Here is a 284238-nt window from a genome sequence, read left to right on the forward strand (position 1 = left end):
TAAATAGGATAAAGTTTAAAAAGTCAATTACCAAGATGGTCTTCAACGAGAGATTCTTCTCTAGCTTCTTTGTGCGGCTTTGCTAAAAGAGATTTCCCTTGAGCAAGATGTAGCACACTGGATGCAATGTTTCCAAAATTTTCTTGAAAGTGCCGGCAGAGATTAACAGACTTATACAGGAAACCAATTTCTTGATAAAGCTGAAATTAGTAAAAAAGACACAAGCATAAGAAAATCAGGATTTTATACACTTTTAGTGTCCTACATGTTAATGGGTTTGTGTACTTGTATAATTTGCACACTGACTCCTGACGGACTCTTCAAGAATGGATATTTGTTGACAACATCTTCAACAGTCATCCCACCAGTAATCTCCTTCCACCTCCAGGCAAAGGTCCTCCTCATTCGCTCTTCAGCAATGCGGGTATCTGGCTGTGTCTTTCGATATTGGTCCTGTAGGACTTTCACATGTCCCTCTATTGAGGTAGCATCCTCTCCAACAACATCCATGTCCTTGTGCACAGACAAAAACAATCAGGTAGAACATTATTTCTAATTTCTAGGCAAGAAAATTAAGAAAATGTTTGCATCTTGTCACTTGTTATAATGATACATTTGAGAACAATACACTGGTAACATGTAACATTGTAAAAAGATTATAAATATATTCTCTCACCACAGGCCTTGTAATTTGTTTGCAAGTGCTTTTTTCAGGTTGCAGAGACTTTTTTGAAAGACCAAACTTCAGTTTAAGTCTTTTCACTTCTTCAACATCAGCCAAAGGTGTCCGCTCAAATTTAAACTTGCGTTTCAGAGACATGTGCCATGTGTGCTATTTAAAATAATATTTGGGCAAAAAAAAAAAAAAAAAAAAAAAAAAAAAAAAAAATTACACAAAATAACAAACTGCATCAACAGAACCAAGATTCTGATTCTAAGATTTACTTGTCTACTTACATATCCATTGCCCTCTTTGTCCTTTAAAAAGGGGTACCTCAGAGTCAGGGACTTCGCCACTTGAACATACTCTTCATTAGTCGGATACCAGCAAAAATATTTTAAACACGAGTGTAGCGTAAAATTTTGGTTTAAAATTTTATTAAAATGTAACCCATTAAGACCTTGGCACAGTTAATGGGGAATACTTACATACTGTACCGAGCCATGCTTTCATACAATGTTCTTATAATTTTGATCCTATCTGATGCTGAAAGTTTGCTTTGTTTTTGGTCCAATTTAGCCTGAACATCAAAAGGAAACTTAGGAACTTCAAAAAGTACAGGAAAAGCTACTGATGGGCCGATTTTACTATGGTAAAAAAAAAAAAGAGAAAGTAAAAATTAGGCAATGCAATGTTACAGGGATACATAAAGTACAACAAATACTGCAAAGTACCAATTCTTACTACTGAAAAGACAAATTAATACATTCATTTACACACAACACTAACTTAAGAATTTTTCCAAACAAGTTTTACTTGAAATATGTGCCCTAACCTTTTCTTGATCGTCTTAGTTGTCAACTCATACACTGTTGTCAGTTCATACATCTTAAAGGGTTAGTTCGCGTGAAAGAAAATTCTGTCATTAAATACTCGCCCTCATGTCGTTCCAAACCGACAAGACTTTCTTTCATCTTCGGACCACAAATTAAGATATTTTAATGAAATCTGAGAACTTTCTGTCCCTCAATTGACAGCTAAGCAACTACCCCCTTCAAGGCCCTCTAACGTTTACCTAGATAAATGTGCGCTATTATTAGAGTGCACATCCAAGTGTTTGTGGGGAGTGTGGAAGCTAAAGTGTAGCGTGCTTTACTGCATGACATGGACATCGCCGGCGCGATCACTTGCATTTTTCCTGATAACAGCGGAAACAACTTAAAATACTCCGTCATTTTTGGTCATACAGATAAGAGTGATACATCATTCGAAAGTCTACTTTTATTTGTGTAAACTCACAATAACAAGAAAACGTTGTGCCTTTGTAAAATAAAGAAAACAAACAGTATGCGCTTTCTGCCATCTCGGTCTCTGTGAACTTAAGCGAGTCAAAAAAATAAACCAAAACTCAGTGTATACTTGAGCACTGATTAAGCTGTGTATTGTATATAGGCAATTAAAGGCTCATTATTGTGATTTATAAGGCTTATTAATATACACGTGCGATTGGTCGACTAATCACTTAAATTAATGAATACTAATCGACTAGAAAAATCTTTAGTTGAGGGCAGCCCTAGTAAAGACATCATTAAAGTAATCCATGTGACTCCAGTGGTTTAACCTCAATTTATGTAGCCACGCGAGTGCTTTGTGTGTGTCAATTTACAACATAATTTACCACTTTATTTACAAAATATTAATCTTGAACACGTTTACGCAAGGTCTGCTCTCGCGTCAATACAAAATGTATGCATTGTGGTGCTGTCATGAACGCACGCTGGATATTAATATTTTGTAAATATAGTGGTAGATTATGTTCATAAATTGAGGTTAAACCAGTGGAGACACATGGATTACTTTAATCACGTCTTTCCTACCTTTCTTGAAAATGCTAGTTGTGTAAAAACCTAACTATAATTAAAAAATAAGTCTTTGCATTTATTTTGGATGATAAAGTGGACTGTTACGATCGTCTTTTTTATATCAAATATTATTTTTTATATCATCAAGTGTGTTTGTAACAAATCAATAAAATATTCGTACCGCTTCTGTGCGGTCCATTTTAATTAAATTATTATTATTACTTGTTTTTCCGTTTGATGGCCGTGTGTCTCGTGCGGCCTAACAGAATGTGGCAATCCCAACGGCAGGACATTTTTGGTCTCAAAATGTAAAAACTGAGATAACCACTAATTACAATAACTAGCCCTGCAAATATATAGTGTTGGCCACAGTTTTTATTAAAGAAATAAGGTATGAGAGGCTACGTTATGAAAGTTTATAGTCTATTGGATAAAGGCCGTTGTCACACTGAGATGAATCCTCGAGAAAAGCCTAAAATTCCTTAAAACATCTCAACATGTGACAATGAACATACTCACCCTCAAATTTTTTCCTCTCCTCTTCAGAGACTTCTATACCAAACTGCCTTAGCTCCGTTATTAATTGAGCGGTAGACAATTTCCCCAACTCCATTCTGAACTTCTGAAGGCTCTTCCGAATCGGTCAGTAACGTACAACAGCCAGTCTGACTGGAGTACTTTACGCGGGCTTCAAGCAGGGGAACAACGAGTTAGACAAAATCAACAGAACATGCCATCATGCGTGGAAAAAATAAGAATATATAACATTATCCCGAAAATTTACCTGAAAAATATGTCCTCCAAAAAAATGCTCGATGCTAAAAATCGTGTTTTGAAGTTCTGTCAGACCGCACCGAACGACTCAAGCCAAGCGGGAAATGTTCTTAAAGCGACAACAACCGAAACGTCTGCATAAGCAATAAGGTATGTTTTGAATGTTTTGTTGCCGTTCATCATGGTCTTTATTCCAAATTTAATTCAGCATCTTTTCATTGATGCATCGGTCAAAAGTTCATTAATTTGATAAAGTTTTTTAAACTAAATTAATACTACATTACAACAAACATGAACAATTATTACAAATATTTCATTTAATAAATTCATTAACATGTTTGTAAATAACATTTGTCTTATTTTACAGACAGGATAGGCTACATGAAGTGAAGTATATATTCATATAGCCTACATGACATGTAGCCTAATCTTATGTACAGGCCTCCAAAATATATTTTTAACATTTAAAACAACTTAATATGGTGTATTGATGTTATCATGAGCTGACACATTAAATTAATAATAAAAAAAAAAAAGAAAAAAAAAAGACATACTTACTTATTACATATTATTCCAGTTAGAGCTAAACTGTATTAAAAAAAAAAAAAAAATTAAAAACAACAAACAACAACAAAACGTTTCAAAAGGTACAAAAATGGACCTTTCACATCTAAACCTAAAATGTTGTACCTTTATAAGTCGTTTTGGGTACATATTTGTACCCTAAGGACCTATTGTGGACCTTTAAAGGTACAGTTATATATTTTGTACCCCTAGGAACAAAATTGTACCTGCACTATCCCTTTTTTTTTTTTCAAACAAATTGGTGAGGGGTGAGGAATCACCTATAGTATCGCTCCCCGGGTTCCGCGGGGGGAAGAATAATAGGCTACACACACCTGTTTTGTATTAGCAGTATGGGCGTGAAGCTATAAAAGTAAAATGATTCCTGTTGTTAGGGTGGTTTTGGTACTGTTAATTTTTTTTTTTTTTTTTTTTTTTTTTTTTTTTGCCGGAACTGCCGTGCAGTAAATTGGGAGGGGTTATTTGCGACTTCGGGGAAATCTTGAACTCGAGGTTTAGGCGGCCGCTGTTGATGTGTTCCGCGAATGCTGTATCCCACGTCCGGTAGCGGTTTAGGAAGCCAGCAGTACATTTTGTTTTTTTGTTTCACATGCTTGTGGGTTTGTTTTCTCCGGGGTGGCCTCATTGAATGTTATGTGTAATGTTATTTATTCGTCCCCCGGCGTTTATTATCATGAGCGTGTGTGTGAGTGGGAGTATGAGGGCAGGTTGTTTATCTCTCCATATGCATTCTGTAATGTAACTGACGACAGCTATGTATTTAGCTTGAGTGGTATCAATGGCATGTATTGACTAATCATTGATTGTGTGTATTTATGATGAGTGGTATTTAATTATGTATTCTGTGGATATTTATGTGTTTTAGAGATTTGCTGTGTAAGGAGTTTGTGTATATTGGTCATATGAATTAATTTGGTGTATTGTACAATCGTTTTTAAATTCCCCTAATGAATATAGACTCGTTTGTTAATGCTCTAAATGTCCCAAAGTCAATCTACTGTGGATTTGTTAGCAATATGAAATGTTTGCCAGGATATTTGTACTTGTATTAATGGGCTCAACCTGTAGCTCCCTCCCACCCTGGGGTTTTAATACTTACATTCTTTAATACTTAAAATACTTATTTATTTTTATTTCTGTACAGCACTTTGGTTAGCCCGCTCGCTGTTTTTAAATGTGCTCTATAAAACGAATAAACTTAAATTATTGAATAAAAATACAACATAAGTATATTGAGTTGTGTACTTGAGTGTTTTCCTTTGGTTATTTGATGCCCAAATAAATATTATTGTCCAGTGGAGGACCTGTTGGAGAGCCCCTGCGCTCAGGGGGTTCCATGCATTCCATACATTATTCTGTCTTCTTCATCCGGATCGATGTACAGCAAGCACAACATTTTATGGTATCAAGTAAGAGACACAGACACAATTACTAAGACACTAAACTCAATTATTGAGTCACTACTATCTATCTCTCTCTCTCTCTCTCTCTCTATATATATATAGTGTGTGTGTGTGTGTGTGTATGTATTTAACAGTACCACCATACAATATTGTACTGTATAATGCAATACTGCTCTGTCAATTGTGAATCTTTGTGTGAAAATTAATTTTGTTTGTTTTTATTTAGATTGATGGTACAACGGTCATGAGTCTTGATGACCAAGCGCTTGCAACATACCTCCCAGCACTTGGTGACAGGGTAGCATTACGGAATTTCTGTGAAAAATAATCCATGGACAGAGGGCTACATAGACAAAGAAAGATGAACCTGTTGGAAACCCTAAGGAAAAAAATGAAATCAAAGAATCAAACAAGAGTAGAAGAAAGCTCCAGTGATGGGGATGGCCCCTCCCATGTGTGTTCACACCCAAAAAAAAAAAAGAAGGCCTGAGAAAAAATTAAGGAAAGGCCTGAGAAAAAATTTTGCCCTTAAACAAAATCAGTAAGGGCAATTAATGGTGGTGGGACAAGAAAATTCCCTGTCTCAAATGATACTGGTTATTCAGATTTGCTAAAAATTGGGAAGGAGCTTTTTTTCCCTGGTGGCATGTCACCTAAAGGCCCAGAGGAGAATTTCACATTTAAGATCATGGACTTCAAAATGGCAGAAATGCACCCTGATTAAACAGTTGGCCAAATGTTTGATAAAGCCAAAATAGGGCCAAGGCTTAGATTTAATATGAGTACTACTGAGATCATTCACTGCAGCGCTGATGAAGATCATAACACTAAAGATAAAGACTACCATTTAGAAATGTCTGTGGCCAATGACAAACAAGGATAAGGAGATGACCATAATTATGTTGAGGCACAAAGCAATCGTCTTGATTTGAGTGGAGGACAAAGATGGTGATATAGCTGACCGTCCAGTATACAGGATCGGTGACACTGATGATGAAGATGATGTTGTGCAGTTTGGACCAGTGCATGATGATGATGTTGATGATTATGCCTCAGAAGTTATCTTGAGTCTCTCAAAGTCATCTGCAAGTACACCAGTTACCAGTAATCCTTACTTGCTCTGTGTAACACTGAAATTACAGAGTAAATATTTTTGAGGAAATGATCACACACTTTAAAGATGAAAACATTATCACCTATCCCCTGACTTTCACTTTCATTGATGAGATGGGGGCTGATGCCCAAGGTGTATCCAGAGATGCCTACTCTGCCTTGTGGACAACATTTTTTGATATTGCTGCTGAGGGGGAAGATATGAGGGTTCCTTTGCTGTCACCAAAGTGGCAAGAAGAAGAGTGGAAGGCCATGGGCAGAATTCTGGCCAAAGTTTTCAAAAATCTGGGGTATTTTCCCACCTTGTGTTTGGGGAACATGCTGTTTCACCTACCTGTTGTATTCATCTCTGATGCAGTATTTCAGTCAGACAGAAAGGGATCTTCTGTCATCAGCTTTGGAGAAAGAGCTCAGTGGAGATGATAAAGATGACCTTATTGATCTAATGGATCGAATGGGAGTAACCAAAATTCCAACATCTGACAATCTCAAACCAATTCTCCTCCAAGTTGCCCACAAACAGTTGATCCAGCAACCAAAGTATGTGCTCGACAACATGGCAGAAGGTGCAGGCCAAATCTTCAAAGACATTTTCATTTGTCAATCAGAATTACTTAAAATGTATGATGACAAGAATCCAAGCACTAGAAAAATGCTGCAGCTGATCAAAGCCACCCCAAACACATCCTCAGAAAATCAGAGTTTTCAGTTTTTCAAGCAATACATCAGAGCACAAGATGAAGCAAGTCTGCGGCGATTGTTGAGATATGTGACAGGATCCGATGTTATCTGTGTTTCTGTAATAAATATTGTTTTTACTTTATTGGAAGGTCTGGCAAAACGTCCTGTGGCACACACTTGTGGCTCTTGTCTTGAGTTGCCAGACACCTACATGTCATATGCAGAGTTGCGTACTGAATTTGTGAACTTTCTTTCAAACAAGAGTTGCTTTGTCATGGACATTGCATAAAAACAAGCATAACAACATCACTGTCAGGTGAAAATATAAATGCATGATACACTAAGAGTGGTTTTGAAAAGAAAGCAACAGATGTGTTTACATTGTTGTTACAGGTAAGAGTTATGAGCTAGTTGCACACAACATCCTTAACAATCTTTGTTAACCAGTTTGTTCAGATTAAACATTGAATTATTTTGTAGTTCTAAAGTCATGTACCTACTTGTGTACATCATGTTATATACAAGCAGTGTATGTACAAGCACTGTTATACTTGTACATTACTGTTATTACTGTCAGTTTCTATTTAAAATATCCATTGTTGTTTCCATAACAAAAATTACAGTGAGAATGTAGCAGTTAGAACAGTTTTAATTTCTGTTGAAGCAACACATAGATGACATTTCCAACAGTTGATGTTTGCTAAACTGTACCTGTAGTGTACTACAATGAAGATGCAAAAGTCAGTAATCGACTTCCTATTGAAATGTAATTGTACATTTACAGTGACAGTGCATGTTAGATTCAATGTTGTGTTTGCATTTAAAGATAGTTAATTGTAATGGTTTTGTTTAATAATTTTTGGTCCAAGGACCAGTTCTGTTAAGTTTGCAAAAAAAAAAAAAAGCCTGAAAAAGCTCAATGTTTGTTTTTCATTAAATTGAGATCTACCCCTCAGACTGTGGATTTTATTTAATAAATGAACTCATAACACATAATTTTACATGATGAACTATATACGTATATATAATATGTATATTCTTAAGGGAAAAGGTTGGTTGCCGTTGAGTTTATAGTGTAAGTGAACTTAAAATAATTAGATACTGAAGTGAAGGGAATAATGAAATAGAAACATAAAATGCAAGTGAAATCAAAATATGAAATTCGAAATTACAGTAAATTTCGTATCTCCTGTCGAAGCCTAAAGTACAGGTTTCTGCCCTCCTCTGCATCCTCTGGAGGATGAAGATGAAGCTCCTCCATTAGCAGGCAACAAAGTTCAAACACCGTCTCATCACATGAGTACGTCATCATGTGACACTCCTCCTGGCAGTCCTGAACATCCAAAGCATCACACTGGAAAAGATAATCATCTGATCCATAAAGATGAGGGGCCATATACATTATGTCTGGACGCCCACAATGTGCCGTCATATTCCCTTGCGGTCGGATTCTGTCCGCATTCCACATCTGGACAAATCTATCAAGTTCATCCTTCAAAACAATGACAAAGGCACATACGAATAGATTGCTTTTAAAGTCCTCCCATAAAATTTGTCCAAATACATCATTGTACAAATACATGACTTCTACAGATAACATTTCTTGCTAATATTTTAGCGAATAAATGCATGATATATCCAACCCAGTACAGCATATCAGCCGCCGCTGAAAGATGAATAGGTGGATAAACATGCTTACCTGTACAAGTGTTGTAAAGCAGAACTGCACGACTGATTTGTCAAGGAAGTCCCCATTGAAATGGTCTTCTTCTTTTAAAGCCTGAAAACATTTCAGCCAAAACTGAATATTTTCTTTCCGAAGTATGCTCCAAACGTTTTCGATTCTTTGGTTGTGATTGCTTGAACCATATAAGAAACTCTGGTGAAACGCAAAGTTATCAGTAGCGTCTCGTCAAAGAAAGATCTGCATCTGCTCTAGAGCAACGTTTTCAGTACCACAATCGGCACGGATCCTTCTAGGACAGCAACCTCTATTTTTTACTGTCTCAATAAAATATGCTGCAATGACTTTTGGGTCACTATTGATGAAATACACTTTCAACCACATCACATTACGTGAGAATCCATCAACACACCCATTAATGCAGAGGCCATACGGTTTAAGCTTGTCGTATGAGTCAACATGCCACATGAAGTTTGGACCGGGATTGTGGTATCTTCTCCGGCGAAGCCTTCGTGCCCGTCTGTATGCAACACCATCAGGGTCGAGAACACAAGAGTAGCCGTACGGTCTCTCTCTTCACCGTAAATCCTTCCTGGATACATTTTAAATGCATCATTCTGTATCCAATCATTTGGCTGGATGCCGCGGTTTCTTGTTATATAAAGCTGGCTACCTCCACCCAGTCTGAAAAGTGTTTTCGCCTGTAAAGTTTATTCCGGCGAAGTATATTTTGTAACGTTCTAAAACAAACCGTAATGCCATGTTTGCAGGTTAGCGCCTGTAGAATTTCCTTCTGTTGAAAGCCCAGATAAAAGTAAAAAGATACTATGATGTTTAGATCCATGTTCGAATCGACATCAGATAATGAGCGTCTTCCTCTGTTAAACTACGGAAGCTCTATGGGCTTGCATCTCACTGTTTTAAGCGTCTCGGATTGCCGTGTTATCATGACACCGTGTCACGCTAAAAGATTTTAAACTTTTTAAAACGTCTCACGAGACACGTATTCTGTTCTATTTGTTATGTTGTGTTGCTGTCTGGCTGCTCTAGCACCATGAACAGCTCCAAAAACTTTATCAGCAGGGTGTTATGCTGGGTCAGGTTTTCAGATGGAAAGTGGTGACCACGGATACATCCAACACAATTTATAAATACATTGTAGCCTATATGCATCGTTGACACCAGCACATATGGAGCACCTATCCCAGTACAGGGGCTGACCTGACAGGGCATACTAACAAAAGTACTGGGCCTGGCATCGAATACCTCCGCTGAATTTGCCTGCCGCAGGGTGCTGAGGGAGGAAAGACATCCAGGGTTCACCAGTTCCGGGAACTCACGTGGATAAAAAAAGCACACATTTTCCCCTCGGGGAGGGGAAAGGTGCTGTGTGCAAGCGGTACACCCGGCCAGCTGCCTGCATACTTACCTGTTCGTTCCTGCTAACACATGGGACAAAACTGGCTCAACCCAGAAATTATCAAATCTTGCAAAGGTATTGGGTGTCGCCCAGCCCGCTGCTCTACAGATCTGTTAGAGAGGCTCCATTCGCCAAGGCCCAGGAGGATGCCACACTCCGAGTGTGCTCGCACTCCTGGGAGGGACGGCAAGCCCTGGACCTGGTATGCCAAAGCGATGGCATCCACGATACTTTACAGTATTTGTTGTACTTTATGTATCCCTGTAACATTGCATTGCCTAATTATTACTTTCTCTTTTTTTACCATAGTAATATCAGCCCATCAGCAGCTTTTCCTGTACTTTTTGAAGTTCCTAAGTTCCCTTTTGATGTTCAGGCTAAATTGGACCAAAAACAAAGCAAACTTTCAGCATCAGATAGGATCAAAATTATAAGAACATTGTATGAAAGCATGGCTCGGTACAGTATGTAAGTATTCCCCATTAACTGTGCCAAGGTCTTAATGGGTTACATTTGAATAAAATTTTAAACCAAAATTTTGCGCTACACTCGTGTTTAAAATATTTTTGCTGGTATCTGACTAATGAAGAGTATGTTCAAGTGGCGAAGGCCCTGACTCTGAGGTACCCCACGATCCAGTGGGCAATCCTCTGTTTGGAGACAGCCTTCCCATTCTGCTGTCCCCCAAAACAGACAAAGAGCTGCTCAGAGCGCCTAAAGCTCTCTGTGCGGTCCAAGTAAACACGCAAAGCGCGAACCGGACACGGCAACGACAAGGCTGGGTCTGCCTCCTCCTGGGGCAGCGCTTTCAAGTTCACCACTGCCAGAGTGCTCTTTTTTCCACAGAGAAAAGACACCGCGGACACCACATCCTGCCTGAAGGGGAGGTTAAAATGTGGAGAATACATCACATGGACTTACCAACTTGGAAGTACCAGTAGATCCTCCCTGGGCGGCCCCAATCGGCTGAGGTGTCTGAGCACCAGGTTCCTGTGCACACACAATAGATCTCGAGAGCGAGCTAGAACGGACAGACCGAAGTGGAGGAACTTGTACTGATATGCCCGGCCCTCGAAGACAAACCGAAGGAATGGTCTGTGTCGAGGCAAAATTGAGACATGAAAGTACGCGTCCTTCAAGTCCGAAGGGACGGAGGGTGTCAACTTCTTGCGGGAGGCTCCACGCTGAGGCCAAGCTGTCGGTTCGGGCTGTGGCAAAGCCAGTGCCACCGCAGGTGGACGCCTTCAGCATCACCCATTTCCACAGGTGGCGCTCCTGGACCACCATTGTGGATATCGCATGCCCGAAAGCCCATGCCGTGACCTTCGTCGCCCACAAGGCAAAGTCGGTCGCCAAGCGCAGCTCCTGGATCAAACCCGAGTCAGGACTACCCACGTGCAGCTCTTTCAGTGCCTTGTCCTGGTGGACTTGCAGGAGGGCCATGGCATGCAGGGCAGAGGCGGCCTGTCCAGCGGCACTGTAAGCCTTGGCCATCGGGGACAACGTGAACTTACAGGCCTTGGACGGGGGCCTAGGGCAATTCCGCCAGGTGGTGGCGTTTGGCAGGCACAGGTGCACTGCGATCGCCTTCTCCACCTGAGGAACCTCCGTGTACCTCTTGGCCACTCCACCATCGAGGGTAGTTAGAGTGGAAGAACTCGAGTGTCAGGTCTGGGCAGTAAAAGGTGCCCACCACGACTTTGTGAGCTCCTCACGCACCTCTGGGAAGAAAGGAACTGGGGCAGAACGTGGCTGTGTGCGGCGCTCTGAGCCCAGGGACCAAACGTCTAGCCGTGAATGCTCAGGGCGGGGTGGAGTGTTCCACTCCAGTCCGACGCTCACGGTCACCCAGGTAAGCATGGCCGTCAGCCGCATCGGCCACTTACTGGTACTCTCCGATGCTGTGATCGATACCTCATCGATACCCGCCCTAGGGCGAGCCGCCTGACCCATCCATGAACTTGACCGGTGGAAACAAATGTGCTGGGGAATGGGAGGTCCGTGGGGATTCACCCGGTGGAAATGCTCCCATTAAAGCCCCCAAATTTCCCCCAGCGCTAACCGCCACGGCCTTGTGCATATAAGCAGAAGGACCAGGACGGGGAGAGGCTGGAGTGGCTTTCTTGCCATGGTCGCGCTCTCGCAGTGAGAACATGAGCCACCCACGAACACTATCTCAGCGTGACTACGGGGCGGTGCACGTCGGCATCCAGGCGCACAGAGGAGAGACGCTCTCCGTCAGAGCTCACTCTTTTAGAGAAAATATACTCTTTTATTTCTCTTCAAGTGTGGCTGCTGAAGCACCCAGGGGCATTCTCTGCACTTATCTGTGCGAGAAAGGGAGAACCCGCTGTAATGTGCCGTATATTCAACAGCCGTTTTTACACTTTCACTTTCAGAGGTGAATGGAATGCTGGTGGATTTCTTCAACACCGCTCGGCTGGAGAATACTGTAAATTTCAGAACTGAAAACTTCCTCCTCAATAGAAAAATAGCATTTATTTAAACAAGGCTCTAGAAACAGGCTGTTTAGAATTTATGGAACATGTTTCGTCACAAGGACCAAATACATTTGCATATGACTGCCACCAGCAAGATATCAACACCTATTTTTTGTCATTGCTCTCTTGGCCCCGCCCACTGGAGTTCAGTCACACAGTCAGTCACACAGTTGAAGAGGAGAGAGGGCCTGTCATAGGAGATTCATCTACAGCAAAGTCGACTTACAAAGGACACCTTCATGTGCCATCTGGATTTAAATGTTTTTCTACACTAGATGATAGGGATGGGCGGATCGATACGAAAGTATTGATACTTCTGATACTGATGTGGTATCAAGAATATCAATCCTCACATAAAAATATTGATTCTGAAGGTATTTTTTCTGGTTTTTTTAACTAGTGATCTAATTATTTAGATTACATGAGTAGTAATGCATCAACTAAGCTTCGAAGTGGAAAAAAGAATTATATTAGCGAATTGTTGCTTGGCACCAGAATAAGTTTTTCTTCCGCTCATCTTGACGTACAGAAATGCTGAAATACACTATCAGTCAGACAGTGCTCACCCTTTCAGTCATAGCGCTCGTTCAAAGAGGGAGCAGTGTTTTCCTGAGGTAATGACAGAAAAACACACTAAATAATGACAAATTTAGATGTGACGTGAATTATAATGGGCTTGTTTGACCATTTTTACAGGATTATTTAAATTCAGAGATGTTAAAACATTGAAATATGTAATTCTCGTTAATAAATGATACCCTTATGAAAACTACCCATGGATCACCCTGTAGTAATATTGTATTAACCATGACTAGTAACCATTACTGTAGTAACCATATTTTTTTTTCTTTTCTTTTTGGCAGTAACCAAGATTTTGATACAATTAACCATGGTTTTACTACAGCATTACTGTAGTATAATTTTGTAACTTGGTTTTAGTAATAGTTACCATATAACAATATCTAAAGTTAATTTTGTGGTTTTATATGTGGCTTATACTTACTAATTTTTAAAAGTAAACAAAGCAGACTAATAATTTTGTAATTTCTGCTTAGGCCTATAAATATATCAAATAATAAAAAGTAATAATTTAAGTTACTAATTTTATCCAAAGAATTTATAAAAATTCAATTCATTAGAGGTATCGGTATTGGTATTGATATTGGCGATACTGGCCTGAAAGTACTTGGTATCGGATCAAAAAGAAAATAAGTGGTATCGCCCATCCCTACTAGATGAACAACTTTAACCGTTATCATGCATCTTGCGCCGCTTTTAAAAGACGCAGTATCAAGTTATTACTCTAAAAAGGATACCTCCATTGTGTTTCATTCAGCTGCGCTGTTTCCTGTTGTTTTGAAGACGCCCTGGACCATTTTGGGACCCATTTGTGCTATAGTTTATTGTTGGTCTTTTGTAAACATGCACTATATGGACGTCTTTGATTATTCTGATGCGTTTCTGGCGATGTGCGCCACGATTTAAGAGCGACTTTTTAAAATGCCACTTTGCTGAAATTAGTTCACATTTACTATATAGTATAGTCAAAAAAGAGTTAATAATTTTGACAAATTATAGAGATGTATATTATGAACAAGTTTGCACAGCACACTATATAGTAAATGTGAACACATTTAAGCAAAGTAAAGTCAAACCCTTGGGTGGGTTCAATGAGCATTAACAGACAACAAACTGCACTGAACAGAGATGACTCTCAGTAATACTAAAAAAACAATCACTGAAGCGTGGGCTCTGGTTTTGGGATCACAGCCTTGTGGTCTGCCGTTCTCCTATTATGGCAGAAATTCAGAAAGGTAAATATTATAAAAATCATAAGGGAACAGGACACAACACAGGAAGGTAATGAGATGGAATTGGTTGACAAGGGATATTGCGTAAGAATACAGAGGGAGTCATTCAAAACCTGTAATAGATTTAGACTGTGCACAATTTGAAAGCAGCACAGAATTCAGTCCCATAGAAGCATGCATGCAAATTGAAAAAGCTTAGTCAGGAGAAAGGGGATCAGATGGAAAGAAAGATGGAGAGAACAACTTTTTTTTTTTTTTTAAATACAAATAAAACAAGTGATTGATGCTTTCACTTTGCTATTTTTATTTTTTATATTTTTTTGATTTTTCTCCCCTTTTCTGCTCTAAGTCCTCATGGTGGCATAGTGACTCGCCTCAATTTGGGTGGCAGAGGACGAATCTCAGTTGCCTCTGCGTCTGAGACTGTCAATCTGTGCATCTTATCACGTGGCTTGTTGATCACGTTACCGTGGAGATATGTATTTTCAGTCGCTTTCCATTCCTAATACATCTACAAATGAATAGCAAAAAACAAAAAGTTTATCCAATCAGAATATATACCTTTATACTTACAAGCAAAACTGTGACCACTGTTTCACAAATTGCATGCCCAAAGCCATGTTCCTTAGCCGAAGCAACGTGTGAGTCGGACCTCCACCCCGTCAGGCCTTCAGAATTTCCACAGAATCCCATAACAGTGTAAGTGAATAGGCATCTAAAGTCAAACTGTCCGATTCATCAGCCAATCAGATTGATTTATTTATTCTTGATGGGTGTGGTCTTTAGGATATGTCCTAGTCCAGGCCTTCTAGCTGGCCTTGAGTGACGCAATCACACTTTAAGTGATGTACGTAATTTAAAAGCGAAGAGCGGGAGCTCTTGCTGACGAGTCGGCTGTCACTGCTGGTATTGCTGTTGAGAAAGAGATCCTTATGGATTTAAAAACCTGAGATGTTCTGCATGATCCGAATAATTAATTAAACAGGAAAGGAGGACTGATTTTCACTTCAAGCAAATTGGTGAGTGCTTTTTGCATTGTTATAGCAACATCAGGAGTGTAAATTAGTCTGCTTGAGCATTCAGTGTTGGATCAAGTTTTGAAAAGTAACTGTGTACCCTGACGAAGCAAAATTTATTGCAAGCAAAATTTAAATCACAAATATTAGAGAGCTTTTTCTTGGTATTAGACCTCCATGGTTCTGGCTTTAGTGCGTGGACATGTTTTTAAAATGTCAATTGGTATTATTAGTTGACTGCCACATAATGTATGATAGGCATACGGTGTCTTATTCATTGTGAAACTGCGTTTTCTTAATAGCATGAATCGTATTGAAGGCCTAGATTTAAAATGCATGGGCCATGGCTGCATTTTATCTATAGTGTAAGGAACTCTTCAGTACAAATTTTAACAGAATTGAGACTAAAGAACTATTAAAATACACTACATGATAAGAAAAATTCATATTAGGCTTGCACTGCATCTTTTAATACAAAGCCTTAATACTGCAGAACAATAAAATTCTTCTTGGAGAACTTATTATTGAATAAAAAGAGAAAATATATTTTAATATATGCTGTCACATTTTAATTGCAGCTAAACAGACTGATTAAATAAACTACGTTAATGTGTCACTCCAAACAGGATAAATCCATTTTTGGGATAAAATAAATATATAATTCCAGTAAGGTGAAAAGCAATTATCAACAACATAGAAAGCCTCTGCAGGTGTAACAGATCAAACAGATGTCCAAATACTGTGTAACAGAATCTTTAGGAACTTGTAATTGATTGTCTTAAGAGAAGGAGGTTCTAACTTGTAAACATATCGGGGTTGGTCATTATAATCATTAACCATCAGTATTCAAGGATTACATTTCTCTTAAGCACAGAATTCCAAATATTTTGAAAAGCATGAATTTGCTTTGAAATCATCTGGATATAGAACTCACTCCTTATTTTCTAGAACATGATGCGTTTTAGTGTAACTGTTGTAACAGTGAAAAACGTGAATGTTAAAGATTAGGTCAACAGAAAATATTTTTGCAAATTTCAATGAAATTTTTGTCACTAGACCTACATTGTTGTTATTACCCAAAAACTCACCCTCAAGTTGTTCTAAATCAGTATGTGACTGACAGTCAGTTACTCCAAAAGCAAATAAAAGCACCATAAAGTCATCCATATCACCCTTTTTATATTTCATTTGAAACCATACAATAGCATTTTGTCAGGAAAAGACTGAAATTTAAAGAGAATAGATGTTGGGCCTCATGTATTCAGACAGAAGACAAAGGCAGGCCTAACACAGTCGTAAAACCTAACTGAGGCCCACACACTCCGTCATAAATCTTACTGATAAAACCACGCCAAAATCAAACAAAGGGAGTCCAAAACAGACTACAAATCCCATGAAGCTTTGCTCACTAAAGGATCTAACTCTCAACTCCTATTGGATGAGGCACACAACAGAATGCCCCTCAACCATGACGTCATTGGGAGTAGAAATACCTCTGATATGCTTCCGGGATTTGCTTCCACTTTGCTCGCTGTGCGTAGACGCAGCTCATCGCTGCTCTCAGGTGTAGCCTCGTGGCACAAGGAAGTAACATCCGACTTGAAACAGTGGCCATACAATCTCCATCTCGCTGGACGAGTTGAGATTACTCTGTGTTCCACCGAACACTCTAACGGATCCGAAGGAGACCGCCGAGCAATCCACATCTTCATCCGTTTGCCTGCAGAAGTGAATAGAAAAGATTATTCTTCCCTCTTCAATCAAGCCGACGTCGCTGATTTCTCCTCCAGCCCGCCGAGAATCAGCAGCCGTACCGCCCGCCGACAGAGCGAGGAAACGGCCTCCCGTCATCACCCGAGCCTCGAGGAACCGAGTCGGAGTCAAACGACGGATGAACACACATTCTAGCTGCATCCTCATGCGATTCAAGTAAGAGGTTTACGTCTGGGCAGAGATAGAATATTATAGTGTGTTATTCTTGTGTATCAAGGTTATTGCTTGTACAGTTACGGACCGCCGAGTCTGCTCATTGCTAATAATAATACTCATGGTATTACTATAATGTACTGTTATCACGAATGAGATCTGCTGTGTTGTAGTCCAACGACATGGACTGTTGTGTATTTCCGCCATCGCGGGTAAGACCGACACTGAGTTTATCCATTAAAGAACCAAAGACCATGGGACAGTTTATGAGCCGTCCACCGCGTCTCTGAGTGATAAACTAACAGTTGCTTTCTCTCCCACGATCGCGAAACCGGCTTTGGTGCCACCACTTTATTCTCTCTCTCTCTCATACTACCCACACACACACGCAACCCCTCACAAACATTCTCACACACTTTTGGCTAGTAGATAACTTCGTGATAAATCTCAGCTTTGTCCCTAAGTTATCGTACAAGCGGAGACACGTGGTAAACGGGCAGACGCCATTGACCGGCTTCTCTCCGCCCACATTCGCGGCCATATTCTCTGGCCGGAAATCTCTCCACGAGAGTCACGTCCGCCATTTTGTGCGCGTCCCTCCTTACACACACACACACACACACACACACACACACACACACACACACACCCATTCTCTCTCTCTCTCTCTCTCTCTCTCACACACACACACACACACACACACACACACACCCCTTCCTCTCATGTGTTATAGGATTATTTTGGTTACCATATCTAATCATGTCACTGTTTAGTTTGTAGTTGTAAGTCGGAAGTTTATTGACTGCATTGTATTGATTATTAATTGATATTACTGCATAAATAAACTTTGTTATATTTCAAAGAGAAGTGTTTTGATTTGTTTTGCATGCACCTGTGTCAAATGCTGACAGGGGATGTCTGTGCTCGGATTCAAGCCTTCATTGTTTTTTTTGAAGGCTTGAAGGTCGATATTCTTCGGATGTCGATTTTCCTAGGAGAACAATCTAATATTGAGACTGTTATACTATCTGGTTATTAGTCCCTGATTCCAGGGTGGTGCCCCGGCGATATTAATCCTTATTAATATTCTATTGATTTTTGATAATTGATAATTATCTTTGATGATTGTTGAATTTGAAGGATCAATAAGCTAGTGTTAATTTTAATCAATGTTTCATTGATGTTAATAATTAATAATTATCTTTGATAATTGTTGATTTAAAGAATTAAAAGAGCTAACATTGATTCTCATCAATGTTCTACTGATTTTAATAATTAATAATTATCTTTGATCATTATTAATTATTGCTAATAACCAAACCCTCTCCTGAATGTGGCACACTACATTTAATGGTGCGCCGTGTGAGGTTTTAATGAGTTCGATTCTATTATTTAATTTAAATATTAATTAATACCTAAAGAAATAATCATTAATTATTTCTGATAGAAACACTGATCTAAACAACCGGATAAACCTACATAATATATATATATATAATTTTTATTTTTTAAAAAATGTTTTGTAACCATGGATTGAACTACTCAAATCATTTGGTTTACCTTTATGCTTTTTTTGGAGCTTGAAAGTGTTGGACCCCATTGACATTGTATGGACAGAAACATCTTATACATTCTTCACAAAATCTTCGTTTGTGTTCCACATAAGAAAGGAAGTCAAATGACTTTGGGACAGCATCAGGGTGAGTAAATAATACGAGAATTTTCATTTTTGAGATCTGAGAACTAGTCTTCCTGTTGAACTGCTGCGACCATGTCAAGGAGTCTGTGAGTTGAACCGATCAGTCCAATTGGTGAACAAACCATTCAGACTGATTCAAAAGACCTTACTCAAAAGAATAACATGTATTGAATCAGACATCGTCACTTCTCTCATTAACTTTTACATACAAGCAAGGAGTGCTAGGGCGGATCTCAAGATTTTCAGTGAATACAAGTCTGTTTGTCATACAAAACGCATGGCTTTAGAAGGCTTGAAATATAGCACACAACTCATATGAACTTTGACTATCCCTTTCTGGTGCCTTTGCATTCCTTTGAAAGTTTGAAAACCCCAGTCCTCATTATTGAAAATGCATGAAAGAGTGACCAGTACATTATTCAAAACGTATTAATTTCTGTTTGGAATGGTATGAGGGTGGTTAATGAGACAGAATTATCACTTTCATTTTAAGTTAAACATTACTACCTACTATAGCTAAATAAATAACAAACCACAAAAGTGCAAATGCCAGTGTTCATAATTAGACCTGGGTTCAGTCCCTAACAGCATACAGAATGCATCATTCTAAAGGCCATGGAAACTATGCCCAGCATTACATCAACCCAAGCCATAATGGCAGCCTTTGCTAACAGTGTTTTGGCTTACATTCACAGATGCACTCTTGTCACTCTTGGGAGCCCCAAACACCTCTGCTTTTTGTAAAAAGGCCAATGGGAATTGGCGAGTGGAATTTGCATGCCACTCCCCCGGACATACGGGTATAAAAGGAGCTGGTATGCAACCACTCATTCAGGTTATGTGCTGAGGAGCCGAGACAAGATCCCAGCCATTTCAGCAGGTAGTTCAGTGTTGTGGCAAGAGGGACACAATGTCTCGTTCCCTCCATCAGGGAACGGAGGTTACAAAAGTAACCAGGACGTTCCCTATCTGTCACTCACTTGACGTTGTGACGATGTAGTGACACTAGGGGTTCCTATACAAAACGCGACAACTAGCTGAACTGTGTTATGTGGACTGGCGGTGCGAGACGGGCAGACCGCTGTTTGCTTCATAGCCAGCGCACCAGGCCGTCACATAACCTCCCCCAGTGCTCTTATGAGTACCGAACGGTCCTTCAGGAACAAGTTGACTGCCCAACAAATAGGGACAGGCTAGCCCAGCCGTGGCCTCTTTTCCTCTTTTTTCTCCCCAAAAAGAGTGGAATTTGTTAACCGACTGGGGCCAGAAATGTCTACATCGGGAGGGGGGGTGTCACTCCCAAGGGGAAGACACCACGGAGACCACACCCCACCCAGAGAAGGGGTTGGGGGGGGGGTATTTTGAGTGGAAATATGTCACATGGTCTTACCGAGTCTTGTCGGAAGTATGTCATGTGGAGAAGTTGCATGGTAGGTCCTACCCGAGGGGGGAGGAGTTTCTACAAACATGGTGACCGGGGGCAGAGGGGCCTTTGCCCAAGGAAGATGCAGTTTACCGACAGGGAAACGATTTAGCGGAAGATATCACATGGGATCACCTACAGGGAACCAGCACATGTGGAGCACCTACCCCAGTACAGGGCCTAATTAGCACACGTACTGGGCCGGCAGTGAGTTTCTCCACAATCTTGTCTGCCACAGGGCTAAGGAGGAAAGTCATCCAGGGATCACAGCTTGTGAACACGACTGGGAGTCAAAAACACACTTCTTCACCTCAAGGGAGGGGCATGATATGAGCATGATATGCCATCACGATGGCGTCAACGACCCAGTAGGCGATCCTCTGTTTGGAGACAGCGCTTCATTTCCACTGTCCACCAAAGCAGACAAAGAGCTGCTCGGCGCTTCTAAAGCTCTGCATGCAATCCAAATAGATGCGTAAAGCACGCACCGGACATAGCAACGCCAAAGCTGGGTTTGCCTCCTCCTGGGCCTGTGCTTGCAGGTTCACCACCTGATCCCTAAAAGGGGTCGTGGGAACCTTGGGCACATAACCCGGTCGGGGTCTCAGGATCACGTGAGAGTAACCATCCACTGCATCGTGATGTGCCGAAATGGCGGCTACATGCACCTTCGAGGTGGAGGGGGACAGCCACCCCTCCAGCCTCTCCTGCAGGAAGGAAAGCACCGATCCGACTGCGCATCTCTGGGGGTCTACGCATCGGGAAGAACACCACTTAGCGAACAGACGCCACTTCAAGGCATACAGGCACCTTGTAGAGGAAGCCGTAGCCTGAGTGATCGTGTCTACCACTGCGGGTGGTAGGCCACTTAGGTCTTCCGTGTCCCGTCCAAGTGTCTGACGTGGAGATTCCAGAGGTCTGATTGCGGGTGCCAGATGGAGCCCTGTCCCTGAGAAAGAAGGTCCTTCCTCAGGGGAATTTGCCGGGGGGGGGGGGGGGGGTGCTGTCGTGAGGAGCGTGAGGTCTGAGAACCACATCTGGGTGGGCCAGTAGGGCAGTGGGAGCATTCCCGGGAAGCAAACTGGTCTACCTGTGCTCAACCGAATCGACTCCAAATCAGCTGGACCAACTGGGGGTGGAGTCTCCACTCTCCCCTGAGCATAACCTGTTGTGACAGCGTGTCCGCTGCGGTGTTGAGGTCGCCCGGGATATGAGTGGCTCACAGCAACTTGAGGCATTGCTGACTCCAGAGGAGGAGACGGCGGGTGAGTTGTGACATGCAAAGGGAGCGTAGACCGCCTTGACAGTTGATGTACGCTACCGTCACCGTGTTGTCCATCCGGACCAACACGTGTTTGCCCTGGATCAATGGCCGGAACCTCCACAGAATGACATAGCCTCCTCGAGGCAGTTGATGTGCCAACGCAGCCGCGGGCCAGTCCAGGAGCTGGCGGCTGTGTGCCTGTTGCATACGGTGCCCCAGCCTGTCTTGGAGGCGTCCGTCATAACCATGACGTGCCTGGAGACCTGCTCTAGGGGAACCCCTGCCTGTAGAAATGCAAGGTCGGTTCAAGGGCTGAAGAGGCGGTGACTGATCGGCGTGATGACCACACAATGTGTCCCGCGGTGCCATGCCCATCTCAGGACTCGAGTCTGAAGCCAGTGCTGAAGCAGTCTCATATGCATCAACTCGAGCATTTCGGTGGTTTCAGTGGAACCGCTGTCTTCTGTCTGAACGCCTTCAGACAGTTCAGCACTGACTGTGCGCACTCGTTCGTGAGGTCCAACTCCAAGCCGAGAAAAAATATGTTCTGAACCGGGGAGAGCTTGCTCTTTTCCCAGCTGACCCGAAGCCCCAGTCGGCTGAGGTGCATGAGCACCAGGTCCCTGTGTGCACACAACACATCCCGAGAGTGAGCTAGGATTAGCCAGTCGTCGAGATAATTGAGGATGCGGATGCCCACTTCCCTTAGAGGGGCAAGGGCTGCCTCTGCGACCTTCGTGAAGACGCGAGGGGACAAGGACAGGCCGAAAGGGAGGACCTTGTACTGGTATGCCTGGCCCTCAAAAGCAAACCGCAGGAAGGGTCTGTGTCGAGGTAAGACTGAGACATGGAAGTACGTGTCCTTCAGATCTACCACCGCGAACCAGTCTTGATGCCGGATGCTCGCTAAAATGCGTTTTTGTGTCAGCATCTTGAACAGGAGTCTGTGCAAGGCCCAGTTCAGTACTCGCAGGTCCAAGATTGGCCGCAACCCAACGCCTTTCTTCGGTACGATGAAGTAGGGGCTGTAAATCCCCTTCTTCATCTCGGCTGGAGGGATAGGCTCTATCGCACCCTTCCGTAAAAGGGTAGCGATCTCCACACGCAAGGAAGCGGTGTTCTCGCCCTTCACTGAGGTGAAGCGGATGCTGCTGAACCTGGGCAGGCGTCTGGTGAACTGAATCGCGTAGCCAAATCAGACGGTCCGGGTCAGCCATCACGACGGGTTGGAAAGCGCGAGCCACGCGTCCAAACTCCGGGCGAGGGGGACCAAGGGGACAATCATGTCGGACGTACCAGTGGGTGGGGCCTCACGGCAGGGCGGAGCCTGAGGTGCCACATCGAGGGAGCTCGAACCCCGTGGGCATGCTGAGTCCAGAGACATCGAAGCACTTACCTGGCTCCTGACGCCCACCATAAGTTTGGTCGAGGAGGGGGGAGGAGGAATATCGTCCCTGTAGTCCATTGGAACCAACCCGGTGTGGGCATGTTTGTTTCACATCTGGGCGCACAGGAGCGGGGAGTCCGCCGCTGGAGCGCCAAACCTGCCAAAATGGGACGGTGGACAGCAGTCATGACGGCGGCTGTGTGCACCTGACATGTGACCCAGGGAACAAGAAAACCACTCTTTTGTTGAAGTTTTGGGTACCGCAGCCTCTTGGGCATGCGGCGAGAAATGAAACAAAAGATTCTCCTCCCAGTCCTCCACCGGGGGATGGAGTGGTCTGTCTACCAGCTCCATAGAAGCGGGTCTCCTCGTCCCTGGGTCGCCCATCTCAGGGGCGCTTTGAAGCCTTCCTTGGGTTCTTGGAGGCTGACTGTGAGAGAGGTGGCGTCTGCTTCCTGTGGTGGGCTCTACACCAGGCTGGGCCGTGGGGATGGGCTGCGGCAGAGCCGGTGCTGATGCTGCAGGAGGATGCCCTTGGCGACGAGCAGATGGGGTGTGAGGTCTTGAGCCGTGCCGGGGCAGGATGTGTTAAATAGCCTCGGTCTGCTGCTTCAGCCTCTCTCATCTCGACCAGGTTGAGCCAAAGTTGGTGCTCCTGGACCACCAGTGTGGACATTTCCTGCTCGAGAGACCGCGCTGTGATCTTCATTGCCGAAGAGTGAGGTCGGTCGCCGAGCGCAGTTCCTGCATCAATCCTGGGTCAGAACTACCCTCGTGCAGCTCTTTTAGCGCCTTAGCTTGGTGTACCTGCAGGAGAGCAATCGCATGCAGGGCGGAGGCGGCTTGTCCAGTGGCACCATAGGACTTAGCCGTCAGAGACAATGTAAACCTACAGGCCTTGGACGGGAGCTTTGGGCACCCATGCCAGGTGGTGGCGCTCTGCGGGCACAAGGCACCGCAAGCACCTTATCCACTTGGGGCATCACCGAATACCCCTTGGCCGCCCTACCATCGAGGGTAGTGAGAGCGGGGGAGCTGAAAGTTCAGGATCAGGTAGTAAAAGGTGCCCCCCACGATCTTGTCAGCTCCTCATGCACTTTCGGGAAGAAAGGGACCGGGGCGGGGCGTGGCCGTGAGTGGCGCTGTGGTCCCAGGAACCAATCATCGAGCTGCGAGGGTTCAGGGGAGAGTGGAGGGTTCCACTCTAGCCCAATGCTCGCGGCTGCCTGGGAAAGCATGTCTGTCATCTCCGCGTCAGCCTGAGACTGGGCGACCATACCCGAAGGCTGGACGAGCCCGCTCTCCGATGCTGCGCTCGATAACTCATAGTCTTCCCGGGCTCCGAATAAGAGGTTGAACTCACCCTGAGATGAGCCAGCGGACTCATCCGAGAGCCCGAATGGGTCAAGCGAGCGTGCTGAGGAATGGGAGGTCCGTGGGGGGTTACCCGGCAGAGGTGCTCCCATTGAAGTCCCCAAATTGCCCCCAGTGCTAACCAATGCGGCCTCATACCCGTAGGTAGAAGGACCGAGGCGGGGAGCCGCTGGGGTGGCTTGCTTTCTTACGAAGGCAAGCCACGACTGCAACGTTGCAATGGTCATGTTCTCGCAATGAGGACAAGACCCATCCATGAACGATGTCTCCGTGTGGGCAGTGCCCAGACACGTAAGACACCGATAGTGGCCGTCAGAAGCGGAGAGATAACGACCGCAACCAGGAATAACACACAAATGGAAAGTTATCTTTAAAAAGGCGTTCCGTGTGTGCCGCTCTTTTAGAATTGAAAATATACTCTTTTAGAATATACTCTTTGTTTTGCTCTGCCGAAGCACCCAGGGGTGTTCTCTGCACTCCACGGGTGCAGAGGGGGAGAAGCCGCTGAAATGCACTGTAAATCCAGCAGTTTGAGGTGAACGGTAGGGAGAAATTGAATTCAGTGCACTGCATGCAACCGCTCGGCTCTGAAGAGAAAATCTGAATAAGTGGTTGCATACCAGCTCCTTTTATACCCGTATGTCCTGGGGAGTGGCATGCAAATTCCACTCGCCAATTCCCATTGGCCTTTTTTCAAAAAGCAGAGGTGTTTGGGGCTCCCAAGAATAACCCCTAGTGTCACTACATCAACACAAAGTCGAGTGAGTGACAGATAGGGAATGTTAAATTTAAATACTAAATACATAGCCATTACAAATAATAAATAAATTAACAAATCACAAGTCCTTTTCCAAAACGATAGTCCTCTTTATTCAGTATATCTAAGGAATAATTAATGTACTGTCAAGGTAAATATATATTTCAGTTTTTCTAAGGTGAGATCTTTGTAAATACATTTATAAATCTATAAACCTATACAACCAGTTTTAATTCAGTTTACATTATACCATCGCCTGATGTGGCCACTAAACATATGTGAGATCACTGCAGCAGCAGTGGCAAGGATGGACACCAAGGCCAACAGTTACATCAGGAAGGGGCTGGGCTTGCTGCATTGTCTTTCAGATGTAGCACTGTTTGTAAGAAATGCCTTACAACTGCCACTAAAGTCCATCACCCTGGGTTACAAGCAGGAAAAGACCAGGCTGTTCGTAGAAATAAGAGAATCAACAGACCAGTCTGTGAGGGCTAATCAAGCCCAGGTCTGAACAGGCCATGCTTGGAACACATAGGAGGTTGTAAACAGGGTGGATTCAAGACTGAAGCATCAAAAGATTTTTGGAAGAACCCAGTCAGGAAGAGCAGGCCTTGGATGGAGAATGGCTCCCAAACTGTGGTCAGCAGCCTCCATAAAGCAGAGAAAAGCGATGGTAGTGACAGATCTAGGATGGAAGAGGAAGGGTTTGAGCAATCAGCCAGCAGCACCAAGGGCACTGAACAGTATGGTAGGGTAGATCTGATAGATTTTTAGGATGGGCTGATCTGTGGAAGGTACCCTAGGCCAGACTAAGTTTTCTAATAAGATACACCTATGACACCCTTCCAAGCCTTGGAAATCTGTCACCGTGATATGGTAAAGAGGAGTGTTGAGGCCCCAAGAGCAAATCTGCAGAACATGTTGGCCGGGTGCAAGACTGCCTTGGCACAAGGACAATACAAGTGGTGGCATGTTCAGGTCCTGTGCAAACTGGCGAAGATCCTAGAGGTGTGAAAAGGCAAACAAAGGCCATCATGCTCCTCAGAGGCAGTAAACTGATTTTGTTAAAAGTGGAGGGAAGCTAGATCAATCCTGGTGCCTGGAAGTGATTGGAATCTGAGTGATGCTGAAATTTCCTTTTGAGGTCAGCATTACATCCTTGGACACTGATGTAGTGTTATGGTTGACATCAGCTTGAAAAGTCATAATGATTGAGCTAACTGTCCATGGGAAGAGGGACTGGAGGCAGTCTATGAGAAGAAGTTCAAATATGCTGATCTGGCCACCGAGTGCAGGGAAAATGGATGGAGGACTGCCACTTACCCTGTTGAGGTTGGGTGTTAAGGATTTATGATGAAATCAATGCAGCACCAATTAAAAGACAATGGCATCGTTGGAGCAGCGTTGAAGAAGTCTCTGAAGGAAATGGCAGCGGAAGTTGAGAAAGGGAGCTTCTGGCTCACAAACACACAAAGAATTTGGCCTCTGATCAGAAGCTTCTAGTACTTACAGAAATACAACAGCAAGACAGAATTACAGGATAAGATGAATAGTATATGTACAAGTTTTTATACAGAAATGTGCAAAGGAAATTATGTTCAAATGGGCATGGGTATGTGCAGAGGTAGTAGTATACTGTAAAAATGAAAAAAAAAAAGGACAAAAAAAAGGAAAAAATAGTGATTTTTCATTTTGAACACATGGATGCATAGGTAGCATGTTCTTTTTTTTTTTTTTTACATGCACATACATTTCATATTGGACCATACTGTGTACTGTATTACACTACTGCACTGTACTGTGGCTTAGATAAACATCATATGATTAGTATTTTAGATGCTTTGTCTATGACAGTATGCTCTGTGCATTTGGTTGAAAAAAAAAAAAAATGAAGTAGCATAAATGTAGCGAGCTACTTTTGGTGTGTAGCCTGCAGAGTAACTTGATACTTTCTCTGAAGTGTAGCTTTTAACTTAGCTTAACTATTTATTTATTTATTTATTTTGAGTAGCCTGCATTTGTTATGTGTAGTGAGGTAGTATGTGGTAGAGGAAAAGGAATGAGGTGGAGTGATTTCTGCTGATCCACTCTGTCTTTATCCAGGGGTTTCTGGAAAGGGATTGAGAGGTGCGGCGGACGTAGGCTTGCGGCTCACCTCTCATGCCACTCTCATACTTAATCTGTTGGGCCAACTTGGGGGATTGGTTTATGGATAGGCATTGGAGGGGTGGTAGATGTTGTCTGGTAGCTTCTCTTTTATAACAGAGGCCTTGGACATAGAGTTGGACTACTCATGGGATGGTTTATTGATCCCTGGCTGCACGTAATGACCTGTAAAGAAAGAATGCTGGGAAGGCAAAAATAACATGCAATGGAAAGGATCCGTTGTTCAGCTGAGGGGGTTGCAGGGAGACATCTCTGACTGCTGCCCCACCACCAGGAGATGTTCCATGTTTAAATGGGTGAAATGGGTGGCTCCCGACTGATGACCCCATAGCTGGACGACTGAAGGCACTGGCAGAGGTGCAGTAGGCAATAATGTCAAGCAGGTTTAGACTTAGGTCTCTAATCAAAGGAATGTTTATAGCATCTACTTTATTCTAAAGTTCTGTGGAAAGATACATAGTCTTTATGACACAACTTTGATAGTAAAATGTTTTTTTATTTTTTTTTATATCACTCAAATATAAATTTTATATCACATCTCTCAAAAACGTTTTATCTAAAAACAATAGTTTTCATATGTATTCACAAATGTCAAAATATTATGTAACTTTTGTATCATTTCATGTCTGCAATTATATAATACACCGCTTCACATAACACAACAATGAATATGAAAGTTGTGTGATAAGCTTCAGTTGTATTTAAGACATGAAAATGGAACAGTACAGAACAGATGAGAGAAGCTTAAAGAAGTTTCCAAGTTGATGATATACTAGTACAAAATACAATGTTTGGCAAATAGTTACGAACCAATCGATCAATCAATCAATCGGAATGAAAAGAAATGCATAACTGCAACAAGCTTATAGTTGAGCATTACACAAAAATACACAAAACATTAAGAAACACCTGCTTTCTTTTAAATCATGAATTAAGATAAAGTCAATTTTTTGCTTTTATGAACAATTAAGTCCTTTAAATGGCAAAACTGATCAAACTAAAAGCAATTTTAAAAACACCTGTATCTTATAAAGAACTATGAAACACTTAAAAACATCAAAACATGAAACAGTACATTGGAACAGACCTGAGACTGATGAATTATCAAAACACAGCACTTGATAAAAACATGTATTAGGCCATGCATTGTTAAAGGATTTAACACTGCACATCAATTAAACAAAATAAATCTTCAAGGGAACTCAATATGGAACAGGAGAACAATTATTTTCTATGTGGTCACATTCGAAGAGTAGCTAAAAAGTCATCAAAATTACATGATTGATCAAATAGACTAGCTTAATACATCGCTCCAAACAGGATTAATCTGTTCTTGGGAGGTCCATATATAACTACTACTGTATATGTAAAGCCTCTGCAGATGTTATTGGTGTGTAAAGTATAACAGATGTCCTAATGCTACGTAACAGATTACACAACCTATCTTTCTGAAATAAGGAGGTTTTAGCTTTTAAACATCAAATTCAAATGAATCTTTCAATGTACCATTACCATTAATGAAAGATTAAGGTTCTTGTCAGGACATAAATCTAAGTATTATGAAAACCAACACAAATTTGTTATGAAATTACTGGAAATATACCTTAATACTTATTGCTATTTTTGACTGCAACCCTCATATAACTGTAACATAGTAAAGAGCATGTAAATGTCTGAGTTTAGGTCAATAGGATGAGAGAGAGGCTTGTATACACTGTTGTTTATCTCCCAGAGGTAGGTCATTCCATGCTCTAGGGCAGGAGAACTGCAGTGATCCAGTGACACATTAAGCAAAGGGTCTTTAAAGACTTCAGACGAATTCACATGGATCCTCACAATAACTCTCAACACGATGTTACGCTGAGAACTGTTAAGTGCAACACTCTCCACTTTTCCAAAGAGCACTAGAATCAAACACACAAATACAAACAAGGTAATTTGTTTCCATTTGGATTAATATATATTTGATATCTTCTACTTTAAAAATTATTTTTGCAACAGTCCTGCAACAGATGGTATGGCCCCCCCAAATCCCAGATTTCAATGATCTCAATTCCTCTATCTAATTACTCAATTGTATTTTAGATCTCATCATTAAATCAGTCTGGGATTACAAGAGACAGAAGCAATTGAGACAGCCTAAATACATAGAACTGTGGCAACTTCTCCATGATGCTTGAAACAACCTATCTGCCAACAGCCATGGAAACACAGAAAAACATTGTGCAAGCGTACCTTGGAGGATTGGTGCTGTTTTAAAGGCACAGGGTGGTAACACTAAATATTAATTTACTGCAATTTATATGTTAAGTTAAAAATATTCACAGCATTATTTTCTTAAGTTTTTGCAAAGTACTGTATATACATATACATACACTGATCAGCCACAACATTAAAAGCACTGACAGGTGAAGTGAATAACATTGATTATATCATTACAATGGCACCTGTCAAGGGGTGGGATATATAAGGCAGCAAGTGAACTGTTAGTTCTTGAATTTCATGTGTTGGAAGCAGGAAAAATGGGCAAGCATTAGGATCTGAGCGACTCTGACAAGCAAAAGTGGTCCAAGGTAGGACAACCAGTGAGCCGGTAACAGGGTCATGGGTGCCCAAGGCTCACTGATGCGCGTGGGGAGCGAAGGCTAGCCCGTCTGGTCCGATCCCACTGAAGAATGACTGTAGCACAAATTGCTGAAAAACTTAATGCTGGCCATGATAAAAAGGTGTCAGAACACACAGTGCATCACAGCTTGCTGTGTATGGGGCTGCGTAGCCGCAGATAGGTCAGAGTGGCCATGCTGACCCCTGTCCACCACCGAAAGCGCCTACAATGGGCACATGAGCGTCAAAACTGGACCATGGAGCAATGAAAGAAGGTGGCCTGGTCTGAAGAATCACATTTTCTTTCAGATCATGTGGAGGGCCGGGTGCGTGTGCGTCGTTTACCTGGGGTAGAGATGGCAGCAGGATTCACTATAGGAAGGATGCAGGCAAGCAGAGGCAGTGTGATGCTCTGGGCAATGTTATGCTGGGAAACCTTGGGTCCTAGCATTCATGTGGATGTTACTTTGATACATACCACCTACCTAAATATTGTTGCAGACCACGTACACCCCTTCATGGCAACGGTATTCCCTGATGGCAGTGGCCTCTTTCAGCAGGATACTGCGCCCTGCCACACTGTAAAAATTGTTCAGGAATGGTTTGAGGAACATAACAAAGAGTTCAACTTGGCCTTCAAATTCCCCAGATCTCAATCCGATTGAGCATCTATGGGATGTGCTGGACCAACTAGTCCGATCCATAGAGGCCCCACCTCGCAACTTACAGGACTTAAAGGATCTGCTGCTAACGTCTTGGTGGCAGATACCACAGCACACCTTCAGAGGTCTTGGGGAGTCCATGCCTGTTTTGGCGGCATGAGGGGGACCTACACGATATTAGGCAGGTGGTTTTAATGTTGTGGCTGATCGGTGTATTTACATATCAAGCTGTCTTGATATAAATAATATTGTATTGTAGTTTTTTTTTTTTGTGGCGGAGCCATAGATATGCAGTTAACCATGGGGTTAATTCAGTAATATGGTATTAAGGTAGTAACCATGTTTAATTTTGTGGTTACTGTGATTTTACTACAAAATACATGGTGATACTATTGTTACTGTAGTAAAACCATGGTTAATTTTCGTAATGGAAGGTTAGGGTTAGGTTTAGGGGTAGAAGATTGGTTAGTTAGTTAGTTAATCATTTAGTTAGTGATTTCATGCCATGCTTGTTTCCATCAATATTTTCATGACAAAAAACAAGTTAAAATATATTTAAAGGTAGACTGATTAAAAACATATTTAAGGTTTTTAAAATTTGTTTTCGATAAGAACCCCGAAACTGATTCAGGGTTGACTTTGTTAAAAACTGTAAGGGACTGATGTATGTGTGTATATATATAGAAACACATTTACTCTATGCTATATACTACTGTATATGCTATATACTATATATTATACAAATTATTACATTACATCTTAAAGAGCATCACCTTTTTTACTGCATATGTCAGGGATCAACTCCATTAGTGGCTTAAGGCTCTGCTCTGTATCAGATGCATCAGTCTTTGGTGTTGGTTTAAGATGTCCTGCGCAGCAACTCCACAGGGACGTGTTGTAGTAATAATTCCCACAACACATGTGTTTTGGTTGGGTTTCATAAAGCATGGCATGGCTTGTGGAAGAACAACAAGTTTGATTTGTATTATCTTCCAGCAAGAGGGTTCCACAGCACTCTGCTTTCCCACCTAAACGGGTGATGTAGAGGTGACCCGAGCAACACCTCAAGGACTTGTCATTTGGGTCATAGGCTTCTGAGCCACAACAGAAGGTACCATTTGTCTTGTTGTGCCTGAATAGAAAGAAAAAAAATGCTTATTTGGTGACAGTTGTGTTTGGTTTATTTTTTATACTATGGTTATTCTCACATTAAATTGTATTTGCACTGATGTCAGACAAGAGTAGACATAATCTTCAACTATAGTGTAGTTGTCTATCAACACAGTGTACAATAGTTTTACTATTAATAAAGGTTGACTAGTTTATAAAGGTTTTTTTTTATTTTTTTTTATTTTTGTATCTTTTGATATTTTAGCAGTGGTGCTTTTATTAGTGTGCTGACTGCTTGACTTCAGCAGTTGGACAGTTTTCATAGTAAAACCCTCTCAGAAAAGTTGCTTCTCATCCCCTCGAAGGCATTGCCGCAACAGACATTCACATTCAAACTATAATTTTTTGGCAGTGCGTTGCCTCACAAGCTGTCTTTTGAGCATGCTGCCAATAGCATTGCATGTTTTCAGATGGAATGTCAAGTCAACAATAGTCCAATTTTAAAACAAAACTTGCAACCCCTGCATTTGGTTCCATTTTGTTGCACTTCGCTAGCTGATGAACACAAGAACGTGCTTATGTTAACGGCCTCTAAGAACCCAAAACCAACCTAATTATCAGGGACCGTATAGGATGATATGGGTCACTGGTATACTTAAAAATGGGATAAATAGTAATGCTGAATGTGCAGGCTCAAGGATATGGAAGTAGCGCCTTACAGTTAAAAAAGCCAGTCACTTTTTGATAGAGACATCGCCTGTTACTGTACTCGAGAACGCACATGAGCATTCGCTGGACCAGCCTGAAAATTAGTTGTTGTTGTTGTTTGCGTATAATTTGAGCAAAAGCACATTTTATGATACCATTGTTATCAAATTTGATTGCTTTTAATATATATATATATGAAATAGTTAGGAGCATATCACCTGTAATCAGTGGTCAATTTGTAAAAAAATTTTAAGGGGATGGTGGTGTAAAGTTTTTTGGGGGGTGGGGATGGAGGGGTTGTCCAAGGTATTAAAAATACGTAATCTTTTAAAAATCTAGTTTAAAACACTTGTGTCTAGTTCACAAAAATATAATCTTTGTGTCCAATTTGGTGTCATACATTTTTGAAAAACCTTTATAGCATTTACTACAAGAAAATTACAACTTTAAAAATTTAATGTTGTGTAACCATAATGTAAAAAGTATTATAATACTCCTTGATACATGTGTAAACAGCTTCATAATTAATAAAACAATTAAAAATAAGTTTTCAAACATTTTTCTAGGTATATATAAGTTTTCTCAGGGTTACACTACATGACCTGAACAAAATGTGCCTTTTCATAAAAATGTCAAAATAAATATCAGATGTTTTTTGTTAAACTTCACGCTCAGTCTTGAGGGTCTCAAGGTGTCTGCTCTGTTTTATGTTTTTTATGGTCAACATAGTATCATGTATTACCTACATGTTGGTTACACCACATGACTTTGCGTGCTTCTCATTTCCTAAAGTGTGCATCTTCGTTTCCTCTCTCCCCAGTCCTCGAGCTCGTGACCGGGAAACCGATCAAAGTCCATTATCATTAATGACATATCAATTATCTAAATACATCACAAGTAGGCGAGGATTGAGGATGGAGGAAGCTTATCGAGGACGCTTGAGTGAAGAAAAACACCGGAGCATACTATGTGGAAGATTTTTTGGTCGAAGCACCTGACACACGTATAAATTCTCCTCCCCCTTCACAGACACAACAATTTTAATTCATGTTTCACCTTTGCGGTTAAAATAAACAAATTGTCACATACTTCAACAGTGCGTCTTGAATTATTTGGATTTATTATGAATATATTAATAAATAAATTTTCAATAACATAAAAGCAAGCACACTGAGGTACTGCAGCTATGCCAAAATGCACTCTGAACTGACGCGCGAGTGAGCAAGGACATTTCATTTTACAAACACGTCTTGCTTCGATCCCTCTGTTCTCATTTCCCTTCCTTCCATCCTTTCCTCGTTTGCTTAGAGGGTGGAGTTAGGAAGCAAAGAAAGGAGGCAAGGAAAGGAAACGAGGACGCACAATTTCAGAAACGAGAAGCATCCTCTGATTTGGTGGACAAAAGCAAAAATCATTTTAAAACAAAATTGTTTCACTTCTTATTTTTATTTGTGAAAAATAACAATAACAGATTATTCTACACTATCAATGCCAACATTTCTTTTTTTTCCAAGATCTTCAGCTTTTAATGAGACCTTTCTTTCTTTTTTTTTTTTTTTTTTTTTTTTTTTACTGTTTCTGGACACCACATTTTTTACTTAAAGTCCCAGAAAAAAATATTAATATGACTTCAAACTCAGAAATTGAAAATATGCTCTTCATAGAAAATGTGTATTCAAGTGAAAAAAAAAATTAAATTGCATTTATGTATTTTTAGTTTAATATATCTGGACAAAAAAAAAAAAAAAAAAAAAAGAGCGTCAAGTCATTGACCTTTACACATGACCATACAAAGCACCTGTTACTCCCTGTTATTGTATTTTTATGGTTAATTTTGTGAAAAAAAATCCACGTTATGAAAAAGGTTCACTCTATAGATCGTTTGCTCACTGTGTTACCATCCCCTATTTACATTCATCCCGTTAGATCTTCAGTGGTGATCTTGTTCATGTAAGATTATCATTAGATAATTTTTGGCCTCAGTGGTTGCACTTTGGAAATTAAAAACAGTCATTTGCGATCGGAGTTTGTGCGAATCATGAAAATGTTAAATCTACTAATACCAGCTGCGTGGCAAATGGGTCTTATTACAGCAGTCGTGATAACAATGACAGTGATTCCTGAAATATGCTATTCATGCCATATTCTTTATGTTGGCTACACATCCAAAACAAACTTAGAACAATTAAGCTGAATTACTTTATTGCTATTTTGTACAAATCAAATTCATATTCACATATTTACATGACAAAACAAAACAGTTATTACATTTTTAATAAACTGTACACAGATCAACGCGACAAACTCTCCCATTACAATGACTGCTGTCACTCACTGCAGGTTTACACTGTTTGAGACCTACATTTCGAAGCGAGCTCAATGATGCTCTGCACAAAGTTCTGCACTCTCACCAATGCTCTCATTAAAACTAATCTGTCTAATCAGCAGAGTCAATTATTTACACCGCGTCTCTGCCTTGATTAGAACGGGAGCGTTTTAGTTTTGTCATGTTGCTCATTTGCAGTGCATTTGAAATCTATGTTCAAAGCGAGCGGTGCAATATGCAATGAATCCAAAATAATTCCAGAGTGCTTTTCGCTCTTGTTCTACAGCTTCTTTTCGAGTGTCAGGTGATGTTTCTTCAGTATTAGTTTTCGTGTGCCACCACGAACAGAGGTGGAACATAAAGCAAGCATCTGGGCAGTCAGACGGTTTAAAACTTGCGCATTAGGATCAGCTGTCATTAGTGATAGGACAGAGGACTAATTTAAGCGGCTCTGATTGGCCATTGCCATTTCATTGCTCAACGGACATGTGTGTGATTGGTTAGAATACTCAACTACTGTAAAAACACGTTGTAAATAGAAGCCATTGACGCAACAGGAGCAGACTTAAATTGAACCCCCCCTCTAGCCAAAGAAATGTTTAGTAGCCTACTTTTGACATATATGTTCAAAGTAAGAAGATTTCAGTCACATCAGCAGCCAAGAATGTACTTTGTCTTCCTTATTATTCAACACTTTTGGTTGCAGAATATATTAATTACGGGTGATAAAATATTGCTGTGAATGTAAAAGAAACAAATAGACAGTGGCATCAGTGACGGAAAGCTTTTGCAACACGCTGCCTTCACGAAAATGTGTGCTAGTATAAAGTCCAAGACCACTGTTGGTCAGCCAGTGAAATGTAAGCAAAAATTACTTGGTACACCTTCAAATCAAATTAAACTTTAGTGCCCTGTGGGCCTACCTGTGTCCATTACAGCAAATGTGAATTTCAGGATTTAAGGTTTTTACACCACAACAGTGTTCACCAAGACGAGGACGGACATACAGTTGGCAGGCAGTCTCTCCAGGAGTATATACAACACCTCCAACACACACTGACTGTTCAGGTAAATTGTGATGAAGGATTCCATTGCAGCACAGCACCGTCTCATCTAATAGACTGTAGCGATATTTACCACAGCACTGAAGAACACAGATATACATCATATAAATGTTTGTAGACTATTGAATAATATTATGGATATCAAAAGTACTGGTATTTCGGTTTAAAAATGTAACGAGAAAAAATGTAATCAGTCTTTACTAGGGATGTGCGAGACTAGTCGACTAAATGGTTCGAATGCTGCTAGTCGACACTGGAATTGCTAGTCGGTTAATATTTCCCCCCATTAAACTGATCATCATTTTTACACATTTACGTTTGGCTTTATATTTTTACAGAGGGTGCACTTAAATTACTGTCATATTAATGTTACATATTTTAAATAGAATTAATAATACAAATATTATTTAAAAAAATAGCATATCTGGAGCAGATAGAAAGTTTAATTTCACCTCAGACTGCGCGAGCTTCTTCCCTCTCTCACGCGCGCGCAGGAAAATGTCCTCTTGCTAGACAAGCAAACTCAGCAAAGTAGTTATGAAATTACTTCGGTGGTGCGGGAATCGGCTTTCCAAATGTTTGAAAGTCCCCAAGGATGTTTTCACATTTGAGTCTTCTTTACATCTGTGTATGCTTGTACGTTATTTTTCCGCTGAGCGGGCTTTTTCAAGCACAGGATAATCGCCTCAGGTGAGTCAAGTCCCGTCTTTCACCGGACCATGTCGACGTGTTAATTTTACTCATTGAAAAATGTATGCTTTTGAGTAAGTAGCCTAGAAAATAACTGTTTTAGACTAGGTATGCAATTTTTTTAATCTGCTGATTAAGAAGGCTATTTTCAACGAGGTGTCAACTGCTTAACGGGTTAAACTATCTTTTATTCTGTGTGCACGTCGAGTTTAGAATACATAAGGTTTATTGTAGGCTACATCACCGGCCTATTTTTTCTATCCTATAGCTACTTTTATTTATTTATTTATTTATTTATTTTACATCGTAACTGTTATTGGTTAACATGCTTTACCGAACAGCTGTCATATTAGATCAATGGTTAATGCACGACTGCACGTTGTGAAATACACGTAACTTTTCAGCGCATTTGTTTTCTCTCTCATAGATTTGGCTTAGTCTACCTGTTAATTATTTTCAACAATGTCCTGACTGTTTTAATATGTTAAGTAACTTTTACTTGGTGATTTCCGTTTAGAACAGGCTTTTAGGGTTGTTCCATTGATCCTGCACTATTCATTCAATTGTTTTCAATAAATATGGCTGTTAAATATTCGCAAATGTTGATTCAGTGAATGCGTGTCATGTTCTATATTTAATGTACAATGATCATAATTCAAGGCGAGCACGTCGCAGATAAATGCCCCCTTTTAGTGGAATTTAGCGTCGGATATGGAATAGATTAAGTATTTTAAATGGGTCCCATAAAAAAGTTTTTATTTTTATTTATTTATTTATTTTTTTAACTGTTTTCTGAAGGTTGGTTTCTCTTTAGACTAGTCGGTTACAAAGCTTCCGTTTAACCGACAGTCAGATTAGTCGTAGCGCACATCCCTAGTCTTTACCAGTATCAGTAGTAAAGGAGTAGCAAATAATGCTATTAATCAAAAAGAATATTGCCATGAGGAAAAAAAAAATCACTCACTCAATTTCTTTCTTTGTTCTTCATTTTATTAATGACAGTTAACTTCAATAATAATTTAAAAGCTGAAAATTGAGAGGTTTTCACGCCAAAGTTACATTCAATACACCTAATTTGTCTTCTCAAGACCCTTTGCATTGCTGTAATCCTATCACAGAGGTCTATAGAGAATTAATTGTGTGAAAATTCTTCTGCCATGCCATGAAAACTATGGGACCTTGTATATAGACTTCTGGGTAATACTTAGCAACAATAAGGTTGCATTTGTTAACATTCATTTCCTACATTAGTTGACATAATGAACTAATAATAAACAATAATTTTACTGCACATATTAATACTGGTTAATGTTAAATTCAAAGTATACAGTACTAATTAATACATTTCTAAAATGAAGAGCATGTTAACATTAGTTAATGCATTTTGAACTAACAAACTAACACTGAACAATTATAATTTAATAAATGAACATTAACCTACATTAATAAATACTGTAACAAACTATTGTTCATTGTAAATTCATGATACCGAATGCATTTAGTAAAGTTAACTTATAGAACCTTATTGTAAAGTGTTACCGACGTTTTTTTGCTGTATTTATATCATGTTCAATCAGTCCACAGGTAGACTACATCACAAAAAAATAACAACAACAAAAAAGGTTTATCAGAAGCAAGAATCAACAGTGCTACTTACCTTTATAATTGCTGATGACTTCCTATACAGGTTCCCTGAGCAACAAATACTCTCTTGTGGATTGTAGGCCTTTGATGCACACATCATGTCTAGACAGAAGAGAATAAGTTAAGGTATGAAATTAAGATGGAAGATATTATAATAATATTTTCATAACTGCACTAGATGCAGCAAAAACAAGTCAGCTCAATGCCTTGTCTAATTTTTATGAGAGCGCTTATTCTAAGGGCAATTCTAAGAACTAATTGTAAATTCTAAGCCCTAGAGGGCGTGGGTGGTAGTGTTTGCGCTATCTATGGGTCTATGTACCCAACCTGTGGGTGTAACGTGCAATTTGCTATTTTCCTGAGAAAAAGGTCATTGTGATAATACATTGCAGAAGCAGCTCCGTTCTCAGTGCAAAGCCAAAACTCAGTTCCTGCATTTTCAATTTGGAGATTCCACCAACAGATGGTAATAAAGTTCATGTCCAAACTCTGAAAATATAGTGGAACATCAAATTTTGTCCCTGACAATTACGGTTTTGGACGTTTAATGAAACAAAAAATTTATGAGATGTTAAACTTTACACTACCAAATGAATGTGCTGTCTTTACAATGTTGGTGCTTGACAGGGAATGAATTATATAATAGGCCACTGATGGTTCAATATACAGAAAAGAACCTCAGAATTAAATTGCACTTGACCCAGCCCATTTCACCAAACCCACTTGTGCCTAGACTTAGTGCATGCTTGTACAAAAACACCAAAACCTAATGGCTATGCCCACTGACTACACTGCATGTATGAAGTATCGCAAAGCGCTCTTAAAACAGGGCCCCTAGTCTTATTCATAGTAGTTGTATCTAAAAAAATAAAATCATTTGTAATTAGCAAGGTGAACTAGAATCACCAACGGGAACACTAATTACAATAATTGTGACTTCGATCTAAATACCCATTAAGAACAAAACAATATTAACAACTTTAAATAGAGCTAATACCTCTAAAATTGCTTCTTAAGTGTCCCCATAAGTCCCCACATTTTATATAGTAGCATTTACTGTCCAGTGAGCAGGGGTTTTCAATTAAGTCAAGTTTGACCTATAAACCAATAAGACTGGCAAACAGAATTCAGTTGCCTTTAGTTTACTACTTGTGTACAATAGGTATAGTGACAAATAATCATGAAAATGTACAGTCCATAATTATAAATATACTGTTTTAAGCAAACAGCACATCAGAGTTCACAGTGAATGGTAGAAATTATGAAAAAGATGTCGAGGTACACTAAGAATGTTATAGTTTAAAATGTGTGTTAGGATCTTTATCTTTCATCACAGACATAAAAGATATACAAGTTGATAATATGCAAGACATTGAAGAGCCCTAAGACATCAAGATGGGCAAGTCTGAACTATAGATAGCAGCAATGACTTCTGACACTGAACAGATGCTCTTTTCATCGAGAGAGATTTATAAAAACAAAGAGGACAATGAAGTGCATTACCTGAGACTTTGGTGGGCAGGCTTACACTTGAACACAGATTTCCAGTCACACATTAAAAAAAACACAGACACAAACAAAATTATAAAAATGCAAAAAAAAAAAAAAAAAAAAACAGACTTCCACTGTAAGAGCATTATTGTAAATTGTTTTTGAACTTTTACAAACTGAGTAATGACTCATTTATTGAACCCAGAGCATTCCTTTAATGCATTTTCTGTGGAACGCAGACATTTGCTATATAAAGCTTTTACACCCTTTTTGACAAATGAACTTTCATGACTTTTTCATTTGCACATGATTCAAGGTCAAATTAAATATTTTAGAGCTGTGCATAACTACAAATGATATTCTCAGGCCTGGAAATCAGGATATACAAAAAAAAAAAAAAAAAAAAAAAACATTTATTTGAGATGTAATGACTGCTTTAATGATTCATTCAATCACAGTATTAAAAACTACCTTTGTTTAGGTGTAAAACAAAGACACTTTTTGTAATACTAAAGCATACTGATTATTTGTATTTTTGTAATCAAAAGAAGCAGTGATTGTACATAGCCATTACAATGTCAGTACTTGGAGTCATGAACAGAAATGTGTGATTAACTGCAGACTAACTCACAAGGCGGAGAGGAATTGTTGCTGGCTTTGTGTCAATTCAGAACCAGCACTTTTCTTTGTGAAACTGTTCTCAGTGGACAGTACATCTGATCACAAAGAGGAAAAAAGAAAAAATGCATGTTAAAGATAACAGACACTAAACAATTTTGAATTATTATTAAGTGCCTACTACATATCTTTTGACTAAATTGGTTAAGTGTGAAATGAAGGGAGTAGCAGCGGTTGATTGATGCTTCACAGATCACTTGTTTGCAGAATGACTGAAATAATTTGGACTAAGTTAGAGGTCTGTTATTTTCCCCATATAACTGTGAAATAGATTACTTTGTTGTCCACTGTTTAGCCACTTTAGGCCTGTTGCTCCATTATCTGATAATCACTGATAGACCTTTAAACACAAACCTGCCAGATTTGAACAGCAAGTTTCGGGCTTGGGCTTCACTTGTAGATCGTTAGAGTCTGAAGTACAGCAGCAGTGGGTTTCCCTGTTATATAAATTGTTGCCACAACAGAAAAGATTTTCCCCCAGTTCGAATATAGTGTCAACACAACACAAATGAGTCTTCATTAGGTAAATTTCTGTAAATGATCGAAGAAAAAGTTTTATAGTCATTGTAGAACTTCCTTGAACTAAAGGTGTAGAGATCTTACCTTTTAATAATTTACCTTTCAAAATGCATCAATAGAAATTGAACAGTGGAAGTAGTAATTAATAATTGATGATATCTGAACATATATTTTATTAATCTGTACTATTAGAAAACATCACACTCCATAGGCAACATGACAAGACAACTCAAATGCACTCAGAAGCAGGGACTAAAAACAAAATGTTTTTCCATTTCGGTTCTGAGCAAAAACTGTATTTTTTCGTTCCGGTTCAGAAGTTCCGCAGCCTCCTTTTCAAATGCTAACTGAAAAGAATGGTAAAATAACATTCTTTTTTAAAATGACAGTACTCTGCGCTAAGGGGCCGGTGAAATACCAATTGCAGTGTTGCCAGATCTCACAAGAGAAACAAGCAACCTGATCTGAAAACATAATTCCAAAATAAGCCACTTGCCTCACCAAAATAAGCAAAAATAAGCACTTAAATGCTTTCCTGTGTGGTGGATTTATCAGCATAGAAGTCAAAACAAGCATACAGTTTATTCAAGTATAATCTGAATAACAGATCTGCCGGAAAACACAGCAGCATCAAATTTTTATTAATGCATCATATCTAACAATAATTCAGTGAAGACTTGGAAGCAACTGAGAAATACTGTATACTTATTACCTCCAGTAATGTTTTCCTTGTATCTGGATTAACCGTGCATGTACAGTATATGTAGTATTTATACATAGTTGTTAAAAAGGTCTTCATTCACAGAATGCCACATCCACAACGAGCAGTTAGTCATAGAAATGTGTGATGCAGCAGTTTCCTTCAGGAACAAAGCATGTTTAATTTTTTAGGGCAACATGAATTGCTGTAGTTCCAAAGTTTTACTGTGATAAACCCTTTGGTCTTTGGTTTCATGAAGAAAAATTAACAGATAATTTTAAGTTATAACCGCTTACCGGCATTTAAAACTAACTTTTTCGCTCCAGAAAAATTTAAAATGACTTTGTTCCTGTATTCAGTTATGTTCTGCTTAAAAAATTTGTCCGTTTTCGGTTTTTGTTTTCCTTCCTTGAACTGTTTTTAGTCCCTGCTCAGAAGAACGTACAAATACTGTGGTGCTACCAGTCCGGTTTTTATCTACCTGAGCCACAGCACTTATCTTGAGCACTGTTTCGAGTCTGAATACGGCCATTACAGCAAATCTTATTTAGAGGATTGTAGGCTACAGATTCACAGCAGTCAGCCACCAACTGGCTTAATCCTGGTGTTATCTTACCTGCAACACATTACAAAATAAATAAATATATAAATAAAAGAAACCCTTTAAAATAATGAGATAAAAAATTATGTGTTCAATTTGTGCAGTTTCCACAAAAATCAATAGGCCATATCCTCAGAATCACGTTTTCTTACTGACTCAGTAGCCTCAAATTGAGGGCCCCAAGGGTCTCTCTTACCATTACAGCAAGAACTTCCTGAAATGTTGTAAGTTTGACTTCCACAACAGTGCAGACTGTGGCCTTCTTGTATTTGTCCTTCGTAACCTGTGATGCTGGTGACATAATAGAAAGACAAATCATTCTCATATTACCCTTACCAGAAATTAAAGTGATCTATGATAAACCATGTGTGTAAATCAAAACAAGTGTCTATTTTTGAACTGAAAGCTTTAAGTGCAGAGGCTCAGAGTTAAAGGTTCAACTTAAAAAAATTCTGAATAAAATCACTTACTGGCCCCCTTTGTCATGGTGGCAAATTTCTGAGTAAGAAAGAGAGAAAATGAGTGTTATGTGTAGTGAAGAAAGGATTATTCATAATGAAAAGTGATAACTACTCTCATTTGGATACACTCAAAGACATACAGATATTTTATTATCCCAAAATGCAGGTGGATTGTCCTGTAAAATTATGTTCTCATTAAAATAATAATAATAATAATAATAATAATATCAAATGTGAATTGTTATCTTAACAGTGAACCTAGAGATAACTCTCAAAAGGCTTTTTTTAAATGCCAGTATCAATAGTGAAAGTCAGAATACCTTTTTTATTTTTATAAAGTTAATCCTCTCTATCAATGGCAATGTTGAGGGACTGAAATGATCTTATTTTATTATATATATGCTTCCTGTGGTGTTTTGAAATAACAAAATTGTGTCACTTGATATAATGCATTATTTGAAGCACTTTCCCTTGTTGACTGTGCATTTGAGGTAACACTTTATAATAAGGTTCCGTTTGTTAGCATTAGTTAACAGCATTATTTAACATGAACTATTAATTAACAATAATTTTGCAGCATTTATTAATCTTGGTGAGTGTGAATTTCAACATTTACTAATACATTTAAATCAAAAGTTGTATTTGTTAACATTAGCTAAACACACTCTGAACACACTCTGAACTAATATGAACTAACAATGAACAATTGTATTTTTATTACCTAACATTAACAGAGATGAATAAATGCAGTGAAAATACAGTATATTGTTCATTGTTTGTTCATGATACATCAGAATCAGTTTTATTGCCAGGTATGCTTACACATCAGGGGTGTAAAAATATTCAGAAATTATACTTAAGTGAAAGTATGGATACTGAGTGAAAATTTTACTTAAAAGTCCAAGTATATAGCCAAAAACATACTTGAGTGAAAGTAAAAAAGTATTTACATTAAATTCTACTTAAATATTAAAAAAGTAACTTTTTGTTAAATTTGACTGGTTTGAAAGTCGTCTTTTTACTGTCTATATATATATATATATTTGCAAAGTGAATGATAATTTTTGACTTCATAACTGTCCAATCTGTAGAAGTAGCAGGTGTTTAGGACAAAAACCATCAGTGTTTCTCACTTTGTGCTCATAGTTTTGAATGAATACATCACATTCAGTCGGGCGGTCACATATCGTCTAGTTGCACAAATATTTCAACGTATCTGAAGCTCAAATCAGATCCAAAATTCTGCCTCTGCGGATGGTCAGAACTCCACACAGCCGACGTGCAACACTCTGCCATTTGTCAATCTGTCATTTGTTAAAGGGCGGCTTCAGTCTAGTAAGATGAAAGAAAATTATCTGCAGAAATGTAGTGAGTACTTTTCAAATTTAAGTAAAATTGTAATGAGTAAAAAGTACTGTTTTTTTTTGGAAATGTAATTAAGTAAAAGTACAAGTGTTCCATTTAATTTGCACTCAAGTAAAATACAAATCCCAAAAAAAATAATATGCAAGTATAATACTTAAGTATTTTTACTCAATTACTTTACACCTCTGTTACACATACAAGTAATTTGTCTTGGTGACAGGAGCTTCCAGTGCACAACAATACAGCAACAAGACAGAGATAATAATAAAAAAATAGAATAAATATATGTGTTATTATTCATTTTAGAATAATAACATTTTAGTCACCCTTTGCCTAGAATTTGCAGATGTACTCTTGACATTTTCTTCTTCAACTTCTTGAGGTATCACCCTGGGCTGCTTTTTAAACAGTATTGAAGGAGTTCCCATCTATGTTGGGCACTTATTGGCTGCTTTTCTTTATTATTTGGTCCAAGTCATCAATTTCAAAATTATTTTTTTTTTTTAAATTACATTTTAGTTTTATAATGAAATAAATTAATATGGTGGCACAATTATATTTTTGTCTACAAAACTAATGTAAAACATTTAAGCATACACCTTCAGATCAAAAGATTTTTAAGATCATAAGAAACATTTCAGGCAAGTGTTTCAAAACTTTTGACCGGCAGTGTGTGTGTGTGTGTGTGTAAATATATATATATATATATATATATATATATATATATATATATATATATATATATATATTCGAAATGGCAAACTCAGCACACGCATTTAACAGTATGCCCTTTTTTGTGATAGTGGTGTTGTAATTGGTTAGACACGGCTTGAATTAACCGACGCTTCGTCTTCCAATCAACCTCACGGTGTGATGTTTTGCAGCTCCTCGCTGTCCCTCCATTCGGCATCTCCATTCGGTTTCAGTGGCCACGAATGCAGGTGTCTCGAGATGCATTTTTCACAGCTAAAGTTATTTTTAACTTGTCTGTCCAAGACGCTGAAAAAACTGCGAGGAGGGACGCAAAAAGCAATTCGGTGTGACCGGTTCTCAGCAACATAATTCACTCACAGGCTGTCATTCATCTGCGCTAGTGATGGGTCGTTCGCGAACGAGTCGGCTCTAAGAGCCGGCTCTTGTAGGTGAACGTTGGGAGCCGGCTCGCATATCAGAAGAGCCTAATCTATTTATAAAAATATATATATATATAAAAAAAAAGATATGAATAAAAGATATAAATGAATAGAATTAACCAATTCAAAGAACGAAAAAATGAAATAACATAGGCCTAAATGCTCAAGCGCACACACATTCGTTCTGACTGTCTCCTCAGACTAACAGCATCATATGTTGTTCCTGTCAATCAGACACGCAGTGTCAACCAATGAACCAAAGATGCGTGAGGGAGCGCGGAGCCAACTTATTATGTTGTTCAGATTGTATTCGTTTTGAATGGTTACATTTATATGCACTTTGTTTATATACATTAAAAAAAGTTATACTTTAAATGCACGTGTAATAGCATCCTTCTTTTTTACATTTATTTCAATTTGTGGGATGCTGCAGTTTTGCAAATTGTTATTTATTTTAATTTTATATGGTGCAATATTCTATTATGCTGTTCAGATTGTATTTGTTTTGAATGGTTAGATTTATATGCACTTTGTTTATATACATTAAAATGTTATACTTTAAATGCACATAGCATTTGTATAGCACATAGTTTAATAGCATTATTTTTTCATAACAAACCATTTTAAAATACCTTAAGGTCGAGTATGACTTCATTTAATAATTTAATTAGAATTGTTTTAACACCAATCATAGTCAAACTATCGCAAACTGTTTGACTTGAAAAAATACAAAATATATTTTTTTAAAAGAGCCGTTTGGGAGCCAAAAGAGCCGGCTCTTTTTGGTGAGCTGAGCCGAACGAGCCGGCTTACTGAAAAGAGCCGGAATGCCCATCAGTAACACAGACTGAGGTCTCTCTCTCTTGCACGTTCATGTCAACGCGTCTCTGCCCTCATTCAACAACGAAACCCATTTAAATAATAATAATAATAATAATAATAATAACAACAACAACAACAACAACAAGCATGCCCTCTTAATCTGAATGAGAAACATTAATTGTTTTCTCTCAGTCCTCTTATTGGTTTCAGCAAAACAACTGAAATGAATCTGACTCACTCAATTACATATTTTAATGGTGAATCTTTCAAATTACACAAATTCATACAACCAAATCAATGGCAATCAAATCAATGGCCACGAATGCAGGCGTCTCTAGACGCATTTTTCACTGCTAAAGTTATTTTTAACTCCTCTGTGCAAGACCATACAATCAGTAATACGTCACATATCACCATATCTGAAGTATAGCCTAATAATACTTTCTCCATGCTTACCTTGTACAGAGAATGTGACCAAAAGGCACAATATTGTCTCTAAAGCTGTAATGAAGAGAGAGAGAGAGAGAGAGAGAGAGAGAGAAATAAAATAAAAATTCAGATATAGTGATACCCAGATTCCACAGCCAACCAACTTTATAAAATAAATAAATAAATAAAAACATACATGCAACTGATTTGTAGATCTCCATTGTGCATCTACAGTGCAGCCTTATTCAGTGAAGAGCAGATATACACTGGGATGTGAATTTATGTAAAAATAGACTCCACCTACAGTGAATTAAGGAAGGACTTGTGATTTTGAAGCCCAAAAGCAGAACAAGGAGATAACAAGTCAGGGCATGACAATACCATTTTCATAACATTAACTTTATGTATTAACACAAACAGCTATGATTGCAGGTAGGGTTGACAGGTGAATTGCACAGTTACTGAGATCCATATTAGCATAGTGCACCAGTAATGAACTCCTTAAAGACTACCACATCTGCTGTACCATTGGTATACTGTAAGTGCGGCCATCAAGTATTGTTTCATCTGAAGTGACTCTCTATGTTTCAAGCAATATTGACAAAAACAGTATTCATATAAAATATTGAGTTAATTTTCAAAGCAAAGCAGAAAAATATTTCCCGTTTGGATTTGCCGGAGTGAAGGAACAGTGGCTACTGGCTAGTTTGATCTCCCATACAGTTTTCAATAAAGTACAAAGGGCTGACATTTCATTCAGATGTTTCTTGAGAGGATGTGAATTCTGTACATTAAATGATAAAATTCAAACATTTCAAACAAACAATGTGGAGTGAATATCTTATCTGTGGCCCTTATGCAATATACTTGACCAACCTGCCAGCAGAAGTAATTAATTAGGCACCTCACCCCAACCACGTTTCACATACATTCACAAAATAACATTTGTGTTTCTTGAAACACTCCGAATTAATGCTCAAGTAACATTACATCCCATTTTCAGAACAAAAATGCGTGTTTCCCTAATAAAACATCAATTGCTAGCCGAGCTACTGCAAAACTCACCTCTCCTCATTTGCATTAACTGTGAACTGAGCGAGAGCGCAGTCAGAACCGGAACATGAGTCTCTCTTAAAGGTGTAATATGTAAAATCTTTCATGTAATATTCGCCTTTTTTTTTTGCCAATGTGTGAACGGCTTGTAACGCAACTGTGGCAGCGGGGGCGTGGTAAAGCGTCCGTCCGGAGAGTGAGAAAGTGGTAAGGGCGCTTGCACCTGAGCTAGATTATGTTTAACACCTGTCTCTAATTCCAGTGAGCATGGGGAGAGCGGCATATAAGCAGCCACGCCACCAGCAGAGAGGAGAGAATCTGGCACAAGGAAGGCCACGGTGCAGCTGAAGCCTTTAATCTTTTGTGTTTGTGAAGTTGTAAAGCATTGAAGTGGCCGATTAAAAGTCCTACCCGAGCCTGGAAAAAAACCTGCTTCCCTGTGTTCTCCTTACCTTCTGCTGTGAAGCTGTTCTACAGCAGCTTTAAAAATGAGCCCTTCCCGAACTACCTAGGTTGTCTATTAAAGCCTGTAGACTGATTTTCATGTGAAGGGAGCGTGTCGCTTTTGCCGGGAAAATCCGAAAGATGTGAAGTTTATGCATACTCCCGAAAGCCTTGCCTCAGACAGTAGCTTCTCTTCCGCTATTCAACAGCGTCAACAGACAGTCTACAACACTAGGTGGCATTATCTTAAGAGATGGAATCCAGCAAACATTTGGCTCCCAGCACAACACTGACTCCTACACAAACTTGAGTAAGCCAAAAAAAAAAAAAAAATCTACTGAATCCCATCTGGCTAAGTGGGAACGTGATCGTGGTCGAGCAAAAACTAGAGTGAACATCGGCAGGGCATTTGATTCCTGGAGGGAACTTCGTTCGGTTTTGGGGATCAAAACCGACCCTGAAATGGTGTTCTTTTTATTGGACAGGTAAGCTTACGTAACTACAAAGCATGTGAAATATAGTGCCATAAGGATTGATCTGTGTAATTTTAGCTAATTTGATCTTGCCTGCTAACGCTGACGAATTGCAAGCTACCATGCTTCGTAACTTTCAAATAATTTCAACGATCTTATCTTTATACTAAAAGTCAGATTAATGTCAGTGTTAATCTGTAATTATTCAGCAAGGTAAACTACAATAATACATTAAATGAATGCTAGACAATGTTCAAGATAATGCAAAAAGCTCAATTCATTAGTGTAACGTAACTTGGTTATAGAAAATATACATTCTATTATAAAACAATAGCACATCGATATATCAAAATAGCAGTTGTGATGGGATCACATCAATACTGAATTGTGTCAACATTTATAATGTACAATCTATTTTATAAACAGTTACTGTCATCCACCAAATTTAGCTAACAGCTATTGATAAAGCTGGCTAGCTAGCTGACATTGACTGCATTTATATGATAGCCTATGTATCATGCAAATAAAAGTGATTACTTTTAAACTACAGTCTTGTTTAGTCAGACCTACAGTTGTGCTCCAAAGTTTACATACCCTTGGAGAATTGGTAATATATGTACCATTTTTAAAGAAAACATGAGTGAGCAGTCAAAACACATTTAATTTATTTCTTATGGGATTCATATTCAGCTGTAGGTTATAACAGTATGGCACAATCATAAAACAAAACGAGTTTCCGGGGACGCCATGCGAGAAGCAGACGTGTGAGACACGAGCTCTGCTAGTTTTTTTAAATTATTTTCATGTTATAATCCGGTGAGATTTGATACACCCAGTTACATACTTGCTCTTTGAGGTAAACATGGCAAAGAAGTCAAAATCCTCAGACTCTGGAGACATTAAAAGACACTTACATGTTCAAGCTGAGGCCTCTGACGGGACTGCGAGACGGGGACTCGATTTGGACGGCACGTCGGTAGATGAAATTCAGCGTCAACTGTCCAACATCTTGGTAATGCTGATGAAGATTGTTGCTGACTTGGAGGATCTTGCTGTAATATGTCGATCGATTATGGTGATGGAAACAAAATTGTTGGTTACAAGAGTGACAGAAGTTGAAAGATGTATCAATTATCTTGAGTCATTGGAAAGGGAATTATCTGCTAATCTGCCCGCGTCCAAAACAGATTTAGAATTAATTTAGGAAAAACTGGAATATTTTGAAAATATGAGCCTAAGGAATAACATACGAATTGTTGGAATTCCTGAGCATGAAGAGGGCAGAGATATGGTGAAATTCCTGGACGAGCTCTTCCCGAGTCTGCTCGACATAACAGGTCATAAACTGGAAATCGAGCGAGCTCACAGAGTCCCTGCTCGGAGATCTGCTGAGGGAGACAGGCCCCAATTGATTCTGGCCAAATTTAGAGATCTTCCGATAAAGATCTCGTGTCGCGCCAGGCAAGGAGCAAAGGGAAGCTTTCTTGGAAGAACCATAATATTTTCTTGTTCCCGGACTTTGTGAATTTGACGAGAGAAACGCGATCGGTTCAAGGAATGTAAGAAACTCTTACATCAGAAAAAGTTCTCGTTTGCTCTGATGTTTCCGGCCAAACTGAGAATAGAAACGAATAATGGTCGCAAAGTATTTACATGTCCAAAACAGGCACTCTCCTTTATAAATACATTGGAGTAAGCCATTTGATGTTTCTTATATTGGTGGACTGACTCATGGTTCAGTGACTCTATTATCTGAGGAAGCTGGGTGCCATTTTTGTTTCTTTTTGCGCTGGCTCCGCATTGCAGCTGGAGTTTGTTCTGTTGAATAACACTCCTTTGGAACAGCTGTGGATAAATCTGTTTGTTCTTTGTGCTTATTCCTCCTGCTGGCTGGAGTTTGTTTTGTTGAGTATTTTTACGGGACATTGGAATGATTATGTCATCCACTGAACTCATAACAGCCGGCTCACTGAACAATTGCTTGTCTGTCCGAGGAAACTGAACAGCTTTATATCAGCTGGAGTTTATTTTGTGGAGGAACACACCTTTGAGACGGTTCTGTGAATGAATCTACATGTTTTTTCTGTTATTCTGCCTGTTGGCTGGGGTCTGTTTTACGAAGTATATTCTGTTATGTAATTTTGCCGTACAAAATTCGTATAGAAGCACCGGACTTGAGCAATCCGATGGCAAAGTTGTCGCGGGGGCTCTCGTAGGCGTACATGGACTCTTTGAGTTTAGAGGGATTGACGCCGGTTGGCGTTGTCGTGCGCGGGGTTAATGCGCACGTTTTTATTTTTTCTGTTTGTTTTGTTCGGGGGGAAGTTCAGGGTTTGATTGTTGCATTAACGGGGAATGTGGTCTGTATAATCTTGTTTTTGACAAACAATTTATTTTTATTTTATCAATATGTCAAATGTTAATATGAATAATTTGTCTTTCTCCACATGGAATGTGAATGGGTTGGGGCACCCCATAAAAAGAAGGAAGGTTATTTCTTAAGCGTAAGAAATATGATATAGTGTTTCTTCAAGAAACACATCTTTCCCCGCAGGAAGCTGAAAAATTTGGGAAGATATGGGGTGGACATGTTTTCTTTAGTGTTGGCTCAAGTAAGAGCAGGGGAGTCATTATATTGATTAATAAACATCTACAATTCAAATTTCTCAAACAGATTAAAGATAAATTAGGAAGAGTCATTATTGTTTTAGCTGAAATTCAGGGGCAAAGGTTGATTTTTGGCTAATATTTACGCACCTAACACTGATGATCAGGGCTTTTTTATAGATCTTGAAGGGATGTTGCAAGCCGCTGGCACCCCTCATGATATAATATTGGGAGGAGACTTTTTTTTTTAATCTTTTGATGGACTTAGTCCTTGATCACAGTGAAGCAAAAGTGTGTAAGCCCCCTAGAGCAACACTGACGCTTCACAGGATGTGTAAAAATCTTGGTCTTACGGATATTTGGAGACTTTTGAAACCATCTGGTAGGGACTATACATTTTTTTTCATCAGTCCATAAGATTTATTCTAGAATAGATTTATTTTTGATATCTAAGTCCCTCATTTCATCTGTTGTGGATTGCTCAATTGGAAACATTTTAGTCTCAGATCACGCCCTGGTGAGTTTGGAGATGTTGCCACATACAGAGAAATAAAATCATATAGTTGGCGCTTTAATGTATCCCTTTTGCAAAATCCTGATTTCCAACAAATGTTAAAGACTGAAATCAATGTTTATATGGAGACCAACTGGTCCTCAGTATCCTCTGTGGGCATGGCTTGGGAGGCACTTAAGGCAGTTCTTAGGGGTCGGATCATACAATATGCCTCATTCACCAAAAAATCCAAAGCATGAGAACTTTTGGAGTTTGAAGGGAATATTAAAAATGCAGAGGGAGAGCTGAAGCGCAGAATGTCGTCTGATGGCCTCAGAGAATTGACTAGATTGAAATACAGATATAATGCTATTTTGTCACGGAAAGTGGAGTTTTGGTTATTCAGGGCAAGACAGTCATACTTTGAGTCAGGGGACAAAGCAGGGAAGCTTCTGCCTAGATATATAAAGCAGAGAGAGTCTTTTTCTATTATTCCCTCAGTGAAATCTGCCGGTGTTTAAATATTTACCTCGGCCACTGATATTAATAATGCTTTTAAAGAATTCTATATTGATCTTTATCTAATGTCTTCATCTACTGATGAAGATATTAGAAACTTTGTGGAACCATTAAAACTTCCTAAACTGATGACTGAGCAAAGAAATTGTCTTGATTCTGAGATAACCTTGGAGGAACTTGACTAGGTAATTAAGGCCTTACCTACAGACAAGGCTTCAGGGCCAGATGGCTTTGCCGCTGAATTTTTTAGATCTTATGCTACAGAACTGGCTCCACTTTTGTTAGAAGTTTATACAGAATCATTAAAGAACGGAAAGCTTCCTCCAACCATGACACAAGCCTGGATCAATCTGATTCTTAAAAAGGACAAAGATCCGTGTGTGTGTAAAAGTTACCGACCAATTTCTCTGATCCAGCAAGATGTAAAAATGTTGTCCAAAATTTTGGCTAATTGCTTAAGTAAGGTTATGACATCTCTTATACTATAGATCAGGTGGGGTTTATTCGGGGCCGCAGCTCTTCTGATAACATCAGGCGTTTCATTAATATCATGTGGTCAGTAGCGAATGATCAGTCTCTGGTCGCTGCCATTTTACTTGACGCCGAAAAGGCGTTTGATATGGTAGAATGGGATTATCTTTTAAAGATTTTATAAATGTATGGGTTCGGGAGTACATTCATTGGTTGGATTAAGTTACTTTATAGACACCCTTTTGCAGCGGTACAAACAAATGGACTAATTTCAGATTATTTTACTCTGGATAGGGGCACTCATCAGGGTTGCCCTCTTTCCCCATTATTGTTCTGTCTTGCCCTGGAACCATTAGCAGCTGCAATAAGAAAGGAGGTTGATTTTCCAGGGGTAGAGGCGGGAGGTATGGTGCATAAGCTTCTGCTTTATGCAGATGATATTTTATTATTCGTCTCCGACCCCACTAGATCTATGCCTGCCCTCCACAGAATTATTAATTCCTTTTCCAAGTTCTCAGGTTACAAATTCAATTGGTCTAAATCCGAAGCTTTGGCTCTGACAGCGTACTGCCCAGTAACGACTTTCCAGCCGGGCGCCTTTCAGTGGCCCAAACAGGGCATTAAGTATTTGGGTATTTTATTCCCAGCAAATTTGTCTGATTTAGTTAGTTAATTTTAACCCTTTAATAAAAAGGTTTTCGAGCGATGTGGACAGATGGGCTTCATTACATTTATCGATGATTGGGAAGATTAATGTTATTAAAATGAATTGCTACAGTCTCTCCCTGTAGATGTCCCTCTCTCTTATTTGAAGCAATTTGATAGCATAGCAAAGTCCTTCATTTGGAATGGTAAACGTCCCAGACTACATTCCAACAAATTACATAGGCCGATTGACAAAGGTGGGTTAGGCTTACCCAAGATTTTGTTGTATTATTACGCGTTCGGTCTCAGGCATTTGGCTCATTGGTCGCTTCCACCTGAAAGAGCCCCTCCCTGGTTTTCTATTGAACTAGAAGTCCTTGCCCCTATTTCACCATTGCAAAGTCTTTCTATTAAACTAACCGGAGAAGTCACACCCCATTATTTCACATCTGCACATGATTTGGACAAGAGTGGCCAGAGTATTTAATTTTGGACATTTATTTAAATGTTGCCTCAAGCATATGGCTGAACGCAAAACTATGTATCAATAAGTCCCATTTCTGTTGGTCAGAGTGGATTGTGAGAGGGGTTGTTACACTCGGCGACCTGTATGAGAGTGGAGTGTTGAGATCTTTTGAGAATCTGGGTCATCATTTTGGGATTCCCAGATCTCAGTTTTATTGGTATTTACAGCTGCACCACATGCTCTGTACTATTTTTGGGAGTAGCTCACACCCCCCTAAAGCAGCAGATGCTTTGGGAGAGGTGATTACTGCTTTTGGAAAAGGTCATGAGGAATCAGTGTATTACTCCCTGCTGGTTCGGAGTCTGGGGGATGGAGCTTTAGCTTCTATCAAGAGATTATGGGAAAAAGAGTTGAATTTGGTATTGGAGGAAGAAGTGTGGACTAGGATTCTAAAAAATGTCAAGCCTGCATCTAGAGATGCAAGGGTTCGCTTTATGCAATTTAAGATTCTACATAGATTTTACTGTACCCCCTCTAGATTGTATAGGCTTGGTCTTAAAGACACACCCAACTGCTGGCGTTGTCAATCAGAAGTTGGAGACACAACTCATGCCTTTTGGGGGTTGTTAAGATTCAAGATTTTTGGATGAAGGTGCAGAGCTATTTGTTTGTTGTTTTGGGCACTCAAGTTTTGCTTTGCCCCAGACTTTGTATTTTGGGTGACAGAGCTGTCATAAATTTGGGGGACAAATTTATAAAAAATTGGGTTTTAACAAGTGTTATGATTGGCAGACAAGTCATTTTAAGGGGTTGGAAGTCCGACGGAGTGCCATCATTTCTAGAGTGGTGTACAGAGTTGGGGAGGGTGGCAGCGTTTGAAGAAGAGGTATCTAGAGGATTGGGTAATTTGGACTTGTTTATGGGAAAATGGGGCAAATATTTGGCATTTTTGGAGGGCTCTCGGTGAGGGACAGTGGAGAGAGAGATGTAGAGTTTATGTGTGTGAATAATTATATTTTATTAATTTTTTTTTTTAATATTTGTTTTTGTGTGTCTATAATTATGTGGGACCACTGGGATGTTGTTTTGGGTAGGACTGGGGTTAGTAATAGAGGGGGTTAAGTATTTATTCTGTTTCTATATGTTCTTGCTTGTATGTGTTAATATAGGAATCACTAAAAAATGTTAATAGAAAAAAAATAATCATAAAACAAAACATGGCAACAAAGGAAAAAAATGAAATGACCCCTGTTCAAAAGTCTGCATACCCTTAGTTCTTAATACTGTGTATTACCCCCTTTAGCATCAATGACAGTGTGCAGTCTTTTGTAATAGTTGTCTATGAGGCCCCAAATTCTTGCAGGTGGTATAGCTGCCCATTCGTCTTTGCAAAATGCCTCCAGGTCATGCAAAGTCTTTGGTCGTCTTGCATGAACCGTATGTTTGTGATCTCCCCAGAGTGGCTCGATGATATTAAGGTCAGGAGACTTTGATGGCCACTCCATAACCTTCACCTTTTTCTGTTGTAACCACTGGAGGGTCAACTTGGCCTTGTGCTTACGGTCATTGTCGTGCTGGAAAGTTCAAGTGCATCCCATGCGCAGCTTTCATGCAGAAGAATGCAAATTGTCTGCCAGTATTTTCTGATAACATGATGCATTCAACTTGCCATAAATTTTCACAAGATTCCCCGTGCCTTTAGAGCTCACACACCCCCAAAACATCAGTGAGCTACCACCATGCTTCACAGTGGGGATGGTATTCTTTTCACTATAGGCTTTGTTGAACCTTCTCCAAACATAGAGCTTTATGGTCACATCCATAAGCGCTATTTTGGTCTTGTCACTCCAAATTACAGTGTGTCAGAAGCTGTGAGGTGTGTCAAGGTGTTGTCGGGCCTATTGTAACCGGGTTTATTTGTGGCTTTGGCACAGTAAAGGCTTCTTTCTGGCAACTCGACCATGCAGCTCATTTTTGTTCAAGTATCGTCGTATTGTGCTTCTTGAAACAACCACAACATCTTTTTTCCAGAGCAGCCTGTATTTCTCCTGAGGTTACCTGTGGGTTTTTCTTTGTATCCTGAGCAATTCTTCTGGCAGTTGTGCCCGAAATCTTTCTTGGTCTACCTGACTTTGGCTTGGTATCAAGAGATCCCCGAATTTCCCACTTCTTAATAAGTGATTGAACAGTGCTGACTGGCATTTTCAAGGCTTTGGATATCTTTTATATCCTTTTCAATCTTTATAAAGATCCATTACCTTGTTACGCAGGTCTTTTGACTTTTCTGCTCACCATGGCTCAGTATCTAGCCTGTTCAGTGCATCCACATGAGAGCTAACAAACTCATTGACTATTTATACACAGACACTAATTGCAATTTAAAAAGCCACTGGTGTGGGGAAATTAACCTTTAATTGCCATTTTAAACCTGTGTGTGTCACCTTGTGTGTCTGTAATAAGGCCAAACATTCAAGGGTATGTAAACTTTTGATCAGGGCCATTTGGGTGATTTCTGTTATCATTATGATTTAAAAAGGAGCCAAACAACTATGTGATATATTTTTATATATATATATATTTTTTGCATGATCAGTCATATTTTCAAAATCAATGCCAAAATTTCACAATTTCTGCCAGGGTATGCAAACTTTTGAGCACAACTGTATATCCACACTTTTTAGCCCTATTACAGCACTGGAGAGTCAAATATAATATGCAGTCTCAGTTTGTAGTAAAAATCATAACTGTGTAATTTTAATTATGCTACCTCATATGTCAGCATGATATCGGTGAATCACGTTCAGCCTCTTTGGCCTTGTTCAGACTGCCGCTAAAAATCAGATTTCTTGCAATTGTATGAAAACATTAACAGAGCGGTTTTCAGCATATCAGGCATAAGACAGAGTGAACGTTTGAATATTATGAATTGATTGAATAAGTCAATGTTATCTGGCAAGCTGTTAAAGTAGCTTGACAGTGTCTTAGAATGTGATCCATAAAACGAAGTTGGAGCATTCTAATCTGAGAGTGATACTGAACTAGATTATAGTTAGACTTGTGGCTTCCATTGTTTTACTAGGTTTTTAGAAAGGACATCGTTATACAGTATACTGTATATTTTTAATGCAAATATTATTTAAATAATTTACAATCAATTTACTAATTTCTTTATTGCTTTAATTAATTCTGATGTTTTGGACAGCATCTCCTAAATGTATTCTTTCAAAAGAGATCAGGGTTCATGAACTGCAACTTTTATTTTGGCTATGTCATTGTCAGGTTTGTGCTAAAATCATTTGCCTCCAAGGAGATATTTACTTAAAAATGAAAAATTCCCTGAAGCCACCCCATCGGCTACCTGAACCCGCTCCTTTCCTGGAGCTGCTTCCCCGACCTCTTAACCCCAGTCCTTTTATTGGAGCGCCTTCCTAGCTTCCGGACCCCACTTTCCAGAACAGCCTTCCCGGCCGACTGACCCTGCTCCTTGCTTGGAGCCACCCACAACACAAAACAAGATAAACCATGGGAATATAAAGGAAATCAGGAGGTTAACTATCTCAGAACTATCAGAAAAGTAACGAGGCAAATGAGGAGGGCAAGGTCAGTACATGACACAGAGCATTGTTTTTTGCTGTTTTGTTCCATCTTATCTCCAGTAACCTGTCTAGTCTGTCAGGCTGTATCTGACTTTATTTTTTTGCTATAGTGTTTGTCAGTTTAGGTTTTTTCTATTGCTCCACTGTGTGCCTGTTTTGTTTATCTCAGCCTTAGCTGTTTTGGGCAGTTTGAGGTTTGTTTTTGGCCCAGTTTTGTGTTTTTGTAGAAGTCTTTTTCTTTTTCTTTTTTTTGTTTTATAATAAAGGCTCTTTGGATGCACACTGTCTGCAATAGGGTTCTATCCGCACACTTGACAAGCATTAGTGGTCAGTCCACAGCAGACATTTTAGTGAATGAAGTTAAACTTTGCTCCTACTTGCTATCTGAACACATACAAAAAACTTGATTCCATAGGTCTAAGTGGTCATAAAAAAAACTCATGCGTGCACACATAAATGGGTGAGACTGACACAGCAAAAAATGAGAATGCAGAACACACACATGTAATCATGCAAGCGCGTGCGCACACACACAGAAGGAAGATCAAAGAACAAATTCTGAGTCTGACCCCAAGGTAAGAAAAATTACATTTTATAATGTGGGGAAGTTTAAGCTTAGGTGCAGGGCCTCATTGTCCAGACGTCCATCTTTTCAAATTGAGAAATGTACATGTAAACAAGAAGTATTGGGGGGGTTGACAAGCTGTGCTTAAGTTTAAATTTAACTCACTAGCTCACAGCTGAATACATGTAATGGCTGCGTAATTACATTAGAGTTACACAATATAACAGAATTAATCACTGTAAAATAAAATGTATCTGGACTGTACTTAAGTGTACTACATGTGTAACTATATACCTTAACAAGCTGTGGTTAAGTTTAACTCACTAGAATACAGCTGAATACATGTAATGGCTTCATAATTACATTAGAATTACACAATATTACATAGTATTAATCACTGTGAAATAAAGTATCTACACTGTACTTAAGTGTAATTCATGTGCAACATACCATAACAAGCTGTGCTTAAGTTTAAATTAACTCACTAGTATACAGCTCAATAGATGCTAATACAATGGTAGCACTTCTTTACTATACTGTTCTACATTTCCTTACAATGTAATTACAACAACTACAGTAACTTGATAGGTACAATTTGAGGACAAACTTTGATGTTGGCTTGAGAAAGCCAGTCTGAAAGTTTGAAAAGCTTTAAAAAGTTTAAAACAGGAGAGGGATATATATTACACACTTTCACACCTCAAACGTGAATTTTGAAGCTGTATTGAATTGCATACTTTTTTAAAAATCACACAGCAGCTTCAAAATTCACATTTGAGGTGTGAAAGTGTGTAATAAAATGTATATGTTGTAGAACAAAACGTCCACGTACACTATATTGCCAAAAGTATTCGCTCATCTGCCTTTAGACGCATATGAACTTAAGTGACATCCCATTCTTAATCCATAGGGTTTAATATAATGTCGGCCCACCCTTTGCAGCTATAACAGCTTCAACTCTTCTGGGAAGGCTTTCCACAAGGTTTAGGAGTGTGTTTATGGGAATTTTTGACCATTCTTCCAGAAGCGCATTTGTGAGGTCAGACACTGATGTTGGACGAGAAGGCCTGGCTCGCAGTCTTCGCTCTAATTCATCCCAAAGGTGCTCTGTTGGGTTGAGGTCAGGACTCTGTGCAGGCCAGTCAAGTTCTTCCACACCAAACTCGTTCATCCATGTCTTTATGGACCTTGCTTTGTGCACTGGTGCGCAGTCATGTTGGAACAGGAAGGGGCCATCCCCAAACTGTTCCCACAAAGTTGGGAGCATGGAATTGTCCAAAATCTCTTGGTATGCTGAAGCATTCAGAGTTCCTTTCACTGGAACTAAGGGGCCAAGCCCAGCTCCTGAAAAACAACCCCACACCATAATCCCCCCTCCACCAAACTTCACAGTTGGCACAATGCAGTCAGACAAGTACCATTCTCCTGGCAACCGCCAAACCCAGACTCCTCCATCAGATTGCCAGATGGAGAAGCGTGATTCGTCACTCCAGAGAACGCGTCTCCACTACTCTAGAGTCCAGTGGCGGCGTGCTTTACACCACTGCATCCGACGCTTTGCATTGCACTTGGTGATGTATGGCTTGGATGCAGCTGCTCGGCTATGGAAACCCATTCCATGAAGCTCTCTATGCACTGTTCTTGAGCTAATCTGAAGGCCACATGAACTTTGGAGGTCTGTAGCGATTGACTCTGCAGAAAGTTGGCGACCTCTGTGCACTATGCGCCTCAGCATCCGCTGACCCCGCTCTGTCATTTTACGTGGCCTACCACTTCGTGGCTGAGTTGCTGTCATTCCCAATCGCTTCCACTTTGTTATAATACCACTGACAGTTGACTGTGGAATATTTAGTAGCGAGGAAATTTCACAACTGGACTTGTTGCACAGGTGGCATCCTATCACAGTACCATGCTGGAATTCACTGAGCTCCTGAGAGCGGCCAGTTCTTTCACAAATGTTTGTAGAAGCAGTCTGCATGCCTAGGTGCTTCATTTTATACACCTGTGGCCATGGAAGTGATTGGAACACCTGAATTCAATTATTTGGATGGGTGAGCGAATACTTTTGGCAATATAGTGTATCAAGAAGTAATGTTTTACCACAGATCTTATTTGACTCATAAGTTGAAAAACCCCATTATAAAACCCCATAAGAAAATCCAGAGGGAACCCATGGCGAATTAGACTACAAATTTACGTCAAGGCTGAACAGCTCTATAGGCTTTAGTTTTCATTGCAGCCCCTGACAAAGCAACACACACTGCTGCTTCTCATGCCAGAGCCGGTGTTCAGCCAGGGAAGCGATTTGCCGAAGTCTGACCACTAACTTGAGGAGCAAACTGATCTGTTACTACAAAACCAGGCTACAAACGAACAAAGCGCTTCGCGGTATTTGCTAACGATGAGGCTCGATTTATGCATGTCAGTGCAGATGAATGAGAAACAAGCTAGTAAAACACTGAAATATATCCATGTTCTAAATCACAATACACTAAACATAAATAATAAAGAACATTCACTCGCGCTGTACATCCCAAGAAACCTCAGAAAAAGGGCTGCATTAAACATATGAAGAAACTCCTACTCCAGCTCTTGGCATGTCCCATTCAGCAGTGATCATCCCTATGAGCTATTCCTTTCAAAGGCTGTTACCCTCCACTGTGAGAGCTTCAGATGGCTGAAAGGTGATAACGTCATTTAAAACTAAATGGCACTACAGCATGGATGGTGCACCCTTCAAAATGCCCTGCGGAGTCATGATCAGTGCCAGTTAATGCAGTATATTGTGTGTCACACATTTTCCTAGGTCTTTTTATCCAGAAGAGAGAGACTGCAGATTTTAAATGTTTATATCTTCTGAAAACAAATTTTGTCAATGTTTAGAAGTACACTAGCATTTAGATTATTTATAATTCTTATCAGCTAACCCACAAAGCACCTGACGTCATATGGACGTAGTTTTTTTGGCTAAATCTGTTCAGCCCGTCATGGCCTTAAGTTAGCCGAAAAATAGTCATTGAAAATTAGGCTTTATTTAGTCCGTCTGATTTGCTCCAAATTTAGCCCATGATGGACGTCTGTTTCGGACCATATATAGCCCTTATACAGCCATGAAAATAAGATCACATTGCAGCAAGTGGGGAATCTATGATGTTGTGTACACTACATCCATATGAGACTTTCTGCACATTTCTAAACTCACTGCTGTTCAAAAAACATATATAAATATAAATATATTTAAAATATGCCATAAAATGTATCTATATGTATTTTCCCGCTGCTTCATGACACACACACACACACACACAAACTTGTTTTTATATCATTGTGGGGACTCTCCATAGACTTCCATGAATTTTATGGATTTTATACAGATCTAACGATAATTTCTATCCCCTAATCCTACCCCTAAACCTCACAGAAACCTTTTTGTATTTTTACATTTTCAAAAAAAAAAAAAACATCGTTTAGTATGTTTACTAAGCCATTTCCCTCATGGGGACCGCTGGCTGGGCCCCACAAGGTAGGTTATCTCAGGTTTTACTATCCTTGTGGGGACATTAGGTCAGCGTGCAGTGACACCAGTAGATGATAAGGAGCCCACATAGATGGTTGGCCTTTGACCTGGCTGTGACACAGGGAGCCCACATTGGATGGTTGGCCTTGTTCTCAAAATAGCGCTGCATTTTGGGCTGAATTGGCAGGCATGCAAGAGGCGTGGTCGCCCAAGAGGGGCATAGTAATAGTTAAGATATTTGAATATTTCAAATTATGTGCTGAAGATTATAAACATGTTTGTGTTGAATAAGTTGCTGTGAATACATGTATTGCTTGTGTTAAGTTGTGTACAAATCAATTATATTGATGTTGCATGTTGGCTGCGATTGTTGATGTGTTTATGTTGACTGTATTGTGCTTATGCTGGCTGCACCGTGCTATGTTGTATGTGGATGAATGAGTTGATATGTGTCTGTGTAATTGTTTTTCTCCTGAGAAACGTGTTACAAAAGACACAAAAATATGAGGTCTAAATTAATAGCTATAAATGAATGATAAACAATATGAATAATAATTAGAAAAGCATTGAAGCAGTAAAATATTTTGAGATATTGGTGTTAATTATCTGACACCAATCATTATAGGTAAGATGATTCAGATAAGAAACACATTTGTTGCAAAAAGGAATGAATTATAGTAAGAAAAAGCATCTGTTTTTCTCTCTATTTCTCTCTTATACAGTGGGAGCATTGTAAAGGCTGCATTGTATTCAGTGAAGCTCAAGAGCGAAAAGGCGGGGGTTGAGTGAGGCAGACAGAGCAAGTAAGAAAGGGGGGCAGTGAGCGAGCAGACAGAAACACATAGAGACACACACAAGGTTTTTTTCTCTGTGTTTCCCCTACACAGCAACCAAATGTGGCAGCAAACTATTACTGATTCTGAATTACAAAGCTTAATGAAACAGACTATTAATAATTTTGCATTAAGAAGTGACCTAATGTGGAAGCAGACCCTTTCTGACTTTGACAAACAAAAACAGCTCAAAGAAAAAAGAAAAGAACTAGAATTAGGAAGACAATTATAGAAACACGGGGAATTAGTGCTCATTTCTGGAGAGAATTTGAATACATAGATTGTACAGGAATAGATAAATGGGATCTCACAGAACAAAAGAAAAAAGCATTTATGCTAAAATTGACTACAATCACTAATTGGCAGGAAATAGAAAGGGAGTGGCCATCAGTAGATTGGAAAGCCATAGTTGATAAAGCAGAAGTAAAAATGCCAATTGACCCAGTATATGTGCCTTATATCAAAAAGGACTCAAATAGCCCATGGCCAAAAGGGATATAAAGAGTGACCATCTTAAGCGGTGGCTTCCTTTGGACAAGCACAGACATACGTTCAGTGCAGTGGAAGAGCAAGGTGTTGTTTCATAGCAACAACAATGGTGAATTAACACCACTTTACACAACAAATGGAACTGTGGGAAAAGTGAATGTACAAATTGTTGTAGGCAGAGATCCAGGGTGTAGCCAACAGCTGTGAGTGGAAGTATATGGGTGTTAAAACAAAAAGAAATAATAGCAAGTAATCTTTGTAAATAATGAGTGATTTATATAGACACAGATGAGGGAAATGGAGAAAGAGAGGAAGAAGAGGAAGGGGACTTTTAAACAAAGTGAAAAGGGAAGCCTTGATTGACTTCCTTGAACCTTTTCATTTAGAATATTGTGATAAGTGAATTAAATGTTTATGTAACTGTATTGGGAGGGTGTCAAGTAGAATTAACCCCATCTCTCACTTTTATGCATTGGGTAGGAGGTGTATCTGCTACAGGTCGCTGGTTTGCTGCAGATGAACTTTGGAGTTTTGACATAAGCATAAGAATAATTCACATTGGCCAATGTTAGATGAAGAGGAGGAAACACCTGTAAAACCATTGAACAGACAACAAATAAATGCTATTCTGAAATACTTAAGAAAGACCAATAAAATATGTTAGCAATTAAAACGAGTCCTCCACCCAGCAAAAGCCCAGGGGAAGTCAGGGGTCGGATACTTTTAGTGATCCTCGTCTGACCAGCCTGGTGAAGACTAGTTAAGGGTAAACACGAGCTGGGGTTAGAGAGGTATGTTAAAAATACAATATATGCTATCATAATAAAAGTAAGCAACAATGACATAAACACCAGTAGGACAGATGTGCTCAATGTATCCAATATGTAAAGACATCATAAGGGAGCTGTCTAACAAATGGGAAAAAAGAACAAAGGGCTTAAACACAAAGTGGCCAGCAGAGGGAACATTTGATGTGGCTATGTGTAGAGAAATGGAAGCATTGATTAAAAATCACAAAGAAAAAAATAAGAATAAAAAAAGAGAAGATAAGAGAGAAAAAGAACAGGATGTGTTGCAATTGTTTAAAAATCATGGGATAAAATTAATAAAAGCTGAATGACAGACAAAGAGACCAGCAGATGATAAAAGTGAAAAAATAGAGAGAGACCACCTCCCTATGCACCACCTCTTGACCAATCTTTGAAACAAATGCCTGCTATATCAGGGACTGTAGAAATAAAAGGGAACATAGACATCAAATATGACAGTTCTGATAGGGACAGTGAAAGGCCAAGCCTGAGAGAAGACATGGGCAACATAGCTTAAGAAGGTATGGAGACCCTCAATGCCTATCAACATGTGACCTCAGCCTTAGCTGAAATGCAAGAAAGACAAAAAGAAGAACAGCGAATGTCAGAAAGACAAGCAGACCTGTGTTCTGAACAAGGAACAGAAGAGGAGGAGAGGCCAAGGGCTAGAATTACACCTAAGAACGACTTAACAAAAAAGCTAAAGGCACTGGAGCAAGAGGTATTAGAGGAGCAACTAGCAAAGGAGCAGCAAAAGAGAAGAGAAGAAAGCCGCAGAGCATGCTCAACCAGTCCTAAGAGAGAATATAAATGTGTCACAGGTAACCTGGTCCTTGAAGATGCTCCAAAAGAAAAGCCAAGTCGGACAAGAGACCAACAATGAAGATTGGTAAGAACAACAAGCATGCATCTCCCAAGTGCATACCCAGGCAACGTGAATCTGTCCAAAGAATGGTTAGACAGACTGAGACTGCCTAATGACCAGCCAAGAGGCAGGGATATGTTTGATGAAAAGCAGGACTATGAACAGCAATTCAGAAGATATCCAAGTGACCTGCAACCATATAGTGAAGAACAGCTACAATATCTTATGGATCCAGACACCCCCAGTAAATATACCATGCAAAGTTGCCCATTTTAATTAAAGGTACACAAGTGCAGTATGTGCCATGGGCCAATCAGGACCTTGGTGGACTGATAGCTCGCCTTCCAGACATCCATGAGGGGGCTGGAAAATGGATCAGAGTTGTTGAAGAAGAAATGACAGGGAAGCTCCTAGCGATTGTCGACATCAAATCATTATTGGCCAAATGTTTAGGGGGATCAAAGATGAATGAGATCCTTAAAAAGGTGCATCTAAGGGGAGGAACTGATGATACGAAGATGGATGGATTTGCATTTGACAGATATCGTGCTGACATGTGGGGAGAATTGAGGAAGGAATACCCAACACGAATGGATCCAAGATCCCTGAAGGGCGAACCAATTGGTGAAACTGAAAATCCTACAGCATATATTCAAAAACAGCTAAGAAGATGGAAACAAGAGCTGGAGAAAAACCCAGTCATGACTACATTATTCAGAACAGCTATAGTGGATGCTATGCCAACCCCAGTGAAGGAAAAACTGGAAGATGTAGTTGGACTGAACTCCAAATCACACAGAGAGTTCTGTGAACATGCTGTAGAACAATACAGGAGAAATTAGTTAAGATTGAAGCATCAAGAAAGAGAACTACAGAGAAAACTAACACAACTGCAGCTTGAAGAATGAACTGGGAAAAAGTGATGGAACTAATGGCCCACCAATAATATGTTGGGGCTACAGTCAGCCTGGACACAACAGAAGTAATTGCCCTATTAATCCATGGCAAAGCAGTCAACCCCCTAGTCCAAGCAATGCCCCATGGCAGCAAGAATACCAAGCTCCAGCACCAGGTCCATTCAATCCATGGCATGGACCATAGCAGGGCTACTGAGGCTGCCCAGAGGATCTTACGCAGAGAGGTCAGCTTCCAATGATATCATCTGATGCTGATCAAGAACCTATGCTGCAGGTTAAAATAGAGGGCAAAACAATACCAGTCATGCTAGATACTGGAGCTACGATTACATGTATTAGTTCAAATTATGCCTCTCACTTCCCAAGTCTGGAAAATATGTAAAGACAATAGGATTCTCGGGACTCACGCATCTAATTCCAATGACAGCTCCAGTTAGCATAAAAGTAAACGACGCAGAGATCAAAATTCCCATTCTAATATCAGAACAAACACCTGTCAACTTGTTAGGGAGAGATTCTATATGTAAAATGAATTTACAGATTTGGTGAACTCCAGAATACATTTATATAGACAACAGGGGCATCAAACAAATGACAGTCACAAAGTTCCAAGAACCTCAAGAGCCACAAGCAAACATATATTGGTTAGGAGATGTAGGAAAGGATGTAGAAAAAACAGTAAACAAATGGGGAAAATACATTAAAGAACGGCTCAGTGAACCAAGCATGCCAAAAACTGGGTTTCATTGTACCATAATATATGATTCAGAAAGGGACCCAGAGCTTGAAAAGAAAGGGTTAAATGATACTATAGGACAAGAAGTGCCATTGAGTTCACAATATATAATTGTAGGGCCGGAAGGTGCAGCACTACAAATTGAGAAATGCAACTTTATTGAACAATGGTTTCAAGTACCAAATTCAGTTCCACATGTTACCTTATATGTAAGTAAGGGAAGTCAGGCAAAAGATTTAGGACCAATGATGAAAAGAAAAAGTGGGAAGCCACAGAAAATCCTTTAATCTTTGAATCTGCAGATAAAACATGCCTAAAAATGCTGTGTTATACTGCTATGGAAGGCATTCCAATGGTTGTAGTGACAACTAAAGAAAAAGAACAATTTGATTCAAGAACAGTTGAACTAATGTCAGAAATGGAAAAACATGTGTCTGCTGAATTGTGGTCTCAACATGATACAGATGTAGGTCTGGTAAAATCTGCTAATCCAATTAGAATCAAGCTTAAACCAGGAGTAAATCTACCAAGAAAACAACAATATCCCTTAAAACAGGAAGCAGTAGAGGGAATTAAAAAGACAGTTGAGGGATTGAATAAGGCAGGGGTGTTAATTGAAACAGTATGTCATTGTAAGACACCCATATTACCAGTTATCAAGGCAGATAAGTCAAAATCGTGCTTAGTGCATGATTTAAGAGCAGTTAATGAGGTAAAAGAAGATTGGCCTGCTGAAGTTCCAAATCCACATACGCTGTTGACTAATGTTCCACCTGCTGCAATTATTTTACTGTTATTGACCTGTGCTCTGCTTTTTTCAGCATCTCTCTAGCAGAGGATAGCAGACACTTTTTTGCATTCACCTTTCAAGGTAAACAATATACATACACCAGAATGCCCCAAGGATTTAAACATTCACCACATGTGTTCAATCGAGTTTTGAAAACTGATTTGGAAGATCTTAGATTGGACAGCACACTGATACAGTATGTAGATGATTTGTTGATTTTTTTCAACAACACTAGAGCAATGCCACCAAGATTCAATCAAAGTGCTTACTAAATTAGCTGAAGGAGGTCACAAGGTCTCAAAGGAGTAACTACAATACTGCCTACCACAGGTTGAATACTTAGGATGAATCATTGCGCATAAAACTAAAGCTATGTCACCAAGCCAATTGCAAGGCATAAGTAAAGTGCCCCAACCACAAACAGTGGGACAAATGATGACCTTTTTGGGCATGACAGGTTTTAGTGCAGATTGGATAGAAAATTATGCCATTAAAACAGCGCCCTTAAGAACACTGATGAAACAGACAGGGCATCTAAATCTCTGAGCTAGACTAACATGGGATAGGGATGCATTGATAGCTTTTGAATCATTGAAAAAAGAGCTTCAAACAGCTCCAGCATTAGCAACCCCAGACTATACTAAACCATTTCATCTGTATGTAGCCGATAGAAGAGATGGATATGCCTCAGCAGTCTTAATGCAAGAGACCTGCAGTGGAAGAAAAAAGCAACCAATAGCTTATTATAGTACCAAATTGGACAATGTAGCATAAGGCTACCCGCCATGTTATCAAGGACTTGCAGCAGTGTATTTTGCTTATGATAAAACTTCCACTGTGACAATGGGCTATCCAGTGATCTTTTACACACATCACAAAGTGACAGAGGTGTTGGAACAAGGTAGATTCATTCTAATGCAAGCCAGATGTTTGATATACTCGACACTGTTGACTTACCCAGACATTACCATAAAACTATGTACAACAATAAATCCAGCAAATTTCATTCCCCTGGATGGGGAAGGAACACCTCATGAATGCGTAATAGACTCTTTAGCTTTCACTTGTTTAAGACCAGATTTAGAATCAATACCAATCAAAGAGGCAGAAGCAGATTATTTTGTGGATGGGTCCTGTTTCAGAGACCATCTAGGAAATCATGCTGGATATGCTGTTGTCTAACGAGAAGACAAAACTTTTCTTCCAGTTGTGTTGCAGCATTGTGAGCAACCATGCTCAGCACAATTGACTGAATTAAAAGCATTGACTGAGGCATGCCTACTGGCTAAAAATAAAACTGTTAATATTTATACAGATTCTGCATATGCACATGGAGTATGTCATTTATTTGGAGCAGTCTGGAAACAAAGAGGATTCAAAAAGACAGATGGGACACCTCTTCAACATGGTGACCAAATAATCATACTTATTTCAGCCATGATCCATCCAAAGAAATTGGCTATCATCAAATGTCAAGCACATAAAAAAGGCAATGATTTTGTTTTTCAGGGAAATAATGCTGCAGCCTTACATGCAAAAAAAGCTTCTGGATGCCAAGTAGCAGTGATGGCACCTGTATCAGTTTTGCTTCAGCCTCAGCCACAATTAGATGATATTGCACGAATGCAACAGCAAGCTGGCCCTTATGAACATACCATATGGCAACATAGAGGTGCAAGCAGGGATGTAAATGGCATATGGTGGTCTCATGAAGGACATATGATTGCTCCAACAGCACTCCTTACTATTTTAATCTCTGATGCGAATGGTTTTGACCATTGTGCAAGGGGGGAGGTAATAAGGAAGATAAAAAGACAGGGATTTTGGTCCCCATACCTACAGGCCATGGTAGACAAATATTTGGCTGAATGTGACATTTGTGCCCAAAACAATGTCAGAAAGGGTATATCAGCACCAATAGGCCACATACCCATGCCAGAAGGACCATTTAAACATCTGGTAATGGATTATGTTGACATGACAAGATCAATAAGAGGAAAAAGATATATGTTGGTGATAATAGTGTAGGGCTTTACTGGTTGTTTAGATCAGTGATACTATCAGAAATAATTAATAATTATTTCTTTAGTTATTAATTAATATTTAAATTAATTAATTGAATCTAACTCATTAAAACCTCATATGGGGCTCCAGTAAATGTAGTGTGCTACGTTTAGGAGCGAGTTTGTTTATTAGCAATAATTAATAATTATCAAAGATAATTATTAATTATTAAAATAAATACAACATTGATAAGAATCAATGTTAGCTTTTTTAATCCTTTAAATCAACAATTATCAAAGATAATCGTTAATTGTTAACATTGATGAAACATTAATTAAAATTAACACTAGCTTATTGATCATTCAAATTCAACAATCATCAAAGATAATTATCAATTATCAAAAATCAATAGGATATTAATAAGGATTAACATTGATGGGGCACCACCCTGGAATCAGGGACTAATAACCAGATAGTAAAACAGTCTCAATATTAGATTGTTTTCTTAGGAAAATCGACATTGGAAGAATATCGATTTTCGGGAAAAAAACAATGAATGAAGGCTTGAATCCGAGCACTGACATCCCGTCAGCATGACACAGGCGTATGCAAAACAAACCAAAACACTTCTCTTTGTAAAATAAACAAAGTTTATTTATGCAGTAATATCAATTAATAATTAATACAATGCAGTCAATAAACTTCCGACTTACAACTACAAACTAAACAGTGATATGATTAGATATGGAAATCAAAATAATCCTATAACACATAAGGTGTGTGTGTGTGTGTGTGTGTGTGTATGTGTGTGTGTGTGTGGTTAGTACGAGAGAGAGAGAGAATTAAGTGACGGCCCTAAAGCCGATTTCGCGATCGTGGGAGAGAAAGCAGCTGTTAGTTTATCACTCAGAGACGCGGTGGATGGCTCGTAAAAGTCCCACGTTCTTTGACTCTTTAATGGATAACTCAGTGGAACACTTCTCAGTGGCAGGAGGAGGCGAGAAGCAGATTTCCTGGTTCAGGTAAGCATTTTATTTTCCTCACTGCAAGAAATACAGTCTTTCAAGGCTTTTATGCTGTTCAATAACTCAGTCTAAAAATCCACAAGCTGTTTCACAAAATAAACTCTCAACTTCGCAATAATAACTCTTGGCTTCACAATCGGTGCCCAGGCTCTCTCTCTCGTCTACCTGCAGTGTGGCTCTATTTATGCCGCTCTCCCTGTGCACACTGAAATTAGAGACAGGTGTTAGACATAATTTAACTCAGGTGTAAGCACCCTTACCGCTTTCTCTCTCTCCGGAGAGATGCTTGACCATGTCCCCGCTGCCACACTCAGTTTGCCGGTTTCATCCGCGATGGCGAAAATGCACAACAGTCCAATTTGGTTGGACCACAATACAGCAAAACAAATTCGTGATAATTAATACCCTGAGTATTAATAATGAGCGGACATGGTGGTCCGTAAACTGTACAAGCAAAAAAACCTTGAAACACAAGAATAACACACTATAATATTCTATCTCTGCCCAGACGTAAACCTCTTACTTGAATCGCATGAGGACACAGGTAGAATGTTTATCCCTCTGTCCTTTAACTCCGACTCAGTTCCTTGAGGCTCGGGTGGTGACGGGAGGCCGTTTCCTCGCTCTGTTGGCGGGCAAGGCTGTTGATTCTCGGCGGGCTGGCGGAGAACTCAGAAATGTCAACTTGATTGAAGATGGAAGAGAAATCTTTAATCTCTTCACTTCTGCAGGCAAACGGGTGAAGATGCGGATTGCTCAGCGGTCTCCTTCGGATCCGTTAGAGTGTTCAGTTGAACACAGAGTAATCTCAACTCGTCCAGCGAGATGGAGATTGTATGGCCACAGTTTCAAGTCAGACGTTACTTCCTTGTGCCACGAGGTTGCACCTGAGAGCAGCGATGAGCTGCGTCTACACACTGCAAACAAAGTTGCTGGAAGCAAATCCATGAAACATTTCAGAGGTATTTCCACTCCTGATGATGTCATGGTTTGAGGGACGTTCTGTTGTGTGCCTCATCCAATAGGAGTTGAGAGTTCGATCCTTTAGTGAGCAAGGCTTCATGGGATTTGTAGTCTGTTTTGGACTCCATTTGTTTGATTTTGGCGAGATTTTTATCAGTAAGATTTACGACGGGGGCTGAGTTAGGTTTTACGACTGTGTAAGGCCTGCCTTTGTCTTCTATCTGAATACATGAGGCCCAACAATAGACAGATTCAGCAGATGGGTAGAGGCAGTACCATCAGCAGACCAGGGAGCTCAAACTGTGATAACATTTTTGACCGGAGAGGTCATTCCAATATTTGGTATGCCTTCTCAAATTAGCTTTGACAATGGTTCAGCATTCATTCAAATAACAGTGAAAACAGTGATACAAAAGTTGAGAATAAAACAAATGCTAGGGTGTGTCTACCATCCACAATCTCAGGGCATGGTAGAAAGAGTGAATGGAACTCTCAAAGCAAAGATCAATAAAATTTGCCGTGACACCAAACTCAGTTGGGTAGATGCACTACCCCTTGCATTGACGAACTATCACATGCGACCAATAGAATCACTAATCTATCACCACATGAAATGCTAACAGGCAGACCCATGCCAATACCTTACTTGAGAGGTCCTTATGAAGGCCCACCTTTAGAACAACTACAGATGGAGGCAGGACGAAGAAGCGCCATGTCCCGTAATTCCTGGAGATCAAGTTTATTTGAGAGTGTTTAGGAGAAGATGGAATGAACCCAGAAGGGAAGGACCCTATATAGTAGTGAGAGCAACCCCAACAGCAGTACAGGTAGAAGGTAGTACAACGTGGTATCATTTAAATCACTGCACTAGGGTTCCTCAGTTGAGGTTACCAAGACCAGCAGATCAGAGAGATAGAGCAGAAGATCAGGAAGATTTAGACATAGAGTCTCCTGAAGCTGAAGGAGAACCTGAGACCCATGACCAGGAAAGAACTGAACAAGAGGAAAGCCCAGAGCAGGAGGGAGAAAGTAGTGACGCTGTTACACCTCATTCTAGGGTAGCTGAGCATGCTGGAGATAGAGATGAAGTACAGCTGCAGGAGGATGTATGGCAGTCAGTGGGGTCAGAACTGGAGGGTGAGGAAAGTTCTGCTATGGATCTTGGTGTTGGTACACCTACTGCAACGACTTCCCCAGACCCAGGGTCTCCCAGCCTCCACTCCCCACGACTCTCCGGTGATCACTCCCCAGACTCAGAGCAGGCAGGACCTTCTCAACCTTACTTCTCCCCAGGGCCAGGAGAGTTTCAAACAATCGACTTCTCAGAGCTTGGTGATATCCACTTCCACTAAGTCAACTCAAGGTATGCCAGTAAACAAATCTAATAAAAGAAGGCCTTTAAATGCAGAAGACTATGAGGATCCATACGGAGGAATAGATTATGAATCTATCAAATTGCCACTGTCACTACGACCTACTGAGGAAACACAAAATAAGACTGCAGAAATATTAGTAGCAATGCCCAACAATGACACAGATTATGAGACTGATTTGACATTGTCAAGAGAATAATTATTAGAAAGTACACATCATGATTGGTTCAAATGGACAGACTACACAGCAAAACAATCAGGAATGTCTAACTGTCTGTTATGTTCACCATCACCTTTGAAAGAACTTATGGTAGTGCCCAATCCCCATGATTATACACAATATGCACAGCAATATAACAGTATTGCAATGCAACAGGTCAAATACCTTTCTGCCCAGCTGAGTGTTTGGCCATATTAAGCAATCCAGCATTTTATTTATTTTATGAAACCAATGGGTGGGGAGATGAATGTAAAGGCCTAGATGTCCGTGTACCTGCAAGCAAAAGAGACATATGTAGCATATGTAATAGACCCTGGACTTCAATATGAGTGCTTTAGTAAATTAAAAGGACAGGTCAATGTGGGTAGATTTAGAGACAACTGTACTGCAACCAGGCAGCTGGATGAAAACCTGCATGAGTCCAACACAAGCCTCTATTTTACATTGTTTGCAAGGGTTAGAACCAACGAAAACCTGGTGGGACACACACTTTGATCACTCCTGTGATACAATTTCATGAATTCTAAAATCACTGTAAGTGCCACTGGAGATCCAGAGACTTGAACATCACAAAGACAGGATCGACGAGCACCTCAGTGCTTAGCATCAAGAGCAAGACTCTACTGGTGGTTTAAAAACCCGTTGTCTGCTCCAGCACCACCAGATAGCACTCCAGGCTACCGGGAATGTCTGTGAGTTCCTCTGGCACCGTGGGACATATCATATGTGAATGATTCATTGACATTGTCTTATCACTGTAGTATGTTAACCTACTGAAATAAGTCTAATCACTGATGTACTCTACATAACTCAAGGACCTGTGTGAAGTTGGCCCCCCACCCAACGCAAAACGTCGGCAAAATAGTCTCAATTGTTTGTGCTCCGTTTGTGCTGGTTTGTGCTGTAAAAAAAATTGTTTGTGCTGCTTCGGTTTTTTAGATATTAAAATAATATTTATAGGTCATTCTGAGGTCAATCAGCCCCCCACATGCTCCAAATCCACCCCAAATAGGCTCAATCATTTGTGCTTCGTTTGTGCTGGTTTGTGGCGGTAAAAGTTTCGTTTGTGCTGCTTCGGTTTTTAAAATATTAGACATTGAATTATAGGCAATGACGTCACCAGCCCCCCCACATGCTCCAAATTTACCCAAAATAGGCTCAATCGTTTGTGCTCCGTTTGTGCTGGTTTGTGCAATAAACAAATTCGTTTGTGCGACTGTCTTTTTTTTTTTTTTTTCAATACAGTTGAAGTAACAAGGTAAGATCCAAATGGCAAACCAAATCACATAAATAGTCGCATTCACTTGAGTATCCACTGTGCGTTTTCATCTTTTTCAGACACAGCGGATCACAGGATGTGTGGAATGTAACACAAACTCCAAGGTAAGTGTTTTTACTTGTTACTGTATGTAGTTATGTGAATAACAGTAGTAATATTAACATTGTCATAAATACAGGCACCATAATCTGTTTGCTGTAGCTCTGTGTTTATACATACATAGGCTGTGTGTGTGTCTGTGTGTGTGTGTGTGTGTGTGTGTGTGGGCCTATACAGTACAGGTCAAAAGTTTGGAAACATTAAGATTTTTAAATGTCTCTTAATCTCACCAAGGCTGTATTTATTTGATAAAAAAATTCAGTAAAAACAGTAATATTGTGAAACAATACACTTTAAAATAGCTGTTTTCTGTTTTAATATAATTTAAAATGTTATTTTATTTCTGTGATGTCAAAGCTGAATTATCAGCATCATTACTCCAGTCTTCAATGGTTTGTTTGTTTTTCTTTATTTTACTTGTATAGTTTATTTTATAGATTATACTGTATATTCTTTTTTCTATTTGTAGTCTATATATGCTCTATATTTTATACTATGTGTTGGAATGACTATTGTCATGTTCATTGTTTGTAATTTGACTGGCATAATAATAATAAAATAAAAAAACTCCAATCTTCAATGTCACATGATCCTTCAGAAATCATAGTAAAATGTTGATTTTGTGCTCAACTATTAATTTTAATTAATTAATTTTCTTTATTTATCACACATTATACATTTGCACATATATGGTGAAATTCTTCTTTTTCACATATCCCAGCTAGGCTGGGGTCAGAGTGCAGGGTCAGCTATGATACAGCACCCCTGGAGCAGATAGGGTCAAGGGCCTTGCTCAAGGGCCCAACAGTGGCATCTTGGCAGTGCTGGGGCTTGAACCCCTGACCTTCTGATCAGTAACCCAGAGCCTTAACTGCTGAGCTACCACTGCCCCTAAATATTATTGGTGCTCAATTATTAAGAATTGTTCTTATTTTTTATTAATGTTGAAAACCATTTTTGCATGCTTAAGATTTTTGTGGAAACTGTGATACATTTTTGTGTGGATTCTTTGATGAATACAAAGGTAAAAAGAACAGCATTTATTTGAAATAGAAATCTTTTTAACAATATAAATGTCTTTACTGTCTCTTTTGATCAATTTAATGCATCCTTGCTGAATATATGTATTATTTTATATATGACTTACCCCAAACCTTTGAATGGTTGTGTATCAAGGTTTCCAAGCAGCACAACTGTTTTCAACTGATAATAATAATGAATGTTTCTTGAGCAGCAAATCAGCATATTAGAAGGATTTCTGAAGGATTGTGTGACACAGAAGACTGAAGTAATGATGCTGAAAATTCAGCTTTGATCACAGGAATACATTTCAGATTACCATATATTCAGATAAAAAACAACTGTTTTACATTGGAATAATATTTCACAATATTACTGTTTTACTGTATTTTTGATCAAATAAATGCAGCCTTGGTGAGCAGAAGAGACTTCTTTCAGAAACAATAAAAAATCTTAATATTTTCAAACTTTTGACATATGTGTGTGAGTGTGTGTGTGTGTGTGTGTGTGTGTGTGTGTGTGTGTGTGTTGAAAATCGTGACTCAATGAATTAAGAATTAAGCCAAAATGATTTTACTTTTGAAATGTAATTACTGTGTACTATCGAACATCCATTAACTCAAATAATGGACCTTTAAAAACTTAAACTTAAAAACACTTAATACTGACAAGCCACTATCTGTCTTCAAATCAAAAATACCACACAGAATAATAGACTTGAGTGCAAACAACATCATGCCTGACTTCCAGAAAAGCAGATACTACTTCTCCAAACAGGAGTATGAAAACAAAGGTGTGTGGCATATAACAAAAATACTTGTATTTTTTAAATTAAATTTAAACAATGCAATCAGTCTTTTGTGTATAATACAGCATGTGGGCATATTTTGTTTTTTTCTGACACTCCTGTCACTCCACTTCTCAGGACGTCATACATCTCCCAGACACATGGAGACCTCCTGCAGTAGGCCACATAATGTCCAAGAGCATCCTGGGTTAAGCCTCCTTTGAAAGCAATGATTGCCCTTAAATTAAATCTCTCTCCTTGGAGCATCAGATTGAAGGGAAATTCACACAAAGGAAATTCTGTGGAGTTGCTTCCCAGGTCAGTGTCAATCCACAGAAGTTCTCCTAGACTGTAACTGTGAGAAACTTTCCCTGCACAGAGCACTTTTCCTGAGGTATCTGTCTTGAATGCAGAGGGACACTGTGATGGACTTTGTATTGGCCTGAGGCAGGGGGACTCTGGAAGTGTAAGGCCTTCTTCCACTGCAGTCTGAAGATGAGCCATGCCAGAAGCCTGCAGTACAGCAACAGAAGTACAAACAAATGGAATTTCCCTGGTGACTTGTGTGCTGAGACCACAATACTGTGAGGAGCACTGTTTTGTGAAGGAAACACATGCATGTTTTGTCATTGACTTTTCAGTGATAGTGGAGATGTGGCACTGTGCATTGATTTGGAGAGCACCAGACTTCAATCGGACAGCTTTGAATATTTCACTCAGCAGCTCTGCCCTCTGTGTGTAGGCCTGTGCATTCAGACCCTTTATGGTTATGGATTTCACTAGCTGGAGGAGGTTGTTGGAATCCTCACCGCAAACAAAATTTTCAAAAGTGACACTATCGCAGAAAGCACAACATAAGCATTGACAAAAAGCATCAAATGCACATGTGTTTAGCACAGAGATTCTTGATTTCCTGAGTTTAACAGGCTGTTGATTATTTCCATTTTTCAACAAGTCCACTTTCAGTCTTTTCCCCCTCACAGATGGATCTGCATGGAGCCATTCAGGACAAGGAGAGAGGTATGAATTCCTCTTCCTCTTTTTGGGTGGAACCGCTAGGCCTCTCCAGTTTTCAACAGCGTCTTCATCTGTTTTAAGGATGTTTGTGACATTGTCAGATTTCCCAGAACAGGAAGCATCCATTTCTGGTTTTCCATCAACACTGCAAGTTGTGGTGGGTAGTGGATTGGCTCTTGTGATGATCACTGTTGCAACAGCTGCATCCTCTTCACCTTTTTCCTCACCTTTTTGTTTTGCAGAACAAATTCGCATGTTGCCTTCAATGAAGGACAGATGTCGAGCAATGAATCGATCCACCCGAATAGGCAAGTTTTCATGCTTGAAAAGGCCACGTTTTATGTTTTTGAACTCTGCTTCAACATTGGCTGAACTTGCGGTGATGTTGGTGCTTCGAAAGTGAGGGATCATTACCCCTGTCCAGAGTGGGATGCAATTTGCAAGCCAGATTATACTGGGAATAATCTCAGCGAGGAAGTGCATATTATCACGATCCCCGTTAGCTACGGCAAGTGACCTGCATATGTCTGTTACCCACTGTCGTAGGTCTGTCTGTGTTTGGTCACATGGATCCACTTCCAGGTCCTCACCCTCTACATCTGGAATGATGACACACTCTTCTGCAATTCGGGCTTTCAGGTATTTCTTGCACCTTTCTGATATGAGGGGAGCTCCAGAGCTGTCATTGCCCTCTGCTTCGCTGACAGCCACAACAGTAATACTGCATAGTAGCTCTTTTGCATCATCCATGGATTGTGACATGAGAAGCTGTGCCATTGACCTCACAAAGAAATCTTTAATGCGATGTGGTTTTTTCTTCAAGCAGTCCCACTGGCTGATCATCTTGATGCAGTGTGCAACATCAACCCGAACAAAACAAGGTGGCACTTTTGCTGACTGTTTACCGAGTAAGACACCACAACACTCATTGATGTAGGTCTTTAGATCAGGATGAGGAGTAAAAGCCTTGACCAGAGCTCCGAGCAAAGCCAGAGAAAAGTCACTCACAACCTCTTTTGGAGTTGGTGCACCTGCACGTATCCATTCTGTCAGCCAATGTGTTATTGCATTAACATCGTGTCTCTCTGACAGCATTTGCACCACTGGGACACTTGAGCTCTCATCCTCTGCCAGAACGCCCTGATATAAGAATATATGGCCAGACTTGCCATTTGGTCTCTGTAGTTTCCTCACTACTGAGCCAGTTGCATCAAAACTCACAGTGGGGTTAGTAAATGTCTTTGATAATGACTTGTACATATACATTTGTGTTTGACTCCAATAGTGACAGAAAAACTTGTCCAGTCCAATGTCTTTAATGCTACCACTGTGAGGTGCACTGTATTTTAACATCTGCAGTGACATCCTTGTCGCCTAATTCTAAATCATTTCTCTCTTGCTTTGCACAGGGTGGACAAATTAGGCAGATGGCTTGGCTCTGGATCTCCAAAATCCATCAGCTTTGTTGCCTCTGATGCCCTCCATACATGGGGTTCCATTCTACCCTCACACAGTTCTTTGGATATCTGCACACGCATGTTACCAGACATTGCACGCTTGGAACAGCCAGTGTGCAGGGAGTCATCAGTGTTTTTAATTAAACACTTGAGCACCATTGGGCTGTTCATTTCAGGCTCTCTGTCACATTTTATGTGAATGTGGCCACGACACTCCTTACAGTTGCCTCTGATTTCTATGTATTTCTCTGTGGCTGATGGATAGACCTTGGCTCTTTTAAAGGCAAATGTGCAGGGGCATTTCACTTCTTGCCAAATGTGATGATTTATCACATGTGTCCAGATGCCAGGCTTCAAAATTGTGTATTCCCTTTTTTGTGTTTTAGAGATTTTGTTGTTGTATTTAACCATTTCAGGCATGAATTCAATCCATTTCTGAAATGGAACTTCAAGATCAAAAGTCCGGCAATCTTTTGGTCTGGGTGAAAGGGAACCTGGCTCAAAATCAGTGTCATCACTACTGCCATTTATTTCATGATCACATTCATGAGTAAACCCTAAAGCAGTCCAGATGTTGTGTCTATTTAATTTAACAAAAGTGTATAGAGCCTTTGCAGTGATCTTGTTTTCTAGCTGCTTACTAAGGTCTGTCCAGATGCTCTGATTAGGAGTAGCTATGTTGCCATTTTGGACTATGGCCTCTTTTGATGAACACAGGACAGTGAAAATGTAATCTCTGTCGACTGCTGGTTTCTTGGGCATCTGGCATAAGCAAAACATAATTACCCACTTAAATAATCCTGACTCAAAAAATGTCACGTTCAGTATAAACTTGTTTTCATGTATTACTGAATTGGTCTGAATATAAGGATAATATAATATAGTAATAATATATAAGGATAATATATCTTATATTAGGACCAATATGGTAATGTTGACCCCTAGATGCACAGTGTATTAAAAAACTAACATGGGTCACATGTGCAACTGTAATTAGCATATATTAGTATTAGCAATGAGTTTTCTGTTCAATAAACATTGACAATCTTAGCTCTCTTGAATGTTGTACCATTATTCTTGAAGTTAACAAATAATATTGTAACTGACAGTGTTAAAACATTGTACTTACATTGGCCAGAAATTGATTTAGTAACAACTTTTGTAGTTTGATTTATGTCGACTTTTTCTCTACTAACTCTACACTAATTTCCACAAGAGCATCTTGAACAGAAGTGTCACTTGCGCCTAGTGGTGGCAGTGAAGTGTAGCAGATGATACTCCATGTAAATAAATCAAAAGTTCAATCAGGAAAAACCAGTGAATGAAGTAAAGATAATTGTTTATTGAACAAATGATGTGATGATTACTCTTGACAGAAAGTCTTTGGTAATTCGACTCTAAAAGTGTGTCCACATCGAGGAGATTTGCGCTTTTGTTCTCGTGCCCAGAGCTGAGCGAAAGTGAGTGACAGAAAGAGTCCGACAGACACCAGATGAATATTGAGCTGCTGCTGTCTGAACACCAATAAGTTTTTAATAAACACCATAGCAACTACAAAAACATTGATATGGAGTTGTTGTTGTTGTATTAAAACATCATCATCCAACATTTTGGTAAGAGATTGAAATGACAAACCCGAAATAAAATGCTCACTGCTCATAAATCGTACTGACTCCACACAAAACAAGAGAGACCTATTTTAGAAATATATAATATAATCAGAGGTAGGTGGTACCGGGGAATGACCGAGACTTTTTTATTTTTGTGACCATTAAGTGATCTATTTTATTCTGTCAGTATTGTATTCAATAAATATCAGCATTTATAATTCGCCTGTAATTCAGTGTCTAATATCTAAAAAACCGAAGCAGCACAAACGAATTTTTTTACAGCACAATCCAGCACAAACGGAGCACAAACGATTGAGCCTATTTTGGGTGAATTTAGAGCACGTGGGGGGGCTGGTGACGTCATCGCCTATAATTCAATGTCTAATATTTAAAAATCTGAAGCAGCACAAACGAAAATTTTACCGGCACAAACCAGCACAAACGAAGCACAAACGATTGAGCCTATTTTGGGTGAATTTGGAGCATGTGGGGGGCTGAGTGACCTCAGAATGACCTATAAATATTATTTTAATATCTAAAAAACCGAAGCAGCACAAACGAAATTTTTTACAGCACAAACCAGCACAAATGGAGCACAAACGATTGAGCCTATTTTGGGTGAATTTAGAGCACGTGGGGGGGCTGGTGACGTCATCGCCTATAATTCAATGTCTAATATTTAAAAATCTGAAGCAGCACAAACGAAAATTTTACCGGCACAAACCAGCACAAACGAAGCACAAACGATTGAGCCTATTTTGGGTAAATTTGGAGCATGTGGGGGGGCTGAGTGACCTCAGAATGACCTATAAATATTATTTTAATATCTAAAAAACCGAAGCAGCACAAACGAAAATTTTTACAGCACAAACGGAGCACAAACGATTGAGACTATTTTGCCGACGTTTTGCGTTGGGTGGGGGGCCAACTTCACGCAGGTAACGCAAGGCCACCTTCGCATGCACATGCTTTATACAAGAATGTGATTACTTTACCCTCCAATATAGAACTTAGCTAGGGAGCAATAGGATCTTTTACTCTCTTCTACTCAACTGTGGAGAGAGATGTTTGGTCTCGTTGATCCTCCGGAGTGCAGTTTCATAAGTATAGGCATTGGTAGAAGAATGTGTGACTAATATTGGTCACTTGAAAGAAATAAAGGAGCCTGGCTTATGAGATTGCACTCTGGGAAGAGGGCAAATAAAAGGTGAGACTTTCTGTAAGTCTCAAAGGAGAGAATATATAGTTGATTTTTTTATTAAATGTACTAGATTATAGAAAATAACTAACATAGAAAGCCTGGACTGTGTGTGACCTAGGAAAGGGCATTTGAGGACACTGAAAATGCTGATGTTGCACGAATGCTCTGTGCACTCAGCTGTAAGCACAGAACAATGGTACTGAGTCATGAAAGTACACAATGTTAAAAAAATGATTGACGCAACCAATAATCAAAGTAACTATATATGCTCAGATTATGATGTATTATTCATTAAAAATGTATACTTTCATAATAAATTAATTTCAAAGTTTTTTTGTTTAAAAAGGAACTAACAGCCAGGTTTTCACCATTAAAATGAAGTCAGAGGCTCTGTGAAATAATGGTGGTGAGCTGAATCCATTTGATACAAAAAATATTAAGAGGGCATATTGACACTCTCAATACCCCAGTATCTAAGGGTAGACACTGAGTGATTACATTTCAGAAAACAAATGTAACCAGTGCATATGTTGGTGCAACGTTTACCTATTCTAATCTTCAAAGGTTTCCTAGTCTTACATATCCCGAACCACATGGACATTTTAAAAGATAAATGGCATTATTCGTATTACAACTAATCACACCCTTGATGTTAATTTGTGTGAGATTAGTTGTAACATGAAATGTCCATGTGGTTTGGGATATGTAGGCAAGACTAGGAGACGTTTGAAGATTAGAATAGGTGAACAACGTAGCAATATACGCACTGGTAACGTTAATAGTATAGAAAAATTGGCCTGTTCGTGTTCAGTGCTCGAGCACTCTGCTGATGACAAGATTTGCGTAACGCGTCCTTTACAACTGACCGAAATATACTTTGGGCTTTACTTTACAGAAGTGCTAAAGTTAAATCTGTATCCAACTTTAAGTAGAGAAAGAGGGTAAAAAAGAAGAGATGAAAAAGTAGATTCATGTCCTCTGGCAACAGACAAAAAATAAAATAAATTGGCAGTCCATCAGCAGTTTAAGCCTATTTGAGCTCCTCAGGAAATGGTAAACCTTGGGGCTGTGTATCACTGCTTACCCTGGAATTGAGCAAAAAGGATTTTCCATTAATGCATACATACAGTTCAGTATTCCACAAAACACTAGTTTTGATTAGTATTGTGCTATGATACTGATACTTTTAATAACTGATTTTTTTTAATAATATTGTTTTGTAGACATTTTCTTTTCAAGAAAATCAAGAGTAGCTGCTAAAATTCACGGATCTTTTGAGGACCTTATCGTTACCTCTTATCACAGGGCCAGGCCCTGACAACGTCACTATTCACAGATATTAATATTTGTTTATAAACATTGATCATACAGTATTTTCTGAAAACATATTCAGTATTATTTTGTTCAGATATTGATTCTGTTCAGTATCAGCCTACATTATTGGTTCAGCAATGCAAAACATGACATGGGTGAACAATAATAATACAATCCTTCTGACAGGAACAGAATGAGTTTAGACAAAACAAAGTTCATCCCTTGCTCAGATATGAAACACTACATGCTTCAGTTGTAACAGACAGGGGATGCAACAACATCACAAATGATGTCAAACGCATTGAACTAGGTATGTGATTGCACACTTTGTCTGCAATAAAATCCCCCTGTGAAATCATGGTACTCTAGATAGAGTTCAGAGAGAGAAGCAGCAAGATGGAAATTCCATCATTTGTACTGATGGAAGAGGATAAAAAACAAAAAAACAAAAAAACAAACAAGAGGCTTTATTTCTTCAACACCTTTGTTGAGTTCAGTGTTTCCTCACAACTAATGCTTGTTTCATCAAAAGTTCCTAAAAATTATTCACCCCCTCAAACTTTTGCATTCTTTGTTGTTTTACATCATTGAAACACACTGGATTTAATTAGGTTTCTTTCCACCAATCAAAAGAAAAAAAGTTAATGAAAAAACTATTTAATGCCAAAGTGAAAACAAATCTCTAAGAAATATTTAAGATTATAATATATATATATATATATATATATATATTCATATTCATGATTTCATAGGCATTCACTCCATTTAGTTCAACACCACCAACTCTAGAAGCATGTGGCAGGTAATTAATATCATCACAGACTTTAAAGGGAATAAAAACTCCGCCGTGAACACTGCTGCCTCTCTCCCGGATGAGCTAAATACGTTTTATGCTCGATTTGAGGGAAATAACACCGCCCTCGCGGAAAGAGCTCTTGCGGCCGAAGCTACAGAGATTAGTTCACTCTCCGTCTCTGTAGCGGATGTAACCCAATCCTTCCGACGGGTGAATATCCGCAAAGCCACGGGTCCAGACGGCATCATCGGAGCGTGTGCGAACCAACTGGCTGGTGTTTTTATGGACATTTTCAACCTTTCCCTCTCTTTATCTGTAGTCCCCACATGCTTTAAAATGTCCACCATTGTGCCTGTTCCAAAGCAATCCAAAATCAGTTGCTTAAATGACTGGTGTCCTGTTGCTCTGACCCCCATCATCAGCAAATGCTTTGAGAGACTAATCAGAGATTACATCTGCTCTGTGCTGTCTCCATCACTAGACCCATTGCAGTTTGCTTACCGCAACAACCGCTGCACTGATGATGCCATTGCATCTACAATACACACTGCTCTCTCCCACCTGGAAAAAAGAACACTTATGTGAGAATGTTGTTTGTAGACTACAGCTCAGCATTCAACACCATAGTGCCCTCCAAGCTTGATGTGAAACTCCGGGCTCTTGGCTTAAACAGCTCACTGTGCAGCTGGATCCAGGACTTCCTGTCAAGCAGACGCCAGGTGGTTAGAATGGGCAGCAGCATCTCCTCATCACTGACCCTCAACACTGGAGCCCCGCAGGGCTGTGTTCTCAGCCCATTCCTGTATTCCCTGTACACACATGACTGTGTGGCAACACACAGCTCCAATGCCATCATTAAGTTTGCTGATGATACGATGGTGGTAGGTCTGATCACTGACAATGATGAAACAGCCTACAGAGAGGAGGTGCACACTCTGACACACTGGTGTCAGGAGCACAACCTCTCCCTCAACGTCAGTAAGACAAAGGAGCTTGTGGTGGACTTCAGGAGAAGAGATAGAGAACACAGTCCCATCACCATCAATGGAGCACCAGTGGAGAGAGTCAGCAGCTTCAAGTTCCTGGGTGTCCACATCACTGAGGAACTCACATGGTTCATCCACACTGAAGCCGTTGTGAAGAAGGCTCATCAGCGCCTCTTCTTCCTGAGATGGCTGAGGAAGTTTGGAATGAACCGCCACATCCTCACACGGTTCTACACCAGCACTGTAGAGAGCATCCTGACTGGCTGCATCTCCGCCTGGTATGGCAATAGCACCGCCCACAACCACAAAGCCCTGCAAAGTGTGGTGCGAACTGCCAGACACATCATCAGAGGTGAGCTTCCCTCCCTCCAGGACATATATACCAGGCAGTGTGTGAAAAAAGCTCGGAGGATCATCAGAGACTCCAGCCACCCGAGCCATGGGCTGTTCTCACTGCTACCATCAGGCAGGCGGTATCGCAGCATCAGGACCCGCACCAGCCGACTTCATGACAGCTTCTTCCCTCAAGCAATCAGACATTTGAACTCTTGATCTCCTACGATCAAAATACATCAGCACTGCACTTTATTACTCTTATATCTCACACCGGACTGTCATAAATTATATTATTATTATATTATATTCTCTCTTAACAACACACTGGCTCTCTTAACAACTTACTATCAACCGACAGCTTGAATGTCAATACAGTACAATACAACCTACTGTACATTTTATATATACTATATATACTTTTTTATTGTATAATGTGTATTCTATATTGTGTGTATTGTATACTGTACATTGTATGTTATTATCTGTATATTGTGTTATGTGTAATTATGTGTATATTAGATTTTAAATTGTGTTGTGTTAATCTGATGTTTATTGTAAATTGGTATATGTCTCATCACTGTCACGACTACTGTGTTGCTCGGAACTGCACCCAAGAATTTCACACACTGTTGCACTTGTGTATATGGTTGTGTGACAATAAAAGTGATTTGATTTGATTTAGATTTTTTTTAATATGACACTTTATCACTTGTGAAGCCAATTGTTTTAGAAGTCACATAAACAGTTTCATATAAATGGAGATCACTTCTGTAAAGTCAACGGGTTTCAATTGATATTATATACCATTTCTAAAAGCGCATACTTTTAGAGTCTAACTAACATCCAACATTTACCTGAAGAGACTTATCTAGACATGTTGTTGAAACGGAACACATCTACAATACGTAAGGGAACCTAAGTGGTTCTTGGAAATTTTCCCATTCGTTTAAGCTGCCATTGGTCGAATAGTAGGTGCGATGGATTGTAGGTTGAATTTGGATCCCCCATACATGCTATATAAGTTATGAGTTGGCATCTTCCCCCTTACTCTTGGAAGGCAAGGCCAAGAGGTCAAAGGCATTGTATGGACACCACTAGAGGTGCTCTGGGGTTAGAACGGGCATACAGGGGGTTGTCCCCCTGTCTCCTAGTGTCCACTCCCCATAAGCTCCATTATAAGTGTCCACAGAGTGTCATTTTGTCCCCTTACCTACTAGTCTTCCCAATGGTCTTCATCACGTCCATGAAGTGTCTACGGTGCCCCCTTGCCACCTAAACTTCACCATAATCTTCCTCATGTCCACAGAATGCCTATTTGTCCCCTTACCTACTAAATAACAATTTTGCGTGCCAGAGCACCTGGGTTGCCCACCGTTGCTAAAGTTCGTGACGGGCGGTGGTGCCTGGGCATCCCCCAGAGCCGTTATAAGTGTGTTTTTGGTCGTTTATGGCACTTAATATTTTTTGGCTGGTTTTCACACGGTTTTGCCCCAGACCACACGGTGGGTGCCTGCTGTGCCCGCCCAGTGCCCTTTAAACCCATTTCATTTACAGACCAAAACGGCACCGAAAAGGCCACCCCCCTTAGTATGTTGTCGAGGGGCTCTCAAAGTGTCACCGTGTCAAATTTGGGGTCTGTATGATCCCCGGACACAATCTATTTTTAATTCAAATAGGCTTTCTGTGGACAGAGTGGTTTTGTTTGCAAATTATGTACTTTATTGAACTGCAAGTTTGATAAATACCACTATTTGACTGTTCTGGGTGTAAAACAAGTGGTTTAGTTGAGAAAAGTCAGCTAGTTAGCTCAGAAGAGGGCACTGCCTGTGTTTTTGCCGTAAGTGCCCACCTGCAACTTAATTGACAAGCTCCACGTAGGCTGTCCATGGACAGATGTTTTTATACAAAATATAAATGTTTATGAATTGTAAATTGCATAAACGTGTTCAATGGGAAGCCCTGAGCGCCTTGCATGTAGTGTAATCCCAAAACTCATCCAAATAACTATAAATTATCTGATTAATATACTGGTGCATTTAGGCCTCTCAGGCAGTCTGTCTCATTGGCTTCTATGACAGGCAGAGAGATCTATTGAAATAATGAAAAATACTTTTTTGCATCCTAAGCCTTAGTCCCCTTAATATGTCGATAAGGGGCACTCGACGTGTCAGCATGTGAAATTAGGGCACTCTGCCAGGGCGCATCCCACGAGTAACTTATTCTATTCATTTCTATAGGTAATTCGTGGACACCCCTCAGAAAGCCCCAAATGACTCCAATTTGAATCTATAGCTTCTCAGGGGCCCCTTAGAGAGTGTACAAAGTTTGAAGTCTGAATTAGTTTGTTAAGTGCTTAATTGGCTGACGTGTCAGCATGTGCAATTTGGAGTCCATAGGACCTCAAGGAGTGATGCTACAGTGCATCCCACGCGCAACTTGTTCCATTCATTTCCATAGGCTTTTCGTGTACAGCACTTAGAGAGGTCTGATCATCCCAAAATTGACATATATGTCTTGTCACGGTGCCCTGTGTCGGTGTCCAGAGATCTGCAGCCCTACGACCTTTTTTAATACTTAATTGGCCCAAAAATTGGACAGCGTCCATGGTCTGCTTATGGATTTTGCATTGTTTAAGTTGCAAGTGGGACATCTAGAAAAGGGGGTTGCAAAGGTCACAGGACCTTGAAATTTGAGATCCTCGACTGTCAGGGCCCCCCGAATCGGGGGTCTCTAGAACTTTCCTGAGTGTAAATCCCAACCCTACCCTAGTTGTCTCCAATCTAATTCAAAAGGCTCTGTTAAGATTTGAGTGCAAGAGGCCTGTGTGATAGAATCTTGCATTAACTCTAAAAAATACTTTTCCTCTTTTCTAGAGCCTCGTGCTCTCGATTTTTTTATCTAGGGACATCGGGCTACCACTGTGTGAAATTTGGGGTCCGTGGGACCTCTGGGCACCCTGCCAGGGTGCATCCCACGAGCAACTTATTCCATTCATTTCCATAGGCTTTTCGTGTACAGCACCTAGAAAGGTCTGATCATCCCAAAATTGACATATATGTCTCGTCACAGTGCCCTGTGTCAGCGTCCATAGGTCTGCAGCCCTGCAACATTTATTAATACTTAATTGGCCCAAAAAGTGACAGTGTCCACAGTCTACTTATGGATTTTCCATTGTTTAAGTTGCAAGAAGGATGTCTAGAAATAAAGGGGTCAAAAGGTCACAGGCACTTGAAATTCGGTACAGTGGTAGTCCAGGGCCCCCTCGATCCTGCAACCGAGTTCTGAAGCTCTAGCTGTTTTCTAGATATTTTTTTCTGCTCAATGCTCTAACCCTAGCCCTGTCTGACAAAGGCTCTGTCTGGCTATGTGAGCAAGAGGGCTGTGGGGGAGATTCTAGAATAAAATGCTAAGAAAAATGTATCTTTCTTCTAGGGACCTGTCCTTTAGATATGATATTTGGGGGTGTCTAGACAACCAGCATGTGAAGTCTGGGGTCCGTCGGGCCTCAGGGTGCGAGACGGGAAGGAGTTACATGCGCAACTTATTCCATTCATTTCCATAGGCTTTTCGTGTACAGCACATAGCAAGGTCCGATTGTCCTAAAATTGACATATATGTCTCGTCACGGTGCCCTGAGTCAGTGTCCAGAGCTCTGCAGCCCTGTGACCTTTTTTTAATACTTAATTGGCCCAAAAAGGGACAGCGTCCACGGTCTGATTATGGATTTTGCATTGTTTAAGTTGCAAGTGGAATGTCTAGAAAAGGGGGTTCCAAATGTCCTCGACTGTCAGGGCCCCCCGAATCAGGTCCCAAAATATGGGGTCTCTAGAACCTTCCTGAGTGTAAATCCCAACCCTAACCTAATTGTCTCTAATCTAATTCAAGAGGCTCTGTTAAGCTGTGAGTGCAAAAGGCCTGTGTGAGAGAATCTTGCATAAACTATAAAAAAGACTTTTCCTCTTTTCTAGAGCCTTGTGCTCTCGATATGTCGATAAGGGGCACTCGACGTGTCAGCATGTGAAATTTGGGGTCCGTGGGACCTCTGGCCTCTCTGCCAGGGCCCATCCCAGGAAGAACTTATTCCATTCATTTCTATAGGTAATTCGTGGACACCCCTCAGAAAGCTCCAAATGACTCCAATTTGAAATCTATAGCTTCTGGATAAACATGCAGCAGGATGAAGTGCAGAGCCACCTAAATAGGTTTTTTATTAGATTCAATGATTATGGAGCTTAAAAAACATCTGTCCATGGACAGCCTGCTTGGATCCTGTCAAATATGTTGCGGGTGTGGTCCTCCAATCCTCGGGGGGCATTGGTGTCACTTAGATGATAAGGGGGCAGAGTCGGCTGACCTCCTGGACCCGCCCCCGTGGTCAGCCAATCGAAGTCCTTTGAGGGGTGGCCAATCCCAAATAAAGGCACTCAGTGTGCATCAAAGGGGGTCTGTGGACACTGGGGGGCTGCCTCCCAACATTGGGGGCATCAAATAGGTGGCAGGGGGTAAGGATAGGCTGTCCAGGTAGGAAGACACCACCCCGTGGAAAGCCAACGAACTGTTAGGAAACAGGCTTTAGAAAGGTAAACTTTCTAAATTTTTAGAAATGTAAAATTTTCTAAAAAATTTTAGCCCCACCCCCGGGGGACCCAGAGGCCGGGCGGTGCCTCTGGCCAGGTCGGGGGGCCGCCCTGAAGGCCCCGGGGCTGTCCGGCGCTTCGGGAAAAAGAATCTAGGGGGTGTCACGCAGCGTCCACAAAGTGCGTCCACAGACTGCACTTTAGGATGTTCAGATACCCCCTTTTGGACTTCCTTACCTTAGGGCCGTCCTTCCCTTATGACTTTCCTTCTGCCGGCAGGTCTTCCCTGCCTCTCTGGAGTCCTAGGAGAGACGAGGGGAGGGAGAGGGGAGAGGGAAAGATTGAGGGGGAGAGACATATAAAGAGAGAGAGAGAGAGAGGAGAGAGAGAGAAAATCTCGCTCGCCGGTCCCCGGACACACCATCGCCTGGTCCTCAGCCACACCTCCGCCCTCTGGTGGACAGCAGCCAATCCACTCCTGGCAGATGGCAGCGAGTCCTCCGACCTCTGGCAGATGTTAACGGCTCCTCCGCTTCCTTGGTCTGATGAGACCAGTATTAAGCCTTTTGGTCATAAGAATAAAACGGCATGTAATAAAATTACCCAATCTGCCAAATTAACGACAAGCACAATCCCCCATTTCCTGAAATTCTGACAAGTGCCATACCCTAAATTTTTGCGTCAAATTTCAAACCATTCCCTGTGGCGCTACAAATAGCATGTTACACAAGCAATCTCCCAGTCACAGGTTCTGGTCCCATGGAAACCAAGAAGTAATCATTTTAGGTAAAAAAAATTATGAGCACGATTCTGAGGTTGCATTTTCGCTCTAGTCCACTGATGGTTAGGTTTAGGGTTAGGGTTAGGGGGTGGGGTTAATAAAATATGTATTCCTTTTGACTGCATTACATATTTTACAACTAAAAACGCAACTCACTTTTAGCACCACCTTGTGGACATTAGACACATAAACTGGTCAACAACACTTCCAGTGCTGAGGGAGACAGGCCCCGATTGATCCTGGCCAGATTTCTGAGATCATCCGATAAAGATCTTGTGTTGCGCCAGGCGAGGAGCAAAGGAAAGCTTTTTTGGAAGAACCATAATGTTTTCTTGTTCCCGGACTTTGCGAGTTCGACAAGAGAGAAACGCGATTGGTTCAAAGAATGTAAGAAACTCTTGCATCAGAAAAATATCTTGTTTGCTCTGATGTTCCCGGCCAAACTGAGAATAGAAACGAAAAACAGTCACAAAGTATTTACATGTCCAAATCAGGCAATGTCTTTTATAGAATCAATGTCTGAGTAAACCATTGGATGTTTCTCATGTGAGTGGGTCGACTCGGTGTACTTACTCTTGAGGAAGCTGTGCGTCATTTTGGTTTCTTTTTTCTTTTTGCGTTGGCTCTGCCTAGCGGCCGGAGCTTGTTTTGTGAATAACATTTCTCCTTAAAGAAATGTTGCATGGAAGTTCCCGGCCAGTTTGAGAGTGGACACTACGGATGACCGCAAAATATCTACATGCTCAAACAAAGGATGTCTTTTATGAAGTTGACGGATTATGTAAGTCATGGTATATTGACTCGACCATCCGGGGAACCGGGGTGCTGGTTTTGTTTCTTTTTGTGTTGTCTCTGCCTAGTGGCTAGAGCTTGTTCTATTGAATAACACTCCATTGGAATAGCTGTGGATTAATCTGTTCTTTCTTCGTGCTTATTCCTCCTGCTGGCTGTAGTTTGTTTTGTTGAGTTTTTTTTTATGGGACATTGGAATGAATACGTCATCCGCTGAACTCATGACAGCTGGCTCACTGAAAATATCTGAACGGTTTTATATCAGCTGGAATTTGTTTTGTGGAAGACCACACCTTTGAGACAGTTCTGTGAATGAATCTACACATTCTTTGTGTTCATTCTTCCTATTTGCTGGGTTTATTTTACAAAGTATTTTCTGTTATGTAATTTTGCCTCACACATTTGTGAGGCAAAATTGAGCAATCCGATAACAAGGGTGTCTTGGGGGCTCGTGGGTGTTCATGGACCTTTTAAGTTTAGAGGGATTGACGCCGGTTGGCGCTTTCGTGCACGGGGTTAATGCACATGTTTTTCTTTTTTCTGTTTGTTTTGTTTGGGGGGAAGTTCATGGTTTGATTGTTTCACTAATGGGGAATGTGATCTGTATAATTTTGTTTTTGATACACAATTTATTTTTTCTACTATATCAAAATGTCAAATGTTAATATAAGTGTAGTGTCTCTCTCCACATGGAATGTAAATGGATTGGGGCACCCCATAAAAAGAAGGAAGGTTATTACTTTTCTTAAATGTAAGAAATATGATATAGTGTTTCTTCAAGAAACACATATTTCCCCACAGGAAGCTGAAAAATTTGGGAAGAAATGGGGTGGACATGTTTTTTTGTTTTTTTGTGCTGGCTCAAGTAAGAGCAAGGGAGTCATTATATTAATTAATAAACATCTACAATTCAAATGTCTCAAAAAGACTAAAGATAAATTAGGAAGAGTAATTATTGTTTTAGATGAAATTCAAGGACAAAGGTTGATTTTGGCTAATATTTACGCACCAAACCCTGATGATCAGGGCTTTTTTATAGATCTTGAAGGGATGTTGCAAACTGCTGGCACCCCTCATGATATAATATTGGGAGGAGACTTTAATCTTTTGATATACACAGTCCTTGATCATAGTGAAGCAAAAGTGTGCAAGCCCCCTAGAGCAACATTGACGCTTCACAGGATGTGTAAAAATCATGGTCTTACAGATATTTGGAGACTTCTGAACCCATCTGGTAGGGACTATACGTTTTTTTCATCAGCCAATAAGATTTATTCTAGAATAGATTTTTTTAATATCCAAATCCCTCATTTCATCTGCTGTTGATTGCTCAATTGGAAACATTTTAGTCTCGAATCATGCCCTGGTGAGTTTAGAGGTGATGGCACATATAGAGAAAAAGAAATCATATAGTTGGCGCCTTAATGTATCCCTTCTGCAAAATCCTGATTTCCAACAAATGTTAAAGACTGAAATCAATATTTATATGGAGACCAACTGGTCCTCAGTATTCTCTGTGGGCGTGGCTTGGGAGGCACTTAAGGCGGTTCTTAGGGGTCGGATCATACAGTATGCCTCATTCATCAAAAAATCCAAAGCACAAGAACTTACGGAGTTGGAAGGAAATATTAAAAGTGCCGAGGCAGAGCTGAAGCGCCGTATGTCAGCTGATGGCCTCAGAGAATTGACCCAATTGAAATACAGATATAATACTATTTTGTCACGGAAAGTGGAGTTTTGGTTATTCAAGGCAAGACAGTCATACTTTGAGTCAGGTGACAAAGCAGGGAAGCTTTTGGCTAGATATATAAAGCAGAGAGAGTCTTTTTCTACCATTCCCTCAGTGAAATCTGCTGGTGGTGAAATTTTTACTTCAGCCATTGATATTAATAATGCTTTTAAAGAATTCTATTTTGATCTTTATAGTTCCACGTCTTCGTCTACTGATGAAGATATTGGAAACTTTGTGGAACCATTAGATCTTCCTAAACTGATGACTGAGCAAAAAAAACTCTCTTGACTCTGAGATAACCTTGGAGGAGCCTGACGAGGTAATTAAGTCCCTACCTACTGGCAAAGATCCGGTGCCAGATGGTTTTGCCGCAGAATATTTTAGATCCTATGCTACAGAACTTGCTCCACTTTTGTTAGAAGTTTATACTGATTCATTAAAGAATGGAAAGCTTCCTCCAACCATGACACAAGCCCGGATCAGTCTGATTCTTAAAAAGGACAAAGATCCAAGCGAGTGTAAAAATTACCGTCCAATCTCCCTGATCCAACTAGATGTAAAAATATTGTCAAAAATTTTGGCTAATCGATTAAGTAAAGTTATGACATCACTTATACATATAGATCAGGTGGGATTTATTCGGGGCCGCAGCTCTTCTGATAACATCAGGCATCTCATCAATATCATGTGGTCAGTAGCGAATGATCAGTCTCCAATAGCTGTCATCTCACTTGATGCCGAAAAGGCGTTTGATATGGTAGAATGGGATTATCTTTTTAAGATTTTGGAAATGTACAGGTTCGGGAGTACATTTATTGGTTGGATTAAGTTACTTTATAGACACCCTGTAGTAGCGGTACAAACAAACTGGTTCATTTCAGATTATTTTACTCTGAATAGGGGCACTTGGCAGGGTTGCCCTCTTTCCCCATTATTGTTCTGTCTTGCCCTGGAACCATTAGCAGCTGCGATAAGAAAGGAGGATGATTTTCCAGGGGTAATTGCAAGAAGTTTGCCGCATAAGGTTCTGCTTTACGCAGATTATATTTTATTATTTGTCTCTGAACCTACTAGATCTATGCCTTGCCTCCACAGAATTATTAATTCCTTTTCCAAGTTCTCAGGATACAAAGTCAATTGGGCTAAATCCGAAGCTTTGGCTCTGACAGCGTACTGCCCAGTAACGGCTTTTCAGCCAGGCGCCTTCCAGTGGCCCAAACAGGGCATTAAGTATTTGGGGATTTTATTCCCAGCAAATTTGTCTGATTTAGTTAGTGTTAATTTTGACCCTTTAATAAAAAGTTTTTCGAGTGATGTCAGCAGGTGGGCTTCATTACATTTATCGATGATTGGGAAGGTCAATGTTATTAAAATGAATTGTATTCCAAAATTTAACTACCTACAACAATCTCTCCCTGTAGATGTCCCCCTCTCTTATTTCAAGGAATTTGATAGCATAGCGAAGTCCTTCATTTGGTATGGTAAACGTCCCAGACTGCATTTTAATAAGTTACATAGGCCGATAGACAAAGGAGAGCTAGGCCTACCCAAGATTTTGTTTTATTACTATGCATTCAGTCTCAGACATTTGACTCATTGGTCACTTCCACCTGAGAGAGCCCCTCCCTGGTTTGTTATTGAACAGGCAGTTCTTGCCCCTATTTCACCATTACAAAGCATCTCTATCAAACTAATCGGAAAAGTTAAGTTGCACCCCGTTATTTCGAATTTACACTTGGTATGGACTAAAGTGTCCAGATTGTTTAAATTGGACACTTATTTAAATGCTGCCTCGAGCATATGGCAGAACCCAAGACAGTGTATTGGCAAGTCTCCTTTCTGCTGGCCGGAGTGGATTGTGAGGGGGGTTGCTACACTCAGTGACCTATATGAAAGTGGTGTGTTGAGATCGTTTGAAAACTTGGGATCCCCAGACCTCAGTTTTATTGGTATTTACAACTGCGCCACCCACTTTGTACTATTTTTGGGAGTAGCACACATCCCCCTAAGGAGGCAGATGCTTTGGGAGAGGTGATTGTGGCCTTTGGAAAAGGTCATGAGGCATCAGTGTACTACTCCCTGTTAATTCAGAGTATGGGGGACGGAGCCTTAACTTCTCTCAAGAGAGTATGGGAGAAAGATTTCAACTTGGTATTGGAGGAAGGAGTGTGGGCTAAGATTCTTAAAAACGTTAAGTCTGCATCTAGTGATGCAAGGGTGCGTCTTATACAATTCAAAATTTTGCATAGATTTTATTGGACCCCCTCTAGACTGTATAGGCTTGGTCTTAAAGACACACCCACCTGCTGGAGATGCCAATCGGAGGATGGAGACATGGCCCATGTTTTTTGGTGGTGTGTCGAGATCCAGAAATTCTGGTCGAAGGTTCAGAATTTTGTGTGCGACGTGTTGGGCACTCAGGTTTCGTTTTGCCTCAGACTTTGTGTTCTGGGCGATGGGGCGGTCATCGATGTGGGGGATGGCCATATAGAGAACTGGGTTCTGACATGTGTGATGATCGCCAGGCAGGTTATTTTGAGGGGTTGGAGGTCAGCTGGTGCGCCCCCATATCCGGAGTGGTGCACGGAGGTGGGGAGGGTGGCAGCTTATGAGGAGGTGTCATCGGGAAGACGGGGTGGCTTGGATAAGTTTGTTCGGAAATGGGGGCTGGTATTGGAGTTTTTGGAGGGCTCTTGGGTGGGGTGTGGAGAGAGTAGTGTACTATAGTTTGCATGATTATTATGTGTGTGTATGTATGTATGTATGTGTATATATATGTATTTATGTTTGTATATGTATGTATGTATATTGACCACAGGATTGGTTTTTTTTTTGGGGGGGGGGGGGTCGGGTAGGGGGGTTGTGGGGTTTAAATGTTATATATATATTACATATATATAACATATATATATATATATATATATATATATATATATATATATATATATATATATATATATATATATAATGTTTACATTTCATTGCAAAAAATTTTTTAATAAAAAATAAAATAAAATAAGAGAATGCGCATGCGCATTAGCTAAAAAAAAAAAAACTTTCCAGCTTCAGCCTTTGGGGACAGTAGTTTGAATTTCAGTAAGCTCAGGTTTGACCTTCTGTTGCTGAATTCACAGTGTGGAAGTTTTGGGAGGGTAGAAAGTAAAATAAACACAAGGCAATCCTGTTGAAAAACCTGATATAGTCTGCAAGACGGATGCTCTGAGGTTATTAAAAGTGGACTCGGTAGGTTTTGGTTCATGTCATCTTTGACTTACTCTAAAAACCTGTTGGCATGTATGCTGCATCATTCAAATGCAATAGTTTTCTGTAAAAGAGGTTAATGTAGAAAATCACTTTTCACAGTCAGCCATGATTAATTTAACCCATGAGTGAAAGTGCCCAATAACCCAGCCTTTAGTTTGCATTCATTTGCATCATTAATTCACCATGACCACACTTTGAAAGAATGCAACCATATGCTGAGGTATGTGATTGCACATTTTGTCTGCAATAAAATCTCCCTGTGAAATCATGATACTCTCGATAACAGAGTTATGAGAGAGAAGCAGCAAGATGGAAATTCCATCATTTACAATGATGGAAGAGGATCCAAAAAAATACCAAACAAGAGGCTTTATTTGTTCAACTCTGTTGAGTTCAGTTTTTCCTCACAACTAATGCTTGTTTCATCAAAAGTTCCTAGAAAAAAGTATTCACCCTCTCAAAGTTTTTCATTCGTTGTTGTTTTACAGCATTGAAACACACTGGATTTAATTAGGCTTCTTTTCACCAATCAAAAGAAAAAAGTTAATGAAAAACAATTTAAATCCAAAGTGAAAACAAATCTCTAAGAAATATTTAAGATTATAATATATATATTCATATTCATGAATTCATAAGCATTCACCCCCTTTAATATGACACTTTATCACTTGTAAAGCCAATTGTTTTTAGATGTCACATAAGTAGTTACATATAAATGGAGATCACTTCTGTAAAGTCAAGGGGTTTCAATGGATATTATAGACCATTTATAAAAGCTCATACTTTTTGTCTAGCTAACATCCAACGTTCACCTGAAGTGACTTATCTAGACATGTTGTTGAAACTGAATGCATCTACAATACGTAAGGGAGGTGATGAAAGTGTATCATATTTTCTTCTGCAGTAGCTTCTAGACTACTGTAATATTTATTTTGTGATTATTTTATATTATGTAAATTGGGTAATTTGGTTTGCTGTTTATGGGTGATGCAATGGTGACATTATGAACATGTATGGGGAATTGGCGTGCTGACATGCACAGTGAGAGAGGGTGGAGGTGAAGCGAGCGTGACTGCAGTGTGTGTCTCACCATATGAGCTCTGACAAATAAAATAAGTCAGTAAAGTTCCACATTTGCGTGTATGCCTGCATTAATACGTTGGACCCATTTACAAGAGACTGGAGCTTCCTCCTATGTTCCACAGCCCCTCTTACACTACTCCGGTGTAAAAGGTCTCTACTTTAATGGAAATGAGGAGGCGGGAACCGGCTGAACAGTCAACATAACTTTAATGACATAAATTAACTTAAACAAACATAGACACACACACAGCGGCTGCGTGTCTCTCTCTCTCTCGAACTGGCGCTTCTGGCTCGTATTTATCCCCCTCTCAGCTGATTAGTCCAATTCAGTGCTGGGCGTGCGTCCTCACGGCCCTCACTCTCCTCAACCGCCCGTTTCAGGCCGGGGGAAACCTCAGGCATGACGTACTCCCCTCCCTTCCTGGAGAAGAGGTGTTGCCCTTCCGGCCATTCTTCAGCTGGCAGGTCTTCCCCGCCTCTCTGGAGCCCTGGGAGAGACAAGGGGAGGGGTGAGGGAAAGAGCAAGGGGGAGAGACAGAGAGAGAGAGAGGAGAGAGAGAGAAAAACTTCCCTGGAAACACCATCGCCTGGTCCTCAGCCACTCCTCCACCCTCTGACGGATGGCAGCCAATCCTTTCCTGGCAGATGGCAGCGAGTTCTCCGACCCTTGGCAGACGGTAATGGCTCCTCCACTTCCTTGGTCTGATGAGACCAGAATTAAGCCTTTTGGTCATAATAATAGAACGGCATGTAATAAAATGACCCAATCTGCCAAATTAATGATAAGAGCAATCTTGTCTGACAAGTGCCATCCCCTAAATTTTTGCATCAAAATTCAAACCTTCCCCTGTGGCACTACAACTAGCAGGTTACATAAGCAATCTCCGAGTCACAGGTTCTGGTCCCATGGAAATATTTCAAATGTCAATACTCTGAATCCTGGCTGGCAAGTTTGGAAATAGTCCAGCTAGTAAAATATGTACGTTTATATAAAATAGCATGCCAACTAATGTAAGTAAATCTAAATGACTTACTCATCTGGAATTGTATCCTCGGTTAGATCTAGTCGCTCTTCAAAATGTAAACATTCATGTCGGAGTCCCACTCTTCTTCTGAGGAAAATGTGAACCCTTCATCACTATCCAGCACCATCTGTAGAGCTTCCTTGCCTGTGTAGCATGCCATCTTTCAAACGCGCAGGAAAGTGAATGAATCTGATGATGAAACTTGATGTTTTTTAAGGTATTGTTGTGGGGGCATTTACCATTTGCATATTTGCATAGACCGCCTCAGCACATTACCGTATGAATAGCGTGCTCTGTTGTTGGGTGGGATCATATTAGCGATAATGAGCTGAGCCAGGAGAAACTGTACATCGCTTTGTTTCATACAGATTACATTGCAGGAGAATATTTGTTTTAAATTTGAATTGTTTTATTTAAAAGTAGACATTTTAAGCTTCTTTAGACATGTTTCATGTTTGTCTAATAAGTATTCGTGGAGTTTCACTTCATTTTTGTGACGTGTTTCAGAAAGATGCTCGCGGAGACAGAGACGGCTGAAAGCGCACCCTGTTTATTTTCTTTATTTTACAAAATCACAAGGTTTTGTTGTTTTTGTGAGTGTACACAAATAAAAGTAGACCCTTTATAGTTTATAATGATGTCTTAAACTTATCTGTATGCCCAAAAATGATGGATAATTTTAAGTTGTTTCCGCTGTTATGTGGAAAAAATCCAGCAGAACACGCTGCTAAAGTAAGAGATGTTACCATTTCACTTCACCATGACCTCACTTTGAAGGAATGCAACCATGTGTGGATGAAGTGGAAACATCATAAAAAATAACATGAGGCATAAACACACCCAGTCCATAGACACTAAACTTCTACATATTTCTCATCTAAGATGCTGTCTGGATAAATGAGACGTAAATATTGCACTGGTGCCTAGGTAGGTCTAAAAGAGTGTACAGACAGAAAGTCTGTGGAATTCAACAGTAGACAATAAGAAAAGCTGATATTTTTTCCCTCCATATGTCCAGTAGTTGGCTGGTCATTCTAGACATGCAAAGAGAATCCAACAAATGTAGTCCACACCCTACAGGGCCTGGAAACAGTACCTACTCTAAACAAATATATACAAGGAATCTCTCTCTTTTTGACAAAGTAAATAGATCAAAACTTCAGTAGAAGAATAGATAATTATAGGGTTTGGGAATCTACTAAGTGGTGAATGTGTACATGAAGTTCATTTTGTCTCTATAGTAGTGTCACATGCAGATGTTTCACAAGAGGTCTGTGGATTTGATCAGGAATGGAAGTTCTACCAACACACTTGAAAATCAACAAAATTTTAAGATAGGCTGCCAAGGTAAATATGCAATTTTCTCCTCTGTCTTATTAAACACTTTTTTTTTTTTCATATCACAAAAGCTTTGATTTTTAGGTGGACAAGAAGGGAAAGACTGAAGACATAAATCACAAAGCAACTAAGAGATGAGGATCAGGAATTGAATGCCGGTGTATATTAACATTTTCACGAAACTCTAAGTGGTTTGATCTAGTGTTGAAATGGGTGTGCTAAAAAGAGTCAGAACTCATTAAAGTGTGAACCAAACCTGAGAATCAGAGAAGACTTGGGGTAAAGGCTACAGTACATGTCCAACACAAAATTAGAAGCTATGTCTTGGTGGTGCAGTGGAAGGGTTTTTATAGTACAAGATTTATGACACAAGCTTACTTCATTCCCTCAATATTTACTGAAGCACTGTACTTTATACACTTGCATTGCTATAATTTTGTCTTGTGGGGATATATGTGGGGACTCAATGTATCAATAAGTCATACTTTAAGTTATTACAAAGGAAAAAACGAAGTACTTGAAAAGAAGCCTCCTAAGCATTAAACATTATGGGCAAATCCTAACATTAAGCCAATGCTAAATAGCACAATGCAAAGGTTTTAAGACATGAAGAAGAACAAATAAACAACAATTGTACTCTGCAAGACTTACCTGAATAAAGCAAGGTGTCTTAATAAAATCTCTGAAGTCTAGGCTATGTGGTTTAAGGACTGCCTTGCGTTCTGCAGTTCTTTTCATGGCAAATGGCAAATATTATCAAAATAGTCAGAAAAAACAGAGAGGAAAGGGGAGGGAATACGCATAGAATTGACAGTTAGAGAACAAAGAGAACTTGGAGTAATACAAGCCCTGCCCTAGACTTAGATGGTTGTTTATGCACGACTTGAAAACTATGGGAATTCAGTTGCATAAAATAATGTTTTGCCTACAGAAAACCGTAGGTATAAGCCATGCAATAAAACAGGCCAGAAAAGAGAAAAAAGGCTATGAGAAAGAAAGAAGACACCAGAATAAGAATAAAATAAAAGGGAATTGAAAGAGAATAGGACTGATTTATTGATTCAAGATATACTTTTATGCTCTAGTACAAGTCTGAGGTTTTGAGACTGGAAGGTTTTTATGAAGTGTGAGGTCTTGGTATTGTTAAAGGTATTGTTGAACAAAATACATTATTTGCAAAATATTCTATGGCAATCAATTTAAGGTGTGCGGTTTGGCTTTTTCAAATAATTCTTAAATTGTCATCTTTGTGGTTGAAGGATGAGGTATAAGCAACATTACCAAGTATTTATTGTGCTTAAATGTGGATGATACAGGGAGGGTTGTTTTGGAGGTAGGTGGCAGGTGTCCTTGGTGTATAAAGTTCGGGATTTGGGGGATGGAAAAGAAATGGCTGGCATCTGTGTATTCTCATGTACTACATTAAGAAAGGATGAATTATAGCCTGAGCCAACAGAGCCTAAAAACCCCCCAAAACAAATCAATGATGCATACAAATAGCACAATAAAATAAAAATAAAAAAAACAACACCAATAACTGATAATTATGTAGCTGGCTAAGGGGTTCGACTAACCCACTAAGTGCTATTCGTCCCGTGTTCAAATCCTAAATGAGGATGTTTTGCGATTTTAACCATTTAACAATTTTAACTACTAACCAGCTGAACTCAACTTTTGACACTGTGAATGTTGTTGTGGAAGTGTTGGCTAACTTTAATATCCAGGTGCTGGTTGTTTGGTTAAATTACAATCGCCACAGGTTGTCCAGCAAGAACAACAATGAAGATGTCCAAAATGATATAGATTGTTTACACACAATTCCATGCAACTCATGAAGCAATGTCTGTAAGTCTGTGTGTGTGTTGTTTCTAGATAAATAGAAAGGGGTTTGATCAGATCAGATTCGATCAGAAATCGATGTTCTACCAACACATTTGAAAATCAACAAAATGTTAAGATAGGCTGCCAAGGTAAATATGCAATTCCGTCCTCTGTCTCAAACACTTTTTTTCCCTTTTTTTTTTTTTATCACAAAAGCCTTGATTGGTAGCTGGACATGAAGGGGAAGGCTTAAGACATAAATCACAAAGCAACTAAGAGATGAGGAGCAGGAATTGAAAGCTGGTTTAAATTATCATTTTCACAAAATTTTAAGTGGTTTGACATTTTATGGCAAAGTCCAGACTGCTGCTTAGGCATGGCACTGGAAAAGCTACAGTACATGTGCAACGCAAAATTAGAAGCTATGTGTTTGTTGGTGGTGCGGTGGAAGGGTTTTGAAAGTACAAGTTTACACAAACTTCATTCCCTCAATATTTTACTTAAGTACTGTACTGTACAGCAATTAACAAAACATTTTATTATAGTAATAAATAAATAAAAATACCACTCTGGTATTACATTAAATTGGCTACAGTCCAGCTAGCAAGGCTCACTAGCAAGCTCCCACTCTAATCTGATATTAACTTTAGAAAGTTCTGCATGTTAATGAGATGAAGGATGAACAAGGTGCAATGAATAGTTCTGATTGGTTAGGCTGAAAGGTTGCTGTATCATGGTTCATGCTGATTGGCTGTTAGTGAGTTTGTTTTCTTGGCAGTTTTGGGAAGCCTGACAACATTCTGAGAGAGACTTCAAAAGAGTCCAGAGGTCAAGAGTTCAGGGGTGCAATAATACCTCTGCTGAAAAACATCTGCTTAAAGACATTTTGCTGACCTTTTGAACAAATGCTTTACCAGGATATCGTGGCCCCCTTCATCATATTGTGGCCCACTTTGGCATATCTGGCCCAGTTTCACGGTCAAGTCCAGGCTCTCCTGATGGCCACTTCACCTCTGCCTTGTACTGCTAGAGTATTTGAACAGAATGGGAATTACTTCACTCCTTGCTTGCTTTGTCTGACTGTGATATTAAGGACATTAAGGTCATAGGGTTGTTAGCACAGGCTCACAAAACAGAATAGTTTATCTAACAAATTGGTGTGACAGGCTTGAAAGGCATTCGCCTGACCATTGTAGAGAGCAAACTATCATCCTTCCGAGAGAGTTTTGAGAGATTGCACATTAGTATAATCTTGCAATAATATACAGTATGGTTAAACTCTGTCCCCAGTTGTGGTTCCCCTCTAGACTACTTGATGAGATAATAAATGTTGATGAATTAAACAAAGCTAATATAGCTCCCCTACCAGAGCTACTTGACACATTTTTTATTCAAGTGAATATTTCTTAGGTTATGTTTATTTTATTTTTTATAATAATCCATTTCTGTATATAGCCACATACTTTAAAGTCTTGGTTACAAAAGAGCTTTTGAAGATTTCCACCATTATTGCCCCATAAAAAAAGATACAGTTAATAGTGTTGTCACACTAAATGTGGTAAGTTGTCACAATGGAACCTGCCATTAAACTAGCTGCGTAGGTTTTGTGTAAACAAAATCTGCATCAGTGTTGGGGAGTAGCAAACTACGTAACTAAGAAGCGGTGTTACTAACTACATTTTTCAGTAGCTTGACAGTAGCTCAGCTGCTTTTAAAACAGTGTAGCTTTTCCAGTAGCAAATTACTTTTTCCAGCAAGTAGCGGTGTAGCACGACCAACCGCTACATCGTGTTTTCGTCAGATTATAACTAATAGCCTTCTTTATTGCTTAGAATCCAAACTTCTAACAGCTAAACATCTGAAGAACATCTGCTCGGAATCAGGTGGCAATGTCTTTTCTTCTTCTTTTTTAATGGCAGATCACAAAATAAAATGGTGCGTTACTGCCATTTACTGTTAACAGCACGCTTGGATAAAAGGAGATTGTGTGATGGTTATGTAACAAGACCAACCACAGTTTGTTTACTTTTACAAGATGTACAGGGGGCAGAGGTAAATGTCTAAACCTGCTAGGCATTACTGCCTGCTGCACCTCCACCAGTGCCTTCAGTTGTCCAGCTACAGGGTCATCAGCCAGGAGCTAACTATCATGGATGTTTTTTGCCCAATTAATCCCGGAACATCTCCTGGTGCTGGGGCAATGGTCAGGGACGTCTCTCTGCTTTACCATACCACAGAGACAAATTTCCAGGGTTTAGAAGAGTGTCATAGGTGGATCTTATTGGAATACTTAGCCTGGGGTTTCTCCCACAGGTCAGCCCATCCTAAAACTCTATTAGATGCACCTTCCCATACTGTGCAGCGCACTTCCTGCTGCAGGCTGAGTGCTCGAATCATATACCCTTCCTCTTCCATCTTCTATCAATAAGTTATTATTGTCTTTTGAGGGATTCAATTTCTGTTCTGAATAGTTAATTTCGTTTCTCATTATCTGTATGTTATTGGGAGCACTGAGAGAAATAATTCCTGTCATGCATAACTATTTGTTAACACATTTTCTCAATTTTGTAACATTTAATAAACTATTATTTTCATGTTAAATACAATTATTGTTTGAAAAATAATTGATTATGTCATGTATTATTATGCGACTATCCTCAAAGAAAAGACATGACTGGAAGTATCAATATTTCAGACACACCCATCCTTATTATCCATGATGGAGCAAGACATGGCGGCATAATCGGAAGATGGAGAAACCAATTACCCATGGCCAGGGCCACATTAAGGTGGGCTTATCGTTTCGCTGGGCCCCTGTCAGTCGTTAGAGTGTGTGTGTGTGTGTGGGGGGGGGGTTGTGGGTTTGGTGTAGAGTGGAACGTTTTCACTCAATGATCATGCGCTACACGGACAGGTTTAGCCATTGCGCACACTCTCCGTGTTTACATACGTGCCCTGCCGAGAACGTAGACAGGGAAATACCGCAACTGGGCACCAAAGGGAGTTCGGGGTCCCCCTGATGCCATGGGCCCAGAGGCTTAAGCCCAGGTAAGCCCTTGCATTAATGCGGCCCTGCTGATGGCCTTATTTGTCCAAATTCCTGTCTCTTAAGGTAAAAGTTCACCCAAAAATGAAAATTCTCTCATTATTTACTCCACCTTGTGCAATCCCCAGTGTGTATGACTTTCTTCTGCAGAACACAAATTAAGATTTTTAGAAGAATATTTCAGCTCTATAGTTCCATACTACAGAGTGCCAATATTTTGACACTCCAAAAATCACATAAAGGCAGAATAAAAGTAATCCATATGACTCTAGTGGTTTAATCCATATCTTCAAAAGTGATATGATAGGTGTGGGTGAGAAACAGATCAATATTTAAGACAATTTTTGCAAGAAATTTTTCTCCCTGGCCAGTAGGGGTGTATACATGAAGAATGTGAACACCAAAATTACAAGAAGAAGAATGTGAAAGTGAAAGTAAAGTGGACACTGACTGAGCAGGGAGGAGAATTTATATTTAAAATGGACTTAAATATTGATCTGTTTCTAACCCATACCTATCAAATCACTTCTGGAGATACTGATTTAACCACTGGAGTCATATGATTTACTTATATGCAGACTTGTGTGATTTTTGGAGCTTCAACATTTTTGGCACCCATTCACTTGCATTGTATGGACCAAAAGAGCGAATAAATTCTTCAAAAAAATCTTTATTTGTGTACTGCTGAAGAAAGAGAGTCACACACATCTGGGATGGCATAAGGGTGAGTAAATCATGAGAGAATGGTGAACTATTCCTTTAAATAATTGAACAATAAAGGTTACACCTTTGTATGTAATCTATGGAAACCATGATTAAAATTAAGGGAAATTCAAGCAAAAATGTAAGGACAGACATACAGGTTAGTAATGCTAGTTGTCATTTTAAATTGATTAACTAGCCTGCCATACTGCACAATTTATCAAATGTCTATTTCTGTTTAAATTATAACAAAGATTATTAATTTTTATTATTATTATTATTATTATTGGTTTGATAGTAACATTGTAAAAAAAAAAAATCCCTCTAAGTAGCGTCTATGCATTTTGTCCACCTAAATTTGTGACGATGGGGTGGTGGGGGGTGAAAACAATGCAGCATAATGAAGTGATGAGGGACAGCTGTGCCGATCTTATAATGGAGAGGCTGGATCATGACTGGATGAGATGCTTGAATTGAACAAAAGGATAATGTAATGCTTACTATGTGTCCTCTTCCAGAACTATCTCATAGGCCTGCATTTCCTGGATCAACATCTTTAATTATTCTTGCTTGGAACAACAATCCTTCAAAAAATCCTTCATTTTCCGAAAATCTGATTGTTTGATAGGAATGTTGTTCCAGGACCAACAATGATGTTAATCTAGGTAAATGGCCTGCTTGGCAAATTTGCTGGAAGCATATACATAGCTTTATTCATCAAGACTGTCATCTTTCATTTTAGTTAGGTCACTTAATGATATGAGTCATTATATTATAAGTAAACTCCCTGGTCCTTTGAGAATCACAAAGCCACAAAAATGTACACCATCATCAGCTTGCATTTTCAGGCAGTTCTGGAGTGTTAGTCATATTTACAGTATTCAAATGTCCATTAGAGGAACAGAGAATGTTTCAGGAAAATTAATTGTTTTGTATATCTTGGTCCTGCATGTAATAACTGTGGTCAATGAGACATTTTTAATTCACTACAGTTTAAGTTTGGAGTTCAAGTTTGGTGAGTTTTGACACACAAATTCATGGCGTTGACCAATAGGAAGTTGCTTGGTTAGGCAGTGACCTCTCTGTGGACAGTGCTTCATACATAGCTACACTTAATATTCACTGGACTCATTCAATAGACAAGGAAATTATTGTAGTGTTGAATTTTTTTATAATTTCACTTTCCCAGAGTATAAAGTGTAGTTTAAAAAAGGCTGCTTGACGATTCGTCTTTTGCTGGTTTCACACATACTTCACTCCACCCACTCCTACACCCACGTGGAATTACGCCGTGCAAACTCAAGCCATCAGGGCAGATTTCCTCTGTTCCCGATATTTCTGCTATTTATTAATACCATATGTCTGCCTACTCAATTACAAGCAAAGTCAATAACCAACCACAAGAATTTGAGCAGGGATGTTCAAGATATTTGGATCTCTGTCAGAACATCCTCAGGTTGTAAATAATATTGAAAAAAAATTCTGTATATATACAACAGGAGGAAACAAATCATTTCCCAAAAATGCCACAGCTAACAACACCCAAATTACATTTGTAATGTATTTTATTGAAGTTTGTTGTGTCAAGTCTTAATGGAAACTATTTAGAGAACTCATGAAAAGCCAGAACATACTTTTACTGATTATATCCTGTACTTTTCATGGTGGTCAAATTCTGAGTAATAGCCCTCTTTATTTAGGCAGGGCTTATTCAGTCTGTCCATGCTCTGTGCTCATTGTATCTTCATCACACACCCTCATCTTTTGTCATGATGTCCTTTCATCCTGACATTGACAGTCACTGGTTCAAGGCAAGCAGATGTAAGTAACCTAACAGTGAGTAATGATGATATCAGGCCTGTATATGACAGTCAGAAATCAGTAACTTGCAAAAGCAAGCACTGTAAAAATTAAAAGATACTCTTGGCACCATTTGGGGTTCCTCATTTGGAACCTTTGGAGATCCACCAGGCACCCTTTCAAGGAGCTTTAAATGTCATTTTTAGGTTCTCAAAGAACTTCAAGATATATTTCAAGTGCCTCGAAAGCCTTCCCTTATGATGGGGATACGGATTTGATGGATGAACTGTCAAAAGTCTTTAGAGTTCTTGCAGGAGCTAAAACTAGGTTTCTCAAGCTACGTCCACACTAATCCATTTAAGTTTGAAGCCTCTGTTTTCAGTTACATAACGTCATTGTTTTCCAAAGTATGCGGTTATGGAGAGCATTTTCGAATGTCTCCATTTTCATTGGAGGCCGTTCCAGTGTGGATGAGAGGCATAAACTTATAAAATAGACTGAATGTGGACATGGCCTCAGAGACCTGAAAGAGTGCCTGAAAAATCTCCAGAGGGTTCCATCAATGTGGCAATTAAGGGACCCCAAATGATGCTTTGAGTATCTTTTTTTACAGTGAGTCCAAAGGGCTAGAGGTTTCAACTTTGTATCTCTTATGCTACTGGACCTACTTCATGTTTTATAGCTTATTGATTGAGTGCTGGGACAAAACTCTATACAAAACTGACAATATAAGTTTATGTATCAAGGAATTATTTTGGATTAATCTGCTCAATGTGTTCAGAGGCATTCACTTATGTTTTGAGGTACAAAAGAAGTGTATTTTTTAAAATACACCACCCATCCCCCCATTCCCCACCCCCATGTTATGTAATTAACCCTACCCAACAAGTAGGCTTTCAAGAAATATCGGCTCAGTTATGGACAGAGGGCATGTCCTGGCAACAGTAAGGTACTCCACAAGACACATTTACTGCTTGTTTGACACAGGTGGGCAGATGCTTCAGGCATCAACCGTCAACAACTTTGGGGGCGTGTTGAAGTTAGTTTTGCCCAGGGCACCATACAAGCTAGAACCGCCACTGGTACCGTCTAGTGGATGACAGACTGAACAGAATACTGTAGTGTAAGAACCTGCAGTAAGAAGAGTACAGTGTCCTACTCCATTTATTTTTGTCCCTGTCATTTGTGTATTGTATTCATTCATGTAATCATTCTAGCTCCAGTGCAATCATACTGCAGCTTTACACTGGCAATTATAGTCAGTTTAAAATCAGTTATTAGTTAAATAATTTTCACAGATTCTCTGACGATCATACATCGTATGCCTATAATCATGGTTACCAAAAATAATGCAATCCAGAATTCCATGTCCAACATTTGCAAGTGTACAGTTGGATTTAGTGTTGTCACGGTACCAAAATTTCAGTAGTCAATACTATTGAAATTTCACGGTTCTCGATACCAATTTCGATACCACAGCCAAAATATGATAATATTATAATGTGCTATTGAACACACTAGTTATTTTTAATTATATAGTAATTATAGTTTTATAATTATTATTTTCCAGAACATTTGTTTAATGTTCAATTTCATCATTAAAATTGTGTATATTCAATAAATTCTTATAACTTTAACAAGTGAAAATAGAACTTTTCAACATATAATTTTTTTGTGCCAAACATTTATTAAAAAGCTGTCTTGCTTGTGATATTTTTATCATTATTATTATTACAGTGAATATTACATTTAACTATACATTTGTAATATATTTGTATTCAATTTCTTCAATTTCATGCATCTAAATGTTATTTTTAAACTTGCTTTTATTATGACGTGTGTTTTTTCCGTATGCTTCACTTTTCTGGATAAACTGTTCGTGTAAAGGTGCAGTCTTTTACGTCATGTCTGAATTCTCATCTCTTTACACTGGCCTTTGAGTCTGACAAATGAAATGTATGACAGTTTTGCAGTCTTTGTATTTTGTGTTTTAGATTAATGGTGTTTGTGTATGTGATAATTTTGAAATGTTATTTTTTTATTTATTTTATTACTGTGAAGCACTATATATTATTTGCTATATAAATAAAGCTGAGCTGAGATTAAAGCACAAATGCTGTGATTTTAATGATAAAATACATTTTAAATGTGCTGCGTGGTTCACAGTAGAGTAATGTGATTAATAGATTAATGTTAACATGAATGATTCTCAATGTCTGTGGAGTTTCTAATGTCTGTGGAATCTAGTGTATTAATTTAAAGTACGCAGCTCTTCCACAGTAAGATTGCAGCCTTTAGAGGTTTAATAAATCACACTAGGACATGTCACAATTTTAATTTGATTAATTGTCCATTTCAGTGTACAAAAATAAAATAAGCCTGTGAGCATTTTAAAGCTGTCGTGTAGAGTTGGTGCTCGGTACTACCGGTGTTGTGTCGAAGTCTGTTCCCCAAATGTTTCCCCTGTTAGTGTTAAACATGAAACATAGGGGGTAGCAGAATATAACACTAACCTAAGGGGAAACATAGGGGGAACAGACTTCGACAGCGGCGTTAAAAATTGAAGGGGAACAGACTGTTCTCCCTATGTTTAATGTTTTATGGCACTATGGGGAATACTAACCGGGGAACAGACTTTGACACAACACTGGTACTGCAGAAACACTGCAATCATTACATCTTTTTTATTTTAGTATCGACTTGGTCCTGAAGTACCGGTACTTTTGACAACACTAGTTGGATTGTTTGGACAGTTTATATTTTCCCTTAAATTTGATGTGGGTAGAAGCAGTAGGCCTTACTCATGCTGGAAACATCCAAAGAATGAATTACTGTGAATGCAGGAATTCTAAACAAACACTTGACAAAATAAAATACTTACCCACTTAGGAATTTTTCCTTTTAACTTCCTTCTATGTTTTCCATGATTTCTATTCTTTAATTCCATGATTTGAATTGGATTAATTGTCCATTTCAGTGTACAAGGAGTAACAGAGCACGCGTTCAAAATAAGCCTGTGCGCATTTTAAAGCTGTCGTGTCAGTCATGCTGTGTGCTGGTACCAGATAGAGTCGGTGATCGGTACTGCAGAAACACTGCTGTCGTTACATCTTTTTTATTTTAGTATCGACTTGGTCCTGAAGTAGAAGTAGTAGGCCTCATGCTGGAAACATCCAAAGAATGTTTAAGCAAAATACAAAAAAATTTAAATAATTATATATAAATCATCAGACCTTTACATACTGAATTACTGTAAATGCAAGAATTCTAAACAAACACTAGACTAAATAAAATACTTACCCAATCAGGAAACCTTCTATGTTTCCCATGCTTTCTATTCTTTAATTCCATGCATTTCTGGTGTGTCTGTGTCTTTGGTGTTTGTCTATGGGTGTGTGCTAAATTCTGGAATGTTCAGTACTGCCCTGGAAAGTATCTTAATGAAAACTTAATGTCTGCCAAAATTTGCCTAGACTGATTCCATGTGAAAACCTTTTGGTGTAACTGTCTACAGTATATTCATAATTGCTGATGACAGACTACTTTGAATATAATAGGCGTGTCAGTCTATATATTTCTGGAAAATATGTTCCTAATCACACATAAATGAATCAACAACTCGATATGGAAAACACATCACTTACAGTATCTTGTCAACAATAAGCTAAACATTTGTGAGAATGTTTTCCTCAGTTTCTTAGTTATCATGCAAGTGACTAATTTTTCTTACATATGGCATGATAACATCAAAGCAACATGTCACACTTTTAGCCCTACTGAAAAGAGCAGCATAGATTGTATTTTGGATGCTGGTGTGTTGGCTACACTTGACATTGACATTTGACCTGCTCAAACTTCTATACCAGCAAAACCAAATTCAATGAACTGTTTAACTGGCAAGAACATGTTGCTTCAAGTTTACCATGCAATACCACCTGGGTTAACCAGCTTCATGAAAGTCAATCAACTACACAAGTGTTTCTGGTGGACAAAACCGCATGGCTATGCTGGTCCAAGCTGACCTTTCACCCAGACAGTTTAAGTGCCCAAAAACATAACATTATCATGTAAAATCTGGTTTTATTTACATATCGTAATGTTCAAAGCTGAAGTGTGCAACTCTTTCGGTGTTAAAATACTTTCTCCTATCCCAGCTTAAAGGAATACTTCACCCAAAAATGATAATCCTCTCATTATTTGCTCACCCTTATGCGGTCTCAAACTCATGACCTTCTTCTGCTGAACACAAAGTTATTTTCATCTATGTATGATGTGTCCACATCCATACAATGCAAGTCAACTGGGTCCAAAACTTCCAAGCTCCAAAAAGGACATAAAGGTAGCATAAAGGTAACCACTCCAGTGGTTTAAACATGTCTTCTGAAGCAATGCAATCAGTTTTGGCTGACAAACCGACCAAAATGTCCCTATAATGACCAAAACTCCTTATTCACTATAAATCTTAACATTTGCAATCTCCAAGGCACCATCATGATTTGAAGCTCCATAACACTTCCTGCGTCAAACGTTAGGAAGTGTTATGGACCTTCAAATTATGATTACAATGTTTTGATTGTAATAAAGTATGGGGCTGTTCCAAAACTTTGTGAGCTACCTCACCATCTCCTTCCCACATAGGCAGCTGTCTTCTATGGCAGCATCCTTAGAGCGATTTGGAATGCTCTACATAGGCAGCAGCTCCACGCATCATTCAAATAATGCTCCTCACAAGCAGTGCACGTGAGACACGACTCGCAACTGATTTCAATACAGGTGATGTTAGAGAAATGGCACGATCCTCTATTGAGCATAAATACGCACAGCACACACACATTTTGGGTAAAACAGCAGATTTCGTATCATATTTTTCAGTATTGAATTGATTACAAGTATATTTATAATAAAAACTCCTCTCTCTTCGTCCACCATCTTGGGTTAAATCTGCCGAGCTCATCATGGGGCATTCTGGGATCGTCTACCCCAGGGAAGGATACATACGATGATACCATAAAATTTGGGCAAAACAAGATAACTTAAGAGGCAGCTAAATTGAGATACCTACCTTTTGGAAAAGTCTTCGCGTTGGAAGCACGCCTATGATGCCTCAGAAGGACGCTCCATGTTTTGGAACAAACTGTGTTGCAATTTCCTAATATGGAATGTTTTTGAAGATTTAAAATTGTGCATTCTATTTTAATAGTATGACAAAATAATAAGACAAAATTTAAAAAAGTGACTGTAAATGTTAAAGCTGATAGGGGTTTTTGGGGCAGTGATTGCAAAACGTATTTAAACCAATGTTTTCTGAATGTGGGTTAGGAGATATGCAAAATACTGGACTTGAGGCACACTACAAATGTTTTCCCCAGACATTTATTTTATTGTATTTTTTAAGATAGAACAGTGAAGAGTGACAGGAAACAACTGTGGATGGGGGAATAGGGTCAGGACAGGATGCCGGTCAGACTCAAACAAGCGTTCCCACAGGAGCAATTCCACTTAGCTCGTTTAAAAAAAAAAAAAAAAAATGTATGTAGCATGATAACCAACTATTAGTCAAATCTACAGTAAGTCGAACTCTACAAACTGCTAATGTTCCAAAGAAACATGTGTGATCAGACTTTTGTAGTCTCTTACTCAAAATTAGATGTTAATGCAGAATGACAGCTTCAGTCACCATTCACTTTCATTGTATAGAAAAAAGATGCAACAAAAGTGAATGTGACTGCCTAACATACTTCTTAAAATCTCCTTTTGCGCTCCATGGAAGAAAGAAAGCCATATGGATTTGGACAAAGTCCCCTTTCAAGGCAAGTCAGTTCACTCAGCAGCCATCTTTGGAATGCTCCTGGGCAGACTGGGCAGCTATTTTCAGTGTAAACATGTGGCATAAAAGTACAGCTCCTATCTACTTGAAAGGGGAAAGACAGTAATCTCCAAAACGGTTGGTGAAGATTACATTCAAAGAACATCTGACAACAACGGTATTATAAATTGTGCTACTTTAGCTCAGATCACACTTAAAAACAATATTTGTAAGGCTAGTTCAACTAATGTGCATGTGCATTCTCGAGTTGATTGACAGGCGATGTCTGTATTTAAAAGGTGATTGGCTCTTACTTGTGATATGGCTCTTACTTGCTTTTTTATCCAATGACCGTTCAATCCCTAAATACCAGTGATCTGGACTAAATAGTCTCTGGTTTGGAAACAACATGAGGGTGAGTAGATGACAGTTTTCAGTCCTCATCCTTTTTCAGGCAAAGGTGACCCTGATGAGTGAGAAACAGGCCTGTTGAAGCTTGAGCTCTGCATTGTGCAAAACACATTGAGTCCTTTACACAACAGGCTTTAAATGAAGATGAGCTGTGTGAACATTCTTCATATCACAGATGCAGAGAGAAAGAGAGGGACAGACCCAGGGGAACACATGTGCTCCAATACTATTTATAGACATTTTGGTTTTGAATTTTCTCACATACAGTTATTATCTCTGATATTGTGTTACATAAACCAACTAAATAGTTCCATTAAACTACTTTGAAAGTATACCTTGGAATACCATGATACATGAATATGCCAAGACCAGCTTAGGTTGGTGAAAAAAATTTTCTGCATTATTGATGCGAGTGCATGCAGCCAAGATGACACAAGCGCAATGCACCCACATCAATAACAGACATACAAGGATTATGAATGTCCATGTCCCAACACAGACCGGAACCGAACTAGGCAGGAAGTTAGGACCCAGACACCATACTCCAGACATGAAACACAACAGACAGAAGAGCGCGCCTCAGGCAATAAAACAGAGACTGCACACTGCACAAAGACAGACATGGGTGGATAACACCACCGTCCTGTCAGAACAAAACCCAAACTGACAGAGAGACAGGACTGTGAAACTTGTGTACAACAAAAAATTCAATTTCGCCACTTAATTTCCTACAGCATATCTGGATGCTGAAGCAAAAGCAGTTGAGAACCGTTTCAACTGATGCCATCACTGTAACATGGTACCGCCACAGTAAAGGATGTGGTTTTGGGCAGATGCAAATATATTCACCCACAAAGGTTTTTAACATAACTGCATAAATACTTCCATCTAAATATTTTTTTTTTTTTTTTTTTTGTTATTTATATCTGTGGAATGACTACACACAACATTTGTCAATGTTTCCAGAGCAGACTAAGCAAACACATGATATTTGGAGGGGGAAAAAAGAATGTTTATCAACCACAGTGGACGCTGTCTGCTACATTATACCTACTTGGAACGCTGTCTACCAAGGAAGGAGACACATGCAAGGTCAGCAATGAATATTTAAACTTCGCCCTAGACAACTGAATTCCCAGACTGTTAATGCTGTTTACATCTGTATAGTAACGATAGTGTCTACTTGTTAGAGCATACATGATTGCACAAAATGTTTACAAGCTTTGCCGTTCTGCCATTAGCAATTCAACTGCTGGAGCATGCTCAGTTTGTTCCGGATATGCTTCTGGAATGCTGCTGCTTGTAGTTTCATATCAATATTAGAAATCTTTCTAGCATTACGTACAGAAAATGATCCACATGTATGCATTGGTTTGGCTTCTACAATCAGTTACATTATGATGACTCTCTTAAAATAAAATATAAATGAACAATAAAGTAATGTCTCATACGTCTATAACTTTTGATATAAAAACTCAGAAAATGGCACCTATGGATGGCATCATTAGGAACATTAAGATCAATAGATATCATGCCGTGTCCATCAAGAGGTGTTCTTTAATGGTTCTATGTCTTCTGCTGTTTGTTTACACTGTATTATTACCTGCCTGCTAGGGAAGCTGTCAAACCAATTTATCAAACCAAGTGTACCATAAGGTTGACTCTGTTAGACAGTACATGATGTTTACATGTAAAGGGGATCGTAATTGTCAGTTGTTCCACTGGGACGTTGTTGGATGTTTTTAATAATATATTTAAATGAACTTTTAACATCATGATTGCAAATACCATAACATATCCTGAAATTTTTATTGTTTTTTAGGAGTGACTGTAATGATCTCAATTTACCAGCAGATGTCAGCAGAGGAATAGTTATCCAACCTTTACAATATGACTTCTTTAAATACTGTATGTCAGTACCAAAGATAAAGAATACAACATATTTGAAATGCCAACAATGAAGAGATCCACCAAAGAAATTGCTAGTAACTAAAGAAAATTTACAATTCAAAAGACTGTTCTCTACATTTTTATGTTAAATGAACAGTGTGGAAAATAACCATATGGATCAACATGCACAGCAGGTTCTGTCTAAAAATTTATATATATAATAGTTAGTTCCAGTCCTCAAATCTGATTGGATGAGCAGCGTACCAATAGTGCTGGGCGAAAAAAATAAAAACATATTTAAGTCATATTTACTATAAATCTCCACTTTTGCTTTTTTCTATTGCTTTTACTGATTTGCATTCTTCGTGCATATCGCCAAACTGGGCAGGGAGGAGAATTTACAGAAATAAAGTCCTTAAATATTGATCTGTTTTTTTTTTCTTTTTTACCCACACCTATCATATCGCTTCTGAAGACATGGATTTAATCACTGGAGTCGTATGGATTACTTTTATGCTGCCTTTATGTGTTTTTTTGACCTTCAAAGTTTTGGCAACCATTCACTTGCATTGTATGGACCTACTGAGCTGAGATATTCTTCTAAAAATCTTCATTTGTGTTCACCAGAAGAAAGAAAGTCATACACATCTGGGATGGCAGTAGAGTAAATGATGATTGAATTGTAATTTTTGGGGGAACTATTCCTTTAAGAAACACAGAGTTGTTCACCCTGAAACAACATTTTTACACAACAGAAATAGTTTTAGTATGCCATTATGAGCTCAACCACCTGGTGTGAAGAACGATTTGTTCACTTAAAAAATAACTGATTCATTTATGAACTTTGCGGAAGAGCAATGCACAAACTTGCCAGTTTTTTTGTCTAAAACCAAAGTTATTAAATATTATTTATTTGCTTGTTGAACATTTGTATAAAAAGCAACATCACACTCGCTGATTCACAGCTGTGTTCATACATAAACGGGACAATAACACTCCTGCAGCTGCTCATGTGATATTGCTGTAAATAGACAATATTCCAAGGAATATTGGTGAAGATAAATTGTGTTTGTAGCACAAGGCAAATGTGTTGAATATGCAAACAACTTGCTTGTCACTTTTCAAAATACTCACGTTTTCTAACTCTTTTCTTTAATCACGATTCTTCATCCGTTTGTGTTTACATTGACAAAACAATTTTCAGCGCGTTAGCGCCCTCACGTGTGCTGATATGTGTAGGGCATAAAAAAAAAAAAAAAAAAGGACACACTGACTCATCGTTGACGGGAAATGCTCGCACGTTGTGGGAAAGGGTCATGAACGATGACAACGGAGATATGAGTGTCTGCCCGCCTCCCTTTTTTCCAGCTCCCACACAGCATTATAACAGAAGGGTTGTGGGAGGACCAGGCTTCGCGAGGCCATGTTCTGCATCCACCACTGCATTCTGAGTGTCTCTGTCCACAGCTCTTTGCTGGAAGTAGATTCAGTATCCACAGTTCATAGAATGATACTTCTGCAATGTCAAACAAGAACACTAGCCTTTTCATTATCATTTTCTCCCAGAGGAAACTTTTTTTTTTTTTTTTTAAATTCAGACTAGGTTGCTATTTCAAATCTCAGGAGACGTAAGATCTTTGTTATTAACAGGTTTCATTTAATTTAATTGATTCATTTGAAGCATTGTTTTGGTATCACCTGACAGATATAATTTAAATAGGTTTCTCGTTGACTTTAATGGCTTCATCCGAAAGCTTAGGTGTCAGGATCCCGCCACTCTCATCTGAGTTGTCTTTACATTACAGGTGCATCTCAATAAATTAGAATGTCGTGGAAAAGTTCATTTATTTCAGTAATTCAACTCAAATTGTGAAACTCGTGTATTAAATAAATTCAATGCACACAGACTGAAGTAGTTTAAGTCTTTGGTTCTTTTAATTGTGATGATTTTGGCTCACATTTAACAAAAACCCACCAATTCACTATCTCAAAAAATTAGAATATGGTGACATGCCAATCAGCTAATCAACTCAAAACACCTGCAAAGTTTTCCTGAGCCTTCAAAATGATCTCTCAGTTTGGTTCACTAGGCTACACAATTATGGGGAAGACTGCTGATCTGACAGTTGTCCAGAAGACAATCATTGACACCCTTCACAAGGAGGGTAAGCCACAAACATTCATTGCTAAAGAAGCTGGCTGTTCACAGAGTGCTGTATCCAAGCATGTTAACAGAAAGTTGAGTGGAAGGAAAAAGTGTGGAAGAAAAAGATGCACAACCAACCGAGAGAACCGCAGCCTTATGACTGTCAAGCAAAATCGATTCAAGAATTTGGGTGAACTTCACAAGGAATGGACTGAGGCTGTGGTCAAGGCATCAAGAGCCACCACACACAGACGTGTCAAGGAATTTGGCTACAGTTGTCGTATTCCTCTTGTTAAGCCACTCCTGAACCACAGACAACGTCAGAGGCGTCTTACCTGGGCTAAGGAGAAGAAGAACTGGACTGTTGCCCAGTGGTCCAAAGTCCTCTTTTCAGATGAGAGCAAGTTTTGTATTTCATTTGGAAACCAAGGTCCTAGAGTCTGGAGGAAGGGTGGAGAAGCTCATAGCCCAAGTTGCTTGAAGTCCAGTGTTAAGTTTCCACAGTCTGTGATGATTTGGGGTGCAATGTCATCTGCTGGTGTTGGTCCATTGTGTTTTTTCACAAGTCACTGTACCCGTTTACCAAGAAATTTTGGAGCACTTCATGCTTCCTTCTGCTGACCAGCTTTTTAAAGATGCTGATTTCATTTTCCAGCAGGATTTGGCACCTGCCCACACTGCCAAAAGCACCAAAAGTTGGTTAAATGACCATGGTGTTGGTGTGCTTGACTGGCCAGCAAACTCACCAGACCTGAACCCCATAGAGAATCTATGGGGTATTGTCAAGAGGAAAATGAGAAACAAGAGACCAAAAAATGCAGATGAGCTGAAGGCCACTGTCAAAGAAACCTGGGCTTCCATACCACCTCAGCAGTGCCACAAACTGATCACCTCCATGCCACGCCGAATTGAGGCAGTAATTAAAGCAAAAGGAGCCCCTACCAAGTATTGAGTACATATACAGTTAAATTAACATACTTTCCAGAAGGCCAACAATTCACTAAAAATGTTTTTTTATTGGTCTTATGATGTATTCTAATTTGTTGAGATAGTGAATTGGTGGGTTTTTGTTAAATGTGAGCCAAAATCATCACAATTAAAAGAACCAAAGACTTGAACTACTTCAGTCTGTGTGCATTGAATTTATTTAATACACGAGTTTCACAATTTGAGTTGAATTACTGAAATAAATGAACTTTTCCACGACATTCTAATTTATTGAGATGCACCTGTAAGTGTTGGGTTCCTGTCTCTTGATTCTTTGTTTTAGTAGTGTGTGTGTGCTGTGTTTTGCTCCTCCTGTGCTCTCTGTCTAGTTTCTGACTCCTCCCACTCATTTGCCCTGTTATCTGCCTGATTACTAGTTCATGTCCCTCACCTGCTCTTCTCGTTTGCTTTCTTGATTTCCCTCCCTTTGTATACTCCTTGTGACTCTCTGGCTGATAGTGATTTCTCATCGGTCTGGTTTGTGCCTGATTTTTTTTTTTTTTTTTTTTTTTTTTTTTTTTAAATCTCTGTTTTTGGATTGCGTCTCATTGGTTGTTTTGTGCCCTTTTTTTTTTTTTTTTGCCTTGACTTTTTTTTTTTTTATTACTGTCTGCATTTGGGTTCTTATGTTTCAAACCCTGACAGAATAATCCAACCAACCTTTTGAATCCAGCAGATGTTTTTATTTATATTTTCTCTCATGGGACTTTTTTTTTTTTTTTTTTTAACCCCAACTCCAGTACATCAGAAACTGGTCTCCCAGAACTTGCCCCTGGACTGCAGGTTGAGTAATTGTCGCCAGGGCAACAACCCTTTTGGGCTGCTCTGTAGCCGCCTGACCATCAACCTGCTTTTTGGTGCTACAGGACCTCATCCTCACTCTGAAGCCACCTAACCATCTTCCCACTCATGCTCTGGAGCCTCCCTTCCCTCTGCTTGTTTCGGAGCTGACCGACTTCATCCATGCTTTGGAGCCACTGGACCTCATCGCTGAACCAGAGTCCCTCTGTGCTGTCATTAAATATTTACCTTTGACCAGCCCCAACCAGTAGATGGCGATATAAGCAAAGAATACAAATCACCAGAAAAAATAATGTGAAAGTGGAGATTTATTGTAAAAAAAAAAAAAAAAAAAAAAAAGGACATCAATATTTATCTGTTTCTCACCCACACTTATATCACTTCTGATGACATGGATTTAACCACTGCTGTCATATGGATTACTTTTATGACAGTGATTTTAAATTTTTTTTTTTTTAAAGTTCTTACCACCAATCACTTATCGGTTAGTTTTGCAGCCGCTTTAGGGAATTTGTAGGCTAACCCAGAAGGCTAATTCACTATGCGTTCCCTCTGGAATTTTCAGTTGTTAATTAGAACAGCGGTTTCTGATTTATGTGTAAAATAAGGTCTGCAATTAACATTACTTTAAGACCCTTTCCTGCTTTGTTCTAGAACAAAAAATTCACACAGTCATACCTCAAACATACAATTTTATGCCTTTTGTATGCTTTTAAAAAGTAATTTGCTATCAAGCTGCAAGATGGGGAATACAGCTACCACAAGGATGAGAATTTACATGTTTGACAAATTGGACAATTTAATCATTTGGATGAGATGTTAATAAGATCCATCTGATCCACTTGCGTTAGCATTTTCTAAGCTTAAAAAAGTGAACACAAACAGCAACTCTTTCATAGTGAGGACACAGTATAGGAGCCTTTTCATCTCTGACCAGGCCAGGCAGAAAAGGTGTTATTTCTACCATAAATGAAGGCTCAAGGCATGGAAAAATGCTGTGCTGTTGTTGTGCTGAGTTCACACAAGAACTAAGAGAAGGGATACTCTGTTTGGCACTACTTGAAAGACTTTCCCACTTCAAAGCACAGAGGAAGAGATGGAGGGGTCACATTGGCAGGAAGTGTGGAAGGAGATCGCAGGGCACACAGCTCAGTCAAGGATAAAAGCCTCTGGGTCAAAGGTCAAGAGCACATCTGAAAGGGAGCGTGTGCTAACTTCATGAAGTAATAACGGGGAGGTGGGAATGAACAAACTTGTTCATGACAAAGTTATTGATGTATGTCGTCATGAAGCAGAGCCCCCCACCTCCCCTCCCAAATCTGATCACAAGTGGTCACAGGAGACGCATTTAAGCGACTAGGTGTAAACAAGGATGTGTTTCGCCTGACCACATGTGATCGGCTCACCCGAGACACATTTTAATACTAGGTGAAAACAGGGTCATAGTTTGAGATATTTTTAATCCAATTAAAACAATTCTGTCCATCAAAGTCAAAATAATGCAAGACTAAATTTGATTAAACACAATTAATTAAATGAGTTTTTTTTCTTCCCAAAACACTGACGGAAAGAAAGAAAGAGATAAAAGGAGGAAGTAATGCCAGACTGTACAAATCTTTCCATTTGTGCCACTTTGCTGAGTTAGGAAATTACTTCAATACCACACACGCTCTCCTGCTAATTCATCATCAGAGGAGAGATTGAAATAGAGAGTATGGAAAGACCTTGTGTACAAAGAGACCAATGTCAATCACATGAGATAAATAAAGCAGGAATCACTCTGGAGAGAGGAATGGGACGGTGCGTGTGTATGGTAGACCTTGCAAAAAGTGTGGTGTGTGTATCCATGTGTGAGGTGGATCAAACGTGTTAGAGGATGTGGTCAAGTATATGTGAGACTGACCTTTAAAGTGGTTGCTGTGTGCCAGTTATAGCTTTATGAGCAAAATGTTGGTGTGTGTAAAAGACCTTGTGAAAGGGTGGCTTGGTGTATCAGGAGAGGTTTGGGAGGGCTAGTGTTTGGATCCGTGGGTGGCTTGGAATTTCTCTCTTCTCTTGATCCTATGAATGGATGACAGAGCATTTGTATTGTAACGTGCATATTGTAACATGCTCTAGAAGTCTACTGTATTTACAATCTAGGGGTCTTTATAGGGAGGATCAGAGTTTGTCCTTTCTGCCCATCAGCATGGGGATGCTTTTGCATGACTCGTTCACTGAAGGCATTCTGTCTTTGCTGATTTTGGGCAGAGTGTGTGCAGACCGTGTTGTTCCATGCCAGGATGCCACATTTCTTCCCACACTGCCAGAATGCCACTCAGCCAAACACTTATGTCTGCTGCCCTGAGTGGACGGGCTGCCATGATTGCGTGTGTGAGTATGGAGCTTGGGGTTGGGAAGGTCAGGGTGCATGGCTTTAGATCTGGACAGTGGGGTGTGGGTCTGGGTGTCGCAGGCTTTTGTGGTGGACTGTTTGAGTTCCAGCAGCTGTTCTCTGGCCAGGGTCAGTGCTGAGGTCAGTTCTTCCCTCTCCTCACACTCACGCATTACTGTTTCTTCAAGAAGAGACTTCTACATGACAAAGAGAGAGAGAAAAATGGTGAAGAGACTGTGAAAAAGAAAGCAAGACAGAGTGAAAAATTTAAAGTAAAAGAGACAAAGAAGAAGGATTATAAAACAGCAATGGTATTAAGCCATGCCACACTTTTGACTCTAGTTTTTTTACTTTAGTTGCTTAAACAGGTGCAACTCAGGGCTTCCCTCACCTTGTTGTGGTTGACAAATAAAGCATTTATTAGACAATAAAACTCAATTTACACTGACTTTAGAAACAACCAGTTGCAAAGCATTTTTGAGGAATGTACGTTCAGTGAACTGAATATAACAAGTTCAGCAAACTCAAAAATATTTATGATTTGCACAAATAAATCAAAGTACATTCAAATTTAGAGTAAAATTAAAGAGTTTAGTTGATCATAAATTTCAATATTCTTTAAGTAAACAATGCATTAATAAGATCAATATATATATATATATATATATATATATATATATATATATATATATATACAGGTGCATCTCAATAAATTAGAATGTCGTGGAAAAGTTCATTTATTTCAGTAATTCAACTCAAATTGTGAAACTCGTGTATTAAATAAATTCAATGCACACAGACTGAAGTAGTTTAAGTCTTTGGTTCTTTTAATTGTGATGATTTTGCTCACATTTAACAAAAACCCACCAATTCACTATCTCAAAAAATTAGAATATGGTGACATGCCAATCAGCTAATCAACTCAAAACACCTGCAAAGGTTTCCTGAGCCTTCAAAATGGTCTCTCAGTTTGGTTCACTAGGCTACACAATCATGGGGAAGACTGCTGATCTGACAGTTGTCCAGAAGACAATCACTGACACCCTTCACAAGGAGGGTAAGCCACAAACATTCATTGCCAAAGAAGCTGGCTGTTCACAGAGTGCTGTATCCAAGCATGTTAACAGAAAGTTGAGTGGAAGGAAAAAGTGTGGAAGAAAAAGATGCACAACCAACCGAGAGAACCGCAGCCTTATGAGGATTGTCAAGCAAAATCGATTCAAGAATTTGCCACCACACACAGACATGTCAAGGAATTTGGCTACAGTTGTCGTATTCCTCTTGTTAAGCCACTCCTGAACCACAGACAACATCAGAGGCATCTTACCTGGGCTAAGGAGAAGAAAAACTGGACTGTTGCCCAGTGGTCCAAAGTCCTCTTTTCAGATGAGAGCAAGTTTTGTATTTCATTTGGAAACCAAGGTCCTAGAGTCTGGAGGAAGGGTGGAGAAGCTCATAGCCCAAGTTGCTTGAAGTCCAGTGTTAAGTTTCCACAGTCTGTGAAGATTTGGGGTGCAATGTCATCTGCTGGTGTTGGTCCATTGTGTTTTTTGAAAACCAAAGTCACTGCACCTGTTTACCAAGAAATTTTGGAGCACTTCATGCTTCCTTCTGCTGACCAGCTTTTTAAAGATGCTGATTTCATTTTCCAGCAGGATTTGGCACCTGCCCACACTGCCAAAAGCACCAAAAGTTGGTTAAATGACCATGGTGTTGGTGTGCTTGACTGGCCAGCAAACTCACCAGACCCGAACCCCACAGAGAATCTATGGGGTATTGTCAAGAGGAAAATGAGAAACAAGAGACCAAAAAATGCAGATGAGCTGAAGGCCACTGTCAAAGAAACCTGGGCTTCCATACCACCTCAGCAGTGCCACAAACTGATCACCTCCATGCCACGTCGAATTGAGGCAGTAATTAAAGCAAAAGGAGCCCCTACCATGTATTGAGTACATATACAGTAAATGAACATACTCTCCAGAAGGCCAACAATTCACTAAAAATGTTTTTTTTATTGGTCTTATGATGTATTCTAATTTTATGAGATAGTGAATTGGTGGGTTTTTGTTAAATGTGAGCAAAATCATCACAATTAAAAGAACCAAAAACTTAAACTACTTCAGTCTGTGTGCACTGAATTTATTTAATACACGAGTTTCACAATTTGAGTTGAATTACTGAAATAAATGAACTTTTCCACGACATTCTAATTTATTGAGATGCACCTGTATATATATATATATATATATATTAAGCATATCTTCACTTCTATGCTGACTTCTATGCTGGTCACCACTTTTAACTTTTAGAATTTTCATTTGTGTTTGAACTACACAGCAAAATATCATATTTTTTACTAAATACATTTGTCCTGTTTTCCAGTAAAAATATCTAAACATCTGTAAAACAGGACAAATTTACTTGACAAGCCTTGCATACAGAGAAGTCTAACCAAATTGAATGAGGTTTGTACTTATTTGCCAATGGCAAAAACTCAATTAAAAAGAAAACAACAACAAAAAAGTTTATTTTACTTACCCCTTTGGCAGACTTTTTTTTAAATTCTTTTTTTATGCATAAAGTCCACAAAACTTTGTTATATGTCTCCAAAAACTAAACTTAATATCTTATGTCAGTTTGCTTGTCAAGTAAATATATCTTTTTTTTAAGGATGTTTAGATATTTATACTGGAAAACAAGATGTAAATATTTAGTAAGAATATGATTTGTTTGCAGTGTATCCTTTTAAGACATTCTGAAATTCTCTGTAACTTAAATATTGAAATAAGCATTATTAAAGGTTATTATAATCCTAGAATGCTTTAAATGTGGGTGGAATTCCAGATTTGGACTGTAGCTCACGTGTAACCAGCACTAATCATAAACACACACCCGGAATCTTCCCTGCAGCTAAATACCCACACAGCAACCAAGCATGCATCTCATCTACCCACACACTGCTGCACAGACTGGCTTGCTTAACAAGGCATACACTATCAAACTGCACCAGAGAGACAGAGTGTGTGTGTCAGTAAAGGTCAAATGCTATACAGGCATCTGTGTAGACAGTGACCTTTGCTTCACTCCTCGCCCTGTCTGACACGAAGCTGCAGATCGCCAGAGAGTTTATATCACAGAAGCATCCAAGTACAGTCAGGCTGAGTGAGCTAAGTGCTCTGACCCCAGCCTGCTGTGGGGAAATCGAGATGGTTCTTCTTAGAGGAGAGGGCCAATGGGAGCCAACGAAATGTCAGGTGTGCGACAGATCTTATGTCTCTGATGTTTCTGAACACCCCTCTTGAGCATAACAATGATATGCGAAGTACATACAGTACATTGTTCCCTGTAAACTGGGTGTTTGCACGGTCGTGCACTTCTTTTGTGTTTTTAGTGGCCGAAGGGTCTCCTCAATAAAAATATGTTTTGCTCAGCAAGAACAAAAATTAGAGGAAACAATGTATCTGCATGTATGTGTGTGAGAGAGTAAGAGAAACAGAAAACTGCTGTTTATTTTGTCAACTGAATGACAAAATGTCTTACTATACAAACACAAATAAGATGTAAGATAATAAAAAAGATTAAAAGTACAAAATGAAACTTAAAGGAAGAGCCTTCACATTTCTACTGTGACTTTAGAGGGATAAAAGAGGGTTATTTTAAGAGTAATATAGTCCTTATTACATCTCAAACAGTCTCAGAGTAATGGGAGACCTCAACCAAACCTACCTCACATGTTTTCAGCAAACACTGACAAGAAAAATGACAATCCACTTCGGAGGAGGTTTCCCTCCTGTACACTAATGTAAACATTCTATTCTCATTCTATTCTATTGTTTATGAGGTGAGAATAAAAAAACAAAAACACAACATGAATATCCAGTGCTAGTAGTAACGGATTATATGTAATCTGGTTTTTGTCATAGTTAATAATTTATTGACTTTATTATTCTAATTCTTGTTCTTTTTAAATATTTTACATTTTCTCATTCTAAATGAGCCAACAGCTGATTCGTAAGGGGGGCAGTAAAGTTCGTTTCACAAATTTATTTTGTACTGCTATAAAAATGTACATGAATGTGCTTATGCGACAACTTTTGAGACAAAAGTTGTTTTTTTTTACACAAAAATAACTGGTCTGATCTGTTACCACACATGGATGCCGTTTGTAATGCCACAATTGCCGGAGCAAGAGTATTTATTACATCCAGAAACAGGCAAACAGTGAGAATAGTCAATTCTCATATTTTTATCAATTAAGTGCATTTCTTTAATGCATTTAAGCAACATTATATCAAAATGGTACCACCTCATCCTACTCAAATGCATGTGACATCAAATAAAAAAGAATTAGGTCAAAAGCAATCCAAAAGTAATCTAAAAGCAATCAGAGTAGATTACCTTAAAATGTAATCCAATAGATTACATTACTGACTAAAATTGTATGTAATTTGTAATCAGTACCAGATTACAATTCAGAAGTAATCTACTAAACACTGTGCATATCTCTTACTACAGCATGTGTCTATAGCTCAGTTCCAAAACATACAGTAGTGAGCTGCCTTGCTATCTACTACCTAGATAGGCAGCTACCTTCCTAGGGGCCATTCACACTGAACACATCCTTGCTCTAAAAAAAGCTAGACACAGTGCCACAAATATGCATGCTATCGAGGCGTGTTTTTAAATGTTGATATAATTTTCATGCTGAAAAAAAAAAAAGAGACGCTACACAATTGTCAAAGATGTAATCAAATTAAAATGATGGAAAATTATAAATTGATTTAAAGTGGTTTATAATATGTATAGAAACCATATGTTTTAAATTTATTCCAAAATATTCTGAAATACACAATGGGTCTATAAACAGCTTTCCTTTATTGCTGTAAGGTCATAAATGGCTTAAGGATAAACCTTTTGACACAGGTAGATTTTTGGCCATTACACCGGTTTTGCGTTGCATGTTAACGTTCTAACCGGTTTATCCAATGTGCGCAAGTGTTGTGCACATGCCTGTTTACGCTTTTGTCATGATCCTGCCTGAGGCCTGTCTCATGAAGCTGGATTCTGTGGCAACCTCGGTAAGTTTGAGATTAGTTTGAGCAAACTCTGGTCAGCTGGTCAGTTTTTACTGGTGTTCATCGCCATAGCAATTTACACTACACGGCAAACCTGCTCCGGAGCTAGTTCTATTCTGGTTACAGATCGCAAACAAATTCTGAATCAATCAACTGTGAGTAAAGTGACATCTCTGACACATTTATGACACTTCCCCCTGGATCTGTCGCTCCAAATTAAAGCGTGCTTCACATGGAAATGTATATATTTAATGAATTTATATTTATATTTTAAGATTTAATATTTTAGATCTATATTTTACGATAAGATGGGTTATTTTAGAGATCAGGTATATTTTTTCTATTGAGCAGCACATTAAAAATGTATTGTTGAGTTTCTTTGCATCTCTTTACATTACATACAGTACTGTATGCTGTGCGTGATGCTGGAAACCTATGGAAAAATACTGTTTGCAGAATTGTTCATAAGGTAAATTTCACACTTAATAGACAAATTTATTGTTTAACGAGTCCACCTGATCAAATTTCCTGGTTAAAATTATTTTGTAGACTATCACACAAAGTTACATGGTTTGCACTCCATTAAATTATATTAAGGCTTTTAATTAAAATTAATATAAAAGCTTTTACTTTTTAAATAAATGTCTAGATTTTTATGCTTTAAAAATGGCTGTTCTGGCAAACATCACTCATTCATGTGCATGCGCTTCAGGGTTAATCATAATCTCAGGATCAAACTCTGAGTTGATAGAACGTTTATAGTGAGCTTATTGATATCGCTAAACACGATATAAACTGGTTTGAATCATGATCACACCAAAAGTTCCGATACCCTAGGATTGGCGACAGTATGCCGACTCACTGACATGCAACATATCCCACGAGACATTTTTGCATCGGTTTCAGTGTGTTTACCTTCCCACGTGGCTCGACTGGCAGCACATTGCTTCAGTAGCATGAAAAACCCGGCTTTGTATCCACATTGAAACCAGGAAGTAATCCTGTTTGCTTAATCAGTGACGAGCGTGATTCGGAGGTTGCACTTTCCCCCAACATTTCATTTTTACTCCACTAATGGTAAGGTTTAGGTTTGGGTTGGGAGGTAGAATCCATAAATATGTATTACTCTTTACTGTATTACATCCTGTACAGTTGAAAGGAGGTGTATATTTTGCTTCACAACTAGCTTTTGGCGACCTCTCCTGGACATAAATGGAGCTCACACGTGGCTATATGCCCTACAACACTTACCGCTTTGGCCACTGGGGGCAGGGCAGTGTTTTAAATTTCGGTAAGCATATACCAATTTTTGCTAAAGAAAAGTTGACCTACACTTTCCAATTTCACTGTGAGATTACGCTGTTTGTCAACCTGAAACTCACTCTGAAACTCTGAGTTTGTTCAACTAGCTTTGTGAAAGAGGCCTCAGGTCTGCCCTTTTCTGCAATGGGAGAAAGGTGCCTCAAGTTGTTCCTGGCAGGGTACTCAGCCTTACAGGCTCCATATGGTTGGGAATAGGTTGGGGGCAGGGTTAGGGCATCTGCTGCCTGCCAGAAACAAACCGAGGTACCTTTGTACAATGGGCCCCTTTTTCTGTGGTGTGTTGGTGTGTTGGCCTTATGCTGTGTTCCATTCAACTCGGAAAGTCGGATTTTCCAACTTCCTACTAGGAAAAGTGCAATGGAACAGCACTTGAAGTCAGAATTCCACCTGGGAAACTCGTGCAGAAATTTTTAACACCGATTTCGACGAGATGCAGCTGCATGACATCACACAAACATGTCGGCACTCAGGGAGATATGTACAAAGTAAGTGATAAACATTCACTTTTACAATATCGATAAATGAGTCAAAGTTCCTATATTACATGATATTAAAGCTTATTTAACAAATGCCTGCAGAAACAGGTGTATAAAACATGGTATATTCTACTTTCTTTTCATAATCGTACACCTGTAGCACAAACGCAAGCGTTGTAACATTGTTTATCAGTTGGGTTGCTAGGAGACGTCTCTAGTTACAGTCAAATACCTGCTAAGTTAACGGGAGCATTGCAGTTTTGTTTCCTTATGCGTCATGTTCCGAGCATCTGACAATAGAATGCCTTTATGGTCGGAGATCGGAGATATCAAGTAGGAATATCCCATTTATGACTTCAATGGAATGCAGCATTAGTCTTTTGTATGAGCACATGGCTTCAGTTGTATGTGTTAGCCATGTGCTTCACTGACTCCACCTCCTTTTTTCCCCTTACCACACCCACTGGTCTAGTCCTTGTTTAGTCCTCGTTATGTTAATTGGTTTGACCTGTTTCTCATGTGTGATCCTCCTTATAAAGTGTCCCTTCTACCCTAATATCTTTGCCAGATTGTTTCATGTGATTCATGTCCAGTGATGGGCAGCAGCTTCGTTACAAATAGTGAAGATATTAGCTTAACTACATTTCTGAGTAGCGAGATGGTAGCTTAGCTAGTTTTTAAATCAAGTAGCTTTTCAGGAGCAAAACTATATTTTTGACATAGGTAGTGGCGTAGCATTGACAAAAGCAACACTGCTACATCATGCCTTGGCTTGTACCTGGTGTTTACTAATGCCAGATTTGAATCACAACTAAAGATGTCCGATAACAAATGAATCACTCATTTGAGTTGGTTCTTTACAATGAATTTATCACGTGATGGGAAAGTGGTCTGAATCGGTTCACGATTCAATCTGAATGACTCAGAAAGCTTGCGCTCGCGCTGCTGAATCATTTAGCATGCAGTCTCACTTGTCAACAAGGCAAATAAAGATAATGCTGGTTGCAGTGGATCTACAATCAATCAATGGAAACCAAACCTGCAAATACATCCTATTGTTTTCCAGTGATGAAGAAAGTCTTTATGAAGTTCAATACGTGTGCAGCTTGTAAACGACTTCTGCAGGTAAAGAAACTTTATCAGAGTATCAAAACACTTATTAGCCTACATGAAAACACTTAAAAAGTACCATGACATTACCATGTTTTTTGGACATGTACCATTACCTGGGAGCACCATGTTAATACAATGGTATATGAATGTGGTAATATAGTGAAGTACCATGGCATTTTTTTAATTACCTTGAAGCACCATGTAAATACAACAGTATATGAATATGGTAATCTTATATCAAATTACCATGGTAGTAACATGTTATTCTTTGAAATACTTTGAAGCACCATGCAACTATGGTGCATAAATAGTTGTATATCAAAGTATCATGGTATTACCATCTGATACCATCAGCAGTCGCATTGATATTGTCCAGATGTGCTCACTCACTCACTCACTCACTCTCTCTCTCTCTCTCACACACACACACACACACACACACACACACACACGGAATTTGGCCTCTTAACAAAAGCTTCCAGTACATATAGAAATACAACAGCTAGACACAGAATTACAGGATAAGATGAATAGTATACTGTATTGTGATGAAGAGGAGGGCATGTTCGGTCTGTGAGGACGCACGCCTGGTGCTGAATTGTCCTAATCAGCCGAGAGGGGGATAAAGACGAGCTGGAGGCGCTAGTTCGAGAGAGAGAAAGATGCATGCGGCTGCTGTGTGTGTGTCTGTGTGTTTATGTTTAAGTTGATTTATGTAATCAAAGTTATGTTGACTGTTCTGCCGGTTCCCGCCACCTCCTTGCCCATCTTGTGAACCCCATTACATTGGTGCCGAAACACCGCCATGGATGCCTCAACTCTGGAGGACATTTTAAAGACCCTCGCCAGCATCCATCAGACACAACATCAGGCTCTCCTCGAGCTGCGCACTGAACAGGAGCAGCAGTTCATTGCACTCCTCCAGGCCCAAGCAGAGGACCGTCAGATGTTCCAGAGCTTGCTGCACCAGGAGGGTGCTGCCGCCACGACCTCGGACCCCATGACTGCCCTGACCCCCAGGTTCCGCTAGTCAACATGGGACCCCAAGACGATCGGAGGCCTTCCTGGAGCTCTTTGAGTGGACGGCGAGGGCATGCGGATGGCCGAACACTCATTGTGCAGTCCAGTTAATCCCACTGTTGTCCAGGGAAGCCCAACTTGCAGCGCAGCAGTTACCAGTGGAGAACTTCCTAGTGTACACCAACTTGAGAAAAGCCATCCTGCAATGGGTCGGCCAGACACCTGAGCAGCAGCACCAATGCTTTCGCTCGATGACCATTGGTGAGCACAGCCGCCTGTTTTCCTATGCCCAACAGCTCCAGGACACTTGCTGGAGGTGGCTGCTTGCTGAGCAACGCAACGTCGGAGCTGTCATCGATCTGGTGGTACTGGAGCAGTTTATTGCTCGACTTCCGAGATGGATGGCAGAGTGGGTACAGTGCCACCGCCCGGCATCACTCCAAATGGCCATCCAGCTGGCAGAGGACCACATGGTGGTGTATTTGGGAGCTGGCGAGCCCTGAGATCCTTCTCTCTCTCTCTCACTCTTGTCTCCCCTCCTCCCCCTGCTTTTGTCTGTTCCTCCTCCCAAGAAATGGGGAGAGGCCCCTCCCAAACCGGCTCCTCGGCTCCGGGGATTGCACTACCTGCCGGTTTTCCTTGCTGCTCTCACTCCCAGGGTGGTGGACCCATTGTCACGGGCAAGGACGTGGAGCCTGGGCCGGTCTATTGGAGGGCATTTTGCATGGGCATTTCCGGAACCCAGCCCTTAGAGGATTTCCCGCCGGGGATTTCCCTCTGGGGCAAACGCGATACGAGACTCTTAGGCATGCCTTCGACCAAGTGAGAGTGATTGATGGTCACTGTCTTCAGCCAGACATTGCACCCGCCTATCCGTACTTTTCTATTATAAATGACTGGTTGTATTGAGTGACGCAGGACGCTCAGACAAAGGAAGATACAACCCGGTTATCGATACCGAAAACCGTCAGGAAGTGTTATTCCAGACGGCTCATTATAATCCGATGGCGGGTCACTTAGGGCAGGAAAAGACACTGAACCGTCTAATAGCCCGTTTCTATTGGCCAGGCATTTGCGGGGATGTTCACAGATGGTGTGCAGCATGCCATGAATGTCAGCTGGTGAATCCGCTAGCGCCTTTGCGCCCGCTTCCTTTGATCGAGTTCCCCTTTGAAAGAATTGGTATGGACCTCGTTGGGCCATTAGAGTGGACAGCACACGGGCATCACTTTTTGTTGGTTCTGCTGGACTACGCAACACGATATCTGGAAGCAGTGCCTTTGCGCAACATCTCAGCACGTAGTGTTGGGGAGGCACTCTTCAGAATTATCTCCCTAGTGGGGATTCCGAAAAAAATCCTCACTGATCAAGGCACTACTTTTATGTCATGTACACTATGCGAGCTGTATGAATTATTGGGTATTAAATTGATTCAGACAAGCGTGTACAACCCGCAAATGGACGGTTTGGTTGAACGGTTCATAATAAAACCCGAAAAACATGATTCGTAAGTATGGGCATGAAGATGCTCGGAATTGGGGTAAGTGGCTTGAACCCGTTATTCACAGTTTGAGAGTTCCCGCAAGCCTCCACGGGGTTCTCCCCATTTGAATTATTGTAAGGGCGTAAGTCTCGTGGTGTCGTAGATGACGTGAGAGAAAATTGGAAGGAGGGACATTCAAACAAAAAAATGAAATTCAATTAGTTCTTGACCTGAGAGCAAAACTCCACAGGAGAATTTGTTACAGGCTCAAGAATGTCAGACCCAGCTGTATAACAGGAGCTCGGCTACGGGAATTTACACAGGGAGATAAAGTCCTTGTATGACTACCCACATCAAGCTCTAAATTACTCGCAAAGTGTCAAGGGACCTTTGAGATCACACGGTGAGTCGGGGAAGTCGATTATGAGGTTAAACGAATGGATGGGGCTGAGAATGGCAAATTTCCCACCTCAACCTCTTAAAACCGTGGAGGGAGGTGGCCCCCATGGCTTAGGCGATGGTGGTACCAGAGAGAGAGAGGAGCTCTGGCCGGAGGTGAACTTAAAAGCCATTCGCGGCACCCCGGTCACTTGCGGAGACCACCTTCCGTTTGGTTTGTTTAGGGCCCCAGCTACGTTTCAGCTCCTTATGGACCGAGTCCACAGACCGACGTGTCGGACAGGAGCTTGGGAGCCGTGTTGTCCCAGGTGGTGGAGGGGGAGGAGCGCTCAGTGCTGTACATCAGCTGGAAGCTTTTGGTGAGAGAGGCGAGGTACAGCACTGCTGAGAAGGAGTGTCTGGCCATCAAGTGGGTGGTCCTCATCCTTCGGTACTACCTCCTGGGACCGGCTTTCACCCTCTGTTCAGACCACACTCCACTCCAGTGGCTCCATCGCATGAAGGATACCAATGTGTGGATCATCCGTTAGTACCTGGCTCTTCATACTTTTAAGATTGAGGTGGTCCACAGACTGGGGGCGCAGATGGCAGTTTCTGACTTTCTCTCCAGAAATGGTGAGGGGGGTTGTGTACTGGGCAGGCGGATGAGAATGGTAAGGATCATCACCTGGCAATGATTGTCTCTAACAGCTGTTTGTCATTGCACTGAGAGTGGAGACGGGTTTTAAGAGTGAGCCGGATGCCAGTGAGGAGAGACAGCTGCCATGCACACACTAAGACTGTGCTATTATTAAAATTACGCTGAAAAGCGAGCTTGTTTTTGTAAAAATAAAAAGTACCTTTTTGAGATGGATCTCACCGTCTCCCACTTCCTCCTTTCCATTAAGAAGAGAACTGTTACATGTATGTGCGAGGTTTTTATACAGAAATGTGCAAAATAAATTGTTTAGATGGGTATGGGTTTGTAGAGGTAGTAGTATAAATATGAAAAATAAAATGAAAAATAGTGAATTTTCATATTGTACACGTTTGTAGAGGTAGTAGTATAAATATGAAAAATGTAAAAATTTTGATTTTTCATATTGAACACATGGGTTTGTATAGGTAGTAGCATGTCTAAATATGAATTTACATGTTTTTTTTTTTTTACGTGCACATATGTATTGTACCTACTGTATACTTGTATACTGTATTGCACTAAACTGTAATATACTGTACCATGGCTTTTGATAAACGTCATGTGAATAAGTCTTTTAGGTGCTTTGTCTATGACAGTATGCTCTGTGCATCTGCAGTTGAAAAAAATATTAAGTAGCTTAAATGCAGAAAGCTACTTTTGGCATGTAGCTTGTAGTGTAACTTGCTACTTTCTCTGAAGTGTAGCTTTTTGCTTAGCTTAACTAATTTTGTTGAGTAGTTGGTAGCTTATCTAGCTACATTTTTTGAGTAGCTTGCCCAACACTGTTCATGTCTCCAGTTCCAGTCTAGCCTTGGTCTGTCTTGTGGATTTTATGTTTGCTACTCATTTTGGTCATTCCTGTTTCTGTTGTTTTCTCCATCGAGAGTGTTTTTTATTTATTGTTAATGAAAGGCCATTAATTCTCATCCCGAGTTTGGGTCCTCACTTCCAATTCTTGACAGTTTTGACATCAAAAGCAAATAATAACCCTATGATTCCAAATCTCATGTAAACACTGCTTTATTGTGTTGCTGGTTTATTGGTTTGCCTGTAAACCTGTAAAACGGGTTATTAAAATACACTGATTTTGGCAGTTATTGGCATATTTGAGTGCATGAACACAAACTCACTTTTAGGTATTGAATGAAATAATAAATGAATATGTGTGATCCTGCCTTAAACTTTGTCCAAAATAAGGCATCTTAGAAGGTAGTAAAATGTTGCTGCCTACTTACCTTTGCGTCGAGAGCATGTTTATAATGCCTTGAAATGCTCTAGGAAGGCAGTTCACTAGGTTTTATGACAGAGCTATAGTCGTTCCCATTTCCTTCCCTCTCTCAAACCTGGGACCTCATAAATCCTTATAAATATCAACTTAAGTCTGAAAATATCTCGAATGCCTCTGAAGAGAGCAGGAACACTTCAAAGACAAGATGAAAAGCAGACAAAAATAAAAAAAAGCGAGGGAAGGTGTGAAGGAGGGAAAAGAACATCAAGAAGGTGCATCTTATGAAAGGTGAAGCGTTAAATGCCCTCAGGTATCGATTTTATATCACAGTCAGATCTTAGATAGCTTCTTGGATAGCTTTATGGATTCTTAAAATGCAACAAAATCTTTCTCACAAAAGAAAGCCATTTGCTTTGAAAGAGGGGGTAAAAATGAGAGAGGGATAGATGCAGCGCTCTGAGGCTGCATAAAAGAATATGTCAGCTGTGAAATTCACGTCACGGCACCTTGAACTAGATGAACTGGCGAGAAATGCAGCAGAGAGGGCCGTGGAGGGTGGGGGTGGGTGGCAGACTCTAAGGGGCGGAGGAGAGGGTTTTTGGAGACTGAGTGGGAGAATATGAGAGAGAACTGACAAGAGTGTCGTGACTGAAACCACAGACTGCCCCCTGGAGACAGGCATGCGTGTCAACCGAGTAGTGCCCCGAATATGTTTTTTGCTCTCCTTCTCATTTATCCTCCCTCCACCACTGTCTCTTTCTCTCTTCCTCTCTCCCTCTGTTCTCATTTCGACTGACAGGAGTGATTCACTGTTCTGCCCTGCACTCTCAAACATGTCGCACCTCTGCAGTTTCTTATTTTGGTACTTGTTAATTACTCCTGGACACTCGTGGCCGTCGTTTATGCTAGCGACACTGGGAACATGTCCCTGGCACTTTTTGCCTTGGCCGATATTGTCCACACCACTTCATGAAAAGGCTAATACGGAGGAAGCATCCCCAATTAGGAGTTTCATTTCATTTGTTTGTATTATAGACCTTGTTTACATCTTATATTAAAGGAATGTTCCGGGTTCAGTACAAGTTAAGCTCAATCGACAGCATTTGTGGCATAATGTTGATTACCACAAAAATTAATTTTGAATCGTTCCTCCTTTTCTTTAAAAAAAAAAAAAGCAAAAAACGAGGTTACAGTGAGGCACTTACAATGGAAGTGACTGGGGACAATGAAAGTGAAAGTGAATTTTTGGAGGGTTTAAACACAGAAATGTGAAGCTTATAATTTTATAAAAGCACTAACATTAATTCTTCTGTTAAAACATGTGTATTATTTGAGCTGTAAACTTGTTTAAATTGTCATTTTACAGTCATTTTACGGTAATTATGGATTTTATGGTAATGAAGTTATAGAATTGGCTATAACTTTACACAGAAAATGTTTGTAAGTGATTTTATGACACTAAAATCATGTTTTCACACATATCCTTTGTCTTGTGGCTATACTTTTGAACCAGTGAGTATTTTTACGTTCAAAAATTTGCCCCATTCACTTCAATTGTAAGTGCCTCACTGTAACCTCAATTTTTGCTTTTTTTTTTTTTAAGAAAATGAGGAACGTGTCTAAATTAACTTTTGTGGTAATCAACATTATACCACAAATGCTGTCGATTGAGTTTAACTTGAATCACAAGTGGTCAGTGCTAAATACAGGTGGAAAAGGAATCCAAAATGTTTTGTGATTGGATCATGCAAACCACATTCAGAGATAAAGAAGTTGCTATGCTTTTGACCACATTGCATTTGTGTAAATGCCAATCTGTTTTGATGCATTGCAGACAACAGCAAATCACCACCTACTCACCTGTTAATCAACCATTATGCTAAAACATGGGTTTTATTTCTCAAAACAGTAAAAGATCATGTTAAATTGTTTGTGCATAACCTAATCAATATTCATGGGCAAAGCCTTCGCATTTTCGTGACATCACAACCAGCTTGTTGTGTAAAGGGTATAAGTGATCTCTTGTACTGAGCCAGTGTCTGTCTGCACTTCCAGTTATTCCAGTTGCAAGTATGTATCATGACGTTGGCTGCTGTTTGTCTGTCTGTGCCTTGCTCTCTGTATTTCACCACAGTCTCAAGTCTGCATACTTTAGTAGTGAGCCTGTAACCTGTGTGTATGAATCTCTGTCTGCTGCTTATTGCTTTTTCCTTTGTGTGTGTGTGTGTGTGTGTATCTCTCTCTTCTCAGAACTGATATAGTGAAATGAATTCATGTGGCAGCATTAGCACATCTCTTTCCTGCCCATTTTTATTTTGATAGTTTTCTGTTCAGTGTTTTGCTACTCTGTAATTATTTACCTAACTTAATAATCTTCTGCTGTGTGAGCTTAGTTCCTCTTCATAAATGCTTATTGTTGCAGTCATGGGAACTTACATATATATGTTTTGCAAACACTTTTATTCACTTTTATAGAGTGTTTTTTTCAAAGTATACATTCTGTCAAAAAATGCATTCCCTGGGATTTAAATAGGATCAGACTGGAACAGGCATTTTCAGATAACTCATGCCATTTTGTGTTCATTATGAATAAATTAGCGGGCATGCCATCTGAAACTGAGACTTTGCAGTAACTAACATATTATGCAGTCTGTTAAATCTATTAGTGGATTGACAGGCTGTGACAGAGCTCATTAGAACAGCTGGCCCATGTCAGTCCACAAACCCTATCCAAACTTCCACTCTTTTTGAGGTCAGTAAGTGACCAGATGGAGAGATGAACCCAGTCTGTGTGCCTCACCTTTTCCTCTAGTGTGTGTCTCTCTTTTCTGAGCTGCTGTATGTTTCTCTGAGCCTGGTTCAGCTGCTGTGTCCTCTGCTGCAGATCCTGCAGGGCAGACTGCAGCTGTGCCTCTCCTGTCCTCCGCTCCTGCAGTAACTGCTGCTCCCTCTGGGAGGCGCTCTCGTGGATATTCTGCATTTCCTTGTTCTGCTGTTTAATGCGCATCTGCAGCTCCGCCAACTCCTCATGGAGCTCCTGTGTGGCTGAACGCACCAGAGCAGGAATCTAGTCAGAGAGAGAGAGAGAGACAGACAGAGAAAGGGATGCAAACACAGATGATAAAGAAAAAAACATCATGCTGATGGAAACATCTGCCTCCTTTACTAATTACAATGACATTTACAGCAAGGTTTAAGATAAAATATTACCTGGGGGCCACTAATCACTACCAAAAACAAATGTTTTTACCACCATGAATTTTATAGTTATTGGATCAGTTATACAGTTATTGATGCATGGACAGACCTTTTTAGAGCTAAGCATCTCATCTCTTTCTCATGCCTAGCTGTACATTTGATTGTTCTCCATGATGGCATGATTTATGATATTGTATTCACTGAGAACTGAAATTTTCTCCTTTTAGATCGAGCAGGTGCTGTTGTAGTCCAATTAAGGGACCAAAAATGGATATAAGGACAATAAATTAATGGCAATCAATTCAAACGTGTGATATTTGTAAGTAAAATAAGTTTTGAATATAATACATTTAACATTAAAGGCCAATCCAAAATGCAGAGAGTGAAAAATGCAGCTAGGTTTAAGGATAAAATATTAACACTTTAGGGGATGCGTGATGTATAGCAGGTTGGCAGTTTAAGACTGATTTAAAAATGCTCAACCCTCCCTTCAATTTTTGACATGCAGGGATCTATTTTTGTGACCGCACTAGGCGCAGAGCAATGTGCAACGATGAGAGCACTATTTCTAAGCACAATTTTCGTGCCAGCGCAAGGAGCAAGTGGGCATGGGTGGCAGTGTTTGTGCTATCTGTGGGTGTATGAGTGCAAACTGTGAGTGTATTGTATGTTAATGAAGTGGCACAAAGCGCAATTTGATATTTTCCTGAGAAATAGGTCAGTGCGCTAAGACGTCTGAGAAGCACTTCTAATCTCGACGCAAAGTCTAAACCCAGTTCCTACTTTTGCAGTTTGGAGATTCCACCATCAGATGATATTAAAGAGTTATCAGTAATTTTTAAAACCATGATTTGTGTGTCAGTAGATCAATAATAAAAATAATAACAATACGTTTATTTTTTATAGCACCTTTCTAAAGCTCAAGACAAAGCTTTCTACAGAAATTAAACAAAGCATTAAACAGGTGGCAGGAGGAAACACAAACATTCTCTGTATTATTTCACTGCTAAACACCATAGCACTGGAACGATAGCAGATAAAATGGGAGAGAGTTCACAGCAAGGACGTAGTTATGGCGCAAAAGAATGTAAGACACAAATGATGCATATTTCTATGATTCAAATGCATTACATACAGCCCATTTACAGTTCCAGATTCATTTGAATAGGCTTCATTCATATCGACGTTGCTTGACAGGGAATTAAATATATAATAGGACACAGACAGTGCAATAACCTGAGAAAAACCTCAGAATTAACCCAGCCCATGAGTGCTTTGCATGCAATTTCGCCAAACAACTTGCCGCTAGACTTAACACATGGTTGCGCAAAAATATGAAAACCATTGACTTTGCACGTATGACAGCATAGCGCTCTTAAAATAGGGCCAGCAATCAATACGCCAACCTTTACTTCACTTCATACCAAGCTCACAGTTTAGCTGTCTTTGAAATGTAAGCGCAGTGTAGTTCTAGCTGGAAGACTAACGGCTGTACATCATCGCATCATTAGCTAGGTAACTCCTAGCCAATCACATGTAAGCCAATGCTTTATAAGTTTGCTCACAATCTATCACATTGCTGTTTCAGTGTGCTAACGTGGCAACCTCCACCACCCCACCACCACCAGTCGAGTCCTGTCCTACACGGGGGTAGGCTCCTCGCCCCTGTCTCCTATTTCCGGCAGGATATGACTGTTTGGAGTACAACTTCTTCAGACCGCCAGACGGGGCTTACGCCAGAGAGAGACATTACATTTCTGTTTTATATTCATCAAATAAATGTCATCTTAAATTTCACTCAAGTCTGCGAGTCTTCCTGATAGAAGTGTAATCTACATTTCCATAAATCTTAAAGTAAAAAAAAAACTATTCTTATTAAATCAAGATGAACACATGTCTTCCCTCTTTTGACATTTTTATGGCTTAGCATGCATTGAGGAGACTTACACTGCATCAAAACAATCAACACAGAGACATCGAGAAAACTGTGTATCAAATGTTTAATTTACTGTTCTTTAATGCTGTTGTTCAATTCTGATCTAGACAAATGAACATTAATTTAACAACAGCTGCACTGTAGCTGTTCCACTTTCAATTGTTGTTTTTGTTCCCGTTTTGCTTGTGTGCATCTCTTGAGCCAGTGGAACTGTTTAAATGAGACCACATTGCACACCAATTTACAGTATAATTGTAGAAACATGAAGGCATGGAACAATAAAAATAAATTGGGATTGGCTGTTTACAGGCCTCAGACAGCTCCTTTACATGCAAACGGGTGATTCTCAGTGCTGTCGCGGCTTGCTAAACTAATCAGTCAAGCAGGAATATTTATCGTCAATGCCGATAGTTTAAAAGTTCCAAATATCGCCCGATTTATTGGCCATGCCGATATATGGGTCTACCACAAATTTTTAGGTCACTAATAAATTATTAACTATGTGAACTTACTATAACTCAAGATGCTCTTTGGAACATTCTTAAATCATGCTGGAAAAACATGGATCAAGTCTGCACAAACTGTAGTAAAAAATCAAAAGGGGGACATACTGTACCAAATACTAAGAAATTCATGTTAATTTTTATTTCCTTTCATTTATTAAACCTTTAATTAAAAATTCTATGTGGATATCATAATTCTTTTTACAAAATTAGCTAAGAGCAAAATAGATACATTTTCACTTGTGGTGTCAGATTTGTGGACCTCACTGTACATAAAACGAAGCTCCTCAAAAGGCATTTTGGCATCATGCTAACTTCAAAACCTCTTCTGTCCTGCAACCCAACCCCTAAATCCCCTCCCCATGTCAGTCGTGCACAGCAACCCTTCATCTCTGGCATGCAGACAAAACCTCTCAACATCACTTCTGGACCAGTTGACCTGCCTCCACCAATCTTCCTCTGGCCAAACACACTCACACATACACACTCATTGGGTATCAGGCTCCACCGAACAGACAGTAATCAGACATAATTTATGGCCATGAACTAAGGGGAGGTGTGAGCCAAAAACCAAACAAGCTCAGAGAAAGAAGGAGGGAGAGAGACCCAGGAGGCTGGAAATGAAACATAGAGAACAGAACAGACAGGTCAGAACCGTCCCCCAGCTCACAGGGAGCAGGGGGGAAAAAAAACAATACTATAGGAAAATAACAAAATTAAATCAACTCTTTAAATCTAAATACAATACAATGTACTGTCAACAATAAAAGTTTGACAAGTTTAAGAAAATTGAAGCCACATCCAGAAGTGTCCCTCTAAGAGTTGATGATACTGAGCTTGGTTTCATGAATATTTTGTATGGTTGCGACATTTTTGCAAAATGATAATAATGTCTTTGGCCATACTGAGGTGAAATGTACAGTGAGTGGCGCTAAAATCGAGATACAATTTATCCTAAACAGATGAGATTTTTAAGGTAAATGCTCTATTGAGTTTTAAATCAACAAACCTACCTCTCTTCCCTAACCCTTAAACTAAAACCTAACTGATAGTGTTATAAAAAAGTAAATGTGACATGAAAAAGCAACCGCATCATTTTGTGGTGATTCTATGACACTGCCGGCTCACGAATAGACTTGCTCATCAGGACTCATATGCTGGTCCTTTTCAACTCATGTACAACACTCTATCAATTAAGCTACTACATAATTTGATCATGCCCAAAGAAGCTTGTAAATGTAGTTAGATACAGTATGTAATGCAAACATTAAAATGTATCACCTTAAGGCCGAAACATACTCTAAACAAATACTTAAACGCACATGCTTCTAGTTATGCAAGCTCAATTTTATGTTCCAAAATGTGCCACAATGCATGCACGCATTGCATTTTCAACGTTGCTACAAGACAATGCCTGTAGTGGACAGTGTGATATGTCCATTTCTATGGTTAGTTTTCACTTTTTAGTCAACAACAGTCATGGCAGAGCAGCAGTTTGAAGAGGATAATGCTAAACAAGTAGGTTATAACACATTCAGTTTAATGGCACAGACTTTTTAACTTAACTATATCCCCCCTTGAGTACCCCTTGAGGTTTGTTACCGCAGCAGTAACACGCCTTAAAGGTGCACTCAGCAATTCCTGAGAAACACTGTTGATATTTGAACTCAACTGCCAAAACAAACACACCCCTCCCTTCAGTGCTCCTTTGGAAGCTCTGCCCCCCAAATTCATACACGTGCATTGCCATGGGAATGTCAGTAACAGTTCGGTTTGCTGAACAAAAGAACCACCCCCTGTTGCTGATTGGCTGGAGTAGTGTTGTGTGGATTGGTCTGATCTACTTGGTTTTTGTCCCATTTACAGAGCCTGGGCTGTATACAAATACTAGATTATTTTTCAGCCCACCCACAGAATGGACAGCTAGCAGACTGTGAGGAGATATTTGCAGAATTTGACAAAAAGTGTATTAGATTAGAATTAATGCATGCACCTTTAAGTATGTTCAATCGGACCGTGTATGCAAAGTAAATGTTTATGAACTGATAATCTGCCCTTTGACTCATGATTTGTGAGAATGGGAATAAAGGTAATTGTTGTTTTAGAGCCTCTTGTGTTTATTTCACAGAGAAAATGGCTGTGAAGAGTACAATGCGCCACATAAAAATCTTTTTGCAGAAAGGTAGGTATAGTAACGTGCTTCTATGAGACAAAGCAGGAGAATCTAGGTTCAAATAGATGTGCCAAGTTCTTACAAATGGGGGACGGCCACTGAGATGAAGGGGAATGATAATAGTAATATCTCCAGATATTAAAGACCACGCTGACTTTGATTTGGACTAAAGTTTCCAGACATTAACAACATTTGAAAACAAAAGTGCCTCACTACTTTGATGAGCTTAACTTTATTGACATGGTGTGCCAGAGGTCGGCCATTAATATACCTTCTTTTGTAGTTGCTTGTTTTCAGTCTGGTATTTGTCAAGCAGCTCCTGGTTTTTCTGCCTTTGAATGTCCAATTCTAAATCTGTTTCTCTCCTTAACTCGATCTCTTTCAGCATCAGCTGATTCTCCTGTTCAGCCTGTTGCTGCTGGAGACAGGCCTCCAACTGCACACACACACAAACACATAGACTCACAAACAAATACGGGTTACATAAGGGTTGAAAATCAAATACATTTTTGAAGATCCACTGAAAATCAGATTACTGTCAACAGTTCACCAATACATTTCCTGGAGCTTCATTCAAATGAACTGATCAGTAACACCATGTGACGAGGAGGAGGGCGGGGCCGGCCTCCATTCGGGCTAAACAGCCGAGGAGAGGGGGGGTGAAGGCCGAGTCGGATTCGGCAGTTCGAGAGAGAGAGAGCCACACACCTGCCGTGTGTGTTTATGTTGGTGTCTTTTAAGTTTTCATTAAACATTATTTTGACTGTTCAGCCGGTTCCCGCCGCCTCCTTCCCTTGCGGATGGCAGCCGTTCCTCTGTGTCCAGGTGGCCGGCAGTGACTCCTCCGTCCCCCAGCCGTGGCTGCTCCTTTTTGCGGACGGCAGTGGCGAGGACTCCATGACAGCGCATCCCTCCTCCTTCCCGTGCTTCGGAACCAATGTTACAAGGTTCAAATGGGCAAGGAGGAGGCGGGAACCATCTGAACAGTTAAAATAATGTTTAATGAAAACTTAAAAGACACAAATATAAACACACACTGCAGATGCGTGTGGCTCTCTCTCTCTCTCGAACTGCCGCATCCGGCTTGGTCTTATCACTCTACTTGGCTGATTAGTCTGATTGGGGGCCGGCCGTGCGTACTCACGGCCTGGCCCTGCCCTCCTCCTCGTCACACACCAATTGTAATCAATTTCAGCCATAACACATAAAATATAAATGCCCAGAAAACAAAGACAAACATTAACATAAAACCTAACCAAACAGGAAGCCCCATGCAAATCTGCCAAACACCTGCACACTTACAACACACTCGGCCATATTTACATGTTGAGTGAACACTTGCATAACACAATGTTTTTTTGTCATTGAACAATTACACAAAAAGCAGCTGACAGGGCAGAATGGCTCTGAGATATAATCATGGCTTTTCTACACTATGGTTAATTTAGGCATCATGTGTTGGGGATAAAAAGCAAATAAAGCTGTTTGTGCAGTCCTTCAATTACCACAGTCATATCAAAGAAGTGAATTTCTCACAAACATTGGGTTTTGAAATACTGAACTGTCAGTAGCTGAATAAAATGGTTACAGCAATTACAAAGAACAAAGAGGGGGGTGGTGGCATGCTATGTATTTTTACTGGGGCATGACCAAGGCCACATTGTTTTTCATAGAGCACAGGGTGCAGACAGACTGCGTGTGAAAGAACACAACAGGGTCTGTGTGTGTGAGTGGGAGAGAGAGAGAGAGAGAGAGAGAGAGAGAGAGAGAGAGAGAGAGAGAGAGAGAGAGAGAGAGAGAGAGAGAGAGAGAGAGAGAGAGAGAGAGCATCTTTTAGTATGTTTGATGGAGAGAGACTTTATGTCTGTGTGTGTTTGACAGTAAGAAACCACTTTGACCTAGACTTGGTTGGATGCAAGTCTGTGTTAACTGCAGGGAACCAACTTGTCTTAAATGTAATTTTCACTAAATTCCTCTTAATATTAGCATGCTAAGTGCAAACCTCAGCCCACAAAAATACAGATGAATGAAATTCAAATAATAAAATAGAGAACTAAACTGAACTTTAGGAGAGAAAATATCTAGGTATTTTTTTTTTTTTTTTTTTATTAATTTTTTTTTTTTTACAATCATGATACTATACACAGAATAGAAATGCTAACTTCTATATATGCCTCTCTGGTGTTCAAATGGAATATATCCAGTAAGTTTAGATATGTAGTAGGCCCAAAAAGCAATCATAGTAATCATTATATAACAAAGTATTAAACCAAGAAAGCCTGAGGACACTTTTCAAGCAAATAATTTCACAAAAAGATGCTTGTTATGTTTAAAATTGCATGTTTAAAAATATGTTCTAAATACTGTTCTAGAAATAATACTGTTCTGGAAGTAAAACTTAGTGGAATATGTCAATCTGCTAGGACACCTGTTTGAACTTGAGGGGCACTGACTTCATGCATCTAATAAATATCACATTGGGACTAGTTGGGTAAAAGTAATTGGGTAACACTTAACATAAAGGTTCTATTCGTTAACATTAGTTAATTCATAAGGTATCATAAACAACGAACAGAATATTTTTTAAAGCATTCATTAATATTTTTTAATGTTAGTAAATACAAATATAATTGTTCATTGTTAGTTCATGTTAGTTAATAGTGCATTAACTAATGTTAACAAATACAACTTTTAATTTAAAAAATTTATAATTATTTGTTGAAATTAACATTAACCAAGATTAATAAATGCTGTAAATGTATTATTTATTGTTAGTTCATGTTAACTAATTTTGTTAGCTAATGTTAACAAATGGAACCTTAAATGGTACCAGCAATAAGGGCTAAGACAAGGGAAGCTAGTTTAAAAAAAGAAGAGTTTTAAATGTGGCTTAATATTACCCCCAAAAAGGGCTATATCTTCCTTTTGGTATGTTATTGGACTGACATCGGATTAAATTATCCAAAAAATAATTTCATATCAACTAAAAAAGGCATTTCATTTGTAACATCACCTTTGAGCTTTGCTCCTGTGCAGCCTTTAGCCTTATTCTGAAGGTTTCCTCCAATCTCTCCATTTCTCCCACATGAGTCTTCCTCAAATCCTCTCTGGAAAGACAGTCTACAGTGAATACACCAACAGAAAAATCCACAAACAATGCAACATACTGGATATCATGCAGTTCAAAAAGAAATAATAACTATAAAAAAGCATATGGTTTAATGTCACTGAGAAAATGATTAGATGAGCACCCTTGTAAAATGTATTTTCTTATTTTGACTCAAATTTGCACATATGTACTGTTATGAGCATTTTAAAACTGCAACACATGAGCAATATCTTTATTGTAAGAGGTAAGAGAGTAAATAGATATTAGGCCATGGGACACAAGCACACACACTCTCACTTACATAAACACATACACAAAGACTTCAAACAGCAACTGTGACACATTTCAAGCAAGAATATTTTCCTGTGTTTGATCCAGTTGTTATGGAGATAGTTATTTTTGTTAATTGTCATTTGTCATGAAATCCTATATAAAACTCCTCAGGGCTGAAAGAAACTGTATTACAAATGAACATGGAGAAATGGGCCCTAACAACCAAGTCAGACACTGCAATGAGTAATTCACAACAACTGCTATCTATAGCTGCAGATATTCACAATAATTCCACCATTCAGTCTGCACATGTGTTTTCATGATAAAACAGGTGAGACAGACAAATATGGGTGTGTATTTGTGGAAATGAATCCTGTTTCCTGGTAAACCTGTGGCAAGACTACACCTCTGTTTTTCATACATTTAATCTTACATACATTCTAACCTCCTGCATCACAAGCACTTTTAAAAAGCATAATTTCCTGTGCTCTGTAAATGTATCTTTTAAAAAGACATTAAAATATCTATAAAAAATGAAAGATTAGTAATGGATGTGCTGCTTTTGTAAGACCTTTCCATTGCATTCTAACAAGACCACCACCCACTCAGATTTGCAATTTAAACATGTTTTTTCTACTGTTATTAATAATTTTTATTGAATTGATTACATTTTAGATCAAATAAGAGATCAGCTCAATTAAAGATGATAACTGATTCTACGTCAGTTATTAAACAATTCTCTACAGCAATGCATATATCTGTATTTCAGCTACATATGTTCAAGAAGAATTATAATAATTTTAACAGGGTCCAACTTGACCAAATGGGACACTGATCAATCTAATGGTGACATCACACAAAACAACTATTTGTAACAAAACAACATAAACAATACTACAAAAGAGCTAAAACCTCGATGAATTCTAAATAACAACTATTTAAATGCCCCCATATGTTCCCTTTGACCAAGGAAACATGGTTAAATAATTTAAGTGCAAGGGATTTTGGGTATTCCCCATAGCCTCAATTTTGTACTCAAAATTGTGTTATTAACCGATAAAATCTTAAGTCTATGGATTTTTAAGATAAATAATTTCAGTGAACTTAAATATTTGAGTTATGAGCCCAAAACTTTACATCAAGTGATACTTATTTAAGACAACTTGATATTTCAAGTAATGAAAACTTTAGGGTTTACAATGTATATTATCAGGATAATATTAATGCAAAGTTTAACATGAAGCCTCAGATCTTCTCTCTTTCTTGCTTTGTGGTCACTTTTAAACTATGATTACCATTTGACTCATCAGAACATATTTATGGGTCTTGTCAAGATTTAAACAGTCTTTCAAAACCTCTTCTGTTTTCTGACACAGAGAGTAGGGATGTGAAGAATGCTGGTGACAAGTCCGACAGCTTGGCAGAAATTCCATTTTTACAGCACATTCCTCTGTGGCTCAAACATTCCTCCCATTATCTTATTGTCTTAAACTGTGACAATAACGTTGTAGACAGACTACTTCCATCTTGGATTGGTGAAGATTGAGACACGCAGACAAAAACAAACATAAACAGCTCAAGCCTCGTTCACACCATCAGCGACATCGCCCGAGACAGCGACACCATCCCATTCATTTTCAATGAGAGCACAGCTACTTCCGGCGACACGAGCTGTTGCAACCGACAAGTTTAGGTAATGTCAACTTTATGCAAATGACGAGCGACATTCGCGAGCGACTACCAGTGAAAGTGAAGACTGAGGAGCTTATGTCATCCATCTCCAGGCAGGGTGAGTGTGAGATACTGGAGTCGACTCGAGCGCAGGCAAGACGGAGGAGAAGTTAAACGTTTCTGTGAGCGATTTCACTGTTCTATATCATTTGTCTGTAGCCACATACATAGTTATGGCCTAATAAAATGATGCATGGAAATACGTGTCAGCATTCTGAGTGAGTTTGATTCATATATTGATATAACATTCATCTTGTTTGATATGATGCATTAAGCACTGCTGCAGGTCATATAAAACGCTCTCCCCTGCAGAATGTGCATTTTTACAGGCAGAAGAACTGATTCCTTGTTTCAAATTAGATTCATCTGCAAAACTAGGATGGCAAAATCGTAGTTTTATCAGCAGTATCATCTGTAAACAGCATTTCAAACGCTACTATGGCCATTTGTGCAGTCCACCAATAACGTTAGAGCGTCGGCAGCAGTAGTAACGCCCACCAGCGACACAGATCGCAAAGTCTAGCGACATGCCGCCCGCGGTGTGAACAGGGCTTCGGAAACAACATCAAAGTTTAAACAGACTGACTGAATCAGATCACCAAATACCAAGATTCCTATGACCACCTTTCCTAATCTAACCTCAAGCTATGTCTGTCTTTAATACATTGATAATTAAGATATTTGGTGCTTGTTTTAGATGTTAAATTCACACTTCAGCTGTAAATATGTTTGATACAATAAAAGTTGTCATTTAAATGTACTCTAGTATGAGTTAATTGTGATTGCCGTAATTCTCCAGAGAGAGAAGGCAAGTTACAGAGAGAGCAGGGGAGGAAAAACTGATAAACACAGAGAGGAAAATAGAGTGAGCAAGCAAAAGATTCCATGCATATTCTTTTTTTTTTTTTTTACCCATAGAGAGAGAGAGAGAAAGAGGGAGAGAATAGAGTGTCTCTTGCTGTTCCAGGGTTTACGTGCCATGAGGCAGCATACTATTAATGTTAGATAGGTTGGGTATGGTGAGACACGCAGCTCTCTGACAGGAGTAGTGCGGTGGGTCTTGGGAGAGCTGCCCTATAATAGGGATGGCTGGAGGAAGTGGCTCTCGGAAACATAAGCGTTAAATAGGCCTGGTCTGAAATGCACACACTTCACTGCACTTGTGTAATCAAATCAATAGCAACACATTGAAGTGGCAGATAGAAACCAAATGCTGAGAAAATGGAAGAAGTTGTGGGGGAGGAGAGAAAACACATGTCAAAAAGTTCTGAGAGAAGTTTAATCCCATAACAAGGATTGTCAATACAGCTTTGAGGTCGAGCACTGATACTAAATGTGCAATCGCTCACATCCCTAAGTAGGGCTGCAACAACTAATCGATAAAATCGATTATCGATAATGAAAATCATCATTATCATCATTGGATATTTGCGGTGAGCACAGAGAAGTAAAGTGATGTCACTTTACAGCCCAGTGAAAAATGTGTTGCATGATAACTCATTTGAAAAACGACAGAGAGCTGAAGTGGGAAGGGAAAAAAAACATGACCCTAATATTGCTTTAGAGATAAATTTACAACCCTGTAATTAATTCAGAAAATTAGTGTCTTTCTCACAAATACTTCTGGGTCATTCCTGGGCTCTAGTAATATTGAAGCCTTTTTAAAGTGTTGGTTCTCCAAAATAAAAAGTTCTTGAGATATATATATATATATATATATATATCAAGAATATATATATAGACAGTTGTGCTCAAAAGTTTGCATACCCTGGCAGAAATTGTGACATTTTGGCATTGATTTTGAAAATATGACTGATCATGCAAAAGAAAAACTTTTATTTAAGGATAGTGATCATATGAAGCCATTTATTATCACATAGTTGTTTGGCTCCTTTTTAAATCATTATGATAACAGAAATCACCCTAATAGCCCTGATCAAAAGTTTACATACCCTTGAATGTTTGGCCTTTTTACAGACACACAAGGTGACACACACAGGTTTAAATGGCAATTAAAGTTTAATTTCCCACACCTGTGGTTTTTTAAATTGCAATTAGTGTCTGTGTATAAATAGTCAATGAGTTTGTTAGCTCTCACGTGGATGCACTGAGCAGGCTAGATACCGAGCCATGGGGAGCAGAAAATAACTGTCAAAAGAACTGCGTAACAAGGTAATGGAACTTTATAAAGATGGAAAAGGATATAAAAAGATATACAAAGCCTTGAAAATGCCAGTCAGTACTTTTCAGTCACTTATTAACCCTTTAAAGACTGAGCCCAAAATTCAGAAAATTCCATTCTGTGCCAGAATATGATATTCATCAGAATCAGAATCAGAATCAGCTTTATTGCCAAGTATGCTTACACATTCAAGTAATTTGTCTTGGTGACAGGAGCTTCCAATGTACAACAATACAAAAACAATACAAAAACAGCAGCAAGACATAGATAATAATAAGAAATAAAAAATAAAACTAATTATACACATACGTACAGACACACACATACATACATACACACATACACATGGGTAGTGCAAATCTAATACAATCTGTTATGTACAGTGCAAATACAAATCTGTTATGTACAGTGCATAGTACAGTTTTCTTTTTTTCAGAGGAATGAAATGGCAGAAGAGGTTGGATGTGTTGGATAAATATAAAAAAAAAGACTAAACTGTGTATTGCACATAGTTATTGCTCAATGGGGCAGTTTAAGTGTTTATGAGATGGATAGCATGAGGAAAAAAATTGTTCCTGTGCCTGACGGTTCTGGTGCTCAGAGCTCTGAAGCATCGGCCAGAAGGCAACAGTTCAAAAAGGTAGTGGACAGGGTGAGTGGGGTCCACAGTGATTTTTCCAGCCTTTTTCCTCACTCTGAAAATGCATAGTTCTTGAAGGGGGGGCAGGGGGCAACCAATAATCCTCTCAGCAGTCCAAACTGTCCTTTGTAGTCTTCTGATGTCTGATTTCGTAGCTGAAACAAACCTGACAGTTATTGAAGTACAGAGGACAGACTCAATGACTGCTGAGTAAAACTGTATCAGCAGCGCCTGTGGCAGGTTGAATTTCCTCAGCTGGCGAAGGAAGTACAACCTCTGCTGGGCCATTTTTACGATGGAGTCAATGTGGGTCTCCCATTTCAGGTCCTGTAAAATGGTAGTGCCCAGGAATCTGAATGACTCCACTGCTGCCACAGTGCTGTTTAGAATGGTGAGGGGGGTCAGTGTTGGGGTGTTTCTCCTAAAGTCCACAATGATCTCCACCATTTTGAGTGTGTTCAGCTCAAGGTTGTTTTGACTGCACTAGACAGCCAGCTGTTCAACCTCCCTTCTGTATGCAGACTCATCGTCATTTCGGATGAGGCCGATGACAGTGGTGTCGTCTGCAAACTTCAGGAGCTTGACAGAGGGGGTCCTTGGCGATGCAGTCATTGGTGTAGAGGGAGAAGAGTAGTGGGGAGAGCACACATCCCTGGGGGGCACCAGTGCTGATTGTACAGGTGCTAGAAGTGAGTTTCCCCTGTCTCACAAGCTGCTGCCTGTCCGTCAGAAAGCTGGTCACTGACAGATAGACATGGGAACAGAGAGTTGGTGTAATTTATTCTGGAGTATAGCTGGGATGATGGTGTTGAAAGCTGAACTGAAGTCCACAAAAAGGATCCTTGCATATGTCCCTGGTCTGTCCAGATGTTGCAGGATATGATGCAATCCTGTGTTGACTGCATCATCCACAGACCTGTTTGCTCGATAATCAAACTGAAGGGGATCTAGAAAGGGTCTAGTGATGTTCTTCAGGTGGGCCAACACCAGTCTCTCAAATGATTTCATGACCACAGATGTCAGGGCGACAGGTCTGTAGTCATTAAGTCCTGTGATTTTTGGTTTCTTTGGGACAGGAATAATGATTGAGTGTTTGAAGCAGCATGGGACTTCACACTGCTCCAGTGATCTATTGAAGATCTGTGTGAAGATGGGGGCCAGCTGGTCAGCACAGGATCGAAGACACGCTGGTGAGACGCCATCTGGGCCTGAGGCCTTCCCCGTCTTTTGTTTCCAAAAGACACGGGTCACATCATCTTCACAGATCTTAAGTGCAGGTTGAGTAGCAGGAGGGGGGAGGAGGGGGTTGCAGGAGGTGTTGAGGTTTGTGTGAAGTAAAGGTCAGAGTGGGTGTGGGGTGTGAGATTGGACCTTTCAAATCTGCAGTAGAACACATTCAGGTCGTCAGCCAGTTGTTGGTTCCCTACAGGGTTGGGGGTAGGAGTCCTGTAATTTGTGAGTTGTTTCATGCCGCTCCACACTGATGCAGGGTCGTTAGCTGAAAACTTGTTTTTCGGCTTCTCAGAGTATCTCCTTTTAGCCACTCTGATTTCCCTGTTCAGTGTGTTCCTGGCCTGATTGTACAAGACTTTATCCCCACCCCTGTAAGCATCCTCTTTGGCCTGACGAAGCTGCCTGAGCTCTGCTGTAAACCACGGTTTGTCGTTGTTGAACTTTAAATAAGTCCTAGTAGGAATGCACATATCCTCACAGAAACTGATATATGATGTAACAGTATCTGTGAGCTCGTCCAGGTCTGTGGCTGCAACCTCAAAAACACTCCAATCCGTGCAACTGAAGCAGGCTTCAATCAAAAATCAAATCACTTTATTGTCACACAGCCATATACACAAGTGCAATGGTGTGTGAAATTCTTGGGTGCAGTTCCGATCAACATAGCAGTCGTGACAGTGATGAGACATATACCAATTTACAATAACATCAAATTAACACAACGCAATTTAAACATCTGTTATACATAATTAAACTCGACTTAAAACATCAAATTAACACAACACAATTTAAACATCTGTTATACATAATTACACTCAACTTAAAACATCAAATTAACACAACACAATTTAAACATCTGTTATACATAATTACACAACTTAAAACATCAAATTAACACAACACAATTTAAACATCTGTTATACACAATTACACTCAACAATATACAAATAGTAACATACATTGTACAGTATACAATATGCTGTTTTTTTTTTTTTGTTTTTTTTGTTTTTTACTATATAGATACTATATAGATACACATTATTCAATAAAAATTAAAATATATATGAAAAAAGTATATATATAGAATGTACAGTATTGTACTGTATTGACATTCAGGCTGTCAGTTGATAGTCAGTTGTTAAGAGAGACATAATATAATGACAGTAATATAATTTATGACAGTCCGGTGTGAGATAAAAGAGTAATAAAGTGCAGTGCTGATGTATTTTGATCGTGGGAGATCAAGAGTTCAGAAGTCTGATTGCTTGGGGGAAGAAGCTATCATGGAGTCGGCTGGTGCGGGTCCTGATGCTGCGATACCGCCTACCTGATGGTAGCAGTGAGAACAGGCTTGTAGTTCCCGCTCTGCTTCATTGGTCCATCTCTTACAGTCCTTACTGCTGGCTTTGTTGAGTTTAACTTCTGCCTGTAGGTTGGAAGAAGATGAACCAGACAGTGATCAGAGAGTCCCAAAGCTGCTCTAGGGACAGAGCGATATGCATCCTTTATTGTTGTGTAACAATGATCCAGTATGTTCCTGTCTCTGGTGGGGCATGTGATGTGCTATTTGGGCAGTTCACGTGTGAGATTTGCTTTGTTAAAATCCCCAAGAATAATAATAACTGAGTCTGGGTATTGTTGTTCCATGTCTGTGATTTGATCAGCCAGCTGTTGCAGCGCTGTGTTCAAACACGCGTTTGGCGCGATGTACACATTCACCAGAATAAACGAGGAAAACTCCCGCGGTGAATAGAAAGGATTACAGTTAATAAAGAGTGTTTCCAAATTAGGACAGCACATCATCTTTAATGTTGTTACATCTGTACACCAACTTTCATTGATATAAAAGCATGTTCCACCGCCTCTCGTTTTCCCCGTTAACTCCACGATGCGATCCACTCTGAACAGCTGAAAGCCCAGCAGATGTAACGCGCTGTCCGGAATGGCTTCACTCAGCCAGGTTTCTGTGAAGCACAAGGCAGCAGAGGTTGAAAAGTCCTTGTTTGTGCGGGTGAGGAGATGTAGTTCATCCGTTTTGTTAGGAAGAGAGCGGAGATTCGCTAAGTGAATACTCGGCAGCGCTGTTCGAAGTCCGTGCCGACGGAGTTTGACCAGCGCACCGGCTCGTCTCCCTCGCCTGCGTCTCTTGAACAGCAGAGCTGTGCCTCCAACTAAAATGTCTAGCAAAACGTCTGAATATTCAAAAACCGGGAAAAGATTGTCTGGTACATGCTGTCAAATGTTCAGCAGTTAGTCTCTGTTAAAACTGTCTGGAAAAAGATTACTAAACACAGGACAAACAAACAAAAACAACAAAAGAACTGAGGAGCTCCACACCGAGGCAGCCATCCGCGGCATCATCATGATGATCATATTCATATTACATTCATATTCATATAACATCACACACCTGAACTATATATACCATATTGAAGAGAAGAACTAGGGCTTTCAAATGATATAAATATATGTATGATTATTTAAGGCTAATCATTCATTATCAATAAGATTTCACACAGCAATTTTTACAAAAATCTTCTCTGGCCACCATACTTCATCAGACAACTGCATTTTCAACCATTTTAATTACAAGCTAGAGGGAAACTTAGAGTGTATGAAATATACATAATTTTGTGGACAATGTAGAATAGCAGACAGATTAGAAATATAATCTATTGTTTAAAAGTTATGACCATTCTAGTGATTAGTGGGAAAACGGAATAAAACAAACATTTAGAATGTTAAGATACATTTCACATGACCACTCCTCAAATACTCCTTTTGAGCACCTATAATAATAAATTGAGATTGCATCTGAAATTGAAGGACACAAACACTGAAGAATACATTTTATGTGTTCAATAAAACACACACTTTATTTAATTTGAACATTAGAATTACACACGAATTGCACAGCAAAACTTTCAAACTATCCACAGTAAATACATTTTTAATAAAGAGTGCAGGAACAGAATATATATAAATTCATAAATACTCAACAACTGCAATACCTGTGGAGAGAAGCGAGGGAGAAAAGAGGGGAGGGGGAGGACAACAACACCAGTAAACACAGCCCAACCTAGGCTTCTTTGCGAAACTGGTCACACTCAGCTGAGTGCCAAGACTGAAAACAGTTCCTATCGCGAACCAAGCAAGTCTTTTTGCCATTACATACCGGCGTGCAACAAGCTACTGTAGTTTTATTTTCAGTCCTACTTTTCCAATAGCATAGCCAACATCTCTTAGAGGACTCTTCAAATTTAGGGACATGGGCTGTGTGGAGTGATGATGAAGGAGGGACTACAGGCTTTAGTTTATGCAAAGGGAAACTTGCGTGAATATCGATACCTCCCAGCTGACGAGCCAGGTTTTCTCTGAAATCTATCTGGGTTAAGTTCACTGGTCTATGCTCATCCCCTAGTGCCACATGAATGTGTTGCCATTCCTTAAACAATATGAAACTATTGACGACGGCAATGTCTATGAAGTGGAAAAAAAAAGTCTTCCACCACTTCTGAGTTTTTTGTAGGACATCATAATTTTTTATCATTTGGTCTGACCTATCAACACCACCCATGTTTTTGTTATAATCGCTGATGACAGTGGGCTGGAGGGCTACTTCTTTTGTCCAGTCGCCATAATTTTTTACAAACCTAGTAATTTCAGTTGAGCCATTCACATTGTGGAAATTGGAGAGGCATGTAACTGCACGCGTGTCCTTCCACTGAATTACAAGTATATTCCCCTCAATCCTACACCACCTCATATCCACACGAGCTGTCTTGCATTGCCATCTTTTGATGTCTTTAAATTCTGCAGGAAACAGTTTATGATTCACCCTGCATGTCCCACAGGCATTAGTTCCCATTTCTAACAACTTAACCATAAGAGCTGGGGATGTGTAAAAGTTGTCAAACCAAACATTGTGGCCCTGGTCTTTGAATGGCTGCAGTAATGATTCAACTACTTTGGTGGCCAAGTCAGTGACATGTCCATCATGACTACCTGTGTAAACATTAAAGTCGAGAGTATACCCTGAGTCTGATGTTGCAATTAACCATAATTTAAAACCCCACTGAGTAGGCTTGCCCTTCATGTATTGTTTAAATCCTGACTGAGCTTTGGACTTGACCAAACGTTCATCAACTGCAGCTTATGGTGGTCCATAAGATAACACAACTTCCTAAGGTGATCCTGATTATCCTCTGTGGTAGGGTCTACAACATGTAGAGCTGCTAAAAGAGCCTTGTAGTGGTCACGCAACATAAATCCCCTCTCCATGAGCCTTGAAGTGACTTGGTTCCCCAATGACGATGAGAATCAGGGAGAATTGAAAACCCCATGTAAATGAGCAACCCAAGAAATTTGTAAAATTCATCGGGGGTCACCTCCATCCAAGCTCCTTGGTAGCTGGAATATGACGGACAGTTCAGGATGAGCTCCCACCCCTGACGGTTTGTAAAGCTGCATATCTCAGCAACTACAGCCTGAGTAAAAAAACAGCATGAAAAGGTAAATTTCTCACAACATCACATTGGAGGTTGACTGCACAGCCTGATGCACACTACCTAAGTCAATACCGAATGGATGGCTAGGCTTAAATGCGAGAGGTTTTGGTGCCTGTGAATCAATGTCAATGTACGAGGGACAAGAAACAGAGTCAGGGAAGTGTTTAGGCTTTCTAGCTGACTTGGGACCTGTGCAAGAATGGCTAGCCATACCCAAAATAATAAGAGTAACAGTGTTAGTGTTACGGTGAGTATCAGTCATATGAGAAATAGAAACAAACAATACATACACATTCATATATACCCATTTGATGGTCTTGGCTGGGGATCAGGTTCCATCTCATCCTCCATCTCCTCATGGTCCGGGTCTTCCTGCAGTAGTTTCTGGTCTAGCAGATCTTCCTCCTGTGTGCTCATGCCCTCATGAGCCATGTCCTCCTCTGCTATGAACCTAAGCTCATCAGCAGTCAGCTGCCTCCTCCTTTTGAGGGTGCTGAGCAGGGAGCCATAGTCTCTATCCATTTCTACAACAGAAAAAAGTACACAATTGGTAGCCAGCAGTGTGTTCTTCACAAATCCGTACAATGAATAGTCAACAAAGACTTGCAGACTAACCAGAATGTCCAACTGCAGACAGCCCTCTCACACTTTCCTTGTGAACACGAAGCTACACACAATCTAAAATAAAAAATGTGTGATGGATGGGTAAGGCTATCTGCTAAATTATAGAAAGATACACTCAGAAATATTTAAGCCTATTTGTAAGATTTATGTAATTTAATTGCATATACAAATTTCCATTCATTTGCATTACATAGTTTTAATATTAAAACTATGTAATGCAAATGAATGGAAATTTTATATGCAATTAAATTACATAAATCTTACAAATAGGCTTAAATATTTCTGTGAGTGTATCTACCATTTTTTTTATTACAAGGGAAAATCAACAAGCTAGATAACTTATTTAACTAGCAGGCCAGTTTCCAGGCAGGTCTGAACAGCGTCAGAAAAAAAAAGATTAAAAAAAAAAGGGCTGAACAGCATCTGCTCTCTGCCTCACATTACTTCAGGCAGATTTTTCACAAGTGACAAAATTGGCCAAAAAAGTTATTGATATTTAGCTAAAAATGTACATAGTATTGCTAGCTTATGTTTATTTAGCAAGTTTCACAGATATTTGCTTAAAAATAGAGGCTAGCTGCCTGTCCGATGAAGGCCGACAGTCATATCATTTTTTCCAGAAATAACGTCATGTTTACTTTCGTAACCTCCGTTCCCTGATGGAGGGAATGAGAAGTTGTGTCAATGTAGTGACACTAGGGGTCACTCTTGGGAGCCCCAGACACCTCTGATCTTTTTTTAAAAGGCCAATGAGAATTGGTGAGTGGAATTTGCATGCCACTCCCCCGGACATACGGGTATAAAAGGAGCTGTTATGCAACCACTCATTCAGGTTTTGTACTGAGGAGCTGAGATAAGGTCCCGGCCATTTCTGCAGGTAGTTCAGCATTGTGGCAAGAGGGACACAACGTCTTGTTCCCTCCATCAGGGAACGGAGTTTACGAAAGTAACCATGACGTTCCCTATCTGTCTCTCATTTGACGTTGTGTCGATGTAGTGACACTAGGAGTCCCTATACAAAACGCCACAACTAACTGAACTGTGTTATGTGAAGTGGCGGTGTGTGGCGGAGCAGACTGCTGTGTGCCTTGTAGCCAGCGCACCAGGACATCACTTAACCTCCCCCAATGTTCTTTATGAGCGTCAAACAGTCCTTCATGGAACAAGTTGACTGCCCAACAAATAGGTGGACAGGCTAGCCCAGCCGAGGCCTCGTTTCCTTCTCTTTTCTTCCCAAAAAGAGTGGAATTTGTTAACTGACTGGGAACCTTAAGTGTCTACGTCGGGGGGGGGGGGGGGGTTGTCACTACCAAGGGGAAAACACCGCAGAGACCAAAAAGGGGGGGGGGGGTATTTTGAGTGGAAATACGTCACATGGTCTTTACCGAGCCTTGTCGGAAGTATGTCATGTGAAGAAGTCCCATGGTAGGTCCTACCCAAAGGGGGAGGAGTTTCTACAAAGCATGGCGACCGGGGCAGAGGGGCCCCTGCCCAAGGAAGATGCAGTTTACCGACAGGGAAACGATTTTGCGGAAAATATCACATGGGGTTGCCTTCAGGGGAACCAGCACATGCGGAGCACCTACCTCAGTACAGGGCTTCATTAGCGCACTTACTGAGCCAGCAGCGAGTTTCTCCGCAAACTCAACTGCCACAGGGCTAATGAGGAAAGTCATCCAGGATCACAGTCTGTGAACACTACTGGGAGTCAAGAGCGCACGTTTTGCGCAAGCGGTACACCTGGCCAGTTGTCCCGGAACTTACCTGTTCGTGCCTGCCACTACTCGGGACGAGACCGGCTCAACCCAGAGATTGTAGAACCTCGCAAAGGTGTTGGGTGCTGCCCAGCCTGCTGCTCTGCAGATGTCTGCCAAAGAGGTGCCACTGGCCAGGGCCCAGGAGGCCGCCACACTCCTGGTAGATTGTGCTCGTAACCCTGCAGGGGTTGGCACGTCCTGAGCCTGATATGCCATCGTGATGGCATCAATGACCCAGTGGGCGATCCTCTGTTTGGAGACAGTGCTTCCTTTCCGCTGTCCACCAAAGCAGACAAAGAGCTGCTCGGCGCTTCTAAAGCTCTGCGTGCGATCCAAATAGATGCGTAAATCTTGCATCGGACACAGCAACGCAAAGGGTGGGTCTGCCTCATCCTGGGGCAGCGCTTGCAGGTTCACCACTTGATCCCTAAAAGGGGTCGTGGGAACCTTGGGCACATAGCCCGGTCAGGGTCACAGGATCACATGAGAGTAACCCGGACCGAACTCCAGGCACGATTTGCTGACAGAGAACGCTTGAAGGTCCCCTATCCTCTTGATGGAAGTGAGCGCAGTCAGGAGGGCAGTCTTCAAAGAGAGTGCCTTAAGCTCAGCTGACTCCAAGGGCTCAAAGGGAGCTCCCCATAGACCCTGAAGGACTACAGAGAGGTCCCACGGGGGGACGAGGTACGGTCTAGAGGGGTTCAACCTCCTAGTGCCTCTCAGGAACCTGATGATCAAGTCATGCTTCCCTAAGTACTTACCATCTACTGCATTGTGATGAGCCGAAATAGCGGCTACATACACCTTCAAGGTGGAGGGGAACAGCCACCCCTCCAACCTCTCCTGCAGGAAGGAAAACACCGATCCGACTGCGTATCTCTGGGGGTCTTCGTGTCGGGAAGAACACCACTTAGTGAACAGATGCCACTTCAAGACATACAGGCGCCTCGTAGAGGGAGCCCTAGCTTGAGTGATCGTGTCTACCACCGTGAACAGTAGGCCAGTAGGGTGCTACTAGGATGACTTGCTCCCCATCCTCCCTGACCTTTCACAGGGTCTGTGCAAGTAGGCTTACTGGGGGAAACGCATACTTGCATAGTCCAGGGGGCCAGCTGTGTGCCAACGGTGCCTCGGTCAGGGCGTACCAAAGCGGGCAGTGGGAGGATTCCCGGGAAGCAAACAGGTCTACCTGTGCTCGAATGAATCGACTCCAAATCAGCTGGACCATCTGAGGGTGGAGTCTCCACTCTCCCCTGAGGGTAACCTGAAGAGACAGCTCGTCTGCTGCGGTGTTGAGGTCGCCCGGGATGTGAGTGGCTCGTAGTGACTTGAGGCGCTGCTGACTCCAGAGGAGGAGACGGCAGGCGAGTTGTGACATGCAATAGGAGCGTAGACCGCCTTGGCGGTTGATGTATGCTACTGTCGCTGTGTTGTCTGTCCGGACCAACACGTGCTTGCCCTGGATCAACGGCCGAAACCTCCGCAGGGCAAGCAGTACTGCCAACAACTCTAGGCAGTTGATGTGGCAATGCAGCCGCAGGCCAGTCCAGGAGCCAGCGGCTGTGTGCCCATTGCATACGGCACCCCAGCCCGTCTTGGAGGCATCTGTTGTAACCACGACGTGCCTGGAGACCTGCTCTAGGGGAACCCCTGCCTGTAGAAATGCCAGGTCGGTTCAAGGGCTGAAGAGGCGGTGACAGACTGGTGTGATGGTCATGCGATGTGTCCCGCGGCACCATGCCCATCTCAGGAGTGCTGAAGTGGTCTCATATGCATCAACCCAAGCGATGTGGCCGCCGTTGAGGATGCCATATGCCCCAGGAGCCTCTGAAAGTGTTTCAGTAGAACCGCTGTTCTCTGTCTGAACACCTTCAGAGAGTTCATCACCGACTATGCACACTCATTCGTGAGGCGCGCTGTCATCGAGACTGAGTCCAACTCCAAACCGAGAAAAGAGATGATCTGAACCGGGGAGAGCTTGCTCTTTTCCCAGTTGACTCAAAGCCCCAGTAAGCTGAGGTGCCGAATCACACGGCAGAGTGAGCTAGGATCAGCCAGTCGTCAAGATAGTTGAGGATGTGGATGCCCACTTCCCTAGCGGGGCAAGGGCTGCCTCTGCGACCTTCGTGAAGACGTGAGGGGACAGGCCGAAGGGGAGGACTTTGTACTGGTACACCTGGCCTTCGAAAGTAAACCGCAGGAAGGGTCTGTGTCGAGGTAAGACCAAGACGTGGAAGTACGCGTCCTTCAGGTCTACCGCCGCGAACCAATCTAGATGCCGGACGCTTGCTAGAAAGCGCTTTGCGTCAGCATCTTGAACGGGAGTCTGTGCAAAGCCCAGTTCAGTACTTGCAGGTCCAGGATTGGTCGCAACCCACCGCCTTTCTTTGGTACGATGAAGTAAGGGCTGTAGAACCCTTTCTTCATCTCAGATGGAGGGACAGGCTCTATCGCGCCCTTGGGCAGAAGGGTAGCGATCTCCGCATGCAAGGTAGCGACATTCTCGCCCTTCACTGAGGTGAAGCGGATGGCACTGAACCTGGGCGGGCACCTGGCGAACTGAATCACGTAGCCAAGTCGGACGGTCTGGACCAGCCATCGCGATGTGCCCAAACTCCGGGTGAGGGGGACCAAGGGAATGATCACGTCGGACGTACCAGCGGGAGCTCATGGTGCCACGTCGAGGGTATCCGAGCCCCGTGGCTGTGCTGAGTCCAGGGACATCAAAGCACTTACCTGGCTCCTGCCGCCCACCATAAGATTGGCCGAAGGGGGGGAGGAGGAGTCTCGTCCCCGTAGTCCACTGGACTCAATCTCATGTGGGCATGTTTGTGCCACAGCTGGGTGCACAGGGGCAGGAGGACCACAGCTGGAGCGCCATACCTGCAAAGATGAGGCGGTGGATGGTGGTCGTGACGACGGCCGTGCACACTGGACATACGACCCAGGGAACAAGGAAACTGCTCTTTTGCTGAACTTTTGGGTACCGCAGACTCTTGGGCATGCGGCACGATTAAATGAAAATGAAACAAAAGATTATCCTCCCAGCCCTCCACTGGGGGATGGAGTGGTCTGCTTACCAGCTCCAGTGTAGCAGGTCTCCTTGCCCCTGGGTCGCCCGTCTCAGGGGCGCTTCGAAGCCTTCCTCGGGTTCTTAGCGGCCGGCATTGAGACGGGTGGCGTCTGCTTCCTGCACTAAGCTCTATGCCGGGGCAGGGCCACGGGAGCGGGCTGCGGCGGAGCCGATGTCTTTGCACCAGAAGGACACCCTTGGCGATGAGCAGACAGGGTGCGAGGTCTTGCACCGCGCCAGGGCAGGATGTGATGTATGGCCTCCGTCTGCTGCTTCACAGCCAAGAACTGCTGGGCAAAATCCTCGAAAGTGTCGCCGAAAAGGCCGACCTGGGAGATGGGGGCATCAAGGGACCGTGCCTTGTCAGCCTCTCGCATCTCAACCAAGTTGAGCCAAAGGTGGCGCTCCTGGACCATGAGGGTGGACATCATCTGCCCGAGAGACCGCGCCATAACCTTCATCGCCCGGAGAGCAAGGTCGGTCGCCGAGCGCAGTTCCTGCATCAATCACGGGTCAGAACTATCCTCGTGCAGTTCTTTTAGCGCCTTGGCTTGGTGTACTTGCAGGAGAGCCATGGCGTGCAGGGCAGAGGCAGCTTGTCCAGCGGCACTGTAGGCCTTAGCCATCAGGCCCTACAGGCCCTGGACGGGAGTTTCGGGCACCCGTGCCAGGTGGCGGCCCTCTGCAGACATAAGTGCACTGCGAGCGCCTTATCCACCTGGTGGATCACCGAGTACCCCCTGACCACTCCGCCATCGAGGGTAGCGAGAGTGGGGGAGCTGAAAGATCAGGACCGGGCAGTACAAGGTGCCTCCAAGGATCTTGTCAGCTCCTCATGCACTTCCGGAAAGAAAGGAACAGGGGGGAGCCCAGGAACCAATCATCGAGCCGTGAGGGTTCCAGGGAGAGTGGAGGATTCCACTCTAGCCCGACACTCGCGGCCGCCTGGGAAAGCATGTCCGTCATTTCCACGTCAGCCTGAGACTGGGCGACCATTCCCGAATGAGCAAGCCCAGTCGAAGCCTCTGCGTCTGACTGGATGAGCCCACTCTCCGATGCTGCGCTCGATAACTCATCCTCTTCCCGGGCTCTGAACGAGGGGTTGACCTCGCCCCGAGATGAGCCGGCAATCTCGTCTGAGCGCGCGACCGGGGCAAGCGAGCATGCTGGGGAATGGGAGGTCCGTGGGGGGATACCCGGTGGAGGTGGTCCCATTGAGGTCCCCAAATCACCCCCAGTGCTAACCGGCACGGCCTCATACCCGTAGGTAGAAGGACCGAGGCGGGGAGCCACTGGGGTGGCTTGCTTTCTTACTAATGCAAGCCGTGACCACAAAGTTGCCATGGTCATGTTCTCGCAATGAGGACATGAGCCATCCACGAATTATGTCTCCGTGTGGGCAGCGCCCAGACACATAAGACACCGATTGTGGCCATCGGAAGCGGAGACATAACGACCGCAACCAGGAATAACACACAAACAGAAAGGCATCTTTAGAAAGACGCGTCTTTAAAAAGACGTTCCATGTGTGCCGCTCTTTCAGAAAGAAAATATACTCTTTTTAGAATATACTCTTTTAAATGTTCTGCCGAACCGCCCAGGGGCGTTCTCTGCAAACCACAGATGCAGAGGGGGAGAAGCTGCTAAAATGCACCGTAAGATACAGCAGAGAGAGGTGAATGAACTCAGTGGATGAATTCAGCTCAATGAATAGAACCGCTCAGCTCCGAAGAGAAAATCTGAATGAGTGGTTGCATACCAGCTCCTTTTATACCTGTATGTCCAGGGGAGTGGCATGCAAATTCCACTCGCCAATTCTCATTGGCCTTTTAAAAAAAGATCAGAGGTGTTTGGGGCTCCCAAGAGTGACCCCTAGTGTCACTACACCGACACAACGTCGAGTGAGTGACAGATAGGGAACTAGCGTTACTCCTACAAATAAATGCTTCGTAACTAAAACATTTTGACTTTCAATAGACAATATTGGCAACACATGTTAAATAACTTGTCTTACCTCGAAAGATCGCCTCAGTTTTCAATTTGAAGCAGTAAGTCCAACACTGGAGGTAATCTCCCGGGATATCCTCTCTGGCTCCGCCCAGGCAAATGGAGGATGACTCGGATGACGATACATTTATTATTCATGCCCAGTAACCCCTTAACCAATCATATGTGCTTTTAGCTTATATTATCATGAGTATCTGGCAGTTTTCAGAAATAAAACTGGTGATTGGATGGCGTAGATATTGAGACAGGAACTATGGGAATAATTGTTCCCAAATTTGAACGCTCCGGCTGGAAAGGGTTAAGAAGTGGAAAATTCGGGGATCTCTTGATACCAAGCCAAGGTCAGGTAGACCAAGAAAGATTTCAGCCACAACTGCCAGAAGAATTGTTCGGGATACAAGGAAAAACCCACAGGTAACCTCAGGAGAAATACAGGCAGGCATCTCTGGAAAAAGATGGTGTGGTTGTTTCAAGGAGCACAATACTTTTTGACCCCTCTCCAAACATAGCACTTATGGTTGTGACCATAAAGCTCAATTTTGGTCTCGTCACTCCAAATTACAGTGTGCCAGAAGCTGTGAGGCGTGTCAAGGTGTTGTCGGGCATACTGTAACCAGGCTTTTTTGTGGCAATGGCTTCTTTCTGGCAACTCGACCACGCAGCTCATTTTTGCTCAAGTATCGTCGTATTGTGCTCCTTGAAACAACCACACCATCTTTTCCAGAGCAGCCTGTATTTCTCCTGAGGTTACCTGTGGGTTTTTCTTTGTATCCTGAACAATTCTTCTGGCAGTTGTGACTGAAATATTTCTTGGTCTACCAGACCTTGGCTTGGTATCAAGAGATCCCTGAATTTTCCACTTTTAATAAGTGATTGAACAGTACTGACTGGTATTTTCAAGGCTTTGGATATCTTTTATATCATTTTCCATCTTTATATAGTTCCATTACCTTGTTGCACAGGTCTTTTGACAGTTCTTTTTTGCTCCCCATGGCTCAGTATCTAGCCTGCTCAGTGCATCCACGTAAGAGCTAACAAACTCATTTACTATTTATACATTTACTATTTTCCCACAGGTGTGGGAAATTAACCTTTAATTGCCATTTAAACCTGTGTGTGTCACCTTGTGTGTCTGTAACAAGGCCAAACATTCAAGGGTATGTAAACTTTTGATCAGGGCCATTTGGGTGATTTCTGTTACCATTATGATTTAAAAATGAGCCAAACAACTATATGATAATAAATGGCTTCATATGATCACTATCCTTAAATAAAAGACTTTTGCATGATCAGCCCTATTTTCAAAATCAATGCCAAAATTTCACAATTTCTGCCAGGGTATGCAAACTTTTGAGCACAACTGTATATATATATATATATATATATATATATATATATATATATATATATATATTAAGCAGCTCTATTTAGTTTATAGTGAGCAGGAGCTGTCAAGCTTCAAAAAGGACAAATGCTATAAAGCACTATTAAAGGTTCAGTATAAAAACATCATAACAGTAGTCCATATGACTCGCGCATTATGTTCCAAGCTTTCTGGGGCCATGCAACAGCTTTGTGTTATATGGACTACTTTTGAATGGAAAAGTGCAGCGTTTGGGTTCTTGAAGAAAAGATTGTGTTAAGACTCTATTGGGTGCGTGGGAGGGGACAACTTTTCTTTTTGCAAGCCAGCTGACTGTAATTTTACATATATATCAGTGATGAAAAGAAATTAAGATTATATTCATCTTTTCTTTGATACAGTACAAAAAAGAAAGAAAAGATGAATAAAACAGGAAAATTGCTAGCAATGTAGACACAGTGGTGGTCTTTAGAGGTCGACCGATATATCGGTTTTGCCGATTAGTTGGCACCCATAACAGATTTCTGGAACTATCGGTTATCGGCAAAAATCCAAACCGATAGTTTTTCCCCAATGCGTCCGGTGCTTGAGCGGCTGGGAAGGGTCTGCTGTCGTTCTACAGTATGAGAGCGGCCTCTAGAGGTTAAATAAAAACTCTCACTTCACTGATGCCTTGTGGTGTTTGTTTTGACATGTGAGACTACACTCTGCATGGAGCGGAACACTTCAGATGTGGATTTAAAACATCAACAATGAAAAGGTTTGTATACAGTACACTACAGTATACGTTGTCATATCATCATAAAGTAATTAATTTGTTGACTAGATTCTGCATTAGTAGAGAACAGCAGTATGTTTGCTGACAAGGCTGAGAGGACGCTAACATTAAAGCTAACCTCAAGCAATGTGACAAAAATACACGCAAGTCGTACCCAAATGTTTAAATGTCATGATTGTTACCATCTATTACCATCTATTTGCATTAGTTTATATCCAGCTGGTCACGTTTATACATTCGTTAGCCTGCTAAATTGCGTATTTAAAGCTAATGATGTGAGAACGCAAATTAATATCTTCATGCAGCCAAGAGAAATCAGAAACACATCTGATTTCAATTAATATTTTTTATCCTCACTGTAATACGAAGACTTCAGATCGACCACATTCTTGCGCTAAAAAGGCTAGACACAGTGCAACAAATACAGATTATTAGAAAGCAGGTTCTCAATATGCATTTTAAAGTTATTTTGAATTAGACACATCATCTAAAAAAACAGCGCTCCTGCATGAGATGCTGAATAAACAAAAACAAAGTGAAACAAAGACATTCGTCTAGCGCACGTTTACATAGAAAAACAAATGGATGGTTGCAAAAGAGTTCGGTGTGAATAGCCCCTTACAGATTGTAGAGGTCTTTGGCCGTTGCGTTTTGCTCTCTTATAAGCATTTCTCAGATTAAGCAATGAGTTGTTTAAATGCTTTGTCAGGAAAGATGTTCAACAAGAAATGTGTATCTGTCTCGAGATTCGGTTCCAGTCTGTTGTGTTCCATCTGTTTGAACAGCCCCTGGCCTGGGCTCATAGTCTGACCTGCTTCACCACTGAGTTCAGCCGAATACCACTGCTATCTGTGAATATTGCTACTCTGCATACAACTGTACTGATTAAAAAACAATGTGGTTTTTCGCTGTTATTATAAAGCTTGAGTCTGGAGTAGTAGGAATCAATGCAAGTGTAACACCATGTGAACTGTCTACTGAAGCGTTCTCCCCCCCCCCCCCCCCCCATTTTACTTTTGACTTAACATTTGAGAATATGGACCGACTAAAACGTATTTATTTATTTTATGCACATTAGTTGAAAATGAAATGCTCTATTTTAACAGCCAGGAATGTTCTATGCAATAATATAACAGTGCTGAATTGTTTATGTATTTATTGCACCCTCTTGTGGACTAAGGAAACAACATCCATTTAAAAATCAGCTGACTTTAAAATTTGAATATTAGTTCATATATATTCATATTAATATTTATTTCATTTAAAAAAGTACAATATTTTCATGGTTCAGTCATTACTGTTTATTTTTGTAATAAAGTTGAGCACTATTTTACTTTGAGTGTTATTTTTTCATTCAGTATCAATTTTAAAAACTATTGGTTGATTAATCGGTTATCGGCAGGTACTGCTCAACTTAGTTATCGTATCGGTAAAATCCACTATCGGTCGACCTCTAGTAGTCTTGTACTGTGTGAACTGTGTGAAAAAACACGTATCTTTTAAAACCAAAAATTATAAAATTTTGGTCCTTTATTGCATGTAAAGCCTTTATTCAGAAAATTATTGCATTCAGTGCCTTTACTATTTTAAAGGACCAAAGAGGACCATTATATTTGTGACCTCAACACCCGCGACCCCCACCCCCAAAATGGTTTGGTCCCCCCAATGTTCAAGACATGGTTATGTCCTTGGTTTAGATCTGTATTTATCTGTTTCTTAACTCACAATGGTGCATTTGTGCGCTTATCCGGGATGTCTCAACCGAGAGGAGAATGTGAGATTATGTCCGTAACATGGCAACGTGAATACGTCACACGAGAGAACACGTGAACTCAGTACTCTCGTGAAGCTTACCGGAAGCAATGGTTTATAGTTAAAAAGTACTTAAACATTCATCTTTTCGCACCAAAAGTGATCGTATCACTTTAGAAGACATTAATTTAACCGCTGGAGTTGTATGGATGACGTTTATGCTGACTGTCTGTGATTTTTGGAGCTTCAAAAGGTCTGATCACCATCCACTTGCATTTTAAGGACCTACTGAGCTGAGATATTTTTCTATTTTTTCTTCAAATGTGTTCTGCTGAAGAAAGAAAGTCTTACACACCTGGGAGATCATGAGGGTGAGTAAATGATGAGATAATTTTCATTTTATGCTGAACTATCCCTTTAAACAAAACAAAACAAAAAACTACTACATTTCAATATTTGATCAAGTATTTTTGTTTACTTTTGTATGATAAGAAATTTTGGTACTGCGCTGGGTTGCCACTTGAGGTCCAATGTAAATTCTGGGTCCTGAAGCAAAACCAGTTGAGAACAAGTGCTCTATTTCACTCTCAGAGAGTTTCTTCCCTCAACTCAATCCATTTTCACCATCATCTCTTCCTACCTCCCTCTCCTTCTCTATGTCCTTTTGCCTCATATTATTCTATTTCGAAAACAGATATTCCTGGAGCCAGTAAACAGTCTGGCTATTGAGGCCTGTCAATAGCAGTCACATTCAGGCGGAAATTAGTATGCATCTATTGATCGGAGAATAATGACAAACAAATAATTAAGCATTTGGCTGACATATGTATGTGATTTATTTTTGATTAAGTGTGATTCACTGCATAGAGCTGTCTGTTTGTGCGTATGATGCCGTTTTAATGCATGTGGTACACTGTCTCACTGTTTCCATGACAAATGCCAACACAAACATGTAAACATTCGCTCATATAAAGATACAAAGTACTAATCTTGCTAGCTGGCTATTTAAGGTTGTATTCAAACATGGGTTCAAAGGCAGATAATTTAGATAGTGTAGGTGCCATAGCCATAGGTGCACATGCTGTAGGCATGCTAAAGCTGTGGTGATCATGTTGGTGGTGCAAGCATGAGTCTGGCCTGCAACTGCATGCAATTTCACTATGGATACTTTTACACTTAGTTTAGTTGCTTGGTTCCAACCAGAGTTTTGTTTCTATTAGGCTGAATGGTTACCATTGTTATTCTATACCATTTCTATATTCATTTTAATATTTGCTCTATAGTTGTTCTGTATTTTCGACCCAAAGATATATTTCTACAGTAAGAAGGATCCCTTTAAAATGGCATATAAGTCAAGTGTTGTTGCACTCTATCTACCTCTCTCCCTCTCTGTCTTTGAACTAGTTTTTGTTAGCTGGTGTGAAGCAGGCTGTCAGAGGTTCTGTGATTGTGGCTTTATGACCCCGAGCTGTGTGTACCCCACACCAAAGAATATATGAAGTGCTCCCTCACTGAAGTGTTACACTCTCTCTCCCTCTCTCTGTCACAAAAACATCAACAGTGTCATTATGATTCGACCGGATGCATGAAAGAAGGGTTTGTTCTTATTATTCAGTGGTTACACAAAAAAAAAAAAAGCCGTTTGGTGGGCAGGCATACAGCGAGTGATGGGACAAAATGTCTTGTGTAGGGCAGAACAGGGGTCAGAATCTCCTGCATTAGTCGACTGAATAACACGAGCACTTATGCCAGGACAGTGATAACTGGAAAAGTGTGGTTCCTGCAGGGCCCCTGTTATTTTGTGTGTGTGTGTGTGTGTGTGTGTGTGTGTGTGTGTGAGAGAGAGAGAGAGCGAGAGAGAGAGAGAAAGAGAGAGAGAGAGAGAGAAACAATACAATGCACTTGCCTTTTGGGGTGCTTTCAGAGCTTGTGCCTTCAAAGAAAAACAGCACGCTCAGTTCAAGCACACGGTCAGAACATTCTGTTAACTTTTTTTTGAGTTTTTCCAAGCGTTTATCCATCTTTACCACAATGCCTTAGAATTAATAGCAAACTGACTTGTGTAATACAGAAACTGTTGGGTTTCTCTAAGCTTAAAGGGATAGTTCACCCAAAAATGAAAATTCTCTCATCATTTACTCACCCTCTTGCCATCCCAGATGTGTAAGAATTTCTTTCTTTTACTACGACAAAAGTCTGATCACCATTCACTTGCACTGAATGGACCTACAGAGCTGAGATATTCTTCTAAAAATCTTGAAGCTGAAGAAAGAAAGTCATACACATCTGGGATGGCATGGGTGAGTAAATGATGAGAGAACTGTCATTTTTGGGTGAACTATCCCTTTAAAAGAAGAGCCACAAAACTGCAAGAAGGGGAGACATAGTTGTTAATATTATAATAATATTATTAATATTAATAATAATATGAATACTAATAATACGTTCATTTTCAATAGTCAATTGTCAACTCGTGGGCACATACCTTTAAGTCTTGGCTACAAAAGAGCTATTCAACTTTTTTATCGTTATTGCCCACAAAAAAAAAAAAAAAAACAGTTTATTAAGCACGGGTTTCATGCAACACCATACCTCAATAGCGAATCATATTGTCACACTATAAGAGGAAAGATGTTACAATGGAATCTGCCGTTAAACTGACTATTAGTAAAACAATTAATCAGCAACTTAAACAAAACAATTTATGAAACAGCAAAAATGTAAATAGAAACCGTTGTATTGGCCAAAAAATAGAGTAATTATAATTGTAACAACTTGCCCTGAACTGACATTAATGTTAAATAATCTTGTCCTGAGAACACAGTTCAACCTTTCAGTTAAAGTGATAGTTCGCCCAAAGATGAAAATTCTCTCATTATTTACTCACCCTCATGATATCCCAGGTGTGTATGACTTACTTTCTATCTTAGCTCAATAGGTCCTTAAAATGCAAGTAAATGGAGTTCCCTATCTGTCACTCACTCAACGTTGTGTCGATGTAGTGACACTAGGGATCACTCTTGGGAGCCCGAGACACCTCTGGTCTTTGATAAAAGGCCAATGAAAATTGGCGAGTGGTATTTGCGTGCCACTCCCCCGGACATATGTGTATAAAAGGAGCTGGCATGCAACCACTCATTCAGATTTTCTCTTCGGAGCCGAACGGTCGATGTTTACTGAGCTGACTGTTCATTCACCTCTGCTGGATCTGATGGCGCATTTCAGCAGCTTCTCCCTCCTCTGCACCGGTGCACTGCAGAGAATGCCCCTGGGCGCTTCGGTAGAAAAAAGAGAGTATATTTTTCTAAAAGAGTATATTTCTCTAAAAGAGCGGCACACACGGAATGTCTTTTTAAAGACGCATCTTTTTAAAGATGTCTTTCCATTTGTGAGTTATTCCTGGTTGCGGTCGTTACCTCTCAACTTCAGATGGTCACGATCACTGTCTTTCGTTTCTGGGCGTGACCCATGTGGAGACAGCGTTCGTTGATGGTTCATGTACTCACTGCGAGAGCTGCCGCTCAAAGCAGCCACGCCCCGCTCCAGTACCTTTCTTCCCGGAAGTGCACGAGGAGCTGACAAAATCGTGGGAGGCACCTTTTACTGCCCGGTCCCGATCTTTCAGCTCCCCCGCCCTCACTACCCTCGATGGCGGGGCGGCCAGGGGCTATTCGGTGATTCCCCCAGAGGATAAGGTGCTCGCGGTGTACCTATGCCTGTAGAGTGCCACCACCTGGCGCGGACGCCCAAAGCTCCCATCCAAGGCCTGCAGGTTCACATCGTCCCTGACGGCCAAAGCCTACAGTGCTGCTGGACAAGCCGCCTCTGCCCTGCACGCCATGGCTCTCCTGCAGGTCCACCAAGCCAAGGGACTAAAAGAACTGCACAAGGGTAGTTCCACCCCAGATTTGATGCAGGAACTGCGCTCGGCGACCGATCTCGCTCTCCAGGTGACAAAGGTCATGGTGTGGTCTCTCGGGTGGGCAATGTCCACCTTAGTGGTCCAGGAGCGCCACCTTTGGCTCAACCTGGTCGAGATGGGTGAGGCCGTCAAGGCACGGTTCCTTGCTGCCCTATCTCCCAGGTTGGCCTATTTGGTGACACCGTCGAGGACTTTGCCCAGCAGTTCTCGACAGTGAAGCAGCAGACGGAGGCTATTCGGCATATCCTGCCCCGGCACGGCTCAAGATCCCACACCCCACCTGCTCGTCACCAAGGGCGTCCCCCTGTGGTGACTGCAACGGCTCCACCACAGCCCGCCCCTCCGGCCCAGCCCCGGCGTGGAGCCCACCGCAGGAAGCAGACACCACCCATCTCACAGCGCCCCTGAGACGGGCGACCCAGGGACGATGAAACCCACTGCCTTGGAGCTGGTAAGAAGACCACTCCATCCCCCGGTGGAAGGCTGGGAGGAGAATCTTTTGTTGCCTTTTCATTTGATTTCGCTGCATGCCCAAGTGGCTGCGGTACCCAACAGTTAAGCAAAAGAGCAGTTTCCTCGTTCCCTGGGTCACATACCCAGTGTACATGGCCATCATCACGACCACCGTCCACCATTCCATTTTGGCAGGTTTGGCACTCCACCGGCGGTCTCCCCACCCTTGCGCACCCAGCTGTGGCACAAATCCGCCCCCGATGTGACAGTCTCCATGGGTCACGAGGACAGGCCTCTTCCTCCCCCATTCCAGGCTGTTCTGGGGGTGGTCACAAGGAGCCAGGTAAGTGCTTTGATGTCCCTAGACTCAGCACGGCCATGACATGCTGTGGAACCTCGAGCTCCGCCCTGCCACGAGGCCCCACCTGCCGGTACATCCGACAAGATTGTCTTGTTGGTCCCCCTCGTGCGGAGCTTGGATGCGTGGCTGGCGCTTTCCAATCCGTCGCGATGGCTGATCCGGACTGTCCGACTCGGCTACGCGATTCAGTTCACCAGTCATCCACCCAGGTTCAGCAGTATCCGCTTCACCTTGGTGAAGGACGAAAATGCAGCTACCTTGTGCTTGGAGATCGCCACCCTCCTACGGAAGGGTGCGATAGAACCTGTCCCTCCGGCCAAGATGAAGAAGGGGTTTTACAGCCTACTTCATCGTACCGAAAAAAGGCTGTGGGTTGCGGCCAATATTGGACTTGCGAGTACTGAACCGGGCTTTACACAGACTCCCGTTCAAGATGCTGATGCAAAAACGCATTCTGGCGAGCGTCCGGCATCAAGATTGGTTCACGACGGTAGACCTGAAGGACACGTACTTTCATGTCTCGATTCTACCTCGACACAGACCCTTCCTGTGGTTTGCATTTGAGGGTCAGGCGTATCAGTACAAGGTCCTCCCTTTCGGTCTGTCCTTGTCCCCTTGTGTCTTCACAAAAGTCGCAGAGGCAGCTCTTGCCCCGTTAAGGGAGGTGGGCATTTGCATTCTCAACTATCTCAACAATTGGCTAATCCTAGCTCACTCTCAGGACATGTTGTGTGCACACAGGGACTTGGTGCTCTCGCACCTCAGCCGATTAGGGCTTCAGGTCAACTGGGAAAAGAGCAAGCTCCACGGGCAGGCGTTCCCCTAGAGCAGGTCTCCAGGTGCATCGTGGTCATGACAGACACCTCCAAAACGGGCTGGGGGGCTGTTTGCAACGGGCACGCAGCCGCCGGCTTATGGATGGGCCCACGGCTGCGTTGGCACATCAACTGCCTTGAGTTGCTGGCAATTCTGCTCGCCCTGCAGAGGTTCCGGCCGTTGATCCAGGGCAAGCATGTGTTAGCTCGGACAGACAACATGGCAACGGTAGCATATGTCAATCGTCATGGCGGTCTGCGCTCCTGTTGTATGTCACAACTCGCCCGCCATCTCCTCCTCTGGAGTCAGCAGCACCTCAAGTCGCTGCGAGCCACTCACATCCCGGGCGACCTCAACACTGCAGCGGACACGCTGTCACAGCAGGTTACCCTCAGGGGAGAGTGGAGACTCCACCCTCGGGTGGTCCAGCTGATCTGGAGTCGATTCAGACAGGCACAGGTAGACCTGTTTGCCACCCAAGAATCACCCCACTGCCCGCTCTGGTATGCCCTGACCAAGGCACCTCTCGGTATAGACACGCTGGCACACAGCTGGCCCCCTGGACTCGCAAATATGCGTTTCCCCCAGTGAGCCTACTATGACCCCCCCCATGGCGAATTCCCCTGAGGAAGGACCTTCTTTCTCAGGGACAGGGCACCATCTGGCACCTGCGGTGGTAGACATGATCACTCAGGCTAGGGCCCCCTCTATGAGGCACCTGTATGCCTTTAAGTAGCGTCTGTTCGCTAAGTGGTGTTCTTCCCGACACGAAGACCCCCAGAGATGTGCAGTCGGATCGGTGCTTTCCTTCCTGCAGGAAAGGTTGGAAGGGCAGCTGTCACCTTCCACCTTGAAGGTGTACGTAGCCGCTATAGCAGCACACCACGACACAGTGGACGTTAAGTCCTTAGGGAAGCACGACCTGATCATCAGGTTCCTGAGAGGTGCCAGGAGGCTGAACCCCTCCAGACCGCGCCTCGTTCTCTCATGGGACCTCACTGTAGTTCTTCAGGGTCTACAGAGAGCCCCCTTTGAGCATTTGCAGTCAGCTGCAAATGATTGCAGTCAGACTGCCCTCCTGACAGCGCTCACTTCCATCAAGAGGGTAGGAGACCTGCAAGCATTCTTTGTCAGCGAAACGTGCCTGGAGTTCGGTCCGGGCTACTCTCACGTGATCTTGAGACCCCGACCGGGCTATGTGCCCAAGGTTCCCACGACCCCTTTTAGGGACCAGGTGGTGAACCTGCGAGCACTGCCCCAGGAGGAGGCAGACCCAGAGCCCTGTCGTTGCTGTGTCCGGTGCAGCTCTTTGTCTGCTTTGACGGACAGTGGAAAGGTAGCATTGTCTCCAAGCAGAGGATCCCCCACTGGCTCATTGACGCCATAATTATGACATATCACGCCCAGGACATGCCGCCCCCGGTAGGGCTACAAGCCCATTCTACCAGGGGTGTAGCGGCCTCCTGGGCCCTGGCCAGGGGTGCCTCTCTAACAGACATTTGCAGAGCAGCGGGCTGGGCAACACCCAACACCTTTGTGAGGTTCTACAACCTCTGGGTGGAACTGGTTTCATCCTGTGTAGTGGCACGCAATACAAGTAGATAAGTCCGGGATAGCCGGCCAGGTGTATCGCTTGCACATAGCGCCTTTCACCTCCCCTAAGCTGAAGACGTGCACCATTAACTCCCAGTAGTGTTCACAAACTGTGTTCCCTGGTTGACTTCCTCCGAGCCCTGTGGCAGTCGAGTTTTCAGAGAGACTCGCTGCTGGCCCAGTACACGTGCTAACTAAAAGCCCTGTACTGGGGTAGGTGCTCCGCATGTGGCAGTTCCCCGTAGGTAACCCCATGCGATGTAAATCTTCCACTAATTCATTTCCCTGTTGGCAAACTGCATCTTCCTTGGGCAGAGGCCCCTCTGCCACAGTCTCCATGTTTGTAGTAACTCCTTCGTTGGGTAGGACCTACCATGAGACTCCTCCACATGACATACTTCCGACATAGCTCGGCAAGACCATGTGACGTATTTCCACTTAAATACCCCCCCTCTCTCTGGGCGAGGAGGGACACTCCCCGACTAGACCTGGTCGGCCCAGTCGGATAATCCCCCTTTTTTTTAGGGAGTGGAAAAAAAGAAGGGGAAGAGAGGCCACGACTGGGCTAGCCTGTCTCTATCTTTTGGGTAGTCGACTTGTCACCAAAGGGCCATTCGACACTCATAACAATGTTAAGGGAGATTACGTGTCAGCCTGGTGCGCTGGCTATGAGGCACACAGTGGTCTGCCCATCACACACCGCCAGTTCACGTAACACAGTTCAGCCAGTTGCGGCATTTTGTATAGGGACCCCTAGTGTCACTACATTGACACAACGTCGAGTGACTGACAGATGGGAACATCATGGTTACTTGCGTAACCTCCATTCCCTGATGGAGGGAACGAGACGTTGTGTCCCTCCTGCCACAACACTGAACTACCCGCTGAAATGGTCGGACCTTGTCTCGGCTCCTCAGCATAAAACCTGAATGAGTGGTTGCACACCAGCTCCTTTTATACCCGTATGTCCGGGGGAGTGGCATGCAAATACCACTCGCCAATTTTCATTGGCCTTTTATCAAAGACCAGAGGTGTCTCAGGCTCCCAAGAGTGACCCCTAGTGTCACTACATCGACACAACATCTCGTTCCCTCCATCAGGGAACGGAGGTTACGCAAGTAACCATGACGATTTCTCTTTTGAAGCTCCAAAAATCACAGACAGTCAGCATAAATGTCATCCATACGACACCAGCTGTTAAATTAATGTCTTCTAAAGCGACACGATCACGTTTGGTGCGAAAAAGATAAATATTTAAGTACTTTTTTTAACTCTAAATCATGATTCCGCTCAGGAGCAGAACACGCATGTGATGTAATTGCATTTGAAACTGAACTGAAGCAAGTGTGTCACAGCCTGAAGAGCACTGCTGTTTACAAGTAAGAAGGAGGAACACTGTACAGTAGCTTGGTTGGTTTTGGTTTAGATCTGTATTTATCTATTTCTTTACTCACAATGGTGCATTTGTGTGCTTATCCTGGATATTTCAACCGAGTTGAGAATGTGAGATTACTTCTGTAACATGGCAATGCGAATACGCCACACGAGAGACCGCTTGGACTCCACCCTCTCGTGCGGCTTAAACTCACGTTGGATGATAGTTAAAAAGTACTTAAATATTGATATTTTTTTGCACCAAAAGTGATCGTATCACTTTAGAAGACATTAATTTAACAGCTGGTGTCATATGGATGATGTTTATGCTGACTGTCTGTGAGTTTTGGAGCTTCAAAGGAGAAATCTCCATTCACTTTTATGGACCTACACACCTAGGTTATCATGAGGGTGAGTAAAGAATTTTCATTTTTGGGTGAACTATCCCTTTAAATCTACCTTCGTTATATAGTTGTCCCGTGCCTGAATGTATGCTAGTGTGGTGTTATTGTGTTCACTTGTTTATCCAACAACCATTACAAAAATATGATGTTTTTGGAATTTTGGTTTGGAGGATACAATTCACAAAGATTAGTCTAATGAAGAGTGTTTTGAACAAGCTGTTTGAAACCAACATACAAAGCCACTGCTGGAGCAAATAAACTGTATTTGGTATTTTATGTATTTGGACATTTAACTCAAAACCTTATCATTACTGAGCTATAGCCTTTGTGACAACTTCCTTGTGTAACAACTAGCCTGTGTTGTGACTGTGATGGCTTTTGAAGGAAAGCAATGCTGCATTATCCCTTTAATGTCTTTACCAATAACAATTAAAAAATCTAAGCATGTTGAGTTTGTATTGAGTCTCCCATCCATTTTCCCACAAGACTCAGTTTAAACACTAATTTCCATCTCATTACTCAAACAGCTGTTACCTCTGACCCCACCTCACTGCTAGCACAAGTATGAGCATGCCTAATGAAGCCTTCATATGAAAATGGGTCTGACTGTCCACAGCAAAGTGATCTCAACATTTTTAGAAGTCTTTGTGTTCAATTTAAATGAAATATGTTAAGTACCACTTGACCAAGTGACCACTTAACAACTAAAGGAAAATTTTTGAGAAAGATTTCTACAAAGTAATATACAGGATATTCAGGCAACATGTAGGTGACACGAGTAGGAAACTATAAATATAGCTAGTGGTGCTTCCCATGACAAGCCTCACTATTTATAAATAGGGATTTGAACAAACATAAGTATTATACTAAGGAACTATTTAGTAACTTTGTCTTTGTGTGTAACTTCACAATTATCATAACGTTATACTTAATAAAACAATACAACTGAATTGCGACCACAAAACTGATGGGAGCATTTCCGATGGAACTGACAGTGAATGGATCTAAAACCTTGAGATAACACAGCTCAAATCTCTGTCTCTGGGGTTGCATGATTATGACAAAAATCTAAATTGTTGATTATTAACATCAGGTGATGTTTCTTCAGCGATCATTTTCACGTGTCACCATGACAAGAGGTGAAACATATAGCAAACATCTGCATCAGATTTGCGCTTTAAAATTTGCACATTAGGATCAGTTTTCATTACTGATACTGTAAGACTATAGACTTATTTAAAGGGATAGTTCATCCGCTGCAAAAACAAGTTGGAAAAACTTTGATGCAACAGGAGTACACTTACACGAAGGGGCTGTAATTGTCTGTTTTTTTCACAGCAGCTGATTACTTTTTCGATTAATTGTGTAGCCCTAGTCTCTATCCTACATGAAAAACACGCAGTACAGGTTTATCAAACTCACTCTCAAAATGCAGGTGCGAGTCCTGAAAATTTTAGGGAGTCAGTTCAATTATCGAATGTGGTTGTCACTCATCTGTGTTTAGCAGTCTAAAACAGGACTGACAACCTTATTCTGCTGCTGTGTTAATGTAGCCAGATAGAGAAGAAAAGCTTCACTGCTGTTGGTTGCTAACGGCCAGGTAGACCTCGGGAACGGAGGTGTGTATACAAACAACATCAGACATCTAAACATTCAACAGCTGGGACATAACAAAAGCTCACTGATGGAAAGAGAAAAACACACACACAAACAGAAACTCAAGACACAGGTGGGGATTGATACTGAACAATTACGCCATAATAAAGCAGAGGAAAAAAGTGAATTGAGTCGCAGTTACACCACCGAACAGGTGGAAAAGAACAATAGAAGATCAAATAGAAAACAGGTTTGAGAAGCAGAGGGCGGGCGGATGAAAAGATGTTTCATGCACGTAATTGTGACACAGGTACTCAAACAAGTGCAGTAAGCAGGTCTTGATCTGGACTGAGCCAATCAGCTGAACCTTAGAAACTGGTAGGATAATGACATAGGAGAGACAGACAAAGACAGTTTAGGAAATACAGACTGATTGAAATCTAGACACGTTCTGACAGGTATTACAGAAAGACACTCTATAGACAAAATATTAGGCTCGATTTGAAGAATCCATTTTTTGTTGTTGTTTGGTTATATACTATAATTCAAGGCACATAAGGATGGAAAATTATTACAAACGAAAAGTTCAAACTGAAAATTCTGATGGGATGAGTGATGTTTGAAGTTATTGTAAAATGCAGATTAATGCACACCTGTGACTGCACATTCTATAATAATGCACCAAGTTGCTATGTCACGTGGCAACTGTAAACAGCCTACAATTAGGCTAATCAGCTATATTATTTGGTCAAAGAATTGTTCATTCTGATTATTATTAATCATAAACGCAAAAGTGTAGTATTTTTCTCCCATTAAAAAGTTTTACACAAAGTAAAAATGAAAGTAAGTAGTACAATTTTATATGTACACCCACATGAGATGAAGAGTATTCACATTAGTAGCCTAATAAAAATAGTTTTATTTTACATTCAGGCTGCCATGTTTAGATGACCAGCTGAAAACTACTCACTTTATTACAGTAACCCTCCAGGTATTGGCCATTTTAACTCGCAAAATAAATCACGGCTGATTGTGAACGGTGCATTTCAACAATGGCATTTCTGGCAGACAACTTTTGCATGAACCTACATTTATGCCACTAGGTGTCAGTATTAGTCTAAGACGACTGCCATAATGGCCAGCCATTATTACTTTACTATCATGGGCTTGAGTGGCTAATTGCTTTAACTGGAACTCAATGCTTCTTTGACAGGACAAACAATAACATGCTGCACAGCTTCTATGTAAAAGCTTCCAGTGGTTTCTTTTACCATTATAAATGAAGACAGATTAGGCAGGAAACAGGTTTATAAACAGTGACTCATATTCTACAGGTCCTGACGTGCTGACAAATTATTCAGTGGAGCAGGTGTGATGGACAGACTTAAAAGAGAGGGAGAAAGCTTGACAGCAGTAGTATGGCTGAATAATAATTTATTTGTGTGATTGTGTGAAGTGCAGTGGAGTGTGACTGGTTTTCTGTATGTTTGTGTGTGTCAGACCTCTCCTGCTGTAAAGTGGTTTGGGCTGCTCTCAGGTCCTTCATCTCGCCCTCTGCCCGTTCCAGTCTCCGGGTCACCTCCTCATCTTTCTGTTGCCATGCCAACAGCTGCTCCTGCAGGGACTCACATCGCTGTTGACATGACAACCAACTCTCCTCCTTCTCCCTCTGGTCTTGGGACAGCCTTCAGGGGAAAGTGTGAACACACTCACTCACAACACATGCAGCCATTAACACCTACATGAAAGCTGGATATCTGCACACATCTGCACTCTGCGTGCATACTCAACAGCTCTGTTCAAGAATCTAGCAGCCTTGCTGTGTACTGCCTACAGAGGCAACAACTTTCTAAGGTGTATTCACACAGGACACATTTTTGTGTTAAAAACAGCTAGATGGAATGGATCAGGATTGAACAGAAGTCGCATTTATAGGTGCATTAATTTCCATATGCACTCAGAAGATTTTTATACCGCCCCTGATTCATCTGATTGATTCACTGATTTAAAACTAACATTGATCTGTTGAGTTGCGTGTCAAAAGTTGAACTGTTTTAAAAAAAAAAAACGCACTGCTCATGGTGCAAGATCTGAGAATCATCTGGCACATGTTTACATAAACCAACTATTAAAAAACAGACTTGAAGGCAGTATTCATACCCAAACGGAACCTGATCAGAAACACTCTTCATGAGCAGCAACTCCATTATGTACTTGTGTCACACAAATAAGCACCTCAAGAGCAAGCGAGACTCAATTAACACCTAACACTCTCAGTTGATTTGAGTTTGCCATTAGCGTGTTGCTAAGCTAATGCAATGCTCTAGTAAACACAAACAATACTATGCATAGCACACACAAATATTGAGTGGCATAGTCCGTTTTAATTAGATGAAACTATTTTTATTGACACTTTTCAGAAATTAGTCCACAAACAAGTTTGTTTAGCATTTCAGATTATTTCTCTATTCTGCTGCACTGTAAATATGCAATGCTGCTTTTGAATTTGGCCAAAACAAGGTATCCTGGGTATTTTGCAGTTAACTTTTTAGAACAGTCTTCACAACAGGGCCACGCTTATGATGCCTATAAATTTTGTCTAGGTAGGCAACTCACTAGGTTTTCATGCTGAAAAAAGAGCTTTAGCCAGCCTAAAGTGGTTTGCTGATCTTAGGTGGTTTAAGCTGGTTTAGCTGGTTACCCAGCCTTTAAATCCAGCAAAACGGACCTGCCTAATCAGCTTTGCCAGGCTGAGAGACCAGCTAACCACCTTAGGCTGGTTTAAGCTGTTTGTGTGTGTGTGTGTGTGTGTGTGTGTGTGTGTGTGTGTGTGTGTGTGTGTTTTAGTAGGACAAACACAATCTGTAAAATAGGTATTACCACATCATGAATGGCTACATATAGTAGAAAATGAGATGAGGAAGAGGAAAACAGCTTCATCTTATACAAATACACAAGCTCTCTCCTTCACACTTATCACAGTTAAATCAGGTGTCCACAGAAACTTCCTCTATCCCCTGAACAAGGACTTCCTGGAGCCACGTCACACACACACACACACACGCACGCACGCAAGCACTCCTCCCTCTCTCTATCTTTTCCCTCCATGAAAAAAAGTAGGAAATTCCCAAACACAGATGATCTTATCCATTAGCCTCAATCCTCCCCTTACTGAGGAAGACATTTCAGGAAAAGGTGTGATAATGTCACACTAGTTATTTTCATTTAAAGATCAGACAGTTTCCTCCATAAGGCAGCTCAGCAGAAGATATATTTAGCTCCCTCTTTGAGGAACCAGCTGTGGGAAAACTAAATAATACAACCCGTGATCTAAAGAGAGCTGTATACATTTTGAATTGAAATACTTTTCTTCTCAGTAATTTTGTCACTTTGTACAGTAAAAATATCTAAACATTCTTAAAACAAGAAACATTTTTTTTTTTTTTTTGAGAAGCAAAATTGCATAAGATATTAAGAATTTTCATCAGAGAATATATATATATATACAGTTGTGCTCAAAAGTTTGCATACCCTTGGAGAATTGGTAATATATGTACCATTTTTAAAGAAAACATGAGTGAGCAGGCAAAACACATTTCTTTTATTTCTTATGGGATTTGTTGTGCCTCATGTATTCAGATAGAAGACAAAGGCAGGCCTAACACAGTCGTAAAACCTAACTCAGGCCCACATACCAAGTCATAAATTTTACTGATAAAAATCACGGCAAAATCAAACAAAGGGAGTCCAAAACAGACTACAAATCCCATGAAGCCTTGCTCACTAAAGGATCGAACTCTCAACTCCTACTGGATGAGGCACATGACAGAACGCACCTCAGCCATGACATCATCAAGAGTAGAAATACCTCTGAAATGCTTCCGGGATTCGCTTCCAGCAATTTTGCTCGCCGTGTGTAGACACAGCTCATCGCTGCTCTCAGGTGCAGCCTCGTGGCACAAGGAAGTAACATCTGACTTGAAACTGTGGCCATACAATCTCCATCTCGCTGGACGAGTTGAGATTACTCTGTGTTCCACCGAACACTCTAACGGATCCGAAAGGAGACCGCCAAGCAATCCGCATCTTCATCCGTTTTGCCTGCAGAAGTGAAGAGATAAAAGATTTCTCTTCCATCTTCACTCAAGTCGTCGTCGCTGATTTCTCCGCCAGCCCACCGAGAATCAGCAGCCATACCGCCCGCCGACAGAGCGAGGAAACGGCCTCCCGTCATCACCCGAGCCTCGAGGAACCGAGTCGGAGTTAAAGGATGGATGAACACACATTCTGCATCCTCATGCGATTCAAGTAAGAAGTTTACGTCTGGGCAGAGATAGAATATGATAGTGTGTTATTCTTGTGTATCAAGGTTATTGCTTGTAAAGTTTACGGACCACCGAGTCCGCTCATTGCAGCTAACATTCAGCGTATTAATTACCACGAATGAGATTTGCTGTATTGTAGTCCAACCACATTGGACTGTTGTGCATTTCCGCCATCGTGGGTGAGACCGGCACACTGAGTTTATCCATTAAAGAATCAAAGACCACGGGACGGTTTACGAGTCGTCCACCGCGTCTCTGAGTGATAAACTAACAGCTGCTTTCTCTCCCACGATCGCGAAATCAGCTTTGGGGCCGTCACTTTATTCTCTCTCTCTCTCGTACTAACACACACACACACATGCGACCCCTCACAAACATTCTCGCACACATTTTTGCCTAGTAGATAGCTTCGTGATAAAGCTCAGCTTTGTCCCTAAGCTACCAATGACTGGTTTCTCTCCGCCCACATTCGCGGCCATATTCTCTGGCCGGAAGTCTTGCGTGACATACTCTCCACGAGAGTCACGTCCGCCATTTTGTGCGCATCTCTCCTTACACACACACACACACACACACTCACACACACACCCTCATGTGTTATAGGATTATTTTGATTTCCATATCTAATCATATCACTGTTTAGTTTGTAGTTGTAAGTCGGAAGTTTATTGACTGCATTGTATTAATTATTAATTGATATTACTGCATAAATAAACTTTGTTATATTACAAAGAGAAGTGTTTTGGTTTGTTTTGCATACACCTGTGTCATGCTGACAGGATGTCAGTGCTCGGATTCAAGCCTTCATTCATTGTTTTTTTTCCGAAAATCGATATTCTTCGGATGTCAATTTTCCTAAGAAAACAATCTAATATTGAGACTGTTATACTATCTGGTTATTAGTCCCTGATTCCAGGGTGGTGCCCCGTCAATATTAATCCTTATTAATATTCTATTAATTTTTGATAATTATCTTTGTTGATTGTTGAATTTGAATGATCAGTAAGCTAGTGTTAATTTTAATTCATGTTTCATCGATGTTAACAATTAACAATTGTTGATTTAAAGGATTAGAAAAAGCTAACATTGATTCTCATCAATGTTCTACTGATTTTAATAATTAATAATTATCTTTGATAATTATTAATTATTGCTAATAACCAAACCCGCTCTTAAACGTAGCGCACTATATTTACTGGAGCCCCATATGAGGTTTTAATGAGCTAAGATTCATTTAATTAATTTAAATATTAATTAATAACTAAAGAAATAATTATCAATTATTTCTGATAGTAACACTGATCTAAACAACCAGTAAAGCCCTACAGATTCATATTCAACTGTAGGTTATAACAGAATGGCACAATCATAAAACAAAACATGGCAACAATGAATAAAATGAAACGACCCCTGTTCAAAAGTCTGCATACCCTTAGTTCTTAATACTGTGTATTGCCCCCTTTAGCATCAATGACAGCGTGCAGTCTTTTGTAATAGTTGTCTATGAGGCCCCAAATTCTTGCAGGTGGTATAGCTGCACATTCGTCTTGGCAAAATGCCTCCAGGTCATGCAAAGTCTTTGGTCGTCTTGCATGAACCGCACATTTGAGATCTCCCCAGAGTGGCTCGATGATATTAAGGTCAAGAGACTGTGATGGCCACTTCAGAACCTTCACCTTTTTCTGCTGTAACCACTGGAGGGTCAACTTGGCCTTGTGCTTAGGGTCATTGTCGTGCTGAAAGTCCAAGAGCGACCCATGCGCAGCTTTCATCCAGAAGAATACAAACTGTCTGCCAGTATTTTCTGATAACATGCTGCATTCATCTTGCCATCAATTTGCCTTTAGAGCTCACACCCCCCCAAAACATCAGTGAGCCACCAACATGCTTCACAGTGGGGATGGTATTTTTTTCACTATAGGCCTTGTTGACCCCTCTCCAAACATAGCGCTTATGGTTGTGACCATAAAGCTCTATTTTGGTCTCATCACTCCAAATTACAGTGTGCCAGAAGCTGTGAGGCATGTCAAGGTGTTGTCGGGCATATTGTAACTGGGCTTTTTTGTGGCATTGGCGCAGTAAAGGCTTCTTTCTGGCAACTCGACCACGCAGCTCATTTTTGTTCAAGTATTGTCATATTGTGCTCCTTGAAACAATCACACCGTCTTTTTCCAGAGCAGCCTGTATTTCTCCTGATTTTAACTGTGGGTTTTTCTTTGTATCCCAAACACTTCTTCTGGCAGTTGTGGCTGAAATCTTTCTTGGTCTACCTGACCTTGGCTTGGTATAAAGAGATCCCCGAATTTTCCACTTCTTAATAAGTGATTGAACAGTACTGACTGGCATTTTCAAGGCTTTGGATATCTTTTTATATCCTTTCCCATCTTTATAATGTTCAATTACCTTGTTATGCAGGTATTTTGACAGTTCTTTTCTGCTCCCCATGGCTCAGTATCTAGCCTGCTCAGTGCATCTACGTGAGAGCTAACAAACTCATTGACTATTTATACACAGGCATTAATTGCAATTTAAAAAGCCACAGGTGTGGGAAATTAAACTTTAATTGCCATTTAAACCTGTGTGTGTCACCTTGTGTGTCTGTAACAAGGCCAAACATTCAAGGGTATGTAAACTTTAGATCAGGGCCATTTGGGTGATTTCTGTTATCATCATGATTTAAAAAGGAGCCAAACAACTATGTGATAATAAATGGCTTCATATGATCACTATCCGTAAATAAAAGACAGGTTTTTTTGCATGATCAGTCATATTTTCAAAATCAATGCCAAAATTTCAAAATTTCTGCCAGGGTGTGCAAACTTTTGAGCACAACTAATATATATATATATATATATATATATATATATATATATATATATATATATATATATTATAAAGTGTATTATGAAAAACAAGACAAATTACTGCTGAAAAAAATTATTTTTTATAGTGTGGTTCTGAGGTGGTTTCTGAGTTAATCAGTGTAAATGTCATAGATAAATACTTTTCCAAAGTACACACTGGCTGCTTTTGGAGTGCCTAACAATAAATGAAATGTTGAGACCTAACATATGTTTGATATAAAGTTGAAACGAATTGAAAGCAATATGGGAAGCACATGGACATCTCTATGGGCGTTTCAAAGTCGGGGAGTCAGAAAGGTGTCTTTTTGAGTGTGGAATTGTGAGAACCGTGGTAAAAGATGACGGATTTAAAATAGATTCAGTCTGATATCTGTCATCAGTATAAATCATTAGTGCCTGTGACAGATGAGTATGCTTTGGAGATATCACTGCCCTCTGTGGTGGTGAAAATTAAAGGAGCTTTGAAAACCGAGATGTGAAATGTGTGTGTGTGTGCAGGTTTGGGTGGTTTACGAGGACATTTTTTAGGTTACAAACTGGTAATTACAAGGGTATTATGCTATAAATGTAGTTTATGGGGACATTTCTAGTGTCCCCATAATTCAAATCGCTTAAAAAACATACTAAATGATGTTTTTTTTTTTTTAAATGTAAAAATGCAGATAGTTTTTTGTGAGGGTTAGGTTTAGGGGTAGGGTTAGGGATAGGGGATAGAATCTATAGTTCGTACAGTATAAAAATCATTAAGTCTATGGAGAGTCCTCATAAGGATAGCCGCACCAACATGTGTGTGTGTGTGTGTGTGTGTGTGTCAAAGCCCTATGAGTGGGAACTGCTTATATCTGCCATCACAGAGCTTCACACGCAGCTTAATCCTGCCAATAAATTACAGAATTTAATATCTTTATATTATACATCAGTTAGTTTTAGTCCTCTAATCTGATTGGACAAGCGGCATTCCAAGAGTGCTGATATATAGCATCAAGGTGCAGTCACACAAGACTTGTGCTACATTCATATTTATTTTTCATTCATTCCCATGCAAACATAAGGAGCTTGCATTGCACATCAAAGTTAAAGTCTGGTCAATTCGGACTTGCAAATTCATAATGCAAAGAGACGTTTGGCTAATATAGGATCAAAATGTAAAGATTAAACTCTAAGAAAGATTAGCTCAAAGAAAAAGAATATAGTACATAAAACATCTTTAAAGCTACATACATGGTTTGCAGTGTTAAAGAAAAGTGGATTAGGTGGTATATTTTTAACATCGTCAAATTAATGATATTATTTGTTATTCATTACTTATTATTCATTAATAACAGAAGCCAAACAGCATGACATCATAGCCCATATTGAGAGGTCCGAAGTAATTTCATATGCTTAATGCCTAATGTGACCACAACTTAACAGCACTGAAACCCTTCACTCTGCTTGTCTTTGTTTGTGCTGCTCAAGACATGCTGCCAGTCTTTGCGCTACTTGGCTTAATTTGGGACTATTTTAATAAGCGGAGCAAAAATAGACAAAATAACTGCCAATATTATTTCTAAAAGCATTAGACCTGTAGTTTGATTTGTTCCAAAATGAGGGCTTAAATTACAATGGTGCATTTTTTTCCTTGGTTTGGTTTACTTCCACAAGGCAACATTTAAAAATGGACCAAAATTTTGTTATTAAAGGTTACATGTGAGCAACTGGTCCCTTCATTGGTTTGCTCCAAACGAGGAGTGAAATGCCTTAAAATGAAAATTACTCAATAATAATTTCTTGTTTATAGGTCTGTTGTATAAAAGCATATTAAATACTTCCAAATCACAGCTCATCTGTCCTAATATTCAGTAAAACGGCACTCATGCACCTGTGATAGTGCTTTAATGGTCCTCCATCTGAGCCTTAAACAGAGCTGGTATATGGAGTCCCTGTAAGACCTCAGGGGCCAGATTCACAAAAAAATTCTTAAGAAAAAATAAGAAAGTTCTTAGGATAAATTATAAGAAGTTCGTAAGAATGTTCGTAAGTGAAATTCTTGAAAAATTCGTAAGAAATTATTAAATATATATATAAAAAAATCTTAAGAGAAAATGCCACACTTTGACATTGTCTGATTATACTAGCCTGCTCACAAGGTTGCCTTTTATAATACACAAAATTCATTCTTCAGCACTGGTAAATCATAACAATAAATGTATCTAATAGCCCCACGCTATTATCTTTTAAATGTAAATGCTGGATGTTTCTATGGACTCTAAAGGCTGCAGAGAGAAAGCGCGATACTAAATGTTCTTCTTAAGAACGTTTTGTGAATCCGGCCCCAGAATGCAGATGAATATGAGCATGCATATGTGTCATGTTCTGAGTTGTCGGTCTAACCCTGGAGCCCATGCATTACATCCCCTTTCAACTTTTTCTCAGATCAATTTTGCTGAACTAAGATCTTTCAGACAGGTAGCTGAGGTCTTGTTTCCCTCTGTGAAAGACTTTCATGTCTTTTCTGAAACCCTTTTCTTTCTCAGCGTGCTGTCCTCTTTCTATCTTTCTCTGTGTCTTCAGATTGGGGAGCAATCATGACACACTGCACACAGCGCTCAGAGCAACAACAAGGAATGTGCATCAATACACTGAGACACTTGAACTAACAGATGACTGACAGGTACTAACAAAATCTGTCTCTGCCACACGCACACTTACCACACTTAAACATACACAAACACATGAGCACACCCTGCACTGTAAAAAATAATAATAGATTTTTACAGAGAAAATACAGTATAATTTAACATTCATTCCCCATTTTTCAATAAAAGTGTTAAATTCCCCTAAAATAATTTTTTTTCACACCAAATTTACATTTCCCCTTTACTAAACTGATCAGTGTTACTGACAAAAACAGGCATTCTCCTTTAAATTAAGGTAAACATCATGTTTTTCCATGTGTCATTTTAACCCGAGATGTTTTAAAAAAGATTTCTTCCAGAGTAAAAAAACAAACACATTTTTCAAAGAAAATACAGAATAATTTAACATTAATTTCCCATTTTTTAAATAAAAGTATTAAATTACCCATAAAAATAAATGTATTCACACCAAATTTTAATTTTCAGCAAATATCGTTCATTGAAAAAAAAGAAAAAACTTATAAAGTTGTTTTGAACTTTATTTGACGCTACATTTGCGACACAAAATATTGAGTTTATGCTGTACTCATAATGAAGAAACTCAACAAATAATTTTGAGTGTCAAAACTAATCTAAAGTTTAGTAAACTTCAAAGTAAAATTTATTTTTGCTGCTCATTTAGTTTACTTCATTAAAATGAAAGCAAACTAAATTTCACTGTAGAAATTTTAAATGTAAGTTTACTTAACCTATTTATGTTGGGATTTCTATAACTGTAAATAATGACAGTAGTAATTTCAGGTAGTTACCTTAACATATACAGTAAAAATGATAATATATTTAATAAGACAATACATGTAATTTTCTAGTAAAATATTGGGGGGGAAAATTACCATATAATTAAATGATACAAATTTATATTATGTCTAACAAGAGATTACATGTACTTTTACGGTAAACTATTGTTAATATTATGGTGAAAAACAATAACTGGGCATTCCCAGAAGTCCCTGTATGAGCCATCACATTTCATTATATTTTATGGAAATAGATCTGTTTCTTCTTATTTTTTATATCAGTTATGTACAATGGGGTGTTCTTTGCTATATTTTATGTAGTTTAGTTAATGTTTATTACATTATTTTAGTGTCACATGTGTTACCGGGATGGTGTTTTGTCTATGTGTGAGTGACACCGTCTACATGTGCATTAATTATTGCTCCTAGAAAGGTCACTCTTGATGATCATCATGTGGCCTTTTGTAGTTACAGTGTTTAACAATACAGATAAAAAAGTGGATAAAGTGAAAAACAAATATTTGTAGTTCCAGAAGGCTCATATATTAAGCTTTTAACATTGGCAGAGCGAGAGGGAAATTTATTAGAAGCATGACAGCAAATTTGGCTGATGCGAACTTTCTAAACTCCAAGGAGGACATATGGCTGAGAAACAGACCAAGAGAAAAAGGTCAGACGAATATGAACTAAAAAAAAAAGGATTATGATAAGTCGAGGGCTAGGAGCTGCATCAACATCGGCGAGGCTTTTCAGCGGTGGAGAGACCTCCGAGAGGTAAAAGGCTTGAAGACAGATGCAGAATTTGGGGGGTGGAGCTTCCAAAGGAGCACTGAAGGGAGGGGTGTGTTTGTTTTGGCAACTGAGTTCAAATATCAACAGTGTTTCTCAGGAATCGCTGAGTGCACCTTTAATGGTTTACAAATGTTTATTTTTCTAAATGAACAGTCAAAACAAATAATTTCGTTTTATAGTTGAAACCTGTTCTTTCAAATTACATTTTAAACATGTCATTTCAACTTACAGTGTCAACACAATATTTGAAATTACTATGTAAATGTGTTATTTTAGTTTATGGTTGAAACACCTATTTCACTTTGCAGTCTAAACATGTTAATTTACTTCATGGTCTAAAACTGTTATTTCAGTTTATGGTAAAGGTTTGGCACCCTGTGCTGCCATGCATTTACCGTTATTTTTGTTTTTGTTCTTTTTTTACAGTGTAGTCAAACAAGTACATAATAGTTCATGGCTCTGCACAGTTTAATCGACAATGACATCAATCAAAACAGACTAAATGCGACCAAAGAGGCTTGCCATGCCTATATTTATAGCAACCAGATCCACGTGAGTTCAGTATGTGTGTCTATCTAAAAAATAATTGTTTCTGCTCAGAGGTTGCTTTTTCATAGCTCAGAAGACTTAATGGTCTAGGTTATGTTTCATTTAATGTATCAACTTTGTCTCAGATGTTTCCTCTAAAATTAAAATTAGGAGAACTAAAATTAGACACAAATGAGACAATTGTTGACATGCAGAAAGCGTATAGAGCTAAAACATTTATGTGGATTTCACAGCTATCATAGCTCAAATAATTTGGTCGTGGAGGAATTTAATGAGAAATGCTTGAGTTGAAACTTTTTGTGTTTGTGTGTAATGTTTAGATGTTAAAATACATTCTCCTATAAGAAAGCTGTTCTTAGGATAATTTCCTGAAATTGTTCTTTGTTTGAGTGGCCCAACATAATTAACTTCTGGCTCAACCAATACTCTTAGCTTGTGATGGGACAGCCTGTTTGTCCAAACAATGGAAGACAGGGGGCAGAATGGAAAATCCTGATTATTTTCTCATTATAAAGACATTCTTTTTGCAATGCCGTTTGGTGCTGCCAATGGCATGAAAATTACAGTCACCTTGAAAACTAAAATATTCTCCATTTTATCTCCATTTTTTCTCTTAACTGTTTAAGAGAAACAAATATTATATTATTTTAATATATATCCTTTCCTACAGGTGTACCTCTGAATGGTGGCCTTCTGTTCGTCGCTCTGTTGGCTCCACAAACCTCGCAGTTCCTCCATCTCCGTGGACTTTGTCCTGAAAGGCAACAGCAATATGTTTTTATTAAAAGCAGCAACAGCTCACATCTATTCCCTCATTTCTCTATTGCCTGTGAACTCGGCAAAGACACTGAAAAAAATTCCCCCTCCCCAAAATGTCACCCAATCATGTCCCTCTGGGATCTATTTCTAACACCACAACTCAGAATGAGCAGCTCAACAATGTGATGAAAAAACTGTATAGCCCAGGGCGTCCATGTGTGATGTGAGCAGGTACCATTAATGGTATAATGGGTGTTGAAACCTCCATAAATGAAAAAGAAAGCAGGTGAAAAGAGATGGAAACACAATATGACATACAGCTGTTAAGTGTTATATTTTTTTGTGACATTGGTTTGGAGTTTTATTAACAATGTGAAACTTAGTTAGCTAGCACAGAATTGACAAGTATGGATATGGGGGTCTAATAAAACACAAGATGAAAGGGATAGCGGAGCCAAGCAGATGAATGTGAGATTGTGTGTAGTTGTTTGTACTACACACAAACTCAAATCGATTTAATACAGGCATCAGATTTTAGCTAGCCTCCTGCAACCAGGGTCTTGCTTCCCAGTCCAATGGTGAAACGACCCTACAATGTCTGTCTGTCAAATAATCATTCAAAATCAATAATCAAAATTCTGATTATTCTGAAATTCTGATTCTGAAATCTACACACATGTCTGCTATTTTTTTCTGTTTTCTGTACAACTGTTCCTGGATACTGCCACGCAATGTTTGAATATGTTTTTTCCAAGCTGGTTTATTATTGTCAGAATCATATATTTCAAATTTACCTGTCCCTAAATGACACGGAAGAACAAAATGAACTGTGGTCAGTTGCTTTCTATGTCGGTCAGATGGTCTCCTCCTGTCTAAATGGGCAGGTCTTGGTCAGACTTGGCTCCAAACTGGACCAGACTTGATGCCGTAAGTTGAAAGTCTGGCTATTCAGAGTCTGCTAATGTGTGTCTCTGTGTGTGTATGAGCATGCTTTCATGTAATGTGTGCCAGAGAGTGTTTGCATGTGATTTGATCACTCAGTTAATGTCACATCAGTGTTTTCAAACTCAAATTCTGTGTGCTAATTTAAATCAGATGAGCAACTGTGTCATGCAACATGCAATCTAAATATTTGCTGCACAAGTACACACACACTTATATTCCCAACCCAGATAACTTCCCTTCACACACAGTTCAACTGTTCAGACAAGGATGACTTTCTTTCCTCTGTGGGAACTCAGTCACTATTCATTTTAATTGTATGGAAAAATGATACAGTAAAAGTGAATGGTAACTGAGGCTAATATTCTGCCTAGCGTCTCTTTGTTTGTTCTACGGAAGTAAGAAAGTCATGCAGGTTTTGAACAACACGAGGGAGAGTAAATGATGACAGAATTCTGATTTTTGCCTGAACCATGCCTTTAAACTATATTTTCCAGTAGTGTCACCTCTCCTCTTCTCTTGCTACTCCTTTTCTTGCCCTCCTCAAAACATCAATACCAGCCAAGGCTCTTGGGGCCTAACATTCATAACAGTGAAATCTCTGCATTGTTAAGCTAAATAACAATCACTCTCTCTCTCTCTCTATCTATCTCTCTCTCATTCCCTGACTCTCTCGTTTCTCTAATTCTCTCTCAAAGTCAGTTGAGTATAGATTCCCTACGGGTGTTGGCTATCAAGTGTAAAGCATTCTACATCCCCCCATCCACCAACCCCACACACCCAGAAATATTTTTCACCCTCTCACTCCAACACTCCCCATCAGCTCCCACAGCACTAGTCATAGGAGAAGGAAGGTTGTCTCGCAGCTGAGCTGTGGCCAGCTGCACCAGGAACTACAAGTAACTACTAGATAGTTTGTAACAATCTCTGAACTTAATTTGGTTGTACCATTTGTTCTTAATTAAAGCAAGACTTAGTAGGTTGTCAGCTCTCCATAAAGTAATGAGTATACTGCAGTGGCAATTTCTTAGGGCCAGCAAAACCTTCTCTGCTGGCGTAACATGCCTAATAAATAAATATTTTTTCATCCTTTCATTCTCATTGACCTTTTTGCATATGTATTTTCAACTCTTTTTAATTGCTATCCACTCCTAATTCATCTACAAATGAATTGCAAAAAACAAAAAGTTTATCCAATCAGAATTTATTCCTCGATGCTTACAAGCAAAGTGTGACAACTTATCACAAATGGCATGCCCGAAGCCATGCCCCTTAACCGAAACAGCGCGTGAGTCGGAGCTCCACCCCGTCAGGCCTTCAGAGTTTCTGCAGAATCCCTCAACACTGCAGTAATAGGCACCTAAAGTCAGTGTCAGATTCATCAGCCAATCAGATTGATTCATTTGTTCTTGGTGGGTGTGGTCTTTAGAATATGTCCCAGTCCAGGCCTTCTAGCTGGCCTTGAGTGACACAATCACGCTTTAAGTGATGTACGTAATTTGAAATCACCATTGAGAAAGAGATCCTTATGGATTTAAAAACCTGAGATGTTCTGCATGATCGTGCAAATATTATTAGAGAGCTTATTCTTGGTATTAGACCTCCTTGGTTCTGGCTTTCGTGCGTGGACGTGTTTTTAAAATGTCAATTGGTATTACTAGTTGACTGCCATGTAATGTATCATTGTGTCTTATTCATTGTGAAACTGTGTTTTCTTACTCGCATGAATCGCAATGAAGGCCTAGACTTAAAATGCACGGGGCGCCACTGGTATACTGCATATGTCCCGATCTGATTCGACTCCGATTCACCAACTCTCAATTCTGATTTCAATACAATTTGATTCGATTCATATTAATTTGGGTATATTTCAGTGATAGATAGTCCATTTCACTTGCATTATATGAAATATTTTTTTTTTCCTTAGCTGTAAATTATAGAGGAAACCTTCTAACGTGGTACATTACGAAAATATTAAATTAAAAAATGAACAACAGGGCCCGAATTATGCAGTTCAATTTAACAGATATAATATTCAACACAACCAAAATGGAAGCAAACTTTAAATTAAAAAATAAAGCACATTTAAAGTAAAAGATCTATCTTGGCATTTTAAGAATCAATATTGGTATTGTTCAAATGAAGATTGTGATTAATTAATTTTTACCCAGACCTAGTAATTATGTAAAACAACATTTACCTTCAAATTTGGAAAAAGAAGTAGTGTTGACAATCTGTGGATTTCAGTTTTATCGTTACGTTTGATGTTTCAAACTTCTTTTACCTTACATAATTGTCAAACATAATAACTTTTAACATAATAAATTTCCATTGAGAACTGGAAACAAGACACATAAATTATACTGAAATATGATGAATAGTACATTTAAATATGTAAATAATTATATATAATGACAATAAATGAGTAGAAAACAAGTGTAAATGTCAACATCATTATATTTGATTAAGGTCTGTCACGCAAAATATGTGCTCAAATATGGGGGTTACGTTTCAACAAGTTTAATGGTGCAACTCACAAATATTTAGTAGTGTAATTTAGTGTCCATTAACACAACAACTAGGCATAAGGTGTAACTTAAGCAACTGGCCCCTGGTTATCTGTCAAATGCAAAGGTTATGGTGTTTAAAGGTTTGATGAGTCCGATGAAGGTTTGAATTTCTTTCTTTGTTTATTATGCTTGTCTGAATGTTTTGCAGTGCACTGTGACACATTGCTATCTGACAGCAGGTTAAGATAACCTTTTATTTACTCTGGATCCCTGTGACACTAGAGATAACAGTGAGGAGGAGAGAAAAGGCAGAGAGATTGTGGGATTAACATGTTAAAGATGGGTGTCTCCATTGGGATGAAAACATGCAGCACTCTGACGGCTGTCAGGTCAGGTAGACCTGAAAACAAGAGCTCAGTCTGTAAGTCTAAAATTATCACCAGACCTTTAGCTTCTGCCAAAGAATGGATCAGATTTGAAAGAAATTAATTATCTGTACTGTTCCTTAGGCCCTGTTTACACCTGGTATTAAGATGCATTTTGGGCGATCTGATCACAAGTGGACAGGCAAAGCACATCAACACTTACACCTGGTTGAAATATGCATCTCTTTTGACCACTTGTGGTTGGCATTTTGATGGGAGTGTTTCTGATTTCATGACAACATACAGTATATCAGTCATGGCATCAATGTATTACTGCATTATAATAAAGCGCAAAAAAGTAAAATTAGAAGGTACAAAAAAACGGATGCGCGTTTGCACTACAAAAAAAAGACTTTGAAGGAAAGACCCGAGCCATTTCTAGGGACCAGAATATAGAGACTAAAGGCCCTGGTATACTTCATAAGAAATCAAAGAACCAATGGGTGTTACGTCATTTTGAACAAAAACTGGCCAACACTAAAGTGTTTTTGAGATCGTTTCTGGGGTTCGTAACAGCTCGCTAGCGCAAACTTTCAGGAAAACTTTGTACCAGCTGCTAAACACATGCCACTAAACACTGCCATTAGTCCACGTCATTTGTGACCTGGAGCTCCACCTACTTCCGTTCTTCTGTCATTAAGATCAGTCAACATGAACACACCACACCGGTGTGCAGAAGCTGGTGAAAACATACCTACAACTGTACGATCATTTGTGTTGAAGCATTTTCGAAGACCATGTCGTGTGATTGTTTTCTTTTAATTAGTCTACAAAAGGAACCAAATCTACTCAAATACTCTTAAGTGCCCCATTCACTTTGTTGTTTGATTTGCTGCAGTCGAAAGCCAGTCACACATTCACATTAAAGATATGTCTCTAAATAATCATGATTCTTTTGTCTGTATTGTGCTCATTTACACCTGTCTGACACCCTGTTATACACCTTTCTTTGCAGAAGTATCAAAGTCATCATAAAATACAATAACAGAGGGTTACCGGCGCATATTCTGGTCGCGTATAGCATTTTAGCACAATAGTGCCATGAATGCAGAATTTAAACATGACAAATTACACATAATATACTGCATCTATATATTACTTAAAATTATCGAGTAGTTTAAACAGCATCTTTTACTGATCTCATGTGAATTCTTTCTATAGAATGAGGCATATAGTCACTGATAACACATTTTAATGTCATATTAGTTGATATTTTACACGTAGTCTTATGCGTCCTTGAATTTAAACGCTCCTCTAAACACTTCTGACAGCAGCGTGGCCGGCGTCTGAATGTTCGCAAATAGTACAGTATACCGTTACTCAGCTTTTTCCAACTTCTTTTTGGTTCTGAGCAAAGAACGAAGAAGAACTTTTGACTTGGGCCAATAAGTAACCACCAAGCACCCACAACACTCAAGCATCTTGAAGGCAACTTGTGCAAGGGCAAGCACCATTCACCTTTTCCTCATAACATTTAAAAAATAAAAATAATTTTAATCATTGCCACAGTAAAACTTGTTCCCCTTCTGTCATCACTTGATGCTGTGTCAATGTAGTGACACTTGGGGTCGCTCTTGAGAGCCCCGATCACCTTAGATCTTTAAGCAAAGGCCAATGAGAATTGGCGAGTGGAATTTGCACTCCCCCAGACATACGGGTATAAAAGGGAGCTGGAATGCAGGATTCATTCAGATTTTTTCTTCGGAGCTGAGCGGTTGTACTATCAGCGAGCCTAATACTACTGCTGTTCCATTCACCTCTTAAGAAGCGTATGCTGTTGAATATACGATGCATTTCCAGTGGCTTTCTCTCCTTCTGCACGACGAGTGCAGATTTTGCCCCTGGGCGCTTTGACAGCGCTAAAAGAGTGTATATTCCTGCTAAAGGGTATATTTTCTCTACTGGAGCACAAACATCGACGTTGAACGTCTTTTTAAAGATGCGTCTTTTTAAAGATGCTTTTCCGTCTTTGTGTGATTCCTAGATGTGGTCGTTATCTCTCCACCTCCGACGGCCACGGGCGCTGCCTCACGTGTCTGGGCAGCGATCACACTGAGGCAGCATTTGTGGATTGTTCATGTTCTCATTGCAAGGATATGACCATGGCAACGTTTCGGTCGTGGATTTCCTTCTTCCGAGGGAAAGCCACTCTAGCCGCCCCCTGCGCTGTGCCTTCTACCCACGGGTGTGATATGCGCTGTGCCTTCTACCGCCGGGTAATTCCCCACGGACCTCTCGTTCCCCAGCACGCTCGTTTGCTCCTGTCCGGTTCCAAAATTAGACCAGCCCGCCTCATGGCCGGCTTGACGTCTCTATCGGGGCCCGCGAGCAGGATGAGTCTTAGATTGCTGCATCGGAGAGCACACTGGCGATGTCGGATGCCAAGGACTCGACTGGGCTGCCACCTTCGGGTCTGCCCGGCCAGTCTGAGGCTGACGCAGAGCTGACCACCATGCTTGCCAAGGCCACCGTGAGTATCGGGTTGGACTGGAACCCTCCAGCCTCCCCTGAGCCCTCGCAGCTTGATGATTGGTTCCTGGGTTCGGGGCGCCGCTCAAGGCCACGCACCCCCGGATCCTTTCTTCCCGGAGATGCATGATGAACTCACGAGGTCGTGGAGGGCACCTTTCGCTGGGTTTGTCAGGTTTGTCAGGTGGATCAGGCAGTTGCGATGCACCTGTGCCCGCAAAAACGCCGCCACCTGGCGGGATCGTCCGGCGCTCCCCTCCAGAGCCTGTAGGACTACATCGTCTCTGGCGGCCAAAGCCTACAATGCTGCTGGACAGGCCACCTCCTCCCTGCATGCCATGGCCCTCCTGCAGGTACACCAGGCCAAGGCACTAAAAGAACTGTACATGGGTAGTCCTGATCCTGATGTGCTGCCCTCCGGGTGATGAAGGTCACGGCGCGAGCACTCGGGCAGGCGATGTCCACCTTGGTGGTCCAGGTGCGCCACCTGTGGCTGAATCTGGTCGAGATGAGGGACGCAGACAAAGCACGCTTTCTCAACACACCCATCTCCCAGATTGGACTTTTCGGCGACACTGTTGAGGACGTCGCCCAGCAGTTCTCTGCGGTGAAGAAGCAGACGGAGGCCATCCAGCACATCTTGCCCCGGCGCGGCTCAAGATCCCGCACCCCCTCTGCTTGCCGAGGGCGCCCCCCTGTGGCGGCGAAAGCCTAGGCGGCTCTGCCTCAGCCCGAGCCTAGTTCTCGGCCCCAGCGTAGAGCCCCCAGCAGGAAGCTGACGCCCCCTGTCTCTCGTGCTGGCACGAGGACCCGGAAGGCTCCTAAGCGCCCCTGAGACAGACGACCCAGAGAGCGATACGTCTGCTACGGAGCTGGTATCCAGACCACTTCATTCCCTGCTGGAGGGCAGGGAGGCAAATCCTTTGTTCCTTTTCTTTTTTGTTCACCGCACCCTGAACGGGCTGCGGTACCCAAATTGTCAAATAAAGAGCAGTTTCCTCACTCCTTGGGTCACATAATTGGTGTTCACGGCCGCCATTGTCACAGCCGCCAGACACCGAGCATTCGCAGCCAGGGCCCCGCAAACACGGCCATCCCGCCTTCGCGCGCCCGGCCGCGTCACACCTATGGACAGCCGGTTGTGACGAGTCTCGAGGATGGCCCAAGAGGCCCTCCTCCTCAGTTGCTACCTAGAGCAAGGTAAGTGCTTTGAGGTCCCCTCAACGCAGCCGCCTCGGGTCGAAGCAACGCTCCTTGACGTGGCGTTGCCTGCTCCCCCCGCCGCGAGGCCCCACCCCCAGGTCCCCTTAGTGCCCCTCGCACGGAGCTTGGATGCGTGACTAATGCTTTCCAACCCGTTGCGGTGGCTGGCCAGGACCATCCGACTCGGCTACACGATTCAGTTCGCCAGAACGCTGCCACCCTGTGTGCGGAGATCACGACCCTCCTACACAAGGGCGCGATAGAGTCTGTCCCTCCAGCCGAGATGGGGAAAGGGTTCTACAGCCTTACATCATCGTACCAAAGAAAGGCGGTGGGTTACGGCCAATCTTGGACCTGCGAGTTCTGAACCGGGCCTTACACAGACTCTCGTTCAAGATGCTAATGCAGAAACACATTCTGGCATGCGTCCGGCATCAAGATTGGTTCGCGGGGGTAGACCTGAAGGATGCGTACTTCCACGTCTCGGTCCTACCTTGACACAGACCCTTCCTGCGGTTTGCCTTCGAGGGCCAGGCGTACCAGTACAAGGTCCTCCCCTTCCGCCTGTCCTTGTCCCCTCGCATCTTCACGAAGGTCGCAGAGGCAGCCCTTGCCCCATTAAGGGAAGTGGGCATCCGTATTCTCAACTATCTCGATGACTGGCTGATCTTAGCTCACTCTCGAGAGTTGCTATGCGCACACAGGGACCTCGTGCTTTGTCACCTCAGCTGACTGGGGCTTCGGGTCAACTGGGAAAAGAGCAAGCTCTCCCCGGTTCAGAGCATCTCTTTTCTCTGCATGGAGTTAGACTCAGTCTCTATGACAGTCGGTGCTGACCTGTTTGAAGGTGATCAGACAGAAGACAGCGATTCCACTGAAAATGTTTCAGAGGCTCCTGGGGCATATGGCATCCTCAGCGGTGGCCACTCCGCTCGGGTTGATGCATATGAGACCGCTTCAGCACTGGCTTCAGACTTGAGTCCCGAGATGGGCATGGCGCTGCGGGACACATCGTGTGGACATCACGCCAGTCTGTCACAGCCTTTTCAGCCCTTGGACCAACCTCATATTTCTACGGGCAGGCGTTCCCCTAGAGCAGGTCTCCAGGTGCGTCATGGTTTACGACAGACGCCTCCAAAACGGGCTGGGGCGCTGTATGCAATGGGCATGCAGCCACTGGCTCCTAGATGGGCCTGCGGCTACATTAGCACATCAACTACCTAGAGTTGCTGGCAATTCTGCTCGCCCTGCGGAGGTTTCGGCCGTTGATCCAGGGCAAGGATGTGTTGGTTCGGATAGACAACACGGTAGCGGTAGCATATATCAACCGTCAAGGCGGTTTACGCTCCTGTTGTATGTCACAACTTGCCCGCTGTCTCCTCCTCTGGAGTCAGCAGCACCTCAAGTCGCTGCGAGCCACTCACATCCCGGGCGACCTCAACACTGCAGCAGACACGTTGTCATGGCAGGTTACCCTCAGGGGAGAGTGGAGACTCCACCCTCAGGTGGTCCAGCTGATTTGGAGTCAATTCGGGCAGGCACAGGTAGACATGTTTGCTTCCCAAGAATCCTCCCTCTTCCCGCTCTGGTATGCCCTGACTGAGGCACCTCTTGGTATAGATGCGCTGGCACACAGCCGGCCCCCTGGACTACGCAAATATGCGTTTCACCCAGTGAGCCTACTTGCACAGACCCTGTGCAAGGTCAGGGAGGACAAGGAGCAGGTCATCCTGGTAGCACCCTACTGGCCCACCCAGACGTGGTTCTCGGACCTCATGCTCCTCGCGACAGCCCCCCCAGCGAATTCCCCTGAGGAAGGACCTTCTTTTTCAGGAACGGGGCACCATCTGGCACCCGCGACCAGACCTCTGGAATCTCCATGTCTGGCCCCTGGACGGGATGCGGAAGACTTAAGTGTCCTACCACCCACTGTGGTAGACACGATCACTCAGGCTAGGGCCCCCTCTATGAGGCTCCTGTATGCCTTTAAGTGGCGTCTGTTCGCTAAGTGGTGTTCTTCCCGACGCGAAGACCCCCAGAGATACACAGTTGGATCGGTGCTTTCCTTCCTGCTGGAGAGGTTAGAAGGGCAGCTGTCCCCCTCCACCTTGAAGGTGTATGTAGCCGCTATAGCAGCACACCACGACACAGTGGACGGTAAGTCCTTAGGGAAGCACGACCTGATCATCAGGTTCCTGAGAGGCGCCAGGAGGTTGAATCCCTTCAGACCGTGCCTCATTCTCTCATGGGACCTCTCTGTAGTTCTTCAGGGTCTATGGAGAGCCCCCTTTGAGCCCCTGCAGTCAGCTGAGCTTAAGGCATTCTCTTAAAGACTGCCCTCCTGACTGCGCTCACTTCCATCAAGAGGGTAGGAGACCTGCAAGCGTTCTCTGTCTGTGAAACGTGCCTGGATTTCGGTCCGGACTACCCTTACGTGAGACCCCGACCGGGCTATGTGCCCAAGGTTCCCACGACCCCTTTTAGGGATCAGTTGGTGAACCTGCAAATGCTGCCCCAGGAGGAGGCAGACTCAGCCCTGACGTTGCTGTGTCCGGTGCGTGCTTTACGCATCTATTTGGATCGCACGCAGAGCTTTAGAGTCTCTGAGCAGCTCTTTGTCTGCTTTGGTGGACAATGGAATGGAAGCGCTGTCTCTAAGCAGGGGATCGCCCACTGGGACATTGACACCACAACAATGGCATATCACGCCCAGGACGTGCCGCCCCCAGCAGGGCTACAAGCCCATTCTACCAGGAGTGTGGCAGCCTCCTGGGCCTTGACCAGTGGCGCCTCTCTAACAGACATTTGCAGAGCAGCGGGCTGGGCAACACCCAACACCTTTGCAAGATTCTACAATCGCCGGGTGGAACCGGTTTTGTCCCATGTAGTGGCAGGCACAAGCAGGTAAGCCCGGGACAGCTGGCCGGGTGTATCGCTTGTGCATAGCACCGTTCACCTCCCCTGAGCTGAAGACGTGCACTGTTGATTCCCAGTAGTGTTCACAAACTGTGTTCCCTGGATGATTTCCTCCGAGCCCTGTGGCAGACGTGTTTGTGGAGAATCTCACTGCCAGCTCAGTACATGTGCTAACTAAGCCCTGTACTGGGGTAGGTGCTCCGCATGTGTTGGTTCCCCATAGGTAACCCCATGCGACATATAACTTCCGCTAATTTGTTTCCCTGTTGGTAAACTGCGTCTTCCTTGGGCAGAAGCCCCTCTGCCCCAGTCACCATGTTTGTAGAAACTCCTCCCCCATAGGGTAGGACCTACCATGGGACTTCTCCACATGACATACTTCTGACAAAGCTCGGCAAGACCATGTGACATATTTCCACTCAAATACCCCCCCACCCCCATCTGGGTGGGGTGTGGTCTCCGCGGTGGCTTCCCCTTGGGAGGGACACCCCACCGACGTAGACCTGGTGGCCCCAGTTGGTTAACTCTTTTTTTTGGGGAGAGGAAAAAAAGAGAGGATAAGAGGCCACAACTGGGCTAGCCTGTCCCTATCTTTTGGGCAGTCGACTTGTCCCTGAAGGGCCGTTCGACACTCATAACAGCATTGGGGGAGGTTACGTGTCAGCCTGGTGCACTGGCTACGAGGCACACAGTGGTCTGCCCATCACACACCGCCATTTTACGTAACACAGTTCAGCCAGTTGTGGCATTTCGTATAGGGACCCCTAGTGTCACTACATCGACACAACATCGAGTGAGTGACAGGTAGGGAATGTCCTGGTTACTTGCATAACCTCCGTTCCCTGATGGAGGGAACAAGACGTTGTGTCCCTCCTGCCACAATGCTGGCTTACTTCTGGCTGACTTACTTTCTTCCATGAACACAAAATATGTTAGGAAGAATGTGAGGGACTGACAGCCTCAGTCAACATTCTCTGTATCAAATTCACTGTATTCACATTCATTGTATCAAAAAACAGTGTATGGTGACTGAGAATTCCATTCTTACTTACATCCAGTTTTATGTTTCACAGAAGAAAGTCATTTGGACTTGGAACAACACTTTAAGTCATGTAATCTATGACTAGTCGACCCACTTCAACTAGTGGCAAAACTAATAGACAACTTGACTAGTCTGTGTAACCCTTTGTTAGATATTGAATGCAGCACACACATATAGAGATGCTTAGGTAATTAGTTGTTTTAATCAAGGTACTCTCCATACTAGGGACGGACATTTAAATACATGTTTTTAATCGACAATTGTTAATGTTAATGAATTTTAATTATTAACAATAACTGTTATAAGCTGTATGTGGTGAACAGCTTGAAACGTAAAAAATTTAATAAAAAAATAAGATGCAGAATTTTGGTTTTTCAAACAAAGCTTTATTCATACAAAGTTTGATTTTTGGCTGACCAACCATTCTAATGCAAACTTGAAAACTTTGGAGAAAATTTCCTTACTGTAGAAGGAAACATGGAAACATGAAACAGCCACCGAAGTAAGTATGTGCATGTTAAATATCATTAAAATAAATACACTTAAAAAATGCAAGTATTGGTATTTCCTCTTAATATACAGTATTTTCAGTTCAGTATATTTTTAATACATTCATGGATTTACTGTTAATGTATTACTGCTGATAATAACTTGTATAGAAGATACAGATTCAAGTTAATTAAACTTCACATTGTCGATCGTGGGATATTTTTTATTTACTTTTTTTTATTTGAAATTTAGTCAAATAATAATATGCTGTGTGAATACATTTAATAACATACCTCTACACTGGTGACGGTGAGAGCTGCAACCTGGTCTCGTAGTAAAAATTTGATTCTATATACATTTTTATTTAAATTGTTTATATTTTTTTTCTCCCAATTTGGAATGCCCAATTCCCAATGTGCTTTTAAGTCCTTGTGGTTGCGTAGTGATTCGCTTCAATCCGGGTGGTGGAGGATGAATCCCAGCTGCCTCCGCATCTGAGACCATCAACCAGCGCATCTTATCACGTGGCTTGTTGAGCGCGTCGCATTGGAGACATAGCGCATGTGGAGGCTTCACTCCATCCACCGTGGCATCCACACTCAACTCACCATGCGCCCCACCGAGAACGAACCACATTATAGCGACCACGAGGAGGTTACCCCATGTGACTCTACCCTCCCTAGCAACTGGGCCAATTTGATTGCTTAGGAGACCTGGATGGAGTCACTCAGCACACCCTGGGATTCAAACTAGCAAACTAGTGAACTCCAGGGGTGGTAGCCAGCATCTTTTACCACTGAGCTACCCAGGTACAATGCATTGCAGTTTCTAGGTGAAATAAACGCTAGAGGTGCTACAACAACTGTGTGTTTTATTCACTTTCACACAAATTAGGACTACAATGGCTGATTATGACTTTATAAACACTTATTTTTCACTCTATTACTCACACCCTGCTACTGTATTTTATGATATCGACCCAATTTTACTTTAACGCATCATATGAAAAACAATACATTTTAACGCTTGAATTACAGACCCACCTACATTAACACACTTATTACAAAGTGGCTAGCTTACATAGTAGTTCACCTCATAGAGCGTTGGATGGAGGCCGTGGTGCAAGACCAGCCAAGAATGCAAGCTGACACATGAAACGACACTAGCTGGGTTTCCATCTAAATATTTAGCATTTTTAAGTGCATTTCTAAAAATTCGACTTAAGAAAATATGAATTGTTGCGCGTTTGCATCCACTATGTAATGTATTATTATGAGGGAGCTGCTTCATCATGATGGAGCAGCTGAATGACCTCACTGCTTCGGGGAGTCCCGCACATCTTATCACGTGGCTTGTTGAGCGCGTTACCGAGGAGACATACAGGTGCACAACTCACCACGCGCCCCACCGAGAGCAAACCACATTATAGCGATCACGAGGAGGTTACCTCATGTGACTCTACCCTCCCTAGCAACTGGGCCAATTTGGTTGCTTAGGAGACCTGGCTGGAGTCACTCAGCATGCCCTGGGATTCGAACTCGTGAACTCCAGGGGTGGTAGTCAGCATCTTTACTCACTGAGCTCCCTAGGCCCCTTGGGGAGAGTTTTAATCATTAAAAAATCCATCTAAAGTTCTCCTTAAAACCTCGCCTGATTACATCATTTCAATTGATTTTCAACCCATTTCAACCCCCTGCTGGACATTTCACTGGGAAACTACAGGTTGCCATGGTCATGTAAATTTAATGAGATCAGGCTGCAGATTTCAGGTGAATGTACATGCTCTCTCGGCGAGAACTGACATGATTGTCGGTGTGAATGATACAGGGAGACCTGCTAATCAACAATGCTTGTTGTCATGTTGTACTTTATCACACTATCACGCTTTATGCAGTAAATGTAATGTTCATCTACAGAGAAATGCTCCATGATAACAAGCTGTGTTTTTCATTTTGTTGCTGACAGGATGTGACATGCGGTGTGCAAGTGGCTGTGTGCCTTCGAGTGGTGGATGACTGTATAGACAGTCTTCTCTCCATCTGCTGGCAAAATTACTGAACAAATTTGTGCTGAAATTGATTAATCAGAGATCGATAAGCTTAATCGATCAAACTATTAACAATAAACAATCGATCATTGATTATTCATTACCATTAATACTTCATACACTTCCATCCAGCTGTATTTTTACAGACAAGTAGAGAGGAAGAGGCCTGTGGGTTTATCAACCTACCAAAGTACATTAGCACAAATGGCAGGAAGAGTTCACAGGCAAGCGTCACGCACACACACACAGCTGTCAGTGAAAGAGTGGTCCTGACAGATAGCACAGCTCTCCCGCTGTCACATCACATACACTGTCCTGCCATGCCACAAAGAGTCCTGACAGCTCTCATAGAGAGACAAAGAGAGAACTGATATACATTAATGGCTCAACAATAAGGAAGGATTGATAGACCAGTGCCAGTGTGAGAGAGGTTTGGACAAGTTAATGGAACTGTCACTGTCCCAATCAGACCATTTCTGCATTGTCACTAAATTTAAATCTGTTGCCTTGAAAATGTAAACATTTAGGTTTTCATCATAAGTGTGTTTAAGACATTGTGATGTATCTTTCATATAATATAAGCAATGTAATTTCCAGATAATACTCAAATTAAAAACCAATTTTTGATATATAAAATATATATATATATAAAATGTTTGTAGGAAAAGCAAAAATCTATACTACTGGCTCAAATGGACCTGCAGAATAAAATTCTCATTGTCGAGCCCTGCAATAAAGTGTTCATGTAGGCTCACAAGGGTGAAAAATGGAAAAAACAGAAGTTACCCACAACTTGTGATGGATTTTAAAAGTGGTCTGAGCCAATGGTGAGTCAGTGTATGTAATGTAATGAATCACAGAGAAGGATAGGGTATGTAGTTATAAGCAACACCTGACACTTGACAGAGATGTTTCCTCCCCATGCTCTGCCAGGTCACAGAGCTCGCAAGTCTTTGCTCCTTCAGCACATCATGTTTTCCAGAAAAAAAAGAAGAAAAAAAAACTCCTTTCATGAGCAGATATGTTGTTTCATGCAAGAAAGATATCCTCATCATTTTGGTTGAATATATATTCCTGTGTGGTGTGGAAGGCACCACATTGGCATGCAAATGAAAGACATAACAGTTTCTCTCAGTCAGAGAATAAGATGGATGGCTTTTACCCAACTGAGCAATAATATCATCTGAACAAAATGCTGCTCTCTCCCCATCACACTTTAAATCATGCTAAAATGGAGTGGGTTTTCATAGATAATGATGTTATACTGAGCTGTAAAAGGAGCTGTGCTTAGATGTTGGGATATAGTGTACAAAAAAGAGGAATTAAAGTATTCATAATTAGAACGTTGAATTCCAGTATGAATTCTGGATAAATATGGATGAAATACTAGGTCAGAATACTGCACCTGGATTGTAAATTAGAGTGGCAGCCATCAAAATAAATTTTAGATTAATGTGTGTGCTTGTCTATAAATAAACACCACAGTCTAAGGCTCTGTTCTAAAACCAAGTGAGCTGCCTAGTCTGCATTTTAAGGCATTATAGGCTGTTCCAAAAGGACCGTTTACACCAAACATGTTTATTAAAATTGTTTTTCTATGTAAACATGCACTAGACTGTCATCTTTGACCATTGCAGCTTAACTCACTTTTTTTAGCATCTTGTACAGGAGTGTTGCAAATTTTTAGACTTCATGTCAAGTTAAAAATAACTTTAACCTTTAAAATAGCATTTCGAGACACCTGCATTCTGTTGTATTCGTTGCACTGCTTCTAGACTTTTTTAGCGCAAGGATGTGTTTGGTTTGAACAGTCCCTAATATATCTTGTTTGGGCCAAATTCAAAATCAATAAGTGATAGGATAGTATTGGGAGTAAAAAGCCCACTTGTTGCTGGGGCTTAAGGCCCCCATAAAACATTTTGTTTGTAAAAAAAAAAAAAAAAAGCATTACAGCTTTTTTTTCCTGTTATAGCATAATTTCCTGTAAAGCTGCTTTGAAATTATGTCTGTTGTGAAAAGTGCTATACAAATAAAAAATGACGACTTGTTTTTCTTAAGTGGGGGGAATAGATTTGTTATGAGGAATGTTTAAAGTGGGCTCACAACATGACTGATTGAATCACAACAGAGATTGTTTATGAAATACCAAATGTGATTGTTTTTTTTAAATAAGCATTATCATGATATGTTGTCTCAAAAATAAAGGTTGAATTTTGCCCTATAACTATTTCCCCTGAATCTTCACTTTACCTCATAACCCCCAAGGACCCAAACCTTAAAGGAATGTTCTGGGTTCAATATAAGTTAAGCTCAATCAACAGCATTTGTGGCATAATGTTGATTAACACCAAAAATGTATTTATTTAATCGTTCCTCTTTTTCTTAAAAAAAAAAAAAATAAATAAATAAATCAAAGTGATGCTTTTACAATGGTAGTGAATGGGGACAATGAAAGTGAATGTGGCCAATATTTGGAGGGTTTAAAGAGAAATGTGAAGCTTATACTTTTATAAAAGCACTTACATTAATTCTTGTGTTAAAACTTGTGTATTATTTGAGCTGTAAAGTTGTTTAAATTGTCATTGTTACAGTTGTTTTAGGGTTTTAGGGTTTGTTGACATTACATCATCATGGTAATGAAGTTATAAAATTGGCTATAACTTTACACAGAAAAGGTTTGTAAGTGATTTTATCACATTAAAATCATGTTTACATGCATACTGTTTATGTCTTTTGGCTATACGTTTGAAAAAGTAAAAGTTTTAATGTTCAAACCTGGCCCCCATTAACTTCCATTGTAAGTGCCTCACTGTAAACTTGATTTTAGTTTTTAAAGAAAAGGAGGAATGAGTCTAAATTAATTTTTGTGATAATCAACATTATACCACAATTTGTCAATTGAGCTTAACTTGTATTGAACACAGAACATTCCTTAAAAACAAAAAACAAAAAAACAAAACAACCTTTCGTTATTATTTCTTTTCACACAAATTATGTTTTTTTTCAATCTTGATACACTTTGCGACCAGAAATATAAGGCACATTTTCCTCAAGGGGTGCCTTTAGCCCCACTGTACACTACTTATAGTATTGAATTTCATTAAACACTGAAAAGAATTGATAAAAAAAATCCTTAAGTATATTTGAAAATGTACTGTTTACCCAGTTTCTGTGTGTTAATTTTTTTTTTTTTTTTGCTTGTTAACAATATAGTGTTGTTAGCTTTGCAACATGCTAACTTCAAACTCTGTTGGAATCAACTGTTAGATGAGTCTGCTGTGTGGAGTGCTATTTCTGTGGCACGCACAAGTGAAGTTGCTGCCAATAAAGAGTGTTCCAAAATAGTCACTGATGAAGCATCATTTCAGTTAGGATGCTGCCTTAGAAATCAACGTATGTGCATACTGTAGGTGTAAAATGGCATAAAAATGACTTACTTTAGAAGTTTCTTTACATTCTCTCTTTCATGCAGGCTTTTCTGGAGATCTATTTTAAGAGTCTTCATCTCTTCCTTTAGGCCTGTTTGAACAACAACAGCAAAGAAAAAAAAAACCCTTGAAAGTCAAAACTTAGAAAGGTATCAACAACATCACATCAACATCTGGTCAGGTGACTAAGATATGGTTTGGGTAACCCATGCAAACAGAAATGTTCACCTTTCTTCATGGATTAAGCTAAAAACTTGCTGTCTTTTGTCTCTCACACACAAATGCTCCTCTGGTTTTCTTTTCCCCATTCATCTGTTTCCTCCTCCACCAATAAATGTAATTCTTTCTCTCTTTCTTTCCTTGTTCTTTTCCTCTTTCTCCCTCCCCTGCTTTTATCTCCAATGAAGCAATGAAGCATAATCTGGTGCCTATCGGTTGCCAGCAGCCATAATTGAGGGTGAACTCTACACCCAAACACGGGCCAGTGAAAGCATTCTCATTCATCATCTCAGCTCGGTGACATCCGATGCAGTATTCAGGAGAAAGTATTCACTCGGCCCCGCTCTCATTATCAGTGAAGGGGGCAGAGAGACACAGAAAGAGCCAAGGAATTTAAACTGGAGACAGGAAACTGTGAGAGTCAGACTAGCCACAGATTTAGAGTTGTGCTATTACAGTCACCATACACGCAGGCCATCTAACCCACAAATCTTGGGCATGCAAAACCATATTCATGTAGTTCCCTATCTGTCACTCACTCGAAGTTGTGTTGAAGTAGTGACACTAGGGGTCGCACTTGGGAGCCCCAAACACCTCTGATCTTTGAGAAAAGGCCAATGGGAACTGGCGAGTGGAATTTGCATGCCACTCCCCCGGACATACGGGTATAAAAGGAGCTGGCTCGCAACCACTCATTCAGATTTTTTCTTTGGAGCCGTGCGGTTGTGTTCAGCGAGCTGAATCCCTCTGCCGTTCCATTCATCTCTGAGAAAGCTGTTGGAGTTTATGACGCATTACAGCGGCTTCTCCCCTCGTGCACCGGTGGAGTGCAGAGTACACCCCAGGGTGCTTTGACAAAGTATATATTCTTGCGATAAAAGAGTATATTTTCCTTACTAAAAAAGTGGCACTGACGGAGAGCATATTTTTAAAGATGCCTTTCCATCTGTGTTTATTTCCTGGTTGCGGTCGTTACCTCTCCACTTCCGATGGCCACGATTGCTGTCTTACATGCTTGGGCACTGCCCACGCGGAGACAGCGTTTGTGGATGGGTCATGTTCTCACTGCGAGAGCATGACCATGACAACGTTGCGGTCGCGGCTTTCCTTCGTTAGAGGGAAAGTCACCCCAGTGGCTCCCCGCCTCGGTCCTTCTACCTACGGGTTTGAGGCCACGTTGGTTAGCACTGGGGGTGATTTGGGGACCCCAATGGGAGCCGCTCCACCGGGTAACTCCCCATGGACCTCCCATTCCCCAGTACGCTCATTTGCCCCGGTCAAGTTCTGGGATGAGACCGCCGGCTCGCGAGTTTGCGATCTCATTCGGTGCTTGCGAAGTGGATGAGCTCTCGATCACAGCATCGGAGAGCGGGCTGGTCCAGTCTGATGCTGAGGACTTGACTGGACTCCCACCTTCGTGTACGGTCACCCAGTCACAGCCCGAGGCGGAGCTGGCAGCCATTCTTGCCCGGGAGGCTGCAAGTGGAACCCTCCACTCCCCCCGAACCCTTGCGGCTTGACGACTGGTACCTGGGCTCGGAGCACCGCTCACGGCCGCACCCCGCCCCGGTCCCTTTCTTCCCAGAAGTGCATGAGGAGCTTACGAGGTCGTGGTGGGCACCTTTCACTGCCCGGACCCGGTCTCTGAGCTCCTCCGCTCTCACTACCCTCGACAGTGGGGCTGCCAGGGGGTACGTGCCGATTCCCCAGGTGGATAAGGTGGTTGCGGTGCACCTGCACCCATGGTTTACGTCATCTCTGGCGACTAAGGCCTACGGTGGCGCTGGACAGGCCGCCTCCGCCCTGCACGCCATGGCTCTCCTGCAGGTGTACCAAGCCAAGGCGCTAAGAGAACTGCATAAGGGTAGTCTCTGAGCAGCTCTGTCTGCTTCGGAGGACAGTGGAATGGAAGCACTGCCTCCAAACAGAGGATCGCCCACTGGGTCGTTGACGCCATCGCTTTGGCATACCACGCCCTGGACATGCCGCCCCCCTTGGGGCTTCGGGCACACTCCACCAGGAGTGTGGCTGCCTCCTGGGCCCTGACCAATGGCGCCTCTTTGGCAGACATAGGTAGAGCAGCGGGCTGGGCAACACCCAATACCTTCGCAATGTTCCTCAATCTCCGGGTTGAGCTGGTTCGTCCCGTGTTGTCAGGTACGAACAGGTAAGTTGGCAGGACAACTGGCCGGGTGTACCACTTGCGTATAGCGCCTTTCCCCTCCTGGAGGGGAGACGTGCGCTTGTTACCCCCCAGCCGTGTTCACGAGGTCATGGACACTGGATGTCCTTCCTCCTTAGCCCTGTAACAGGCGAAACTCGATGCTGGCCCAGTACGTGTGCTATTAGGCCCTGTACTGGGGTAGGTGCTCCACATGCACTGGTTGCCTGTTTGTAACCCCGTGTGATGTATCTTCCGCAAGACAGTTTCCCTGTTGGTAAACCCACGTATTCCTTGGGCAGAGTTTCCCTCTGCCACCTGGTCGCTGTGTATGTAGAGGTCAATCCCCTCTGGGTAGGACCTACCATGGGGACGTCTCCACATGCGATACTGCCGACAAGACTCGGTATGACCATGTGACATATTCCACACAATTGCCTCCCCTTCGGGTAGGATGTGGTCTCCGCGGTGTCTTCCCCTTAGGAATGGACACCCCCCCAACACGGACATTTATGGCCCCCAGCTTTCTTTTTTGGGGAGAAAAAAAAAGAGAAGAGGCCACGGCTGGGGCAGCTGTCCCCATTTTGGGCAGTCGACTTGTCCCCGAGGTGCGGGGGACCGTACGACGCTCATAGGAGCGTTGGGGGAGGTTACATGATGGCCAGGTGCGCTGGCTACGAGGCACGCAATGGTTTGCCCGTCTCGCACCGCCAGTCCATGTAACACAGTTCAGCTAGTTGTGGCATTTCGTATAGGGACCCCTAGTGTCACTACATCGACACAATATCGAGTGAGTGACAGATAGGGAACAACCTGGTTACTTTCGTAACCTCTGTTCCCTGATGGAGGGAATGAGACATTGTGTCTCTCTTGCCACAACTCTGAACTACCTGCTTAAATGGCCAGGACCCTGTCTTGGCTCCTCAGCACAAAACCTGAATGAGTGGTTGTGAGCCAGCTCCTTTTATACCCGTATGTCTGGGGGAGTGGCATGCAAATTCCACTCACCAATTCCCATTGGCCTTTTCTCAAAGATCAGAGGTGTTTGGGGCTCGACCCCTAGTGTCACTACATCGACACAACGTCTCATTTCCTCCATCAGGGAATGGAGGTTAAGAAAGTAACCAGGACATTTTGTATGATGACAGCTTTCAGTATCATTATCTATGATTATATTTGAAAATATGCAATATATTATTATAATGTGATAATAGGATGCTATTGATGATGATAGGAATACAATCATCAACAGTAAAACTTTCAGTATCTTATACAGTAATAACAATGTCTATGCCTTTAGAGTTTTTAGAGTTTAAATAGTTTTTGCCTCGGCCAAAAAGGATTTGCAAACCCATAATATAATATATCCATCAATCAATATGAATTATAATGAATTCAGAATTCAATGCACTCTAATAATGTTTTGGCAAATAACCTTTAAAATGTGCTTTATAAAGACAAATATTTCCCACACTAAATTCTGATTAGATTAGCCTCGTTCAAAGCCTTTCAAAAATGTACCTAACATTGGCAACCGCACATAGCCTACCATTAGGATAATGAACTACTGGATATTACTTGGCAGAAGAGTTGTTTATTTGGATCATTATCAATAATACTCATAACTCTTGGTGTCTTTTATCATAGTGCTGTTATCGCAGATTTAACCATGGGTATGGGGGTTTTAGGCACTCTTTACAGACGATAATTATTGTTATGCACAGCTTCTTGTGGCTTATTGCTGTTTATTCAACGTGATCTCATGAGAATTCGTATGTATTCTTACATAAAGTTTGGATCAAGTTTGGTTCTAGCAAATGTACATTCTCTTATGTTTGCATAGACACCGAAATGTACAATACTGACAGCATCTAAACATCATCATTTTACGTATTAACACATACAGAGAGTACAAATGTTTACGTGTACTGTTTGACTTGATTAATATTGAATAATTCATAGAATTAATCAGTTAATTACATTTAATTTAAAATTAATGAGATTAGTTAAATGCCATCACATTTATTTATTGCAGTTGACATTATAATATGACATTTTAATGGTTTCATTCAGTTCTGTGTGATTTCTGCTGCCCTATACAATGTTTTAAAGGATTACATGACTTTAACCAAGATTAAACTTAAAAATGTTAAAATGAATAAAACTCATTTGATGTAATCATTTATTAAGCATTTAATTTTATTTTTGTTTGCCATGGGACACAAATAGAGTTTTCAAAATATGCAACAAAAAAAAAAAAAAGGAAAAAAAAGAAAAAAAAAAGAAACCACAAAAAGCACCATAAAACAATTATAAAATTAATCCATAAATTTGTTAGCAACAATCCAGTTCTTCAGACTGCTTTCTGTGAAGAACAGACACAATTCAAACCTTTTATTCAACGATCTCCGCCTCCATCAGCCGTGTTGGTTGGTTTCATTTTCAAAAATTGGCACCTCAAAAAGCATTGAGACCAGCGGTTTTACGGCTCTCAAGTCTCTCGTGACCGTTTGCGACATGTCATATTCTGCAATGTATATGTCTGAATGAGAAATGACTGCGCTGTTCTGGAGTGCATCAGGAGATTTACAGTGATTAATAATTTAAATTCTACTCTCCACCTCACACCTATCAGGGAGCGTATCGGATGCAGCGCATCGCCCTTTGGACTACTTTTGTACTGAATTTTGCAGTAAATTTTTTGAATTTTGAATATTATGTGATAAAATGTATCTGCTTGTTACATGTTTTATATGCTTAATAAATGGTTATGGTTAGGTTTAGGAGGAGGTGTGGGATTAGCGGCTGTAAAATATATATAAATGAATACATTGCATTGTTACATGTTTTTTATATAGAGGATGGGGTCAGGTTAAGGGATCTAAAATATCTGTAAAAAATGTACAAATTATTTATAATCGATCCGTGTATTCAAATACATTTGTAATGGATTCATCAATATTTAAAGTTTGTAAAGCTGTAAATACATTAAACATTTTATGTTTTAGATGCTTTCAAACATCCTTATTGTACATTTTAGTATCTATCCAAATGTACAAACATTTACGTTTAAATGTTACAAATATTAACGTACAAATAACTATATATAGCCTATTTATGAGATCAAGCTGTTTTATTACATGGCTCTCTGGAATACTCGATTCCCTATCTGTCACTCACTCGACGTTGTGTCGATGTAGTGACACTAGGGGTCACTCTTGGGAGCCCCAAACACTTCTGCTTTTTTGAAAAAAGGCCAATGAGAATTGGTGAGTGGAATTTGCATGCCACTCCCCCGGACATATGGGTATTAAAGGAGCTGGTATGCAACCACTCATTCAGATTTTCTCTTCGGAGCCGAGCGGTTGTATTCAGTGCACTGAATTAAATTCCCTCCAAAGACGCACCTCAAAACTGCTGGATTTACAGCGCATTTCAGCAGCTTCTCACCCTCTGCACCTGTGGAGTGCAGAGAACGCCCCTGGGCACTTCGGCAGAGTGAAAATAAGAGAGTATATTCTAAAAGAGTATATTTTCATTCACAAAAAGAGTGGCACACACACGGAACGTCTTTTTAAAGATGACTTTCTGTTTGTGTGTTATTCCTGGTTGGTGACGATGAATATCGAGCGCAGCATCAGAGGCTTTGGCTGGGCTTCCTCCTTCGGGAACGGTCGGCCAGTCTCACGCCAACGCAGAAATGACGGACATGCTTTCCCGGGCGGCCGCGAGCGTCAGGCTAGAGTGGAACCCTCCACTCTCCCCTGAACCCTCACGGCTCGACGATTTGTTCCTGGGCTCAGGTGCCGCCCATGGCCACACCCCGCCTCCGTTCCTTTCTTCCCAGAAGTGCATGAGGAGCTGACAAGATCGTGGGAGGCACTTTTTACTGCCCGGTCCCGGTATTTCAGCTCCCCCGCTCTCACTACCCTCGATGGTGGAGCAGCCAGGGTGTTTTCGGTGATCCCCCAGGTGGATAAGGCGCTCGCGGTGCACTTGTGTCCGCAGAGCGCCACCACCGGGTGCGGGCGCCTAAACCTCCCATCCAGGGCCTGTAGGTTTACGTCGTCCCTGATGGCTGTGGCCTGCGGTGCCGCTAGACAAGCTGCCTCTGCCCTGCATGCCATGGCTCTCCTGCAAGTACACCAAGCCAAGGCGCTAAAAGAACTGCACGAGGGTAGTTCTGACCCGGGATTGATGCAGGAACTGCGCTCAGCGACCGACCTCGCTCTCCGGGCGATGAAGGTCACGGCGCAGTCTCTTGGGCAGGCGATGTCCACCCTGGTGGTCCAGGAGCACCACCTTTGGCTCAACTTGGTCGAGATGGGAGAGGCGGACAAGGCATAGTTCCTTGACGCCCCCATTTCCCAGGTAGACCTGTTTGGCGACGCCATCGAGGACTTTGCCCAGCAGTTCTCGGCGGTGAAGAAGCAGACAGAGGCCTTACAACATATCCTGCCCCAGCGCAGCTTAAGACCCCGCACCCTGTCTGCTCGTCGCCAAGAGCGTCCTCCTGCAGCAACAACACCGGCTCCGCTGCAGCCCACCCCTGTGGCCCGGCTCCGTCGTGGAGCCCTCCACAGGAAGCAGATGCCACCCGTCTCGCGGCCGGCCGCTAAGAACCCGAGGAAGGCTTCGAAGCGCCCCCGAGATGGGTGACCCGGGGGCGAGGAGACCCACTTCTCTGGGGCTGGTCGACAGACCACTCCATCCCCCAGTGGAGGGCCGGGAGACGAATCTTTTGTCGCCGCATGCCCAGGAGGCTGCGGCACCCAAAAGCCTGACAAAAGAATGGTTCCCTCATCTCCTGTGTCACATATCCTGTGTGCACGGCCGTCGTCACGACCACCATTCACCGTCCAATTTTGGCAGGTATGGCACTCCAGTAGTGGACCCCCCACCCCTGTGTGCCCAGCTGTGACACAAACACGCCCGCATGGGATTGGTTCCAGTGGACTACAGAGACGAGATTCCTCCTCCCCCCTCCTTGGCCAATCTTATGGTGGGCAGCAGGAGCCAGGTAAGTACTTCGATGTCCCAAGACTCAGCACGGCCATGGGGCTTGAGTCCCATCGATGTGGCACCTAGAGCTCCGCCCCGCCACGAGGCCCCACCCACCAGTATGTTCGACGTGATCATTCCCTTGGTCCCCCTCAACTGGAGTTTGGGCGCATGGCTTGCGCTTTCCAACCTGTCGCGATGGCTGACCTGGACCGTCTGACTCAGCTTCGCGATTCAGTTCGCCAGGTGCCCGCCCAGGTTCAGCAGCATCCGCTTCACCTCGGTGAAGGGCGAGAACGCCACTACCACTATCTGTGCAAGGGTGCGATAGAGCCTGTCCCTCCAGCCGAGATGAAGAAAGGGTTCTACAGCCCTTCATCGTACCGAAGAAAGGCGGTGGGTTGCGACCAATCCTGGACCTGCGAGTACTGAACCGGGCTTTGCACAGACTCCCATCCAAGATGCTGATGCAAAAACGCACTCTAATGATTGTCAGGCATCAAGATTGGTTCACGGCGGTAGACCTGAAGGATGCGTACTGCCACATCTTGGTCTTACGTCGACACAGACCCTTCCTGCGGTTTGTCTTCGAAGGCCATGCATACCAGTACAAGGTCCGCCCCTTCGGCCTGACCTTGTCCCCCACGTCTTCATGAAGGTCGCAGAGGCAGCCCTAGCCCTGCTAAGGGAAGTGGGCGTCTGCATCCTCAACTATCTCGATGACTGGCTAATCCTAGCTCACTTTTGAGAGTTGCTGTGCGCACACAGGGACCTCGTGCTCCAGCACCTCAGTCGACTGGGGCTTCGGGTCAACTGGGAAAAGAGCAAGCTCTCCTCGGTTCAGAGCATCTCTTTTCTCGGTTTGGAGTTGGACTCAGTCTCAATGACAGCACGCCTCACGAACGAGAGCACGCAGTCGGTGCTGAACTGTCTGATGGCATTCAGATGGAGGACAGCAGTTCCACTGAAACTTTTTCAGAGGCTCCTGGGGCATATGGCATCCTCAGCGGTGGCCACACCACTCGGGTTGATGCATATGAGACCGCTTCAGCACTGGCTTCAGATTTGAGTCCCGAGATGGGTATGGCATCGCGGGACAAATCACGTGACCATCATGCCAATCTGCCACCACCTCTTCAACCCTTGAACTGACCTTGCATTTCTAGGGGCAGGGGTTCCCCTAGAAATTACAACAGTTGTTACAACAGAAGCCTCCAAGACGGGCTGGGATGCCGTATGCAATGGGCACTCAGCCGCTTGCTCCTGGACTGGCCCGTGGCTGCGTTGGCACATCAACTGCCTAGAGTTGTTGGCAGTACTGCTCGCCCTGCAGAGGTTCCGGCCATTGATCCAGGGCAAGCACATGTTGGTCCGGACAGACAACAAAGCGACAGTAGCGTACATCAACCGTCAAGGCAGTCTACGCTCCCGTTGAATGTCACAATTCACCCGCCGTCTCCTCCTCTGGAGTCAGCAGCACCTCAAGTTGCTACGAGCCACTCACATCCCGAGCGACCGCAACACCACAGCGGACGCGCTGTCACTTCAGGTTACCCTCAGGGGAGAGTGGAGACTCCACCCTCAGGTGGTCCAGCTGATTTGGAGTCGATTTGGTCAAGCACAGAGTAGACCTGTTTGCTTCCCGGGAATCCTCCCACTGCCCGCTTTGGTACGCCCTGACCAAGGCACCCCTTGGTATAGATGCGCTGGCACACAGCTGGCCCCCTGGACTATGCAAATATGCGTTTCCCCCAGTGAGCCTACTTGCACAGACCCTGTGCAAGGTCAGGGGGAACGAGGAGCAGATCGTCCTAGTAGCAACCTACTGGCCCACCCAGACGTGGTTCTCGGATATCATGCTCCTCATGACAGCACCCCCCCCAATGAATTCCCCTGAGGAAGGACCTTCTTTCTCAGGGATGGGGTACCATCTGGCACCCGCAACCAGACCTCTGGAATCTCCACGTCTGGCCCCTGGATGGGACGCAGAAGACCTAAGTGGCCTACCCCCCACGGTGGTAGACACGATCACTCAGGCTAGGGCTCCCTCTATGAGGCGCCTGTATGCCTTGAAGTGGCATCTGTTCACTAAGTAGCGTTCTTCCCGACGCGAAGACCCCCAGAGATTCGCAGTCGGATCGGTGCTGTCCTTATTGCAGGAGAGGCTGGAGGGGAGGCTGTCCCCCTCCACCTTGAAGGTGTATGTAGCCGCTATTTCGGCTCATCACGATGCAGTAGATGGTAAATACTTGGGAAGCACGACTTGATCATCAGGTTCCTGAGAGGCGCTAGGAGGTTGAATCCCTCCAGACCGCACCTCGTCCCCTCGTGGGAACCTCTCTGTAGTCCTTCGGGATCTACAGGGAGCTCCCTTTGAGCCCTTGGAGTCAGCTGAGCTTAAGGCACTCTCTTTAAAGACTGCCCTCCTGACTGCGCTCACTTCCATCAAAAGGGTAGGGGAACTGCAGGCGTTCTCTGTCAGCAAATCGTGCCTGGAGTTCGGTCTGGGTTACTCTCACGTGATCCTGAGTCCCCAACCGGGCTATGTGCCCAAGGTTCCCATGACCCCTTTTAGGGATCAGGTGGTGAACCTGCAAGTGCTGCCCCAGGAGGAGCCAGACCCAGCCTTGGCATTGCTGTTTCCGGTGCAAGCTTTATGCATCTATTTGGATCGCACACAGAGCCTTAGAAGCTCCGAGCATCTCTTTGTCTGCTTTGGTGGACAGCAGAAAGGAAGCACTGTCTCCAAACAGAGGATCGCCCACTGGATCATTGATGCCATTGTGATGGCTTATCAGACTCAGGACTTGCCACCCCCTGCGGGGTTACGAACCCACTCTACCAGGAGTGTGGTGGCCTCCTGGGCCCTGGCCAGTGGCGCCTCTTTGGCAGACATCTGCAGAGCAGCGGGCTGGGCAACACCCAACACCTTTGCGAGGTTCTACAATCTCCGGGTTGAGCCAGTCTCGTCCCGTGTATTGGCAGGTACGAGCAGGTAAGTTCCGGGACAGCTGGCCGGGTGTACCGCTTGCACATAGCACCTTTCTCCTCCCTTGAGGTGAAGATGTGTGCTCTTGACTCCCAGTCGTGTTCACAGACTGTGATCCCTGGATGACTTTCCTCCTTAGCCCTCTGACAGTTGAGTTTCTGGAGAAACTCGCTGACCGGCCCAGTACAATATCACATGGCTAATGAGCCCCTGTACTGAGGTAGGTGCTCCACATGTGCTGGTTCCCCGTAGGCGACCCCATGTGATATTTTCCGCAAAATCGTTTCCCTGTCAGCAAACTGCGTCTTCCCTGGTCGCCATGCTCTGTAGAAACTCCTCCCCCTTCGGGTAGGACCTATAATGGGACCTCTCCACATGACATACTTCCGACAAGACTCGGTAAGACCATGTGACATATTCCACTCAAAATCCCCCCCCCCACCCCCTTTTGGACGAGGTGTGGTCTCCGTGGTGTCTTCCCCTTGGGAGGGACACCCCCCGATGCAGACACTTATGTCACCCTGTCAGTTAACAAATTCCACTTTTTTGGGGAGAAAAGAGAGGGAAAGAGGCCTCGGCTGGGCTAGCCTGTCCCTATAGTTGGGCAGTCGACTTGTTCCTGGGGAGGTTATGTGACGGCCTGGTGTGCTAGCTATGAGGCACACAGCTGTCTGCCCATCAAACACCACCAGTTCACGTAACAGTTCAGATAGTTGTGGTGTTTTGTATAGGGACCCCTAGTGAAACTACATCAACACAACGTCGAGTGAGTGACAGATAGGGAACGTCCTGGTTACTTTCGTAACCTCCATTCCCTGATGGAGGGAACAAGACATTGTGTCCCTCTTGCCACTACGCTGAACTACCCGCTGAAATGGCCGGAACCTGGTCTCGGCTCCTCAGCACAAAACCTGAATGAGTGGTTGCATACCAGCTCCTTTTATACCCGTATGTCCAGGGGAGTGGCATGAAAATTCCACTTGCCAATCCTCACTGGCCTTTTTTCAAAAAAGTAGAGGTGTTTGGGGCTCCCAAGAGTAACCCCTAGTGTCACTACATCGACACAACTTCTAGTTCCCTCCATCAGGGAACCGAGGTTACAAAAGTAACCAGGACGTTCTGATTGGTAAATGGTGCCATCTAACAGTCTGATATATTTTTTTACATTATGATATGTATCACTGAATCAACCTATTGGCTTACATCAATTAAAGTAATTTCAAAGGTCAGATCAGTTAGAAACAGGACCTCTTTAAGTGCACATATATAAAAATTTAGGGGCTATATTGTATTACATGAATTTCTTATTAACTTCCATGTTATAGCTATATGTAGAGTTTCAGAGATTATTATTTTAATGGTTATGGGTTATTAATAATGTGTGGATAAACAGTTCTTTGCAGATGACCATCTACTGTATCTATGAATAGACAACAGAGTGAGATACAGAAGACATAAAATTTTAAATTTGCATGAAGATTTATTGTCATTTACTAAAGGTGTGCCCTTAATAAACAAGATCACACATCACACCTGTAATAGCAGGCAGAGAAACATACGATACAAACAGGTCTTTAAAAAGATGAGAAAGAGTCTGTGTGAAGTTGATAAGAGGCTGCCCTTTACCGCTACAGACCAGGGCATGTCGCTCTGACCTCTCTCACACTCTCTTATCCTACTCTACTAGTGATTAGCATCATAAACCACAGGATAAAAATACCCGAGAGAGGCTGTGAAGCTTCAGAGATCCAGAGAGAAATTATTTGTAAATATCTGGTCTAATTTTGAAGCACATCTCCTGAGGCTGTAGAAAGTACAGCATTCTATTTAGGGGAGAGAAGGGATAATCGTAACGCTCAATAACATTGGTAATGACTTAATGTGCAATGTACTTGCAGCCATATCAGGTATGAGCAAGCACAATTAATTCCTAACCTCATCCCAAAACAAAAAATATAAAAGGACAGTTTCAGTAACAATCAACAAATACTGCAGAAGGGAAGTGTTTAAAGCGAGTTATAGCTCACCCAAAAATGAAAATTTGTATCATCATTTACTCACCCTCCTGTTGTTCCAAACCAGTGTCACTTTTTTGCCATGAAACACAAAAAGATATTTCAGGACTAGTGGATTTTGTGTGGAAGTGGGGCAGATTTTAAGATACTGATGTATCTCACTGTTCTTTTCCATTTGAAATATGTTACTTTGGGTTTATCATTTATCAAAATATGTACTTTCCATTTCAATGTGTTTGTTTTGCAATGTGTTTACATGCAGTCTGATGTCACTATTAAAGCCCAACCTTCATAATCCTAAAATGTGTTTAGTGTTTGATGATGTCTTGTTGTGCAGTGTTGGGTAAGTTGCAAAAAAAAAAAAGTAATCTACTTCAAATTACTAGCTACTTCTCTAAAATTATAATCAGATTACTTTACTGATTACTTCATTGAAAAACAAATCACATTACTAATTACTTTCTAAACACTTGTCATGAAAATGTTTTTGTTTTTCTGCTCAACAAATTCAAAATAATGTCTATTTTCATTTCCTTGTTCATTGTTGCACAACCTTCATCTGTCACAAACGCAAACAGATGTACATATGAAGATATAAATTCACATTTTATTTGTATGACACATAAATAATAATATAGATATTTTTAAATATTTGTAACTCAAGTAATGTACTTAAAAGTAATTACTTTCATTGAAAGTCAGTAACTGTAATCTGATTACAAGAATTTAAATTTTAATGTTACAGTACCTAAACGTAATTCATTTACAGTAACTAATTACTTTGTAGTCCAATTACACCCAACATAAAATGTAAATATTCATATTATAGATTATATTCATACAATTATGCAATATATACTGTAGCATGGGTGTTATGAATGTTACATTGCCCTTCGTGAGCTACTTTATTTATATCTGACTCGATTAAGCTATGAACTGAATTTACACGAGTAATGACTGCTGACATGTCAAAGATATGCAAAATTTTGAAGGTTTAAGCTTCAAATTGTCTGAATAAATGAGCAAAAACCAAAAAGTGTTACAATTAATATCCTTGGCTCTCCCTTACTGAAGACATAATAATTATAAGTAAACAGTCGTTGTGTCATCTCTGTAAAAACAGCAGCTGCTGCAAGAGAGGGTGTAAAACCACAGTGAATTACCAGAAACAAATGTGTTCGTTTCCAAAGGAAATGAGGGCCAAACACCTGAAGCCACAGTCCGTGCTGTTCATTCTGTTCTCAAACTGTTTGTGCCGGTGAGCAGGTCTGCTCTGTTCTGGCAACCCTGTTCTGCCACAACAGGATGTATTCCAGAACTGCATTGAGGCTGGGGGGATGGCTTCCTGATGGGATTGGTTCTGAGGGCTTTTATACACAGAGAAATGGGCTATTTTGTTCGCTAAGTCTGTTTGTTGGTGAATTGGCTGCCTGGCTCTGAGTGCCTGAAACCGGTTAAGGTGACGTGGTGCTTTTTCTGGTGAAAGTGCTCTCTGCTGTGCTGCCTATGTCAGTCTGACATTTTCTCAATAGGGGTAAAAAAGTGGCTCAAAGGAGGGCTTCTTCTGTTCAGCAATATACTGATAATTGCTTTCTGGTCACCGAAACATGAACAGTTGAGACAGAGTCCAAGAGGTATAAACACTCTTTCTTTTTCGTTGTTTAGTTCCATTTTCCTCTCTCCCCTTTCTTCTATTCATCTTCACTTATGTAGGAAAATTATCTTCACTCCATTCATCAGTGTACACTAAAACATATTTTGTCGGGTAACCTAAAAAATGTGCTTCATGTGGTAACATCTAAATTAACAGGTTTTATTCAAGCCAAAATATTATTTAACAAGACTAATTCAATCTGACAAATTAGGTTACACAAATAGTAATTTTTTGGGCTAGATCAAGTAGAAATAGATCATAGAGGTAACAATTACACATTATCACATTTTGAGTGTAGGGTAATGAGTAGCTACTTCCCGAGAAAAATTGCATTTCTCAGATGTTGCCCTTTCATAGCTCCTTGATAGACTTAATGAAGTTCACAAAATTCTCCTAAAATTCCATAGAGAAATAAAAATAGACACAAATGGAGACAAATTGTTGGCATAAGGTAATAGTACAGAGCCGAATAATAATAATAATAATAATAATAATAGTAATAATAATAATGTGTGGAGGTAAAGGTATGGTCGAGCGCCCGTCTGGGGAGAGAGAAAGTGGTAAGGACATCGACCTGAGATGAATTGTGACTAATTACCATTTCTATGTTCACAGTGAAAGTCGGGGTAGATAAAAAGGCAGACCAGAGTCTTCGTGTCTGTTCCCTGAGGGAGAGTCTTGTGTTGTGTGAAGCTGAAAAGCGGACTGTTTATTTGAGTGAAGCTGAAAAGCGGACTGTTTATTTGAGTGATTCTGAAAAGCTGTCTTATGTTTTGAGTGAAGCTGTACAGCGATTGCTGGTTATTTGTGACTAAAACGGACTCACGTGATCTGTGGAAACTGGTTCCCGCTTCCTCCTTTATCTGCCCAACCTGAACCTTTGCTACATAATGCAGATAGCATAGCTACGAAAGTTTCAATAACTTGGTTTTAGAAGAATTTAATGAGAGTTCAAATTGAGATCTCTGACTTTTGATGGTACACTTTGGTGTCTTGGCAATGTAACATTTTTTAGATCTTTTCTGAAGGGTGTGGGGTCTTTTTTCTCAGGAGAAGAATCTAAAAAGCAGGAGAATTAAACTAAAGTCTCAGTGCTTTCTATTTAATCTCAAAATTGTCAAAGAAAAACAATTAAGATATTAATCTGATCTTATGTCATGACTTTTCTTTCCTATGGTTTGGCAGTGCACTGTGTTGCTGTAATAACTGCAAGCTTATAGATTAAATAAATCTGTGGAGTCTTACAGACTGGTTTAGACATTAAACAGTTATTTATTTTTATTTCTTTATTTTTTCAAATCAGATCAGAGGAAGCTCCTGTTAGGCAGCTCAAGGAGGTTAGGGGCCATTGGCTTGTTGACAAGAGAAACATTTCATAAATCACCACTGAGAGTTTCAGCAGCTCCATAAAGACACTAGCAGGGGGGTTGAGACTGTTACCCCAAAACACCTGTCTAAAACAAACATAACCAATACCTCACTACACACACAATCTCACAAAAAACCAAAACTGAAAAAGCAAGTGAAACACATTACAGGCATATCTGTACACACCGATGAGATGTGAGACTGCAACCTTAAAACACCTGTCTTGCACACACACACACACACACACACACACACACGCGCGCACAGACACACACACACACACACACACACACACACACACACGCACACACACACACACACACACACATGCACACACACACACTCAACACACCAGATGTACAGGGATGTCCATGGGCAACAGACAGAAGGCAAAGAGGGTGGGGAGGTGAAAATGTGGACTCTAATGGGCAGTGTGCTTATAAGTCTAGTTAGTCAGAGTTGAATTATAAAAATTTTCTTTTAAAAATGTATATAAGTAAGCTATTCATAGGTGTATTTTCTCAAAAACTGTAAGCACTGTCTTTCTGTGGCGCTTTGAAAATTGCTCTGTTTGTTTTGAGTGACCTGCATAGACCCGGCCCAATAATGTCGCTCAACCAATAGCGTGAGTTGGGGGACTATCTATTTGTTTGACCAACGGCTGATGGGGGGTGTATTCAAAAAGCTGTTTTGAAAATAATGTTCTGCCGCCGCAGAAATTACATACTTCAACTTAACTGTAAAAAAGCTGGTCAGGCAAATAGATAGTCTCGCCCTAAACTCCCATTGGTTGAGCCAATTTGCTGCAATGTTTTTAAAGTGACACATTGCCAAGTGTTTACACTTTTCAGTGAACTCAACATGCGAATGGATTACTCACAGTTGTCTGCATATTAGGCTGCAAAAGGAGAAAGTATTTTAACTTTTAATTACACACTTCAGCTTTTAATGTGTGTAATTTAAGTGCCACTACCAACACCAAACTGAATCGCAATAATTTATTTGAGCAGCCTGACTGGGTCAGCAATAGAAACATTGGCTCAACCAATTGCGTGAGTTTGGGGGTGGGACTACCTGTTTTTTTAAAACAATAGTAGACGTGGGGAGTGTGCAGGAAACCTGTTTGAAAGCTAGAATTATTTTTGCAGTTCTGTATGGCGACATTAGTGGCGCAGAAATTACACACTTCACTTTTAAACTGAGTATACACACCCTGTATTAGAGAATGGGCTTCCTGGTTTTGGTTCTGCAGTAGCTTCTGGGTCTGGACCTGGTTCTTCAGCTGCAGCATCTGTTCTCTTGTTGCATCCAGACACGCTCTCAAGTTTGGCACATCCCCCTGCAGCCTCATCAACTCCGCCTCCAGCCCGCCCACAACCTGTTGCAGGCGAGCATGCTCTGAAAATCAAATATTACAATGTAATTCATTACACTGCATCTGTAATGAATTTGTGAAAGTGATCAGACTTTCTTCAGACAACATCTTAGTTGCTTTCCTTAATACTTTTCTCATTTGTTTTTTTGCAAGCTACTGACTAAAATTCATAAGAGGATGTAGTGGCATTGCCAAACACATTCAACCCTGATCTAATATGCATGGTACAGTATTCCTGATCATTTCGAATACAATAGAGTTTCTTAAAAAAAATATAATAACACGTAAAACAAGGTGGCCAAGTGTAAACTAATTTGACCTGCTGGAAAGACAATGAGTTCACTGAGGTGCAGGATTTTCTAGTCAGCTTGGTTCCCACCCTCTAAAGCAGACAGCATATTGACATAGTAAACAGGCAGTTTGAATTGATGCTGGTAGTATTTTCAGTAGTTTCAGACTATTTGGGCTAGGACTGAATGATACGTAAATATAGTAGCCCCAAAAAGTATTTGGACAGTTAAGCCACACTTAAAAATTAATTAATGAAATTGCATTAGATAACAAAATATCAATGTGGCATTTTTGCTAAAGAAAGATAGCACAAGAGACATTATTTATAGGTGAGACGGGTGGGACATGTCCTACCACTTTTTGCCCTGGCCAGTTTTGTCCCTGCCACTTTTTGAAATAGCTTTTGTCAGGTAAGTGTCTAATGCAGAAGAAACATTGCCAGTTCTTGAGAAGGAGCTTCCATTTCGTTCGTGTGTTAAAATAAGTGATGGTTCTGCACTGGAATGTGTTATTTTGAATGTTAGGATGAGTGCTCGTTGCAGCTGTTTTAAGTAACGTTGAGTGACAGGTGACAGCGGCAATGTTCTCTTGAGCACACTAATGCATGCTCTACTCACTCCGCTGTTTCACAGCTGCCGCTCTTGTCAAGTTAATCCGCAAAGCAAAATGCAACAAATATGTCCCATTTCATGATACACATCCTCTGATGTGCAGATGTAATCTTGGTTATTAAAATAAACATTTTTACCACGGTGATTTAGAACTGGGAATTCCTTGTACTTGAGGAAAAAACTTACACAAGACCAATGAGTCACCATGAAGATGGCGCTGCAGATGGCCGCCTCAGTGTGGAGCTCTCCAATTCTTTTGTTGTTTTTGTTTGTTTGTCCTGTGTTTAGTAATTTTTCCAATCAGTTTTACCAGGGACGAACTGCTGAACTTTCGGCAGCACATACCAGACAATCTTTTCCCAGTTTTTGACTATTCAGACGTTTTGCTTCACATTTTAGTCAGAGGCGCAGCTGTGTTGTTTAAGCACGCTATGAGATGCAGGCGAGGGAAGTGAGCCAGTGCACTGGTCAAGCTCCGTCAGCGCGGCTTTCAAACAGCACTGCCGAGTATTCATCTAGCGAATCTCTGCTCTCTCCCTAACAAAACGGATGAACCATACAAACAAAAACTTTTCAAACTCTGCTGCCTTGTGCTTCACAGAAACCTGGCTGAGTGAAGCCATTCTGGACAGCACGTTACATCTGCCAGGCTTTCAGCTGTTCAGAGTGGATCGCATTGCGGAGTTAAAGGGGAAAATGAAAGGCAGTAGAACATGTTTTTACATCAATGAAAGTTGGTGTACAGATGTAACACATTAAAGAAAATGCGCTGTCCTAATTTGGATGTGCTCTTTATCAACTCTAAGCCTTTCTACTCACCGCGGGAGTTTTCCTCATTTATTCTGGTGAGTGTTTATATTCCTCCACATGCGTGCGTGAATGCAGCGCTGCAACAGCTGACTGATCAAATCACAGACATGGAGCAACAACACCCAGACTCACTTATTATTATTCAATTTCAACAAAGCCAACCTCACCTGTGAACTGCCAAAATACAGAGAGCACATTACATGCCCCTCCAGGGACAGAAATATACTGGACCACTGCTACACAACAATAAAGGGTGCATATCGCTCTGTCCCTTGAGCAGCTTTGGGACTCTCTGATCACTGTCTGGTTCATCTTCTGCCAACCTACAGGCAGAAACTTAAATCAGCGAAACCTGTAGTAAAGACTTTAAAAAGATGGACCAATGTAGCAGAGCTGGAAATACAAGTCTGCTTTGACTGCACTGATTGGAGTGTTTTTGAAGCTGCAGACACCAATCTGGACGAGCTCACAGATACTGTGACATCATATATCAGTTTCTGTGAGGATATGTGCATTCCTCCTAGGACTTATTTAATGTTCAACAATGACAAACCATGGTTTACTGGAAAATTCAGACAGCTTTGTCATGCCAAAAAGGATGTGTGGATAAAATCTTGTATAATCAGGCCAAAAACACACTGACTAAGGAAATTAAAGTGGCTAAAAGAAGCTACTCTGAGAAGCTGAAAGAAAAGTTTTCAGCTAATGACCCTGCATCAGTGTGGAGAGGCCTGAAAGACATTACTAACTTCAAGACAACATCCCCCAACACTGTAGGGAACCAACAACTGGCTGATGACTTGAATGTGTTTCACTGTAGATTTGAAAAGCCCAGTCTCACACCCCACACCCGCTCTGATCTTCACTTCACATAAACACCAACACCTGCAAAGTTGTTGCAGACATGGAGGATCTTGCTGTAATACGTCGATCGATTACTTCCATGGAGACTAAATTCTCAGAGTTGGTTACAAGATTTTCAGACGTCGAGAGACGGATCGATTATCTGGAGTCATGGGAGAGGGAGTTATCTGCTAATCTGCTAGCGACCAAGATAGATTTGGAACGCGTTTGGGAAAAACTGGAGGATTTGGGAAAAACTGGAGGATTTGGAGAATCATTATCGACGAAACAATGTCTGAATTGTTGGAATTCCTGAGCATGAGGAAGGCCGAGATATGGTGAAATTCCTAGACGAGCTCTTCCCGAGTCTGCTTAACATAACAGGCCATAAGCTGTAAATCAAGTGAGCTCACAGAGTCCCGGCTCAGAGATCCGTGGAGGGAGACAGGCCCCGATCAATTCTGGCCAAATTTCTGAGATCATCCAATAAAGATCTCGTGTTACGTGAGGCAAGGAGCAAAGAAAAGCTTTCTTGGAAGAACCACAACATTTTCTTGTTCCCAGGCTTTGCGAATTCTATAAGAGAGAAACGTGATCGATTCAAGGAATGCAAGAATCTCTTATATCAACGGAAGATCGCTTTTGCACTGATGTTCCTGGCCAAATTGAGAATAGATACTAAGGATGGCTGCAAAATATTTACATGCCCACAGCAAGCATTGTCCTTCATAAAAACATTGGAGTGAGTAAGCCATTTGGTGTTTTTCATGTTGCTGTTTAGTGGACCTGTCTCATTAAACATACACTCGACTGCCTGAGGAAGCTGGGTGCCTTTTTCGTTTCTTTTTGTGCTGGTTTCGCCTAGCGGCTGGAGTTGTTTTGTGTAGAATTATTTCTTTGGGACAGCTTGTGGATACATCTGCTCGTTTTGGGTGCTTATGCCTCCTGTTGGCTGGAGTTGGTTTTGTGGAATATTTCTTGCAGGACATTGGAGTGCGTTTGACTACCCAAAGAACTGAATGGCCCTTTTTTTTTTTTGCTGGTTCCGCTAGCGACTGGAGCTTGTTTTGTGGAGGCACACACCTTCGAGACAGTTAAGTGGATGAATCTATATGTTTTTTTCAACTGGTCCTCAGTATCCTCTGTGGGTGTGGCTTGGGAGGCGCTTAAGGTGGTTCTTAGGGGCCGGATCATACAGTATGCCTCATTCATCAAAAAATCCAAAGCACGAGAACTCGTGGAGTTGTAAGGGAATATTAAAAGTGCCGAGGCAGAGCTGAAGCACCGAATGTCGTCTGATGGCCTCAGAGAATTGACCTGATTGAAATACAGATAAAGTACTATTTTGTCGCGGAAGGTGGAGTTTTGGCTATTCAGGGCAATACAGTCATACTTTGAGTCGGGGGACAAAGTAGGGAAGCTTTTGTCTAGATACATAAAGCAAAGAGAGTCTTTTTCTACCATTCCCTCAGTGAAATCTGCTGGTGGTGAAATATTTACTCTGGCCATTAATAATGCTTTTAAAGAATTCTATCTTGATCTCTTTAGTTCCACATCTTCATCTACTGATGAAGATATTAGAAACTTTGTGGAACCATTATAACTCCCTAAACTGACAACTGGGCAAAAAAAGTGTCTTGATTCTGAGATACACTTGGAGGAGCTTGGCGAGGCAATTAAAGCCTTGCCTACAGGCAAGGCTCCAGGGCCAGATGGTTTTGAGATGAATTTTTCAGATCTTATGCTACAGAACTGGCTCCACTTTTGTTAGAAGTTTATACGGAATCATTAAAGAATGGAAAGCTTCCGCCAACCATGACACAGGATCAGTCTGATTCTTAAAAAGGACAAAGATCCAAGCGAGTGCAAGAGTTACCATCCAATTTCCCTGATCCAGCTAGATGTAAAAATATTGGCAGAAATCCTGGCTAAACGATTAAGTTATGACATCTCTTATACATATAGATCAGGTGGGGTTTATTCAGGGCCGCAGCTCTTCTGATAAAATTAGGCATTTCATAAATATCATATGGTCAGTGGCGAATGATCAGACTCAGGTCGCTTCTATCTCACTTGATGCCAAAAAGGCGTTTGATATGGTAGAATGGGATTATCTTTTTAAGATTTTGGAAATATACGGGTTCGGGAATACTTTTATTGGATGGATTAAGTTACTTTATAGACATCCGGTAGTGGTGGTACAAACAAATGGATTCATTTCATATTACTTTACTCTGGACAGGGGCACCCGGCAGGGTTGCCCTCTTTCTCCATTATTGTTCTGTCTTGTCCTGGAACTATTAGCAGCTGTGATAAGAAAGTAGAATGATTTTCCAGGGGTGGTAGCGGGAGGTATGGCGCATAAGCTTTTGCTTTACACAGATTATGTTTATTATATGTCTCTGACCCCACTAGATCTATGCCTTGCCTTCACAGAATCATTAATACCTTTTCTAATTTCTCAGGATACAGGGTCTAAATCCAAAGCTTTGGCTCTGACAGCATACTGTCCAGTAACGGCCTTCCAGCCGGGCACCTTCCAGTGGCCCAAACAGGGCATTAAGTATTTGGGAATTTTATTCCGAGCAAATTTGTGTGATTTAGTTAGAGTTAATTTTGACCCCTTAATAAAAAGGTTTTCGAGCGATATGAGCAGGTGGGCTTCATAACATTTATCTATGACTGGGATGGTTAATGTTATTAAAATGCTAAAACTACCTGCTACAGTCTCTCCCTGTAGATGTCCCCCTCTCTTATTTCAAGCAATTTGATAGCATAGCGAAGTCCTTCATTTGGAATGGTAAGAGTCCTTGATTACATTTTAATAAGTTGCATAGGCAATCGACAAGGTGGGATTGGCCTACCCAAAATGTTGTTTTATTATTATGCATTCGGTCTTAGACATTTGGCTCATTGGTCACTTCTACCTGAGAGAGCCCCTCCCTGGTTTTGTATTGAACGGGAAGTTCTTGCCCCTATTTCACCATTACAAATCCTTTCTATCAAACTAACCAGAGAAGTTAAGTCACATCCCGTTATCTCTCATTTGCACTCAGTATTGACAAAAGTGTCCAGAATGTTTAACTTGGACATTTATTTAAATGTTGCCTCAAGCATATGGCTGAACCCTAAATTATGTATTGATAAGTCCCCTTTCTGCTGGTCAGAGTGGATTGTGTTGTTGGGGGTGACTACACTCGGTGACCTATATGAGAGCGGAGTGTTGAGCTCTTTTGAAGACTTGGTTCAACATTTTGTGATTCCCAGATCTCAAATTTTTAGGTATTTACAGCTGCACCACCTGCTCTGTATTATTTATGTCTGTGGTTATTACAGCCCAGTCAGGCACATGAATACACAAGAGTTAAGCCTTGTTTATGCCTGATGAATTCACTTTGCACAGCTCAGAGGCAATGAGAGGTGTTTAAACTGTACACTTTCCACACTGCACTTTCTCCGAAAAACCCACAAGAAACAGCAGTGTGAAGTAGTACTTTACATTTACTCTACCCAAACTAATAATAAGCTATTATTTGTAAGCTATTGATTAGTATAAGTAGTTGGCCATGTGTGGGACAACAAACAACAAAAACACCTTGCAACGTGTATCTATACTGACTGTGTTTCTGGATCTGAATTGCACTGAAGTCTTTTTTTTTTTTTTTAACAGTTAACATTTTAAAACCTTTAATGGACAGTTCACCCAAAATTGAAAATTCTCTCATCATTTACTCACCCTCATGCCATCCCAGATGTGTATGACTTTCTTTCTTCTGCAGAACAAAAATTATATTTCAAAAAATATTTCAGCTCTGTAGGTCCAGACATTGCAAGTGAATGGATGCCAATTTTGATGCTCCAAAAAGCACATAAAGGCAGCATAAAAGTAATCCATATGACTCCAGTGTTTTAATCCATATCTTCAGAAGTGATATGATAGGTGTGGGTGAGAAACAGATCCAAAGTCCTTTTTTTTTTTGCAAGAAATTCTTCTCTCTGCCCAGTAGAGGGCGATATGCACAGAGAATGCGAATCATCAAAAACACAAGAAGAAGAATGTGATCTGTTTCTCACCCACACCTATCATAATGCTTCTAAAGACATTGATTTAACCACTGGAGTCTTATTGATTTCTTTTATGCAGACTTATGTGATTTTTGGAGCTTAAAAATTTTGCCACCCTTTCACTTGCATTGTATGGAACAAAAGAGCTGAGAAATTATTCTAAAAATCTTCATCTGAGTTCAGCAGATGAAAGAAAGTCATACACATCTGGGATGGCATAAAGGTGAGTAAATGAGAATTTTCATTTTTGGTTGAACTATTCCTTTAAGATGTTGACTCTTAAAATAATTTCTTTAAACTGCATTGCATTTAGATGCACATTACAAATGAATTTATTTTTCCTCTGTAAAAAATAAGATACACAAAAAGCCTGGGCCAGATTTATGAATATTTTGGATTAAAGGTGTATAAAAGTGAATAAAATGTAATGCACGAATGCTTACATACTTGTACTCTTTCTTATAAAGAACATAAAATGTAACAAGCAATTTCACTGTGTAGATGAAAAACATGGTGCCTCTCTATATTTGATTTACCAATATTAAAATGGTAATACTTTACAATAAGGTTCCATTCGTTAACATTAGTTAATGCTTTAGGTATCATGAACAAACAATTAACAATATATTTTTTTACAGCATTTATTAATCTTATTTAATGTAAGTTAATAAAAATACAATTGTTCAATGTTAGTTCATGTTAGTTCATAGTGCATTAACTAATGTTAACTAATATGACTTTTGATTTTAAAATAGTTTTAGTATATGTTAACTAAGATTAATAAATGCTTAATAAGTATTGTTCATGGACAGGTCATGTTAACTAATGGTGTTAACTAATGTTAACAAATGGAACCTTATTGTAAAGTTTTACCATTAAAAATTAGTATGCAGCTGGCAGCAGTGGAACACCCTATAACACACAAATCTGACAACACTGGGTTTTTTCTTTCTGTTTTTTTTTTTCTTTTTTTTTCTTCTTCTTCTCACAAGCTTCTGCAATCCTTTCACTTTTTTATATCTTTCTGATGTCGTCATGTCCCCCTTCATCTCTCAGAACTGTGGAAAGCAGATAGACAGGTAGCCGCCATAATTGTTGTGCCCTCACTCATATCAGTTTAGGTCTTACCTGCACACACACACACACACACACACACACACACATACACACACACACATGAATGTGCATATACATGCCCTCTTTAATCAAATATAACAACCTTGTTAGTTGGAGTGCTTTTCTGTTGAACTGACTTGACTAGAGGGTGTAACACATGCACATGCTCGAATTTAAAACTACAGTACACATATGTTATGTGCTCACTTGCTGAAAGACAGGTAGGGGAAGGCGGGAAAGTAAAGCCTAAACACTCCTTAGGCTACTGTAAACAAAATACCTGTACACTGGTTCAAAGGAGTCTAACCTTTTGTACTCATTCACCTCTCAATGACATACACACGTATGCATCTGCAGGAATGTGGCAGCTAAATGGAACGTGCAACAGGCAGAGAGAAGGCAGTTTGAAACGTTTGTGGGGAGGAGGCACACATCTCATGGGGTGAGTGAGAGGTTAACTTGCCCTACGGCACCCAAATCATCTTTTAACCAAAACTATGTACAACACATGGCAAACACACATGTTCGTAGATTTGCATGCTGATGTACGAACTAAGCAAACACACTGAAACATGCAAACATTCTCTAAATATACACACACAAGCATGCAAGTCAAAACATTCTGGTTTAAAAAAAATGCTGAACACACTCTTGTCATAACTGCAACACCCTATGCTCTCTCTTACTGACATACACACATGCAAGTGTGTATTCCTATCTTTGTGGGCTCCTTTACTCTAAAACAACCCTAGCCATAATATGTACCCCATAAACTAACCTCTCACCACCATACATGGTTATTCATGTCTTTTGACTTCTCTTAATTTAGTTTTGCAGAACCAGATTTGACAATACGCATAAAGTCTGGTTCACTCTGCAGCTTATTCTGGTCAACAACCGCCCACTTAGAAAGGAAGGGGCCATCTGAATGACATTTGATGTGACAAACAATATATATATATAAGGTGTACCTTTAGCCCCATTGTACCCTATCCTTGTTGGGACATTTGGTCCACACAATGTAGGCAAAACCTGCCCCACACATCTTTGTTTTTTCTATCATGATGTGGACTTTCCCTTGACCTCTATTGATTTATACTGAGATAATGATGATTTTGTATCCCCTAACCCAACCCCTAAAACATGGGAACATTTGGTTTACAATGTAGGCAAAACCTGTCCCACACACTCATATGGGGCCTATGTCGTCATCTTCTGATACTCCCCTCTCTTCCAGCTCCATTAGAAAATGTCTCACATTTACTATTAGAATTTTACCACAATTATCTCAGCACAGCGGGTACAGTGCACCCTCCATCTCATTATCACAGACACACACACACACACATTGACATTGAAGGAGAGTATGTCCCTTTTTAAATTTCAGATGATAACAAGATATATTGTGAATGTCATCCACATCGTGCAGGTAAGAGCTCTGCATACAGTGCTCAGATTCGGATCTGCCAGCATTAGCTCAGAGCACGTACATGTAAGCCTGGTAGATACACACCTACACACATATGTATAGTATATACTACAAGTTGTAATATATGTAAAAATCAGATAGAAGCAAACATTTTCTGCAGCATGTAGGACAGAGTTTACAGAACAGCAGAGGTTGTTTTGTGTTTAGTGGTTGTGTGTTTAATTACCTGCGTCAGCATTGATGCAACTTTGCTGTATCAGTGCTTTGCTGTTATCCCAGTTCTCAAGGAAGTGAGTTAACTGGCTCTTGAAGGTTGTCATCTCCCCACGAGACAACTGCAGCAAGGCCAGAGCCTCCCTGAGAACACAATGCTGCTGCACACACCTGGACCTGAAGTACACACACACACACACACACACACACATTCACTTAAAGACAGGAAGCATTTTAATTTAGTATCTTATTACTTAACTACATTAGTGTAGTACGTTGTTGATTATATAATACTAAACTTTGATTAAATATATTAACCTTGGATTAAAGGTTTTAAGCATTTATCTATAGACAATAATAATAATAAAAAGAGTTGATTTTATGTCAGTTATGGTTGTCTGTTCCATGTTGAATTAATTTCAAAACCTAAAAGAAAATGTATTGCTGAGAGGTAACTATGGAGACTTAATGTAAACCTATGGTACGTTTGATTTAAAGCTGAAATGTGCAACTTTTTCTGTGTTAAAATACCTTCTCCTATACCAACTTAATATGCAGAGCTATAAGTAAGCCATTCATAGGTTAATTTTGTCGGAGACTGTAAGCACTGTCTTTCTGTGGCGCTTTGAAAATTGCTCTGTTTGTTTTGAGTGACCTGCTTAGACCCGCCCCAACAACATTACTCAACCAATGGGGTGAGTTGGGGCGGGACTGTCTCTATAGCAGACGGGTTATATTGAGAAAACTGTTTTGAAAACATTGTTTTTTTTACAATTCCATTTGGTGGCGCTAGTGGCACAGAAATTACATACTTCAGCTTTAATTATCAACTTTGTCTAAGTTTGTCTCTACCTAAAATCTCATGTACAAGTAAAACTACAAACACATGAGTTCACAGAGTAAAAGTATAGAGCCATAAATGGATGAAATTTCATGTTGAAATCTGTTTTGATTGCAGACTTTGATATCTTGAAAAATTTGAGCCCAGTTCGGGACATTACTTGGAAAATTCTGAGAAGCAGGAGACATTTGCGCTCCATTCTCGATCTCATTATTACTGTTTTGAAACAACTGTGCTGTTATGTAATTAGATCTCATTTGTGATTTTTTTTCCTACAATAATTACTGTAACATGCCTAATTAATATTGAAAAAAAATTATCAGAGCAAAAAAGTTAACAAAATCAATGTTGAAAACATTGCTGATTCAATACTGATTTAATGACATGCTGCTTTCTGTGTTTTTGATCCTTTAAAATTGTATGGCAAGTCCATTAACACAAAACTGTACTAATGTGCAACTATAAAGATTCTAAAAAGCAGGCATTAGCCTACATTTAAAAATAAATATAATGTGTGTATGTAAAAAGGTGTAGATCATTTTAAGCTGTGCCTCATTTAAGCCAGAGAGTCTATGTCTCTTGGTGTTTGGCCTCTCCTAAGTTCTGGCTGTGTGACAGCGCTATCAGCAATTTGCGGAGTGATATAATGAGGTTTGAACTTTTGAAGTACTGTGTCAGTTCAGCTGCACTGCTGCCCTATATCACACCCCTTTTATTCCCACCAGCATTACATCATCATCAGGAGACAGCGGTAGATAAGAGCTGCCAGAATTCTCAAAGTTAATAAACAAGATGTTAACTCCTCACACACACACACACACACACACCAACCATACGTGTATCCATCCCTCCATTCCAGCCTGTCACTACGCAACATGATCTCATGAGAATTTGTATGTATTCTTACGTAAAGTTCGGTTCAAGCAAATGTACATTCTCTTACGTTTGCATAGACAACGAAACGTACAATACTGACATATTGACAGCATCTAAACGTCATCATTTTATGTATTAACACCTATAGAAATGTACAAATGTTTACGTGTACTGTTTGACTTGATTAATATTGAATAATTCATAGATTTAATCAGTTAATTACATTTAATTTATAATTAATGAGATTAGTTAAATGCCATGACATTTATTTAACGCAGCTGACATTATAATATGACATTTTAATGGTTTCATTCAGTTCTGTGTGATTTGTAACCTGTGGCTCTGTAACCATTTTATCATTTATTAAGCATTTAATTAAATTTTTGTTTGCCATGGGACAAAAAAAGAGTTTACAGATTATACCAAAAAACAAAATAAACCACAAAAAACACCATAAAACAATAATAAAATGAATCCATAAATTTGTTAGCTATAACCAAATCTTCAGACTGCTTTCTGTGAAGAACAGAATTCAGTCCTTTTATACAACAATCTCCATCTCTATACGCTGCAGCGCTGTCGCATCCGCTGTAACCGTCAATGTGTTAGTTTCGTTTTCAAAATTCAAAAATTGCCACCTCAAGCATTAAGATCAGCGGTTTTACGGCAGTGATGTCAAATGCTCATTGGCTCTCAAGTGTCTCATGACCATTTGCGACATGTCATATTCTGCAATGTATATGTTTGAATGAGAAATGACTGCGCCATTATGGAGTGCATCAGGAGATATACAAGGATTAATAATTTTAATTGTGCTCTCCACCTCACAAAATGCTATTGTCATCAGGGAGCACATTGGATGCAGCGCATCACCCTTTGGACTACTTTTGTACTGAATTTTGCCATTTTTCTGAATAAATTATTGTGATTAAATATATCTGCCTGTTACATGTTTTATATGCTTAATAAATGGTTATGGTTAGGTTTAGGAGTAGGTGTGGGATTAGCAGCTGTAAAATATATATAAATGAATATATTTTACACAAAAATATTGCTACTGTACATTAATCTACTTGTTACATGTTTTTATATTGTTGAAATGTGGTTATGTTTAGAGGTTGGGGTAGGGTTAAGGGATCTAAAATATCTATAAAACAGTAAAACTTTACAAATATATTTATAATCGATTTGTGTTTTCAAATATATTTTTGTAATGGATTCGTCAAAATTTTACGTTTCTAAAGCTGTCAATACAAAAAAATGTTTACGTATTAGATGCTTTCAAATGTCCATATTATTATCTATCCAAACATACAAACATATATGTTTAAATGTTACAAATATTAACATACAAATAGCTTAGTATATTAATGAGATCAGGTTGTGCGTAAACAAACATACACAAACATTCACTCATCCACTTGTCTGAGAGTCATGGCAACCGGTAAACATGGCACTGTTAGGCTGAGACACGGAGACAGACAAAGAGAAAACAACAGATAAAGTGAGAGAGACACACAGTGAGAGAGAATCATGTGCATCTTTTACAGTTTTTCTGAATTGCTAAAACACTAAACCCCATTCTCTGAGCCAAATACTCAGTGGCCTAAACCCATTTGTCGAATCAATCACTCATTTGGCAAAACTCTAAACACATTCTCTCTCACTAAAACACATTTCACACTATGAGCACTTGTATTGCAAAAGGGTAAACACAGGCAGCAAAAGTTAAACACAACTACAACACAGTTGTCATCGTTTACACACAACGACTCAAAATTGCTCACACTTGTTTCTAATGATGTGAAAACGTGATGCTGAGGCAGAATGAATCTCTCAATGACTTTGATTTTGCAGTTGCACAACATTTTTCAGTGAGTGTACTGTAATGTGTTTTTCATTTAGAGTGTTCTTTGTTCTTTGGGGTTTTGCAGTTGGCCTACTGTATTTTTACAGTATTCAAGTGCTGAATATACAAACATTCAATACTGTATTACTTGCAGTACTTACATTATATAATATATTCACTGTACTAATGTAAGTTGTGATTACCATACTTTTTTTTGACAGTAATTGCGAAATGTGTTTACTTTATACAATAAATATTTTTTCTGTAACTACATGCCCTGGACGCTGTGTTCTCCATTTTCTGATGTAGTGTCTAATGAAAGCTCTGTAGTGTTTATATATTGACTTGCTGTGTGTATGATCTGAAAGTATTGTTTGATTTTGAGCACAGAGGAAATGGTTTTGGGGCGACTGTTTGATTTTGCCAGAAGAGTCAGGGGTTTTGTGAATTCAGTTTGAAGATTTGTTTTGTGAGAAAATGTGTGAAGGTTTCAAGAAATGTGTTTTAGCAATTCAGAAAAACTGTATTACAAGGGGACATGTAGAAAGGAAAAGAAAAGCAAGATGAAGAGAAGAAAAGAGTAGAGAAGAGAACGTCTTGGTTACTTTCGTAACCTCCGTTCCCTGATGGAGAGAACGAGACGTTGTGTCAATGTAGTGACACTAGGGGTCACTCTTGGGAGCCCCAAACACCTCTGATCTTTGAGAAAAGGCCAATGGGAATTGGCGAGTGGAATTTGCATGCCACTCCCCCGGACATACGGGTATAAAAGGAGCTGGCTCGCAACCACTCATTCAGGTATTGTGCTGAGGAGCCAAGACAAGGTCCCGGCCATTTCAGCGGGTAGTTCAGTGTTGTGGCAGGAGGGACACAGCGTCTCGTTCCCTCCATCAGGGAACGGAGGTTATGAAAGTAACCAAGATGTTGTGACACTAGGGGTCCCTATACGAAACGCCACAACTAGCTGAACTGTGTTACGTGGACTGGCGGTGCGAGACGGGCAGGCCATTGTGTGCCTCATAGCCAGCGCACCTGGCCGTCACGTAACCTCACCCAATGCTCCTACGAGCGTCGTACGGTCCCCTGCACTTCGGGGACAAGTTGACCGCCCAAAAATGGGGACAGGCTGTCCCAGCCGTGGCCTCTTCTCTTTTTCTTTCTACCCAAAAAATAATGGAAATCTTGTTCAGCCTGAGGAATTCAGCTCGCTGAAATACAACCGCTCGACTCTGAAGAGGAAATCTGAATGAGTGGTTGCAAGCCAGCTCCTTTTATACGTATGTCCGGGGGAGTGGCATGCAAATTCCACTCGCCAATTCCCATTGGCCTTTTCTCAAAGATCAGAGGTGTTTGGGGCCCCCAAGAGTGACCCCTAGTGTCACTATATCGACACAATGTTGAGTGAGTGACAGATAGGGAAGTGAAGACAAGAAAAAGGTAACAAGACTTGACGAGAGTAGTGAAGACGAAAATAAATTAGATGAGAAAATAAAAGGAAAAAGAAAGGAAAATAAAAAAGTCAAGACTAGAAGATCTGAGACAAGAAAAGGTAACAAGACTTGACGAGAGAAGAGAAGAGAAGAGAAGAGAAGAGAAGAGAAGAGAAGAGAAGGGAAGAGAACAGAAGAGAACAGAAGAGGAGAATGATAGTAAAAAGGCACAATGAGAGAACAGAGATGGACAATAAGCCAAACAGAGCTGATAGAACTGAGCTGTCAGCAACTCTGTACCAACAGCTGGCTGCTCCTGGAAGTACATCTGGCTGTGTCAGTTAAACTGGACTGTTCGGCAGTACAACTGCTGACCCTATTTATACTGCCCTCCCTTTTTTTTTTTTTTTTTTTTACTTTTTTCCACTCCTGTCCTCTTTTTTCCCATTTACTCTCTCTGTTTGAAGTGTTTCTGGTGTGTGTCTGGACAGTACATGGTCTGTTTTTGATGTGTGTGTCTGGCCAGCTGCTAACCGGCCTTTCCCCAATTCCCAGCATTCTTGTCTGTCCAGTTTCAGATACATGATTCATCATCTTTGTCATTATAAATCACCTCCCACATCATCATCATAATCATCATTAACATTATCAGCGCTCTGTTCCTCTTCACCTTGCAGAGGATTTAATGCAGAGAGGTGATCATGGATCAAACAGTTTATATTTCCTGTCTTATTCGCTGTCTTTCTCCATCTTTTTTTTTTTTTTCCTTTTTTGGGGGGGGGGGGGTTTGAGCCGCTGGGGCATAGTCTATAATCAGACTATAAACCTTTTGACCGAACAGACTGCTAGACCTCATGCTACAGTGAACTCACACTACACACGCACATGCCCCATATGTGGAGCACGCACTTCACTCGAACACACATAAATAAGCACACACACTTTTACTCAAGACATGAAAAGGGGCCTTGAGGAGACACTAGTATTATGGCTTAGGGGGTTAAGGAGGGAAGACATCTAAGAATCACAGTATTACAATTTTGTATTGCTCTGATGACTGCTGTAGTGCAAAGATGTGTAATTTACTTCACTGAGTGTTCAGAGAGCATACTGTACTTCAGCGTTCCTTTAACAGACTTTTGGCGAAAGACAACTTCACAACATTACATTCTCTGAAGAAACTGTGAGTGGTGCTTGCCCATACATAATTAATTGTGGGCAAAGCATTGTGGGTGGTTGCCAAGGCATTTCCAGGGTGTTCTGTGAGGTTGAGTTTTTTAGCACATTTCTATGTGGGTGCTATAGAGTGTTATGGATGGGTGCTTAGGGGTTGCTTTCTAGCCTAAGTCTAAAGAGCCCACTTAATCTCCATGGATTTGATTCTGTGGCAAAAGTGAAAAACATATTAGGATATATAAAGTCAGATGTAAAACTGATGTGTAAATGTTCCTAAGTTTACGCCAAATGAAAAGCATGCATACAACAGTTTTTTTTTTTTTTTTTTGCTCATGTTTTGGTGTGCCAGTACATGCTGACTTGATTTTTTTATGACATTTAGTGATGCAAGTGCGAAATGTCAGTGTCAGAATTAGTTAATTAATGACTGACCAGTTCTCATTAGGTCAGTGATAAAAAGATGATTATGATATTATGATATTCTTATTGCATAGTGAAAAAAAAGATATTTATCATTTAAATTGTCAAGTATTTATACATCATAGAAGCACTCCCTTAATATGCCTTTTAGCTTAGCTTATTTTAATACAAAATAAATGTACAACAGCATCTTTTTATCTAAAAAAAAAAGTTTTAAATATTGATACATTTCTTATACACACCTAGCATTTTGCTTCAGAACACATTAATCCACTGGAGTTGTATGGATTACTTTAATGCTGCCTTTAAGTGCTTTTGGAAGCTTTAAAAAATTGGCATCCATTCACTTGCATTTTATGGACTTACAAAGCTGAGTTATTCTTCCTAAAATCTGCATTTGTGTTCTGCTGATGAAAAAAATTCAGACACATCTGGGATGGCATGAGGGTGAGTAAATGATGAGAGAATTTTCATTTTTGGGCGAACTGTTCCTTTAAGGAAAATGAAAAGATGACTAAAATGTTAATGTTAATCGAATCTATTTTTGAGCACTAAAATGGGGCATGGAAAATTTCATTTCCTGTCACAGGGCATTAGATGATCTCCAAGGTTACCGTCATTTATTCATTTTATTTTCTGCTTGCGTGACCTATAAGAACCACCAACTTTAATCAGTCAGATTACTGCATAGCCTGGAAATACAGAGAGGGAGAGAGGGAGAGGCACTTTAACCAGCTTAATCCCCTAACAGCACGGGAACACAGAATAGAACATTTTGTTTTTCTAGGGATACATTTTGATGGGGCGCAAGGTTAGATTGCTCATAGAGCACTTTGATTGTTTCTTGACACTTTGAGAAATGTGAAAGGCATCCTGTGAAAGTCGATATTTAATAATAACACCCACAATACACCACAACGCCCCGCATTCCAATATACTAGGTCATGGTACATACGGTAAGGGAACCCAGGGAAATAAGCTGCTCGTTCTACAGGTATGAAATTTGATATAATCATTATCGTTGAAGACTGGAAGAATCACCTGCTGAGACATTATGATCTTGAGGGTGTGACACTGCTACTCCTAGATCTCACCTAGTGAGATGCCTAGGTAAGCAATGTTTTAAGGCAACACTCACAACATGAAGGATTTTTCAAAACATCGCTGAATCCATTGTGATGAGAACAGTGAATATCCAAAATGGGAGGAAAAGAAAACTTTTCTTTTTGAAACATTAGCTAGATGCAGAGTACTTTTTACATCACACTATGCACACTAGAGAGCACACTAACCACAAATAAATGCTTGCCATCGCATACATTCCCCCGGCACACACCTTTCCTAGAAGCATTTTTTAGAATGATGCCATCGTGGCCTTTGTGTGTGCCACTCACACAGACGGTTTGAGAAGATAGAAGCGCCTGTCACAGAGCTCATGACTGTATTATCACCTGCCAGTCAAGCGAGACCTCCCTCCTCTCCGCCTTTCATCACAGTTTCATTTCACAGAACCTGATTATTAACTGTTTACAGCTCAAACATTACATATCCCCTGGATATCCTAGGACAAAGCCTTGATGGACTGAAGTTGAATAGCTTGAGAATAATAAGATTAATTATAGGTACTAATATTTCACATTTTGGGAAATATTCAATATTTAATTTGAATAATTGTCTGTGTGTATTTATTTATTTATAAGGCTGCTTTTACTCGAATTTATATACAGTAGCTAACTAGCAGAAATTACATTCGTTGTGTTTTTCCTGCTTGCTTATTATTTCTTTCTTATTTCTTCTAAACAAAAAAATAAAAAGAAAACACTTAATATGACACCATATTTGACTTAAAACTGACTTAAATATTAAGATAGCCAAAAGTAGTGTATATTATACACTTTCTGTCAATCCATCAATCAAAATGTGACAGGAGAAGCTCTCAAATTTTTGGACAAATACTGTACAAAATTCTTATAAATATTTGTGTGTATGTAAGTGTGCAATTTCTTTTTTCTTCATCTTTTTTATCCCCTTTTCTCCCCAATTTGGAATGCCCTATTCCCACTACTTAGTAGATCCTCGTGGTGGCGTGGTTACTTAATCTGGGTTGCGGAGGACAAGTCTCAGTTGCCTCTGATTCTGAGACAGTCAATCTGCGCATATTATCACATGGCTCATTGTACATGACACCATGGAGACTCCCAGCATGTGGAGGCTCATGCTACTCCCCGCGATCCACGCACAAATTACCACATGCCCCATTGAGAGCGAGAACCACTAATCACGACCACGAGGAGGTTACCCCATGTGACTCTACCCTCCCTACCAACCTGGCCAAATTTGGTTGCTTAGGAGACCTGGCTGGAGTCACTCAGCATGCCCTGGATTTGAACTCATGACTCTAGGGGTGGTAGTCAGCGTAAATACTCGTTGAGCTACCCAGGCCCCCATAAGTGTGCAATTTCAATGAAAAAGTAATTAATTGGTTATAAACGTGAAAGGACAGATACTTTATCTATAGTTAATTACATGATGTGCCGATTAATTAATCAACTTAATCACATTACATATATCAATGATAGAAAGTTTTTCTAAGAAAGAAAACCTTAAATAAAGATAATTTAGTTTATAATGCTTAAAATAATTATAAATACAATATTTAATAAATATTATAATTTAGATCAAATACATTATATCATATGCATATTTTGTGGCAGCAGACAAATTAAGCATAAAAATGGCATAAAAGTCAAAATATTGTTTATTTTATTTCCATATCACTGAACATAATCCTAATATTGGCCCACTCCTGTGGGCTATTTTTAGTTGTTGGTCTGTGAACTCACGGACGCTTTTGGAGCACCTCACTTTGGTTGCGGCGCATCTCACTAGTTTTCAGAGTTTCTAGTCATAAGCGCTGTGTTTTTTAGAACGCTGTGCCAAGTTAAATGTAATTTGAAATGGTGAAAAACGAGTCTTGAAATTCCTGCATTCTGTTGTGCTCCATCCAGCTGTGACTGAGCGCAACAACGCATCATCTGTGGAAGTTTGAACTGCCTGCTTGTTGGTTTGACTAGGCGTGCTGCCTATAGAGCTTGAGTGCTAACTGCTCCCTACTGCCATAAATACTCAAAAACATCAAGGTGATACATCAAGCTTGTCCATTGGTAGGAACATTCATTGTGGCGGAATTTATGTACTGATTGGAGGGCACGATTAATTGTGTTATTTTTCATAAAATTAATTGCACTGAATAAACGCATAAAATCGATAGCCCTAAAATATACATGAACACATATATACACATATTTATCAGAAAACAGCTACACAAAAATCTAACCTACTCAAATCTATGTAAGCTTCTCCTTCCTTTTTTGCATTATTCTTTTCACACACTTATGCCTGCAAACACCCACAAGTGTGCACACACGCACACAGTTGTTTCCCATCTGTAGCGTTCTTCCTGTCGTGCCGTGGCTGAGGTGGCTACTGCAGAAACGCCACATGCACTCTCACAAACTAATGGGAGCTGCCTGATCCGCAACGCTCATTCTTTTGTCTCTTTTTATGCCATTGTTCCCTCATTTCCTTACCTGAGCAGCAGCCGGCAAGCACACTCATTTTCCAGCTCTGTACACAATCTCTTTCTTTCCATCCTCACGCACTCCATCTCACGCCTGACCACGCACAGCTGCAGGTCAAGGGCCCTCTTGCTGGAAAAGAGACCATAGCAGAAGAGAGATGTATACACAGCGAATGAGAGAGAGAGAGAGAGAGAGAGAGAGAGAGAGAGAGAGAGGGTGTTGACAGATCAGGATAATTATAACATTGAGTTGTTGTTGTTTTTTTGGTTTTTTTAAATAATATTGTTTGTGTGGAAACATTTCACATGTTGATTGTCCAAATTTGAAAAAAAGAGACTTTCTTTTTTTCTCAATAAAAGTTCAATGGCAGGAGAGCAGCCCAGCCACAGCATAAGAGGCTTGTGTTATGCACTGTGTGTGTGTGGGACTAAATGAGTCACAGATTTCTGTAGGGCATAGAATATACAGGCTGGAGAGTATTATGGGCTTTTCAGGATCTCAGACAGACAAGGTCGCTATAGCAATGGGAGAGAAAACTCCAAAGCTAACTAATCCCTGGCACGAAGGGGTTTATCGAACCTGAGGCAATAGTTGATATATCAGTGTGAAAACACTAAGAGTGTAGTTGTCTGTCATTGTGTTTGTTTATGCCTCTATACAGTTTGTGCATTTGGGATTGTGTTTGTGTCAGAGATAAAGAGAGGGAGAGTGTGTGTGTGTGTGTGTGGGCAGGTTTGGTTGGTTTACGAGGAAATTTGTTTAGGTTACAAACCGGTAATTACAAGGGTATTATGCTATAAATGCGGTTTATGAGGACATTTCTAGTGTCCCCATAATTCAAACCGCTTAAAAACATACTGAACAATGTTTTTTTTTAAAATGTAAAAATGCAGAAAGTTTTTTGTGAGGGTTAGGTTTAGGGGATAGAATCTATAGTTCGTACAGTATAAAAATCATTATGTCTATGGAGAGTCCCCATAAGGATAGCGGCACCAACATGTGTGTGTGCGTGCTATTGTTTGTGTTTGTCCTGGTAATAGACATGGCTTTGAATACATGACTTAGATCTTTAGTAGATTTCCAGCTGCATAGCTGCAGATGCTTGAGTTCTTGTAGTAAAGTCATGTATCTCATTCACACCATCTGTTTGTGTGTGTGCTCAGAAATCAGAATGTGTACATTTGTTACATCAATGAATCAGTTTCCTCTTCTATCAGAAGTTGTAAGTCAGAAAAGCCCTGTTTTTTTTTTTTTTTTTTTTACACACTTCTTTTGGTGTTACAAGAGGTTCTGGGACAAATGTTGAATATCATTTTAATAATCTATTTTAGTTTAAAGGAATAGTTTAAATGTATCTTCTAATAAATTCATGTTTCTTTCTTTCATGAATAGATATACATTTCAAACTTCTACAATCACAAAATTGACTATCTTTTGGTCTTCAATGTTGTTCCTTAAAGTGTCCACTTTATATACATATTTATATATATATAAAATGATGCCACTTTCTATAAAAAAAAATAAAATAAAAAAAAATCCCAATAATAAATATGTGAATAAATATAACATTCACATATTATACAAAGCTGATTTGTGTACAACAACATCCATTTAACTTTTATTTTGAATTAAAAAATCCATATGGGGCAGAAAGAAATGCATTCTGTTGTGCATTCAAGGAGCACTTTATCATGTGTCTTCTAGTATGTAAAGTTGACACAGTAAAATAAGAGTTATTTAGGGTCACTCAAAAGTCATATAAAAAAGCACATCACAGGACACTTTTCATCTTTATACATTGCTGTATTTTTTATAATATGTTATATTGTTCTAATGGATATACTCTTATCATTATGGATAATGGCAAAAGAACAGTGCTCCTATATCAACTTTTCTCTCCTCATATCATCATATTTTTGAGCGTGAGGGACAAAAACTTATTCTAGATCAACATTCTTAGCCAGACATTTCTGATATACAGCCTTTTGTGCATAAATGCTTGGAGTCTCTGTTCATACTGTGAGAAAAGACTTCAATAACCACACAAAAGGAACAAAAGATGAGGCTCTCTTGACTCTCTATTACACCCTAACAAATCTCCAAGCCACAGCTGAACACAGAGATGCAAGAGTGACAATGTACTGTTCTTACTTGTGCTGTCAGAAGATCCAGCCATGCTAAAATATGTCGCAGCCACAGATGGCTTCAGAATGCAATGTACCGGGTACTGTCTGTGAAATGGCACACGCTACAATCTTGTAAAGACACGCGAGACCTGTTCTGGAATCTTCATCACTTATTAAGGCCATTGTGAGTGTGGCACAAAACATTATATTCATCTCCAGATGTCTCTGTTATGGTCATTTTATTTTCCTGTCGTCCACACAAGTAAATACCAGGGCTTACGGGTATTTAGATAGCTTCATCTGCTCACAGCCACAGAAATGAGCAGCTTACAGGGTTTTTAATCAGAACATAAATCCATACATTAAGCGTTAGCAGAGCCTGATGTCAGCCATGCAATCTGTCCCAGTACTGAGCAGTCTTGATAAATGTAGCAGATGTTGGCTTTATTGTCTCATAGCAGAGTAGATGGAGGGAGGCTTAAAGAGACACAGTTCCATAGCAGGCGATGTCTGGCTCATTACGTTACTCAATCAGAATTAGAGCAGGAGCTCAGACTGGGGACAGCCATTCAACTGCCTACAGAGTGTGTCTTAGTGTGTGTGTCTTAGTGTGTGTGTGTGTGTGTGTGTGTGTGTGTGCCAAGAGATATGAGTCGTGAATGTGTGTGTGTGGGGCAGGGGGAGGCTGAAAGGATCGTGATAGCAGATAACTATCAGGCTTTGGTTGAAACCATGTGTATGAGTGAGCCAGTGAAATGGCCTGCTTTTTCTATTAACATGTGATTGAGTGGGAGGATTGAAAATCTGTGTGTGTACTGTATGTGTGTATGCGTGTTTTTTACATTCATCAGTGTGAGTTCATGAATCAGTGAATCACTGTCATGACTTTATGCTAACTTTAGATATGAATAGTGTGTCAGTGGCACTGTACCAAAACCTAGCGAGATGCCTTGCTGACTACTGACTACATAGGCAGCTGCCTTCTAGGGCAGCATCCAAACGGAAATGGAACCCTTATAAATTACTGATCTGGAAGAATCTTCATACAATCATGTCATAAAAATAGCACTCCTCATAAAAAGTGCATGGGAGCCTCAATTTCAGTAAAGTCGCTTTAAAGATTTTGCTTAGCTAATGTCATGATTCCCTAATAAGCATAAAAATATACATAAATATTGGGTACAATAGTCCATTTAAGTGAGATTAAACTATATTTTTGCAATACTTTCAGATATTGAATGAATTGTAACTATATTTACAATGGACTTCCCTGGCATTTTCACTGAGCTTCATCACTATCATGATTTTATGCTAACTATAGACATATTATTATTATGGTTATAGTTATAGTATATGTGTCAGCAGCTCTGTTCCAAAACCGAGTGAGCTGCCTAAGTGTTTTACTGCCTACACAGGTAGCTGTCAAAAGAATACTTTTGTTTTCCGCATGCTGCTACATCTCGTGCAATAAGTGCACATGACACAAAGTTTGTTATCAGCACAGTACGTACATACTGTCTGCGTACAGCCCAGTTGTTCTAGACACGTGGACGGTCCGCATCAGTGCGCATCGTCTGCGCATGTGCCTGGTGATGAATGTATTAAAGAGTATCACAAAGCAGCTGTAGTGCGTATGTGTCGAAGATTCGAGGTCAAAAGATTATACTTTAAAAAGCTAGAACACTCCACAGTGCACAAGACGCAACGCCATACAAAAAAACATGTAAATACTAGCCTTAAGGCTGGCAGCATCTTAACTGATATGGAGCCTCAAGTGACTGATTTGTAACAAATCTACATAGACAGCAAATCCGTGCTTCATATAAACAGCACTCCTCATGTGAAGCGCATAGGAGACTTTTCAATAGAGATATCGAGAGAGTTTTGTGTTAGCATGTTACTAAGCTAATGAAGTGATACACTAATAAGCATAACAATACATGGCACACAAAAACATTGGTAATTAGTAATTTTTAGTTAGATGAAATTATTTTTATCAATACTTTCTGGTACCGAATGAATTGTAAGTATATGTATAATTGACTTTACCCGCGTTCTTGGGTTGAGAAAATAACAATATGTTTTCACAGTACAATGAACTGTTTTATCATAAAAGATCAAGGAAAATTTGTTTCCTCATGATATGTGCGTGAAAGTTTGTGTGTGAGTATGCGCCTGCTGCCCAGACCCATATTCCTCACCTATCTGTCCCCATTGGTCAGATAACAAATAAAAGCCTGGGACATGTGTGAGAGAGGGAACATATGTGAGTTTGGGGGTGATTGTTTTATGTGTAAACGAGGAAGTTCACATTTTATGAGAGAGAAAACTCACAACAGAAAGAGTGTGTTGTTGTTGATTAGCATCCAAACAAACACTATCATGATCTGCATCATAATCTTATCTTCCCTTTTATTATCAGATTCATATTAAATCATAATCATCATCTTCATCAGTAAACCCACACATAAAGATAATTCCTCTATTTGGTTTAACAGGACCACTTGGCATTGTGAACAGGAGTGTCACGCTTTGAGGAAAACTGTACACTAGAGAGCAGGATGAGAGTCAACAGCTTGTATTTATCCCTGTAGACAAGGTTAGATTCTCAGCACTGCCCTAATGCTTTTTCGTTGTAGACATTTTATGAAATCACTTCATGCTCTCAGTCTCTAAAAAAATGAGTGATGCTGTGCTAAATTAACATCAACTGCATTAAGTTTGAGTTAATAGAGACTAAGTTACAGATTACTAGCCCCACACAGGGTCTGTCCACTTTTTTCAAATTTTCTGCATTAACTGTGAGTAAAAATCCATGGAATTCTGCAGAATTTATTTAAACGTTAAAATGTGTGACTGAAAAAAGTTCTAAACTTTTATTTGAAACTGAAAGCATCAAATTGGACAAAATGTTTTATGTGATGTGTAGTACTACAAACACAATGACAGAATATGACTGAAGATACAACACAAGCACAACATTGGTGACAGGCCACAACGTTCTCAAAGAATTCAAGTCTCATGTAAACTAATTGTCTGATTTTTGGAATAAACAGATTTTTTATAGTTATCAACATTGTGCCGTGCATATACATTTCAACCTGGTCTCATAGTAAAACATGACTCTATACATTTTTGCAAAACTTGTTATACGTGTCTCCAGGTACAATTCCCTGCAGTTTTCAGGTGAAATGAACACTAGATGCCCTACAACAACTGTGTGTTTTATTCATTTTCACTCAAATCATGACTTTAATGGCTGATTATGACTTTATAAATACTTATTTTTCTCTCTGTTACTCAGACCCTGCCATTTCATGATATCGACACACTTTTACTCTAACATATTTTGAAAAACGATACATTTTAATGCCTGTATTACAGACCCACCTACATATATACACTTATTCCAGAATGAATAGCTTGCACGGTAGCTCACCTGATAGAGCGTTGGACTTACAAGGACATAGAAGCAGCAAGGAATGAGGTGGTTGCTTCAGAACATTTTATTTTTCATTTTGCTTCTACATTTTAATACACTAACTTTTACCCATTTGTTAAATAGCAGTGAATTTTGAATGTGAGGTTTTGATCAGCAGCGTGAAGCTGGGGAGCATTAGAATAATGAAGAGTGAACAGAGACGTGACTCATGGCCACATTCCCGATCAGTCGAGAAGCTCAAAGTGCTTGATTCTAAATCACCATCTTACTGAAAGAAGCAGGCTACTGGGAACCAGAGGAGCTTTACAGCTATGCAGACTATTCTGGATTTCTTCTCCAACCTTTTGATATATAATACAGTGCTGCTTTAATCACTGCATAGACCTCAGTTTGATAAACAAAAACATAATCCTGATTAACTGCATTGAAATGTTCAGTCCATCGTATTTTATTACTTGAAGCTGATGAGCAAATGAAGTGGTAATGTGAAAACATGAATAGAATTAGCACGCAAATATCAAAGTGTACTGATGTCGAAAAAAGACAGAATTGTGCGTGACTGTGTAAAAAAGGAGAGAGAGCATGTCCTTCTCATTCTTAAGTATTTCCTTAATTATAATCATTGCTATAGCATCTGTCATGGTAACCAAACATCATAAACAAATACATGATGGGATAAATATAAACACAGAGGTGACACACAAAGCCACACACACACACACACACTCTCTCTCTTTCTCATTTAGGGATATGATCCTTTGATGTTATTTCAGTCAAATATGAAAAGTTCCACTGGCAATCATCCTCCCTTCCCCTCTTCCAGAGCCTCACTGACATGCATTTGGGTCTTGCTGAAATATGAAAATCATATGCACCATCGTGACACTCTCCTTTCCTTCAAAGGCACAAGAGGAAGCCTTTGTGCAGGTTTGCTCTCGAGAACGCTGGCTTTTTATTTTTTTTATTTTATTTACATTACTCCTTTGTTGATGTGGTTGTTGTCATCATTACCTTTGATTAGAAGCTTACAGTAAATGTGTTACCCACAGTCCCTGGAGCTACATGAGCAGCCTTCTCATTTTCCCTGATTTTTCAAAAATCCTCACGCAAGCAAGACACATACAAAGCATATCAGCGATTATTTTATATGCAGGTGGTTGAATAAAGCCTCTGGGTTTGCATACACAAAATATCTCTTATAGACAAGCATATACAGACACACACAAACATGTGAGCAAGGTTTTATATCTGGCCTGAGGTTTGAGGTGTTTGTGGGGAAGAAAGGATGGAAAATATAGCCCACATTCCACATTCACGTTTCCACATGGATACCATGCACTCCTGTCTGTGTGTTTGATTGAGAAAGAACAAAACAAAATAAAACAAAACATGCTAGTCTGCTGGTAAAAAAAAAGAAAAAAAAAAAAAAAAAGCAATTACCTGATGTACTAACATGTTTTGCATGTATGTGCTCAGAAACAGAGAGACAGCGAGGTTGCTGGCTTTGTGTGAGGTTCCTTTGATTTGAAAATATATCCCTTATAAATATCCTCTCTGAGACGGACAACATGCAATATTTACATAATTTGGGCTGACTCAAACCCACAGTAGAACAGGATAATGGCCAGCCTTTCACTGTTTGCTTGGTTGCTAGCAGTATTATAAGGACAATGAAATATCTGAATTATTGTAATCTAATCATCACCCCAAAAGGCTGCTTCTTTTAAATTGCAAGTAATTCAACCCGAATGTGCTTTTGCGTTGCTTTATAGCATGAGTCTTATGTAAATACATGTGGGATCCAAAAGTCTGGGAAGTGAAGATGCTTATTTTTTGCAGGTATCTAATATACATTTTCTACAAAATTATAAATACAAAGTTTCATTACAATCTAAATGATCAGCCATTTAAGAATGTTCCAATGGGCATCTTGTGTACTTAAGTGGATGCAAGGTTAACATTGCAAGGTCAGTGTCACAAGTTTGCTTACATTTGATTAGTGACCAAGAAAAATAAATTAAGTATTTCTTATTTATTGAACGATAACATTTTTTTTTTTTTTTTATGTTTTAAAATTGTAAAAAATCCTAAAACTTTCTGTTTATTTCCAAATTTTCAATGTGGCCTCAGACTTTAGGACCCCACTGTATATTTTCGGATATGAATGCAAACACATACACAAAAACAGGCACTTACACTCACACAAATACTCACAGCAGCACATGCATACACACAATCTCATATATCTATCACCACCTTAATTGTGGAATTAAATGTCATGTTACTGTAAAACATGTGAAGAAAGATTTAATGACACCATACTGAACTATGCAACTATGCCACTGCCCAGACATACAAAACAACACAATTAACTGAGCTTTTGATAATGCATGCAAGAGTGAAAGAGAGTGTGTGTATGTGTTCAGAGGTCATATCAATTATTACACTAAAGGCCTGGAGTGGAATAAAGAGCACCTTACAAAAAATAAATAAATAAAAGATACTATAGCATAATTGTAGCATGGTACAGTATCAAATCAATGGTAATACTATGGTATTTAGAAATACACCATGGCACTCAATGATTTCCATATTCATACACTATGTTATTTACATGCTTCTCCATAGTACTTTGAAGAATACCAAAACGTAATGGTATTGCCATGTCCAAAAACATGGTATTGCCATCTTACTTTTAATGTAGAATAGTCTAGCACTCTGTTTTTTACATACAGTACTTATTTTGGTGTTGTGTAGCATAGTACAGAACTCAAACCTTTTTCCTCACACAACCCAAATAATGCTACATGGATGGCTCTCATTTCTTTAAGAGAAACATTAAACCTTATGTCTAGCATTACTGTGTTGTAAAGACTGGTCTCTTTGGAGTTTATTTATGGGATTTCACCTTCACATTATTACTGTAGCGTTGTGATTATAATTTTCATAATGACAACAACAGAAAAGACCTAATGGTACTTATCCTTTTTTCCATTATTAAATGATGTATTGCATTTTTGGCTTATAGGCTGCCACTATCATCATATACCAGCACATCAAAGGAAAGCATTTAGGACAGTGCTGTGATAAAGTGGCAGGCACAGAGCATTACACAGGTCTGATTTGAATTTGTAATCACTCTGTTGATAAAGATTCATAGTCTTCTTTTTGAATATCACAAACAACGTCACAAAAGCCCTAAGTGTCTGATTTACATTTGTCCACATTTCCCTTTTAAAACCTGTCAGTTCAGATCCTCTAGACAAACTTGAATTAAATAAACCTATTCTGTAAATTTACATCTATTTTGGTGATTTAGAAAGAAAACTATTACAACAATAATTCAATTCAATATTTACACTGAACAGTGGCAAATTCTCAGGGCCAGCAAAGCCTTCTCTGCTGGCCTAACATGCCAAATAAATAAATATTTTTCATCCTTTCATTCTCAATCACCCTTTTGCCTATGTATTTTTAATCGCTTTCCACTCTTAATTAATCTACAAACAAATAGAGAAAACCAAACCAAACCAAGTTTATCCAGTCAGAATTTATTCCTTGATGCTTACAAGCAAAGTGTGACAGCTGTTTCACAAATCGCATGCCCGAAGCCAAGCTCGTTAGCCGAAGCAGTGGGTGAGTCTGAGCTCCACCCACTCAGGCCTTCAGAATTTCCACAGAATCCCTCAACAGTGCAAATGAAAGAGCAACTAAAGTCAGATTGTCTGATTCATCAGCCAATCAGATTGATTTATTTGTTCTTGGTGGGTGTGATCTTTAGGATATGTCCCGGTTGAGGCCTTCTAGCTGGCCTTGAGTGATGCAATCACGTTTTAGGTGATGTATATTTGAAAGCGAAGAGTGCAAGATCGTCATCACTGCCGCTATCGCCATTGAGAAAGAGATCCTTATGGATTTAAAAACACAAGATGTTCTGTATGACCGTGTGATTGCTTAATTTATTATACAGGAAAGGAGGACTGATTTTAACTTCAAGCAAATTGGTAAGTGCTTTTTGCATTGTTATAGCAACATCAGGAGTGTATCTAAGTGTAAATTAGGCTGCTGGAGCATTCATTGTCGGATCAAGTTTGAAAAGTAGCGCTGCGTTCTATTCAACTCGAAAAGTTGGATTTTACAACTTCCAACTAGGAAAAGTGCAATGGAATGCATCTTGAAGTCAGAATTACAACTTGTAGGCTCGTGCAGAAATTCTCAACTCCGAGATGCTGGGGCATGATGTCACACAAACATGTCGACACTCAGGGAGATATACAAAGTAAGTGATAAACATTCACTTTATTAAGTAATATCGATAAATGAGTTTGTTTCCACATTAAATGATATTAAAGCTTGTTTAACAAACGCCTGCAGAAACAGGTGTATAAAGCATTATAATCTCTTTTGATAATCGTACACCTGAAGCACAAATGCTAGTGCTGCAGCACTGTTTATCAGTTGGGTTGCTAGGAGACATCTCTAATGAGAGTCAAACCCCTGCTAAGCTAACGGGAGCGTTGCAGTTCCGAATATCGGGGAATAGGATGCATTTATGGTCAGAGATATCAAGTAGGAATAGCCCACATCCAACTTGAATGGAACGCAGCATAACCGTGTACCCTGATGAAACGAAATTTATTGCAAGCAATAATTAAATTATTATTAGATAGATTTTTTCAGGTATTATAGACCTCCTTGATAGGTTCATATGAAAAATTATGATTTTTGACATTCATTTCACAAAACAGTCATGCTGCAATTAAAATTAGGCTTGTTTGAGCATTAACTGTCGTTTCAAGTTCTGTCTTTCGTGTGTGGACATGTTTTTAAAATGTCAGTTGATATTACTAGTTGACTGCCACGTAATGTATGATAGGCATACGGTGTCTTTTTCATTGTGAAACTGTGTTTTCTTAATAGCATGAATCGGCACTGAAGGCCTAGACTTAAAATGCACAGCCTGCAGCTGACATTGAATACTTTATCGCCACAAGGGCGATAAATGAGGGATCTGCCATAAAGCCACTTCTCTAATGGGTGTTATTATTTTTTAGGGTCTTCTGACAATCTGTGTCTTGTTTCTTATATTCTAAGTATTTTGTGCATTTGTTATGCATTTATACCCCCTTTTACTTATATTCTTACATTTGTTTTTCTTATATGTAAAAAAAAATAGGTATTTGTAAAGATTTTATATTTCTCATTATTTACTGTATTATGGATCTCTTTATAACTGATGATTTATTTTTTTATGTTTTTATAATCATCACTTCCTGTGAATGATGGATGATATGGATGTGGATGATGTCATAATGTCATTATCTGTCCCTATAAAGCTGGGGTTTAATTGATCTTCCCTCTTAAAACTTTGGACCATTAATATCAGTGTGCGGACACTTATTTTCCTTTTTCTATTCTGTAAACCCACATCGCATAACTCTTCATGCATCAAACCAATCCCATCTCATTCTTAAAAATAATAGTTCTTTAATGGTTCTTCTTTGCATCACCTGTGATGCAGAACAGAACCTTAACAACAACTTGGGCTGCACGATATATTGCAATATGCATGTTGCAAGGTCTTGCTACAATAACAGAATGAATATTTTAAGCACAATGCTATGCCATAAGTCATAAGCACAAAGTCACTGGGCCATGAAAGTTTTGTTATTTTCGTGCAAGTATGAGCTAAGTCTAGGTGCAAATGGGTTTGGCGAAATCGCGTGTGCAACGCGCTAATGGGCTGAGTCAAGTGCAATTTCATTCTGACAAGTACAGCACATTCATAAGAAGTTGGTAGTGTAAATGTACTATATGCAATGAATTAGAATATTAGAAATATGAACACGCTCCTTTTACAGTATATGCTTAGAAAATGTTATTCTCCTCAGGACTGGATGTACGCTCTGTTAAATTATAGGGAACGTAATTGTGACAAGGCTCTTAATTCTCTCCAAAGGAGGAAGTGGAAGCCGGATAACAGTCCAACGTAAGTCTCTTTATTTTCACAAAAACTTGCTTTTCATCCAACACTCAAACGCACACAAACACACAGCTTCCTGTGTCTCCCTCCCTCCTCAGCAGTCTGGACACCCTTTTTATCCCCTCTCCAGCTCTCACTGCAAACACAAAACAGCTGTTAGAGGTGATTTCCTACAAGTGTCAGTCCTTACTGTTCTGTCTCTCCTGGCCTCGCTCTCTGCAAACGCCCTCATCACCACATACCCCCATGGCCCGACTCAAGCCAGGGAGCCATCCGGCCTGTCACTTACTCTCCCCCCCCATGTCTGGAGAGGAAATCCCCAACAGCCATCTGTGCTCCTGACCTCTGGACCACCTCAAACTTAAAAGGCTTGAGAGCTAGATACCAACGGGTGATCCGTGCATTGGTATCCTTCATGCAATGGTGCCACCGGAGGGGGGCGTGGTCCAAACAGAGGGTGAGAGCATGTCCCAACAGATAGTACCGGAGGGTGAGGACCGCCCACTTAATGGCCAAACACGCCTTCTCGATGGTGCTGTACTTAGTCTCTCTCAGCGAGAGCTTGCAACTAATGTACAGAACAGAACACTCCTCCCCCTCCACCATCTGGGAAAGCACTGCCTCCAATGTGTCCGTCTGCAAGATAAAAGGGAGAGAGAAGTCTGGAGAGTACAATAATGGCCCACCGCAGAGTGCAGCTTTCACTTGCATGAACCCTTGCTGACACGGCTCCATCCACCGGATCTGGTGCCCCCTTTTTAGTAAGATCAGTCAGCGGGCTGGTGACAGTCAAATAGTTAGGCACAAACCTACGATAATAGCCAACCAGCCCCAGGAACTGTCTCACCTATTTTTGGTCTTAGGTCTCAGGCAGGCTGCAATGACAGCAGTCTTATCAATTTTGGGCCGCACCTGTTCATGACCTAAGTGGAAGCCCAGATACTGTACTTCCACCCATCCAATTGCACAGTCCTTAGGGTTTGCCGTGAGTCCCGCTCATCTCAACAACTTCAGGACAGCCCTCAGATGCTGCAGGTGCCGCTCCCAATCATTACTGTAAATAATGATATTGTCCATATAGGCAGCGGAGTAAATGGCATGCGGTCTGAGGATTCAGTCCATGAGCCGCTGAAACGTAGCTGGGGACCCGAACAAACCGAAAGCAAGGGTGACAAATTGTAGTAAGCCAAACGATGTGGAAAATGCCGTTTTTTCATGGGACATGGGAGTTAAGGGGATCTGCCAATATCCCTTTGTCAAATCCAGTGTCGAATAAAAACGAGTGAGCCTAACCGATCAAGAAGTTCATCAATCCGAGGCAATGGGTACGCATCAAATTTGGACACCGCATTGACTTTCCTATAATCCACACAGAACCGGACCTAGCCGTCACTCTTTGGAACCAGCACCACTGGGCTGGCCCAGTCAATGTGGGATTCTTCTATAACCCCCATATCTAGCATGGCCTCTAATTCTTCCCGAACCACTTTAATTTGTGTTTGGGTAACCGGTAGGGACGACTGTGTACCACTACCCCTGGGGTCATTTTGATATAGTGCTCTATGAGAGTCGTACAAACGGGAAGAGGCGAGAACACATTAGCGAATTCTCCTTGCAACCTGGCAACCTCCGCAACCTGTGACAGTGAGAGGTGGTCTCCGCAAGTGACCGGTGTTACTCGATCAGTGGCTTTTAAGTTCACCTCCGGTCCGAGCTCCTCCCTCTCCAGAACCACCGTTGCCAAGGTCACAGGGACCGCCTCTCTCCATGGTTTTGGGAGATTAAGGTGGTAGGTTCAATCGGCCAACCCGTTGCAGGATGGCTTCCTTTAAGTCCTTGTACACCAGGAGGTTTGAAGCAGAGAGTTGTTGGCCCATGAGTTGGGCTTCCCTGGACAACAGCCGCAGTATGCGGACCACCCACTCGGTACTCTGCAGTTCCATGCTCCAGCCACTTGCTCAAAGGGCTCGATGAAAGCCTCCACATCATCCTGCAGCCCCATCTTTTAGAACGTGACTTGCAGCATGGCCATAGATGGGTCCGGGGTCGCAGCTGATGACCCCTCCTGGTGTACCAAGCTCCGTAGCACCTGCCGGTCCTCTGCTTGAGCCTGGAGGAGCCTGTTCCACTTGCAGGTCAATCAGAGCCTGATGTTGAGCTCGGTGGATGCCGGCGAGGATCTTGATGACTTCGGCCAGTGGCGAGGACTCCATGACGACATTTCCTTCCTCCACAATTCCCAGATTTCAGCACCACTGTGACAAGGTTCTTAATTCTCTCCAAAGAAGGAAGCAGGAGCCAGATAACAGTCCAACGTAAGTCTCTTTATTTTCACAAAAGCTTGTTGCTTTTCAGCCAACACTCAAGAGCACACAAATACACACACACACACACACACACACAACTTCGTGTGTCTCTCTCTCCCTCCTCTGGCAGTCTGGACACCCTTTTTATCCCCTCTCCAGCTCTCACTGCAAACACAAAACAACTGTTAGAGGTGATTTCCCACAGTTGTCAGTCCTTACCATTCTGTATCTCCCGGACTCGCTCTCTGCAAACGGTGCTTGGCCACGCCCCCATCACCACAGTAAGTATTAAGAATAATTTTCATCTACTGACACACAAATCATGACAAGTATAAATAATTGATTATATTGGCATGCACTTCACTTCTACCGGTCAATTTTGAACAATTAAATTAATTTAATGAAACACGAAAAAATTCAAATTATACTTATAAAATATAATCAAAATTGTCAAAAAAATCATATACCAAATCCAAAAACTGTATCCACTCTAACTTCTTTCACAGGTGCCTTTTGCAGCGAAAATCACTCTATGGTGGAAAAATACCAATACAAATTAGATCATAAATACAATTGTAAATATAAACAATGTTAATAATAATTAAAAAATAAACCATGATCTCTAGAAAGTTTAACACAAACCTCCTACATTTTTGTTTCATTAAACGGCTACAACAATGATCGTCAGGGTCAAATTTGGCAGTGGGGGTTCCGATGTTCTGTGCACACTGATGATGACATTTTTAAGATGATGGATTATCGCATCACATGTCGCATTATCCAACAATTTATTGCATATAACATGTATCCTCCATATTGTGCAGCCCTATTAACAACCATATTTCATTAGATTCTTAGAGTTATTATAGTTCTTAAGAGATTCAAATAGTTCTTGATGTTAAATTAAAGGCTCTTCAGATCAGCACATTTGAGTTTTTATAGAATCAATACATAGATGGTTAGATAAAGAATTAGAGGATAAAAAGTTCTTTGGTGAACTTAAAATGGTCCCCCTATGACATCAGGCTGTAAAACCCTTTTATTGAACCTTTATTTTTATGCATCAGTTGACATTTTTACCCTGTCAATCACGTGCCCGTTACATGTGAATAGGACATGAAAACTGATACCCTGTGGGCATGTCATGGACTCATGGGTTGGGTGGTTTTACATTGTTAAGAGCTAGAATAATGATACTGCACTGATGGGGTCTGATTTAGGCCTTGCTGGGAGATCCAGGGTGTCCTCCACATCACACAAACTCACACACAAACACACACACACACACACACACACACACACATATACACACACACACATACAAACATGTTGGTGCAGCTATCCTTATGAGGACCCTCCACAGACATTATGATTTTTATACTGTACTAACTATAGACTCTATCCCCTAAACCTAACCCTCACAAGAAACTTTCTGCATTTTTACATTAAAAATGTTTTTTAAGCAATTTGAATTATACACTAGAAATGTCCTCATAAACCACATTTAGAGCATAATACCTTTGTAATTACCAGTTTGTAACCTAAATAAAATGTCCTCGTAAACCAACCAAACCTGCCCACACACTCATAGACGCATAGGGGAACCACTTATCAATAATGAAAGAAGACATTGTATGACCTCTGTCTGAACTCACCCAGACAGAAAACAGAAACTGCTCTACCATTTTCTGGCACAGCAACCACATACAAAACCAGTGTCACATGTGCTCTGTTCCAAAACCTAGTGAGCTACCTAAGGAGGCATTATTTTAAGGCATCATAGACTTGCTCCAAAGTTACCACAAAGGCTGTTCCAAAAGGTAGGCAACTTAAAAATGCTGCCTAAATGATTCATCACAGACGAGGCAAACCGAGAATGCACTGCAATGACTTCATAGGATGGTGGCAAGAGCGAGACGAGAGAAATGTTGATTATAAACAAACCAATATTTCATTAAATATTGAAATGTATATAAAAATAGTTCAGTATATTTAACAGTTTATTACTTTACGTAATATTTGTTTGTGCTGTGTATTTTTATGCTTATTATAGTATCACATTTAGGGTTGCCAACTGTTCCATATAATACGGAATCGTTGTGTATTTGAGGGAACAAAATCGAGCTCAGAATGAAAGGCCGGACGCCGTTTGTTCCGTATTTTAGCGAGTCAAACCCAAACTGCTGAGAATGTTTCACAAACCAAGAGAAATTAACCTTAAACACACCATTGTTTTGTTGTGTGAGATATCGGCTGTTAACAATACATGGACACCACAGAAGCAGCCTGGGTCATGTTTTCAGTCAAGCAGAAGAATTTTGTCAAACATTTACTGTAGCATTTGAGTGCATGATAACTGTTTCTAACCACTGTTATTCCAAAACCGATTCATGACATAATATTACATTGCATGGCATTGCATTGCATTGCATTGCATACAGTGCTCATTTTGGAAAAGAGTGAGAAATACTGCAGCACTTTTAGTACAAAATTACAGTTCAGTACAGTTTTAGTTAAAACACTTAATTTTTACATTTTATTACATTTCCCTTGTGATTAACACTATTTACTTCCAAAACAACACTGTACTCTAAGGAGAAATACATTATTTCATGTTAAGCCTTTTCTCTCCCATAAAGATTAATTATAATGCATGGTTGCTGTGATAAATATTAAGAAAGTGGCCCTGGAATGCCAGATAATTTTTTTTAGTGATATACTATTTTTAAACCATTAGTCATTTACAAATTGATGACCTTAATTTAATAAGGAATGTCCAGTATTTGGCTGGTAGGAAGTTGGCAACCCCAATCGCCTCGTTAGCTTAGCAACATGCTAACGTCAAACTCTACTGAAATCAATTGTGCATTGAGTCTCCCGTGAGGAACGCTGTTCATGTGGTATGCAAAGTTGTTGCTTATGTAGAGTGTTTCAAATCAGTCCCTTATGAGGTACATGATGATTAGGAGGATGCTGCCTTACAAAGCAGCTGCCTACTGGTATGCTGGCAGTAGGCAGCAAGGAACAGACCTAATGTATGGTGTAAAAAAACTGCTTACAGAATCCCAAACGGTGATCAATCTAAAACAAAGGTTGTTGTAATAATAATAAATAATAAAAGAGCAGAAAAAAATCACATACACTATATTGCCAAAAGTATTCGCTCATCTGCCTTTAGACGCATATGAACTTAAGTGACATCCCATTATTAATCCATAGGGTTTAATATGACGTCGGCCCACCCTTTGCAGCTTAACAGCTTCAACTCTTCTGGGAAGGCTTTCCACAAGGTTTAGGAGTGTGTTTATGGGAATTTTTGACCATTCTTCCAGAAGCGCATTTGTGAGGTCAGACACTGATGTTGGATGAGAAGGCCTGGCTCGCAGTCTTTGCTCTAATTCATCCCAAAGGTGCTCTATCGGGTTGAGGTCAGGACTCTGTGCAGGCCAGTCAAGTTCTTCCACACCAAACTCGCTCATCCATGTCTTTATGGACCTTGCTTTGTGCACTGGTACGCAGTCATGTTGGAACAGGAAGGGGCCATCCCCAAACTGTTCCCACAAATTTGGGAGCATGGAATTGTCCAAAATCTCTTGGTATGCTGAAGCATTCAGAGTTCCTTTCACTGGAACTAAGGGGCCAAGCCCAGCTCCTGAAAAACAACCCCACACCATAATCCCCCCTCCACCAAACTTCACAGTTGGCACAATGCAGTCAGACAAGTACCGTTCTCCTGGCAACTGCCAAACCCAGACTCGTCCATCAGATTGCCAGATGGAGAAGCGTGATTCGTCACTCCAGAGAACGTGTCTCCACTGCTCTAGAGTCCAGTGGCGGTGTGCTTTACACCACTGCATCCGATGCTTTGCATTGCACTTGGTGATGTATGGCTTGGATGCAGCTGCTCGGCCATGGAAACTCATTCCATGAAGCTCTCTATGCACTGTTCTTGAGCTAATCTGAAGGCCACATGAACTTTGGAGGTCTGTAGCGATTGACTCGGCAGAAAGTTGGCGACCTCTGCGCACTATGCGCCTCAGCATCCGCTGACCCCGCTCTGTCATTTTACGTGGCCTACCACTTCATGGCTGAGTTGCTGTCATTCCCAATCGCTTCCACTTTGTTATAATACCACTGACAGTTGACTGTGGAATATTTAGTAGCGAGGAAATTTCACAACTGGACTTGTTGCACAGGTGGCATCCTATCACAGTACCACGCTGGAATTCACTGAGCTCCTGAGAGCGGCCCATTCTTTCACAAATGTTTGTAGAAGCAGTCTGCATGCCTAGGTGCTTCTTTTCATACACCTGTGGCCATGGAAGTGATTGGAACACCTGAATTCAATTATTTGGATGGGTGAGCGAATACTTTTGGCAATATAGTGTATCTACATATTTTAGGATGCACACACAGCACAGCTGGCCTGTCAATCACCATTAGTCAAGGTGAGAACAAAGCTAGACATAGCACGGCCCTTTCCGCATTCATATCTCAAACTAATTGAAGCTGTCAGAGATAATTTGGTAAAAACAAGAGCCCCCTCCTACATGGAGTCTTCACAAACATTCATTAACATATAAAGTACCGCTGTATATAGCATGTTCACACATTGATATAACAAGGAGATAGTTGCATCTAGCAATGTAAGCGCTTGATTTCTGTGTGCGCGTCCACACACTTAACACCTCATGTTTGTGTGTTTGTGGGTCAGGAATGCATGCAGAGAAAACAGAGCATCTATATCAGAGGTGACCAAACTTTTTCCTATGAAGGGCCAAAAATCAAACTTGACTGAGGGCAGTGGGCCAAAAGTAAATGTTGCATATATCAAACTGTATTATTTTAAAATTAAATATTAATACTGCAAAACACACAGGACTCTTTTAATTTTAGAGTCCCATACTAGCACAATGCACATAATTGATTTCAATATAATATTTATGTATGTAGTGTCTCTTTGTCATTTGTGAGTCACTTCGAATAAAATGTCTGCTAACCGACTAAATGCAGGCATCTCTTGAAACACGGTTACTGTCTCTTTAAGAACAGAGCATCTCACATTGAACACATGGTAGTTCTGTGCAGTTTTGGAGAGATGAAGATACAATGGCATGATGTAATACTATCATGTAGGATACTGCTTTTTGTCTTGTTACAAAGATGATATTAAAGATACTTCTTATCATAGACCTAGGCTACACAATGTCCTGGATTTCACTCAGTATTACCATTTCTTGGGACTGCCAAATGTAATAGGATTATTGAATGAAACAATGCTGTAAAATGTTTTTGCATAGTTAATGCATTTTGCCTACTTACTTTTATTTGACATAGTTTTCCTGTTATGATATCAAAAACTTGACTGTACTTCTGTTTCTTTTTGTCAGGACTGGGGCTTGAACCCAGAGTGAGTTGCTGGTAGCCCAGAGCACTAACTGCTATGGAGCTGTGGGGACCCAAATTGCAGAGAATCACAAAAGGCATGACTTGAGGAAAACAAACAGTCTTTACTTAATGTCCTTCTTGAATAAAAAAAAATAAATAAAAAATAAAAATAAAAACAAGCATCGAAAGCAGGGCTGAAGAAAGTACAGATCCACAATGGCTTGATACAGGCAAAAATGTCCAATAACATAAAGCAAACTTCCCAAACAAGCAGGTCAAAAGATCTGGGAAAAAGTTTCTCAATGTAATCTAAACGTAGGTCAAAAAAGGGACAGGCATTTACCAAAAATTCACCTAAGCAAAAGAACCTCAAGACCGAGCAAAGATACAAACAAAAGCAGGTCTTATATATACACATACACACACATTTTTTTTATTTGACTCTTAAAAGGTAAGTCCTTAGCTGAGAGCCAGACCCTTTGTCCTACTCTGAAGTGCGGGGGTCACCCTCCTTTTCTTGTCAGCATCCTTCTTGTAGCGAGTTGAAGCATGTTTCAAGGCTAAGTGAGCCCTTTTCCCTGTCCTTCTGCACCATTCAACGAACCTTTCAGCACTAGGGACTCCAACCTCTATTTCTTGACTGAAGAACAATGGTGGCTTGAACCCGAATTGACACTTGTGGGGATAAACCAGTGGAGGAGCTGCGTAAGGTGTTGTGTGCCAGCTCTGCCCAAACCAGGAACCGACTCCAGGAGGATGGCTGATGGGATGTGAAGCAGAGAAGGTATTTCTCCAATTCCTGATTTACCTGTTCTGTTTGGCCATTTGACTGAGGGTGGAAACCTGAAGAGAGACTGACAGAAGAGCCACATAGAGACCAGAATGCTTTCCAATAACGAGACATAAACTGGGGACCCCGATCAGTAACAAGGATCCATGGAATTCCAGTGGACATTACAACATTTTGAAGAACAATATCAGCAGTTTCTCTAGCAGAAGGAAGTTTAGGTAAAGGAATGAAGTGTGCAGCTTTAGAGAAGCAGTCCACCACCACCAGGACATTAGAGTTACCTTCAGATACTGGAAAACCAGTGATAAAATCCATGGATAAATGAGACCAGGGATGTTGTGGGATGGGCAAGGGGTGTAGAAGACCGGCAGGACGCTGATTAGATGACTTCTGTTGAACGCAGACTGGGCAGGCTTGCACGAAAGATCAGACCTCTCTTGACATCTCTGGCCACCAAAACCATCTTTGAATAAAATCCAATGTCCTCTCTATTCCTGAATGTCCAGCAAGGGGAGAGGCATGGCCCCACTGAAGGACCTCAGATCTTACTTTCTTGGGGACAAACAAGCATCCTGTTAGAACCTAATCTGGAATGTGTGCACCATGTAGCGCCTCACGGACAGTATCTTCAATGAACCGGCAAACAGGTGCCAGGATGCAGTCTCTGGGAATGATGAATTCTGGGGAACGGTCCTTCTGGGAACAATCATACTGGCGTCAGCCTTAACATTTTTTGATCCAGGTCTGTAAGAGATCACAAAATTGAAACAGGTAAAAAAAAGGAGCCCACCTAGCCTGCCGAGGGTTAAGGCGCTTTGCCTGCTGTAGATAGGACAGGTTCTTGTGGTCTGTCCACACAATGAAAGGATGCTTGGACCCCTCCAGCCAGTGGCGCCACTCTTCCAGTACAAGTTTTACAGCTAGGAGTTCTCGGTTACCCACATTGTAATTTCTTTCTGCTGGTCAGGCTTCTGGAAAAGGAACATGGATGAACTTTGTAATCGGTGACTGATCTCTGAGAGAGCACTGCTCCTACTCCCACTTCAGACGCATCCACTTCCACAATAAAAGGTAATTCAGGGTCTGGGTGTACCAAGATTGGGGCAGAGGAGAACAGTTTCTTTAATCTGTCAAAAGACTTCAGGGCTTCAGCAGTCCAGTGAATACGAGTGGGTGAACCCTTAGTGAGAGCGGAAATGGGTGCTGCAATTGTGCAATTGTACGAATAAACTTCCTATAGAAATTGGCAAAGCCAAGAAATCTCTGTACCTGCTTCAGTGTTTTGGGCAGGGGCCAGTTGGTGATGGCAGATACCTTCCTTGGTTCCATCTGTAGGCCTACTTGAGAGAAAACATAACCTAGGAATGAGACTTGGGACACATGGAAATCACACTTTTCAAGCTTTACGAAAAAATGACTCTCAAGTAGCTTCTTCAGAACCTGTCAGACATGGTGAATGTGTTCCTGTAGAGAGTTTGAGAAGATTAATATGTTGTCTAGATAGACAAACACAAAACGATTCAACATTTCCCTCAAGACATCATTAAAGGCCTGAAACACTGCTGGGGCATTAGCTAACCCAAAGGGCATGACTTGGTACTCCCAGTGGCCAGTCAAAGTACTGAAGGTGGTCTTCCATTCATCACCCTCCTTTACGCGTACCAAGTTTTATGCACTCTGCAGATCTAATTTTGAAAAAATATGAGCTTTCTGAAGCAGTTCAAAATGGATGACATGAGCGGGAGAGGGTAGTGATTCTTAAGTTATTTTATTGAGTCCACGATAGGCCTAAGGCTACCATCTTTCTTAGGGACAAAAAAGAACCCAGCACTAGCTGGTGAAGTTGAGGGGTGAATGAAGCTAGTCCTTAAAGCATCCTCAATATATTCATTCATGGCCTTAGTTTCTGGAGCAGAGAGGGAAAATAGATGACCTCTAGGAGGGAATGTGCCAGGAAGAAGGTCAATAGCACAATTGTATGGTCTATGAGGTGGTAGCTTGGTAGCACATTGTTTGCTAAATACTTCTCTCAAATCATAGTATTTAGGGGGCATAAGTGTCAGATCTAGTGGATTATTCAAGGAACAAACACTCACCTCTTCAACTGCTGCCAGAATTTCTTTACTCCCAGCCACAGGGGAAGTAGGAGAGGTGCAGGTGTCCTTACACGCAGAGCCCCAATGGAGAAGAGTTCCCGAGGCCCAAGAAAATTGAGGGTTGTGGAGTCGCAACCAGGGGTAACCCAGGATAAGGGGTTCTCTGGAAGATTCGATAAGATAAAAGGAGATTGTTTCATGGTGGTTCGCTTCAATGGTTAAACGCAGAGGAACTGTTCTAAATTTGATCATTCCAGATCCAATAGGTCTGCCATCCAGGGCTTCAAATTTCCAGGATGAGGGACAAGTCTCATAGGGGATACACATCTTCTTGCCAGTTCGATGTCCAAAAAATTGTCAGCTGCCCCTGAATCCATAAATGCTTTCAATGTAGTTGTCCTCTCCTTAGTATCCCACCAAGTAAGGGTAGCTGACAACAGTAAATGGGAGTGATGAGTGTCAAACTGCGCAGTCCCACTCGCTAAGGTCCCTACACCCCCTAGCGAGCCTTGGTTTTTAAACGCTAATTCAGGGCAAGCAGAGTGCATGTGACCAGACCCCCCACAGTAGAAACACCTACCTTCTCTCATGCATCTCTCTCTCTCTCCTTAGGTGATAGGTGTGTTCTGCCCAGCTGCATTGGTTCTCCTTCTGTCTGTTGGTTGAGATCGGCAACTTCGGGAGCATTAGTGGGTGGTAACATGGGCATAACTTGGGGAGTGCAACGATCTCTTCTCCGTTCATGAATACAGTTATGAGTTCCTCCAGACTTGAACCCCAGTCTCTACTAGCTAGTTCATCCTTTACATCTCCAGAAAGGCCATGGTAGAATGTTGAGACAGTAGCCTCTGAATCCCATTTACTCTCAGAAGCCAGAGTATGGAATTCAGTGGCATAATCAGCCACAGATTGATGCCCCTGACACAGGTCTAGTAGCCACCTTGCTGCCTCACGGCCACTGACTGGATGGTCAAACACTTAAAGAGTCTCTGTGAACCCCTTAAGATCTGAGCAAATGGGGGACTGTTGTCTCCAGAGGGTTGAGGCCCAATCCAGTGTACAATCACACAACAGGGATATTAAGTATGCAATCTTAGCCTTCTCAGTAGCAAAGCAGAAGGTTGAAGTTCAAAGATGAGACACTTGAGTCAGGAAACCCTTGCAGGTACCAGGCTTCCCATCATAGCGCTGAGGGGCTGGGATCTTGGGTTCCTGTGACATGGGTGCAGCTAGTGGTGGAGGATCTGGGTCCAGTACTACCACAGTTTCTCGAGGCAAGCATGCTTGTAGTTGTTGCAGGGACTCCCCAATCTGGTTCACAGCATCTGTCAGCCTCTGAAGCTGTGTCTTGTGTGTTCCAAGCAAAACCCTCTGTTTGCTGATGGCTCCATGAATCTGTTCAACCACTGCTGGGTCCAACATATTAGCGGCTCAGTCTTGCTGTCAAGATCGGGGCTCGAACCCAGAGTGTGTTGCTGGTAACCGCTACGCTATGGAGCTGTGTAGACCCAAATTGCAGAGAATCACAAGAGGCAGGACTTGATGAAAACAAACAGACTTTACTTAATGTCCTTCTTGAATAAACACAACAACAAAAAATCAAGCATCGAAAGCAGGGCTGAAGAATGTACAGATCCACAATGGCTTGATGCAGGCAAAAATGTCCAATAACATAAAGCAAACTTCCCAAACAAACAGGTCAAAAGATCTGGGAAAAAGTCTCTCAATGTAATCTAAACGTAGGTCAAAAAAGGGACAGGCATTTACCAAAAATCTGCCTAAGCAAAAGAACCTCAAGACTGAGCAAAGATACAAACAAAAGCAGGTCTTATTTATACACATACACACACTCTAACAAGCCAGGCACAGGTGATATCATTGAGCTAATAATGAACAGGAAATCAGGAGGAAGTTGTGGAAGGTCTTGTGCTCTCGGTTTCCTTCTGCTGGACAGACCGTGGTGTGACACTTTTCTTAAGAGGTGATGGATTAAGGCTGAATGCATTACATTATGAAAGGAAATAAAAGCTACAAAGCACATTTCTGCAAATTCAAAAATTGAGAGGCCTATTAAAGTATGAAATATGATTATGCAAATATATCCAAAATATGATTATGATTAAGAACCTGCCGAAATATGGCACTGTATCTTATGGTTTTTAAAAATTCCGCGTTCATGTGGATATGAAATGCTGCACAACGTATAGTGCACATTCAAGACATATTTCATTTGGGATGACTGTACGCACTGTTCCGCAAGTCCACCTAATTACTTGTTATTTCTTGATATTGCTTCAGTTCCTGCTCCGTTTTAAACCAACTAGGTTCTGTCTGGCGGTATTGAGTGCCCACCTCCGACTTTGATGACCAATCATAGTGAAGATTTTAGGGTGGCACCTGGGATGGCCAATGGAGCGAACTTGCAGACAGCAGGTAATTAAATGTCACTGAAGTATGCATATAAATGTACAAAAATTAAGTCATTTATGCTCTCTACTTTTCAAATAAGTTATATTTTTTGTAATGCAAAAATTAAACAAAAAATTTTAGAACAAAAAGATTAATTAAAAACGAAGAGCTGCATCAATGGCATATTTTTTTTCTATTTTTTTCCTCTTGTCATCTATGGCAAGGAGGGCCAAATCAAAGGTCATCATGGGCCAATTCTGGCCCGCGGGCCCTAGTTTGTGCACCTCTGATCTATATACTTCCCTCTCCCATTTCCTGTGCCAACCACAAATACAGTAAATAGTAAATATTTGTGCTTGCATGTTGTACATCTGCATGAGGCGGTGACACATATGCAATCATATGCAGACATGCAAACACATATATTCTGTATTAACCCAAATGTTACATCATAGAGACAGAGGCATAGTTATGTTCACAGCATGAGTTGTTGAACATGCGTGCAAGGCATATGGAGAGATAGCAACATCTCAACAGTTGTGAGATACACTATGAGGAAGTGAAAAACCACCAAACCCAGTACAGTAATGTCAGCCTGATAAATCTATATCATTGCCAAAGACACACACGCACACATACACACAAAAAAAATAAAGCATACACGTGAAATTCAAAGCATGTTATACTGGCCTCAAAGGCTCATTGTATCAAGTACTGTATGCTAAAAAACTACGTACATTGCATTAAACATATACAAACACACACACACACACACACACACACACACACACACAGAGAGAGAGAGAGAGAGAAAAACATCTTAAATAGCATCTTTGAAGGATTTTTTTTTATTATTATACTTTCTCCAGTCCCAGCTTAATGTGAAGAGACCACTACAAGTCATCTTAATCCACACAGTACATTTACATGTGCGTTTATTATCAAGCTACAACGGGTTTTTGTTTAGTTGAGCTATAGTCTTCATCTGTCTGTCAAAGTGTATGTGGCACAAATAATGGAATATTTGCAGGAAGGACATTAAATACGCCTGGGTTTATTACATGTCACACATCCCTTGTCTTTCATAGCAGATATACAACCCAGAGGCCAGTTGTGATCCGTTTAACATGGTCGAATGCTGGACGAAGATGAGCCGCCATGGCACTATCTGTGTCTCTTAGTCTGACTTCACAAAAATTGGTATTCAACTTCAGTTTGACTGAAGTTGGACTAAAGCATTTATGTGACAAATTATTGTTTTAGACCAACTGAAATCAAACTTTTAAAGCACATACAGTATAAACATACTGTTTGTTTGAGTAGCCAATCAGCCAGTGGCATGAGTTTGGGGCTGGGCTACCTTTTTTGACTAACATATAGCAGATTGGCAGTCATTGTTTTTGTAAGTCTGTTTAATGCTGCTAGCGATTAGGTTAAAAATATGTAATAAAAATATTTTATTTATTTATTAATTTTTTTGTTTGTTAAAGATGTTATGAAAGGAAAAAAAAAGACCACGATGCAAATCTCAATCTCAAATCTGCATGAGAATCCAGAGAGCCATCTTTCCGTTCTTCTCTTTTTTCAGTGCCATTCTCACACCTCTGTCACGGATGTTGTTACCCACTTAACTATCTACATCTCCCACAACCCACTTACTGCCATCTCACATCTGCCTCTTCCTCTCTCTCTAGTGATCTGTCTTGCTTTGAGTCAATTAAAGGGTTCACTAGCAGGTAAATGTCTGATTCAAATTAAAAGCCTAAACTAGGCATGGAGCTGATTTATTGTTTTCTAAAAAAAAACTGCATTGTCACTGGCATATTAAGCTGTGACCCAATTTTTATTTTATTTTTTCACAGTGAAGCCTGATTTTGAGACCCTGTGAAATCACTCGACGAGTGCAGTTTTCTATCCTGCTTTGACATATTTCCTATTGAAACGTAAGTTTGTTAGTTGGGGTGGGACATATCAAAGGGCTTGTTTTTTTAAATAGCCAATAGCCATTAGTTTACATTAATTCACTACTTGCTATAGTCAGAAGAATGTGGTATTATGAAGAGGGCCATTTTCATTCTAGAGAGCATTTTAATGTACAAAATAAGTGAGTGCAAGATGAGTCAATATTTTTTCCTGCTTACAAATTAAATTTACAGAATTGTTTTTTATTTTTTTTTTTAAATTTTTTTTTTTATGTGTATTACATGTGTATATCTGCTAAAAGTACATTTAATCAACTTTTAGGAGAGCACAAGCATATATATGATTTAAAGCTGCCTTGATCCCTCACTACCCAGTCAATAGCTTCACAGGCAGCGATTTGCACATGAAGGAACCTTGTAAGGACGCTGGTTTCGGACAGCCCATAACGTCATGTATAATGCAGGGCTTGACATTAACTTTTTAGCTCAGTGGCCACTGTGGCTAGTGGTGTTCCAAAGTCACTAGCCACTCAAAATTATCACTAGCCAAAATCCCCTGTCCCACAAAAAGTATAATGTAAACTAGAGACTGTAACTGTATCCATTTATTTGGGCATTTTATTTGAATGAGAATGAGTTTAGCAGGACACAGCCCTAGTGATTTCAGTCATCTCCTGGAATATCTGAAAGCAAACATTGCCAATTAGAACATGAGTAGGATAGTTTTTTCAGTAATTTGTTCATTATTATGGATGTCCAGACTTTAAACCCCTTCATTCTAAATTGTACTTGTCCTTATGAAAGTTCACCATTGTACTTTCAGTGTTTAACAGTGATGTTTGTAATATTCAGGCCATTGCCACAGATAAGACCATGGATGGCTCCTTATTACCATGGTTAGGTCAATGTCGATAGTCTTTCTAAAAAATAGCCTAAATATATTTAGAAACTTTAACTACAACTTTCACAGTTGTAATAAAAATTCATTATTATGGATTCGCCATAACAGATTTAATATAATTCTATACTAGTATTCTACTGGACCCCCTCTAGATTGTATAGGCTTGGTCTTAAAGACACGCCCACCTGATGGCGATGCCAATCAGAAGATGAGGACACAACCCATGTTTTTGGTGGTGTGTTAAGATCCAAGAATTTTGGTTGAGGTTTCAGAGTTTTATGTATGACGTATTGGGAACTCAAATTTAATTTTGCCTCAGACTCTGTATTTTAGGCGATGGGGCGGTCATTAATATAGGGGATAGATACAAAAACAACTGGGTCCTAGCCAGTGTTATGATTGGCAGACAAATCATTCTTAGGGGATGGAAGTCGGCTGGAGCGCCCTTGTTTCAAGAGTTGCACACAGAGATGGGCAGGCATTTGAGGGAATGTCGTATAGAAGGCTAGGTAGCATGGATTTGTTTAATAAAAAATAGGGCAACTATTTGACCTTTTTGGAGGGTTCTGGGGGAGGGGCAGTGGAGGGAGATTTGTAGTTTTAAATATATGATTTTATTTTTTTTATCTATTCTTAAGTGTTTCCTCTTGTCTGTTTTTAATTTTAATATTATTATTATTATTATTTTTATTTTATTTGTATGTGTGTGTATACTTTCATTTTGTGTTAGACCACTGGATGTTTGTAGTGTGTGTGTGTGGGGGTGGTGGGGGGGGGGGGGGGGTAGGGTGTTGGGGGGGGGGGTCAGGGAGAGGGATATATAATTTGATTCTGTGTGTGTATGTTCTGTTTCTTCAATCCTGTTTTGTGAATCAATAAAATGTTAATATCAAAAATGCTATACTAGTTACCATTTAGTGTTACTGCAGTACAAAAACAAACAAAACAAAAAACGATTGACCATCTGACTCTTCAGTATTCAGCCTATTACAAGACTACTTGCCAAATAAATCAATATATGCACATGGAATATTGATTTGCACTGAAATTGTGTAATTATGTAAGAAGCAAGAAACTGCTGAACAGCTGAAATTATCCCCCAATTTGTGTCAGAGTTCTGTTGGTGTTTACTTTGTAAAAATGACTATCTGACTCCTCATATTTTTTAGCCTATTACAAGACTACTTGCCAAATAAATAAATAAATGCACACGAAACATTGATTTGAGTTTAAATTATTTTATTAGCTTCTTTGTAGAGACCGCAGAGTGATTCGCGAAGCAGGAGAGACAGCTCGCAGAACCCGGATGAGCAGATTGATACGTTTAAATCTCTGGATGTGCGGTTGTTACAGAGCAATATCTGACCACTGGATGGTGCCAATGACCAGTCAACAGTGAGTAATCAAGAGAGCAGTGTAATGAATATATAAATGACCTGACTAACTAACTAGTTTAACCAGACAGGATGATGAGTGGATCCAAAATGCAGACAGCCATATATACTCTGGTTAAGAGGTGGGTGGATGCTAAATAAAGTGTAAAGTGGGTGGAAGATTGAATGTATGTTATGTATTGGGTGTAAGATCTCAGTGAAGTCTTACATATTGGCCTGTGGGTGCTTAGCAGCTTTGCAGCAGTTACTTAACAAAATCATTGTTCCTCAACAGCATTTTGGCATACACATTTTTATTATTATTATTATTATTATTATTATTTGCTGTTGTTTTCCAGTAAAATCTAAACAGTTTTTAAACAAGATACATTTACTTAAAAAGCAAAGTGGCTAGATATTGAGATATCAAGATATTGAGTATTGTTTTCAGATCAATCTAAGCAAATTTAGTGAGGTGTATGCTTAAAACAAGAAAAAACACTTTGCCAATGGGATAAGAAAAATAAGCTGAAGTAAAAGTGAAAAGAAGTGTATTTTTCTTACCCCGCTGGAAAATAGTCTTATCATTTTTGTTTTTATTACATTGTAGTCGGGGTATTCCTTCTCTATCCCATAAAATCTCTCTTTGATGGTTTATTTCAGGGTGACAAGATAAATTAGATTTTCCGAGTAGTGTTTGTGCAAAATTCACTGCCATTACGTTAATATGTTGTGGGTTTTTATCACATGTAGTTTCATAAGGTATTTTAGGTGTTTTTCGTGCAATGCTATGTGGATGCTAGGATATTCTAGGTGGTTTATTGTCCCAAGTTAGAAGAGCCCACACCCAAGTCTCTATAATATTCTGGTGTCTAGATATGGCTCAGGTCTCTCCTTCATCCACCAGGCAAAACAACAAAAAGTAGGAAGGTAATAGCACACCTTCCTTTACAAAGCCACATGATTTGAGATGCCATTCAAATCAGTAGCACAAGCAGTATAGGTTACAAGTTATGTGCGAAATGGTTTAATCCTTAGGGGTGTGTTCAAATTTCTAACCCTAAGAATGAGGAACAGTACAGGCTAGAGTATACTTGGTTTTCTAAGTAACATTACATCTCATTCACTGTGACATAGAGATACAACCAAGCTTTCTGATGTATTTTACTGTAAAGCCAAAAGTATACTTCGATTTTGACGCGAGTGCTCAACATCTGTGTACTGTAGAATGCGAGCCTGCCAAAGTATACTCCATTTGACAGTGTGCACATTTACAGGCTTTTGGCACATGCGCGCTACGACTGCTATTAGACACCCGAGTATTTCTCTTCAGTTTAGACCCATAAAGATGTCTTTATATTCCTTCAGACTCGAGTTATACAGATGCAGGTATCTCCTGACCTCCTCACACATGCACTCTTGACGTGCATTTCTACTGTTGTTGTTTTTACCTTCGTCTCCTGTGATTTATCAGTGATTGTATCTTATTCTAGCGTTTCTTTGTGAAAGCAACGGCTCAAATGTGAGAACTGACACCTTGTGAACACACTAATTCATGCAAATAATTCCAGCCGCATGCACATCCTGCTTGTTCAAAGATGTGCTCTTAGAAAAATCGGGCTGTGCGCGTTCAGTGCTTGAGCACTCTGCTGATAAAGATTTGCGTCACGCGTCCTATACGTGTATGCTCAGCGTTCACGTCTGACCGAAGTATACTTTGGGCTTAAGACTGATCAGATGTGTGCTGGAGTGGAAGTGTGAGTGAGACTAACGTTTCCTCCTGTTGAAGTATGGCTGCTTTCAGCATCTCAAGATGAGTGTAGGCTTGCTGGAGCTCCTCTCTCACTGCTCTCTCTCTCTCCAAACTCCCTCTCGCCCTCTCCAGTTCTCTCTCCACTTCCTGCAGATGCTCCTGTAGACGCTGGAACTCATGCAGGATCAAATAACTTACGCCACAGTAATGACAGGCCTTTTCAGAGTGATCCATCTGGAACACACACATAAGCTAATTTATTCAATCTTTACAAAATTCAAATAAATGTATATAAAAAAAGGAATAGGAATAGTTTAACCCCCCACCCCATCTATCTATTTATCTATCTATCTATCTATCTATGTATCTATCTATCTATCTATCTATCACAATATTTTCATTTGTACAAAGTGTAGAAAGCACTGTAGAGTAGATATTAGTTGCATTTTAGCCATTACATTGGCCTCTTGCTCAGAAACACACAAAGATACACAAAACTGCCAGGCACCCTGCCAGGAAGACTGTCGGAGAAACACTGACTGCATTTCTTAGTTCTTTTTATGGTATCTTATGAGTCAGTGGTGTACACAGTTGTGTTTCACTTCACTGAATCCAATGGCAGCTTTATAATGACCTGCTGAGAATGACAAACAACCAAGCCATGGCACTCCACCTCAAAGTGAAAGAGACCTGTCAGAGCTTAAATACCCCACCAAAGCCCACTAAACCTTGATCTGAGCGACATAATGTAAAGCTGCTGACGTGTTTCTCTTTCATTTATGTTTGTGACTACAAGCAGAAATTAGCAGAAGAGGTCAGGCACACTGTAGTTTCATTTTACAATACTGCAGTAGTTTCTGTTACACTTACTGTAAGAGATAACATGCTTATGATCGCCAAGCAAGCAGCTGTGTGCTTTTACTGTAAAGATTTACAGCCGGCCGCACGTTCTGATTTTAGTGCTCGTAAAAAAAAAAAAAAAAAGATTTTTTTTTAAAAAAAGTATAGAAATGGGTAAGATGTTGAGAGGGGAACCAGAATGATTTATTTGCATTTATACAATTCAGTCCTCTAATCTGACTAGACAAGTGAGACAAGAGCAATGGGACGCTTTAACAACAGCCTTAAATAAACACACTGTTAATGAGATCGGCCTACTGTGTCTTTATTGCGAGACTACAATGGGCTACATTTTAAATTCCTTTTCACGTTTACTCCTTTGTGCCGAAGAGGTGGCTTGGATAATGCAAATTGCATTGGTAGTGATGATCTTTGGTAGATTCTGTAAACAACTCATTTAAAATGACATTTTCAACGGTCTCTGGACCGGCACCCGGCGACACCAGAAGTGGCTGAGTCACACTCAATTAACCGGAAATCAAACATGGCTGTCATATTCAACTAGCCAATTGTCCAACCCACTTTTGATTTGCAGGAAATAATCTGCCTTGATCATTGGATTGTTTTTAAACAATCGCCAGTACCAATGATTGCTTGATACATCGGTGCATCACTATTCAGTAAAACAGCACTCTTGCTTGTGTGATATTGCTTGATCATCTCATCTCCTATCCATGATTTCACCCTTTCACTCAGTGACATTTATTCACAAGCATGCTGTTGTAAAATAAGATGATTACAGCATACAGACAGAGTCATGATTAAGTAATTCCGAATTAGTTTTTTACAGTAATCTCTCTCAATTTGTCTTTAATCAGTCATACAGTGTCTTGAATAATGGGTAAAAAGAGAGACACGCACACAAACTCTCCGCTCTGTGAGTTTGACCCTTTCTCAGTTAAAAGCATGTCTGTGATCCTGCTTACCCAACTGTCTAAACACACACACACATACGCAATCCAATGCCTCCCGGAGAAATGTGGACATTTGCACGAAATCTAAAAACTCTGATCCCCCTCTCTCTTTCCCTCACGCATACAGTCACATTCAATGACAGGCACGCATGCATCTGCTTACACATTCACGCACATGCTGGCCTAAGGAGGATGTCTGCCACCAGTAGGAATGCGTTCCCGTGATAGTGATGGCCCTAGGTTTGGCCCTGGCCCCTTGCACTGACACATCCGCTTAGCACTGCAACACACTTGCATGTACACACTACCCTGCTCACACATACATACCTTGTACCAAGTTCTAGCTTGGGGAAGATGGATGCTCTAAGACAGGCAAGGACCTGTTTCCACATCCCTCTCAGGAAAAAATATAAAACTTTTTACAATCTTCAAAGTATAAAAAAACACTTTAAGAGATTCTGTAAAGTGTTTGATTAAATTTTAATAGTCAAATTGAATTCAATTCAGTTGTTACCTCAATGACACATTTTAAAGTAATACAATTTTTAAATAGCATGGAAAGTACAAATCTATTATATTATATTATATTATATTATATTATTGTAACAGGTAAAGGATGGGCAAGGAGGAGGCGGGAACCGGCAGAACAGTCAACATAACTTAGTTACTTAGTTACATAACTGAACTTAAACAAACATAAACACACACACACACACACACACACACACAGCGGCCGTGTGTCTCTCTCTCGAACTGGTGTCCCCGGCTCCTCTTTATCTCTATCCCGCTGATTGGGCTGATTCAGCGCCGGGCATCCATAGTTATGGCCCGGCCACGCCCTCCTCCTTGTCACCCTCCTCCGCCGCCCGATTCAGGCAGGGGAAACCTCTGGCATGACGTACTCCCCTCCCTTCCTGGAGGTGTGGTGTTGCCCTTCCGGCCATCCTACTGCTGGCAGGTCTTCCCCGCCTCTCTGGAGCCCTAGTAGAGATGAGGGGAGGGAGAGGGGAGAGGGAAAGAGTGAGGAGAAGAGACAGAGAGAGAGGAGAGAGAAAAACTCTCTCGCCAGTCCCCGGACATGCCGTCGCCTGGTCCTCAGCCACTCCGCCCTCTGATGGGCAACAGCCACTCCTCCCCTGGCAGACAGCAGCGAGTCCTCTGACTCCTGGAGGATGGAACGGCTCCTCCCCTTCCTGGCAGACGGCAGCAGTTTCTCCGACTCCCAGCGGCCGGCAGCAACTCCTCTGTCCCCTGGTGGATGGTCGTGGCTCCTCCCCTGGTGGACGGCAGTGGCGAGGACTCCACGACAGTGCATCCCTCCTTCTTCCCGGGTTTCAGCACCAATGCAATGGGTAAAGATGGGCAAGGAGGAGGCAGGAACCGGCTGAGCAGTCAACTAAACTTTTAATGACATCAACTTAAATCAACGACCTAGAGCGGCCGTGTGTGTCTCTTTTTCTCTCGAACTGGCATCCCTGGCTCCTCTTTATCCCTCTCCCACTGACTGGGCTGATTCCGTCCATCATTACATCCCGGCAACGCCCTCCTCCTTGTCACAGTTATATTATATTATATTATATTAAATTATATACTCAGTTCAATTCAATTGCATAGTTACCACAGTGATACATTTTAAAACAGTCTGGGAAGTAGTGGTCGAGTAGTGGGTTTTTTAATGGCTGATATCCAGAGAGCAGGGTGGCCGATAGGCCGATACAATGCCGATATATCACACAATTTAATATTGTAAATAAACAAAAATTGCTAAAAAATATATATAATAAACTCTTATTTAGCACTATATTTACTCAATTTCACACAAAACAAAACAATTATATTGTATTTTAAATGGTAGATAGCAGTTTCTTTAGATTTCTGTTTAGTCATCAAATTTTTGTAATTTATTTGCACATGAAGAAATTGTTAATATATTATTATTAAGAATGAAATAACAGTACACACAGTAGTCCAGCAACCATGGATGGCATGTCCACGTTAGCAATCGCATTTTCTAAAAAAAATACTGAATCAAACCAATTGTACATACAGAGCATAGTGAATAAGACATTTACTTATAGCACACATGAAGCGCATTTACCTTGGGATGCATCCGAAAATGTAGGCAGCTGACTTGCTACCTTGCTGCCTAATCATAGTTAATGGCTTAACTGACATCTGTTTTGAATGAATGGAACTCTTATGGAAACTGGTCTCCGAAAAGTTTGAAAAGCACCTTATTTTCATCCTACCTCCATATACAGCCTCCAGAAGCAGCATTTGTCTGGTTTCGGATGCAGCCTTGAAGTTGCACTCACGCGCTTGTGCGGATCCAGTGCAAGCCTCAATCTCCTCACAGTTTAAATGGCCTGGATCACCTGCTTGGAATGTCGTAATGATTTGTCAGTCAGAGGAACTTTTGATCCTGATACTGAAGTTTTTGATTCTGGCTGATGGAATACACGCTTCAGAGGAAGATATTAGATGAGTGCTCAACGGGAAGGAAACGCAGGATTTTCGTGAGGTTCGTGAATGACATCTGTTTAAATGAGATATCTGCATATTTGCAAATAGTATATAGTAGAAGTTTTATTGATATTTGCCTTTTATCATTAGAAAAGTTACAGAGAACTGTTGATGAGAGGCTGTTTGAATACATGCTTTAGAAGTAAATAAATGAATGCTCCACAGGATGCTGGATCTGGTGAAGTTGTGTGAGATATGTGCATATTTGCAGATGATATATGATATAAATTTTATTGATATTTGCCTTTTTATCATTAGACAAGACAGTTAAAAGTTACAGGGAACTGTTGAGAAGAGAGAGGGAGAATGAAACAGGAGAGCACTTTAACATTATGAGCTCAAACGCATCTGCTGCGGCACTGATATGCGGATCGTTCAAATGACACTTTGTTGCACACTGGTCTATTATTGTAGTAACACAATGGCACGTAACAACAAAACGAAACGTGACTGGTCGTTTACATGTCTCAGACGCTTCATATACAAGCAGGCGATTTTCGGCACCCTCAAGAAAAAAACGGCCAAACAGGAAAATGTATCGGTCAACCTCTACTGAGAAGTCCAATTAAAAGGCGAAGTGTGTAATTTTGATTACCCCATTGGCAAATTGTAAAATGAATACATTTTCAAATAGTTTAGGGAATCCAATTAAATTAAATTCAGCCTTGGAAGTCAAATAAATGTACCAGCTACCAGCACAAAAACAGAATTGTAAAAACAATGACTGTTTTCGAACAAGTCCCCAACCCCTGACCAAATGTGTCAGTGTAATAGGCATGCAACATACCCCCAATATCTCCACATACTACCACACCCCCATCCAACCAGCACTCAAAGCAACTTGTTATGAATTTCCACTGACAAAAATGCATTTAAATCTTGTTTGTGATTCTTCTACCAGGATGTGGGGGCACAACTGACGGTTTGAAGAATTACAGAAATCCACCTGAAATTGTTTGCAATATAACTATAGCCTAATAATAGCAATATTACTATTAAGAACTAAAACAACAGGGTTCATTGCAGTGTCAGATATTTTTATTTTATTTATTCTGTGCTAAAATACTTTTGAAATAAGTGGCTGGTCCTTAAATTAAACTTTACAACTCTCTAATGTCATAGTACATTTTGATGAAACCACTGTTTTTATTTATTTTATTTATTTATTTATTTATGTCAGCAACAGATTAGCTACACATTCAACAACACTCATGTCTTAGACACTGCAAACAGAGCCAATAAGCCCTGCAGAGCCACACAACCCTTCACAAGACAGACCCAGAGTAGAGTAAGAAAAAAAGAGGGATTTACTACCATGTTTTTTTTTTTAATTTATTTTTTTATTTTTGCCACCTTATTTTACATTTCTGGGGCATTTTTTTCACTTTCAGTGACATGAGCCCTGGTTAATTTCTGACACTGGTCCGCAGTGTCTGTTGCTGTCTTCCATTTTCCCTCTTTTTCTCATCTCCTACTAGCCATGAAATAGTAAAAGACACTGCTGATCCCGTTTACAAAGAGATTACAGTAAGCAGTAAAAGGAATTTCTTCTTGCTTTTTCCCTAATTTCCCTAAAAAAATACATTTGAGTCTGTGTCAGTGTGTGTTTGTCCATATGTGCAGGAGTGTGTGTGTGATTGGAGAGCGTGTCTGAGTGTAAGTGAACAAGAGGACAGTTCGTGACTGCAGCTTTGTGGATTTTCATGGAGATAAAGACCTCCCGTAGTGCTCACTGTACCATGAGCCAATGCTGAGATTCTCATCTGGACTAACAGTGCCAACACATTACATGAGAGCAGGATGGCCGTTGGCAGAGGGACTGGGGGAGGGAGGGGAACAGACTGGCACTCGGGGCAAGGAGGGGGCAGACGTTGGCCTTGAGTAGTGATGGATGCATTTTGACGCCTGGATGAGTTCCCCTAATTCCCTCATTCCTCCCATCTTCGCACACACTTAATCGCGTGGATGGAGAAAAAGGGCAGTGGCTGGGAAGAAACACCTTTGACCGCATGTTGATCTTCAGCCCAACGCACACAGAGACAAACAAGTTGGAAGTGATGGGGGGTGGGGCGATGTCCTCCAGTGCTCTCATGGAAAAGGATTGGGGAGTAACTTGCCACAAGTAGTGATGCTACTAACTAAACTAAATAGTAGCGTTCCCAGCTTCCTCCTAACCTTCGAAATTGTTACACTGGTCCCGAAACCCAGGAAGGAGTAAGCTAGGACCGGCTTGACAAACACATAGACATTTAATGACACTTTTCAGTGTATAAAGAAACAAAAACACGCACTGCTTTTCAGTCAGCTGCGTCAAATCATAAAGACAAGTTTCGTACATCTCTCTCCCATCTGCCACTATCTCTTCTCCTTAAATACTCCCACCTACCCTCGCTGGAACACAAGGCCGGTGTGGCGCGCAGGTGGAAGTCATTCGCCACTTATCTTCCCGGCCTTGCTCTGCCCAGATGCTGCTTGGCTCCGTCCTGATCACCACACAGTAATAAGTTACTTTTTTCAACAACTAGTGTGTAGCGTGACAAAACACTTCTACATTTCTATACTTTTAAACAGCCCCACTCTCTCATGTGAAGCTTATTTCATTCTAGTGAATCAGTTTGTTTGGAAAGTTCATGTAAATGAATGATTCAGGAAAAAAAAAAAAAACTTGTCAAAAGGACCGGGTAGAGATATCGATTTTCCAATTCTTGCCATTTTAATTTTAACCATCCCAATTTTGATTCTTTAATCCCAAAATCGCTCTTTATCTCTATGTGCAACCCTCTACAATGCAAGTAAATCACTCACATATGACACCAAATTTCATACTATGTGAATAAAAATGTCCGTGATTAACCACTGGCTGTTAAATTTTCAGATTTCACTGACCAGTGATTGAGTAGTATTTTGGCGAAGTTCAGCATCAGGATCCTTTCAGTGCATGTTGAGAGTAAATGCTTGGTTTGACTAGTTCCTTGTAATGTGTGATCAAAGACAAGGTCCATGCAATCCATTTGCCACTGAGTAATATTTCTTTTAATATCCTTTCTTTTCTTTACAGTCAAGATTTTGATCAAAATCAACAAAAAAGAAACGGTTAAGAAGCAGTGCGACTAATATGCACTCAGCCAAAACACCTCTGAATTACTGCCGATATTTTTGCCAATAGTTTGTTGCAGTTAATTTGCTTGAGGCAGAGAATCTTTCACTGCTTGCAGCTTCTCTCCTACAGGCTGGCACTCAGGCAGTCTTAAGCGGCAGTGTGCGTGCACTACAGCGTGTCTGACAGTGAAAGCCAGGTTAGTGTTGCAAGCCAAGCTCGCTGTCATTCTGTGAGGATTATTTCAACATCTCTGCACCTTGTTACATTGTTTGGGCTTGTTTTAATTGGAATCATTATTCAAAATCCGATCACTGCAAACTATTTTAAACAGTTGCCTCAGTGGTACTTGACATAATTGATTTTCATTGGTCTGAGTTTGTTAAGGAAGGCAGGGTAAATCATTTTACTGAGGCTGGATGGGAAAAACTTCTCGGTTACTGTCGTAACCTCCATTCCCTGATGGAGGGAACGAGATGTTGTGTCGATGTAGTGACACTAGGGGTCACTTTTGAGAGCCCCGAACACCTCAGATTTTTGAGAAAAGGCCAATGAGAATTGGCGAGAATTTGCATGCCACTCCCCTGGACATATGGGTATAAAAGGAGCTGGCTCGCATCCACTAAATCAGGTTTTGTGCTAAGGAGCCGAGACAGGGTCCCGGCCATTTCAGCGGGTAGTACAGCGTTGTGGCAGGGGTTCCCCTTTTGTCACTCATTCGACATTGTGTCGATGTAGTGACACTAGGGGTCCCTATACGAAACGCCACAACTAGCTGAACCGTGTTACGTGGACTGCCAGTGCAGGTGCAAGCAAGCTGCTGCGTGCGTAGTAGCAGGTGCACCGGTCTACATGTAGCCTCCCCCAACACCCCAAAAAAACGTCGTATAGTTCCCTACATCCCTGGGGGGGGGAAGAGACATAGCTAGAATGGAAGCAGGCCGCGCCAGCCACCTTTTCCTTTTCTCTCTATGTTTTCTCTCCACAGAGAATTCATTTATTCGGCTGGGGTCATTTTAATGCTCAATATATGTGCTGGGGAAGGTGTTCTTTTCCTATCCTATTTTTTCAGGAGGAAAAGACCCCGCGGAGACTACATCCTACCCGGAGGGGAGGTAACATGTGGCAAGCATGTCATGTGGGCTCAGAGCCGCACATGGAAGAGGCGCGGTGGTAGGTCCTGCCTGAAAGGGGAGGAGCTCTACAAGCATGGCGACCAGGACAGAGAGGGCTCTGTTGAAGGGAGATGCAGGTCTGCTGACAGGGAGACTGTACTGCGGGAAATACATCACAGGGGGTTACCGGAGTAACCGGAACCTGTGGAGCACCTACTTCAGTAAGGGCATATTAGCACACATACTGGTTCAGCTGTGAATTCCTCCGCTGAATTCGCAAGCCACAGGGCTAGGGAGGAAGGACATCCAGGGTTCACAGGTTTGTGAACTCACATGGGAAAAGAAGCGCACATCTTCGCCTCTTTGGAGGGGAAAGGCGCTATATGCAAGTGATACACCCGGCCAGCTGTTCGTATTCCCAAACTTACCTCTTCGTACCAGACAGAACACGGGACGAACCCGGCTCAACCCGGAGATTGTAAAATCTCACGAAGGTATTGGGTGTCACCCAGCCTGCTGCCCTGCAGATGTCTGCTAGAGAGGTGCCATGGGCCAGTGCCTACGAGGATGCCAGACTCCTTGTGGAGTGTGCTCGTATTCCCGAAGGGGCGGGCACGGCCTGGGCCTGGTATGCCATCGTGATGGTATCCACGATCCAGTGGACAAGCCTCTGTTTGGAGACAGCATTCCCTTTCCACTGTCCGCCAAAGCAAACAAAGAGCTGCTCAGAGCATCTAAAGATCTGCGTGCGATCCAAGTAGATGCGCAAAGTACGCACCGGACACAGCAACGACAGGGCTGGGTCTGCCTCCTCCTGGGGCAGCGCTTGCAGGTTCACCACCTGTTCCCTGAAGGGGGTTGTGGGAACTTTGGGCACATAGCCCGACCGGGGGCTCAGGATTACGTGAGAGTCACCCGGACAGAACTCCAGGCAGGTATCGCTGACAGAGAATGCTTGCAGGTCCCTGACCCTCTTAATGGAGGTGAGGACAATCAGGAGGACCGTCTTCAAGGAGAGGGCTTTCAACTTGACTGACTCTAGCGCTCAAAGGGGGCTCCACGAAGGCCCAGGAGGACCACGGAGAGATCCCATGAGGGGAACAGGCGTGTCCTAGGAGGATTCAGCCTCCGGGCACCTCTTAGGAACCTGATGATCAGGTCATGCTTCCCTAAGGACTTACCGTCCACTGTATCGTGGTGTGCCGCTATGGCGGCCACATACACCTTCAAGGTGGAGGGGGACAGCCATTCCTCCAGCCTCTCCTGCAGGAACGAAAGCACTGACCCGCCTGCGCATCTCTGAGAGTCTTCAACTCGGGAAGAACACAAATTCGCGAACAGACGCCACTTCAGGGTATAAAGCTGTCTCATGGAGGGAGCTCTGGCCTGAGTGATCGTGTCTACCACTGTTGGTGGTAGGCCACTTAGGTCTCCGCGTCCTGTCCAAGGGTCAGACGTGGAGGTTCCAGAGGTCTGGGCGTGGGTGCCAGATGGTGCCTCGTCCCTGAGAAAGAAGGTCCTTCCTCAGGGCAATTCGCAGGGAGGAGCTGTTGCGAGGACCGTGAGGTCTGAGAACCAAGTCTGGGTGGGCCAATATGGGGCCACGAGAGTGACCTGCTCCTCATCCTCCCTGACCTTGCACAGGGTCTGTGCAAGTAGGCGTACTTGCGCAGCTCCCGGGGTCAGCTGTGTGCCAGCGCGTCTGGGCCGAGGGGGGCCCCCGTCGGAGAATACCAGAGCGGGCAGTGGGAGGTTTCTCGGGAGGTAAATAGGTCTACTTGTGCTTTGCTGAACCGAATCCAAATCAGCTGGACCACCTGGGGGTGGATTCTCCACTCTCCCCTGAGCATCTGAAGAGTCTGAAGCCAGTGC

At 40.9% G+C, this 284238-nt stretch overlaps 3 protein-coding genes and 2 long non-coding RNA genes across 7 annotated transcripts; all 5 read right to left on the reverse strand.

Moving 5' to 3' along the window:
- Positions 1–28052: 28052 nt before the first annotated feature.
- LOC127417221 (galaxin-like) lies at positions 28053–46741 on the reverse strand. 3 transcript variants are annotated; one of them, XR_007893239.1, is made up of 13 exons: positions 46711–46741; positions 46542–46586; positions 42775–42802; positions 42501–42595; positions 42185–42319; positions 40839–41015; positions 40438–40522; positions 39819–39844; positions 38329–38417; positions 35841–36061; positions 31547–31905; positions 30597–30690; positions 29393–29411 (listed from the first exon to the last, which is right to left on the reverse strand). XR_007893239.1 is itself a non-coding variant. In XM_051657078.1 (12 exons), the coding sequence occupies exons 1-12, from the start codon at positions 46733–46735 to the stop codon at positions 29125–29127; spliced, it is 1572 nt and encodes a 523-aa protein (XP_051513038.1). In that variant the 5' UTR covers positions 46736–46741; the 3' UTR covers positions 28053–29124. The 3 variants fall into 3 exon arrangements, 2 of the variants coding, with proteins under 2 accessions (XP_051513038.1, XP_051513039.1); XM_051657078.1 differs by lacking the exon at positions 30597–30690 and having other exon boundaries at positions 28053–29411; XM_051657079.1 differs by lacking the exon at positions 29393–29411 and having other exon boundaries at positions 29486–30690.
- Positions 46742–96715: 49974 nt separating this feature from the next.
- On the reverse strand, positions 96716–101023 carry LOC127417224 (uncharacterized). The gene is made up of 3 exons (XR_007893240.1): positions 99533–101023; positions 97553–97732; positions 96716–97241 (listed from the first exon to the last, which is right to left on the reverse strand). It is a non-coding gene; the product is annotated as an uncharacterized LOC127417224 (long non-coding RNA).
- Positions 101024–101331: 308 nt separating this feature from the next.
- Positions 101332–109634, reverse strand: LOC127417225 (uncharacterized). The gene is made up of 3 exons (XR_007893241.1): positions 109551–109634; positions 109132–109413; positions 101332–101728 (listed from the first exon to the last, which is right to left on the reverse strand). It is a non-coding gene; the product is annotated as an uncharacterized LOC127417225 (long non-coding RNA).
- A 9018-nt stretch (positions 109635–118652) lies between these two features.
- Positions 118653–243462, reverse strand: lekr1 (leucine, glutamate and lysine rich 1). The gene is made up of 10 exons (XM_051657077.1): positions 243338–243462; positions 233169–233332; positions 223615–223800; positions 207005–207086; positions 189442–189519; positions 178323–178505; positions 144285–144378; positions 141543–141707; positions 136262–136528; positions 118653–120862 (listed from the first exon to the last, which is right to left on the reverse strand). Exons 1-10 carry the CDS (start codon positions 243412–243414, stop codon positions 120452–120454), a joined length of 1707 nt encoding a protein of 568 aa, XP_051513037.1. The 5' UTR covers positions 243415–243462; the 3' UTR covers positions 118653–120451.
- On the reverse strand, positions 153319–155709 carry LOC127417222 (piggyBac transposable element-derived protein 4-like). The gene is made up of 3 exons (XM_051657080.1): positions 155563–155709; positions 155238–155471; positions 153319–154926 (listed from the first exon to the last, which is right to left on the reverse strand). Exon 3 carries the CDS (start codon positions 154533–154535, stop codon positions 153519–153521), a length of 1017 nt encoding a protein of 338 aa, XP_051513040.1. The 5' UTR covers positions 154536–154926; positions 155238–155471; positions 155563–155709; the 3' UTR covers positions 153319–153518.
- Positions 243463–284238: the final 40776 nt, after the last annotated feature.

This window comes from Myxocyprinus asiaticus, chromosome 26 (genome assembly GCF_019703515.2).
Source record: "Myxocyprinus asiaticus isolate MX2 ecotype Aquarium Trade chromosome 26, UBuf_Myxa_2, whole genome shotgun sequence".
Lineage (NCBI taxonomy): Eukaryota > Metazoa > Chordata > Actinopteri > Cypriniformes > Catostomidae > Myxocyprinus > Myxocyprinus asiaticus.

Excerpts from the sequence above, each read along its gene's own strand:
- LOC127417221 (XM_051657078.1), bottom strand. The coding sequence starts at position 46,735 with ATGGAGATCTACAAATCAGTTGCAT. Across the intron at positions 42,803-46,541 it reads GGTCACATTCTCTGTACAAG|AAATTTGCCACCATGACAAA; the intron begins GTAAGCATGGAG and ends TTTCTTACTCAG. Across the intron at positions 31,906-35,840 it reads ATTTGCTGTAATGGACACAG|GCACAACAAGACAAATGGTA; the intron begins GTAGGCCCACAG and ends CTTTCTATTCAG.
- LOC127417222 (XM_051657080.1), bottom strand. The coding sequence starts at position 154,535 with ATGAAGGGCAAGCCTACTCAGTGGGGTTTTAAATTATGGTTAATTGCA.
- lekr1 (XM_051657077.1), bottom strand. The coding sequence starts at position 243,414 with ATGGAGTGCGTGAGGATGGAAAGAAAGAGATTGTGTACAGAGCTGGAA. Across the intron at positions 144,379-178,322 it reads ACCACTTTACAGCAGGAGAG|AGAGGATTTGAGGAAGACTC; the intron begins GTCTGACACACA and ends CTGTCTTTCCAG. Across the intron at positions 120,863-136,261 it reads GACACACACTAGAGGAAAAG|AAGTCTCTTCTTGAAGAAAC; the intron begins GTGAGGCACACA and ends TTTGTCATGTAG.